Below are 288358 nucleotides of genomic sequence, written 5' to 3'. Positions count from 1 at the left end.
CGAATGCATGCATGCATGAACTGTCAAGATCAACATTTAATTTTTTTTTCTGTTTAAGAACTTTGACATTGGGTGTCATGCCCAGGGATTCATCACTATTAGGGGACCCAAGCTATAGGAAATTAGTTTAAAAAAAAAAAAAAGACTACTAATACCCAAGGCCATTCATTCTGCAGATCCAGACTGAGGTTCAATGTAGTGGGAAAGATTTTCTTCTCAAATGTGAGAGAGATTCTTGCTATTTGTTGTTCTGAAGCTAATACCATTTTTAGGTCTTTTTTTTTTTTCCCCTGTTTTATAGGCTCAATTAGATGGGTCTGCCTTCTGAATCAGCAGCTCAATAATTAGTTTGGTTGCATTTGCAGGTAGAAAACTGGAGGTACTTTTCCCCCCACAGGCAGAAAGGTACATGTGCAATTAACTAATTGCAGGCTGATGCTCATTTGGTATAAATGCTAGAAACACACGCACCTTGACATCCAAAACTCCATCTCTGACCTGGGGGTGTGAGAGAGACACACAGAGAGTGATGATCCAAACAGGTGAGCTGTTTGGGAAGAGGAGGAAAACCTCCCCTTTCTGCGGGGATCCCTGCAGAGGTCACTCCGCCGGTGCCCCCAGGAGCAGAAGGACACGTGGGGAGGTGCAATGCTCCCTGTTCCCAGAATTCTTTTAGAATGGCTGTCAGTGTTTAAGTTAGAATATTGCCGGTTAATTGTTGGCTCTGAAAGAAAAATTACGAGCAGGGGAACGGTTCTGCATGGATTTAGTGTATTTGAATAATTTAGACCCCTGCCGTTAATTTGACAGGATTGTTTTTCTCTCGCAGTAGCCTGCTGCTACAAGAATTAAAACTGTCGGGAGTACCAGGGGCTGTGCTGGAGCTTAGTAATGAGGTTTATCAGTCAATAAATGATTTTATACAGCAAATTAAACTGTAAATTTCGTTTGGGTGGTAAATATTTAGAGAATAAAGATATCTGGTTAATGAGGAGAGTTGGGTGTTTTAAAAAAAGGGAGAGAGAAGGAAAAAAGGAAATGTCAACCTTTTAAATCTTGAATGTGGTGGGACTGGATGACAATTTGCTCGCTGACAGTCTCTCTCTCCCTCTCTGTAAATAACAGAGGGTTCCATTGTACATTTAAGGGTGCAACAGAAAATCCTCCCATCTTTGACCTGTGTCTACCACCAGAATGAGGGAGTACATCCCTCACAGGGTCCTTCAGAATACATAAGGAAGAGATGTAAATCGCTTCTACAGTATCTGGCACAAGGTTCTTCCCTTCTGCTATGAGTTATTTTTAACTGTAGATACCCCAGAGCTGTGCTGTCCGGTATGGAAGCCAAGGACCACATGTGGCTCTTCAAATTTAAACTTAACATTAATTAAAATTCAGTTCAGTTCAGTCACTCAGTCGTGTCCAACTCTTTGCGACCCCATGGACTACAGCACGCCAGCCCTCCCTGTCCATCACCAACTCCCGGAGTTTACTCAAACTCATGCCCGTTGAGTTGGTGATGCCACCCAACCATCTCATCCTCTGTCGTCCCCATCTCCTCCCACCTTCAATCTTTCCCAGAATCAGGGTCTTTTCAAATGAGTCAGCTCTTTGCTTCAAGTTGCCAAAGTATTAGAGGTTCAGCTTCAATATCAGTCCTTCCAAGGAATATTCAGGACTGATTTTCTTTAGGATGGACTGGTTGGATCTCCTTGCAGTCCAAGGAATATTTACATTAAACTAAATTAAATAATATTTACATTAAACTAAATATTTGATTTCATAGTTGAACTTGCCATGTCTCAGGTACTCAACAGCCGCACATGGCTAGCAGCTGTGTACAGGACCGGGCAGACACAGACATTTCCATCACTGCACAGGGTTCTGCTAGAGAGCGCTATTTCAGAATCTGTCTGACAATTTCACTTTTCTTGTACTGGGGCACCCGTAGATCAAGTGGTACCTGGATGGCTTAGTTGGCACGTGAATTTTCGTATTACTATTATTATGTATCTGTATGTGTATGTAAAAAGAATATTATAACTCAGTTACCAAATATGTGGTTTCACACATATCAATACTTAAGGTAAAGTAAAGTTAAAAAAAAAAGTGAGTCAAATCAGTTTAGGGCATTTTAAATAAATCAATATTGGTTATAATAATTTGGCAAAAGTCTTTGAATACTTTATAAAGGAATGACTGATTTTTAAAAGAAAAATAAAATAAAAAGCAGAGACAAAAAAATAAATAAAATAAATTTTTTTAACTGAAAAAAAAAAAATATTGAGCCAGTGAACCCCAAGGATCAGGAAACTTAACAAGAGAAAGAAGGAAGAAAAATAGCAGAGTTGATAGGGAGAGAGGTAGGAATGTCTAAATCAAATTTCTTTAGCCTTCAGGTTTTGCCTGAGGTAGAACTAGAACATGTTGCTTGGCCACCCCCCCATGTCACAGATAGTACATGCTTCATAACTCCATAAACCCAGTCTTTGTGGCATCGCCAGGAATGTCCTTCAGTATGAAGTCCCCATACATGCGGGGTCTTTGGAGCAGGGCTCTAGATTCTCTCTGCAGTACCATGAAGACCCCAAACAAGGGTGTGATTTGCAGCTTTGTAGGTCAGAAGTCGGAGAAGGCAATGGCACCCCACTCCAGTACTCTTGTCTGGGAAATCCCATGGATGGAGGAGCCTGGTGGGCTGCAGTCCATGGGGTCGCTAAGAGTCGGGCACGATTGAGCGACTTCACTTTCACTTTTTACTTTCCTGCATTGGAGAAGGAAATGGCAACCCACTCCAGTGTTCTTGCCTGGAGGATCCCAGGGATGGGGGGGAGCCTGGTGGGCTGCCATCTCTGGGCTCGCACAGAGTTGGAAATGACTGAAGTGACTTAGCAGCAGCAGCAGCAGGTCACAAGTCAAGAGTGAAGACCAAGACATGCTGCCCTGCACTCCCTAGCTTTCCATGCGGACCTTCCGAAACCAAGTCGCCATCACCTGGGAGGGTCCATCGCCCTCCCCCCAACATGTGGTCCATTCCTTGAGCCCGCTCCCTTCACCTCCCTGTCCTAATGCACCTGTACCATCCCCACTCCCTGACCATAGGACACCCTCCATATTGAAACGTGCACGCTGGTGGCCTTGGTAACCTTGCCCCACAACCTGGTCAAAGGAACACCGCAGGAGAGTTGGAGGCACCATTGTATCAGAGCCGTTAAAGAGAGAGATAATAGTGGGTGCAGATCACTATAAGAGAGTCTAGTAGGAAGGCGTGGGCAGGCTGTAGGCAGTCCACAAGGTTTAGGAGCCTGAGGCCATCAGCAAGATGGCACGTGACGACTGCTAGACCTGACGGGACGAGGGCGGAGGGGAGGGATGTGGCACCTGGATCAAGAGGCCCAGGAGCTGGGGTCTGCAGCTGGGGGTGCCGCCAGCTCACAACAGCCTTCAGGGAGGGGGCCAGGAGAGCGAGGACCCCGATCATGGCCTCCTCCGTCTTCCTCCTCTCTTGCTGGTGCTCCCCATGGGCTAAACCCTACTGAGACAAACAGTAAAGGATTTTGTCGTAAATCCCACTCTCCAGGGCAGGGGGCCAGGGATAGGAGAGTGGAGAGCCCCTTGGAGGGGCACAAGGCCACTCCCGGCATAGTCAGCCTGCTGCTCGTGTTGAGGGAGCTCCATCCTCTCCTTCCAGCACTGGTGCAGAGGGGCCCGTTGGTGTGGTTGTCGGGGGGCCAGAAGGCCCAGGCTCTGCGTTTCCCCCACAGTCTCCTTTCAGGATCTTATCTTCACAGGTGGGCTCCCAGCTGCAAAGCATCATGAATAGTTCAGCCTTCTGGAATCCCATCTTTGAGAGAGGCTCAATCCATGCTGCCAGACCAGGTCCTTCAGATGCTGGCCACAAGATCCAAAGCTTGGAAGATCCCAAGCTTTGCTTTGGCCACGTGCAGTTGATATACTTTGCACAGCAAGGGAGGGTAAGCCCTAACTCAGAGTCTTGTAAACTGAACCAATACCCGCTGGATGGCATAACTGGAAGTGCAGAGGTCCTTTGAACGTCATGTCCTGGCCCTGGCCCCTCACTCTGCCCCTCTCTCCGGGTCGGCTTTGCCCACAGGCTGCAGCAGTTCCCGGCCTCTATCTGCACACAACCACATTCCGACTTTCAAATAGCTCTGCTCAGGAGAATGCAAACCGCCTACTGGAGCGAGACAACACCTCGCTAATGGGTAGTCCTCTGGCAATTAATACTAATGTTTCATTGTATTAATACTAATGTTTCGTTGTTTAGTGCTCACATTTTAAAAAGTGAAAAGAAGCAGGTGTAATTAAATTTACTAAAATAGATTTTCTTAACCCAGTGTATGCAAAAGACTGGGATTTTAACATGAAATCAATGGTAAAAAGTATTAATGAAAGATTCTACCTTCTTTTTTCACACTAAGTCTTTGAGATCTGAGGTCTATCTGGACTCACCCCACGTCAAGTACTCAGTGGCCACGTGTGGTTAGACCATATTCTTGTACAGAACGGGTCAAGAAAGTCCCCCCCGAAGAGTGAGGGAGCCCCCAGAACACTGCTTGATGTACCCCGTTGGCTCAGTGGGTTACTCTGCTCTTCATGGAATGACCCCTGGTAGGAGAGGCAATTTCCTTAGATGAACCCAGTTTACCTTTGATGCTGCAGATGGAGTACCTTTCCCCTGAGGTGCTTGCATCCCCAAGACGATGGAAATATGACGATAAATAGAAAACCTAATGAAATGAGTTTTCTCTTAGGAGGGGGTGCATTGCATACACATCTGCAGACAACTTGCACCCTGACTCCTCTGTTGGGGAGCTTCCCTGACTCCCGGCTTGAGAGCCCATCCTGGCCTGGATTTAAAGCCCTTTCCTCTGAAAGGAGAGCCCTCGGAGAGTGTGGGAGGGGTGGATTTCCCCTCTGTGGATCCAAGAAAGCTGACGTTGATGTAACAGACCCTGCCATCCACTCCACAGGGATCAATTCAACTTGAGGGCTTTGGCCTCATGGGGCCGACTGGGCCTTTTTGGGGAGAAAACTGCTTTGTCAAATAAACCTTATCCGCTATTGAGGCAACTTCTGTGCCCTTAGCATATAAAGGAACAAGAACAGAAGTGCAAATGCTTTCTTTTGGGGATGAGGGAGGCCAAAATGTGTGAAGAGTCTGAGCACAAGGTCACGATAATACTGGTTACCAGTATTATACTTAGTATTATACTAAGATCATGCAGTAGTGTATGCATTTATTGAAAATAGTCTAAGAGGACCTTCACAAACCCGTGTTGTTCAACATATTTAAGGTATACCAAGTGATGACTCTCTGTATCACACACTGTGAAATGGTTACCACAGTCAAGCTAATTTAATATACCTATCACCTTACCTCCCATAGTTACCATTTCCTATTTATGATGAGAATACTTAAGACGTATTCTATTGGCAAATTCCAAGTAGACAACACACTTCAGTTCAGTTCAGTTCAGTCACTCAGTCGTGTCAAACTCTTTGTGACCCCATGGACTGCTGCATACCAGGCCTCCCTGTCCATCACCCACTCCCGGAGTTTACTCAAATTCATGTCCATCGAGTTGGTGATGCCATCCAACCATCTCATCCTCTGTTGTCCCCTTCTCCTCCTGCCTTCAATCTTTCCCAGCATCAGGGTCTTTTCCAATGAGTCAGTTCTTCGCATCAGGTGGCCAAAGTATTGGAGTTTCAACTTCAGCATCAGTCCTTCCAATGAATATTCAGGACTGATTTCCTTTAGGATGGACTGGTTGTATCTCCTTGAAATATACCCTTGTTGTATACAAGGTTGTATACCCTTGAGTCCAAGGGACTCTCAAGGGTCTTCTCTAATACTGCAGTTCAAAAGCATCAATTCTTCGGTGCTCTTTTTGCAGTATGAAAAGACAACATACTAATAAAGTATAATAGTATAGTCACCATGCTGTACATGAGATCCCCAGAACTTATCCACCTTATGACCAAAGGCTTGAGCTCTTTGACCAACATGACGCCCCTGTTTTCTCCCACCCCCCAGCCCAAGGCAGCCACCCTCCTGCTCTCTGATGCTATGGGTGTGACTTTTTTAGATTCCACAGATAAGTGAGGTCATACAATATTTGTCTTTCTGTGTCTGGCTTAATTCACTTAGATGTCCTCTAGGTTTATCCATGCAGTTGCAAACTGAAGAATGTCTTTCTTTTTTTTAAAGGCAGCATCATAGTTTGCTGTATATAAATTTATTTACAAAACAGGTGGCAGGGCAACTGTGGCCCATGGGCCTTACTCTGCTGATCTCTCCATGGCTGTGCCATCGCCAGGGCCCTTACCAGCAATTCCACAGCCTTCACTCAAGCATCAACAGGAGAATCACTTGCAAAACTGTTTTCTAGGCCACCTGGTATGCGTCTCACCTGCTTCATTTAAGGTCAGAAATCAGGAAAGGAGAAACTTCAGACTGGGGGAAGATCTGGTCCTCTGGGTGTTCAGTCTCCTCCGAGGTGACTTAATGACTGAAGTTAAAAGGAGACCGAATCTCGAGCTGAGCAAGCATTCTCCGATGGTTCAGGGGGAGAGGCAGGCTTTCCCTGGAGGGAACCATGTTGGCAGCCCACAAACTTAAGCCAGGCCTTGGGCAAGTGACTCTTAGGGCCCTGGTGCCCTGCCCTGCCCAGCCCCACCCAGCCCAGCCCAGCCCTTTCTTCAGAACCAGCATGTGAACTCTGAACCATTCCTTTGTTGAATGTGACATCTGTTAAACAGCTTTGAATAATTTCTTGAAAAATCTTATTTTGTCTGAGAACATCTGTGTCCATCTGGACACTCTCCCCCTCAGCATCTCACTCTGAAGTTTGATAGAACCATCAGATGTTCCCGCACAGCTTCTGGGACAGATCTGGGTATTACTGAACAGACATCAGTTATCCTGATGGCGTGAGGCACGTCAATCTCAGCAGGGAAGGTGACAGCTTCCTTATCATCAAAGCTGCGAGCTTCCCGATTCATTTGCTGGTATTGTCAATAACGCTCCATGGCAGAGCTGGGTAGGAGCCCATTTCTGCCCTCCTCTTTCTTCCCTGTTGCTTCTCTTCTCCCCCCAAAAGGACTGGATCTCTACTTTCTATGATAATTCCCCACATCCTATTGCTAAGAGCCTCTAGCAAATAAATTCCTCCTTGAAGCATGATGCTGGTGCTGGATAGAACACTGCCTCTTTTCTCGAGCTTGTGCCATTTAATTTTTTGTTTTTTTTTTTAAACTCAGGAAGCATCTAACTCAGAATGTCCGCCCTTCTTGGCAGGTACCGAGAAGCTGACTTAGGGATAACGTGGATAATATTAGATAAATATTCCAACTAGGCTTTCTGTAGGTAGTTGATGAGCAATCACCTACATTAACTTGCTTCCTGGAAGCAACGCATGCCTGCTAAGTCACTTCAGTCGTGTCCGACTCTTTGCTGCCCTGTGGACTGTAGCCCTCCAGGCTCTTTTATCCATGGGGTTCTCCAGGCAAGAATCCTGGAGTGGGTTGCCATTTCCTCCTCCAGGGGATCTTCCTGACCCAGGGATCAAACCCATGTGTCTCTTTCATCTGCTGCATTGGCAGGCGGGTTCTTTACCACTAGCGCCACCTGGGAAACCCTCTAGAAGCAATAGTACATTTTTCTGTCCCTTCTAAACAGTTTGGTTACAGCTTTCCAAAGAGTCCCGTCTTCTCTGTGTTTGGGTGAGTCCTCTTACATATTTCTTGGGAAAATGAGTTAGAGCCACATGACAAATCCCTACAAATTCCCATTCCATGCTTTGACAATGTTAGAATGTTGATTTTGCTTTTTTTTTTTTTTTTCATTTTTTTCTTCTTTACAACAGAGACTACTTAAGTTTCTCAATGATGCCTTAAAAGGTATTTGACAGATGGAGGTGAACTAGAATGGGTTCTGTCAGACTTTTCTAAATGCAGTAAAACTCGGAAAACCGCCCTGTGACACATTATTACTTAAGCTTAAGAATGACTCCTTTGGATCTTGATAGCCCTCCTTTGCCAGTAATTTCAGTCTATTAATCACCTATTTGAAAAAATATCATTTTTTCTAGTGACTTCTATCCTTATGAATTCCTGATTGTGAAACCACAGGTTAGTGATGTCCCCTCCAGGAGTTTTAAGGAGTGTCTTTATGTTCTATACTGGGCATGCCGCTGATTCGTCGACCCAAACGTAAATGGTCTGTGTCATAATGATGGTCCACCGTGTGAGTCAACAAAAAGAAAGAACAAAAAGCCTGGTATTTGTAAATAGTGACTAGATGGTGTAGAAGTTGGACTGAGGTAGATACTGAGGTGTGGCCTATTCAGGCAGCCTGGTTGGGAGGGGAGTTTGGGGGAGAATGGATACATGTGTATGTATGGCCGAGTCCCTTTGCTGCTTACCTGAAACTATCACAGCATTGTTAATCGGCTCTGCTGCTGCTGCTGCTAAGTCGCTTCAGTCGTGTCCGACTCTGTGTGACCCCATAGACGGCAGCCCACCAGGCTCCACCGTCCCTCTACCCCAATACAAAATAAAAAGTTTAAAATTAAAAAAAAATTTTTAAGAAAGGGAAAACAAAACAACAACAAAAGACAGCCTCTATGTTAAATGTAAAGTCTGACAAAGAGTGTTTCTCCAAAAGCAAAGTCTCAAAATGCCGTTTTCTTGTCTATAAAATAAGAATGACAAGTAAGCATCTTCAGACCTCCTCCCAGCCACCCCATGACCCTTCATCTGAGAACGTCCTCTCTCATGACACATTAACATGAACACAACATGGTGAATTAACTTCAATCTTAAAGAAGCCACGTGCACTAAGAGACACGCAATCATGTACATACATTCATTGAACGTGTGTATATATATTTAAGAAAAGAAAACCATAGAAACCCTGAGTCTTAAGTTGAGGCACTGGAGAATATCAAGTTTTCCATGGCATAAGCCACGTTCGGACCACATGCAGTGAGCCGAAGAAACCTGGTTTGCAACAAATGAAAGGCAGAGAGGGAGAGAGAAAGAGGGGAGACATCTGTATGGAATTAGGCACAGAAGCTGATACAACCCCAGGAGAGGGGACCTCTTGCTTCCATGACAATATTCTGGTCCCAGTCCCTGTGCCCAGCGAGGCGTGCTTACCCTTCCTCTCCTCGGCTTCTGTCAAACCTCTTTGTATGTTTCTTCTTATCACGCTTTTACTTTTGCTTAAGCTATTCTTTGCCACTGAAGACTGTAAGATGTAAAGATAAAGGGAGACAGATGTCCAACTTGCCTGGTACAATGACCGACTTAGATGTGACCAAGCTTTAGCTTCCTCTCCATGTGCAAGGTGACACGTGACACGCATGCGACACATGGGTTTTGTGGTCTGGGAAATGCCGGCATAAATTTAAATGAGGTGATGTCATCAGTAGGTTTCCAGATCTGTGTAGTTTATACATATGAAGAAAAACTTCCTTCCAGAATAAGGTCTGATTCAGCTTCTGTCCTTTGAACTTCAGTGTCCGTGTGTGTTTTGTGTGTGTGCATGCGTGTGTACACATTGGACAAGATAAGTTTTTAGGATATGTTCATCTAATCATTAAATTATAGGGCCTTCCCCCTTGCCCACAATTCACGCAAATAACTTCCTCTGTCCCCCTTTTCTCTTCTCTTCCCTTCCACAATCCCATAAGAGCCCAAGGGAGGGAATAAGTCATTCTGCCTCTGCTAGGGGCAGAAAGTAGGAGTTATCAGAACTGGCTCTTAAAGAATAAGTAGGTGACCACATGGGGTGAGGGAAGATTAGGAACTGGAGGAAAGTAAGTGCTTCAAAGACATACTTTCATACGTTGAAAGAGCACGGCTTGACCCTGGGCAAATGGGGGCTAGACGGGGAGACGTTTTGATAGTAATGCTAAAGAGTCTGGGTTTCAACACAAAGGCCAAAAGGTCACCTTTGAACTGATCTAATAGGAAATCCTTCCATATGAGTCAAGTGTCATAATCCAGATTGGTGAGTGGTCTTGTAGCAGCCAGATTCCAAAGACAGCCTCCAACGCTCCTTCCCCACCAGCGTGTGTGTGTGTGTGTGTGCACGCGCGTGTGTGTGTATGCGTGTGCGTGTGTGTGCGTGTGTGTGCATGTGTGTGTGTGCGCACGCGCGTGTGTGTGTATGCGTGTGCGTGTGTGTGCATGTGTGTGCATGTGTGTGTGTGCGTGTGTGTGTGCGTGTGTGCGTGTGCTGCGATTGCAGTCGCCTCCCATGTGGAATCTGGGCCACTCTTGTACCTCCCTTTCACCAACAGAATGCGGTAGGAGTGACTCTCTGCTTAGCAGTTTTCACTTGGAGTTTTTGAAAACTCTAAGCTGCTATGTAGGATCAGGATATGAAAGGACTTTGTGAACTGAAATACTGTTAAAACGTGATTGGGTTGAGGCTGTGATCTGCAACATTTAAGCGGCAGTGCTGCCTGAGTCCTGAGGTGGCTTGAGACACACGTGCCTGGATTGGTCCCCCTGGGTCCTGCAGAGGGAACCAGTGGGGCCAAGATGATTGGCTGTGACTGACTAGAGAGCTGGGCTGCAAGGGAATCTGAGGAGACAGCTGGTTGAGCGTTAAAGTGCTGACATTGATTAGTGATGTCTGCCTTGGGCAAGGGGAAATTACTGCTCCTCGTGATTTGAGATCACAGAGATGAATGTCCTACCCTTGGAACGAGTCGACTTGAAAAAGGTCAGACTCCATGGACTGGGGTTGAGGGTGGGGGAGAAGAGTTCTGGTCAACCAGCTGACTCTCCCTCAGCAGAGCAAAGAGCGCTACATGAGGAGGCGTGGCCATTCTGAAAGACGCAGTCACCATCCGAAAGAAAGCAAGGATTCTCCCTTCATTTCAACAGGAGCAAGCCCAGAGCCCCTGGCCGCAGTCAGGCTCTGGGTCCAACAGGTGTGACAGGCGTGCATTGGGCACATCGCCCCCAAACATCCCTGTCAAGTGCAGTAATGAAGGGCTGACACCGAGCCGCACCAGAAACTCATCAGCTCCCGCGGCTCAGAAAGCTCCACGGGCTGTCTTGGCCCCTTCGGAGACCCTGAGCTGCAGCAGCTAACAAGCCTTGACACAAAGCAGCCTGTGCAGTGTGCACAGCAAACGCTCCTTCCTAGGGCAGGCTGGCCTTGTCTGTTCACTGTTTGCTTCCCAAACGCCTGAGATGAAAGGGCGTACACATGACTCCAGGTGCAGAACCCTGAGCTCTCTCCATCACGCGCACTAAACACGTTGGTCTGAGCCCGTCTGTTATTTGGTTTGGTTGTGTTGTTTTGCATTTCCTTCATCAAACCTTTGACAAGGTGTAAAACAAGACGTTTGTAAAACAACCAAACCCAAGTGGCGCGGCTGTCTGCCTTCGTTATTTCAATCTTGAGATTGACAGTGAAAGACAAAATATTTCAATAAAATAAAAGTATTGTCAGCAAAAAAAAAAAAAAAAAAAGATATGATGATGACATACCAAGAACATAGCACTATGAACTAGTAAAAAAAAATTTTTGACGAAAAGCAGAAACACATAAAACTGCAATTTAATCTTTTTATTTGAAATATAAATATTGTTACTATCAAGCTTGACAGTATAGAAAATGTGTGCCCTGCAGCCTTCTGACAAAACAAAATTTATATTTAAAACTTCCTGAAATAATACCTTTCATCCATAGGGTTCTGTCACATTGCGATGGCCCTGAGCCTGCTGTATGGCCCTGCACCTTTAATTATTTTATGCCTAGAAGACACATTTTAAATAGAAGAGGCGGGTTACAAGAGTTTTGACAGCTGAAGCTGATTAAAATACTGACAACATGCACTCCATAGAATTCCCTGAGGTTTTTGTCAAAGACGCACAGGAAAGTTAAAGATGAGCATCCCCCCACCCCTCCAAAGTATTTCTACCCACTGGCGTGAAACATTCGGGCCAGGCCAGTGGCATTTGTCGCCTGGCCCTTGCTAGAGAAACTTTTAACAAAAAATTCCCTTTTTCAAAAGTTGTAAGGCCGCGAGACTGAAAAAAAACCGGTCAGCCGATTGAGTTTGCTAATCTGTTTCCAGTTAACAAAGCACGGGGCCTCTTTCCAAGGCCAGCTGTTCCATCTCATTTGCTGAGGAGAAGAAAAGCTGGATGGCCTGCTTATTCATTTATCAGTCTCTTCTACAAGGGTGTTACCAATGGGGCTGGTTTTCTGGATCTAGTCCCTGGTTGCTTCTCATTAGGGAGTCTGGCTTTTACAACCCCCGGTGAAAACCTGCTCTCTACCAATCCTGTCACTCCCGGTGCCTGGGGGAGTGAGTCAGAAGCCACTGACTTTACGCTAGTAAAGGAGCCATCAGTCTGGGGATGGCCTCTGAAAGCCTCCTGATACCTGAGGCCTGAATTTTAGGGCTGGACCTTCACAAGTTGGTTGAGTCCCATATGTGTTCATTCCTTTACTGCGCTGATGTAAACGGAGGACCTATTATGGCCAAGCTCCCCAGGGTCTTTGTCCTTCAAGTGGGCACTCATCTAGAATCCATGGCCAAGTAATACTATACCTGGCAAAACCGTCCTACAGAAGTGATGGGGAGATAAAGACATTCCCCAGCAAACAAAAATTAAGGGGGTTTGTCTCCACTAGGCCTCTCTTATAACAAATGCTAAAGGGAGCTCTTCAGGTTGAAACTAAAGGATACTAAGTAACATGAAAACATATGAGCATATAAAACTCACTGGCAAAGTTAAATATACAGTCAAATTCAGGATACCCAAATATAGCACTGGTTTTATTTCTTATATAAAAGTTAAAAAAGCAATGATACTGAAAACAACTAGTGCTATAATTTTTAATGGATATGTAACATAAAAAGATGTCAAGTGTGACAATAATACCATAAAGTGTGAGGAGAAGTAAAATTGTAGTTTTTGTATACAATTGAAGTTGTTATCAGCTTAAAATAGACCATTATATCAATAAGATGTTTTATGTAAGCCTCATAGTAACCACAAAGAAAAAACCTTTAGTAGATACAAAAATTCAAAGAAAAGGGAATTAAAATATACAACTACAAAAAAAATAAATCACAAAGAAAAGAACTGGGGAAAAAAGAGTCATGAAACAATGAACTAAATGGCTTTACCTATCAATAAGTACTTTAAGCATAAGTAGACTAAATTCTTCAAAAGAAGTGACTGACCATATTAAAGAAAACCAAGATTCAACACCAAAATACACACTCTTCTCAAGCATGTATGGAACATTCCCCAGGAAATTTAAGAAAACTGAAATCATATGAAGTATCTTTTCTGACTATAATGGATGAAACTAAACTAAAAGTCAAGAACAGGAGGGAAATGATCAAATCCACAAATCCATAAATACATTAAGCAACACAGTCCTGAAAATCACTGGGTCAAAGAAGAAATCAAAAGAGGAATCAGAAAGTATTTGAGACAAGTGAAACTGAAAACACAATATATGGAAACTGACGGGATGTGGCAAGAACAGTTCTTAAGGAAAAAGTTTACAGTGATAAATGCATACATTAAGAGAAAAGAAAGATCTCAAATAAACAACTTAATGTTATACCTCAAGGAACTGGAAAAACAAGGACAAGCTAGACCCAAATGTAACAGAATGAAAATAATAACGATTAGACTGACAGGAAATCAAACCAGTCAATCCTAAAGGAAATCAACCCTGAATATTCTTTGGAATGATTGATACTGAAGCTGAAGCTCCAATACTTTGGCCACCTGATGCGAAGAGCTGACTCACTGGAAAAGACCCTGATGCTGGGAAAGATTGAAAGCAAAAGGAGAAGAGGTTGGCAGAGGATGAGATGGCTAGATAGCGTTTCCAACTCAATGGGCATGAAGCTGAGCAAACTCCGGGAGATTTGAAGGACAGGGAAGCCTGGCATGCTGAAGTTCATGGGGTCACAATGAGTCATACTTGACTTGGTGACTGAACAACAGCAACAAAATCCTAAAATTTGTATGGAACCACAAAGACACAGAATAGCCAAAGCAATCTGGAGAAAAAAGAACAAAGCTGAAGGCATCACATTCACTGATTTCAAATGATATTACAAAGCTATAGTAACTAAAATGGCATGGTACTGGCATAAAAAACAGACACAGAGACTAATAAACAGAATCAAGAGCCTAGATATAGACCCATGCACATACAGTCAACTAATATTTACCAAGAGAGAGAAGATTATACAGTGGGGATAGTACAGTCTTTTCAATAACTAGTCTTGAGAAAACTGGGTATTCACACACAAAAGAAGAAAACTAACCTATCTTACACCTGGCATGAAAATTGATTTGAAATGGATTAAAGACCAAAATGAAAGGCCCGAAACTGCAAACCTTTTAAAAGAAAACATAGGAGGGAACCTCCTTGACACTGGTCTTGAAAATGATTTTTGTTGATATGACACTAAAAGCACAAGCAATAAAAGCAAAAATAAACTAGTGGGACTCCAACAGACTTATAAGCTTCTGCACAGGAAAAGAAATGATCGGCAAAATGAAGCGGCCACCTATGGAAACGGAGAAAATATACGCATGCCATGTATCGGATAAGGAGTTAAGCCAAAATGCGTAAGGGATTCATATAACTCAACTCAGTCAGTTCAATCACTCAGTCATGTCCAACTGTGCGACCCCATGGACTGCAGCATGCCAGGCTTCCCTGTCCATCACCAACTCCTGGAGCTTGCTCAAACTCATGTTCATCAAGTCAGTGATACCATCCAACCATCTCATCCTCTGTCATCCCCTTCTCCTCCTGCCCTCAATCTTTCCCAGCATCAGGGTCTTTTCAAATGAGTCAGTTTTTCACAACAGGTGGCCAAAGTATTGGAGTTTCAGCCTCAGCATCAGTCCTTCCAATGAATATTCAGGACTGATTTCCTTTAGGAGGGACTGGTTGGATCTCCTTGCAGTCCAAGGGACTCTCAAGAGTCTTCTCCAACACCATAGTTCAAAGGCATCAGTTCTCCGACACTCAGCTTTCTTTATCTGGAGAAGGAAATGGCAATCCACTCCAGTACTCTTGCCTGGAAAATTTCACGGACTGAGGAGCCTGGTAGGCTACAGTCTATGGGGTCACAAAGAGTCGGACCTGACTGAGTGACTTCACTTTACTTCAGCTCTCTTTATAGTCCAACTCTCACATGACTACTGAAAAATCACAGCTTTGACTAGATGGACCTTTGTTGGCAAAGCAATGTCTCTGCTTTTTAATATGCTGTCTAGGTGGGTCATGGCTTTTCTTCCGAGGAGCAAGTTTCTTTCATTTTCATGGCTGAAGTCACCATCTGCAGTGATTTTGGAGCCCACAGAAGTAAAGTCAGCCACTGTTTCCACTGTTTCCCCATCTATTTGCCATGAAGTGATGGGACCGGATGCCATGATCTTAGTTTTTTGAATGTTGAATTTTAAGCCAACTTTTTCACTCTCCTCTTTCACTTTCATCAAAAGGCTCTTTAGTTCTTCTTCACTTTCTGCCATAAGGGTGGTGTCATATGCATATCTGAGGATAAAACAAATAATCTGATTTTAAATGATCAGAACATATGAATAGGCATTTTTCCAAAGAAGACACACAAATGTCCACCCTGTAGATGAAAAATGTTCAAAATTACTAATCTTCATGGAAATTCAAATCAAAACCACAAAGATATGTCACTTCATACCTGTTAGAATGGCTATTGTCAAAAAGAAAAGAGATAACAAGTATTGATGAGAATGTGGGCAAGAGGAAACTATTGTGCATTGTTGGTCTGGATAGAAACTGATACAGCCATTATGGAAACCAGTAGGCAAGCTTCTCAACAAATTTAAAGTATGACTGGATTATAATTTAGCAATCCCATATCTGGGAATACATCCAAAGGACATGAAATCAGTATCTCAACATTATCTATTATTAACAGTATCTATACCCATTCACTGCAGCATTATTTATAACAACCAAAGTATATATGCAAACAACCTAAGCGTCTAACAATGCAAGAAGGAATAGAGACAATGTCACACACACACACACACACACACACACACACACACTGCAGAATATTATTCAGACATAAAAAAGGAAATCCTGACATTTGTAACAACATAATCAGAACTTGAGGGCATTATGCTAAGTGAAATAAGCCCTATAGGTAAAAACAAATTCTTTACTTATATGTAAGTGATGTCATATCAGTATGATATCACTTGATATCATGGATTATGGTTTAGTCGCTAAGTCGTGTCCAACTCTTGCAACCCCATGGACTGTAGCCTACCAGGTTCCTCTGCCCATGGGATTCTCCAGGAAAGAATACTGGAGTAGGTTGCCATTTCCTTGATATCACTTACATATGGAAGCTAAAACTGCTGAACTTACAGAAACAGAAAGTACAGGGGTGGTTGTCAGGAGTAGAAGAAATGAGAAGACATAGGTAAAAGGGTGTAAATTTTCCAGTCATGAGTAAGCTGTGGGGATCTAACATAAAGCATAGTGACTATAGCTAACAACACTGCATTTTATTACCACACACCAAAAAAAAAAATACATTATATATAGTTATGTGAGGTGATATGTTAACTAACCTTATTGTGGTTATCACTTTGCAATATACAAAAGTATCAAATTGTCACGAGTGCATCTTAAACTTATATAATGTCATATGTCAATTATATCTCAGAAAGTCTGCGGGGAAAAAAAATGAATAAGTTTTTGAAAGAAAGGCACAGCTGAAAGGTAACTCTGGGTAGAAGGAACCACGTGAGGGAAAAGCTGGGGGCAGGAAAGAAATCACTGATCTAGGAGGAGAGCCTCTTTGGGGTGAGACCTGGAGGGACGATGAGGCTAAAAAGGGGTGGGCAAACATTTTTTGTGGAGGACCAAAGGACTCAAGGGATTGTTGGCCACACCGCCTCTGTCATAACTACACCGTTGCTCTTAAAGCACAAAAGCAGCCACAGACAGTGTGTAAACAAATGGACACTGCTGTGTTCCAATAAAACTCTCATTTACAAAAGTCAGGTGGTGGGCCAGATTTGACCCCTAGGCCACAGTCTGCAGTGTCTGATTGGTGGGGTGGGGTGGGGAGGGGTCTGGGTTTAAATGACTTACTGAAATGCTTATTCTGTGTTAGGGAGCCATTGAAGACAGGAAGGGAATAGATTTTTTTTTCCTTGAACTTTTGAGGAAATATCAAGAAGTAGGATGTTTTCATTACATGCTGTTCCTCTCTTTTACAAAGTAAAAGTAGTTTACCAATATGTACAAGTACTCAAAGTATGGTCAAAGTGGTTACCAGTATGTATCAAGTGGTTACCCGGTTCCAAGGGCCTTGTATGGTCTCATTTAATACAGTAGACCCAGAGCAGGATATAACGTTCCCCCTTCCTTTAACTCCCCCAGGGCTTAGAGTGGGAAAAGCAGTCTCTGATACTTCATCTGCAGCCAGAGTTGGTTTTTGCATTTCACCCAGTGGAACGGGTGACCAAGGGCTCAGAGATAGCATGCTTCTTGATTTACACAGGCCGGCTGGGTGGGGCAAGGAGCACCCATGAGCACCGTAGGGATGCATTCACTCTGAAAGGACCTGGTACTCATTTTGGAATCAGCTAAACTCAGCAGACGTCAAGGAGGAGAGGTGAGAGGGGCATGGCACACGGGGCGCCTGCAGGGAGTCCACCAGCGTGCGTCCCACTGCTGGTGGCACTTAGGTGGTGTCCTCATCTGGGCTGCCACGAGTGCCCCTGTGAGCACTGTGCTGTGTGTCTTTCAGTGAACATGTATATGCATTCTACTGGGCACATGTTCTTTAGATGTGTTTTATGCCAGAAAGTTTGCTTGGCTATGCCAGACATTTGCCCATTTGTTAATAAAACAGATATATGGTGCCTTATCTGGATATGCGTGCATGTGTGCTAAGTCGCGTCAGTCGTGTCCAACTCTTTGTGACCCTACGGACCGTAGCCTGCCAGGCTTCTCTGTTCATGGGATTCTCCAGGCTGGAACACTGGAGTGGATTGCCACGCCCTCTAGGGATCAAACCCGTGTCTCCTGCAGCTCCTGCATTGCAGGCAGATTCTTTACCACTGAACCACGAGGGAAACTCTATCTGGCTATACATCCCCCTAAAGAAAACTCTTGAAGGCACAAATAGTGAATCATGGACCCAAATCACACCGAGGCAGAAGAAGGGATGTTCAGAGGGGTACAGCATTGTAAATAATAAAGAGGTGGTCAAAATTTAGGGAAACTTTACCTCTAACCCAGGTCTGAAAATCAAGCTCATTATTACTTTATTGTGCTTTAATTAACACTTAATATCATTCTGAATCACTTCCATTAAGCTACTCTTCTACGTTTCCCTTGCATAATACCTTAAATAGAAATAAATTGCAACATTAGTTAATAGTATTACATCATGTGAATTTTAAATACCACAGCTTGGGAGAAATAAAGCTTTATTAGTAGTCAAGTTATAAATCTGCATTAGACAAAGCTGTAGATATTTTTGGAAAGTGTTGACTATATGAGCTACTAAAAGAAAATCGGTTTCTTTGAATTCTCTTAATGCTATTGTGGTTTTTACTGATGCCACTGCCAATATTTCAGGGCCCAGTCTAGGAAATAAAGCAAGTGTATTGTTGAACTTGGCCCCTGGGGTTAGGAGGTTGGGAGGTGGTGCTGGGGGCGGGTAGGTGGTTTTGGAGCTTGATTGAGTTGAATTTAAAGTCAACCACAACATGCAAAAATAAAGAAGTTCTCAATCAGAGGCAATATGAGCTGAATTTGGAGAAACCATCTACATGTATTTTGTTACATCCAATCTTTTAGAGTCTGGATCATTGAATATTCTCAGTATAAGGACAGCATGAATTTTATTCATTTACCAGTAAGCAGTTTGTATAAACGGCCAGAACATGAACTTCAGATTCAGTTAAACTTTACTTTCTAATTTGTGACCCAGGGTAAGTTTCTTGACTTTTCAGAGTAGGGCCACCATGTACAGTTGCACAGGTTGCTAACTGCGAAACATGTTTTCAACAAGTGGAGACTGTGCCCCACCAGCCAAGCCACAGAACTGTGTCCCCCAGGGGTTTCACTTGCACAAAGACACTGTATCAACTTGGGGTGTCCCTGACTGTAAGCCTATTTCCCTACTTCTAAAAGAAGGATATAATGATTGTGTGAAACTCCAGTGTGAGTTTTACACAATCACTGCAGGATTTTTCCAAATCTCACACACATAAAGGGCACAGCATGCTGCATGGCACCCCACACATATCTGGGGCCGTGAGTGGTTTGTGTCCTTCTCCAGTGGGAGTGCCTGCCATTAATACACGCAGTTCTTGTTCCGGGCACTAGGAAAAGTAGTCGGAGAGTAAAAACGGCATCTCCTTTCATGGATTTAAATATGGAGGAAGCTTCTCTCTTCACAGGTCTGTTCATAAAGGTGGTCTCTCTTTGGGTTGTAGCTTTGTTATAAAATCAATATAGTAAATATCAAGGGAATTTGGGGAACTAGAAAAACATCCCTTATAATCACATAGCTCATTATTATCATATCTGTGGATATGGCTGTTACATGACAGTGTTTACCAAAGAAAATTCACGTAAATCGGGACACAAATTATAACACGTGGTCATGGAAAGCAGCTTTGTGATCTTATTGAGAGAGGTGATGCTTAAAAATAAGGACAGAGGCTGGCTCTAACTGAGAGGCCAAATTGACTGTTTTAGGTCAATTTCTATTCAATGGATTGGATGCTAAATATTCAATCTGATCCCATTATAATCACTGAACCATTACGGCCACTGATGATGAAATAACCATATCAGCTCAACTATTCAAGCTACTAATCTATTTTTTGCCACTTGACAATTGGACTAACTAATGTGATTAAAATATGGTTGAGTTAGTGGCAGCATAGAGATACCATCTATGATTGAGCAAAGAGGAAAAACAATCCAAAATGTGGACAGGCAAGACAGGAAGAAAGATGGGCTATGCCTGTGGCTTGAGCCTAGGCCACGCTTTGCTCTACGTTAGCAGAGCTCGTCCAGGGGGCTGACCATCAAGGGAGGCCCCAGGGTGTACCAGACAGGCACCACAGCCAGCTCGGCCTGGAAGGACCCCACACTGTAACGAGAGAGATGCTCAGAACTGGAAAAATGGGCCCCAGATTTAAAACCAGAAATATGAGAAATCAGTGCATTTCGTCAGAGCCACTACGTGAAAGATGGCACGGGGAGTATGTAAGACACGAGTGCCAGGGCCCAGCGGATCCAAAAGGAGGGGTTTGCTTCGGCTGTAGCTCTGCATCTGTCGAGTGTCTGTTCGTAACATCTGCCCTAAGATTGATTTTGTGATAGTTCGTGATTGATGAGGGAGATTTGAGATGGGAAGGCTTAAAAGGCATGAAATAAGTCAGAGAAAATGAATAGCAAGACATGAGATGAACAGAGTTGAAGTGTGAGTGAGGGTGGTGGCTGGTAACAGAAAATAATTTTTAAAATAAACTCAGGGAACATAGATACACGTGTGTGTGCCCCACGATGTCCTAACAATGGCATCATCACCTACCTTGTACCGATTTTTCCACATATTTGAACGACTGAGATGCTCTTCCTTGTTTAATCTCACTTATTTTATCATTAAGAGTTGAGTTTTTGAAATAAAATTCCAAAAAAAAAAGAAAGAGATGCACTGATAAGAGAGGTTGCCCCTGGGGAGGGAGGGAAATTGACAGGTTTTATCAAGCTGGCATAGGAGCTTCAGCCGCATCTTTATTACTGTCTTTTTTTCTTTTAAGAACAGGTGGTTTACAATGTTGTGCTAGTTCTTCTGTACAGCAAAGTGGCTCCGTTATACGTGTATATAAATATACCCCCCATTTAAGATGGCCTTCCCATTTAGGTCACCACAGAGCATTGAGCAGAGTTCCCAGTGCCCTGTGGTAGGTTCTCATTAGTCATCTACTTTGTACATAATATCAACAGTGTGGGCTTTCCCTGGTGGCTCGGCGGTAAAGAATCTGCTTGCCAAGGCACAAGACGTGGGTTTGATCCCTGCATCAGGAAGATTCCCCTGGAGAAGGAAATGGCAACCCACTCCAGTATTCTTGCCTGGGAGACCCCACGGACAGAAGGAGCCTGATGGGCCACAGTCCATGGGGTCATAAAAGAGTCGGACTAAGTGCCTGAGCACCTAAACAGTAACAGTCAATAGTGTACATATGTGGATCCCAGTCTCCCCGTTCACCCCACCTCACGGTGCAGACGAACTTATTCGCAAAGCAGAAATAGAGGCGCAGACACAGACAACAAAGTATTGTTTTTGCAATGAGAATGTATTTTGGAAATATATTTGTAATTAAAAATACATATACAACATATATTTTATTATATTTATTTATTTATATTATATATATTATTTGTGTATATATATATTTATTATATATATATATTTATACAAATAAAATACAAGAATAGTGACTGTACTTACTACTTTTTAGCACTTTAGCTAAAAATGCCTTTTATTTTACACCTGTAGTTCTATAAATTCTGTGTAACATGTTCATAGGTTCGTGTAACTACAACCACAATCAAAACACAGAAGAAGCCCATCACCTGCTTGCCTTTGTAGCCACCCCCGCCCACGTCTCTAACACCTGGCAGTAACTGATCTGGTCTTTGTCATGCACGACAGTTGTTTTCTTTTCAAGAATTTCACGTGAATGGAATACTTCAAGCGGCTTCTTTTACTCCATATAGTGCACTGAGATCCATCTGAGTCATATGTACCCAGTCATATGTACTCCTTTTTAATTGCTGAGAGTATTCCATTGGATGCATGCACCACAGTCTGCTCATCTATTCATTCACTGAAGGACATTTGGTTCGTTTCCCAACTTTAGCAGTTGTGAGTAGAGCTCTTACAAATATTCATGCACAAATTATTCTGGGAACACAAGTTTTCATTTCTGTAGGATAAACACCCAGGAGCAGGACCGCTGTGTCACAGGATAGGCGTGTATTTAACTGTGAGGAAACTATCAACTTGTTCTCCAGAGAGACTGTACCATTTTAAAACCCCACTGACAGTGGATGAGAGTTCCTACTGCTCCACACTCTCGCTGCTGTTGGGTTTACAATTGCGGGACTTTCTCAGATGAAATCTCAGACTGGCTCCTGTACACAGATGGGGCAAAAAGAGTTGGATGAAAGAGGTAGACCACTCCACATTGGTAGGAGAACTTACTTCCAAAGCTTTTCTTGGACAGACACAAAACGAGTAGATAGATCTCTGTGCCCACTGGTCAGAATCATAAAATTTTATACAGAGGCTTCAGTGGGGTCCCATCACTATAGTGTCCAGATGGCCTCAACCACAGCTAACTCTTTCAGGGTTCTGTCCTTGGAACAGTCCCACAGTGGGGACGGTAGGCAGAACATACATTCCAAGGATGGGGAGGAGGCTTCAGCTCCCCGGGTCTGGCTCATGGGTCAACCCACATCTTCTCGATGACAACCTCCCATAGCCATCACTTGGTATTGTCAGTTTTTTTTTTTTTTTTTGTTCACTCTAACAAATTGCAGTGGTATCTCATTATGGGTTTAATTTTCATTCAATTTGTTTCTATTGATTGAATGTCTTTTCATGTGCTAATTTGCCTTCCCTTTGGTGAAATATTTATTCAAGTATTTTGCCCTTTTTAAGAAAATCAGATTATTTCATTCTTACTATTGAATATATAGTCCAGATGTAAGTCCTTTGTTGACATGTGATTTGCAAATATTTTTCCTAGTCTGTAGTTTATCTTCTTGGGCTTTCCAGGTGGCTCAGTGGTGAAAAACCCACCTGCCAATGCAAGAGATGTGGCTCAGATCACTGGGTTGGGAAGATCCCCTAGAGAAAGAAATGGCAACCCACTCCAGTATTTCTTACCCAGAAAATCCCATGGACAGAGGAGCCTGGTGGGCTACAGTCCATGGGGTGACAAGGAGTCGGACATGTCTGAGCACACACACACACAGCATAGCTTACCTTTTCATTCTTTTAGCAGTATCTTTCATGGATCAAACATCTCTAATGTTAAGTCAAATTATTTTTTTTCCTTAATTATCATATTGGTTATACCTAAGAACTCTTTTCCTAACCCCAGGTAACAAATATTTTCTTCTATGTTTTCTTCTAAAAGTATTATTGTTCTGCGTTTTACTTTTAGATCTATTTATAATTTGAGTTAATTTTTGTATCAATTCAGTTCAGTTCAGTCACTCAGTCATGCTTGACTCTTTGCGACCCCATGAACTGCAGCATGACAGGCCTCCGTGTCCATCACCAACTCCTGGAGTTTACTCAAACCCATGTCCACGGAGTCAGTGATGCCATCCCACCATCTCATCCTCTGTCGTCCCCTTCTCCTCCCGCCGTTAACCTTCCCCAGCATCAGGGTCTTTTCCAATGAGTCAGTTCTTCGCATCAAGTGACCAAGATATTGGAGTTTCAGCTTCAGCATCAGTCCTTCCAATGAATATTCAGGACTGATTTCCTTTGGGATGGACTGATCGGATCTCCTTGCAGTCCAAGGGACTCTCAAGAGTCTTGTCCAACACCACAGTTCAAAGGTATCAATTCTTCCACACTCAGCTTTCTTTATAGTCCAATTCTCACATCTGTACATGACCACTGGAAAAACCATAGCTTTGACTATACAGACCTTTGTTGACAAAGTAATGTCTCTGCTTTTTAATATGCTGTCTAGGTTGGTCATAGCTTTTCTTCCAAGGAGCATTTTTTAATTTCATGGCTGCAGTCACCATCTGCAGTGATTTTAGAGCCCCCCAAAATAAAGTCTCTCACTGTTTCCATTGTTTCCCATCTATTTGCCATGAAGTGATGGGACTGGATGCCATGATCTTAGTTTTCTGAACATTGAATTTTAAGCCAAGTTTTTCATTCTCCTCTTTCACTTTCATCAAGAGGCTCTTTAGTTCTTCTTCACTTTCTGCCATAGGGGTGGTGTCATCTGCATATCTGAGGTTATTGATATCTCTTCCGGCAATCTTGATTCCAGCTTGTGCTTCATCCAGCCCAGCATTTCTCATGATGTACTCTGCATGTAAGTTAAATAAGCAGGGTGACAATATACAGCCTTGACGTACTCCTTTCCCGATTTGGAACCAGTCTGTTGTTTCATTTCCAGTTCTAACTGTTGCTTCCTGACCTGCATACAGATTTCTCAAGAGATAGGTCAGGTGGTCTGGTATTCCCATCTCTTTAACAATTTTCCAGTTTGTTGTGGTCTACACAGTCAAAGGCTTTGGCATAGTCAATAAAGCAGAAGTAGATGTTTTTTCTGGAACTCTCTTGCTTTTTTGATGATCCAGCGGATGTTGGCAATTTGATCTCTGGTTCCTCTGCCTTTTCTAAATCCAGCTTGAACATCTGGAAGTTCACAGTTCATGTATTGTTGAAGCCTGGCTTGGAGAATTTTCAGCATTACTTTACTAGTGTGTGAGATGAGTGCAATTGTGTGGTAGTTTGAACATTCTTTGGCATTGCTTTTCTTTAGGATTGGAATGAAAACTGACCTTTTCCAGTCCTGTGGCCACTGCTGAGTTTTCCAAATTTGCTGGCATATTGAGTGCAGCACTTTAACAGCTTCATCTTTTAGGATTTGAAATAGGATGTGAAATTTAGGTTGAGGTTTTATATATATATATACACACATATAATATTTTCTGGCACCATTTATTATAAAAATATCCTTTATCTATTGAACTACGTTCTTTATTTTTTTCAAAAATCAATTTACCATATTTGTGTGGGTCTATTTCTGAACTCTCTATTTTGCTCCATTTGGTCTCTGTGGTTTCCCCTTAAATAATACCTCATGCCTCAATTGCTATAGGTTTATAGTAAGTCTCAAAATTGGGTAGAGTGATTTCTCCAACTTCATTTTTCTTTTACAAATTTGTTTTGATTATTTCAGCTCCTTTGCCTTTCCATAGATTTTTAGAATAAGTTTGTCTATAAGATAGAAACAAACAAAATACTAGGATATTGATTAGAAAGTACATTGAACCTATAGATTAATTTGGGGAGAACTGACATTTTACTATATGGAGTCTCCCAATCCAATCCACGATCAAGAGCTGTCTCCCCATTGATTTAGGTCTTCTTTTCCTTCTTTTTGTCCGCAGTTTGTAGTTTTCAGTACACAGATCCTAAATGTGACTTTAAGGTTTATATCTAAGAATTTCACCTGTGAAGCTATTGTAGATGGTATTATTTTTTGGCTTGTTTTTCAAATTTTGGTTTCAGGTCTTTCTTGCTAGTATGTATAAATACAATGAACTTTTACCTGTAATTTGGATCCTGTAATTTTCCTAAATTAACACACCAGTACTAAGAGTTTATAGTGTTGTTGCTATTGTTTGTAAACGAATTGAAATTTTCTACGAATCCAATCATGTCCTCTGAGGAATGGAGTGAGTTTTGTTTCTTCCTTTACAATCCGTATGGATTTTATTTCCTCTGATTGCTCCTCTGATTGTTGTACTTGCTAGAACTTCCACAAAAATGCTGAATGGGAGTGCTGAGACTAGATCTCCATCCTTTATTCCGATCTTATCCCACTGAAGGGGGAGCGCCTGCAGTCTTTCACCATTAAGTGTGATGCTAATAGCATGTGTATACACATTGAAAACCTCGTCAGCCTGTGTTATGTTTTTGCTTTCAACCATCAAGCACATTTTAAAAACTCAAAGGGAGAAGAAATCACCAGTTTATTTATTAAGATATTTGTCATTTCCATTTTTCTTCATTTCGGATGCTTCGAGTCTCCACCTGTTATCATTTTCTTCTGTCTAAAGCACTTTAGCAATTCTTTAGAGCAGGACTAATGGCAACAAATTCTCTGAGTGTTCTCTCACCTGAGAACAGCTGACCTTGTTTGCCTAGCTGTAGCGTTAGAAGTCCTGTATCCAGGGGAGCCCCTCAGTCTTGGGGAACCAAATTGGGACAGCTGGTTTCCCCTTAGTGTCTACCTTTAGTCACTGAATATATCTATATTTTCATTGGTTGTAAAATTGTGAGGTGACAGTTCTTTTCTTCCAACCCTTTAAAAGTGTCATTCTACCTCCTCTGGCCTCCATGATTTCTGAGAAGAAAACCACAGCCATTCAAATTGTCATCCTTTAAAGTAATGGGCTGTTTTCCTCCAGGTGTTTTCAGGATTTTTTTTTCTTTATCTGTTTAAATAGTTTAATGATAATCTATCAGAGGGTATTTCATTTGGTTTATTCTGTTTGGAATTCATGAATCTGTAAATTTATATCTTTTCTCAAATTTGGGAAGTTTTCAGCTATTATTTCTTCAAATTGTTTATTGTGTGGTTTTTTTTTTTTTTTTGCTTGTTTTTACTACACTGTTTATCCTCTCCTCTGGGACTCCTGTAACACAAATATTAAACCTTTGCTATTGAACCAAGATCCCTGAGGGTCTTTTCAATTTTTTTCACTCTATTGTTGAGGTTGGGTAATTTTCATCAATCAGGTCCATCTAGTGATTGTCCTCTTTTAATCTCTACTCTGTTATAAAGTACATTCAATGAGGTGTTGTTTTTTTTTTAATTTAGGTTATTCTAAGATTTTCATTTTTATATATCTTCCATTTATTTTGTGAAGCATTCTATCATTCCATTCATTTCAAAAGTGTAGGCTCTTACTCCTTGGGTCATTTTAATAATAGCTGTTTTAGAGTCTCTATGAGGTACCCTAATGTCTGTGTCATTTTGGCATTGCTACTCTATTGATGATTAGACAGCATCTGCAACTCAACGGATGTGAACCTGAGCAAACTCCAGGAAGCCATGGAAGACAGAGGAGCCTGGTGTGCCCCAGGCCACGAGACCACAAAGCACACACAACTCAGCAACTGGACAGCAGCGACCATTCTCCTCATTATCTTTTCCCATGCAAGTTGATCTTTTCCTGGTTCTTTACTTGTCAGGTAATGTTGGATTATATGCTTGACATTTTGAATGTTAGGTTAGGAGTCACTGGATGCTGTTTAAATCCCATGGGGAATGTTGGCCCTTCCGGTTTACCAGGAAACTGACTCTGTTGGATGAAGCAAATTCTCCCCAGACGTTTGTAGGTTGTGGTTTCAATTTTCAGTCCCCTTTTCAAAGCCTTTGCAGCGCTCTTTGAATTTACCTTGTGCGTATCCTATCAGTGGGCTGTCTGGGAACTGAGTGGGGCTTCTCAATTCAGGTTTCAGAGTCTTTGATGTTTTATTTGGGGTCAGAAACATCCATGCTCAGTGTGGGAGCGATTCCAGGAGTTTATACACAACTTGGGTTGATTTTGCCAAGCTCCTCTCTCTCCTTAATGTCCCTGCTTCACCCCACTTTCCTGAGGCTTGCTATTTTAGTGCTCCCACCAGAAAGCTAGGGCTTTGTTTTCCTGCTATTTCCCACAGGAGCATCCTCATCTACAAACCAAGTGGTAGGGAGACAGGGGAGGCAAAGAGCAATGGAAGTTCTCTCCACACCCTCTTGGGACCAGTTGGAGAGGAAGCCTCATCTCCCTCCGAGTATCAGTGATCTGAAGCGCCCTGGTTCCTTCACTAACACTGCATTGCCACCGCCATTCAGTGATTACCTAGGCACTGGGGCTCAAGACAGTAGAGATATTTTTCAAAAGAGATGGATTTCCTGCTCCCTCTGAGCATCCCTCTTCCTGCCCCTCAAGCCAGGGCTGGAGGGCTTCTTTTGGAGTTTTGTCTGCATGAATGACCACCTTGTGTTTTGAGCTGTCTTGAGTTGTGGGTTAGAGGAAGATAAAATGCTGATAAACTCACCAAAGTTTCAGAGACTCTGAATTTGGCTCTTTTTCCCCAGTTTGCTTGCTACTGCTACTTTCAGAGGCTTCCATTTGCTTCTCCAAGCATAGCTTCCCCGTGCATTCTACTGAGCTTCTGTAGCTTCATTCAGTGGAAGAGACAGGCTGGAGGAATGTGTGTCCACCCTGGAATTGAAACCCTCGCCGCCTATGTTTTCAGGTTAATCCTTGGAGGTGTATATTACTATGGATGGAATTTGGGTAGGGACATCAGATTTGACACAGAATTTTTCTCTGACACTAGCTGTGTAAACAGACATGCTAGTTGGCTTCTCTTGAGTCTTACTTCCCCTCCTTGTTAAGTGGGAAGTCAATGCATGTCACCGATGTCCAGTTCCAGAAGGTAACGTGCTAAGTGCCTGACATAGACCAGGTGCTTCATTTCTATCCATTTATACCCTGTGGCTCAGACAGTAAAGCATCTGCCTGCAGTGCTGGAGACCCGGCTTTGATCGTTGGGTCAAGAAGATTCCCTGGAGAAGGAAATGGCAACCCACTCCAGTACTCTTACCTGGAAAATCCCATGGACAGAGGAGCCTTGTAGGTTACAGTCCAAGGAGTTGCAAAGAGTCGGACATGACTGAGCGACTTTACTTACTTACTTACTTATAGCCTTCTCTCCTCTTCTTTCCCCTCCAAAGCTGCTCTCCTAAAGGCATGGTGGGGGAAATATTTGGAGTGTGAAGAGCCTATTCAACCTGATTTTGCCACATCTTGTGACCAGAAGTGGTTAAAAGGGGAAAAGAGTCCGTGGCTGGAATAGAAAAGAATCCATGGCTACATAAGCTTCAGGCAACTTTAAACATGAGAACCTATGTTTCTATGCAAACAGGGCATGAAGAGTTTTAAAAACAGCATAAAGGCATCAAGGGAGAAAGGCTGAGATGCTTCTGTTCTGTTTAATAAATATGTCATTAGAAGATTTGTATTAATATACCACCACTGCTATTGACATTTCATTATAAACGCTTTAGATATGACATCAAGAAATTACAATATACATATTTAAAAGCCTAGCCTTACATTTTCAGCACTGGAGATAAAGTGGGATATAATAGGATCTGATCAATCATTTAGCTGACTTAAAAAAAAAAAAGGCAACCATTACTTTTAGGAGGCAGCACTGGAGTGGTATATTTTAATAAACGAAAATGCTATGAGAATCTTAAGTTGAAGTGTCCAAAAGCTAAACGGAAATCCTGCAGGGTTAAGACAGAGCCTTATCTTACCCACCGGCGAGACGGCCTTTTTTAAGGACCATTCTCGAAGCAGCACCATGCACTCTGGGCTGTTTTCAGTGTTGAGTGCAATGTGGAGCGTTTGGCACGGGGTCTTCCTTCACTTTGAGATCCACAGGGGGGATGTGTTCTCGGGTTTCAGTAAAAGTAAGGGCTGGGCATCTCCTGAGTGACCACCCTATCTACCTTCATCACCTCCATGAATCACAACGCTCAGATCCAAATTCACAGCCTGCCTCTGTTCAGGAGACAACGCGTGGCACGCATTCATGCACTGTGTGTGCTGACCTCGGGGCCGGTTCTGTTTGCTTGTTTGTTTGTCGGGAGCACACGTGTCACTCACCCTATTTGAGAAGAAGAGACTTGGGAAAGAACTGCTCTCCTGATCTCTAGTCTCGCCCCTTCCTCACAGCTGCCAAGATGCTTGTTCTACAGAATCTGTCTAAGGCTGTCATGCTTCGGCGGAGAAAGTCTTCATTATCCCCCTGCTGTTCAAGACACTGGGAGCCAGAGGGGTGCAGCAGCTGGGAGTGTGCACTCGAGCTGCCCCAGCCGAGCTTCCAATCCAGATCCACCCCAGCGTGCCTCGGGAAGCTGGCCCAACTCTCAGAGTTAACGCTGTGACCCCTCTAGCATCTTCTCCCACTTGTCCTTTTAGCTTAGGTCTGCCTGGGATATCTCAGCCCATCCCAATCTGAGTATTCTTTTCTTCTTATACAGCCGTATGATATTTCCTCCCCCTCAAATTCCTACAAACTGTTTCTCCCACCAAAAATGCCCTCCTCTTCTCCAGTTCAAAACACTGAAGCTGGCCTTCGAGTGATAACCTGCACACTCTCCAGTGGTCTGGAATCTCCTCTTCCCTCACTCTTTTCTGTAGCAGTTTGTCTCTGCAATTCCTCTACTAATACATTTATCTTATCAATTTGATAAACAGTTGGTTACCATTTCCAGCTATACAAGGGGTTGGATAAATTTTAGGGGGGAATGTTAAAACATTAAAATGAAACATATTATTTTGCTCCTGATAGAGCTTTACAGTCGAGAAGGAGAAAGGCAAAAATTTGGAGTCCAGGAGAGAACCCAAATGCCATAATGAAATAGTCAGTGTCACAGGGTTCAGAATGGCTCTTTCTACTCTTCTTACACACTAGCTGACATTCTTTCCTCCTTAACCGTGGTTTCCCATTTCTTTGGGGAAGATGAAAATAACGATAAAGATGACAAGGTGTTTGTTGCCGATCGCTTTGCGCCAGACACTGTGCTAAATGCTTTACCTTGGCTGCACATGAGAAATTACTGGGGAGCCTTTAAACACCCCAGTGGGCACCACCACCTATGAAAACCGGACCCAGGCATCTGTATTTTCAAAGCTCCCCAAGCAACTGCAATATGCGACTAAAGCTGAGAACCACCGCTTGTCATGCATTATATCAATGTTTCCCAGATTATCTGGTTTACAACTATCACCTGGAATATTTGTTTAAAATCAAAAAACCAAACAAACAAAGAAAACCACGGTCTTGAATCCCAGAGCTGCTCCCTCAGAATTTCCACAAGAGGGGCCTGAGAAACTGTATTTTTAACAATCATTCCAGGTGATACTTATCATTAAGGAACTTGAAACCAAAAGCTATACGTATCATGTTACTTACGTAAGTTATTTTACTTACGTACTACTGATAGTACAGCTTTGCAGGTGAGAACACCGAGGGGCAGAAAAGTTAAAGCATTAGCCCTAGTCACAGAGTCTGGATTTGAACGCAGGTGGTCTTCCGTCAGTGCCTACATCCCTATCACCACTAGACTGGGCTGAGAACGCTGAGGTTGAATGAGGACAGACGTCTGGGTGGGAAAATTTGACAACTTTTCAAGGGCAGGGCCAAGTCTTATTCACCCTGCACTCCCCACACTGAGCAGAGTGCCCAAGACCTCAGAGGCACCGAATGCTTGCTAGACAAACTAAAGAAGTCACTGAGAGGCTATGACACAGCCAACCTCTCTTGGGTATGCTGACCTCAGCTGAAGGTCAAAATACACCCTTTAGACAGAAGGACATGGAACATGGCTTCTCCATTTGAGGCTTGGAAAATTCCATCCTCTTGCCGTGAGACTTGAGGCCGACGTTAGCTTGCCTCACCCCCAAATCTATAAAATCTGAGAAAGGCCATTCATCTCTTCCTCGGGGAGCACTTTGGAAATCTCAAGTTGTGTACAGACACCAAACAATGACACAAATGTGTGCCAAGGGCGGGCTGTGCTGCCGACTCTCCCACACATGTGCATGCTCGCTGCTAAATGGCTCATTAGGACCATTGTTGCAAAACCAGCTCGCCCACCCTATGATTTCCGCAAGTTCTAGAGAACATCTTGTAACTGATCATTGAGTTTCAGTCCCCATCTATCTGCACCGTCTGGGGAGACTTCATGGGAGGAGACGCAGATGAGCTGCTTTGAAATGTGCTGGAAATAAAAGGTCCAGAGCTTCGGACTCAAATCCCGAGAGGGTTAACCTCCGGGCTAGGCACTTCACCTCGCAGATCTCAGCATGTTTATCTGTAAAACCCTGATGCCGACAGCAGCGAGCTCTTGGGCATGTGTGAGAATCAAACACGATGTCTGTGAGGCACTTAATGGTGCCCGGCACGCAGTCAAAATGAAACCAGTGGCTGCCACTGTCACTGAATGATCATCATCATTTGATTCTTGGTACAGAAAGAACCTGGACCATCTGGATTTGCTTGGGGAACTCAATGTATTTCCAGCGTTGTCAGAGGAGGACCCTCTCCACCAGCCCTAAACTACCACCACCACTACCTACTCCCACACACGCATACCTCAGAAGATCAGGATTTCCCGAGTCATGGCTGTGCTGGGTGGCCGTCAGCAATAAAACAACCCAAAAATGGAACACAGGGAAGGGAGGTTACTTCCCGTCCATGTCTAGTGGTATCCACTGCACTTAGAGGGAAACAGGAATCAGAAGTACCACCTCATTTAGCCCGTCTACCTTTTCTCCCCTTGGATCATCAAGATCCAGGCATACAGGACTTCCTGATGTCTTTAAACTCTATGCTTATTTCCAGAAAACGTCTCTGTTCTTGCTCCTCTCTCTCTGGGAGACTCTACCCACACATCTCCAAATGACTGACTTTTTCTCCTCAAGGTTTCTTCTGAAATCCTAACTTTTAGGGAAAGTTGGGAGTTCCACCAACCCAAAGTTGCATCACCAGCCCAAAGCTGCATCTCATCCCATTCCTAGTTCGACCAAACACTATCGTATAGCTATAATCTTCAAATGGTGCATCACCATCTACTATCTTGAGGTTATTTGTTTTCTCCTCTCACTAAAATATAACTACCACAAGGGTGGAAACTCCTGGCTTATACACCATGGTACTTCCTGTACATAATGGACTCCCCAGCTCATTACTGGTATTCACAATATCTGCTGAATGAATGAAAAAGTGTTCATTTCTCTAGCACACATGATATATGCTACCCCAATTCATAGTCTTTTAAAATTAAATATTTGCCTTCAGTTGGGCATAATGAAAGAAAAGGATAGCCTGGTTCACTGTTCACTTATCACAGAGGCCCTGAGCACCTACCTACACACATTAAAATCTTTCCCAGGGATGACAACACCACGCCTGCCCTCAGAAACTCACAGAAGACCGGGAGGCAGCTGTGAATCAATATTATTGAACCCCAACCATGTATTAGGCACTGTCCTAAATGGTTTAGGCGGATTAACTCTGGAAAATACTGTGAATAGGCTCTGAGGAGAGCACTGCGATTATCTTCATTTTACTGAGAACACTGAAGCCCCAACACAGAAAATAACTTGATCAAGATCTGACAGTGAGCCAGCGAGACAGACAGGCTTAGCATCCAGAAACCCAACTTTAAATCCCTTGCTCTGAAGCTCTCCACATCGTGCTCCACTGAGGGATGGGCAGGTTCCTGGGAGGACAAAGATTCCTTGCGGCAACCTGTAAGGTCTTCAGAGGGAGTCGATCCTGGGTGTGTAGGCTGCCTGCAAAGGTGGCCGCCAAGAATCCCTCCCACCCACCTGAGCACACGCCGCTGTTTGCATCAAGGGCTGCACTGTAATTCCCCTCCCCTGCAATCTGGGCTGGCCAGTGTCTTGCTATGACCAGTGCAATGTGGCACAGAGGTGTGTTAAATTCTGGAATCTAGCACTGAAGAGGCCTGGAAGTGTCCACCTTCACTTTCTTGGGATCCAACTGCCATGTATAAAAGGTCAGCCTGGACTCCTGTATGACCCCCAGATGAATGAGTCACGTGACAGCAACATCAGCTGGTACAGAGACAAGCCACTCCCCCCAACCCTTGCTGAAATCGCAGTGCTGTGAGCCAATGCATGGTGCTGTTTGAAGTCACTCTATTTTAGGATGGCTCACTGTACAATAACAGGAAACTGAAACTTGGAGAAAGTTTCTACCTCGGCCAAAGCCTGTTCAACAGAGACTCTGTGCTTTGAACTAAGTGCAGGTGATGTAACTGGAGAATGTAACATTAGCTCTCACATTTCACTGAGGGTTGCCTTAAAGGCAAGCGGGGTCTGTAGTGTACTTTTCAGCTCTTTTCTCTTCTTCCCTCACATCTGCATGGTACGTGGAAATGGCCACACTGAATCATGGATACCGAATGGCATCTGTACCAAATTGGTTGTACCCAGAATCAAGATGGTGGTTGGCTGGACCAACCAAGATGATGAAGAAGCTTTTTTTTTTTTAAAGGGAAAGCATATTCTTTGTCTCTTTATCTTAGATTCTGAAACTCTCAGCTGGTGCCCTAGGTACACAATCACCGTGGTCCTGGTTAACTGATCTGTAATGCACATTAGAGTGAGGACTGCAGAGTGCTCACTTCACTGAGGACTATCACGCACATTAGAGTTTTCAACTGGAAGTAGAGGCCTTAGTGCTCACGCGGCTTTAAAAAATCAGTCCTAATGGCTGCCTCACCTAGTGTTCCTGTGAAAGCCAAATGGTTCAGAAACTATGCTAAATTATCCTTATTGGTTAAACTAATTCAGAATCATAAACCAGAACTTAAAAACCTTCTGTTGTGTGGGTCTGTCCAATCCATCTCAAGTTCACATAAATGCTAGTATACAGAAGTGCCAATTGGGCAAATGCAGATCAACATGTAATAATTCACTGACAATATTACATCCACACCCCACCTTCTCTCTGGTCACTTCCCAGTGAGGGGTGGCCAAGGAAAAGTTCTGATCAGGGAAATGAAAGTGAAGAAATCTGCACAACGGGGCCACTGGGAAACCTTTGATTTTGGCGGTAAAAAAGGATCTATTCTGGGGGTGTGACCCTTCACCTTTCTTCATTCTGGAAAGTCTAGCGGGTGATGGTGAGGAACGAGAGAAAAGGTCTAGATATCTGTTGGCACATTCTGCTCTGAAAGGCTAACCACCAGACTTCCTGTTACATCGGACAAATTAGCCCTTCATCACTTCAAATCCAGGGGTCTTATTTCTTGTACCTGAAGGGATTTTTTAATAATGCATGAGCTTCTTTGATTCCCTAACCCAGAAAATGGCAATGGAGGTGCCTTCCCTGTAGCGATTTCTGTGAGAAGTGAATGAGATGATAGGAAGGAAAGTTAACAGCCAATAGGAATGCAGCTGTTGGCATTATCCTTTTAGGTAAGGTATTGAGAGCCATCATCATCTTTATGCTTTATTTCAGTATCCTATTGTTCTGATTGCCTTTCCAAATACTTAGCACTTGTTTCATCTTAGTTGGGGGAGGAGTGTGAAGAATGGGGGTTGATGAGAAGAGGGAAGAAAAGATTTATTATCAATTTATTAGAATCTGATACAGGTTCTGATTTTTCCAATCTTTTTTGTTAATACTTTTCTTGTTGTTATATACATCGTTGTGCATATATACATATGTGTAAAATGTATACACGTTTATATACATATGTATGTATTTGTATATGTTTACATTTACACACACACACACACACACACACACAGTGAGTATGGTGTGGCTGAAGTCACCAGTAAAATCTCCAAAGGGTGTGCTTTTTTTAAGCGTCTTTGGGAGTGTGTTGAAGCCTGTTGTCAAATTCAAATTTTCTGCCTACTTCACTGAAGGCTGGAAATAATTTGTATTTCTAAAACCTCATAATTGACCCTTTTAACCCTTACAATTTTGCTATCTGAAGCATAATGTGATGGTATATGGACGGAGTGATGAGCTGACCAAAGACATTTGCTTGTTTTATTTTAAACAGCAAACGGGAAAATAAACTTGACTTTGGGGAGATTATTTCATTAGGTTTCAGGGTAATGTTATTAGCAGGCAGAAAATTCCTTTTGGCTTCCGAACGCTCTTAATCCAACTCTGGGACTATATTACATTCCTAAGGTATTTTTCATTGTTCTCAATACACTGAAATCATTGACTCCAACTTGTAAAGCCATAAAATATTTGCAGTTATTTTCAAGTAACAGTACCAGAAAGACTGCATCATGCTGGGTTAATACTTGTTTTATTTTATTTGGTTTCATTTTATTTTGCCCAGAAAATGGAGTCTGAGATAAACCCAAGCTCCAGCTCCAGGAGACGTCACACAACATGCCCTCATATTCATTTAGCACTGTGTGTGGAAGATTTGTGGGAGGTCTTCTGAGAAAACGGGCCACACGCCCTTCAGGGACCCAGGGAAACATCTGACAGTGTGGTCGAAAAGCCAACTGGCTCCCTTGGGATCATCGGTCTCACCATTTCCAAGGGAAACCAAGAGCCCTGTGTCACTTGGACAAGTTCCCTGCCCCTGAATTCATTTATTGCCCTGGCCAACCAGGAAGCCAATTATTGGTCACATTTTGTATTCCCAGAGCTTAAGGCATTTTGATAATTCCTGAAGGAAAAATCAAAACAGATCTGACTTTTTCCAAAATTCAAGTATTCTTGGTGGAACTGCTGAGACCAAGAGTATTTCGAGTCATAATGTCATAATGCCCTTTGGACCCGCTGCTGTCATTCTCTTTTGGTTTCCTGTTCCTGGAAGCCCGTTCTCTAGATTGTTTTGATTAAACCCAGTCTGGGGTGTCGGATTCTTAGCATATCCTCCGCCATATTTTATGATAAATCTCATTCAATTTCCCATGCAGGGTGGCAAGCTTTATTGCTTAACAAACATTGCATCTACTCGGCCATAATTTATATCTGAATGGGTTTATTATAGGCGTTGCATTTCATTCATTGTGCAGCTAATTCCATAACATGCTGCCTGCTTTCTCTATGGCAGTTTGGCCATTATCAGCTTCCAAGACAATTGAATCTTTCCCTTGCAGTTTCACAAAATGGTTTATGAATATGTAATACAAACTGTGTTAACAAGGCAAATATACTTCATTTCTTTTATGGCTATTTCCAGGCTGTGGCTGGGAAGAAGAGGCATAACAATGTGTCTCACTTAGAGTATGTTGTGCCCTTAATGGCGAAATGCACTCCCCTTGGCGGTTCCCTTTGAAGGCCTGTATTGTCTTTGAGCGAGCCATGCGCTGTTGTGCGGTTCCGTGTGAAATGAGCCCCAGTCGACCTCCCATGGATTCAATTATCTTCTCTGCGCGGATGGCATGCTCTTCTCCCTGCCTCCCTCAAGCTTGCTCTCCTAGTGTGGTCCTGCGTGGTGTTCTCACTGTAAAATAGCTCCATTTGGGCGCCCCGCCGTCGTGGGGGGAACAGAATTGCTCGTTTTCCGCATATGGCTCTTTCCCCTTGTACCTTTCCCGGTGACCTTCACGCCCAGGCGCAGTCCTAGACTTAGGGCTTGTCCAGCTGAGTGGGAGATTCTCTGATCAGGCTCTGCTCATGAGACAGAGAGCTCATCTGGTCAGCAGGTGCTTTTATTAACAACTCCAAGGTGACCCACCTGGATCTTGATATCTGATTGACAATTTCAAGATGGAGACTTATAAAGAGTATGAAATGTACATTTTATTGGACACCCAGCATGCCAGGGCTTTTCCCCTGCAATATCCACTTTAAAAGAGGTTTTACTCCCATTCATAGATGAGGAATTTGAGGCCCCATGAACTTAAGCAACACTTCTAATGAAGAGTCAAAGTGAAGCAGAAACTCCTCTAAACCCATGATTCCCTCCTGCACAGATTTCAAATCTACCCACTCAGCCATGGTAGGCTGACGTAGCATCAAATTCCACCTGGGGTATTGGGGAGAGTCCCCCCCTGCTCTCCCACATCTATTCCCATCTCCCTCCCCAGCTCACACTCCCCTCGCAGAAGGGATGTTTCCTCTACAGAAGCACAGTCCAGTAGAACTTCTCCAGTGCTGAACATGTTCTCTCTCTGTTCTGTCTGGGTTTGGTAGTGACTAGCTGCATGGGGCTACTGAACATTTAAAATGTGGGCTACTGTCCCTAAGAAGCTGAATGTTCTAAACTATTTTTATCAACTTAAATTTACATAGCTACACATAATGGCTACTGCATTAGAAAGTACAGATCAAAAGTATAAATCTGACCTATTTCCCTGTGACTTAACACTATTGAGAGTATTCTCATTTCATAAGAACCCAAATCCCTCAGCTGGTTTACAGAAACTCCACCTGATCCAGCAGCCCATTTCCGGGAGGAGTTTACACTGTGTCCTCCTCACACTGTGAACCAAGCCCTCTGGCCTCCCTTCACTCCCTGATCTGTGCCCTATTCCTTCCTTGGGTGGGGCCCTCCCACAGAGAACACGCTCCATGTGGAATCTCTTCCCCACCCACAGGGCCCCAAGGCACCAAAATCCTTCTCCCCAGGGAAGCCCAGAGGCATCTTCCCCAACCAACAGTATTTGGGACCTCGACTGGACCTTCTTACAACACTCAGTTTTCCTGCTTCCCATCACTCCTCGCTTTGCGCATTGATACATGTAGCCTTCTGATTTCCTGATTAAAGTGTTAGTTTCCTTCTGCTGTTTAACAAGGCATCACAAACTTAGTGGCTTAAAACCACACACATTTATTTGCTGATAGTTCCAGAGGTCAGAAATCCAAGATCACCTTTTCTGGGATAAAGTCAGGCATCAGCAGAGCAGTGTTCCTTCTGGAGGAGCCAGGAGGGAATCCATTTCTTTGCCTCCTCCAGCTTCTGGAAGACACCTGCACTCCTGGGCTCATGGTCCCTTCTTGCATCTTCAAAACCTCCTGACTCTTCTTCCCTGTCCTCCATGTCGAGGATGCTTGTGACTACCCTGGGCCCACCTCGATGATTCAGGATGAATATGCAGATCCTTCACATCTCTCAAGTCCCTTTTGCCACGTAACCCCCAGTTACAGGGATCAGGACGTGGACATCATCAGGTGTCCCCTAGTTTGCCTGTTGCACTCTCCAACTAGTTCATAAATTCTGTGTCAGCAGGGACCTTTCATCATTGCCAAGTACAGTATCTGGCCCATTGTTGGAGACAGAGAGAGACAGAGAGAGAGAGTGTGTGTGTGTGAATGAATGAACACATGATAGAATTCCTCTATCAGAAAGAAACCACCTTGCAGGAAAATCCATAAACAGCTTATTAAGCATCCATTTAACTTAAATATTTTTGGAAACTACAATTGGCCCTCATGTTAAACCAAGTACAAACTACAGATAGCAACAAGCCTCCCTTCTCATCAGGTATTGCCAATAATACCTTCCATCGGGGCCTGCCTCCTTGGGCTGTTCCACCAGCCTTGATCACCATCACCTCCTGTCCCTCATAGTCCACAGCTTTTCATGTTGAACTGATTGTCTCCTTGAATTAGACAAGAGATGCCACTTGAACAGAAACCCAGGTAAATCAAGACAAATACGTTGACAGCGCCCACAGTGTTTGGTCTGATTCCAGATCAGCACTATCAACAACTTATTTATTTTGTCCCTGAGGATTCCGAGTGGAAACAGCACTCATTAAAAGGTTCAGTTCATGGGTTCATATGCATGTGAGCGCGCGCACACACACACACAACCACACATACATACACACTTCTGTATAATCTATTTTTAAAAGACAGAACAAAAATATGCTGACAGCTGTTGCCTCAATCACTGAATTTCCAAAATGTATGCTTTTTTTTCCCCATAAACTGCATACTTTAAGAATATTTTTGAGCTGGACAGGCATTGTTTGAAATCACCTAATCCGAGGCCCAAATGTCTTGTTTCAGGTAAAGAAACTGAGGCCCAGAGCAGGGAACTGGCTTGTCCCAGGACTGTCAAGGTGTAGATGGCAGAATGGATGACTTGACTCCTAGTTCAGTGCTTCGAACAATCACACACTCTAGAAACATTTCTCAGGATTTTGTTTCCTAGGATTCTTATATCCTGACCTGGCTGAGAATTCGGATTTAGAGTGGAATAAAGCTAGATGAAAATCCTGGCCCCACATACTTGCTGTAAATGTGACCCAGGCCAAGTTAACGTCTCTGACCGCTTGTTCTTCGTGAGTAAAAGACAGGGAAGGAGGGGGAGGATGTTAGCTCTCTTCCACGACTGCTATAAGGATCAAAGCAGACAGGACTCGAGAAGCCACCTTCCGTGGCTTTGCTGTCATACTGACTCAGCAGTCCCTCTTGCCTCTTCCCTCCCTTTTGGTCTGCTTCTATGAAGATGTATTCTTCTCTCAACACTTTGTCAACTCATTCAACAGCCCTTATCAACATGCCTGTGAGTCAGACACCCTCCAGGCCCCAAAGGAGAAGGGTGGGAAGACACTGCCCAGGACCTCACGGTACCTGGGGTGCAGAGACGTGTCCACAGAGGGGACAGAGTGGCTGACCAGCCAGGGTGACTTGGGGACACAGGCGACCAGAGAAGTGAGCCATGCCAGGCTTTGGCACAGGAAAGATATCTGGCAGGAGGTGTGGAGAAAAGGGAGCCCTCCTACACTGTCGTTAATGCAAACTGGTGTTGCCACAGGGGGAACAGTATGGGGATTCCTTAGAGAACCAGAAACAGAGCTACCGTATGATCCAGCAGTCCCACTCCTGGACACATATCCAGAGAAAACTCCAACTCGAAAGGACACGTGCGCCTCAGTGTTCACTGCAGCACTACTTACAACAGCCACGAGACGGAAACGACCTAAATGTCCATCAGCAGAGGAATGGATAAAGACGATGTGGTCCATATATTCGGTGGGATACTACTCAGCCATAAAAAGAATGAAATAATGACATTTGCAGTAAGAAAGATGGACCTAGAGATTATCATACTAAGTGAAGTAAGTCAGACACAGAAAGACAAATATTAAATAATATCACTTACATGTGGAATCAAAAAAGTAACACAAACTTATATTAATAAACAGAAACACTCACAAACATAGAAAACAAACTTACAGTGATCAAAGAAGAAAGTAGAAGGGAGAGAGAAATTAGGAGGTTGACATTAACATTACACATACATACTACCACATATAAAATAGATGTATGACATGCGGAATTCCATTCAGTGTTCTGTAATAAACTATAACAGAAAAAAATCTGAAAAGAATATGCAACTGAATCATTTTGCTGTATATTTGAAACCAACACAACATTGTAAGTCAACCATAGTTCAGTTTTCTTTAAAAAGATGAACAGAGAAAGACATCTCGGAGGAAAAAGTGATGTCGAAGCCAAAACCTAAGTAATGTCGGAAAGTCAGTGATAAGTAACTGACGAGAGTCCCAGCAGAAGGGCAAGCATGAGCCAAAGCCAGGCGGTGAGAGGTGGCACGCGGGGAGCCCACAGAGGCCAGCCTGGGCCTCGGGCTGTGGGGGCGACTGAACCGTGAGGCTCGCGGGCCCAGCAGGGGTGGGTGAAGCAGGACCGTGAGAGGCCAGGCAGAGGGGAGGCGAGGAGCCCTCCACGGCTGCTTATTCCAGGGCAGGGCTGCAGGACACACCAGGAACAGGGCAGGGCAGCCCTTCACATTCCGGCCGGAGAGCAGAGCGCGAGGCTGTGGCTGGGCCAGGGGCGTGAGGCTCTCGCAGCAGACAGGGGCTCCCAGACAATAGAGGGAGAGGGGCCCTCGGCCGCAGGACACTGGGAGATATCAGGGATTTTCAGTTGAGTCCAGCCCACCAGCCACCGTGGGGCTTTACAAGGATCCTTGAGATTCAGCCTCACCGGGCCCTGACGTCAGCGCTCACGGAGTCAGGAATGCGGGGTTTTCAATAAAAGTGCAGGCAATGGGCCCAGGGGGAGCCTTGGCTCAAATGAGCTTTTATATTTTTATGTGGAATGTAATCACGTTTGGTCATGATCGAGGCCGCCCCGTTACTGCCATTAGAGCGTTTATGGTTCTAAGGGGGATATGCGTCTTTGGTGATATGTGCTTGCAACTGGAAGCAACAGGGCCTGGAAGATTCCAGGAGCCACTGCAAAACCCCTAAGAACACAGAGCTTGGGCTGATGGGCCTTGTTGCCCTTGAGAAGGCAGTTGAGAGGACTGGCTTCAGGCCCAGAAGAGGCCGGGCCCAGGCAGAGTCCCCTCAGGAGGGACACTTTAGCTTGGAGGTTTTCCCCAGAAGCTCCCCTGGTGTCACATCACAGAAGGAACACCTGGCCAATGTGTGTAGATTCTGGGTTCTTTACACAACAGATATATAAATTCAAATCTCTATAAGGTGGTTCCCACTCAATAGACCCATTTTCCATGTGTGCAAAACCAAGGCTCAGTGGTTAGTGGTTTCCCAAGAGGACATAGTCCGTAAGGGCATGAGCTCCCTAGGGTTCTATGACAAATGACTGCAGACTGAGTGGCCTAGGCAACAGAAACTTAGGCTCTCACAGCTTTGGAGGCCAGATGTCCTAAATCAAGGTGCTGGCCCGGTTGGCTGCTCCTGGACACGCTGGAGGAAAACCTGCCTTCTGCCTCCCTCCTCATCACTGGAGGCCCCTGGCAAGACTCAGCAGTCCATGGCAGTCCCTGCAGCACCGAGCTTTCTGCCTCCTCTTCCCTCTGGCTTCTGTGTCCTGTTCTCTACCTATAAGGACACCAGTCTTTGGATAGAGAGCCTACCCTGAGTCCAGGGTGATTTCATCTCAAGATCCTTAACTACTGACATCTGCAAAGACTCTCTTTGCAAGTAAGGTCACATTCTGAGGTTCTGGGTGGACATCAATTTGAGGTGGACATCAATTTAAGTCAACCCAGCACACTAAGTAAGGGGAGTGGGAGCTGAGCTGGGGCTCTTTCAGGGCAAAGCCAAAGAGACACGTGGCCTGCAATGCTACACTTGCTCACAGCTGCTACACAGATTTTCCACTGGGGTCCCTTTGACATCTATTTTTTCCTTATTGCAGGCTGGCTCCAAACCACTTCTTGCAAGTATAGACGATGCCTCTACAAGACTCTCTTTAGCCAAGAACAGAGAGAACTCTAGCAGGATCACAGAGGACCAAAGACTCAACAGAGAAACATTGTGATGTTTCCAGAGATAAGAGAAACATTCTGCTCTGGAAACAAGACCCAGCGATGAGTCTTGTCTCTGCTTCATAAGCTGGTTAGATATTTGACCTCTCTGAGCCTAACTTTCCCTATTGGAAGTTGGACATGAAATCCTTAAGGTTTACTTAATATAAATGATGGAGTGAATGGGAATGGAGGTTCTAAAAGTCCCTGGCAGAGAGTAGTTGATCAATAGAGGCTTGTCGAATCTGAATCTGCTCTCATCTCCTCAGAGATGGAGGAGGAGAGCCAGATCCCTAAAAGGAGGAAGGTTATTCAAGACCTATCAGGTAGATGGCAATAAATGAGGGGGACAGGCAGATATAACCACACACGTGTGAGGCACAGACATACACGTAAACACACATGCGTGCACCCAACACCGTGATTAACCGTGGTTGCGGGGAATACCTCGCCCCTCTCTGTTTAGCCCTCTGCATGTCCATCCATCCGTCGATTTTGCTGAGGGCCTATTCTCTGTTCCAGATCCCACGTAGGTGCTGTACTTCCCATCACTGAATCTTCACACTGAGCCTGGTAGGTCTCCGTAATTATTATCCTCCATGTTCCCGTAAGTGAACACAACTTGCTTCAAGCCCGTGTGACCTGAGCGGTGGAGCTGACACTGAAACCAGGTCTGTCTGACCAGGAAGCTGCCCTTCCCACCCCCTGTAACACCAACTATGACGGTGGCCGCAGGGACCCCATGGAAGGTGCAGAGTAGCACCGTTAACTTCTCCAGGCTGGGTCAGGAAAGGGGTGGTGGAGAAACAGCAACTGAGAGGTGCCACGGAGTGCACCCTGTGACGGTGGGCACATGGACAGAGGAGCTCGAGAGGTGCCACGGAGCGCACCCTGTGACGGCGGGCACACGGACAGAGGAGCTTGAGAGGTGCCATGGAGCGCACCCTGTGACCAAGGAGCCAGAAAGACCCAAGTTCGTGCCCTTGCTCCGCTGCTCACTGGCTCTGTGGCCCGCAGGAACTGACAGAACTTTGTCCGAGCCCTTGTTTTCTCATCCGTCCTAAGGGGATGAGATGCCTTCATCAAAGGGTTGACGTGAGAACTCAAAGAATAAATGTATGGGAAAGGTATAAAGACAGAAAACCGTTTGGCAGGACTGAATGAAGCAGAACACGACTCATGGGGTAGATACTCAGCAGAAAAGTATGCATACAGATGTGAAGGGATGTTTTCGGGACTGTCCACTGCAGAACCCTTCATAATAGCACCAAACAACCGAAAAGTCCATTGACAGTGAAAATGAGAAATTGTGCTACATTTCACAATAGAGTAACGCGAGGGTCAGGACGGTGAAGGAAGTACAACTGCAAACAACAGAAATACATCTCACAAAATATAATGTTGAGACAAAGAAGCCAGTGCATACTGTACGTTTCCATTTATATAAAGTTCAAAAACAGGCAAAAGCTGATCTACAGGGTGAGAATCTGGGTTAGTGGCTGCTCTTGGTAGGGGTAGAGATGGTGGTCGGAAGCAGGTACAGGAAGGTACCTCGAATGTTGCACATATCCTGTTTCTTGATCTGGGTGTTGATCACGATGAGTTCAGTTTGTGAAATTCATCAACCTGTACGCTGATGCTCTGAACTGCAGTACAAGTTTATACTTCAATACAAAGTGTTTTTTTTTGTTTTTTGTTTTTTTAATTAATGGAACAGCATCTAGCACATAGAACATTTTCAATAAGGGCTGGTTTTCTTTTCTGAAATGATTCAATCATCAACCTCTGCAAGAAAAGAAACCTCCATATGCAAATGATGTCTTTAATGAGATTTACTCACTGGGGGGACAAATAATTTGGAGAAAGGGGACAGAAGGAAGGTCACAAAGTTGGATGGGGGGGAGTGACGAGGATGTGTTTGTTTCGATCTCTGTGGGTTCCCTGAGTTGAAACTCTGATCCATGTCAGTTTGGCATCCAATAACGGTTTCATCTGCATTTCCCAAGACCTTTGAAAGATCAAGCTTGGCCCTGGGTTAGATCCTCCAATGCCCGATTGGTCTAGCCCCTGCCTACCTCATCAACTTCCTCTCCACACCCCTCACTTCCACCCTCTGGTATCCAGCCCCACTGACCTTTGTCTGGCTTCTTCTCTAGTTCTTATTGTCTGCTTAAATGTCAACTCCTAAGCCAAAGGAGTTGCCATCTAAATGGTTCTTTTCCATAAAACTCTGTTCCTCTGTGACACTGAGATTCCCTCAGATGTTAATTTCATTAACATTCACTTGGCCACTTCCTTGTTTATTTTCTGTCTTCTCTTCTACCAAATTTATATTCATCCTTATATCTCCAGTATATGCCAGCAAATTCTTTTCATATAGCAGGCTTTCAAAATAGAGAGAGAGAGTCAATTAAATCAGAGGCATTTTAGGTTTGTTAGTAGAATTATAATAGATTGGTCTCACTAAAATATTGACCCAGCAAGAGTATTTTCAACTGGACTATTCCAGATCACACTGATCCTCAAAATCCTAAATTCAACTAGAAAAGCTTTTAGCAACATGGGGGTTTCAAACTAGAACATAGGAACCAGAGAATGGATGGATGAATAGCAGGGCCAGATGTCATAATAGGGAGCAGGGGTAGGGGAGGCGGTGTGGCAGAGCAGAAAGCCAGCACCTGATCCAGCGAAACGCAGGGCCCGATGATCAGTGCCACCCAGCTGCCGCCTTCTTGGAATGTAGATCTCGTGACCCAATCCCCCAGTTCTCTGAGGGAAGCCAAAAATCAAGCTTTGCATGTGGACTCTGCCAATTTTTTAGTGTTGGTAGTGGATTTAATGTTTCTTCGGCGTGTGTAGCAAACTGTTTCTGTGGGCTGCTTGCAGTTGGCATCCTCCGTTCTGACCCTAAGCAGCCATTTTATAAAAGGGGAACAGGGCTGCAGAGAAAGGAGACGGCTCGTTACAGGTCTCATGATGAGCACACGGCAAGATGCTCTGGAACGGGCTCAGCACTCAATGCCATTTCCACTGGACCCACGAGGGGAAAGACCTCAGTGCACACGTCTGGCTAATTGAGACAAACCAGCCGTCATAAAACTAAATGATGTCTTGGATTAAGCACCCTAGATTAGGAAGACCCTATGTGCCTCTCTCTATCAGCATTAAATGAAAGCTGGTTGCCCAGTCGTGAGGGCCCATCACCACAATCGCAGGAGAGGGGAGTGAGGCTGTTTTAGCGTTTGATATTAATTTACAGCCAACCTGGAGTCAGAGCTCCACACCAGGGCCCCGTCTGAAAATGCCTCTTTGTGAAGCCCCGAGCCCTCTCTGCTTGCAGCAGCTCCTTTTTAATTCTGTCTCAGCAGCTTGGGCCTCACCCTGTTAGAGAAAGAGTAATCGTAAATCTGCATGAAGTTTCTGATGATTAGTTTTACTTGGAATTGGGCCAAAAAGCCAGACTTTTGCCAATTCCATATGTACACGTAAGTCCTTTCAAGAAAGAATGCATTAATCCTTCCCACCAGGCTGGGGATGAGGAGGTGAGGGGCCTCGTGGAGGAGGCGGCCTTCACGGCTTCAGTTTTGTGTTTAGAGGGTGGGCCAGGACCACTTACCAGAGACTTTCACAGAATGTGAGTTTTTTCAGTAGATGAGAAAACTGAGACTCACAATTTAAGTAACTTGCCCAAGTATGTGAAGCTAATACGATGTCCGCTGGGGCCTGACCCTGTGTTATCTGACTGCAAAGCCCCTGGTGCACGGACCTGCAGCTGACACGGCCGGTTCCTTCAGTACCAAATGATGCAAGTGCCGTGCCAACAAGCCACGCTACTGATTATCCATCCGCCTGGTTCACTCTCTCCTTCTTAAAAGCCTGACGAGATGCAGAGCATGAGAGCAGTTGTCTCCGCAAGGTGAAAGGGGCAAGTGAGGTGAAAGACAAAAGCCTGCCGATGGTAAAACTGCTTACGATACCATCTGAAAGACAGAAAATACGGCGAGGTGAGCGTTCAAAACTCTGGGCATAAGAAAGATGTCTCAGTGCATTCAGTTACTTCGGGCTCAGTCCTGGCCATGAAGAGCTGGTTTTTGATGGGTTGCAACCCCACTGTAGTAATTCAAAGGTAATGAGAGAGCAGTGTGCTGAGTCAGAGTCAACAGACTGCATCCCAGGCACTTGGGGTTGTACCTCCTGCCCCTTCTCACTGGGTGAGTGTCAATGAGCACGTTTTACCTCCTGTACATTTCCGTCATGTATTCTGTCAACAAGGATAGCACCCCCAGTTAATAGATGGGATCCACAGTCCAGCCCCAGGAAAGCAGAAGCTGTTGGGCGAGAGCTTCCACCCGCCTTGAATCTGCGCTCCCACCCGTGCCGTGCCACGCACTCCCCTTTCCTCCTGTGAGTTTGGCTCGAAACCACCTAGGTCTGACTTTGGAGGCCCTCAGGGAAAGGGCAAGGGAGCTGGGATAGGGGATTGCGCTGGCGGTATGGATTTCGTTGTCACAAAAGGAAGAGAACTTGGTATCCCCGTGCCGAAGAGACAGCCTGGATTTTAGGGCATCTGAGTTCCCTCCTGACAGCTGGGGGACCTCGCAAGCAGGCATCTCTCAGGTGCGGTTCTGGGGGAATGTGTGTGCATGTGCGTGTATGTTGGAGTTACTCGAGCAGGGAAGAGGCAACACCTCTGCTCTTGGATGGAGGCATGCCCTGCACAAGTCCATCTGGGTGACAATGGAGTTTAGGAGCAGGTGGACTTCCTAGTTAGACTCGCAGGAGGAAGGCGGGGTGTGTAGGGGCAAATGGAGGTGGCAGGGTAGATGGAAAGCCTGTGGAAATTCTGCTCTGACCGTTTCTGTTTTACCACTCAAGGCTGAAATGGGAACTTCATTTGTGAGCAGGGAAAGGACAGGGGTAAAGAAAGGAGAGTAGCTTTCGGGTGAGGCGTGGTTCATCTTCCCAAGGTCTGTGGGGATCTGTGTCCCCACCAGAGGAAGGACAGGAAGCAACTGTTGACAGGCAGGTTTATATTCCACAACAGTTGGTACTGGCAGGGTTATAAAAGTCCTTCAGAGGCTACCTTCTTTCAGTTTAGAGTCAGAAAAAGAAGTTCGAAAGAGGCAGAGTGACTCCTGGTAAGAAAATTAAGGCTGTGGTTCTCAACTAGGGGCTATGTAACATTTGCAAACATTTGTGGGTATCACAACTGTTGGAGAGGGAGGCAGGTATGGTTACTGGTATCTGGTGAATAGGACCATGGATGCTGCTAAATATCCTACAGGACAGCCTCCAACAAGGAATGATTCAGCCCCAGACGTCCAGAGTTAACAGGGAGGAAGATCCTGGACCATAGCAAGCTTCGACTTCTATGGAGCCATGTTACACATGCAGCCTGTTACACATGTGGTCATGTTACATACGGGCCATGTTAAAAATGTAGCCAGTTACACACGTAGCCTGTTACACATGCAGCCTGTTACACATGTGGCCATGTTACACAGGCAGCCCTGTTACACATGCGACCCTGTTACACATGTAACCTGTTACACGTGCAACCTGTTACACGTGTGGCCATGTTACACACGTAGCCTGTTACACATGCAGCCTGTTACACATGTGGCCATGTTACACAGGCAGCCCTGTTACATATGCGACCCTGTTACACATGTAACCTGTTACACATGCAACCTGTTACATCTGTGGCCATGTTACACAGGCAGCCTTTTACACGTGTGGCCATGTTACACATGAAGCCTGTTACACATGCAGCCTGTTACACATGTGGCCTGTTATACATGTGGCCATGTTACACAGGCAGCCCTGTTACACATGTGACCCTGTTACACATGCGACCCTGTTACACAAGTAACCTGTTACACATGCAACCTGTTACACGTGTGGCCATGTTACACACGTAGCCTGTTAAACATGCAGCCTGTTACACATGTGGCCATGTTACACAGGCAGCCCTGTTACACATGTGACCCTGTTACACATGCGACCCTGTTACACAAGTAACCTGTTACACATGCAACCTGTTACACGTGTGGCCATGTTACACACGTAGCCTGTTACACATGCAGCCTGTTACACATGTGGTCATGTTACATACGGGCCGTGTTAAAAATGTAGCCAGTTACACACGTAGCCTGTTACACATGCAGCCTGTTATACATGTGGCCATGTTACACAGGCAGCCCTGTTACACATGCGACCCTGTTACACATGTAACCTGTTACACATGCAACCTGTTACATGTGTGGCCATGTTACACACGTAGCCTGTTACACATGCAGCCTGTTACACATGTGGTCATGTTACATACGGGCCATGTTAAAAATGTAGCCAGTTACACACGTAGCCTGTTACACATGCAGCCTGTTACACATGTGGCCATGTTACGCATGTGGCCATGTTACACAGGCAGCCCTGTTACACATGCGACCCTGTTACACATGCAACCTGTTACACGTGTGGCCTGTTATACATGTGGCCATGTTACACAGGCAGCCCTGTTACATATGCGACCCTGTTACACATGTAACCTGTTACACATGCAACCTGTTACATCTGTGGCCATGTTACACAGGCAGCCTTTTACACGTGTGGCCATGTTACACATGAAGCCTGTTACACATGCAGCCTGTTACACATGTGGCCTGTTATACATGTGGCCATGTTACACATGTAGCCTGCTACACATGCAGCCCTGTTATACATGCGGCCCTGTTACACATGCGGCCCTGTTACAAATGCAGCCTGTTACACATGTGGCCATGTTACACATGCAGTCTGTTACACATGCAGTCTGTTACACATGTAGCCTGTTATACATGCAGTCCTGTTACACATGCAGCCTGTTACACATGCAGCCTTTTACACATGTGGCCCTGTTACACATGCAGCCTTTTTTTACACATGTGGCCCTGTTACACATGCAGCCTTTTACACATGCAGCCATGTTACACATGTAGCCTGTTAGACATGTGGCCCTGTTACACATGCAGCCTTTTACACATGCAGCCGTGTTACACATGTAGCCCGTTAGACATGTGGGCCTGTTACACATGCAGCCCTGTTACACATGTAGCCTGTTACACATGCGGCCATGTTACACACACTCTACGATCTGGGTAGGTGGTCAGTGAAAGATCCCTGGGTGTCCCATCTCCTCAGTCGTGTCTCCCGCACTCCTCAGGTAATTGTCTGGACCTCAAAGTGTGAACAAAGTTAGCCTCTTTGTTCCTATCTTGTTGAGTTAAACGACAGGTATTTGGAAACACTGCGGTGTCATAACAGCTGGATAGAGGTTTGTGGTTAAATCAGGAAACAATGAAAGTCAATTTCCAACCAAGTTAACCCCTGAAGAAAGGAGCTAATGGAAAAATTGGATATTCAAGGGTGTGTTATGAGTTTAAATGAACTGAGGGCTAAAATAAACTCGCCTGATCACCCAACACAAACGGCAATCGTGGGCTGAATTTGGTTTAGGTACACTGCAGCTGTAGGTAAATACGCTGAATGCTAATGGTTTTATAATGGTCATATTAATTCACCCTTCGCAGTTAATGTTTAAGATAAACTCTGTGTCTTTAGAGTAATTTATGCATTCCACTTTTAGAGAATTCCAATTGAATGAATATGAACATAATCATTTTACACAAATGTTCTCCAAGGAGGGAGCAGGAAGTATGAGCCGGGGCAGAGACTCCCCACTGCTTTATTCATAATGGATCAGCCCATTCATTCCTTATTAATTTAATGGAGTACAAGTAAGCAGCGTAACAGCTTGAGTTTAGGAGTGTTTCACAAATGGGGCTTTTTGTCTGTAATCGCTTAATCCTGCTGGCTAGGCCTCATAAATTGAATAAAAGAGGGAACTGGGTTTTAATTAAGTCCAAGGAATGAGGCTGCGTCAAAGACACAAGCACCCCCGACAAACACAGGGGTGAAGTGTGTTTGGTTAATATCCCATGCTAACAGCATCCTGGCCCGGGGAGCCCCTGACCGGAACCTTTGATGTCAGGCTGGAGGGGAAATCCTTTCCCCTTCATCAGCTTGCTTCTGGAAGGGCAGTCAGAAAAGAGCAGATGACTCTGAGTTCTTGCCAGGCCAGACCTCCCCACCCAGCTGGTGTTCCAGAAAAAAAGAAAAAAAAAGGCATGGCTGCCCCCTTGTCTTGCATCTGTCCACATCTGGCTGGGAAACGAGACTGCTGACCAGTAGCCCCAGTCCCTGGAAAAAGTAAGGGATTCTTTTCCAGGAATTCGTGTGCCCGATTGGAAAGAACGGGGCTTTCAAGCTCGACAGATTTGGCTTCAGATTCTAGATGTCCAATATAACAGGAACAGGTCTTTAAACAGGATGAAGCTAATGCTTTGCTGGGTTATTATAGAGACTAAATAAGTGCAAGTGGTCAGGCACTTTGCACAATGCACAATTAGCATCATAATTCTCACCCCCTATCTAAAATTAAAATGCCCTTTTATGGAAAGTGTGATAACAAACTCAAATGGATACATTTCCCTCTTGTTTCCCTATAAATAAGCCACACTCGTCAAAGCCTTTGGTGGGCCACTCTGCGCGTCAGCAAATCTCCACTCAAGGCCCCTTGTGGGAGACCTTGTCTGTCCCCAGGAACCAGTGGTGGACAAAAGACTGGACCCCACAGATGTCCACGTGAAGAACTCCAGAACCAGTGACTGTATGGCCTTACATGGAGGAGAGGACTTGGCTGATGTGATCTGAAGGATCTTGAGATGGGGAGATGAGTTATTCCAATGTCGTTACATGGGTCCCCAGAAACGAAAGGAGACCGGAGAGTTGGAGCCAGAGGGACACAGCCTGAGAAAGCTGCCCTTGCTGGCTCTGCAGACGGAAGACAAGCCAGACACCAAGGCATGCAGGCAGCCTTGAGAAGCTGGAGAAGACCAAGAAACGGATTCTTGCCTGGAGCCTCCAGGAGGAACACAGCCCAGCTGACACTTGGATTTTAGTGCAGTGAGACCTGTCTCAGACTTCTGACCTCCATAACTGTCACATAATAAATGTGCGTAGTTTTAAGCCACCAGGTCTGCGGTGATCTGTTACAGCAGCAAGAAGAAACCGAGTGCCCACGCCAGACCACGCACATCCCCTGGGAGCACCCGTCTTCTGTTTCCTTGGAACAAGGACTCTGTATGATGAGTTCAGCCTGGCTCCTTAGCCAACGTACTCAGTGTGATTTCCAGTTCCCGAATTTAGGATTATGAACCTCTCCACGCAAGCACAGAAATGAGTATCAAATTCTGCTCAGGGCAGGGCCCAGCACATATTTAAGAAATTTTGCTGATTGGAGAGAAGGGCTGAGCTGCTAATTTGTTGGAACTGTGTGTTCCTTGAAGAACGCAATCTGCTGAGATGGAAAGAGCTCTGCTCTTAATGAAAACCACAGAAGTCACAGCAACAGTGATGCCCACCATGATGAGGCCATCACTGCAACACAGCAGACAATGTGCACGGTCCGCACCATTCCCATCACATTCTTTCTAATTTCTCACAACAGCCTTGCGTGGTAGGTAATGTGAATGCCTGTCTTACTACTGAGTACAATGACATGAGTGATTGGCTGAACCAAGATTCAGAGCCGGGGTCTCCTGGCTACAAAGCTCCTGATCTTTCTGTTGCCCAGAGAACTTGAAAATAGATTCTGGTTTCGCATATGGTTATTAACTGCTTTTTATGTGACTGTGACAGTCCCATTAAATTTTTTAGGACAAAAAAGAAAAGCAACATTACTCTAAATACTATCAACCAAAGAGAACACCCTTACTTTCTTCAATTCTTCCTTCTTTGCTTCTTTCCTCTAACTGGTGGAGCCTGGTGGGCTGCAGTCCATGAGATCGCTAAGAGTTGGACACGACTGAGTGACTTCACTTTGACTTTTCACTTTCATGTGTTGGAGAAGGAAATGGCAACCCACTCCAGTGTTCTTGCCTGGAGAATCCCAGGGACGGGGGAGCCTGGTGGGCTGCCGTCTATGAGGTTGCACAGAGTCGGACACGACTGAAACAACTTAGCAGCAGCAGCAGCAGCAGCAATGTTTATTAGGCGCTCAGCAGCCAAACCATCAGAGAGTGAATGGTTAGCGGGATGGTCCCTGAAAGCAAGGGGCTTGTAGAGCAGGGGGAACATAGTTGCAGGAGGAGTCCCGGACAGCGTTGCGAGGTGAGAGCCCCCATCCAGACCAGGGTAGGGTAGAGACAGGGGCAGACTTCTGGAAGGAACGACAGGCTGAGGCGTAGAGGACGTATCAGAAGATGAGGAGGACAGGACGCACCCCAGGCGCAGGAAAACGCGTGAACTCAGAGCTGGAGTGGATGGCAAAGTGGGGCGAGCAGAGGCGGCTCGCTAATGAGAGGCCGTGCAGGGTTAACATGACTGTGCATTTGTTTTACCCAATACTGCCCCTGGCAGGGAATACCTTGCTTCATTTCTGAGCATCGGGGTCTTTCTCTCCAAAACGACAATCCTTATTCTTATCACTCTCATGTGGTGGTTCTAAGTACTGAAAAACAGTACTTGATTTCATGGTTGGGCTCTGGACGCTTTTTAAGTGTCAAGCTTTAGACAAGCCCTTCACTCACCTTAGTCCGTTTCACCCTCACACTGACCCTGTGAGGAAGACTGCCTTCTTATTTTACAGACGATGACAGCGAGGCACCCAACGTGCCACAGACAGAGGGGACAGCACTGATACTCACACTCAGGATGTGTCTGGCTCCAGAGCCCACATCCTAGTCCTTAAGCTGATGTCCCATCAAGTGAGGAGCAGAGGGCCTTCTGTTGAACACACAGCATGTTGAGGACACTGAGGATGAGATATCCTCTCCCGAGTAGGGTGAATTCTGGCCTCTTGCCTACCTGATGCGTGGTTAAGAACCTTCCCACCAATGCAGGAGACATGAGAGATGCGAATTCCATCCCTGGGTTGGGAAGATCCTCCGGAGGAGGGCGTGACAACCCACTCCAGTATTCTTGCCTGGAGAATCCCATGGACAGAGGAGCCTGGCGGACTACGGTCCACAGGGTCACAGAGAGTCAGACACAACTCAGCACGCATGCCCAGCGTCTTTTAACAATGTGCTAGTTGCCAGGTACAGCAGCAGATCTTTTGCGTGTATCGCCTAACTTAATCCTCAGATCATCAGTACGTTGATTTTCACTTAATTCATAAGAAAACAAAGGTTCAGAGAGGCCAATTTATTTTCCTGTGGCCACACAGCTAGGAGGTGGTAGATTTTTGATAGAAAGCAGGTAGGGGCTTCGTGTCACACGCTGAACCAGATCCATACATGTTGCAGCAGACACAAATGTGCTGAGGAGCTAAGACTTCGGGTGGGCAGGTGAGAAGACGGGGGAGTTAGAGCACCAGCCTGCCAAGCACAGACCCAAGCAATGCCATACCAACGTGGAATGGAAAAGACTTCTCTGCCCGCTGGGGCAGCAGGGAGGCAAGGGTAAACGGCACCTGGGGCAACACAGTGTGCATACACCCTCACCAGCTACAGGCCACTGCAGAGTTTGCAATGACACTTTCTCAGCGGTGTCCCCATAGACCTGTGCCTGGAAACTGAGTACCCCCTCAGGCTTCCTCGTGTTGCGCTTGCTCTGGGTACCTGTACCCTGCTCTGCCCTGGGCACTGGACTGAACAGCCTCGTCTACTCTTGTTGGTGTCAGGCTCCTACTGCATGTTCCCCTGCCAGTCTGGCCCCTGCCAGTGCTTTCAGGGCTAGGGGCTTCAGATGGTTCTCCAGGACTGGGACTGTAGGGAGTATCTTAGTATACAGGATCAGAATGACTGTGCAACTGAATTCCAGGAGCTGTGCTCGGTGGGTAATTAACTGTGCTCTGTGTACATCCTTGGTTATCAGACATTCTGCACGCCAGACTGCTAACTGCTGCATGTGTGACCTCTCACCTAATCCTGACAACATCCCTCAGGGCTGGGTACCATTTTACAGATGAGGAGGCTGAGGAAAAGCGAGTTTAAGGGAACTCCTCACGACTGCAGCGCTACTAGGATCACAGATCCTGTTTGTACTTGGGTGGTTTATCTTCCAGAACCTGTGTGTTTAGTTCAGTTGCTCAGTTGTGTCCGACTCTTTGTGACCCTGTGACTGCAGCACGTCAGGCCTCCCTGTCCATCATCAGCTACCGGAGTTCACTCAAACTCATGTCTAATTGAGTCAGTGATTCCATCCAACCATCTAATCCTCTGTAGTCCCCTTCTCCTCCTGCCTTCAGTCTTTCCCAGCATCAGGATCTTTTCCAATGAGTCAGCTCTTCGCATCAGGTGGCCAAAGTATTGGAGTTTCAGCTTCAGCATCAGCCTTCCAATGAATATTCAGGACTGATTTCGTTTAGGATTGACTGGTTAGATCTCCTTGCAGTCCAAGGGACTCTCAAGCGTCTTCAATACAACAATTCAAAAGCATCAATTCTTCAGTGCTCAGCTTTCTTTATGGTCCAACTCTCACATCCATACCTGCCTACTGTAAAAACCATAGCCTTGACTAGATGGACCTTTGACGGCAAAGTAATGTCTCTGTTTTTTAATATGTTGTCTAGGTTGGTCATGGCTTTTCTTCCAAGGAGTAAGTGTCTTTTAATTTCATGGTTGCAGTCACCATCTGCAGTGATTTTGGAGACCAAAAAAATAAAGTCTGTCACTGTTTCCATTGTTTCCCATCTATTTGCCATGAAATGATGGGACTGGATGCCATGATATTAGATTTTTTAATGTTGAATTTTAAGCCAATTTTTTCACTCTCCTCTTTCATTTCATCAAGAGGCTCTTTAGTTCTTCTTTGCTTTCTTCTATAAGGGTGGTGTTATCTGCGTATCTGAAGTTATTGATATTTCTCCCAGCAATCTTGATTCCAGCTTGAGTTTCATCCAGCCTGGCATTTCGCATGATGTACTCCGCATGTAAGTTAAATAAACAGGGTGACAATATACAGCCTTGACGTATTCCTTTCCCAATTTGGAACCAGTCTGCTGTTCCATGTCCGGTTCTAACTGTTGCTTCTTGACCTGCCTACAGATTTCTCAGGAAGCAGGTGAGGTGGTCTGCTATTACCATCTCTAAGAATTTTCCACAGTTTGTTGTGATCCACACAGTCAAAGGCTTTGACATAGTCAATAAAGCAGAAGTAGATGTTTTTCTGGAACTCTTTTGCTTTTTCAATGATCCAACAGATGTTGGCAATTTGATCTCCGGTTCCTCTGCCTTTCCTAAATCCAGCTTGAACATCTGGAAGTTCACAGTTCATGTACTGTTGAAGACTGGCTTGGAGAATTTTGAGCATTACTCTGGTAGCGTGTGAGATGAGTACAATTGTGCCTTCCATTACGCAGGCAGAATTTCTTGGGATAACACAGTAAAATGCACAGTGTACTATCTTCCCATGCCAAAGCTGCACTGTCGACAGAGACCACAAGTTCGTCCAGCTGGGGAGGACAAGGAAGCCTTCCTGGAGAAGGCAACCCCTCTTTTCCTGCCAGCATCTCTGTAGGCCCAGTTCCAGGTGGGCACACAGGTACCAGATAGAAAAGGTGCATCTGTCTCCTTCAGTGCAGAGAGCAGAAAGATATCCAAGGAGAAACAAAAAAGCTCCTCCCCAGTTTTAAATGGCAGCCCACTCCAGTATTCTTGCCAGAAGATTCCATGGACAGGGCAGCCTGGCTACAGTCCATGGGGTTGCAAAGAGCCGGACATGATTTAGCACCTAGACAACAGCAACAAAGGCTGGTTTCAAAGCACTGGGGCAATCCAAGAGCGCACCACTTGAGGCTGCAGCTGAGGGGGCCTCGTACCATCTCTCTCGAGGCAAGATTGAGGTGATAATGGTTTACTCAAAATGGTTTCAGACCATGATATCCCTAAGTCAGGCCCCCACCTCTGTAAGGGTGTTTAGGTCTTCTAGGATAGTTCCTTGGCAGCTACTCTAGAGAGTATGGGTAGAGAGGTATATGATCAAAAATATCAGCATGGAACATGTCTCTCTCTCTCTCCCCCTCTTTCTCCTTCTCTAATAACTGTTGAAAAGCAACTTTCATTAATAGCAAATCCCTCTGTCCCTGCTCTGCCTACTACGAACTAAAGAAAGGGAGGGAGGTAGGAAGGAAGAAAAGAAAGAAGGAAGTAAAGAAGAAAAAAAAACCTGTTGACTTTCATTCAAGAGCAATTACAAAAAAAAAAAAAAAACAAAAACCTCAGGCTACCTTCCTCTTGCAATCTTTCAGACAGATTATTGGACCTTGTACTAAATTAAGCAAAAGATGAGAAGAATGAGGACGCCCTCTGAAAACATGCACTGGCTCTTTAATATCTAGGTTTTCTTTAAACCTAAAATTATAGCCCCATGCACAGAAGGACGACAGCATTATCCTTTATCACAATACCCAGCCAACTTTAACTCGTCTCAAGTGTTATTATAAGAAACAGAATTTACTGCTATGGACTTCTCTTCAATAGTCCTCCTTCCCTGTTTAATGAAATGTCATTATTCCAATACAAACCCTTTCTTTTTGCAGCCTGTTCCCCCCGGCTTGGCCACTATATTTCATTTCCTGCAGTTACGTGATATTATTGCCTTTTTTCCACAGCTATTGATTTAGGTGTGTATGGTTATTACAATGCAAAATAAAACAGCTCCCCCATTCATTCTACCTTGTATCATTGAACATTAACTTAATTTGTTTCAAATCTGCATTTGATTTGGCAAGGAAACCATTTATCTTTATGAAGAAAGCCCTCATAAAGTAGAGAGTTTAGGAGATCACTGCTTTAAAAATTTAATAGCCTTGTGTCTTATACACTAGAAAAATGAATTAAACCTTCAAATAGTATATGTCTCAATGTAACCTTTTTGCATTTCATTCTATGTTTAATTTATTGTATTCTAGAGGAGGAAAATACAGAGGACAGATCACAGGATGCGGCTTGCTTCTGCGCTGTGTGAATAAAGTCGGGGTCTACCGCACAGCAGCAGCACGATTTGCTGCAAATCCTCATGCAGCTCGAGCTGACGTTGACATTGCTATTTCTGTTGGTGCAAGTATGGGCTCTGTCCAGAGTTCCTTGCACTCAGAAGGAATAGGGCACCCCCAAGAGGGTAAGAAACCACGCCTGAGCTTAGGCAGGGCCAGAAGGTGCAGATATCAATGGCCTTCACAAGAAGAGGGCTGGAGCTCCTGGCTTTGCTATCCCTCTCTTCACTGTGAACGTCCTTCTTGCTTTGTTGCCACCTCAATCTTTGCTATATGTGGGCAACACAGGGCACCAGAGCAACAGAAGACAAAGCTTGAAGGGTAGTAAGCTTGGAGAGATAAACTTCTTGGCTTTCAGCTGCTTGAAAATGTGGTTTGATTTATATTTTGGGATGCAGGGTCAGTGCACATAATGCTTTATAAGTTTCATTGCTTCCTCCACCTTTCCAACCATCACCACCACCGTCATCACCGCCTCCATCACCACCAGCACCAGCATCACCTCCACCAATCCCCCTCCTCACCACCACCTCCACCTCCTCCATCACAACCGCTGTCACTGGAAGTGATTTAAAATAGTACTCTCATACGCCCAATATGCTAAACACTTTACATCCATTCTCTCCTTCAATAATACAGCACTGCTAAAAGGTACTATATTCATCCTTTATGCCAGAGGACACAGGAAGTTGCAGAATGTGAAGTGAACTATCCAATGTAACAAAACCAGAGAAGCAAAGACCTGAATCCAGGTAGTCTCAGTCCAAAACTATATTTGTGCTTTTGATGTGCTTTCACTAAACAATTTCAGCAAAAAATAGGACTTTTGCTTTTTCTGAAGACCCACTTGCTGAATGGTATCACCTGATATGAGAGCCACAGCCTTTGAATTTGCCGTGCTTACAGAACTGGTGAGGGGCTCAGGAGCCTGGCTGGAGGACTTAGGGGAATGCCTGCCTGTTCCTGTTGATCACTGAGAACTTCTAACGCCATTCTGGAATCCTGCTGTACCTCCTCCATTTGTACTGATCTGTATTGACTTGCCTAGTCTCACCTTGCCTTCAAGGCTCTTTTTTTAAGTATGAACTACTTCACTGAGTTATAACTTACATACAGTGAAACTGACAGATCTTACATGCAGAGTGCAGTGAGTTTGTATAAACGCATATCCCTGTATAACCACCACGCCTAACAAGACATAGAACGTTTCTATCACCAGGGTTCCTTTTAAGTCCGTCTCCTCCAGAATGATACCCCTTGTTATATTAATATCATCTCCAGCAAATCTCTTTTTTATTTGGAAACAATATAATAAATAGTCAACATTTATCTTATACTTATTATGTGGCACCTCTTATGCTATGTTCTTTCCCTGGACTATTTCACTTGATTTCCACGTTTCTGTAGGTGAGCACATCATTACGCTCACTTTGAAGATGATAAAACAGGACTGAAGACATGCCCAAGGTCACACATGCAGGTCAGGAACTGAACCCTGAGTAGTATGTCCCTTCTATTTATCCCTGTCTCTGAGTACTCTGCATTCCCTGTTCTTTAGTTTATCATCAAGTTATGATAAACTGCAAGCGTCTCTTTCATAAGGCCCCACCTAATCTTTCTCAGTCCCCAGCACTCCAGAGCAGAAGACTAGGCAGGTATGGACTGCTGTATGCATGTGTGTTTCTCTATGGACAATGCCTATCAGCCAGAAACACCCAGGACACATCTGTGACACCAAGATTGGTTTATTGGCTTGTTGGAACAAGGGAGAACCCACACCATAGGAAGCCATGTATTATCTTAATAGAAAGTGCTAGAACAACTTCTAAGATTTGGTTGGGCTTGTGTTAGGTGCTTATCAAGTAGATCCAGAAAGACAGGGATTTGGTCTAGGTTGGGCACTGTAAGAAAGCTGTGGTTATTCCCTGATTGTATATCAATAAATCTTATCAACTGGGGGGACAGACAAGAGTAACGCTGGAGCTATGATTGGTAAGGAAGCTGCAGTCACTCCTGTTGGCTGGGAAAGCACTTTGTGGCTGGACAGCGCTCGTGTTTTGTCTGTGTTTAGGCGTAATTACAGGGTGATCTCGTTTTCGCCTTATTCTATCATGGGCACAAAGTAGCATTGTCTGATGTTGGTGTTCCATAAAATTGTTAATGTGCAATGGAAAAATGCCATGCCCTTGCTGTAAGTGCCAGGCCAGCTCCCAGAATTACAAAGGTCTGGCTCTTAATGTCAGGTCAGCTCCTACTATTAGCCACTATTCTCTTCTCAACTGATTGTTGTTTCTCAGGAAAACATTTCTGGAGCTAAAATTAGTAAGGATGGTTTCAAAGAAAACTTAAGAAGCAGTAGTCAAGGTTAGCCAGGCTCACCATGCGTCATGGACCACCCTCTCTGAGCTTGCACTGGGATCTGCTCCCGAGCAGTTGTGTTATGGGTGTTGGAAGCAGAAAAGCATGATGGTCAAGAACAGAGACTCGTGCCTAGATGGCTTGGAATCATACTTTGTCTTCACCTTGTGTTAGTTCTATGATCTTAGCTATATATTTTAACTGCTGAGCTACCAATTTCTTAACAGGTCAAAGGACTTGAATAATAACACCTTTCTCATCAGGTTATCATGAGAATCTATGAAATAATATATAGAAAGTGCTCACCAAGTGACAGACACATAGCAGTTCCTCAATAAACAGAAACAAGCATGACTTTTATCTTCTGCCCTCTCTGTGCTCAGAAGACCACGGGCATACTGCGTTTCTCTCTTCCTCTAAACATGCCATGTATTTCCCACCTGGGAGCCCTTCTTCTCCCTGGTACCACAGCCTGGCGACCTCTACCCCAAATACTCACAGAAATGTGTGGTAGAGGCCTGCATCCTCATTCCTGGGCCTTGGAATCTGTGAACATGCTACTTTACATGACCGAAGGGACTTTGCAAGTGTGAATAAGTTAAAGACCTTGAGAAGGAGATTATCCTAGATTATTCAAAAGGGTTCAGTGTAACCACAAGAGTCCTTAAACCTGGAAGAGAGAGGCAGAAAAGGCAGGGACATAGACTTGAGATGGACTAGACCCACCACTGCTAGCTTTAAAGATGGGGAAGGGGCCACAAGCCACGGGAGGCAGGCGACCTCTAGAAGCCAGGAGAGGTGAGCGTCCACAGGGAACGCAGTCCTGCCGACACCTTGACTTGGGCCCAGAGAGATTTGTGCAGATCAGTGTCCTACGGAACAGTAAGATACGTAGATATGTGTAGCTTTAAGCCATCAAGTTTGCGGTAATTTGTTTTAGCAGCAGCAGAAAACTAGATCCTTTCCACTCAAATCCCAGCTCAAATGTCACCACTTGAGAAATCCCTCCTAACTGTTCAATTTAAATTGCACATCACTCCCCTGTTCCCCAGTTATTATCAAAAGAGCTAGTTTTGATTTTCACTCAGAACCTATCACTATTTGAAATCACATTCAAATTTATTTCCTTAGTTGATTCTCTATTGCCTCATGAGAAGGTAAACACCATTAACAAGCAAAATGTGTTCACTTCTGTATAAACAATACCGAAAAGAGTGCCTGGCACTTGGCAGGAGTTCAGCTGGTACTTCTTAACTTTTATATTTTTCAAACTGACCTTTGGGGAACCTGACTTGACATATGGTCTGACATATGCAATAAGGAATTTAGACTCAATTTACCTAGGATTGTAAAGAGATGCAACACCGGCATATTTAGGGCACGGAAGTTAGCGTTTCTCCATTGTTGGAAAGTACAAGTAGGTTATTTCCACATTCTTTCCTACTGAGCCCACACCACAGGGCCTCAGAATCCTCCTTAACATAAAGTTCAAGCCAGTCATTTTGAACCAACTGCAGCTGAAAGAATGGATAGAATTTATTTGCCATTCTCAGAGAATAATGCCTGTGGGGGGAAAAGTTCATACTGTGGAAGGAACTAAGGACATTAAGGTTGCAGGGAAACAATGAGAGTCATGCAATAATAATTGACTGATTGACGACTACATGCCAGATACTATTTGAAGCTTTGATGAGCAATATCTTACCCAATACTGCATCAAGCTTAAGAAACGAGTTCTGTCTTTACCCTCTTTTCACAGATGGAGAAACTGAGGCATAGAGAAGTTAATTTCTCAAGGTCACACAGCTAATAAGCTGCAGAGAGATAGCTGAAGCCCAGAGCCTTAATTTTGGATATCTCCCAGTTAGTTATTATATACATTGTCAGCTTGGGATATGGACTGTGAGATCTCTTCCCTTGAATATTTGAAGGGCTGCCAAGCAGAAGAGAATGAGGTCTGTTCTACGTGGCTTCAAGGGCACTGAGACAACCCTCTGTATTTGCATAATACACTCCCATAATTCACACATTTTATCCTCAAAACAACCCCAAGTGGTTGCCATTAAGACACAGGAATCTGTGACTTGGAGAGGAGAATTGCCTTGCCCAGTCCACATGGTTCCAAAGCAGCCAGGGCAGACTTCAACCCTGATTCTCTTTACTGGGTGTCCTGGGCTCGGTCCATTAGGCTCAACTACCTGTAGCCTTAATTCAACAAAACTTGACTCTCCTGATGCTATAAATCTTGCACTCTGCTAAGCTCTGTAACTCAGAGATACAACAAACCTGCTTTTAAGAAATGTGGAGTCTGTTAGAAGAGACACAGAATAACCCCTTGCAATACGGCACTGCGGAAACCACAGGAATTACAAGGAATGGATAGGAGAAGAGAGAAAGGGGGGCAGACATGAGTCTGGGGTGAGAAATCTATGGAAGGCGCCGAAGAGGAGGTGACGTATGACGCAGAGGACGTGTGGATGGGCAGCCCCCGTAGGGAGATTGTTTTGAGAACTCTCTCAATGTAAGAGAACTTCCCACCACATGTGCCAAAGGTAGAAAGCTCATCTAATCTGACGTCATCCTAAAAGGATTTCACTGGCTTATTTATAGACCACATGGTCCAAAGAACTCTACATAGTGGATAAAAGGTTACACTGGAGGACCCTTTAACCCTCTCTCAGCCAAAAACATGTATGACATCTTGGCTTCTCCATGAATTATTTGATTATTCGCACAGTTCAATTCTATGTCACAGTTTTTGGCATGCCAAACAAGTTTCAGGCCTTGAGGGCTCCAACCCTGTATTTGAAAATTTCTCAGCCCAAGGGAAAAGAGGCACCTGAATCTCAACAACTCTTTCTTGATAACTGAGTCGGGGAGATATATGCTCAGTGCATCAGCTCAGCTAAGTGCTGCTTTTCTGCTGGTTACAAAGGATTTTCTATAAGGCATCCCTCCTCTTAAGAAGTGGTCCTAGAAGGTAGGCTGTTACTGTTTCAGCACTGAGTTATTCATTCCATGATCATTTATTTAAGTGCCAAACCCTCTGCTAGTTGCTGAGAGAGACTTACTCAACCAACAAGATGCTCTTTTCTAACTCCAAAAGCAAGAAAGAGAAATCACTATCCACTGAGGCTTAAAGGGACATTGTTGGCGTCTGGAATCCTTGGACCATTATCAAGGAGGCAAAAAGAATCCAGAACTGTGACTATGACTTGTTTGGAAAGTCTTCGAGAGGAACTTTCAAACAGGTAATGAAAAGATATGGTGAAACTGAACAGGGAGGGCTTTATTTCATAAGAGAGACATGGTAGGCAGAATCAAGACTGCCCCATGGCTGTCCACATCCTCATCCCAGAATCTGTGAGGACGCTCCCTCAAATGGCAGAAGGGGATTTGCAAATGTGACTGGGCTCAGGACCCTGAGGCGGGGAGACCACCCTGTACTATGCAGTGGACCCAGCGCCATTGCAGGATCCTCATAAGAGAGACACAGGATGTCAAAGCCAGGGAGAGAGCGGATGACACCGTACAGCTGGCTTTGAAGACAGAGGAAGGGACCCTGGGCCAAGCAATGCAGGCAGCTTCCAGAAGCTGGAAAAGGCAAGGAATGGATTCTCCCCTCAAGTCCCTAGAAGGACCACAACCCCCAGACACCTTGAACTTTAGCATTTCCGACCTCCAGGACTATGAGATAGTAAATCTGGGTTGTTTTAAGCCACACAGTTTGGCAGTTTATTCCATTAACAGTAAATATGATACTGTTTGTTGAGTTGTGCCTGTATTGAGTAATTGACATTCATTTATTAAAAAAAAAAATGTTTGCTGAGTAAGCATGATGTTCCAGAAATTGTGCCAACTTCTGAGGGTACAGCAGTGGCCCAAACAGTGAGGAACTAATTTATAGTCCAGTGAGTATAAAAATAAGAAAACAGCTCAATAAGCTCAGTATTGCTACACCCATTCTAGAGACAAGCAATGAAGGCAAAGAGGAGTAAACTAACCTCTTCAAAGTCTCTGAGTTATAGGTGGCCTGGACAAGCTCATCTGTCTCACAAAAATCAGTGCCATTTCCATCACTTTCCCATTTTCCTTAGGGACAGTTCAATGATGCAGATCTAAAATTCTTTCACACACATAACCCTCTTATATTCTTCTAAATTCCCTGAGGAGTGCATACATGCTTTCCTCGGATGGGACAGGGGCCATTTCTAAAGCTGTTTTGAAGCATAGCACTTCTCAACTTCCTTCTCCTTTGGACCACAGTCATGTACCTTGTTATAGGCAACCCCTAATATTTTGATTATTTTGATGCAAATCCATCACCCATAATAAATTCACCTGCTTTCCAAATGCAATAGATTTTAGAAGCACGAAAGCAAAAACTAAGTAAGCCCTGACAGTCTTTGCAAGTGTCCGTGACAGGAGAGACCTAAGTGGCTGAAAGCTGTTTTCCTCACTGCCAATCTGCCAGATGATTTTCCTTGCACAAACACATACCCATCCGGTCGGGCTAATGCTTGCCTTTTCAACATATGTGAGCAAATAAATGTAATTACGAGCAAGATGTAATCACAATTGCTTTGCTATTAAAGCTGCTGTACACTCTCATGGCTTGGTTAACAATATATGCAGAAGGGTGGAATTGCCTTCTACTCTCCCAGGAAGAAAAACATGCCAGAAGTATGGCCTCTTTTATATTATATCTGCGAAAATACAACATTTAAATGCAGAATTTGACTTTCCAAGAACCGCACCAGAAAACCTTTTAACGGAAACAGCAGGGAGAGGAAGCTTTTTAAATCATGATACTCCATGAAGGATTATGAGAATGGAGGTCATCGCATGAGACGGAATTGCAAATACAATGAGGAAAATCTTTTTCCTCTGTGTAAATACACGGGGACAATTTATTCTTCTCTGTTGAGCTATCAGGGAATATTTTCAGCTTCTGGAAAAAGAAAAGGAAAGAAGCCACCGTGTCCAAATGGATCTATTGAGTGATGTGCTTGGCTGGTACCTCATAAGAATGGTCGGCTTCTTACATACTGAACCAGGCTGCCTGAGAAGATCCCTGAAGACTTGCTTCCTCACAGCCTGTTAAGCACCTAGGCACACAGAGGCTAACGAGATTCTGACCTGTGTTCAGTCCTTAAAGGAAGAGCAAGAAAGGGCAAGTCTATCTACGATACAATGCTTGAAAGCCACCCCAGGCCAGTAGCCCATTTGATATGATCAGGCATTAACCATCTTCATGTTCAATTTCCCTCTCAGAAATATCCAACCAGGGGCTGGCCTCTTTGGTGAGATGGTCAGAAGAAAAGAGATTACTCAACAATATATCTGATTTATAAGTCATAATGAAACATCTGTTAAAATAAACCTTCATTCGGCATCTGTGCGTGTGAACTACACCCAAACACGAGTATGCCTGCTTTAGGAATCAGGATAGACAGACAGTGGTTTTTTTTGTTTTTTTGTTTTTATTTTTTATTTTTTCAGATGACATTTCTTCATCACTTAAATGAGCTGAACAACTATTTCAATATTGAGAATGTAAAGGGTAGTAAGACACACAAAGTTCTGCTCTGAAGCATAACATCATCTAGTTGAGACAGATAAATGAAGAAATAAACAAATTGTATCAATAAAAAGCAGCAAGTGCTTTGTAAGCATAGGTTAAAGAGGGCCATATATTTGTTTCTTTGCCTACACAAGGCTTCAAAATCTTTTTCCCCCCCTTATTTTATTGTATTTTTTATTGGAACATAAAGGCTTCACGATAGTGTGTTTAGTTTCTGCTGTACAATGAAGTGAATCAGCTATATGCTTATCAAGTTCTAATGCTTTAGTTAAACCCCAAAATGTTATTGTATTGTTTTGTTTTTAACAGGACTTTATAATGAGAGCCAAGCATTTTATGTGAATGGCTAATGCATCAAATAAAATAAACTATAGTGTTTCCTTTGTGATGAATTTTAGTAATGCCGTATTTCTTCAATGCTATAGTTCAAGGTTTCTTACATTTCAACCTAGCTGAAAATAGGATGAGATTTTTTTCCACTCTACCAGTGGGATCTCAAAATTACAGTGATAGCATTTTATCTTTCTTAGATATACATAAAATCATGTGGCGTCCGACTCTTCGATTCAAGGAATTATACTTCTGTGAATATATTCATATATCAATACCAATTATATCCAGGGTACCGATTACGCAGTGGTGTGCTGATAAATGCCAATTAGGCAGTAGCATGCTGATAAATGTTTAAGAACCAGCTCTCTGATTTGTAGCATTCGCCAAGTTTCCCTAGTGTAATCCATCCTCCTACCGTGGTCGGTGTCCAGCTAACAAGGTGACATCACTGAATGCGAGTTGGGACCAGACGAGCACAGCTGGCCTGGAGAGCCTGGGTGAGCCAGCCCCAGCGCACCACCGCACGAAGGCAAAGCTAGAGCTGCGTTCAACCTCCGCCCCCGCCAGCGCGGCGCACGCAGGGGACCGATATGCCCGGCAACAACCTGTGAAGCCCTATCAGAGTTTTTACTGAATATCACCCCAACATTATCAAGTTATATATAGTTGAAAGTGCGAATCTGATATTAATTTTCGATCCTTTCTTATTAGGCTCCTAGCCCCTGTTTTTGAGGGGAGTATTATCCTGCTAAAATTCTGTTTCTCATTATCTGGTTTAGTGTCAGCTGCTGACTAATTTTTGTATAATGATATTCCACATCCCATAGCAATCTTCATCAGGAGTGGACAAATGTATATGTTTTGGGCTCTCCTTGAACTGCAGAGCACAATTGGTATTTGTCTGCAAATGTTTTGAGTTCAAACTTGAAGACTGACTATTTTCCCTCCATAAGCAGAAAAAAATAAAGAATGTCCATTCTCACCACTAGGCTTTTTGTTCTAGCCAGGGCAAAAAGGGCAAAGAGAAAATAACAGTGATCTCAATCGGAAATAGATAATTGAAACTGTTCTTATTCATATATGACATGATCTGCTATTTACAAAGTCTGACTGAATCCCCCAAAATTATACTAAAATTAATAAATGAGTTTAACAAGATTGCAAATATACAAAATCAATATATAGAAATCAGTTATATTTCTGTTAATAAATAACTAGAAATACCAAAATTTTAAATACCATTTACAATATTATAAAAAATACGATACTTGAAATACTTAGGCATAAATCTGACAAAAGATGTGAAAGTCCCATACTCTGAGATCTATAAAACATTGCTGGAAAAATTAAAGACCTAAATAAATAGAAAGATATACTGTGTCCATTGGTCAGAAGTTATGGTTAAGATGTCAATCCTCCCTAATCTCTCAGCAGGCTTCTTATAATAGAAATTGATTATATTCTAAAAGTCACATGGAAATGCAAAAGAACTAATGTAGCCAAAATAACTTTTAAAAAGAATAAAGTTGTACAGCTTACACTGCCAAATGTCAAAATTTCTAGTTAGGCTATAGTAATAATGTACAGACAAATGATTTTCTACATGTTACAGAGGCAATGCAGTGGATGAAGGGTAGTCTTTACACAAATGGTTCGGAACAATTGAATATCCATATAGAATGGATAACTTTGATCCATGCCTTGAACAATACATAATGTTAATTCAAAATGGATCACAGACCTAAATATAAAACCTAAAACTATGAAACTTCAAGAAGACATAGGCGAAAGCCTTCCTGACATTGGATTAGACAAATGATTTCTCAAAAGAGACAATGATGTCTCTTTTTTGTGACATCAAAAGCACAATCCATAAAGGAACAGATTGATATGCTGGACTTCATTAAAAATTTAAAATATCTACTCTTCAAAAGACACTCTTGAAAGGACAAGCCACAAACTGTGAGAAACAGTTTGCAAGTCTTATACTTGGTAAAGAATTGGTATCCAAAATATACAAAAATCTCCTGAAAGTCACTAATAGAAAGCAAACAATAAATAAATAGATTATTTATAAATAAATAAAAAGATTATATGGATGATATATAAGCACATGAAAAGTTGTCCAATATCATCAGTCCTTAGGGAAAACAAAATTAAAACTACAACAGATACCACTATATACCTATCAGAATGACTAAGATTAAAATGACCCATCACACCAAGTCTTGGAAAGGATGTGAAAGACCAGAACTCTCACACACTGCTGGTGGGAATACAAAATGCTACCATGACTTGGAAATCTCTTACAATGTTAAACATCCACCTGTCAAATCACCCAACAATTCCATCCCTGGTATTTTCTAAGAGCAATGAAAACATTTGTGAATGCAAAGGCTTTCACATGAATGTCTATAGAAGCCTAATTTGTTATAGCCCCAAACTGGAAACTCCCCAAATATCCCATAGCAGCTGAATTGTTCAACAGAGGTATAATCATACAATGGGATGTTTCTAAGCAAAGCAAGAATAAACTCTTGTTACGCACTGCCACCTGGATTAGTCTAAAAATAATTGTGGTCAGTGAAGGAAGCCAAACAGAAATGAGAACATACTGTATAACTCCATTTATACAAAATTCTAGAAAACAGAAACTAATGTAGAGCAACAGAAGGCAGGTATGTGGGAGCCTAAGGGGAAGGAGTGATCACAATGGGACACAAGGAAACTTTTAGGAGTGAATGAATATGTTTGTTATCTCATGTAACGGTTTCCCTAGTGTCTACATATATCAAAACACCAAATTATACCTTTTTAAAATGTGCAGTTGATTATATGTCAGCTATACTTCAAGAAACCTGTTTTTCTTTCAAGTATAGATACTGGAATGGTTTTAGTGCCAGAATTCTTAATATATACTTATGCATACCAAATGGATTAATGATTCAGAATAAAGAAGTAGATGGACTGATTTAACAGCCCTTTTTAGCCAAATTTATTGGTTCTGGGCAGTGGATTTTGAGTGTTAAATTATTAGGTAACCAATCTGATTATCTTCTTCCCTTTAAAGTTGGGTTTTTTGTTTTTGGGGTGGGGGGGTTTAGTTAATGTGTATTCATTCATTTACTGACTCACTCATTCACTCAGTCATTCAGCAAATAATTATTAAGCACTGACTAGCAGCCAGCGTTCTTCTAATACAGTGCTTTTGTTTTTTTTTTAATGAAGTCTTTCTTTCACAGAATTTGCAATCAAATCAAGCAGATAGCAATTAAAATGCAATTATTAATAGATCTCTACCCTTTATGGGAAATTACTTTGTGTACTTACTATGTGCTAGACAACATACAATAGAAGTGAGTGAGGAAATAGTTCTCTATTCCCTGGGAATGTGAAGCCCAAGCTAAGAGACAGACAAAAAGGAAAGTCTGTAACAGGTGGCTGCATGCTGTAGAAGCGACCTACTGAGAGGTCATCCCAGACTCCCAGAGACAAAGATGCTGAAACTGGGTTCTCTAATCACTTCACACCATCTCGAGCAGCTGACTTGTAGCTTTATCTCCCAAGGTTTGGGGGTTGTGCTCTAGGACAGGAATCTGGATGGTCCTATGTGATCAACATCACAGTTGGCCCTCTCTTGAAGCACAAAAAAGAGACTATGAATAATACAGAAAACCTCAGGTCCCAGGTCCCAACAGGATAGGAGATACTCAACGGGGTCAAGAGAGATTTCAACTGTGATCAGGGCATAGTCAAGTCATTCCATTCTGGTATCTTTGGAGATACGAGATATCTTTGTTCCCCGTGTGGCTATTTTTAGCTGCCTCACTATAGTAAAGGGCAATCAGCTGAGTCATTAAATACTGAGTAATGCCAATCTCTACATGATAAGAAAGAGCAAAGTCTTTAAATACAGCAAGGACAGAATGTATATACATCAGAGGTGCTGTAGAGAGGGGGATAATTCCCAGTGGTTTTTAAATTCCAAATCAAGTCACCTTTCAGAAAGCCAGCGAGAACCTTTATTCAATATCAGACATCAGATTTTCTGTGCTCAGAATCGCCTCTCTTTGAGTCCTTATTCGAGAAGAAACATGAAGGTTTTTTGCATGAACAGTGCAGCAACAGTGTTCCTGAGATAACATAAAAGGATCAAGCAGCTTTTTTCTATAGTGCAAAGTGGCCTTACAGGAAATCTGCTGCCAGTTGCATCCTCTGAGACCAGTCTTCACTGGAGAAGTCAAGTGAAGCTGGGCACAGCAGCAAACAAGCCGTCTTCTCATCACCTGCTTTTGGGATGAGAGCAATTTTAGTCAGGCCAGAGTACTCACTAGGGTTTCTTCTCTCAGGAATCTCTTATTCCTTGTCTTTTGGCTTTATTAGATACCAAACCATTTTTTCCTGTCTTTAGCACAATTGGCCAGTATGAACTTCTGAAAGAGGCAAGCATCAAGGAATTGTAGATTATTTGAGGTAGAAAGGGCTCAGAAACATCTAACCCACCTCCTCATTTTACAGATGAGGAGACTATAGCCTAGAGAGTCCAGAGCTTCTCCAATATTACCCATTTCCATTCACCCAATAAATATCTGCAAAATGCTATGCATTTGTCAATGAGTCCCCACAACATGTTGGGTTGTAAGAGTAACACAAATTTTTGAGATGGAAAAATGGGATGACTTCTAAGTCATCTAAGCTATTGAGTGACATGATGAACTTCGTTAAAAGACGCTTGCTCCTTGGAAGTAAAGCTATGACCAACCTAGACAGCATATTAAAAAGTAGAGACATTACTTAGTCAAAGCTATAGTTTTTCTAGCAGTCATGTATGGATGTGAGAGTTGGACTATAAGGAAAGCTGAGCACTGAAGAATTGATGCTTTTGAACTGTGGTATTGGAGAAGATTCTTGAGAGTCCCTTGGACTGCAAAGAGATCAAACCAATCAATTCTAAAGGAAATCAGTCCTGAGTATTCATTGGAAGGACTGATGCTGAAGCTGAAGCTCCAATACTTTGGCCACCTGATGTGAAGAACTGACTCATTGGAAAAGACCCTGATGCTGGGAAAGATTGAAGGTGGGAGGAGAAGGGGACAACAGAGGACAAGATGGTTGGAGCATCTACAACTCAATGGACGTGAGTTTGAGCAAGCTCCAGGAGATGGTGATGGACAGGGAGCCTTGGGTGCTGCAGTCCATGGGGTCACAAAGAGTCGGACATGACTGAGCGACTGAACAACAACAACAATGAACTTCAACTTGGATCTTAAGACTCTGACTCCAGTGTCCTCTCCAACATGTGCTGGCTTACAACTCACAAGCCAGGATTTTAATATTTTCTACTGGTAAAGTGGAAGGACCTGACAATACGGCCATTTAAATCACCTTGCCAAGGCAAATCCTAACATTTCCTCGCTTACTACGGTCCACAGTCTTAGGCCTTGGGTATCAACACTCTTGTTATGCCCTCAACTCTTGGCTGTGAGCCTGTTTAGATGGGTTCTTACTGAAATTCTATTTCATTATGTGCAGAAATGAAATAAATGGAGCACAGAGGGCATTCTTGGAAAAGATAAAAATCAAAGAATGCATTAGATGTTGTGTCTGGGGAAAGGGATACCCTCATCAGAGACCTCAGACCCCTCAGGTCCCCATAGAACTAGTCAGACCCCCACTGCAAATGCATCAGACCCCACAGGACTAGTCATCTGCTGTGCGTGCAAGGTCCACAGTGGTGCTTCTACAACACACATTTGTCCTGACAGCAAAGTACACGCTCGTGAACAGGTTTACAGCCCTCCTTGTGACATGGTCCCTGCGTCCTCCCTTAACACCCTGATGTGCTGCTCTACCAGCTTCAGGCATGCACACCTGCTCTCCATTCTCACCCTCTCTGAACTGCCCTCTCACCTCCAGACCCCTGCACAAGCTGCTCCTGCGGCTGGTGAAACTTTTCTACCTTCTCGTCCCAGCTCATAAGGAACTCTCTCTGAGTAGCCCTGCCCGTGTCCCCAACCCTGGAATAAAGGCATCTAGTTTGGGCTTCCTGTTCTCCCCATCTCACAACCCTTATCACACTGTAATGGGAGAGCCTATTTAATTGTGTCCATTTACCAGCTTACTGGTGTACCCAGTGACAGGCTCAATGTCTTACACACAATACATGCACAGCGACTCTATCAGAAAATAAAGAATCTATCTGCAGTGCATGAGACCCTGGTTTAATTCCTGGGTTGGGAAGATCTCCTGCAGAAGGGATAGGCTACCCACTCCAGTATTCTTGAGCTTCCCTGGTAGATCAGACAATAAAGAATCTGCCTTTGGTGCAAGAGACCTGAGTTCAATCCCTGGGTTGGGAAGATCCCCTGCAGGAGGGAATGGTAACCCACTCCAGGATTCTTGCCTGGAGAGTCCCCATGGACAGAGGATCCTATCGGGCTACAGTCCAGGGGGTCTCCAAGAGTTGGACGTGACTGAGTGACTAAGCACAATTATATCAAATGAATGGATGGATGAATGAAAGTATAAGTATATAAAATGGATGAATAATGCTAGGACTTGGTCTGTAAGCAATTATACCAAAGCTGCTTCAACTGAAGGCAACAAAGAATGACTATAGAGATTTAGAGCTGTCTTTCCAAGTGATGCTTTTTCGGAGAGTTCGTGGGGTCAGTCCAACGCAGCAGTCTCTGTCAAGAAGACCACCCAGGCGACATAGAGAAAACGTGTCTGCCACAAAAACATGACAGGCTCTAGGAGAATCTAGCTTGCCCTAAAGAATCATCAGTCAACAAAGCAGGCAACTCTGAAAGCAAACGCACAATGTGCTCTGTGCTCCAGAATTTATTCCTCGTTGATACCTGAATGGAACCCGAGATAGACAGAGGCTTAATGAACAAAGACTCGTGAAGAGGCAGCCTGTCCACGGGCAAAATGAAATCACTCTCGATTACCTCCACTGGACAGCAGTTATGAGCTCCTGTACACAATTTAAAGGTAATCTCGTAATTTAAAAGGCGGGGGTGGAATGCCAATCGAACCTAATGGCAAGTGACACTTTGGCTCAGCTGTGATTAGAATCAGACAACTTTCTCCTGGTGTGGCAGTGCAGTGGAATCCCTGGGTTCACAGGGGGTTAATTCTGTGATCCTTGGGGATGCCTTAATGGCCCTGGTTATCCAAACCTCGATTCAGAGCAGAGGCTGCAGATTCTGTTTCCCTGCACATCCACAGACATATTAGGACATGAAGTGGAAATGACAGGAGGAGAATATCTCCTTTCTCCTTAGAAATGCCCCAGGAGAGTTTTCCACTGTGACCTCCTCAGACCCTGGCTTTACATTAGAGTTATTGTCCTGAGAGGAGATTCAGTTAGAGCCTCTGATTCATTTCTTATAGTGCTCTCTTGTTTATTCTCGGTGGCAGCTAACTTGTAAAATTTTATTATGATTTTTTTTTCTTGGTTTGTGTCATGGAGGGGATTAAAAAAAAAAAAAGCAATGATTCTATCATCAGTCCTAAATGCAGTTGGATAAATCCGCACCAACGCCGTGTGTCCACAGAGGAAACACCGCAACAGGTTGTTCTGCTCCCGATGTGCATTCTCTGGGTTTCGATTTTGTGTTTCTAACAGCCCAGAAGACGGAGGGGGCGAGGAAAGCATCAGGCTTGTGGGTCCCACTGGGATATTGGCCACACTAATGTGGATTTCCAATTTCACCTTCTTAAGCACTGTGTGATCAACGGCCCCTACCACTGACTGGTGATTCACCAAGATCACCAGCGCTCGCCCTAACTCCCACCTTGAGCGCTTCCCAGATTCCACTGCACCCGCTGCAAGCCCCACGCCAATGGCACTGAAATAGATTCAGCGTCGATTGCAGGTCCACTGCTTCATGACTGCTATGCTTGCTTATGTAGTTCCCTCTCTGAGAACACACTGTATTTTCTCCCTCTATGCTTTTTTCTCTATCAGCTACTCATGTGTCCAGAATGAACTCCCCAGACACCACCTCCACCAAGCTGGTCCCAAAACACCCTACTGAACTTCATCAGCCTCCTGAAATAGTCCACTGATTTCCTTTATCCCTTGTCGGACTACACGCTACCCCATTTTTCAGACCAGCCTCTGTCCACCCTTACAGTTCCAGGGCACAGCACAGTCATGGGTACATGGGGTACATCCAGCACAGCCACACTGGACTTTTCACGTTTTAGCCTAGAAGTCATTACCACCAGAAACGATCTCAGTCTTCCAGGCTTGGTGGCCTGTCCTCCTTTTTGCCTGAACAGCAAAATTTCTTTAAAATTTCTCACTTACTCGTGTCGTCTATTCTCTCTCTCGATCACAAGCTTCTCATGGGCAGAAAATACGTTTACTTGGGTGATGGGCCCTGCATAGCCCCTGAAACAAAATAGGTGCAGAATAAATAAATGAATGAAAAAAGTATGGAGAGAAAGGCTGCCATCAATTAAGCACCTGACAGGTCTTAAGAACGCCTCTGGTGACTTGCACTAGATCTTTGGAAACCATGATCCCACAAGCATTTCTTCTAAAACAGGAACAGATGGGAGAGAAGCCCTTCCCAGTAGGAGTAGTCCACCCCTGCCCTGCACCTTCTGTAAAGCCCAGAACACCATACTGTCATAACATGATGACAGATGAAAGCTGCAAAATTAAATTCAAGCTCATCTTGCAATTTTGTGTTTAGCCTTCTGCTGCCAACCTAGGAGGTGCTTATAAAACAGCTTGAGGATTTACCACTAATACCTTCCCTAAGACAGCACTGTCTTTTGGCGGGCGGGGCTCCACCAAATTGCTGTTTTGGTGCTGGGCGTGTTGAGGGGATAGGGAAGGGGCAGAGAAAACTAACTGGGATCACTCTTCAGCTGGGAGTTCACCTTAGCTGGGTCGGCACAGTGGTTTTTGAGTCTTATGATGACTCCAAATAAAATGGATGTGAACATCCCCAGCCCCAGTCTATGTGATTGTATTGTCTTGGTTTGGGGTTTGTTGTAATACAGGTTTCATTCTCTCCTCTACACTAGACTGCATGCATCCTTCTAGCCTGAAGAGCAAGCAGATTCCACTGTCTTCCCCTCCAGCCTCTGGAGATTCCAGGTTTACATTCGATTTCAAGGCAGAAAACTACATTACCAAAGTCAGTATTAGAGTGAATTGGAGTTGGCTTTGACAATTCTCTCAAATTTGCTGCAAGTTTCTAGCTAAGCCATAATACTGAGGAACCATCTTAATGGATGGGCTGTGTGACTCGGGTAGGAATCAAGTTGAACTCCTTTAAGGGTGGCGATGAGCTTTACTTTAATGTGGTTGAGAGAGAAATGGATATGACATGATGAAAGACGGGGCTTTGGAATCAGTTTGATTTGAACCTATAATTTACACTTTTGCAAGTTTTTCTCAAGTAGACTTTTTATTGAAATATATACAGAGCAATATGCAAAATTATAACTGCATAGCTAGATGAAGTTACACAAACTGAACACCCCCTATAACTAGCACCGATAAATGAACATTACAAGAAACAGCGAAGCTCTTTCATATCCTCTTAATCACTACCAAACTCCAAGGTAATGATTATCCTGACTTCTATTGATTTTGCTTTCTTTTGAATAATACAGTGTGGAACCATACAGTATAATCTGTTTCCCACATGACTTCTTTTATTCAAGGTAATATTTGTGAGCTCTAGCCCTGCTTGTATGAAGCTACCATTCATTCTCAGTTCTGTGTAGTATTCCATTGTGTCAATATACCACAACTGATTTATCTATCCCATCATCGACGGATGTTGGGTTGTTTCCAGTTTGGGGCTATTACTATGAATGTGTCTTTTGAACGTGCCTCTATGAACCTGTCTTTTGGTGAGCATATGTATGCAACATTTCTGGAAAAGTAATTAGGAATGGATCTGCTGGTCACAGAGTATCTCATATTTTGCTTTAGACTGGGCTTCCCTGGTAGCTCAGCTGGTAAAGAATCTGCCTGCAATGCAGGAGACCCCGGGTTGATTCCTGGGTCGGGAAGATCCTTTGGAGAAGGGAATGGCTACCCACTCCTGTGTTCTGGACTGGGGAATTCCATAGACTGAGGAGACTGGGAGACTACAGTCCATAGGATCACACAGAGTCAGACATGACTGAGAGACTTTTCACTTCACTTCATACTAAAATTCACTTTTCCAGTTTCTGGTTGAGTGAACTTAACGCATGTCATTTAAGATTTCCGAGCCTGTTTCTCCAGTAGTGAATGGGGAATTTTTACATTGCAGAGTTGTTTTAATGATAAGATCAAGCAGTATAAACTGTCTGGTATAGATTGGACATTTACGTGATATTCTCCCCAAAGATGTTTAGTGTTCAGTGAATAATCCATGTGCTCCCCTATCCTTCTGGCCTTTGTTGCAGGTTGGCTGGAACTCTGTGATGTGAGTGCTGGCCGGTGGGGTGTGAATGGAAATGGGGTGTGCTGCTCCTGGGTCGTCACGCCACTTTCCAGCCCTCTTCCTCTGCTACAGAAGCAAGTGCTTGAGAGGTGGTATCACACAAGGATAGAGTTCCCCAGAGTCCCCAGGTGACAGCATGGAGCAGAAACTCCACCGACCAGCACTGGACATGCGGTCTGAGCAAGACAACATGTTAAGTCACGGCTTTTTCTGGGGTACATTGTTGTCGCCACACGTCATAGACAGATAAACCCAGTACTGATGGGATGTGGGCTTCACCCCAGTGAAACCATTAGAATTCCCCTTTGAAGTGTTAGTTATACGACTCAGACTCAACACAGACAGTACATGTGACTTCATTTTTGAATGGCAAGGAAATCTTCTTGCTGGGACTAAAGAGAAAACATTGAAAGTGATCTTTTGCTGGAATATGGTAATTGTAAACTGAAGATTCTCTCTTCTCTGTTGAGAAACCAGATTGTAATTCCTAAACTGTGTCTGATGTACCCCAAACATAGCATCGCCTTCACAAAGAGAAGGCCCTTGGTGATTATTAGCTTAAAAAAATAAAATCCCCTCCCACCAGGTTCAAAGCCAGCCTCATTCTTTTGTTCCTATAAAGACTTTCTTTCTTTGTGTTCCCTGGTGTCTACATGGCCTATGAGCTTTCTCCTAATGACTAAACTCCTAAAAATACTACAAAGAATGCTTAATAAGGCTTTTGTGTTTTTCTGGTTGCTATAGAGACTGTTTAGCGTAGGATTTTAAGTACGTGTAAATATGTATTTTGGACAGTGTTTAAAAACACGTATAATTTACCCAGCCATAACAGCTACTCCGGAGTGTTGCAGTTCAGGGCAGTAAGGCATATGTAAAGCATTTTATAGTGTGTTATTTATAGTTATTTACTTAATAGCCTACAACGGTTTCTTCCATTGTGCAAAGGAAATAGGCATTTACCCTATTTTAACAATGAGTATCATTTACGCTATTGTAGCAACCCATAGTTTTGAGTCCCAAGCAGGCAAGTGAATATGCAATTGGTATATAATGTTGAGGCAGGAACAGAAACCACGTTGACAGAGAGTTACTAGGCAAACAAAGGGTCCCCCCGATGGAGCCTTGAGCTCATTAGGGAAGTTGTTGACTGAGCTTCTCTGGCAAGATCGGAACCCCCTGTAAAGAGGCCACTCTCTGCTTTGAAGTTACCCCTAGGGATGCACCCAAGGGTGAAATAACACCAATAATAACAGGAACAGCAATTAATAGTTACTGAGCAAACTTGCCTTGGCCACAGGCACGGTGCTGTTTCACACACCCAGTCTCGTGTAACCCTCACAACACAGTTACTCCGTGAGATGGGTACTGTTACTACCTTTGTGTGTCAGGTAAGGAAACTGAGGCAGAGAGGTCACACAGCTTGATAGAAATTGTCACAAAACTGGTAGATGGTGGAACTCAGAGTGGAATCCAGGTCTGTCCCACTCCAAAGCTGTGCTTTTAAGTATTGCTCTGTACCCCTCATGTTCCACCAGGGAGTTCATGAGCCTCGTGGGGGTTAGTTCTTTCTGAGCAGCAAAGCCCTGACCTGTAGCACACATGCATGTGAGCACACACACACACACACACACTCCTAACCCAGAGTTTTTCGCAATGGCCAACTCTACTAGCCAAAGATAAAGATGTGACCAGGTCCTTCACACATGTCAGCTCTGAAACCTCACCACAGTGTCAGGTGATGGACTCACTACCCCTTTGCTCAGATGTGGAAGCTGACTCTCAGGTCATGCCCACTCAACATCACATAGCTTGTTCACAACAGAACCAACACTCAATACCAGATCAGGCATACCTCAGAACACCGTGCCATTCTTTGAAAGCACAGATACACGCAATGCAGTGTTTCTCAACAGTGCGACCATATGTCTTCTAGGGGACATTTAGAACTCCAGGAGACACTCTTGATTGTCACATTTGTGGAGAATGCTACTGGTATCTAGCAGGAGGAAGCCAGGGATGGTGCTAGACATCCTACAATATACATAACAGCCTCTCAAAACAAAGAATCATCTGGCCCCAAATGTCAACAGGGCCAAGGCTGAGAAACCCTGATTTAACATAAATAAATATAGTCCAAGATGGACTGGGTGATATTATTTCAGCTGAACTTAATTGGATTGTGTAATATTGGTTGTTCATTTATCAGTTTTATTTTATTTTAATTTAAATTTATTTATTTTAATTAGAGGCTAATTACTTTACAATATTGTATTGGTCTTGCCATACATCAACATGAATCCGCCACAGGTGTACACGTGTTCCCAATCCTGAACCCCGCTCCCACCTCCCTCCAGTTGTAGCTGAAAAATGAATTTTAAGATTCAGGATTTCAAAACTTTGGATAGTCAACTTGTCATTGTGTGCCATGTTGATCTAGAAAGATACCTAAAATGTTCTTATACATAAAACATGTTCAATAAAACTTGTGATCAGAATGCACCTTCCAGTATGCAAGATGATATATGTGGTTAGAGATTCTGATCTCATCAAGACACAGAGAGAACCAATAAAATGCTTAGTGACACAGTAAGTTTCACAAAGGAGGAATTGTTTTTCTCATTTTCTGTAATATTCATCTTTCTGATTATAATAGCTAGTCCATAGTCAAAGCTCAGTCTCTTTTTGTTGACTATGGAATATATATTCCTGGTCATTCCATAACTGAGTGAGTGACTGACTCCCAACAAGAACCGGAATGGCTCCTGATGAGTCCATCAACCTCATCTCTCTTCTCTTCCATCTTCTCTTTTTACTCCTCATGATTATATGTTCATGGATTCAGTTCAGGATGCAAGCAAGTATCTACTGTGTACATAGGCCTACTGGGACCTCTCCTGGAATCTCTGCCAGGCTGGTACTTGTTCTAGTCATCATCTTGACTCCTGACTCTAAAAAATGTACATTGCTCTTGCAAAATACATTTAAGCTTCATAAGGACAGGACCTTTCTCTTCCTCTTTCAGCAACGTATCCTTGGAGGTGTCCTGTCCTAGGACAGTGTCTGATATATAGGAAATGTTCACTAAATATTTGTTGACTAGCTGAATACATTCTATGATCCTTCATAGGATATTCATATTCTATGATGATGAAAAAATCTTAGGAAACAGGAATAAAATTCAAGGTGATCTGACTGCTCAGAAAATGTAAACATTAGAATGAAGTCAGTTTTGGACAAGTGCTGGGTGGTATACATGGGGAAGAGCCATACCCACAGCAAGGAGGCTGGAAAGGTGTCACAGAAGAGGGAGAGGTCCAGTCCATGGGAGTTCTCAGAGTAGAGACACCCAACAGCTACCGTGTTGGCTAAATGGCTGGCATCCAGCATGGGACCTCTACTGCCAGCATCCACTTACTGTCATCATAGGGGCTTGATTGTGATCTGAAACTTGAGTGTTTTCACTACTTTAGCTATTAATACTTTGTCCTCTGCTAGACCCAACCTCGGAGAAGGCAATGGCACCCCACTCCAGTACTCTTGCCTGGAAAATCCCATGGATGGAGGAGCCTGGTAGGCTGCAGTCCATGGGGTCACTAGGAGTCGGGCACGACTGAGCAACTTCACTTTCACTTTTCACTTTCATGCATTGGAGAAGGAAATGGCAACCCACTCCAGTGTTCTCGCTTGGAGAATCCCAGGGATGGGGGAGCCTGGTAGGCTGCCATCTATGGGGTCAGAGTCAGACACGACTGAAGCGACTTAGCAGCAGCAGCAGCAGCAACAGACCCAACCTGCTCTCTTCCATAATGAGCTGTTGGCGATGTGGGTGTAGATTCCCTGGAGTCTTTCTCCCTAGGGGATCCTGGACTTTAGGACTTACCCTTTAGATGTAAAAATAAAAAGAACTGTCCTTTATGGGGCCCTTTGCATGTGTCAGGTCTTGAGCTAAGCAGTTTATAACTATTATAACACAATCTTAATCTTAATTAAAACCCCACAAGGAGGGTGCAGCTCTTTCCATTTTGCAGTTGAGGAAACTGAGAAGCAGATAGTTTGCATAATGGCTAATTGCTTTTGGCTTTTTAAAAATGCATTCTAAGGAAGGTGCCAAGTTTCTGGGTGGGAACTCAAGCTAAGGGATTGGTAATGATCTTAAATTTCAATGTTAGTCCTTCGTGTCATCACTGGCCTAGCTCCAGCTCCAATCGTGCAGCTTTGCTGGGATTTCCAAGTAAGGAAGCAGGAAGGTGTTGAAAGATTTGAGGAAAACTAAGCCAGAAGAGCTGTAATAGGAAGAAGCTAAGAGTGTCAATCATTGAGTCCAGGAGGATTTAAGGAACTCTAGTGTAACATTCAGCTAGAATCAAGATCTAGCCAGTCTGGCCCATGGGCAGGATATGGGGACCAATAGGTCATCCATGAAAACAGCGCCAGCACTTGCCCAGAATTGGTTTCAGTCTAATGTTGATATTTTCTAAGCAGTCTGAAACACCTTGAATTTTACCCTGTTTCCTAAGGTTTTCTTCATCAGGATGAGATTTATTCAAATGTAGGAGAGAGCTTCAGGTCACATGGTCCAGCCCTCGATATCCAGGCTGTCTTGAATTCAGTTTGGGGTCAAGACTACAGCCCATGGGATGGGTGCAAGTCCAGGCTCCATTCACATCATAAACCTGGAAACTATCAGGTAAATCTCATGTAAGCACATCCATGGAAAAGTGGGGTAGGGTGGGGGTGGGGACAGGAGGCCTTTGTTTGACAAACACCCATCAAGATTTGTCTATGTTCCTGGCACTGCAGATAGAGTTATGGGCAAGAAAGAGGGCCTGTCTTCACTGAGTTTATAGGCCAGGCATTTTGGCCAGACAGATGAGATATAGGTCAGCCTCTCCTCAGCTCTGCTGCAATATTCACCAGTGGAGAAAGTGCTGCCAGTCTTCTAGAATCTTCCTACTCAAAATGTGGTTCAGACAGCAGCATCAGCACCTCCTGGGGGCTTATTAGAAAAGCAGGATCCCAAGCCTTACCCTGGACTTCCTGAATCATATTGGCAAGATCCCAGGGGACCCACGTGCTCATTAAAGTCTGCAAAGTCTGGTCGGCAAGCCTTCCTTCCAGAGTGGGGTCTTTGGTGATTCCACGGGGCACACAGGGTTTGTCACTTCCTGCTACAGATGTCCTCAGAGATATGAAGGTTACACCAGAATCAGCAGAGATCAGGCAAAGGGGAAGCAAAGTATATTCTCAAGAGCTCCTGGAAATAATTACCGTTCTCTTAATAATAAATGAATAGGCTGCAGTCCCAGAACACATTGAGAACAAAGCAAAACATGTCAATACAAAATCCAGCAAATAAAACAATCAATTTAAAATAGATTTCTGTAAATGGTTTGCCTGCTCAGGCTAAGCGCCCCGCCCCTTGACTCGCATAGCACGCTGGGCTTAGTCCTGCCTCTGCCATTATTTTTGATGTTGAAATTTTCTGTTTCTGGGTCTGTTTCCCATTCTAGACTGTAAGTTCTTTGAGGACCCTCTTTGCTTAAAAGATTTTTTAAAAGGGTTCTGGCAAAAAGTAAAGGATTAGAAGCAGTGATAAAATACTAACAAAACAATTTTCCATGTGAAATATTTTCAGCAGAAGAATAACTCATAGAGTTCTAAATCCCTTCCTGAGTATGAATTGAAAGGTCCATTCCCCCACGCCTTAACTGCCCATCCACCCCCAAATAAAGTAGATTCTCAGGGCCTCACATCAGCAGTTAGTATTTGCCAGCCCAGTGACTGGAGTCGGTTCTCTACCAAGACTTTCTGAATGTTCACTAAAGACAACAGATGATACTCAGGTATCTCTGCCCTTCAGCGATGCTTTTCCACACTGACTCTGGGCTTACTTCGGCAGATAGAAGTAAACTCAATATAAGCAGAAGCTTAAAGGGTCACTTCCATCTGTCCTCTCTCATTGCTGCGTCTTTAGCTTGAGAAGCAGTCTGGACTTGCCTGCTGGAAGATGAGAAAACACATGAAGCAAAGTCCAGAACACGGAGAACTGAGTCAAGATCAGCAAAGCCACATCGGACCTCAGAGAGATAGGTGAACTCTACCAAGCTCAGCTCGACCCACTAGAACCATGTGCTGCTGCTGCTGCTGCTACTAAGTCGCTTCAGTCGTGTCTGACTCTGTGCGACCCCAGAGACAGCAGCCCACCAGGCTTCCCCGTCCCTGGGATTCTCCAGGCAAGAACACTGGAGTGGGTTGCCATTTCCTTCTCCAATGGATGAAAGTGAAAAGTGAAAGTGAAGTTGCTCAGTTGTGTCCAACTCCAGGACTGCAGCCTACCAGGCTCCTCTGTCCATGGGATTTTCTAGGCAAAAGTACTGGAGTGGGGTGCCATTGCCTTCTCCGCTACCCATCTGCAAATTCAGAGCTCAGCACATGTGCATCCCTTTGAATCACTGGGTTTTCAGTTATCTGTTACACAGCAGTGGCCAATTGCTATAAGGCACTGAGCAGAAGCGGTTTCCACTCAGAGAACATTTAATTCCTTTCACACAGAAATCGTCTTTGCATTTTAATCTGCTGCTCATGCCTAGTTGCCTTTAGGTGGTTCAGGAAAAAACAAACAAAAACTAACAACCTATTGAAACAGACGCTGTCTTCAAGCACAGTCACATTTTGGGGACACCTGGAAAGTCACTTAGCAGCTACACTGAGTCAAGAAATGATCTCCAGGAACATTTTTAGAGTCTTACTATCAATGGAAGATAACTGTGTGAATTAAAGTCTGGGGTGGATATGAGGAGTAGAAAACAAATTATACTTATTTAAATAATTAAAAGTAAGAGTTAATTAAAGATGCATTTGATATCAGGACTCTTTGTAGTTGTAAAGGATGGAAGTCACACTCAAAACAAGCCCAAAATAAGGCCCCTGTTGGAGCCCATATGAAGAAATCATTCCTAGAAGGCTGTTGAGATACATGGATCCCAGGGCTCCAGTGTTGTCTGTTCCCATGTTCCCAATCAGCACACATCTCCTTCAAGCATATGAGGGAGAGGCCACAAGCAGGCCTGGCTCGTCTCATGCGTGTTGCTTGGAGGCCCTGAGAAAGAGTAGTTTCTCCTAACAGTTCTGGTTCACAGACGTCAAGGGAGGCCTCTGATTGGCCTGACTTGGCCCAACCACGACTGAACAAATCACGAAGGGCAGACAGGTGGTGTGCTCTGATTGGCCAGGCCTGGTCACGGGGCCAATCAGCAAGGTCAGCCCTTCCTGAACCATGTGGACGGGGGGAGGACCGGTCTCCCAAGTAGGAGTTCTGGGTGAATTACACAGCTCTTCAAGTCTTAGCAGAGACTACAGAGTCTACCTTGGGGGTGGTTGCTGTAAGGAATCTGGAAGGCTCTATAGAGAAGCCAGTTCCAATTCTGCTGTGACTGACGACTATCACCACTCTTGCTGCTACTAGTTGTTAGAATTAGTATCATGTGGGGCTCATATTGGGCAATAATCAAAGACACTGTGAATGCCAGAGTCTCTTTCAACGCCTCTGAGCCCAGCTGAGGGGCCTTAAGTCAGAGAACCTAGCTGTGTCCTCCCGAATTCGTTTTGTGTCCCTCTTTGTGTGAATGTGCATAGCTCTGAGTTCTGACTTCCTTTGTCTCTGCCTCCCTCTCTGTGTCTCTGTGTCCCTAACTGCCTCTCCCCGGTCCCTCTATTAAGCTGTCTGTCTTTCATCCATCATCTCCTGGCTTCCCGTTCTACCCCATTTTCCCAGGTCCCCTGCCCAGCGCCCCCCCTCCCCCTCTCTCACCTGTACTCCCTAGTGGTCTTGACGCTCCTGTGATAGCTCCCCCACCCCTCAACTTGCTTCTACCACGCCAGCAGGGCTGTCCTGTGCTTCCTTTTCCCTGTCACAAACAGCTGTGTCCTGTCTTGACAGCTTAAACAAACAGATTTTAAAAGGGAGCTCGTGCCAACCCCTGGATGCTCAAGCCAGCATTGCCGGCTGATCCCCTGCAAGAGTGAGGCTTCACCCAGCTTGCCAAACCTGAGGCCTCTGTGTGGGCACAAAGGCCTGGAAGGGGGCCCCGGGCAGCTGTCAGCCGGCCAAAGGGCTCCTCCACCGCCCGGACACCTGAGGAGCAGCAACGCTAAGGCAGGCACCCTGCTATTTGTTAGCAGTGGGCCATCGGGGAGTTTCCACGCTTGGCTTTGATGAAGCTGAAAAGGTTGAATCATTAAATGCTTGGAGAATGTGAAGCTGGCACCCGGCCCTGTGTTTTCTGTAATATCAATTATTCCCGGAGAGCACTGCCGCTTGCTGGGCGGGGAGGTGCTCAGAGAGAGGGCGGGATGCCCCGCTCACCTCTAAGCTGCGGGAGGGACGCCACCAGGGAGAGGGACCGTGTGGGCGGTCTGCAGAAAGACTCTGGGGTCAGGGGAGGGGCCCCCCAGCCTGGAGCGGGTGTGGCAGGGAGAGAGCTGGTAACCCCCTAATTGCCATCCACGGCTCCTCTGTGACTGATCAGACGACACCCGGGAAGCACCGATTATGTAGATGGTGCTGGGGTATGAATATTCACACCTCTTGGAGGAAGGCCTGGTTACTAGTCTCGTCCCAGAAAATGCCGTCCCATGCACACCCTCAGCTTCTGTGTACACGTCTCCCTACTGTGGTCAGACTTGTCTGAATTCCAGAATTCTACTTCTGACCATGTTTTTGCTGTCTCCTCTGTGATGTTTCAAAGGGGCTTGGACTCAGTGTCCTAAAATCACACTCAAGTCCCCTGCCTCACCACACACCTGGTCCCCAAGTCACCTCCCAGCCAAGCCTCCAGCACATCCTGTCACCTCTTTGTCGTGGTCACCCCCCTACTCTGACGCCACAGCCTTTCAGGTGGCTGTCCCCCAGACAAAGGCAGCAGCTCCTCACTGGTCTCTCCATGTAGTCAGAATGATCTTCAGAGTGAGACGCAAATCTGATCAAGGCACTCCCTGCCTGCTCAGAACCCTTCAATTATTATGAGAACAATGACGCAGAAACCTTCCCAAAGTCCTGCTATGCATCTCTGGACTCCCCTCTCCTCTCTGCTCCGGACACCAGCTCTCCCTCAGTTCCCTGAAAATGCAAGGCTCTCGTTTGCACTTGTTACCCCTTGCATACAGAACTTTCCTCCATGCTCTCACTCTCTGCCATTGCATCCAGCTGCAATTTATGTCATACGATGTCTGCAAAAGCAATACAAGATCATTCCATTGCAGGCCACAAACTAATGCCTCCTTTTTATACCTGCATAGTATTCCATTCTATGGCTGTGCCATAATTTATATAAACCATTCACAAAGCCATATAATCTATCTTTCTTTCATTTTTTTTTCTTCCTTCCTTTCTCTCTCCCTCTCTTTCATTTTTTACTACTTTGAACAATATTGTAGCAAATAATAATGTACATGAGGCACTGGGAACAAGTATAGCTAAAGGATATAATCCTAGTAGAAGCAAAGCTGGGTCTAAATGATTGTATAATTGCAATTTGAATAGATGTTGCTAAATTGCCCTCCTTGGGCATTTCAAGTGACACTCTCACTCACAAGAGTCTGTTCTCCACAAGCCAAAATATTACTTTTTTTTTTTTGTCACTCTGGGAGGTGAAATATGTATTCTACTAGATATTTTCAAATGAAAGACCTAATAATTACCCAGTGTGATGCTTTTACTAATGATATCTGAGCAGCACACTAGGGACATAAGTGAAGTTGCTCACATCCAGAAACAACTGGATCTAGATACCCAGAGGCCTTGGGCATCAATGTCTCAGCAACCTGTGCAGGGTACTAGTTAGGAATTTTGAGGGGAAAAAAATGATCCACTTTTATCAATTATTAATGAGTCATACATCCAAAGGCATGTTTGGGTATAGGTGAATTAACTGGAGTAACAAGGGAACACAGGAGATTAAAGAAAAGGGAAGACTGGATTATAAAGAAAAATGCCTCTCCCACACGGTGTGAGTACAGCCTAATACTCAGCTGCTTTAACAAACTGAGTAGCTGATGAGATGGGCTCAGATGGGGTGTTGGAAGGTCAGAGTGACTAAGACCTTGGACTTGGGACTCAATAGTCCTGGCACAAACCTCACCTCTAGTGCTAGATGTGGAGTCCCGCGGAAGTTACTCGACCTCTCTCTGTGACTCAGCTTCTTCATCTGTCATATGGAGATAATGATAACTTCATAGGGTCGTTAGGAGGACTAAATCGGATAAGCTATGCAGAGCGCAGAGCATTGAGCCTGGCACCCTAAGAGGTATTTACTATCCCTCGCAATGACGATGGTCATCATTATTTTATGGCATGTAGGGTGTGAGCTACAGCTCACTCAACAATGTAAGGCACACGGGCCGTGGGTCAGACAGGACAGGGTGTCTTCCTGGGGACTGGCTTCGCTAGCTGCCCCGCTTGGATAATTGTCTCAGTTTCCTCACCTATTAGTTGGGGATAATATGTAACTCACGTCACCTTCATAAGGATGGGCTGAGATCTATAAGGATGGGTAAGTTCTATAGCAATGAGCATGTAAGAGACTCCTCAGTAAATAGCAGAATCATTTCAAGCCTCAGCCCCCAGCAGAGAGCAAGACTTAAGGGAAAGGCTTGTTGGGTTCTGTGAGACGTTGCGTTTTGCTGTGAGAAGTGGATCTGCTTTCTCCTGCACACTGTGTCTCCTGGGACACAGGTGCACCCACCACCACCCCCTGCAGCCAGATCGGCAGCTCCTTCCTGTCTGGCAGGGCGATGCCCTGGGCCCTGGGGAACCTGCAGCTCCGGGCCCCAGCCCTTCCGATCCAACTCCAGGAGTCAAGGCTTTAATTCACTCTGAAAGGGCTTCAGCACCAGCCCGTGAGGTCCTTAAATGTTTTATGAGCTCCCTGAAATGCTCAGATAATTAAAAACGCTTTCTTAATTTAATAGCTTGGCTTAATGAAACCAGGACTTTATGTTTTATTTGGAAAGGGGTGAACATCCCAGTCACACTTATTAATATTTTTAAGAGTGTGCCCGATTGTGTCCAGGGATGGAAGGGAAATCGTTGCTTCAAGGGGGGAAATGGGCTTTTCTGAGCCTGTGACAAGTCTTGGGCTTATTAGAGCTCATTACATCCAGGAAGCCTGAAAACCTGAATTAGCAATCATCGCAAGTGATGTGGCAGGCTATTATTAAGGAGGCCACTTGTTATAGAAATGTGGAATTATCAATTAAAAAAATAGTATACCCAGGCCCCAAAGGTCCAGTAGGATTACCTGTGCTGTCCAGGCAGTCATTCCAAAGGCTAACGTGGCGAGAAGACCCCTCTGAGAGCAACCTCTTCTGTCAAGTCAAATAAGTATGACCCTCTTAGGAGAAAAATGCCACGATGCAAACAGGTCAAATGCAAACCCAAATGGTTTGGGCAGAGGGAGGCTGCAACATAAGCCAAGGATGCTGGAGGATAGTGGTCACGTGGTGTCTAGGAAAGGGGATTCCTTAGAGGGGTCTGGTTGCTTCTCTACAGGGTGGCCTGCCTGGAACAGCAGGATGAGCTTGGACGTCAAGGTCAGCAGTGGTGCATGGGAACTCACACAGCTCAGGGGAGCAGACTGTGCCTGTCTCTTCCCAACTCCATGGTCAATGGCATCAGGTTGGTAGCTTGAAATCAGCCATGGTGGAAGTATTTGTATCATGGAGGCAGGCAAACTGCAAATCGGTGCTTTATCTTTTATTCGGAGGGCCAGTTGTTAAACATTAACCAGCACCACACAGGATGGAGGTTCAGATCCTGGCTGGCCCATCGTGATGATGATCATGGGAAATTTATTTAACTTTCCTCAATAGTTTCCCTATTAAAAATGGAGACGAAATACTTTCCATTTAACGTGGCTTGATTTTTTTTGCTCTAAGGTACTTGTCACTACCTGACATTACAATAAATCTGCATCTGCGTATGTTGCTGTCATCGTGCTATTGCCATGATGTCTTTCTCCATAAAGCGCCTTTGTTCATCCAAAAACGTTTCTCAAGCACCACTATGTTCCAGGTACTGGGATGCAGCAGTGAGCAAAGTCGTCAAAAATCTCTACTCTCGTGGAATATACAAAAAGTAAGCAAATGTGTAAAGGGTGTGTACCCCAGGTGGTGCTAAGCACTAAAGGGAAAAACAGAGTAAAGAGGGAAGAGGGCATGGTAAGATAAGAAGCAGTCACTGCAGTTGTAACTGGGGTACCACAAGAGCATCACTGAGAAGGTGACATATGGGAAAAGAACTGCAAGAGGCAAGGAGACGAACCAGGTGGCCACATGGAGAAGAGCATGCCAGGCGGGAGGAAGAAGGACAAACAGGCAGGACTGTGCCTTGAGGGTGTGAGAACCACACGGGGCCAGTGGGCTGGGAGTGGAGGAGGGAGGAGGGCAAGGCCAGCAGGAGATAGGAAGGGCAATAGTGATCAAATGTCACAGGACATCATCCCACCAGCCGAACTTCCTGCAAGGATGGGAAGGTTCTACGTCAATGCTGCCGACAATGGTAGCCTCTGACCACGCATGCCTATGGGCTAGAAGCGTGGCCAGTCTAACTGAGGGATCTGTACTCTCAAGTTTCAATTTTATTTAATAGCAAATAATTTTAATTTAAAAAGCCCACATGAGGCAAGCAGCTGGTGTTGGCAACAGCTCAGTGACAGGCCACCATAAGTGATTCTGGCTTTTGCTCCGCATGAGATGAAGAGCCATCGGGGACACTGAACGAGGCAGGGGGACGATATGCCTGGGCTTTTATGGGCTCACTGTGGCCCTCTGCTCTGTGGGGAAGACCTGGGAGGAAGCCACCAGTACCACCCTGCAGGCCTGACAGATGGCCCCATGGCGGAAAGGACTGTATTTTGCTCTCTCCTCTAGGCCCGGCTCCTAGAACATTGACTAGAACACAGGAGATATTTAATAATTTGTAGGGGGGTTGAATTAAGAAAATATGCTCATGACTGGCTCACTCAGTGAAGCTATTTCTGCTTTGTCTCAATTTTATGGCTTAGCAATGACATGTAGGCCAGCTTCCCTGGGGGGGTTATGTAGATAAGAATTTTGCTGAGAATAAATATCATTCAATACAATCAATATATCTCAAAGTTTATTCTGCAGACCTGAGTTTCATGGACTGTTAATGAGTGCCAAATATTAAAAGATAGACAGATAAAAAGTTCTACGAAGGAAAAAAAATTGGGGAAATGCTTGCAGAAGCAAAATAAAAATGCCTTTACTGCAGTATCAATGCCTTTAATGTACTAATATAAATTGTGCAGCTCCAATGGGGGATAAACACGCAGGATGTATTTTCCAACTGTTTTTGACAATAGAGCCCCTCGTCTCGCCTTAGTTGAGCATCTGGCCCAGTGGCTGCTCAGCAGAGCACTCCTTAGGAAGTAGTGTGCTCGATTGCTGAGTAATGGAAAGAGGAGGCTGAGTGTAGGCTGCCACCCCCAGTCCTTCTCTAACACTTCACCCGGCTGTATTTTCTCTAGAATTTGACAGTGTCTCCAGCTACCGCCTGCCTTTATGTGTTGACTTGCTTATGTGACCATACCTTAGGCTAGGGCGAATCCCATGGGAGTGGAGGGGTCCTGGCTGTCCTGTTCCCAGATGGACTTCAGGGCCTACACAGTGGAAGATGCCAACAAACAGCATTCACTGAAAGACTGACCTGGAACCGGTGATGACTGAGTCCCTAGGATTCTGTGGAATGACCCTGATCCAGGCTCTTGAGAGTACAAAGGAGAATCCGACACAGCCTCTGCCTTCAAGTTTCTCGCTATGAATCCAAGATTAACTATACATGCTTGAGAAGCAAACTGGTGAGAAAGGATAGAATTTGACAATTAGTGATCCCAGATTAAGGCTGTGGGAACTGAGTCCCTGGGATCACCTGGGGTTGGGTGGGTCAGGGAGGGTCTTTGGAAGAGGTACAACTTGGGTCATCCTTGGCAGTGAGGGTCAGAATGCCACTGAGAGGCTGGGGAAGGCACATCAAGCACAACAAATGGTGTTTGCCCAGCACAGAGTAGGACATGCAAGAGGACAGCGGCCAATCTCCTTGGGCGGTGGACTGCAAGCTCCACGCCTCAACCCACTGTGCTCAGCTGTGTGCACAGAGTAGGTGGTCAAAGGGATGACCGAAAGGACAGCAGTACAAAGAGTTAATGCTAGTTGAGAGCAGGCGCTAAGCATTTTGCCAGGATCACCTATCTCATTTAACTCTCCCTAAACCTAAGGGGTAGATATTAAGGCACTTCTATTGATGAGAAAGAAAAGCTATGACAAACCTAGGCAGCATATTAAAAAGCAGAGACATCGCTCTGCTGAAAAAGGTCCATATAGTTAAAGCTATGGTTTTTCCAGTAGTCATCTAGGGATGTGCATTTTGGAGCATAAAGAAGGCTGAGTGCTGAAGAATTGATGCTTTTAAATTGTGGTCCTGAAAAAGATTCTTGAGAGTCCCTTGGACAGCAAGGAGATAAAATCACTCAATCCTAAAGGAAGTCAACCCTCAATATTCATTGGAAGGACTGATGCTGAAGTGGAAGCTCCAATACTTTGGCCACCTGATGCAAAGAGCTGCCTCATTGGAAAAGACCCTGATGCTGGGAAAGACTGAAGGTAGGAGGAGAAGGGGGTGACAGAGGATGAGAGGTTGGATGGCATCACCGACTCAAAAGGACATGAATTTGAGCAAGCTCTGGAAGATAGTGAGGGACAGAGATGCCTGGCGTGCTGCAGTCCATGGGGTCACAAAGAGTCGGACATGACTGAGTGACCGAACAAGAGCATCGATGAGGAAGCTGAGTCTGGACAAGAAGTGGGAGAACCTTAACCACCAGGCGGTACTGCCTCCTCCAATAATTAGACATCCTACGCAGAGGTCCATGCTTCAGTAAAGATTACAGTGCAGCAGACAGACGCTGAGATCTTCTCAAAGTTGGGATCTCAGAGGTGGGAAGATTTGTATTTGCTGGAGAGGGGCATGGGAGGTCTCAGGGAAGTTTCCACAAAGAAGGTGACATTTTAGCAACGTTTTGAAGGAAGGATGTCGCCACTTGGCAAGAAAGGCTGGAAGGGCGAGCGTCACAGGCAGGAGGCCCGGCGTGGGAGGCGGTGGGGAAGCAGGACCCACTGTGTGTGTCAGGATCGCAGGCAAAGGCCAGTCTCTCCCAGCTCACGTTTGACTGAGTGTTTGAATATTCAAATCCACGTGTAAAACAGCGATGACTGCCAGACCTCTCAGGAGTCATAAAAAAAAAAAAATTATTTCTTTAGAATGTTCTGGCAACAAAAAGCCAATTAAAACCCCAGGAGTCCATCACTGAGCATACAAAAACCAAATCCTTCTGAGGCCACATCTCCTCTCCTCTGGTTCCTTCTCTTCATTGATCGTATTTAATTGGAAGAAGTGGCCATGGGTAAAGCAGCCGTGAGAGTGTGGATCTCACTTAAAATGGGCCCCATAATAATTATGGGCTGTCCCTTCTATAATAAGCCTTATAATTTATCGCTACCAGCTTCACTTCCTGGGCCTCGTATCAATACCACTCATGTGCGGTGCTGGGAGGGGAACAAGTGTCAAGCAGGGAGCACAGACTTGTTTAACACTTTATCCCTTCAAGTCACTCTCTTTGAGGTGTATTAGCCAGAATCGGGAGGAAATGACACAGGACAGAGGAAGGAGGTGAAGCTTTGGTGTCAGGCTAAGCTGCCTTTGTTACTGTTTTTTCCATATAGTAACAGTCTCTGACTCTGTTTTCTCTATCTCTAAAATATGAGTACTATCTTTCAGTGTTGCTGAATAAATCAAAATTAACATGCATGTAAAAAAACCTGACTCAAGGCTGAGCTTAGTAAGGGTTTGATATATGCTTGATTCCCAGTGACATTTTCTGTCATATGTGGGACAGGATCACATGGGTCCCTGTTGAGGGCCTATTCCATGTTCAGCTCTGGGATGGTGGATGATGGAAGATACAGAGGATGGAAAAGATGTGTCTTTGACGATGTGGGGCTTGGAGTCTAACTGAGAGCACAGGTTTCACAGACATGAAGGAACGAGGGAGAGGACAGTTGCCATTCGCATCTGGCTTCTGCGTGCTAAAGGAAGTCAGAGGATGCATGATGGAAGGCTTCTATGTGGAAGTGAGACTTATGGAATCCCTAGGATTTGAGGTGCTAGATGATTCAGTTCAGTTCAGTTCAATCGCTCAGTCGTGTCCAACTCTTTGCGACCCCATGAATCGCAGCACGCCAGGCCTCCCTATCCATCACCAACTCCCGGAGTTCACTCAGACTCACGTCCATTGAGTCGGTGATGCCATCCAGCCATCTCATCCTCTGTCGTCCCCTTCTCCTCTTGCCCCCAATCCCTCCCAGCATCAGAGTCTTTTCCAATGAGTCAACTCTTCACATGAGGTGGCCAAAGTACTGGAGTTTCAGCTTCAGCATCATTCCTTCCAAAGAAATCCCAGGGCTGATCTCCTTTAGAATGGACTAGTTGGATCTCCTTGCAGCCCAAGGGACTCTCAAGAGTCTTCTCCAACACCACAGTTCAAAAGCATCAATTCTTTGGCACTCAGCTTTTTTCACAGTCCAACTCTCACATCCATACATGACCATAGGAAAAACCATAGCCTGACTACATGGACCTTTGTTGGCAAAGTAATGTCTCTGCTGGGAAAATATCATGGGAGAAGATCCCAAGTTGAGATGGTCTTCAGGTGATTAAGAAAACTTAACTATGAAACTTGTCAATATTCAAGTTTTAGTCTTCAAGTTGCTAACAGAATGGGCTCTGGAAAATTCAAGGAAGGCCTAAGATTTGAAACCAGAAATTTATGACGCCTCAGACATCCAAGTGGTGTTTTGCTGGTGGTTGATACTCCCTTGATTGTTGATGTATTTGGTGGTTCTCTGAGATGGTGCAATTAACCTTTGCACCTTCACTTGAACATCAGTCATTTTAATGAATCAAAACCTAAGGATGCTCCCTGTCATCATCTCAAAGTGATGTTGCAGCCAACACTAGGGAAAGGAAAAGCTGCCCCCTGGTTACTAATCATTTCAGTGTTTCCTAACTTCCCCAAAGACCTGTCTGTATTTAGAAAAACTATGCTTGTGATTTCATGACAGAGTTCACGTGGAAATTGCTCAGAAAATATGTTTGTTCTATTTTTTGTTCTAGACGTTGCACAGAACACAGTAAGTGTGCCATGCGCTCAGTTGTGACCAAGTCTTTGCAACTCCTCTGTCCATGAAATATTCCAGGCAAGAATACTGGCATGGGTTGCAATTTCCTCCTCCAGGGGATCTTCCCAACCCAGGGATCAAACCCATGTCTCCTGTGTCTCCTCCTTTCGTAGCTTTGCATAACTTCAAGAAGAATGCATGTAGGAAAAGAGAAGCTACCAAGAGCTCCTGTGGTTTGTGTTTTACTGAATGTGATGCTTCGTGAGAAACTTCTCTGGGAAGATAAGATGAAGAGACCAATTTATATGGGAAAGAGGCAGTAAAATACCATTAAGTCACAATTGGTTTTTGCAGAATGGCTGCCAGGTCAAAACAAGAATAGTTACCTGCTGTTTTACCCTCTGGGGTCTTTGCCCGGACCATGCCAGCTAAATCTAGGTCTTATTCTCTTGTTCTTGAGTTTCTTTTAACAGGACCTTAACCTGTAACTCACTCTTGTGCCTTGCTCTTTGAAACTAACCAAACTGTGGCCCCAAAATACATTCTTGTGACCATGACAACACTTATCACCACCCTGCCCTGCCCTGCCCCTATTTTCCATAAATGCAATCAGTTCTGTGATGTCACTGTCCTCTAGGTCTTGAATTCTCAGTTCATTTCAAAAAACCAAATTGGAAGCGCTCAAACAAGAGATGGCAAGAATGAATGTTGACATTCTAGGAATCAGCAAACTGAAATGGACTGGAATGGGTGAATTTAACTCAGATGACCATTATATCTACTACTGCAGGCAGGAATGCCTCAGAAGAAATGGAGTAGCCATCATGGTCAACAAAAGAGTCTGAAATGCAGTACTTGGATGCAATCTCAAAACCGACAGAATGATCTCTGTTTGTTTCCAAGGCAAACCATTCAATATCACAGTAATTCAAGTCTATGCCCCAACCAGTAACGCTGAAGAAGCTGAAGTTGAACAGTTCTATGAAGACTTACAAGACCTTTTAGAACTAACACCCAAAAAAGATGTCCTTTTCATTATAGGGGACTGGAATGCAAAAGTAGGAAGTCAAGAAACACCTGGAGTGACAGGCAAATTTGGCCTTAGAATATGGAATGAAGCAGGGCAAAGACTAATAGAGTTTTGCCAAGAAAATGCACTGGTCATAACAAACACCCTCTTCCAACAACACAAGAGAAGACTCTATACATGGACATCACCAGATGGTCAACACCGAAATCAGACTGATTATATTCTTTGCAGCCAAAGATGGAGAAGCTCTATATAGTCAGCAAAAACAAGACCAGGAGCTGACTGTGGCTCAGACCATGAACTCCTTATTGCCAAATTCAGACTTAAATTGAAGAAAGTAGGGAAAACCACTAGACCATTCAGGTATGACCTAAATCAAATCCCTTATGATTATACAGTGGAAGTGAGAAATAGATTTAAGGGACTAGATCTGATAGACAGAGTGCCTGATGAACTATGGATGGAGGTTCGTGACACTGTACAGGAGACAGGGATCAAGACCATCCCCATAGAAAAGAAATGCAAAAAAGCAAAATGGCTGTCTGTGGAGGCCTTACAAATAGCTGTGAAAAGAAGAGAAGTGAAAAGCAAAGGAGAAAAGGAAAGATATAAACATCTGAATGCAGAGTTCCAAAGAATAGCAAGAAGAGATAAGAAAGCCTTCTTCAGTGATCAATGCAAAGAAATAGAGGAAAACAACAGAATGGGAAAGACTAGGGATCTCTTCAAGAAAATCAGAGAAAGCAAAGGAATATTTCATGCAAAGATGGGCTCGATAAAGGACAGAAATGGTATGGGCCTAACAGAAGCAGAAGATATTAAGAAGAAATGGCAAGAATACACAGAAGAACTGTACAAAAAAGATCTTCACGACCCAGATAATCACGATGGTGTGATCACTGACCTAGAGCCAGACATCCTGGAATGTGAAGTCAAGTGGGCCCAAGAAAGCATCACTACAAACAAAGCTAGTGGAGGTGATGGAATTCCAGTTGAGCTATTGCAAATCCTGAAAGCTGATGCTGTGAAAGTGCTGCACTCAATATGCCAGCAAATTTGGAAAACTCAGCAGTGGCCACAGGACTGGAAAAGGTCAGTTTTCATTCCAATCCCAAAGAAAGGCAATGCCAAAGAATGCTCAACTACTGCACAATTGCACTCATCTCACACACTAGTAAAGTAATGCTCAAAATTCTCCAAGCCAGGCTTCAGCAATATGTGAACCATGAACTTCCTGATGTTCAAGCTGGTTTTAGAAAAGGCAGAGGAACCAGAGATCAAATTGCCAACATCCGCTGGATCACAGAAAAAGCAAGAGAGTTCCAGAAAAGCATCAATTTCTGCTTTATTGACTATGCCAAAGCCTTTGACTGTGTGGATCACAAGAAACTGTGGAAAATTCTCAAAGAGATGGGAATACCAGACCACTTGACCTGCCTCTTGAGAAATTTGTATGCAGGTCAGGAAGCAGCAGTTAGAACTGGACATGGAACAACAGACTGGTTCCAAATAGGAAAAGGAGTTTGTCAAGGCTGTATATTGTCACCCTGTTTATTTAACTTATATGCAGAGTACATCATGAGGAATGCTGGACTGGAAGAAACACAAGCTGGAATCGAGATTGCCAGGAGAAATACCAATAATCTCAGATATGCAGATGACACCACGCTTATGGCAGAAAGTGAAGAGGAACTCAAAAGCCTCTTGATGAAAGTGAAAGAGGAGAGTGAAAAAGTTGGCTTAAAGTTCAACATTCAGAAAATGAAGATCATGGCATCCGGTCCCATCACTTCATGGGAAACAGATGGGGAAACAGTGGAAACAGTGTCAGACTTTATTTTTCTGGGCTCCAAAATCACTGCACATGGTGACTGCAGCCATGAAATTAAAAGACGCTTACTCCTTGGAAGGAAAGTTATGACCAACCTAGATAGCATATTCAAAAGCAGAGACATTACTTTGCCAACAAAGGTTCGTCTAGTCAAGGCTATGGTCTTTCCTGTGGTCATGTATGGATGTGAGAGTTGGACCGTGAAGAAGGCTTTGTGCCGAAGAATTGATGCTTTTGAACTGTGGTGTTGGAGAAGACTCTTGAGAGTCCCTTGGACTGCAAGGAGATCCAACCAGTCCATTCTGAAGGAGATCAGCCCTGGGATTTCTTTGGAAGGAATGGTGCTCAAGCTGAAACTCCAGTACTTTGGCCACCTCATGTGAAGAGTTGACTCACTGGAAAAGAGTCTGATGCCGGGAGGGAGTGGGGGAAGGAGGAGAAGGGGACGATAGAGGATGAGATGGCTGGATGGCATCACTGACTCGATGGACGTGAGTCTGGGTGAACTCCGGGAGTTGGTGATGGACAGGGAGGCCTGGCGTGCTGCGATTCATGGGGTCGCACAGAGTCGGACACGACTGAGGGACTGATCTGATCTGATCTCATCTCTTCAAAAAACCCAAATAGCATTCTCTATACCACATGTCTGGACGTAAGGGCCCATCCGAGACTTCCTTTAGTTCATTTGTTTATCTAGGACTGTGCTGGGTTTTTGCTGCTGCGTGGGCTTTCCTCTGGTTGTGGTGAGTGGGGGCTGCTCTCGAGTGGTGAGTGGGCTTCTCATCGCAGCGGCTTCTCATGCTGTGGAGGCGGGGCGCGGCTCTAGGGCGTGTGGGCTTCAGGAGTCGTGGCCTGCGGGCTCTAGAGCACAAGCCCAATAGTCGTGGTGCACCGGCTTAGTTGCTCTGAGGTATGTGGATCCTCCCAAACTGGAGACCAAATCCGTGTCTTCTGCACTGGCAGGCGAATTCTTAACCACTGAGCCACCAGGGACACCTCGAGACTTTTTTTTTAGTAACTTACCGAGCAGCTAGTATATACTAGTCACTCTTCTGGAGAAGCAAAGGTATGCAGACAAAGTTCCTGACTTCAAGAAGTTTAGTTTATTCAGTCCCAAGATACGCCCTTCATACCCTCCATCCACTCAGTGGAGAATAGGTTTCATCATTAAATGACTTGAAAACAGAGTTGAATCCCCTTACCCTCTATATCCACTGTGGTATCTCAGGACGACAGGTTTCCCACTTTTTATTTTTTCCTTTTCCACCTGGCCAAGCCCCAGTTTTCCTAGTACTGATCAACATGGATAACTGGGATTACTATGCCGGGTTAGTAAAATCCCAGCCCAAACAAAATTAACACTTTTTTTCACCATGAAAGTATTTCATTAGTAAATGTAGGAATTATTTCTGTTTTTGAAATACCAGAACAGGCTTTACAAACTCCAGGAGTCCTTTTACAGGACTCTAGAAGGATGTAGATGGTGGAGATGCAACCACAGCCGGGAACAAGACTAGAAATCCTGAGAAACTGTCCTCTATGTGTCAGGCACTTTTCCTGTCTCAACTCTGCCACTTGCTGTGTGACCTTAGGAAGGTCACGGGCTCTCTCCAGGTCTCAGTTTCCCCTCTGTCAAGGGTGGATTATATGGACCCAGAGGATGCAGTGGGATAATGAGGAAGCTTCTTACTTAAGGGCCTGGTGCATTTTTTGGAACATGGTCCTGCCCAGAAAGTGGAAGGTAGCTGTTCCTGTTTTTCAGATTCCCTATAGCTCACTCTCTTTTCAACTTTCTTACTGTAGAACAACCCATGGCATTTCAGAGTATGGAGCACTAGATTTTAAGGATGAAATTGAATAGGATGTCTTGGCCAGGAGAGGGAAGAATTAATGCAGGTGAGCTGGCTGGTTTCCATAAACCACACAGAATTTAATTGGAAGCAATGGTGTTTTCTATGGCTGGGAGACAAAATAATGGATGCAGTTCATTACATTGATGTGTCGTTCCTGATCTGGTGAGATTGAGAGCCAGAGAGAGGGCCAGCAGAGACTGAGCACCCATTACTTAGGCTTGAGTCAATCAATTAGTTGCTGATGAAGGCTCTTGAGGAATCCACACCGCGCCAGGCTCACGCAGGAGCATTGGTTGAGGTGGGGCCACTAAGGCGAGTGTGGAGTGTCTGTCCCAGTGAAATGTGGTATTCCAAATCTCTCTCGGGCTCCCATGAGAGGAAAGATGAAATTAAAAGGCCAACTTCTTTATACTCCATCAATCCAGGTTTGTGGGAGCTGTGGGAGGAAGAAGCAAGTATCTTCATTGCTTGGTTCATTCCAAGTCTCCTGGCTCCATCATAGATGGAATTTACGGTTGGTTCTAAGAAGTGATGAGACCCCATCCATTCTGATTTTCACCCTCACATTATTGTATCTTCTCACTGGGCTCCTCCAGCCTTCCCCGCTGCTCCTCCCTTCCTCCCCGGGGGAGATCGGCAGCCACTGGGTCACTGTTTTAACACTCCATGTTTGACTGTTTTCCATCGTCTCATGGCCTGTGAGTTGCCTGGGTTAGAAGCTGTGGGCAACACTGGTGAATAGCTTATGTAAAGAGCAAGGACATGGCAAAAACCCTTCTTCATGTGCTGTTTGTCGAACTCTAGGCCATGAACTTTGTGTGATTCTAAAATGGGCATATGATGCAGTGACATGTCAATATGCACACATGCTTGTTATCACTGTAGATCTTCTGGGGTGATCCATTCCGCTCAGAATGAAGAGTTCTGCCTCCTGCTTGGCTTGCTATTCAATTTCCAGGCAGCATCACTTCAAAATTGTAAGAGCCGGCTTTAATTTCATTTTGTGGGAACATACCTCTAGTGCATTAAGTATCTTTGAAAGAAAGTGAAAGTCGCTCAGTTGTGTCCAACTCTTTGTGACCCCATGGGCTATACAGTCCATGGAATTCTCCAGGCCAGAATACTGGAGTGGGTAGCGGCTCCCTTCTCCAAGGGATCTTCCCAACCCAGAGACCAAACCCAGGTCTCCTGCCTTGCAGGTGGATTCTTTACCAGCTGAGCCACCAAGGAAGCATAGTCTTATTAATCTATTAAAACTGTAACATGTAGCTAACTGCACCCACATCTGTGTCCTTAGGAATCATTGGTTGCAAGTTACGCAACAGGTCTGAGGACACAGAAGTCTTTTCTTAAGCCACACATCTTCAGAGCAGACATGTATTGTATTTATATAATGAAGCAGTTGTCTGACTAGCTATGTAACAACTCAGGTGTTTTTAAATAAGTAGAAAAACTGTAACATGGAAACTTAATTCTGCTCCTGAAGCAGGTTGATAAATCTAGCCAAACATCTTTATTTTTTTTTTTTTTACAGTACATTAAGGGAACATTTTTATTTAGTAGAGCCATAGATCTTCACATTATTGGGAAGTGTGTTCTTATATTGCATTTTTGTCTTCAGAATTGCCTTAGGAAGACATCCTTTCACTGGGAGTCCTATTGATGTTATTCTGGGGGAAGAAACTCAGCTCAAACTTGATTTGAATTAATTGGACACTACAGAACTATACCCCTCAACACCAAAGGCTTTGTCTGCAGAGGAGTTTTGCTTTTAAAACCATGGGCAAGGTTTGTTTTTGTTTTTTTTTTTTTTAACTGGATGATGAATACATGGTTTCCCAAACTATTCTCTCAACTTTTTTGTGTGTACTTTGAAATTTTCCTTAATAACTAGTCCTTTAAAAGGAACTGGCAACACAGGGGGAAAGGATACTCATGGAAAAACTGCTAAAATTAATTCCCATAGATACATCAGCACTCACTGTGTCCTAGACTGAGCTAAGGAGCACAGAGTGGAAACAAGACCCTGTTCTCCAAGAAACTCACCCTTCGGTTGAAGTGACAGATGTTTCCTAAGGACTGGAGGTTTGCCACCACTCCCCACCCCATCCCCGAAAATTTTTGTGTTGAAATCTAAACTCCCGATGTGATAGTATTTGGAAGTGGAGTCTCTGGGAGGTAACTGGGTCATGAGGGTGAAGCCTTCACGAATGGGACCAGTGTCCTTACAAGAAAAGACTCAAGAAAGGTGGTTTCTCTCTCCCCTCATCTGCAAACCAGGAAGAGAGCTCTCATCAGACATCAGATCTGCTGGCACCTTGGTCGTGGATTTCCCAGCCTCCAGAACTGTGCGAACTAAGTGTCTGTTGTTTAAGCCACTCTGTCTATGGTATTCTGTTAGAGCAGCCTGAACTGAGGCGCTGCTGTGCTCATAGTTCTGGAGACCACATGAGCTGTGATGGGCTGAACAGAGCAACAGTGAAAGCACTCTAGGAGCAGAGCTCCTGCAACTGATTTCAACAGATGGACTCGGGGAAAATTTCCTCGAGAAGGGAATAATTGAGTGGATATTAAATGATGATCATGGATTTAAAATTCCAAGGAAGGTGTACACAAAATAGTACAGATACAAGGACGGCGCTACAGGGAGCGTTCCGTGTTCCCCGCCTCCCATGAAGGGGTCTGGAGCTATCTGGGGGCTAGTTATTTCTAAGATTCAGAGGGAAATGAGGCTAGAAAGCTGAGTTAAAGGCACATTGCATCCAGAGCATTCAGTCTCAGGGTGAGGCATGTGAAATTTAACTTGGAGAATTAGAAACTCATTCAAGGGATGGGATAAAGGGAATATAACGCTTCCAGTTTGGTTTTAAAAGAATAATGTTGTTAGCAATGTGAAGGATTTCAGGGTTTAAACTTGATTTTAGCCAGAAGTTAGCTCATTAGCCAGAGTGCCTTCAGTGATTTCAAAGCAAGGCAGTAAGCTTGCGTGAAGCTGGGTGGCAGTGGTTCAGGGAGGGTGCACTGCATGCAGGACACAGAGGAAGGTTTAGACAAAACTCAGCACACTGATTGGATGGAATGATGCAGAGCCTGCTGCTGCATAGCTAGTTGCCAGATGCCCAAACTCTTCCTCGTGTTCCTTTGATGTAAAAGGTTTCCTTGTGCTGCTCAACCCCACCTGGTGCCTAGCTCAATTAGAGGGTAAAGAAGGGGCAGAAAAGGTCAGAGGGAAAGCGAGAGAATAAACTGCTGATGTGGGATGAGGTAAGGAGGGTTCAGGGAAGAAGAACCACTGACGGTCAAAACAAGGGAATCCCATTCAAGACCACCTTCAAGGAACTCACAGAGTTGAAGCAACCAAGGATAGATCTTATTACAATAGCAGCACAGCCTCTTTTTCCCTGTTGACTCTCTCATTTAGGTACCATGGCTCATGCAACCCGAGAATCACCCAGGTCCAGATCTTCATCCTGAGACCCACCTCGTGGATCCATTTCCCTGCATATTGACTATGGTTCAAGGAGGTGGTCAGGGCTAGGATGCCAGTCAAAGACAGTTGTTAACACCCAAATGGCACCTCAAAGTGAAGTAGGAGGTTCCACGGTCATTGGTTCTTTATCCTTATTAATATCTCTGAGATTTTGGTAGCATTTTACAGATGATAAAACAAGCATCTCGCTGGAATCTGAGCCAGCCTTGACTCAGGTGCATGGTCATGTGCAGCACTGTGACATCTGCCCACATGCACAGGCCTTGAACCCCAAGACCTCATGTCTTGCAATCTCTTGTTTATCCCGTTGGTAATCATACACTGAATGCCAACTGTCAGGCACTGTGCTAGACACTGAGGGGAACATTGTATACATATAGATACAACTTCTGCTCTCAAGGAAGTTACAGTCTGGTGAGAGAGAGATGTCTCAAATAACAAATAATATCAAGAAAGAACAAGACCAGCACTCAAGGGAAAGGAACTGACCCATTAGATCTAGAGATATTTACTAAACACCTACTCTGTGCCACACCCTCTACTAAACCCTGAAGATACAGAGAGATTGCAGTGCCTGTCCTCCAAGAACTTGCTGTCTAGAGCAAGAAGGAGCCTTGTAAACACAGCCATGTAGCATGAGGGGGCCAACAGTGTGAGACCCCGGCAGAGCAGTTAGCTGTTTGGAGATGCAGATCTAGGATCAGAGCAAGGTTTTCAGAGGCTGTACGTGAAATCACTTGCAAAGAAGGAGTATGAATTCCTGGAGCCCATGTAGAACTATGCCTCCAATACAGTACATAGAGAAAAGGCGTTAGAAGGACGGCTTTATCTCTTTATCGCGAAAATAAAGAAAGTCTCCGAGCATACATGGCACCATGTTGGTAGAGGCTCAGGGCTATTTATTTATTAGCTTAGGGTTTATTTATTGGCTTAGGGTTGATTTCCATTGCCACACACCAGCTCTATGTTCCTAAACCAGTGTGCATCAATAAATGCTTAAATTTTAAAAACAGTGTGATTAAAAGAAAAGGCACCTCTCTCTATTCAGACCAGGAAGGAATTATTCAAATTTGAAAAGTGAGTTTATCTTACTGTGTGCAGGGAGAGGCTCACCCAGCACCATGCCCCTCACTGTCTCCTGGAGGCCAGCAGGAAGCACTGAGTCTGACTCTCTGTGACAGGGGTCCTCAGATTTGCAGCGGAGACGCCCAGTCACACCGTGTGCTGAGAGGCAAGTTCAAGAACTCCCCCGTGGCTGGAAAGAGTTCATTTTAACCAAAGAAGCTAGGGGTCGATGGCCTCTCAAATGAAATAGATAAGGCGAACAGAGGGTTCTTGTCAGAAACAAATGTTATGTCTCTCCCATCCTGAAAAGCTTACAGATAGTATCAGTAGGAGTCTAGTTGGGCCTAAAACAAGTTCCCGAGAAGTAATATTAACCAGACGCTTGGCAGATCGTTTATTTATCTCTCCCTAAATTCAATAAAGAGAGCCATATATAAATACGGGAAAATAATGCAACTGTTAGTCATTTATCACTGGATAGAAAGCCATTGTTGCCCTTATCTCTTCAATGATGTTCTATTTCCACTGGTAATGAATTACGGGGTTGCCACATCCCTGTGACAGGGGAGCCCAGCTATGTGCCACAGCTCAGACCCTATGTCCCAAAGGCCAGGTGGCATCTGCCCTTAGACTCCTGTGGGCAGTCCAAGGTCAAGGATTGGTATTCTGCTTGGGAGAAAAAGACATTATTTCTAAGAAATATTTATTCCTATCTTTTAGGTGCCTCTGAGGGAGGTATGGTTAAGGGCTCATTAATGAGGCAGCATTTTATTCATTATTTCCAGAGTTCTCATCCTCCTTTTGGCCATTTACTAAAGGAACATATTCAACTTGGCTTCAGAGAAATGGGTAGTTAGCACAGTTTGCAATTTACCAGAGTTGGAGGCTGAGGAATCAAAACGGTGGCTCGTTTGTTTGACCATGGTGTTCATTTTATTGATGAAACTGCTGCTGCTGGTGGTAGGCACTGCTTACTGCACGCTTACCACCTGGTGGCTGAGATGGTAAAGAATGCACCTGCAGTCCGGGAGACCTGAGTTCAGTCCCTGGGTTGGGAAGGTCCCTGGAGGAGCGCATGGCAACCCACCCCAGTTCTTGCCTGGAGAGTCCCCATGGACAAAGGAGCCTGGTGGGCTACAGTCTATGGAGTTGCACGGAGTCGGACACAACCGAGCAACTAAGCACACACACGCACACACACAGGCATCACCAAAGCACTTTACATGGGCTTATTTAGTTCCTCCCGTAGATGTGTGTGTGGGTCCTGTTTTCATTTTTATTTTACGAGGGAGGAAACTAAAAGCCTGGGAGGATGAGTAGCCCATTGTCACAGAGCCAATTAGCAGTGAGAGGAGACTTGAATCTAGGGCCTGACGCCATCGCCTTTCCTGTGAGCTGAGCTGGACAAACCTATGATATACCTTCTGATTGGCATGCATGATGAGGACGTGAGGACAAAGCCACTGGTTGGCATCTTGCAGAGCAGAGCAAAGCACACGGACCCCAGCAACATTCATTCTGAAGAGTGAAGGTGACGTGGCCGGGTTTGAATTTTAGGAATCCCAATCTCTGACAGCACTGCAGGACATGGACAGGGTGAGAGCACAGAGTCCATGAGGCAGGCCAAACAGTGGGCCGTTGAGCAGCAGGCACTAGTGAAAGAAGGCGACAGTCGTGAAGATGGTCAGGGAGGCACAGCCCAAGGGACTAGGCAATGGGCTGTTCTGACACCACGCATGAAGTATCTTAGCCGCAAGGCTAAGCTCTAGGTCCACTATCTTAGTAACATCTTTCATTAGCCTATTAAGGAAATGCACCCTGAATGCTTGGTTGGAATATGTGGGTTCTTTCTCAATCCTTTCTCATATTCCCAGGAAAGAGGAGGACCATCTTAAAGTACCGGTATCACTGATAGAATAGACACCGATTGGGCCACATGCTTAGTATCTCTGCTGGGAGCTGTCCTAACCCATATGCTCTGTCTATCTGGCAACAGCATGGGCTCCTGACTGAGAAAAACTAAATCATAGATGGTATCAGACCCAAAGAAGGCTAAAGTCTCTTCTCTAGGAATATAGAATAACTAATAAGACCCAGCTTCAGTCTGCCTGGTTTCCAGAGAAGACATGTAGGTGAACATTTTTAGTCATGTGAACTGCGGGGGTGGGGGTGGGGGTGGGGGTGGGGCGGGGAAGACTTCAGCAACAAAGAGGGATGGACTAGATGGAGAGGCACAAAGAAATGTTTAGATTTAAATTCAAGCCCAATGTTGGATCCTTCCCTGCCCGTGAAAATGGTGATATAACCCACAGACTTATACAAACTTCCCTTTCCCCAATTCTTCTAGTTAGAGCTGATTTGAGTTGCTTCGAACCAAAAGACTCCTAATTAAGAAGATCCCAGAGTCTAACTTTTTCTACAGGGCCCCTGAGATCTACGGGATCTTCTTTATCCCAGTTCCTTCCCTGGGGCCTCACCAACTAACCGTCAGTGAAATGGGAGAAACAGTAGAAAGTATGTCCTCGGGCAGTATTTTGTTTCGCGGGCAAAGTTAAAGGGCCAGCTCAGTTATTGAGAAACTACTATATGCAGGTATGGCACTAAATACGAGGTCTCAGTCATATGTTTGACCATCTTTACGAGGGATAATTGGAAAGCATAAGCGGGTTATTTGTGCTTTGTGGACTAACTTGTGAACGCTCAGTACCTCTCAGTAAAAGTTATGACTACAGAAGTTCAGACCGTCAAAGAACGCATCGCCCCCCCCAGCCTCCGCCGTGTCCCTGCCCGTGCTATTTTAGCTGTGCCTGCTGGACACTGCTGGCTGACCTGATGACTCTCTCTAGACCAGACAAGCAGAAACCAGCAATTCTTGGAGACCCTGAGGCTCCCAAGATGCAACACACCCCACCATCACCAGCACCTTCTTCATTCCTCTGCCTGTAGTGCTGCGGCGGTAACTCTTATTAACTGATGAACTAGGAACCCTCTCCTTTATATCCCTCTGCATGGTGGGAGGTGTAACTAAATTTTTCTTTGATTTTTGGCTAGCTATTGAGTCAGCCAGCAAAATCATCATACTTAGTTACAAACGAGGGATACTCTACAAATGGTTCTTCCCCCAAACACAGCCAAGAAAGCAGTCTGAGAACCCTCGGCTTCTCGTTTGATAATTGGGCCTTCATCACAGATGTTGTGACACTACCTATCTTAGTGTTTCAACACCTAACTTCAAGGAGACCATGTCACAGACCCCATGAAGACAATAAGGGAAGATAGGGTATAATTTATCCTAACCCAGAGCTGAGGCCATGTTCCTAATTTGGCAGTCATTGGTCTAAGTAGAATGATCTCTGTGTTGTTCTGGGTTCCATGCAGTATGTATTTCAGCGTCTAACTGACACTGGAAACACAGAAGGCAAGGCAATTCCTTGACTCAGACAGGTCTCCAAGGTCCCAAGCACTTACTTCCTCTACCCCACAATTGGAGTGGGTGCTACTTAACATCGGAAGAAGGTCACTCCATGGTAACTGTAGCTAGCTAAGGTCTCTCGAGCACTTATTATACCCTCCACTCTGGGCTGGCACTTTATATGGATCATCTAGTGAATCCCAAAGACTGTATGGGTTAATTCAGTATTTTACATATGAAGAAACTGAAGCACAGAGAATAACTTGGAATGTGTTCCAAGTTATTCAGGGGGTGTGCATGTGACTTCAATCCGAATGGTCTAATTCCAGAACTTATGCGTGACCCACTGCTTCCCGTTCTTTGACCCCAGTGTGGAGATGGTAACATCCGTGCCTGGATAAAGGAGATGAGGAAAGGGAGTGAAACTCGAGCACATATTACATACCAGACACTATACTATGTCTTGGCCACTGCATAGACATTATTTTGCTTAATTATCAAGACAATCTTGTGAACTTCTGAAATAACTTGAAACATATATATTTAGCTTCATGGTACACCTCCTAACTCTCCACCTCTGCCCCCAAAAGAGTTTTTGCCTACCTCAAAGTCCTGAAGATAGATGGCTATGTTTTATTATAGAAAGTTAAGAGATTTTACGTTTCCCTATAAGATTCATCTCAGATTAATTTTTGTCTATGGAGTGAGGTAGAGGTCAAGACTTTTTTTCCCCTCTGTGTTTATCCAGATGCCAAAAACAAACTGATTGAATACAGTGTATGTGAATCTATTTCTGCACATGATTTTATTTCATGGATCCAGCTGTCTAAAGTCTAGAAGAAAATAAAGAGATGTAGCATCTCATAGGAGTAGAAATTTCTGCTTTTCAGAGCTAATACTGCAATGTTTTAGGCTATTTTCCTTTGGACACACACACACACACATTTTTTAACATAATTCTTATGATACTGTATATATAAATGTTTATCTTGCTCTCTTTTTTTAACTTAACATTAGAAAAGGCACATTTTCCATGTCATTAAATATCTTTTGAAAACATTTTTTTATGGCTGCATATGTTCTCTCATTTCTATTTAACATAATTTATTTAACCATTTTGGCATGCATTTCATTCCCACATTTCTGCTATTTATAAATAATGTTGCAATGAACATATTTGTGCATAAATATTCATATGCATTTTTGACTTTGCCCCAAGAAGAAAAATGACGGTGTCAAAGGGCATGAACTTTCTTAGGCAGTCCATATATTCTGCCAAATTACTTTCCATATCAATTGTATAACTTAAACTCCCTCAGGCACTTTATATGAATGCTTATTTTTCTGTATTCTAGCCAAACTTGAATATTACCATTTTTTAATCTCTGTTAATTTTATAGCTAAAATGCTTCTTTATTCATATCCTAATTTGCTTTAACTTACTTTCCAAGGAAACTGAATATTTTTGCATATTTAGGAATTTGTATTTCTTCCTCTGTGTCTTGTCTGGTTGGTATCTTTAGCCCAAGATACTGCTTTTCAGAGTTTAGTGGGGGGTACTTTCCCTTAATCATTCCTATGTAGAACACCTCATGAATTAATTTTTAAAACTTCTTAGCCAGATAAGGAGTTCTGATATTTCTTTGCTAAGTTTTCTATATCCATAATTAATGTCCTTCTTGTCAGAGAGCTCATGGCAAATGGGACAGCAGATACTGCTTGCAAATACCTGCACTGCCCAGGAAGCACAGTCAAGTACTCCACAGGAGTTCAAATGAAGCGTTATGGCTGTTCAGATAAGGAAGAGAACATGTCCAGCTAAGAGAAGCAGGGAAAACCACACAGGGGATGTTGCTTTGTGGCTATTCCTTAATGTATGAGTTATGACCGTAAATCTCAAACTTTGTTTCATCAGAATCACTTGAAGGGTTTGTCGAAATAGACACTGCTGGTCTGAGGTGGGACCCGAGTGTCTGCCTTTCTAACAGGCTCCCAGCTCATTACATGCTTCTGGCCCACACGTTGAGAACCCAGGAACTAAGAAAACTTGGGAAGAAAGTATAGAGAGTAGAAAAGAAATTCCAAATGAAAAGTCTTCCCCACTCAGAAGTTAGCCTCACTGGATCCTAAAATAATCCATCACTCTCCCCCCACCCCTCAAAAAAGGCACTCAGGATTTTCCTCCCTCTTAAGTTATACAAATTCACAGAGAGAACTGTGGATTCCTGTAACTAACCTTCAAGTATTACATCTGATCCAGGTCGATATGCAAGATACATCTAATCAAAGCACATGGAAGGTAGCGTGCCCCATCCTCAGTAACTCTGGCCCACATGCAGTTTCACTCTATGCTAACCTTTTGTTTTAATCCATCCATTTCTTAGTTTTTACTTAAATTTATTTAAAATTAAGTTTATTTCTAAAAGAACTACTGTAAATGCATAACTGGTATTATTTGCCCTAAGTTAAAAGTGACATATAAAAATAAGATGTGAAAATGTAATCCTGCTATTAAATTTTAACTAGATAGCATTGCCAACTATAGGGTCTGAGCCTGAAGTCTGCTTAATCTTCGTTAAAAGAGGGGATTAGTAGAAATCAGAAAGGGGTGAAAGTATCTGATAAAATACAGGAATCTCAGTAAATCTGAATTTCAGATAAACAAGTACTTTTTTAGTATAAGTATGACCCCATGCACTACTGGAGGTGTACTTACTCTGAAAATGTAATTTGCTTATCAGAAACTCAAAGTTAATTGGATGTACTATGCTTCTCTGTGCTAAATTTGGCAATCCCAGAAAGAGACTGACAATTTATACCAGCATCACACTGACCTTTCCTCCTAGACACCATCAGAAATATTGAAAGAGAAATGAAAAGCAAACAACTGTCTTATGATACATTCTGGTATTATCGAAAGCATTAGGTTACCCAAAGTACCAAAATGGAAAGAGTCTCTCTAGGCCTAAAGGTCCCTCATTTTGTAAAATGCTGCCTTAAAACTTGGATGGAAAAGCAGAATGAGAAGAGGTTTCTCAGGCCATCTTGTACTCTCTGTAGTCAAGACTGGCATCTGCGCTCTTGAAGTTATCAACTGATCTAACTTTCGCATACCAGAAGAGAGTCTAAATCCCAGTGGGGACCACATAGGGGACTTCAGGCAAGAAGAAAATGCCAGATTAGTAGGCAAGTCCTCAAGCAATTAGCCCAACTAATGGAGAAAGTTTATGTACAAATGGCTGGGCTTTCAAACCAGCTTTTTTTAAGGAAACTATCAAATCCCTAGATGTCAATTGAGGTTAATAAAAAATTCTAAAGTTTTTCTGCTTGCCTGAAAAATGTACTCCTTTCTGAGTTAAAATTAATTCCTTATAATCTTAATGCTTTCTAATAAACACTTTCTTACAAATGAAATGAGATCTGGATTAGGTTCTGTTCTGTATCATATATTGCTAGGTCTGAGTGGGGGTCCTCCCCCAATCAGGCACTTAAGATTTTCTCTTCGTGTGTATGTGTTTACCCCCAAAAATGGGACTGGAGGAAACCACAGTGTCTACTAGACTGGATGGCAGGAGTGAAGATTACAAGGTGTATCGAACCTCTGGGTACTAAGCATGTTGGTCGACTCTTCCTAGAGACCATGATCCGAGTTTGAAACTCTTTCTCTCCTCTCCTGTGGTGCTAGAGAAGACTCTTGAGAGTCCCTTGGACTGCAAGGAGAGCCAACCACTCCATCCTAAAGGAACTCAACCCTCAATATTCACTGGAAGGACTGATATTGAAGCTGAGCTCCAATACTTTAGCCATCTGATGTGAAGAACTGACTCATTAGAAATAAGACCCTGATGCTGGGAAATTTTGATGCCAGGAGGAGAAAGGGACGACAGAGGATGAGATGGTTGGATGGCATCACTGGATATGGGTTTGAGCGAACTCTGAGAGATAGTGAAGGACATGGAAGCCTGATGTGCTGCAGTCCATGGGGTCGCAAAGAGTCAGACATGACTGAGTGACTGAACAACAACATCTCCTCTCCTGGATTATCCCGTCATTCAGCCTCACCTGTAGATCTGGGAAGCCTGAGGAAGGTCTTAAGAGCAGAAATCAAAAGAGGAGTCATGGACACAGGTTATCAGCAACTACTTTTAGCTGAGGGCCAAGGGTCATTTAATGGGACAGAATGGCTCCTGATCTAAGAAAGAAGTGTGGAATAGCTACCCACCTCGGTATTCTTGCCTAGAGAATTCCATGGACAGGGGAGCCTGGCTGGCTACAGTCCATGCAGTCCCAAAGAGTCAGACACAACTGAGCAACTAACACATTTACTTTTAGCAGCTACATTACTATATAAAACAAACCAAAACATGAAGGAAATAAAGAGCACGGTTCTTGGTAACAGCAACGCAGCGTGCTGGGTGGTTTACACGGATCACATAGGTAGACACTACGTCATTCCCAACCTACAGGTTATAGAACTGAGGCAAGGGAGACCTAAGTGACTTGACAGGTCCACTGACTCCAAACCCTGCACCACTCTAAACAGAGAAGACAGGATAGAGAATGTCCAACCCCAGGCTGCCTCTAGGTCCAGACTCCCTGGCCACCCTCTCCTCCTGGTTGGAGACGGGAGGTCAAGTTTGAAGGCATAGACCGCTTCCATCACCTGCTCACTCTGTTCTTATGGCGCATTTTCACCAAGCAATCTTCTGATTGCAGTTTGGCTTCCCCTGCAACCATTCGGGGGCTAGAACCTGGGCCAGCTGAACCAACAACACACGCTTTCCATCTGCAAGGCAGGGTCACTCTAGGCTTGCAAAGAGGAGGACTAGGCCTTGAATCATGATGACGCTACAAAGGTGCAGCCAACGGGGGCTGATGGGCCAGGTTCTCCTCCCCCTCACCAGCGTCGCCAACACGAAGGCTCTCCTGTTCCATCTCCTCCTCCTCTCCCTGTGCACACCAGGAAGCTAGAGGAATGGCTTTGTGAGTAGGAAAGAGCCTTTTTCTGTGCCCTGCGAACCCGAGTCTACCTTTGTCCCCACTGTTAATTTCCAGGAAGGCACTCCATCTGAAACGGGCTTCTAAACACACCTAATCCTTTTCTCTCAGGCTCTAGAATATGACATCCCCGTGGGTACCAGATGGAGAAGGCGATGGCACCCCACTCCAGTACTCTTGCCTGGAAAATCCCATGGACAGAGGAGCCTGGTGGGCTGCAGTCCATGGGGTCGTGAAGAGTCGGACACGACTGAGCGACTTCACTTTCACTTTTCACTTTCATGCATTGGAGAAGGAAATGGCAACCCACTCCAGTGTTCTTGCCTGGAGAATCCCAGGGATGGGGGAGCCTGGTGGGCTGCCGTCTATGGGGCCACACAGGGTCAGACACAACTGAAGCAACTTAGCAGCAGTAGCAGCAGTGGGTACCAGAGTGAGCCAAAGACCATACATATCCTATGTCTTCCTGAGACCTTGGCTGTTGGAACAGCCCTTTCCTTTTCAAAATTGAAGGCAAAGGTCCAAAATGTTTATCCATGTGAATTTTTTAAGCAACAAATTGAGACTGTTTAAACCACTTAGCACTTCATATTTATTATTTATTCCCTTACTTTATAAGCAGTGATTCCATTACTTTATAAGAGAACTGGAGTTGGATAAAGACTATCGAGCTATATCTTATGCTTATGAGAAGCAGGATTCGTGGTTTAAATTTTTTTTTTCTTATTTTCACTTATATTCTCTAAACTGTCTTCAATCACCAAGTACTGCACTTAGAATAGTCTGAAGTATTTAAAACATAAATAAGAATGAAAAGAAGCCCTGGGCAGCTTCTTGCATTACATCTGGGCCACTGCTGACATTCTAGGATCAAACATTGAAACCAATATGTCTACTTTGTCCGGCGGGAGACAAGGCAGCCTTCATTGCGACCGACAGACGGGAAAGGGGAGTTTACTCTTGGTCTGAGAGGACCAATCTGAGATCAAATGGATCCCCAGCTGGCTCCATGTTGAGACTGCCACTGTGTGGGGGCAAGGGGGTCAACCCCAAGGTCAGACCAGGTGGTGACAAATGAGTGAGTTCCTCTGGGAGAGAAAACCAGTGCAACGTGTCCATTCCCCCAGCCCAGCGTCTCAGGAGGGCTGGGCATCTGGACCTTGTGTCAATCACCCCCGCCCCCTCTCAGGTTAATCCTTGTGGGAAGCCAGCCAGGAAGAAAGCCCTGACTGCGTTTAGGGCTTAATTGCAGGACTAACCTTAGGGACAGCGGGCTCCAGGCTTCGAGGTATGTTCCTGTAGGTCAACCGTGATGGCAAGCTCACAGCAGCATCCAGTTTTGAGTGGAAACAGTTAACAATAACACCACTTTTTTCTCCCCCCTGCTTTGTCAGGAATTTTGCTAAGAGGGTTTTCCATGCTAGTTTATTAAATGTTCACGATGCTATCTTGAGCTAATATTTTCTGAGTTACTCTCTTTTCACTTGTTACAGTGTAGCTGATTTATGATGTCAATAGTTTCAGGTGTAGGGCACAGTGCGACCACTCTGCAAAAGGGGAGAGAAACTCCTAGCTGAGGGACTCCCCTGGGCTGCGGAGGTAGAACTTGACCCCCAGGGAAGCTGCTTCAGCCGCGATGCCAAGCTCTCACTCCTGGTCTCAAGCTTTGTGGTCCTGAAGCAGGTATTGCCACCCTGTGAAGGTATGAGCACAGCGGCTCCACGTGCAGAATGGTCCCAGGCTTATCTGTTGCAGCCCTTTATTTCCTGGGGGCTCTTTCCTTCGCTCCCTGTGGGATCTGGGACTAGTCTCTTCACTCCTTGGAGCTGTCCTGTCCTCGGCAGCACAATCATCATCGTCACCTGCTGCGCAGGGTTTTCCAGAGGGGGTGAGGGATGCCCAGGGTGAGAGGCAGCTCAGCATGTGTGGGCGAGAGTTCAGCTGGCGGGGGTCGGTGGGGGGCAGGTGGGCCCCACGGGGATCCCCGCTCTGTGGCTTTGGGCAGGTGCCTTCACTCTGCTCCTCAGTGGAGAAGAAGAAAACCCACTGCATAGCATTGCTATACATCTTTCACGAGTTAATGGACAAAAGGGGGCTTAAAACAGTGCCTCATATGCTCTTCCTGTGCGGTCACTATGACTTTGCTCTAAATAAAACCAGCGTAGTGCATGAAATGCCACATATTAGATGCCTGGGAATGGGTAGGTAACCTTTTATTTACAGGGAAATCAGCCCACCATTTCACGGGCTGCGTGCGTGTTGATCTGAATTCCAGGGCTGGGGGAAGCTGACAGGGCTGCAGCTCCAGACTGACACCTCAGGGTCTGGGGATCACCCCCAGCCTTCAGAGCCTCTGGGGGAGCTTGGTCGGGCGGGCACTGCAGTAGGAAGTGGAGGTGCAGCCAGGGGCTCACCCTGCCGGCCTGAGCTTCTCTGGGAGCCCCTTCCCCACCACTCTCCACCCCCAGCGCTGGGGGCAGCCTCGAAGAAACCTGACACACAAAAAAGCAATTTACTCGGCCAGTCACTTTGCAGATTCACTCAGCAATTATTTCAGCTATCTGTGCTTAAATGAGCGCTCGCTCCAGCCCTACCCAGGGTTTCTGCTTCATCAGGTAGGGAAGCCGCCGCAGCATTTTCCCTTCTGGTAGCAAAACTGTCAGTGGGCAGGGAGGCTGGGGGGACTGTGGGTGGAACAGGGAGAGTGGCTTAGAGGAAGCAAGGCTTGCTTGGGGGTCCAGAGAGTTTCTGAGGCGGTGGTGGTTACAAAACGTACGCAGAGCAGCAGAATCACCTGGGCGGCAACTTAATAAGCACGGGTGCTTGGGGCCCTTCTCCCCGGAGCTCCTGATTCAGTAGGTTTGGGGCAGAGGCAAGTTTGCAACCAGCTCTCTCTTGAAGAAAAAGAAGAAAGCCCTGATTTGTGGCGTTGGCTGATTTTCTGGTGTAAGTGTTCTCACCACGGCCAATTTCAGTTGCCAGTGTGATACCAGTTAACACAGAGTTGGGAAGAGATGTGTCAGCTCTTGTGAGCTGGTGAGAACTGGTTCCAAGAGCCCACTGGGTCAGGGCCAGGAATCTGCATGTTTCCTAGGGTCTCCTGGGTGGTTCTGACACCATAGTAGGCTTTCTAGGAAGAACATAAATAGAGAAGCACTACAATTCTGAGCCTAGAGCCAAGATTAATTTCTGTGGAGGCAACACTGCAGTGTACACTCACTCACCTACCACGATCACCATTTATGTCATATCTGTGTACATTCTTTGCTATTTGCTACTTATCTACTATTTTACCCTTTCCCTTAATCGTATGGCATAAGAAACTTTAATCGCCACTTCAAGTGTACAACTATTAATTACTATTTCCCATAAATAAATAAATAAAAAAGGGAGGCCTGTGTGCTTCAGTCCAGGGGGTCGTGAAGAGTAGGACACAACCTGACAACCGAACAACAGCATAAATAAATAAATAAACAACATAAATAGAATGGAAATGTGAAGAAATCATAATAAAAGCCAGACTCTTAAATTCTGGTCATATAGCATTTCCTATCTAGAGTTCTGATCCTAAGGCCTGCTTTTAATTTCCTATTAGCATTAAATGGTGACATTCTCCTTCAGATAATTAGGACTGAAATGCAGTTGAAAAAGGAGTACCTTCCTCTTTAGGAGAAACAGTTCTATAAAGCAGGCTGTTAGCACAAGTTAGAAACACTTCCCCAACCAAAGGGCATTGAGCCTCGGATCACTGAGCCTTCTATAAGATGGGGATAATCAAGGCCTGCGGTGATCATGATGATGCCAGCGATGGTGGGGATGGTGGTGAAGACCAAGCATGGGCTCGGAACAACAGCAGGCTTTAGGCCAAGCACTCACTCCACGTGTATCGTGCTCAATTTCAGGCAAGGAAACTGAGGCTTAGAGACAGTTTGCTTGGCCTCAATTACATACTGATCATGGAGTCAAGATTTAATCCTAAATCAGGCTAACTACAGAGCCCATATTAAGAATGCTGCTACTGCTGCTGCTAAGTCACTTCAGTCGTGTCCGACTCTGTGCGACCCCATAGACGGCAGCCCACCAGGCTCCTCTGTCCCTGGGATTCTCTAGGCAAGAATACTGGAGTGGGTTGCCATTTCCTTCTCCAATGCATGAAAGTGAAAAGTGAAAATGAAGTCTCTCAGTCATCCCCGACTCTTAGCGACACCAAGGACTGCAGCCTACCAGGCTCCTCCATCCATGGGATTTTCCAGGCAAGAGTACTGGAGTGGGGTGCCATTGCCTTCTCCGATATTAAGAATATATATATATATAAATAGATATACCTATATGTATCTATGTGTCTATGTATATATCTCTATATGTTGGTTTACAGTTGGTTTCCTTTCCTTCCCTCATAGCTTTGTGGAAGGATTAAGTCATACTGTGTACGCAAAGCACCTGACCCATGCCCAGCCCACAGCAGGCTCATATAGGAGTCCACATTTCATGGGTGATGATTGTGACATGTTCAGACTCTTCACATACCCTGTACAGAGCCCCATAACTGATGCTTCCCTTGAAATTATTCCCAAGTAGAGGCCCCTTTAGCTCCCAGAGTCCAAGCTCCTCTGGGATGTGTCATGTGCTGTATACTAAGGTCTTATGACTCAGGCACCCCTTAATCCCTCTGACACCCCCATCTAAGGGTTAAAGTAAATGGAGAAACATTAACTTGGATCCCAGCTGATAAGATGTTATTTTCCTTCTCACTGACCTCTTCAAGATAACAGTTTTGAACTTTGATAGGCATTTCTTCACAGTCAGCCAGGGGTAGTTCTACAATTGGTACAAATGAGAAGCCATTGCCATCAAATCCTGAAATTAGAGCGGAGACAGAGTACATCTGAAGACACTTGGGTTTTCTGCACATGTCATTTTACAATAGGAAAGCAAGATGGAAAGAACATGCCAAACCCCATAGACCCTCGCCTTCAATGACAAGTCCTGGCTAACAATCTGTCTCTGTCATGTCCTTGATTATAACCCCTTGTGTTACTGCTGAGGTTGAACTGTGAGATGATCCTGTACCAGGGCCTGAAGTCATGAAAACTATTACCAGTGATGAGACATTCGGCCTCCTTGGGTCTGTTTGCATTTCTAAAATGGGAGAGAAAAACATATTTTCCTACTTGTCCAAATAGTGTAATGATGATACTAACAACAATTATATTAATGAAAATAATCATATAATTTTTGAAACTGTGAAGTGATCTGTAAGATAACTTTACATTTCCAAATAATTCTATGAGTCGTGTTGTGCTTAGTTGCTCAGTCATGTCTGACTCTTTGTGACCCTGTGGACTGTAGTCTGCCAGGCTCCTCTGTCCATGGAGGTTCTCCAGGCAAGAATACTGGAGTAGGTTGTCATGCCCGCCACCTTCCCAACCTAGGAATTGAACTGGGGTCTCCTTCATTGCGGGTGGATTCTTTGCCAGCTGAGCTACCAGGAAAGCCCCAAATAATTCTCTAAATTTTGGTTATTAATGTCACTGACCCCAAGGGAGCTGTTATTAAGATGTTGAAATGAGTATTAGTTATCCACAGCCAAGGCATATGAGGCACCTCTTGTATGCACAGCAATTTCATGCTATCTCACTCCCTCCACAATAAAAACACATCTTATTTTTTCAGATCAGAAATTCAGGATGGGTTCAGCTGGCTGGTTCATCTATTATCTGGAATGATTAACCTGTCATGCAAGCAGAGCTGCAGGGTCACTTCCAAGGTGGTATTTTCACTCACAAGCCAGGAGCCTGGGCTGGGAAAGCTGACCGTGGAGTTCATCTGGGGCTGGTCCACACACCACCTACGTGTGGTCTCTCCTTGGGCCTTACACCTGGGTTCCCAGAGGGAGCATCCCTAGGACAAGCATTCTAAGAGGTTTAGGATGAAGCTGCAAGACTGTGTGACCCGGCCGTGGATGTCTCTGACCATCACCTCTGTCACCTTCTACCAGTTAAGCAGGTCACCAAGGCCGCTCAGATTCAAAGGGAGGGAATAAGAGCCTGCCTCTACGTGGGAGGGAGAGCAAAGATTACAGTCTTCTTTACCTGACCTCACCAAAGACACCAAAGAGTGCTTAGGAAAAGGCTCACCAAATCAAAGGCGCAAAGAACATGACCCTAAATCCTATGAACCAGACTCTATGTGAGTTTCAAAGCTTCTAATCTGCAGATAAACACTTAGCTACTTTAGCAATGACACAAAAAACAGCTGGAAGGTTTATTTAGAAAGTTTCTGGGGAATTAAACCCCACAGATAAGAAAGCCCAGACATCCTGGTTATTTGGAGGCAGAACTTCACCCCCAAACAGCCACAGTGTTTTCTCTCTTTTGCCCCAAATCTCTGGATGGAGGGAAAAGGGATGATTCTGATGTCAACCTGCCCAGCATCCACCCAGCCAGCAGGGGACAGAGATGGGTTTGCAGGAGCCATTAGCAGGCAGCTAAACTAGAAGATTCTGACAATAATATGGACCATGAATACGGAGCACACTGACAGCCTGCTCTGGAATCCTTAAGAAGGACTTAGGACTGAGAAGGCACAGGAAAACACCAGAAGATGTTCCGTGTGGCTCAGCATTACAAATCATTACAGATGCAGCCTGAGGGAATAAGGACATGTTCAAACCCCCTACCAGCGCTGAGCCTCGCAAAGAAAGACACCTGGGGTCTTAGGCCCCTGCGGCGTCGGCGGCTAAGAGGACCAGCTCACCAGGCTTGGGAAGTTTGGGTTGACAGTCCTCAAATCCTAACAGCATAAACACACACCGCTGAAAACCCCAGACCCAGGGCTTTGCCTCTTCTGAGCAGCACAGGAGGGCGGAGCAGCCTGGGAGCATCGAGCGGACCCGGGTGTGGACTTGGCACAGGGCCCTCGATGCTGGAGGCCTAGAGCCCGGGGGTCTGCCCTCACCCACCACCCTGGCAGCAAAAGGAAGGGATGCTGGGTCAGCACATAAGCAGGAGGGAGGAGGGCGCTCATAAGCCATGCCCTGGAAACATAAAGTCAGATTCGAGGTGACATGTGGGCCACGGGGAAACCTCCGGGTCTTGGCAGAAGCAGTGGCACCAAGCTGACAGGTTGAAAGACTGAACGATGTTGACACTTGGCGAGTCTCCTCTTCCCCCTTGACCTACGGGCCCTACCCCCCTCCTCCTTGCAAACACATCCCTCTCCAGGCCCGTTCCTCAGAATTCCAGGGCTTTGAAGTAAAACTAACAACATCCGCAAGACACAGACAGCAGTTTGCAGCCCCACCTCCGGATCCAATGCCATCAAACGACAGAAGGAAGTGGTTCTCTTTTTCATCACCCTGAATCCTAATGGTCCCCAGCGTATTTACCACTAAGCACCAGTGGAAAAGATGAATCCAGTAAGGCAATGATCCACCCAGGGTGGTTTCCTCTTACCCTCTTATTCTTTCTCTGTTTCATTCCCCTTCCTTCCTTTGAAAGGTCTCAGGATCTTGTGACCTGTGAAAGTTGATTTATCAAGAGCCCGTCTCAGTACCTAAGAGTCTGGCCCTTCCAGGCAGCAGTAGATTCTGGCTGCTGGGACAGAATCTATGGTTCTGCCCTGCGTCCTCCTCTTGGAGTCCAGGCTCTCTCCAGGTACTGGGAGAAGAAAGGCTCTCCCAGGAAAGTCAAGAACCTAACAGCAGACACAAGGGCAAAACAAACCCAACACCTTGAAAAGCCCATGATTTCAAACAGGAAATTGGGGCAGTTTTGCTTGGCTTAACAAATAGGACAGAAAAGTGCATGTTCCAGAGTGATGAGGGACATCGTTTAAATCCTACATTTGTCACTTACAAATGTGGACCTAGACCAGCTACTTAACCTGTGAGATGGAGACCACAGTGATTCCCTTCTGGGGCTGATGAGGGATTGAATGAACTAGCATGTGGAGAAGTCCCCCACACAGTGACTGATGCACGAGGTGGGATCCAGTAAACACTGGTTCCCATGACTGGTAATTTACACCTAAAGAGGTACCACCATACAATCTACGCCAATTTACCTCTCCAAAAAAAGATCACCGCCAGGCAGCAAGCTCCCACTTTCGGCCACTCCTGCAACTTTGTTTATTCAATCACCTAACTTTCTCTTCATTTCTTTGTCCCCGTCTTCATGTGTCAGCATTTATTGAATGCCTACTCCATGCCAAGTCTTACTAAGAGAGGGAAACAGAGATATCAGTAAGAACCAATGCTTGTTTTGCTCTTCTTGGGGAATCTGGATCTTCCGAAACAACGAGTAGCTGAAACGTGAGTGGGTTTTCCTATGACCTCATTCTTCCTTTATCATCATTGGCAGCATTTGCTACGTCCCAGTCATTACCTAACGCGGTTCTATAGTGCTTCACAGCCCATAATCTACTTTCACATTTCATAAAAGCACAGAGAGCCAGAGATTAAAGGAGCAACAAAGGGTGTATCGCAAGCTCATCTTGCTTTGTTTCTGACCGGTGACCTGCGCCGGGGCAGGACAATAGGGGCATCAGGTCGTGTGGAGAGGCATTCTCTCTGAGGAGTGTAGGGCGGAGCTTGGCGTGTTTTCTGAAAAGTGCATCTGGGACTATTTTCAACAGCAGGTTTCAGACTCTGCTGCCTTTCTCAGCCAGGCCCATTGATTGAGCCACGGGGGTTGTGCACTGCACAGCTCCAAGGGGCTGCATTACACGGATGATGGTGTGATTGAGAACCCTCGCTGTTGTGCAGTGCACAGCCTACACAGCGGTACCGAGCACCCCCGTCTCAGATATGAAAACAGTCTGACTAAACTGCTGGACCATGTCCGCCTCTTGCTGAACAGAACTGATGTCACACACTGCCTGCTCTGGTCTTTCTTCCACTGGGTAACCTCTCATGACTCAGATCCCTCATCTGTAAAGAGCTAGATACATTCAGAGGGCTTCTCAGGGAATTACTGAGAGAACGCAGCCAGGGGCTTCCCACTGGGCCTGGACACAGAGGGGATGCAATGCCCACTCCCTGGAAGTCTCCCCTAAGCCAAGGCAAGTCGAGAAAAAGAAACAATCTGCTCTTTGGGGTTGAAACCTGACTCTACCCCTTCTAAGCTGTGTAACTGTGTGTTCTTGGTCTTCCTCCCTGTACAGTGGTTCTAACTATGCTTCTCCTGGGAATTTTTGTGAAGCCTCAATATACACATGTTTGGGACACAGGATACTGCCTTAAATCCTAGTTTCTCCTCATAATTCCCCTTCCTGACAGCAGAAGTCGTGGGTTAGCGCAGCTATTTGAGTCACGTTCAAAGCTCAAGTCAGGTTAACATTTATTAAGGCTCTGTTGTCTTTTAATTTTTGTAATGGGCTCTGTGGATGGAAAAAGTACTATCTGTTAAGACCTACACTTTGTCAAATCATCCAGTGAAAAACCCAATTTTCTTTTTTCTAATGCATTTATTTCTAATTAATAAAAATCCATTGCCAGCAAACAGAATTAAAACAATGTAACACAAACTATAAGTCAAGTTTTTGTTTTTTTTAAAACTCTTGGATTCCTCAAAAATCAGATGAGAGTGTTAAATTGCTATAAAGCTTTATAAAAGCAAACTCTCAATTTCTGTTTTTTTTCTCACCACAGACAGTAACTCTAATCAGCACTGGGCCACAGACCACACTTCTGGTAAAGTGTGATGAAAAGCAGCAGTTGGCAAGTGTTTATCTGTGTTCTGTGTGTATCTTTGTTCTTCTAAGAGGTACATCTGTGTGAAAGAGTGGATCTTCCTTCTTTCACCTGAGAATGTGACACACTTTAATTTTTATGTCACCTCTTGCTTTCTCTCCCAGGTTCTAAGACCCTTGGCAGAGACTGTACACACCATCACCAGGCTGAGATAAATTTTTTATTAAGTGGCCACCAGTAAACACACTGAACATCTGGGTGTCACGTGGGCATTAGAAACAATGACTCATCCCCAGATCTTGCCCCCCATCACCCTCCTACTGGGTCTTTATCTCTGTTTCCCCTGCCACAAGGATCTGCACAACACCCAGGGCTATGTGCTCAGTTGTGTCTGACTCTGCAACCCTGACCCCATGGGCTGTACCCCGCCAGGCTCCCCTGTCCATGGGTTCTCCAGGCAAGGATACTGGAGACAAGTGCCGTTTCCTACTCCAGGGGATCTTCCCGACCCAGGGGTTGAGCCCGAGGCTCTTGCATCTCCTGCATTGGCAAGCGGGGATTCTTTACCACTGAGCCACCTAGGAAGCCCATCTCTATATTTGATAGGTATCAAATCCTTTGAAATGATCAAATGCCCACTCCCAATGCTCTACACTACCAACTGGCTAATGCATTCAACATGTGTGACTTTGGTATTCCTAGAAGTTCAGGTTGGCCATAAGGAAAGAGCTATAAGTTGGAGGAGTCCAGAGCAAAGGTCATGAAAAGCAGACCCTCCACCCCAGTCGGGAGTGTTTCTTTCAGGAGGAAATAATTGTAGTCTTCTAAGATGATTAAAAAAAAAAATCTACCTTTTACTGAAAGGAAGTCAGTCACTACTTTTAATAAATTCTTTGGCTACAAAGATGAAACAGGCAGACAACAACAAAGAAGATAATATTAACATAATTTTATGTAATTAGATAGAGTTGCAATATTTAATATTACAGAGGAAATATGCCACAATGCAGACCCTGGATTAATTCTTTATATCTTTGGACTGAACTTATCAAATAAAACTCTACTTATAGAAAAAGCAAACACATAAATCTTGCCAGCATTGTTAGCTGGCAACTCCCAGCAATGGCTAATTGTATTACACATCTTCTGCGGCCATGCCTAGTGGTTGCCAGGTCCAAATGCATTATTATTTATAACATGAACAAATGCAATTTTGTTCTTTGGAATGTGAGTTTGGAATTCCATGAAGGCCTAGAGTGTGCCCCTCTTCTATCCTGGTAGGAAAAGTAAGACCCCAGTGAGGATAATCTGTTGTAGACTTCTCCCATGAAGATAAAAATGTTTCCCTTGGGAGATATGAAATCAAATCTGCAAGGAGTGGCCTCTGAAGGGCCATTAGGATGGGGGTGAAGCCCTTCTAATTCTCCTCTTGGGAAAGTTTTTGCCCCAGGAGGAAGGCCTGCTAGGCATTTGCCAGCGCCTGAGACAGTGTGCAGCTCTGCTTGTCTGTGGTCAGGGTCTGTGCGCCTGGTGCCCGTCGCATGCATGCACCTCTCTTGTCCTTACTCGGGTTGTCCTTTTCTCTCTCCTTCTGCCCTTGTTGGGACAGGCGAACTCCCGTCTGGAGGCTGACTGCTGCCCAGCTTGCCCTTTCTTGCTCTCTTGTCAACCAGACCCAGGATCTCTGCTCAGCTGCAGGCTGGAGCAAGTGGATTTCTTTCTTGCTCGGCTGACATTCTTTCAGGATTAGCAGATGTGTTACATTGGCCCAAAATATAGTAAAGTCTAACAATGTTAGTAAAATGGATTTCTGCCTGCTCCCCTCACATTTCCTAGCACAGAAGTCAGGGCAGAAATACCAGTTATTGTGATTTGGGGTTTCTTCGTCATAATCATTACACATATATATAATGTAGAAAATACAGAGGGAGTCTATGTAGGCAAACAAAGCAAAATACAGTCAACTCTGGTTTCCTGCCAAAACTACATTTAATAACAATAAACTCAACACACACAGAGTTACTCCTCTGCTTTGGTTCAACTAAATAAAATGTGAATAGCTCTTATGTACTACATGCTAGGTTAGGGTGCTTTCACAGACTGTAGCCTGTGACCATCACAGTCACTCTGCAATGCACAAACTTCACCCCATCCCTTCCCAAGTATGAGAAATATGAGACTCCGAAAGTTTGATGGCTACTCACACAACCGGGACTTGCAAACAGACTTCCCTATTCCATTTCCAAGACTCTTGCCCTACCACAGTTCCATTTCCTGGGAAGAGAGGCCCTGGGTGGGGTAGACAGTGAATCTAGACCAGGGATTTGCTTTTCCACCAAGTCAAGAACTGGGTGAAAACCAAAGAAATCAACAGAATCCTGCCCAGAATCCTACCCACTGAGTAGGAATTCAGAGTGGGATCATGTCCTGTCTTTCCTTCATGAACCAACTAAAATCTCATCTCACACACAAAAGGAAATAAAAGGTAGAGTCAGAGAAAGAGACCATGCAGCATGTCTCCAGTTGGTTTTCTCCACCAACCTGTCTGCCTGTTCTTAAGCGTAAGTCCTGGGACATCACCCCATCACCAAGGCGGGCATATTTCTCTGAGAATATGTCATTTATCTTCTCTGATCCCACCAAAATGTCCTTCCCAGCCCCTGAAGTTAGGGACTTCTCTGAAAAAACATATTGATAAATATATCAAAATGTGTGTTGAATGCTTGGCTGAGGAGGGTTCCCCCACCCCCTGCTTTGTTTCTAGTAGGCAGTGGAGATCCAGCCAAGGTCTGGGAGAAAGTCAAACATGTTTCTGTTGGCGTACCATAGTCTAGTTCCTGGACGTAGCCTGTCCCACGAAGCAATGGTATATTCTTTGGGTGAAATTCACAGGCCATGTCTGCAAAATTATGGAGGACTCTCAGAGAAAGAACAACCAAAGGGTAACTGTGGTAGGACATAGGACTCTGTATCAACTCTAAAGTGATGAAACCTTCAAGGATTAGGGGGCCACACATTTCAGAGAGCTTCCCAGATAAGGACTGATTTCCACAGAATCGAAAAGTACCTTGGACATTGCTCCCTTCCGTTCATAAAAACGTGGCTGTCAGCGAATGTGCCGGCCACCCAGTGTAACTGTAGACACTTCGGCGTGTTAAGCTGAGGCCTCACTGAGCTCAGCTCTCCTTTGAACCCTGGGGACACGAACATGTTCTCCTGGCCCAGAGAAGCACACACAGGGTGTCCCTGACTCTGTGAGGAAGACAGGAACTCCCGTTCGTGGGGCCCAGTGCAAGTCAAAGTGGAGGACCTCTTGTTCAAAGATGGTTAAAAACTTTTAAGACGGCAACAGTAAGGCATTAAACCAGGTGCAGGCACCTTCTGAGCACCAGGACCTGCACAGCTGGCCCCAGGTCAAGTGCCCATGCAGCTGGCCCTGCCAAGAATCATCAATGAGCCATGGCCATGGATTTCTGAAAATGATCCAAACAATGAACAGACCAAGAACATGTAGGTTCTTTATGCTCTGCTGGCTTTGGTGACCCTGCCTAATGTGGAAGAGCCACTGGGATGACTCTTGTCCTCACCTAAGGAGCAAACTACAGGTCTCCATAGATCCCACATCTTGGTCCCAGAGGTTTTCCTTTCTGACGTTATGAGGAAGAAAGGAGTGATGACTATAAGGCAGTTCATACAACAAAAGGAAGACAGACTGTAACACTGAGGCTTAGAAGGAATTGGCCTAAACTCTCACATCCAGCAGGGTGAGCAGCCAGTGAGTGGAGCAGACAGAACTTCATCACTGCACTGCGCCATGGAGATACAGAGAGATGAGCAGAGCAAAAGAGGGATTCTTAAAAAGAGGACAAGACAAGGAATTAAAAATATCTAGGACATCCACAAGTCACACCTAAATTCTACCCACGCATGTCTGCGGCACAATTTAACCAGCACGGAGTGATAGCAAGGATCCAATTCTTAGGGGAAAAGAAGTACGAGAGAAGTTCTAAGACTGAGACCCTTAAGCCTATCTTTTCCCTGTAAACTTAGAAAAAGACAACGGTTTTTCTACTTTAGTGATAGATACATGCCAGGGTTAAAGAATGAAGTACATTAGTCTATATTTTTACTGTGTGTATCTTTAATAAATGCACAGTAGACTTTAATAAAAATGGTCACTATAATGAGAACCCTGTGACTGTGGCTGAGGCTTTAGCACTCAAAGCAACAGAACCAGAACACAGAACATAGATATGAACACATCCAAGGATAACAGAAAATTACCCAGAGCATAAATATACAAACAGAAGTGGAAGAATATTAAAATTTTGGGGAAACAAAAAGATGAGGAATTCGAACAAGTGGGCCAAACAACTAACTCAAAGCCCTTCTTCTTTCTTTGGGGGCCAGGTGGCAAAGGCAATATTTTTTCACTGGGTTTTCTCAACTATCCCCTTAATTTTGCTTCTAAACTCAGTTGTGCTGACATCTTACTGTCTTGTCTCCCAAGAGGGACATTTAACTAAGGTATTGTCCATTCAATTTAAAACAGATGCTGAATATGATCACTTTCCCATTTGTTTGAGAATAACATCTCACCCCTTGATACTTAAAAGGTTTGGGGGGTGGAGGTTGTATTGCAGGAACTTTCCAGCTGCCCCCCCAAAAAATGTATACTTTGACATTTAACCAAATTAACAAACATTAATTGCACATAAAAGCCACTTTGCTGAATTGCAATGAGCCATTTAACTCTATGGACCAATCCACCCGAGAGTTACGGGAGGAGAAGCAGAGTTGGCAATTCTCAAACATTAAGACGCTCAGCAGCCTACACCCTAGCTCCTTCGAGGTCAGAGAAAGCTATGTTGCAGAAAAAGAACGTGAGTCCAAATTAGCAATTTGGCAGTGCTCTTCAAAAAGAGAAATGTAACCTCAGGACTTTCCCAGCGCTCTCGATTCGGTCTGCCAAGGCCTGTCGATGGATTGCAGACTTATCTGTACCCAGGGCAAAGGAGGCCGCTCCCCACAGCAACCCCTTTCCTTAGCACATATATAAACACTAAGGATTTTTTTTTTGGTGGGGGGCACATGTCTCTCTCTGGCTAATTGCTGATTTTCTCTTAGCCCAAGGCTATGACACTTTCTGTCACATCACTTTTCTCACCAGCAATTCCTCATCACAAAAATCATTTCTCCCACTGTCTTCTCCAAGATGTGAGAGGGCTGTGGGAACCCACCTCGGATCTGTCTCCCCTCTGAGGCTGTGGTTCTTGGAAATGGGTGACCTGCGACCATAGCTTTATTGGTTTTATCCTCCAGAGGGACAGGGTTTCCATCCCATGGGACAGTGTATGACTCACGTCTGTTTCACTGACCTCGCTATTTTCAGGCTGGACTCCTCATGCAGCCACATTAGCTGCTCAACAAAACCTTAATGGATGCATAATAAGGGGTGAGGTGGCAGAACTTATTATTTATTTCTTCCCAAAATGTTTTCCAAAGCACCATGGGTTCCAAGGAAATTATCAACAGCCCCCAGACTCACCTTTCACATAGATGTTACCAACGCACGGTGTGCTTGTCTTGGTAATACTTTTTGTTTAGCTTGTACACACCCCAAGCACCAGAATGCAGGTCCACAGAACCCAGGACCTAAGAACCCAGCTTTCGGAAGAGCAATTGTTGGGATCGCCTTGTCTCACTAACAGCTGCATCATAAAGTCTCCAGCAGGAAATGAACAGTCCATCCTGTAAAACAGAGAAACCACCAGAGTTTTGTCTTGTCCCCGTTTCTTTCCTCCATTAGAAAGCTTCAGACACTGGGCATGAGGGTTCAGGTCTCCCACACTGTTTGTCAACTTCTACTTTTGTTTCTGATTATTTTGAGTTGATATATATTGAATCCACTGTTTTTTCCCCCATTGAGTTGCACATCTATTACATGAAATTCAGACAATTCCTTTGTCTGTTCAAAATGAGACTGTGGCTATTACTCTTTAATGCAGGTTATTCTATCTCATCTCCCTGACATTAATTTTCACCATCTTCCACTCATTTGTGATGCCTGCTATACACCTGTGTAACACACACACACACACACACACACAGAGGCTTCAGGGAAGTATCAGTGGAAGACACCTCTCATCCACCTCCAGGATGGGGTGGAAGTGCACAGTAAACAATCACACATGAGTGAAAATCAATTCAGGTAGACCTCGTAGCTCAGTCAGTAAAGAACCTGCCTGCAATGCAGGAGACGTGGGTTCAATTCCTGCGTTGGGAAGATCCCTTGGAGAAGGAAATGGCTACCCACTCCAGTATTCTTGCCCCCAAAATCCCATGGACAGAGGCACCTGGTGGGCTACAGTCCATGGGGTTGTAAGAGCTGGACACAATTGAATGACTAAGGTAGAATTAAGAATAAAATGCAATAAAGAGTAACAGCCACGGTCTCATTTTATATTAACAAAGGAATTATCTTAATTTAATATAATAGGCATTTCCTTCTCCAGGGGATCTTCCCAACCCAGGGATCGAACCCAGGTCTCCTGCATTGTAGACAGACACTTTACCATCTGAGCTACCAGGGAAGCCCATAATATAATAGGCATGCAGCTCTACAGGAAAAACAAAAACACAAAATATGGAATCAAAATAATTAGAAATGGAAGTACATATTGACAAAAACATGGGGGATATTAACCCACCACCAATGGCATTGTTTGTAGCCATAAATCCCACATGGAAACAGATGAACAACACTAACTTCATATCCAACTATTCCCTCACCAAATGGCCAGTTAACTGAGACAACATAAACCAACACTCTTAGAAAGATCAGGAAGATGAAAATTTAAGTAGGATATGGAGTATTTTAATTAACATGTAAGATTAATGTTAAAGGTATATTATACTTTTATCTTATAGAAAAGACATTTTAAATGTCTTTAAAGTATCCATGCAAATTGATCAGCTAAATACAGTTCCAAATACATAAGTCCCCAAAAGACTGTGATTGAATCAAAGGGTAATAAGATTAGAAATGTAGAGCAGAGATTAAAACAAAAATTGCAATTATTTTGAGGAAGCACACCTTTAAATACCTCTTAGGTCAGAGAAGATCAAAATTAAAGTTTGCACCTATACTTGTAAGTAAATAGGGATTGGTAACATATAAAATGCCAATCAGTATTGTGAAAATGACTATATTACCAAATGCAATCTACAGATTCAATGTGATCCCTATCAAATTACCAATGACATTTTTCACAGACCTAGAACAAAAAAAATTCACAATACATATGGAAATGCAAAAGACCCCAAATAGCAAAAGCAGTCTTGAGAAAGAAGAATGGAGCTGGAACAATCAACCTTCCTGACTTCAGATTATACTACAAAGCTACAGTCATCAAGACAGTATGGTACTGGCACAAGAACAGAATTATAGACCAATGGAACAAGGTAGAAAGCCCAGAAATAAACCCATGTACCTATGGGCACCTTATTTTTGACAAAGGAGGCAAGAATGTACAATGGGGCAAAGACAGTCTCTTCAATAAATGGTGCTGGGAAAACTGGACAGCTACATATAAAAGAATGAAATTAGAACACTTCTTAACACCTACACAAAGATACACTCAAAATGTATTAAAAACCTAAATGTAAGACCAAAAACTATAAAACCCTTAGAGGAAAACAGGCAGAACACTCGATGACATAAATCAAAGCAAGATCCTCTATGACCCACCTCCTAGAGTAATGGAAATAAAAACAAAAGTAAACAAGTGGGACCTGATTAAACTTAAAAGCTTTTTCACAGCAAAGGAAACCATAAGCCAGATGAAAAGACAACCCTCAGAATGGGAGAAAATAATAGCAAATGAAACAACTGACAAAGGATTAATTTCCAAAATACACAAGCAGCTCATACAACTCAATGCCAGAAAAACAAAAACCCAATCAAAAAGTGGGGAAAAGACTTAGACATTTCTCCAAAGAAGACATACAGATGGCTAACAAACACATGAAAAGATGCTCAATGTCGCTCATTATTAGAGAAATGCAAATCAAAACTACAATGAGATATCACCTCACACCAGTCAGAATGGTCATCAAAAAGTCTGCAAACAATAAATGCTGGAGAGGGTGTGGAGAAAAGGGAATGCTCTTGCACTGCTGGTGGGAATGTAAATTGATAAAGCCACTATGGAAGATGGTATGGAGATTCCTTAAAAAACTAGGAATAAAACCACCATATGACCCAGCAATCCCACTCCTAGGCATATACCCTGAGGAAATCAAAATTGAAAAAGACAAATGTATCCCATTGTTCACTGCAGCACTATTTACAATAGCTAAAACATGGAAGCAACCTAGATGTCCATCAACAGATAAATGGATAAAGAAGTTGTGGTACATATACACAATGGAATATTCAGTTCATTTCAGTTCAGTTCAGTCACTCAGTCGTGTCCGACTCTTTGCAACCCCATGAATCGCAGCATGCCAGGCCTCCCTGTCCATCACCAACTCCCGGAGTTCACCCAGACTCACGTCCATCGAGTCAGTGATGCCATCCAGCCATCTCATCCTCTGTCGTCCCCTTCTCCTCCTGCCCTCAATCCCTCCCAGCATCAGAGTCTTTCCCAATGAGTCAACTCTTTGCACGAGGTGGCCAAAGTAACTGGAGTTTCAGCTTTAGCATCATTCCTTCCAAAGAAATCCCAGGGCTGATCTCCTTCAGAATGGACTGGTTGGATCTCCTTGCAGTCCAAGGGACTCTCAAGAGTCTTCTCCAACACCACAGTTCAAAAGCATCAATTCTTCGGCGCTCAGCTTTCTTCACAGTCCAACTCTCACATACATACATGACCACAGGAAAAACCATAGCCTTGACTAGACGAACCTTTGTTGGCAAAGTAATATCTCTGCTTTTGAATATGCTATCTAGGTTGGTCATAACTTTCCTTCCAAGGAGTAAGCATCGTTTAATTTCATGGCTGCAGTCACCATCTACAGTGATTTTGGAGCCCAAAAAATAAAGTCTGACACTGTTTCCCCATCTATTTCCCATGAAGTGATGGGACTGGATGCCATGATCTTCGTTTTCTTGTTGTTGAGTTTTAAGCCAACTTTTTCACTCTTCACTTTCATTTTCATCAAGAGGTTCTCTTTAGTTCTTCTTCACTTTCTGCCATAAGGGTGGTGCCATCTGCATATCTGAGGTGTTTGATATTTCTCCCGGCAATCTTGAGTCCAGCTTGTGCTTCTTCCAGCCCAGCGTTTCTCATGATGTACTCTGCATAGAAGTTAAATAAGCAGGGTGACAATATACAGCCTTGACATATTCCTTTTCCTATTTGGAACCAGACTGTTGTTCCATGTCCAGTTCTAACTGTTGCTTCCTGACCTGTATACAGGTTTCTCAAGGGGCAGGTCAGGTGGTCTGGTATTCCCATCTCTTTCAGAATTTTCCACAGTTTATTGTGATCCACACAGTCAAAGGCTTTGGCATAGTCAATAAAGCAGAAATAGATGTTTTTCTGGAACTCTCTTGCTTTTTCCATGATCCAGCGGATGTTGGCAATTTGATCTCTGGTTCCTCTGCCTTTTCTAAGCGCAGGCGGCTGCGACTGGCACACTAAGCGCGGCCGAGAGGAGCTATCCCATGTCCGAGGTCAGGGGCAGAAGCCGGGAGGACCCCATGCCCAAATGGAATATTACTCAGCCATAAAAAGGAATGCATTTGAGTCAGTTCTGATGAGGTAGAGGAACCTAGAATCTATTATACAGAGTGAAGTGAGTCAGAAAGAGAAAAATAAATATCATATTCTAACATATATATGGAATCTAGAAAAATGACACTGAAGATTTTATTTACAGGGCAGCAATGGAGAAACAGACATAGAGAATAGACTTATGGACATGGGGAGAGGGGAGGAGAGGATGAGATGTATGGAAAGAGCAACATGGAGACTTACCTTACCATACGCAAAATAGATAGCCAATGGGACTTTGCTCTATGGCTCAGGAAACTCAAACAGGGGCTCTGTATCAACCTAGAGGGGTGGGACGGGGAGGGAGATGGGAGGGAGGGTCAGAAGGGTGGGGATATATGTATACCTATGGCTGATTCATGTTGAGGTTTGACAGAAAACAACAAAATTCTGTAAATTATCCTTCAATAAGAAAAAAAAAAAAAAGACGACTCAAAAAAAAAAAGCCAATATGTGACAAATAAATCCACATGAGATGTGTTAAATGCTATAGTCAGAAGCAGATTCATAAATTAAATGCTTTATACTTTTGTACATATATGAGATATGCTTAAATATTAGGTAAGTGAAAAAATGCTTAACTTTAAATGTTTAAATATATGTATATTATATTTCAATGTGTGTCATATATGTGTGTATATATCAGTTCAATTCAGTCACTCAGTCATGTCCAACTCTTTGCAACCCCATGGACTATAGCACACCAGGCCTCCCTGTCCATCACCAACTCCCTTAGCTTACTCAAAGTCATGTCCATCGAGTCAGTGATGCCATCCAACCATCTCTTCCTATGTCATCCCCTTCTCCTCCTGCCTTCAATCTTTCCCAGTATCAGGATCTTTTCCATTGAGTCAGTTCTTTGCATCAGGTGGCCAAAGTATTAGTTTCATCTTCAGCATCAGTCCTTACAATGAATATTCAGGACTGATTTCCTTTAAGATGGACTGGTTGGATCTCCTTGAAGTCCAAGGGACTCTAACTTTTAACTTTTAAATGTTTAAATATATGTATATTTCATTGTGTGTCATATATATATAGATACATATATACGGTTACTGCTTTTCATTTAAATTGAAAAATAAGAGGGAAAATATAAGTAATGTTTCCTTAGTAAATTAAGAATCAAAAAAAGAAGAAAACTAAACAAAATGTCTACAAGTTGATACTTTAGTGTGGCAGGGCAAAAAATAAAATGACCTCTAAGAAGTCAAGTAATGAGGAAAAAAAGAAGAAGCATGAAAGCACAATGTACGTACAAGAAGCAGGGCAGAGCCTTTAAAGAATGATGGACAGGGAGGCCTGGCATGCTGCAATTCATGGGTCGCAAAGGGTCGGACACGACTGAGCCACTGAACTGAACTGAACTGATATGACATTCACCCAATTAGTTTGAAAAATCATAGTGAAATGTTTAAACAGTTTCCAAGAGGCTATCAAAATTGATCCATTTGCCTAGATCAATAACTATTTATTTGAATAGAACTTTTTTTTTAAGTTTCATACTGTCACTTAAGTAAAATGGCATTGGGTCTGGAAGATTTAATAGGCAAGTAATTTCAAAGATTAACTGATTTTCATAACATGTAATGTTATCCAGAATGTTTAAAAGATAGGCAATTCCTAATCTGCTTTGAATCAGGAATGATTCTGTAACTGAGTTGAAATACTTCAAACCACAAACTGCAGTTCTCCTTTATATTGGAATATAAATATAAAAATTCTAAATAAGAGATTACTGAACCCAGTAATGTATTTCAATAATAGCACATACTAAGAAAAACTCGATACCATCATAAAATTACCATTTAATAATAGAGAGTCTTTTAACAGATTGACCCTCTTCAATTTGCCAAAGAAGATGTATATTTTTTTAATCTCAGAGAAAGTCAAAAAGATATTTAATAAAATTAAGCATTAAATGCTGCTAGCATTTTATCTAAATACTTTCTAAATGCCATAAACAACATCCATCTGTAATGGTTTGAATAGTGCTCTCCAAAAAAGTTCATGTCCACTGAGAACATCAGAATGTGACCTTATTTGGAGAAATGGTATTTGCAGGTGTGACTAAGGTAAGGATGGAGATGAGATCATACTGGATTAAGGCGGGCGATAAATCCAATGAGGGGGTCCTTTGACAGACAAGAAGACAATGTGAAGACGGAGGCAGGGACCACAGTGATGCATCTACAGGACAAGGAACCCCAAGGAGTCCTTGCAACCAGCAGAAACTGGAGAGAGGCAAGGGGCAGTTTCACTCTCAGAATCTCCAGGAGGAATCAACCCTGCCAACACCTTGATTTGGAACTCTGGCCTCCGGAACTATGACGGAATCAATTCCTATTATTTGAAGCCACCCAAGATGTGGTACTTTGTTAGGATAGCCCTGGGCACTGTGGGCTCAGTCACTCAGTCATGTCTGACTCTTTGCGACCCCATGAACTGTAGCCCACCAGGCTCCTCTGTCCATGGGGATTCTCCAGGCAAGAATACTAGAGTGGGTTGTCATTTCTTCCTCCAGGGGATTTTCCCAACCCAGGGATGGAACCCAGGTCTCCCACATCGCAGGCAGATTCTTTACCATCTGAGCCACCAGGGAAACCTAAGACTGTCCTAGGAAACAAATACACCATCTTAACCCAAAGCCAACATCACCCCTTACAGCAAGGGCATCCCCACTACTTTCAGCAACAAGACAGTAAGTACCTCCCAAGGAATCACTATAGTTGACAGTGTGGCCTGCTGGAGGAGGCTCCTCTCTTGCACACAGCTACCTCTGAATCCATTTAACTGGCATGTACAGTGCCTGAGCTGATGCTTTGCAAACCAGGACAGAGGAGGAAAATCACCAGTGAGGTGTCTGACAACTGTCCCTGCATTCATTCCTATGACCATTCCTTCTGCAGGTTAAAGACATCTGCTTGAATCCTGCTTTGCCCACTTCTTGGGTCATTCCGCACAAGGCACTTAGCTTTCCTGAGCTGTCCTTCTCTAATCTATAAGATAGAGATCATATACATATATATTTTGCTACAGCAAAGATGAAGCTAAAATAAGAATGGATCAAAAAGACACTTAGCTCAAAACCTGGCACATAGTAGGTACTCAATAATTGTCGGTTTCTTTCCTTTCTGAAATATTGACATATCAGGGGTGAGCCTTTGAGATGAGAATTATATTTGGTCAATTATGTTATTCATAGTCTCCCAATTATGGTAAAACTATAGATTTAAAAATCTCCTCATGGATCAATTTCTCTAAGTCAATTGAATTACAGACAGGTAAATCACATACCTGGAATGTTAGGTCCATGAATCAAGGCAAATTGGAAGTGGTCAAACAGGAGATGGCAAGAGTGAATGTTGACATTCTAGGAATCAGCGAACTAAAATGGACTGGAATGGGTGAATTTAACTCAGATGACCATTATATCTACTACTGTGGGCAGGAATCCTTAGAAGAAATGGAGTAGCCATCGTGGTCAACAAAAGAGTCTGAAATGCAGTACTTGGATGCAATCTCAAAAACGACAGAATGATCTCTGTTTGTTTCCAAGGCAAACCATTCAATATCACAGTAATCCAAGTCTATGCCCCGACCAGTAATGCTGAAGAAGCTGAAGTTGAACAGTTCTATGAAGACCTACAAGACCTTCTAGAACTAACACCCAAAAAAGATGTCCTTTTCATTATAGGGGACTGGAATGCAAAGGTAGGAAGTCAAAAAACACCTGGGGTAACAGGCAAATTTGGCCTTGGAGTACAGAATGAAGCAGGGCCAAGTCTAATAGAGTTCTGCCAAGAGAACACACTGGTCATAGCAAACACCTTCTTCCAACAACACAAAAGAAGACTCTACACATGGACATCACCAGACGGTCAACACCGAAATCAGTGATTTGATGATTGATTATATTCTTTGCAGCCACATATGGAGAAGCTCTATACAGTCAGCAAAAACAAGACCAGGAGCTGACTGTGGCTCAGATCATGAACATCTTATTGCCAAATTCAGACTGAAATTGAAGAAAGTGGAGAAAACCACTAGACCATTCAGGTATAACGTAAATCAAATCCCTTATGACTATACAGTGGAAGTGAGAAATAGATTTAAAGGACTAGATCTGATAGACAGAGTGCCTGATGAACTATGGATGGAGGTTTGTGACATTGTACAGGAGACAGGAATCAAGACCATCCCTAAGAAAAAGAAATGCAAAAAAGCAAAATGGCTGTCTGAGGAGGCCTTACAAATAGCTGTGAAAAGAAGGGAAGGGAAAAGCAAAGGAGAAAAGGAAAGATATTCCCATTTGAAGGCAGAGTTCCAAAGAATAGCAAGGAGAGATAAGAAAGCCTTCCTCACTGATCAATGAAAAGACATAGAGGAAAACAATAGAATGAGAAAGACTAGAGATCTCTTCAAGATAATTAGAGATACCAAGGGAACATTTCATGCAAAGATGGGCTCAATAAAGGACAGAAATGGTAGGGACCTAAGAGAAGCAGAAGATATTAAGAAGAGGTGGCAAGAATACACAGAAGAACTGTGCAAAAAAGATATTCACGACCTGAAAAAAACGATCATTGAAAAAGCAAGAGAGTTCAGAAAAACATCTATTTCTGCTTTATTGACTATGCCAAAGCCTTTGACTGTGTGGATCACAATAAACTGGAAAATTCTCAAAGAGATGGGAATACCAGACCACGTGGCCTGCCTCTTGAGAAACCTGTATGCAGGTCAGGAAGCAACAATTAGAACTGGATATGGAACAACAGACTGGTTCCAGATAGGAAAAGGAATATGTCAAGGCTGTATATTGTCACCCTGCTTATTTAACTTCTATGCAGAGTACATCATGAGAAACGCTGGGCTGGAAGAAGCACAAGCTGGACTCAAGATTGCCGGGAGAAATATCAAACACCTCAGATATGCAGATGACACCACCCTTATGGCAGAAAGTGAAGAGAAACTAAAAAGCCTCTTGATGAAAGTGAAAGAGAAGAGTGGAAAAGTTGGCTTAAAGCTCAACATTCAGAAAACGAAGATCATGGCATCCAGTCCCATCACTTCATGCAAAATAGATGGGGAAACAGTGGAAACAGTATTAGACTTTATTTTTCTGGGCTCCAAAATCACTGCAGATAGTCATTGCAGCCATGAAATTAAAAGACGCTTACTCCTTGGAAGGAAAGTGATGACCAACCTAGACAGAATATTAAAAAGCAGAGACATTACCTTCAACAAAGGTCCGTCTAGTCAAGGCTATGGTTTTTCCAGTGCTCATGTATGGATGTGAGAGTTGGACTATAAAGAAAGCTGAGTGCCAAAGAATTGATGCTTTTGAACTGTGTTGTTGGAGAAGACTCTTGAGAGTCCTTTGGACTGCAAGGAGATCCAACCAGTCCATCCTAAAGGAGATCAGTCCTGGGTGTTCATTGGTAGGACTGATTTTGAGGCTGAAACTCCAAAACTTTGGCCACCTGATGCGAAGAGCTGACTCATTTGAAAAGATCCTGATGCTGGGAAAGATTGAGGGCAGGAGGAGAAGGGGATGACAGAGGATGAGATGGTTGGATGGCATCACCAACTTGATGAACATGGGTTTGGGTAAACTCCGGGAGTTGGTGATGGACAGGGGTGCCTGGCGTGCTGCGGTTCATGGGGTCGCAAAGACTAGGACACGACTGAGTGACTGAACTGAACTGAAATCACACTGAAGCAAGAGGGAAGAAAGAATTTTGTTGGTGAGGGTGTATTTTTTTTTTATTAGCCTACGAATCACTGAAATGCAATGTTTCATCACCACTTTCTGTTTATAAAGACAGTGCTGGCCAAATGGTCTAAGCCCATACACACCAATGGGAGAAACAGACCTTTATGTACCAAGAACAGTTGATTTCACAGGTTGTTTAATGCACAGTTTTTAATTTAATATTTTCCCAGAGGCCTTTAAAAGTATTACATGCATTTTGAAGTCCAATAAATATTTGTCATTTTATATAGAGCCATCATTTTTTGTTTGTTTGTGGGTTCCCCTCCCCTCTCAAACACAAATCAAGTGAAATACTTAAGGTCTGAGCCAAGCACCCAGGAGCTTATTCAAAATGAGTCCAAATGAATTTGCTTGCTGGCAAATGCTGGGAGTATGTAAATGAGGCTAAACTTAAGAATCCCCGAGTGGGCTGGAGAAGGAATGCTATGCAGGATGCCCTCTGGGGCAAGCTAGACTAGAAACCTGAGTAGCTGAGAATTAGCCCCGAGGGGTGTGCCCAGGCAGGGAGGGGCCGGGGAGAGGTGCCTCGAAGGTCAAGGGGCAGGAGGCTCGGAAGATCTAGTGTATGGAAACCAAGAGGGAGGCGCCGCTACCCTCCCCAAACCCACCTCCAGCACATATTCAATAGGACAGCAGTCAAACTCCGAGTCAGTCATCTGATAGCCAAAGGAGAGCCAGTTAAAACTACCCTCCTAGCACACTCCTGCGCGATGCCGCCAACTAAGCCTAACATATTTATTTGTAGTTCCCAAATCACCCAGTTGCATCAATCCTTTTTTTTTAAAACATCATTCAAATCACTCTTGTCACTGACTTGGCAAATACCTGTGCATGGAGTGTCCACTGAAACTCCGTGGGGTCTGGAACAAATGATGACTCGAAACGGGCAGTCACTGCCTCACTGAACTCAGTGTTTAACCAGGAGGTCTGCTCCTCTGTCCCGTTTCTCACAGACTTGACCCAGAGCCTACGTCTTCCTCCTATGAACCATCCCAATCTCCCCGCCTTTAGTCTGCCGTCTCCTCCCTCACCCTCCACACTCAAGAGATACCAATTCCATCATATTACTCAACTAAGAAATACATGCTGGCTCTCTATCACCTACAGAAAGTGAAAGTCACTCAGTCGTGTCCGACTCTTTGTGACCCCATGGCCTATACAGTCCATGCAATTCTCCAGGCCAGAATACTGGAGTGGGTAATCTATCCCTTCTGCAGCGGATCTTGCCGACCCAAGAATAGAACTGGGGTCTCCTGCATTCCAGGCAGATTCTTTACTAATTGAGCTATCAGGGAAGTCCAATTGTCTGCAGAACAAAGTCCCAACTCCTTAGTAAAATGTACAAGAGTCTGGCCTGAATTGCCATTTCTTCCCTCTAGCCTCATCTTCAGGCTCTGCTCCTACTTGAATTTTACGTTTCAGCAACTCCAAGAGATCGTTACTTTCCCAAGACGCTATGTTGGATCACACTCCCCGCCTTGGTGCTTCCACTCAGCCTTCTAAATTAGGCTGGACTGTGATAGCGCCCCAAATTTCTATCTGTTTTATGGACCCTCTGTCTAGTTGGTCTTACATATTGGACACTCTACAAATGATGTTCTGGATTGTCCCCGTCAAAATGCAATCTACATGTCACAAAGGGCATGCTTCAGTTCAGGTGAGCATTTACTGAAACCTAAACTGAGGCAGACTGCTCAGCTTAGGGGCTACAGAGTTGAGTAAGACATGACCCTACACCCCGTGGTTCTCACCATCTAATTTAAGGGACATAAATAAGAAAATAAGGGCAGTGTTGGGTGACTTATTAAATAATACAATATTATAATATATGATAAAATTAAAATTATGTGTTTCATAGGGATGAGTAGTTGCTTTTGATTTGGGAGTAAGAGAAGGTTTCCTAGAAGAGCCGATTCCTGAATTAGGCATCAGGAGATTATGGTAGACAGAATAATGGTCCCCAAAGACACTTATCTCCTAATGCCCAGAACCTGTGAATATGTTTACCCTGCTTTGCAGATGTGATTAAGGATTCTGAGATGGAAAGAGTACGTGACATTATCCAGATGGGCCCAACATAATAAACAGGTCCTTATAAGAGGGAGGAAGAAAGGTCAGAGGCAGAGAGATTTGAAGATGCTACACTGCCAGCTTTGAAGATGGAAGAAGGGCCATGGGCTAAGAAATGCAGGTGGCTTCCAGCAACTGCAAAAAGACAAGGAAGTACATTCTTCACCGGAGCCTCCATAAGGAATGCAGCCCAGCGATTCTTGTCGTTGTTTAGCCGCTAAGTTGTGTCCAGCACTTTTATGACCCCATGGACTGTAACCCACCAGGCTCCTCTGTCCACGGGATTTCCCAGGCAAGCATGCTGGAGTGGGCTGCCATTTCCTTCTCCAGGAGATCTTCCCAACCCAGGGATCAAACTCCGATCTTCTGTGCATCTCCTGCATTACGGAGAGATTCTTTTACTGCTGCGTCACTGGGGAAGCCCTTCTCATGTGTAGTCAGTCAAAACCTCTCTGGAAGTGCTTGCTTGTATTTCATGAAAGAGGGCCATGACTAGGAAGACTGCGCAAGCTCTCAGAAGGCTTTCCATCTGGGACGAGGGTCCAGTTTAAACTTCTGCAGAAGTGGCAACTCTGAGGATCTGAAGGACAAGAGGGTGCTAACCAGGCAAAGGAGGGGCATGTTTTCCAGCAAAGAGGAAATTTAAGAAGACGGGGGGAAGGCTGGAGCCAGAGAGTACAGGTTTACCAGAGCCAGTAGGTAGCTCTTCCCAACTCCACATTCAGTAACATCACATACGAAGCTTAAAATGGGCCTTGGGGGGAGTGTTTACACCACTGGCAGATGCTGGCCGATGCTGCAAATCAAGGCTTTTTAAAGTTTTATTTGAGGATAAGGACCTTATCTTTCTGGCACTCTTTTTATAAAAAGTATTTATTTATTTGGCTGTCCTGGGTCTTAGTTGCAGCACATGGAGTCTTCAGTCTTTGGGGTGGCATGTGTGTCCCTCAATTGCAGCACGTGGGATCTAGTTCCCTGACCAGCGGTTGGACTCAGCCCCCTGCCTTCAGAACATAGAGTCTTAGCCACTGGATCACCAGGGAAGTCCCATATTGCTCGAGCTTACCTGGCAGATTACAGAAGTTCACTAAATGTGAATTTTGGGGGAAGTGGGCTGGATGAAGTTACAGAATTCAGTTATCTGTTTTCCCAACCTATGGCTTAACCTATAGAATGGTTGAGAATCAGCATGAAGAAAGAGAGAAAAAACTAGGGTAAGAACCCTAACTTCTGATTGGTTCTCAGAGAGGCAAGTTCCCATTAGCTTTGAGCAGCAACTCTTCCACTCATTGAGAACATGGGCAGTCAGATATCTGAATCTCACTTTCCTCACACCTTTGACAATTAGTCTCAGTTACAACTTTTGGTAGAAAGCATTGGTGTGGTTAGTACTGGGTTTTTCTCATCCCAATGCCATGGGGTCGCTAAGAGTCGGACACGACTGAGCGACTTCACTTTCACTTTTCACTTTCATGCATTGGAGAAGGAAATGGCAACCCACTCCAGTGTTCTTGCCTGGGGAATCCCAGGGACGGGGGAGTCTGGTGGGCTGCTGTCTATGGGGTTGCACAGAGTCGGACACGACTGAAGTGACTTAGCAGCAGCAATGCCACCTAGGGACTCGCAAGGACTCAGTAATTCACAGGGTTGTCAACTTGCATTGGGGGGAGGGGGGAGAATTGGTGTCCAGTTTTTCCTACAAGAGTGATAATATGTGTAGACATACATGTTATGAATGAGCTTAATTTTAAGAGTGGGAGTTCTGGAAATGGTCATATTTAGATTCAGATCTTGACTCTATCAGTACTTTTAGTTACAGGGACAACTTATTTATCTTCTCCTTATCTACAAGGATTCTGATACCTCCTAAAATTGTGATGAAGCTTTATTGAGATAATGCAAGTATAATCCTTGGCATTTAACCTACTGTGTAATAAGTTTCCCATAAACAGTAGTCAAAGGCCTTAAGAAATGAAAACGAGAGATGTGCAGGAGATCCGGAGGTGACTTAGACACGCGTCCCTCACTGGAGAGCCACCACTTATGGGAAACCAGGCACCGGTGGGCCTTCTGGTCCTTTTCATTTATCACTTGCAGTAATGAAACAGCCCGACCAGCTCCATATAATTACCGTTATTTTCCTAATGATGAACTTGAGGGCAAGAGAGGTTAAGGAGCATAAGAAGAGTTAAGGAGCATAAGGCCGCAGTTCATATACAACAGAACCAGAATTTTAACCTAGTTTTCCTGTTTTCAAAACCTAAGATATTCTCTATATTATGCTACCTCAATAGGTAAGAAAGTCCAGGGGAAAGCCTCTTTCAAAATGTTTAATCTGTCCAAGATAAAATAATAATAATATCCAAACTACAAGTCAAGTCTTTGAAACCTACCCTGGTGTAGTTTGCATCAACCCAGCACCCCACACAAGTGGATTTAGATCAGCTCTATTCAGGACATTAGTAGGTCAAAACAAACTACATGTGTGGGGTCAATGATGCAATTCGAACTCTGTTCACAGGTGGAAGCAGAGGACATTAAATGCCTTTTGTTACCCAAAGGTATGAACTATAACTCGGGTTTTTTCCTCACTAAGCCCACACTTCTAAACTCTCCAGCACCATTTCTAGTCCTGTTACCCACTGGATGTGTGCCTCAGTTTCCACATTTAGAAAGAGGAACCATAATCCTTCATAATGCCACTGTGAGACAAAGCCATCTGAATTCACTGGGTGTGATTCTGTGTACAAAAGGGGTGCCCATCCACTTTCGCTTTCCTTCCTTCCCCCAGAAACACAACTTTGGGCTTCCCTGGTGGCTCAGAAGGTAAAGAATCTGCCTGCAATGCAGAAGACCAGGTTTGATCCCTGAGTTGGGAAGATCCCCTGGAGAAGGGAATGGCTACCCACTCCAGCATTCTTGCCTGGAGAATTCCATGAACAGAGGAGCCTGGTGGGCTACAGTCCTTAGGGTCATAAAAGAGTCTCTGACACAATGGAGCGACTAACACTTTGTCATCTAGCTGCATCCTAAGCTCAGCGCTGGGGAGGACACAGTATTCTATAGGGTACGCCCTGAACCATGAGCAGCCCCAGCCCTTGTTTATGCTGAGAGAGTTCCCTATCAGGACTCTCCCTCAATAATGGGTGGTGGTGACAAGGAATCAAAGTGCAGTCTTGGGACATTCAGCAAACATTAACCACTTCAGTGGTGATTACTTCACCATGGGCTCTATTGTCTGCCAGTCAGTTATCTCACGGAACCACGAGTGAGGACAGGCTAGTCACAAGTGAAGGAGGAGCACCACACTCAGGTGCTTTTGGAGGTAGTCAAGTGGGAGAGGCAGAAGGACCAGGCCAGGCATGCCCGTTCTGTGAGGAGTCTGTGGTCCACATCACTGCTATTGAAGAAATGTATTTGGAGCTTGAGGACCACATTTGAGTCCAGCTCTGCTGGCAACCGGCTGTGGGCCCTGGAGTGAGTCACCACGCAGACCACATGTATGAACAAGGAGGGTGGCACGGTTGGAAAGACTTGAACTTGGATTCCAGGAGCTGCGCTCCCCAGCTGCGTGGGCTTGACCTCACTGGCTGGCTTCACAATCCACTGCTGCTGAGAATGTTACAGCCCACAGCACAGCTGCACGCACTTTAATGTTTATGATCGTGTCTTGCCTGGCAGGCTTGCCAAGAACATGCGTTCGGTCTGACCTCTGTATTAGTTTCCCATTGCTGCTACAACAAATTACCACAAACTTAACACAAGCTTAGTAGCTTAAAACCCAGCATTCTCGAGGTCTGAAGCCCAAAGTAGGTCTGTCTTACTGGACTAAAACTGCAGTGTCAGCAGGACTGGGTTCCTCCAAGAGACTCTAACAGAGAAGCCATTTCCTCATCCCTTACAGCTTCTATGGTGGTTCAGGGGCTACGTCGTGTCTGACCCTTGCAAGCCCCCTGGACTGTAGCCTACCAGGCTCCTCTATCCTTGGGATTCTCCAGGCAAGAATACTGAAGTGGGTTGCCATTTCCTTCCCCAACAACTTCTATAGACTGCATGCATTCCTTGACTCCTACCTCTTGTTCCATCTTCAAAATTCATCACTCCAGCCTTTGCTTCGTCCTCATACCTCTGTCTCTGGCATTTGTATTAATTATCCTGGAAACTTCTGATGATACTGGACCTATCCACATAATCTAATGTAATCTCCCAATCTTGAAAGCCTTACTTTAATTGTATCTGCAAAGTCCCTTCTGCCATGTAAGGTAACACATTCACAGGTCCTGAAATTACAACGTGGACATCTTTTTTCTTGGGGGGGGGGGGGTGGGCAGCCAATGGGGGAGGCTTATTCTCCCCACTACATCATCTTTTTTAAAAAATGTTTATTTATTTATCCCCTCATTGATTTAATTTGGCTGCACCAGGTCTTGGTTGCAGAAGGTCTTCGATCTTCACTGTGGCATGCAAACTCTTAGTGCCGCATGTGGGAATCTAGTTCCCTGACCGGGAGTTGAACCCAGGCCCCCTGCACTGGGAGTGCAGTCTTACATACTGGCCCACCAGGGAAGCGCCCTGCCTACCACATCATCTTACAGTCAAAGTTAAATGACAGTCGTCTAGGAGAAAGAGTTAAATAATCTCCGTTGGCAAACTACTTTGATAATAACAAGTAAAATGGAAGGGACAAAAGGTTGGGAATCAAAGGGAATTACCTTTTAGCTGGACTAAAGTGAACTGAGCCAACGCGTGCTCAGTTTCCGTCTGTGAAGTGAGGATTATAATGCTACTGCCAATCACATAGATTTATTTAATGAGATAATATTCATAAAGTATTTCTACAGTGGCCAGCACACTGTGGAGACACTAGGAATTCTAACCCAGATACCTTATCTTCTTCACAATTACTATGCCATTTACAGAAGAATTAAAGAGCTGATTGCTGAGTGATCAAGGCTCAGAGTCATGGTGACTTTCTGACAAAGTACGACATCTCCAGTTACCTCTCAGAGCAGACCTTGCGTACCACTCCTGTCAGACTTCATGGTATTCTTTTAGATAAAAGTAATAAGCAATGTGAGGGCAATTTAGAGTTCACAAGGCATTTTCTCCCTTCAACTTCATCACAGCTCTCTACCCAGAGGTGTTATGTTAATTCCCTCTACCCAGAGGAGGAGACAAAGCGTCAGAGTCAGGTCAGTTCAGTTCAGTCGCTCAGTCGAGTCTGACTCTTTGCGACCCCATGGACTGCAGCACTCCAGGCCTCCCTGTCCATCACCAACTCCCAGAGCTTGCTCGGACTCATGTCAGAGTGGTTAAGCCCTAAGTCGCAGTGGTGCGAAGTGGAAAGCCAGGCTCTGCTCCCACTTTTCCTACTCTGGCATCACGCCTTTCTGCCATGCCCTGCTGTCCACTTTCTTGAGTTATGCCACATTTATGTACTATGGCTGTGAAAACAAGGCTAAAAGAATCCAACAAAAATTAACAGGCAACTCAGTTTCAAAACAGCTGGTAATCACATGGATGAGATGACTGATCATTGTTTTTATTGCTGATATTTTATTCTGAATATGTTCCTCGGGCTCAAAATACTGGAATTGGAGTAATCTGGGCTTGAATCCTGGTTCTGACACTTAGAAGTCAGTGATATTCTGCAAGTCATCTAACCTCTGAGTCTCAGCGCCAGCTCCTCCTCCAGGAAAGCTGTGCGTTGCGGTCATTTGGGCACAAATGTAAAAGTGAATGCAATTGTTGCGTGACAGATTAGTGGGGTCAGACTATACTTATGGAAATGTTCCAAGGAAGGTTTGATTGGATTAATCCTTCTAGAACCCTTGCAATTAAGTGGAAACTACCATAGAGGCTAACCGACAGGTGAGCCGGCCTGCCTTCCATCAGTCTTGCCCATCTTTTCCAGAGGCTCTTGTGTGGGGAGATAAATGTTTAGGTTTCAAGAAATCAAGTTCAGTTTCTCTGTGGCCTTCTCACTTCAGTTGAATATGAAAAGAGTTACAATTTGGAAGGTACATCATAAATCCAGTGACAGCTATTCTGGAACTGACTGGAGACACTTTCAAACCTAATTAAAGTGGTTTCCCTTCTTGAATTTGCTCCAGGTATGCATTTATTGCCTGGGCTGGAAACTAATTTGTAGCAAGATTTGGGATCCAGGCCCTTATACTGGGAGGTTTGTTATATGTGATTAAGCTACACTATTTAGTTTAATACCAGAGAAGTAATTTAAAATAAAAGAAACTGCATTCCATATTCAAGAAGTAAAATACCCTTCTAGTATAAACAGAATTAAATTGCATGGAAGTATATTTTCTGAAACCAAATGTCTATTTCAGGTGCTCTGTGAATATGGACTTAGAAACATTTATCTCAAAGAGTCACTTCTTCAACTACAAGTCCAATTCCTTCATACCTAAACTCAGTGCCTGTCTTCCGCATTGCCTTTTTCCTTTTCTTCTTCATTCTGATCTCATGCTGACCTCCTTCTATTGCAATGTCATTACAAGAAATGAAAAAGATGTTTTAAATTACTTAGCACAGTGCTCGACACATAGAAGGCACCTATCAGATCAGAGCCTACCCCAACATCGTCACCGTCACCATCACCATCAATACTATCATCTGTCTAGAGACCCTTCCTTCTGGAGAGTGAGGGAGGGCAGGAGATTACAAAAGGAAACCAGAGAATCACTAATTGAGGGGTCTAATCCTTCTCTAACAATAACTTTCACTGAGTTCCCCAAACCACTCTGTTATGTGGATCTGGCAAACTCTCCATGACAAAGGCAGAACTGAGGCAGAGATCCGTTAACACTCTTGTTTATAATCAAATATCTACTAAGCTCTTATTCAGCTTGTACATCTCACCTCAATCATTGCCTCCTGACGGAAACCTTCCCCAAGCCCCTGGACAAAGTCAAACCTCCCTGGTATATAGTCACATAACATCATGTACAACCACCCCTCTGTAATTTCCCTCATAATTGCATTTTTACTTTTATTTGCATTTTCACTTTTATTTGTATTTTCATTTGGCCTGTCGGTCTCTGCCAAAATATCATAAGCTCCTTACGTGATTTCCAACTCTTATTCTCTGGGCTCCAGCACACACAGGCACTCAGTGACTAGTTGGGTTTTAATATTAACATTTGTTTATTTGGCTGCACCAGGTCTTGGTTGCAGCGTGTGGAATCTTTGATCTTCGTTGCCACATGTGAGATCCTTTCCTTGCAGCATGCAAACTCTTAGATGTGACACGTTGGGCTTAGTTCCCTGACCAGGAATGGAACCTGGATCCCCTGAATTGGAAGCATGGAGTCTTAGCCACTGGACCACCAAGAAATTCCCTAATTGTTCAATAAATAAATGAATGAATGAATGAATCAAAAAGACCAACAATGATAAGTCTTGGTGAGGATATAAAAAACTAGAACCCTCATACATTGTTGGTGGAATTATAAAATGGCGCAGCTACTGTGAAAAACAACTTGGCAGCTCTCTGAAATGCTAAACATACAGTCACCATCAGTTCAGTTCAGTTCAGTCGCTCAGACATGTCCGACTCTTTGCGACCCCATGAATTGCAGCACGCCAGGCCCCCCTGTCCATCACCAACTCCCCGAGTTCACTCAGACTCACGTCCATCGAGTCGGTGATGCCATTCAGCCATCTCATCCTCTATCGTCCCCTTCTCCTCCTTCCCCCAATCCCTCCCAGCATCAGACTCTTTTCCAATGAGTCAACTCTTCGCATCAGCTGGCCAAAGTACTGCAGTTTCAGCTTCAGCATCATTCCTTCCAAAGAAATCCCAGGCCTGATCTCCTTCAGAGTGGACTGGTTGGATCTCCTTGCAGTCCAAGGGACTCTCAAGAGTCTTCTCCAACGCCACAGTTCAAAAGCATCAATTCTTCAGCGCTCAGCCTTCTTCACAGTCCAACTCTCACATCCATACATGACCACAGGAAAAACCATAGCCTTGACTAGACAAACCTTTGTTGGCAAAGTAATGTCTCTGCTTTTCAATATGCTATCTAGGTTGGTCATAACTTTCCTTCCAAAGAGTAAGCGTCTTTTAATTTCATGGTTGCAGTCACCATCTGCAGTGATTTTGGAGCCCCCAAAAATAAAGTCTGACACTGTTTCCACTGTTTCCCCACCTATTTCCCATGAAGTGACAGTCACCATAAGACCTACCAATTCCACTCCTAGACGTACATCCAAGAGGGCTGAGAATCGAGGTTCACACAAAAACCTCTACATGAATGAACATAGTATCATTAGAGCCACAAACGCAGACAGCCAGATGTCTATCGACTCATGGGTGAATAAATAAAATGTGTTATATCACCTAGGAATATTATTTGACAATGAAAACAAATGAGGAACTGACATTTGCTACAACACGATCAATCCTGAAAACTTTATACTAAGTGAAATAAGCCAGTCACAAAAAAGTCATATATCATGAATCCACTGGTTCAAAATTATCCAAAAGAGAAAAAACCCTAGAGGGGGACTATATAGCATTCCAAGAGAAATGGATTTCCATCTAAGCCTTTCTGCATTTTCCATTTAGTCTTTGTCTTATTCATACAGCAACCTTGACTCAGGAGACTGGAGAACAGGAGGGTGAATGGCAGGATTCAGGTGCTACAATCTGACACAAAAATCCAAAGTGCTGTCACTCTGAAGTCTGCCTGCCCAGCAAACCAAACACTCGTGAAAGTGGGAATTGGGTGTCAGAGGAAATGGGGCAGGGATATTTCATTTGCAGTGAAAATTCCAGATCATTCCAAACGCAATGGCAGAGATGCATTTACAAGAGGAACAGATGGATGCCTGTGAGCATGGGAGCTTCAGACATTCAGGAGAAGATGTTTTAGCCAAATCTCCTCAGGGAGTCCATCTGGTCCAGGCCAAGACAACTTACTCCATGAGGAGGCTTAATGAGGCCTGAAAATGCCTGCAGCTCTGAGGAGGTGGGCTTGTGGAAGGGGCAGCATTCTCATGGGAAACCAGACTATTCGACTCTTGATGGTGACTTTCAGGTCAGCTCTGAGAAAGGAGAAAAAAGATGTTGCTCTGAGGAGGCAACACAATGAATCCAACCCATCCTTTGCAAGGGCCCTTTGTAGGAGGAAGACTGAGAAGCAATCCACATGTGGCCCAGCCCAGCTCCTGCTGCACGGGAAGGTTGATAGTTACAGGTTCTGTGAGTTCAGGGTGAAAGACAGACGCACCCAAGGGCAGCTCTCGGTGGGCATTCAGTTCCCACCAGCTGTTTGGTATTATTTTTCACAGCACGGCTTTCTGTGCTGCAATTCATTAAGTCTCCCAAACTCCCAAATTCCTTAGCCCTGTGAAACTTCAGCTGATAATGTAATGTGATCACTCTCTGAAATGCAAGGCTCTCTAGGGTGGTCCAAATTACAGGTTAAAAACAAGAGTCGCACATTGTTCTGAGCACAGAGAAGATCGGAGGCAACATGGGTGAAGCTCCAGGATGGCAGATCTCAAACTTTTGGTCTCGAGGACCCATTTACACACTTACAATCTATTGAGGTTCCCAAACAGCTTTTGTTTATGCAAGTTATGTCTATCAGTATTTACCCTTTACAAATTCAAACTGATGAAATTTTAATATTTATCTACTTATTTGCAATAATAATACTAAATCCATTACATGTCAATGTAAGGAACACAGCTTTGTTTAATAATAATATAGTTTTCAATTTAAGAAAACAATTTACTGAGAAGAGTGGCATTGTTGAACAGTGTTTGCAAATCCCTTTAATGTCTGGCTTAGAAGACAGCTAGGTTCTCACATAGACTTCTGCATTGAATCCATTATAATTTAATTTTTGGTTAAAGAATATGAAGCGAAGCCAGACTCACATAGACATGTAACGGAAATAGAGAAGAATACTATAATAGTTTTTTCCAAGTAACTGTGGGTAGTCTTGTTTGATACTACACCAAAACTCAACAAGAGGTATTTCTTAAAGGTTAGTTGCATAGTAGAATCTGAAACCTTATCAATAATTTATTTTGTACTATACCCAGTTAAAACTCAGGGTTCCATCTCGTACTTTGAATGGTTCTTGAACCCATTCATAATAATTCATTTGGAAAATATAGATTCTCTGAGTTACACAGATTTTAAAATATTTTCATATTTTGCTTGTACCACATTTTTTTAAAAACTCACATTTACTGGCACTCATGATAAAAGAATCCACCTGCCAATGCAGGAGACAAAAGAGATGCAGGTTTGATCCCTGGCTCTGGAAGATCCCCTGGAGAAGAAAATGGCAACCCAGTCTAGTATTCTTTCCTGGAAAAACCCACAGACAGAGGAACCTGGTGAGGTCACACAGAGTTGGACATGACTGAGCACACACACAATATTAATACCATCAATCTCATCACAGAAATATTCAAGTGTTGGGATGCTGTCAAGCTTGCAGTTGCAGATACAAGTTGTACAAAATTCTAATTTTCACTTGAAAGGTTGCATTTTAACAGTGGCAAAAAATACTCTCATTTGTTCTCCTTGAAGTGACAGGCCTATCTTTTTTGTTTTCGAAAAAAAGTCTGCCAAATACCTCAGTCTGAATAATTATAATTTGTCTGTCAGTTGCTCTTCCAAGTGAAATGGTGTTGCATGAAGAAAGTGGCTAGTTGAGCTCACAACTCAAACACACAAGTGCTTTGCCCGGAGGCCACCATTGTGCTTTGCCAGGCAGCAGAAGTGGAAGTGCTTTCTGCATGCTTCCTCATGCATCACACAAAATATGAAAAGATGTGCATTCAAGAGTTGAGATTTAATTACATTAATCATTAGTATTGCTTTATCTAGGACATTCTTAAGGGAAAAATGCTTTGTGTACTTATTTGCTTGTCTTCTGTGTCATCAAGAGAGCACGGTCATGCAGGGCACAATGACAGCTTGTACAGTTGGACGCTGTTGCTTAGATTCCTGCTAAGGCACCAGCGCTCTCATCCACTGTGGCTTTTGTGCCATCAGGGAAACTGTCAACACGGCGATAAAGGCAAGTAATGTCTTAATTATTATGAAAACAGTTTAGACCTTGCAGACCCCCTGAAAGACTCTTGGGGACCCAATAGGGTCCACGGATCATGCTTAGGGGAACACAGATCTAGAGAATAGGGGAACCCTAGGAAACTTAACTGACCACAGCCTGAGGTGCCATTAAACAGCTTCCCCCGGGCAGCGGTGGGCAGCTGTTCTTTTGAGACACCTCCCGTCAGCCACCATGTGGAGACACTTCGAAGGGAAGGCTGACAGAGCAAATGCAGGAAAGCCATGTGGGAGCCCACGGCGCTCATCTGGATGAGAAATGTTGGGGGTCTTGAAGAGGGAGGGGGGAGTGGGGTGGAGGGAAGGCTTCGGAGAGCTGGGCAAGGGCAGCCGTGCCATGAATCCTGCATCCAGATCTGAACCCCATCACCAGGCAGGTCATTAGAGCCATAAATTACAAATTAATCTCAACAGAAAAGTGAGGGAGGAAAGTGTTGTGCATGAATTCTTCCTCTGCCCTCCCTGTGTGTATTTGATGACTCTGGGTTTCCTCTGCAAAAGTCAATGAAACAATTAAGCCTCTGCCCATTTTTCCTCATCCTGATCTCAAACAGTGTTAAAAAGGCTTGCACCACACTTTCACACCCAGGCCTGTTAATAATTCATGCGCTTGCCTTCTTTAGTTCTTTTGTCTTTGCTGCTTAAACCCAGTGGAAACGTGGGAGCTTCCTTTTGATTTCTCAGTGCCACATCCTTACACACATTCAAACAGCCGCTTCTCTAACACCAATTATTTGGAGCTGGTGACATCCTCTCTGCCTTTCACCAAAACCCCAACCAAAGACAAAATTCATCTTTGCTCACCGCATCGGCTTGCTTTGTGAGGAATTCTTGGTCACTCTTGGACAGCTTAGCCCAGAGTGGTGGCTGAGCTGGAGGAGGGGACTCTGCTGCTCCTCAGAGTGTGGTCAGTGTTAACAGCAGCATCAGCTTCACCCTGGCAAAGGGATTCTCAGCCCTTGGCACTGGTGATGTTTGGGGCCAGAAATCTTTCTACTGTGGGAGCTGTCCTGTGCACTGCGGGATGTGTAGCAGTATCCTTGACCTGCACTCACTGGCTGCTAACACCACCTTCCTTCACCACAAGTTCTGGCAACTGAAAGCATCTCCAGACATTGACTGAGGTCCTCTGGAGGTAAAAATCACCCCAGCAGAGGACACGCCAGGCCCTGCTGGAAATGTAAACACTCCAGTCCCATCCCAGAGCTAATAAATCAGAAGTCTTTTCCAAGACTCTAGTTGATTCATAGGCATGTAGACATGTGAGAAGGGCTGGGCTAGAGTGCTGGTTCCCAAACTTGACTGCACATTGCAGTCACCTAGGAACCTCTTTAATGTTTAATTTCTCTCTTCCTGATCAGATAGTAAACTCTGAGGGTGGCAAGGGTCAATGCCTGTCTGGCTCACCATGACAAGTGCTTCCCTGGTGCTGAGAAGTTATGTTGGAGAGAGTGACTAGATGAACAAAATGAACAGATGACACCATCAAGAGCCTAGTCTGCATCTGTTTGGTGCCCAAGTCCTCTCCTCCAAGTTAGAAAAAAATGACAGGCATTCTGCCTGTGGATGAGCTGCCTGCCTGCTGGTCAGCCTTTCAGGTTCTATGCCTGCTGGTTGAAGCCAGATGGGGCGTGGCGGCCAGGTCTGAGCCGCAGCCACAGCATCAGCATCTCCAGGAAAGCCTTGAAATCATGGTAACTAAACGTGTCCACGTCCAATCCTATCTCCATGTATGACCAGGTCAATTGTGCCCCCTTGTAGATGCAGACACTAGGGTTCTGAGTAGCAACTTGCTCTTAAATGCTGGGGAGATAGAATTCAGGGGGGCCCTGTGATTCCAGCCCTACCATAACCCTGTGCAGAAGAGATTCTCTGGGTGCCCTGGGGCCCGGGAGGCATGTGGATGTCAGGCCCAGCAACATTCTCTAGCCTCATTTCTCATTTTTCTCCTCCCCGCCGTCCTCAGAAACCCAGTAGAGCTCTCCATCCACTCCAACCGCGATGACGCCTTGTTGCTTCCTGGGATGTGCCGAGTGGCCTCTTTCTCTGAGCCTCTCGGTGTCTTGTCTGGTGGCTGGTAACACTCCCCCATATTCATGCATCTCCATTCTTCAGGTCTCAGCTTCCACCAGAACTACCAGCGGGGGCCTTCCAGACCGCGCCTCACCAGGGAGATGCCTCCGTTTCACGCTCCTGTTTCTACCCTGGGATCAACACTGTCGGCCGGTAATCCCATATTTGTCATTCCTGTTACATGATAAACCTTGAGAGGGCTGTGACCACGTCCATGTGTTTCACCTCACATTCCAACACCTAGCAAAATCCCTGACACAGAGTATGTGCTGAATAAACATTTATTCAAGGAATCAGTAAACCGAGCACTGTTCATAACATCTCAGCCAAGACCTGGGGCCTCTATGCTCCCTGTCAGCCAGTTCCATGACTGGGATTAGAATAAAGAGATGGATGAAGGGAGGGAAGAAATCTGTTCTTCTTTGAGTATTTGGAAAGTCATATTCTTTGTCAAGCGATCAGAAAACAATCGTCAGTTTCCTGCCTCCTTACAGACCTCCCACGCCATGAGGCCTCCTGGACACAACCTGAGTTATCAGAGGAAAAGGAGACGCTGTCCAGCAGCAGCCAAGTTTCTGGATCAATGAAAGAAGCGGGTCCGTTCCAGCGCAGGGAGTCAAGATCCAGGATCAGCCACACTAAAGATGTGCATACGGACACCCTCAGAAGAGTCATGGGCGTTTACAAGAAACGCCCCACCCATGACTGGCACTTTAACCAAAGATTAAGGCCTTTGTAAAATATGTGAATGCACAAGGTTTGCATGATTAAAATTTGGCTAACCAGGACAAGCCTTCTCATGGGACAACTCTGGACCACGTGGCTGCAAGTGTGGGGTAAATTTCTGCTGGAGGCTCAGCATCGAGGACTAAAAGATCTGGGCATCTCTGTCTCTCTCAGCTCTCTGTGGCTACTCAACTTTTGAAGATTCAGCTTGAGTCTGAGGAATCTTTGGGAAAACAGCCTCAGTCCTCTCAGACCTTCCTGGAGGAAAACTATGCTATTTAGAGATAGAGCAAGTGGCCTGACTCTGAGGGAAGAGTGGGAGCTCCCCGTAGAGGGGACCATCCAGACAATGGTGTGAAGCCATCATGCGCACACAGGTACAGGTGGTAAACTGATCTATCGTGCACAGAATAAAAGCAAAAAGGCAAAGCACTGGAGCACACTGAAGGCGACTTTAAAAGTGATGATGACAATGCTGCTGCTGCTGCTAAGTCACTTCAGTCGTGTCCGACTCTGTGCGACCCCATAGACGGCAGCCCATCCCTGGGATTCTCCAGGCAAGAACACTGGAGTGGGTTGCCATTTCCTTCTCCAATGCATGAAAGTGAAAACTGAAAGTGAAGTTGCTCAGTCGTGTCTGACTCTTAGCGACCCCATGGACTGCAGCCTACCAGGCTCCTTGGATGGATGAAATATACACACGGTCACGGGTTGAACGCAGTCTTCTATTATTTGAGAAGACTCAAACGATGTCCTTAGTCCAGGGTTGGCCTGGGCCAATGCTCAGTAACTCTGGGCCACATGCAATCTCATTTTTCTCACCAAACCCCACGATGGACTGTCATTGCCACTGTGCAACCAAAGGGAGAAAGAAGATAGAACCTGTGTTTAGACACCCTCATGGGTCACTAGTCAGGGTGGGAACCAGGGTGCTCTGGAGCATCCGAAGCCAAGTCCAGGGTCTTCTTCAGTTTGCCACGCCAGGCTCCTTCCTACCAAAGGAAGGGAGCCAGAGAAGACATGGGGCCCAGCAGCAAGACGTGCTTAGGAGGAACGCTATGGCCAGGGGTGGGTGGAGGGGTGCAGGGTGGAGGCGAGGAGCCTGGAGGCAGGGGGAGAGGGCATTTCCTGGGCTGGGGGATGAAAGTCCTAGAGGAAGGGGATGACAGTGAGACAGGAAAAGAGCAGGGAGATCTGAGAACTCTGGAGGCCAGCCAGTGGCACGTGGTGGCAGGGCACAGAGAGAAAACAGCGATGGGAGGACGGGTAGCACGGCCATCAACACGGAGACCACTGCTCGGCTGCAGGACGGAGTCCCCCAGGTGCCACATCCTGCCACCGCCTCCTCCTCCCCCTGCTCCTCTTCCTTCCTGAAATGACTTACTGAAGGGAAATTCACACAATATAACATCAGCCACTTTAAAGGGAACGGTTTTGTGGCATCAGGTATAGTCACAATGCTGTTCATCTCCTCCGTCCAGTTTCTAAATGTCTCCATCAACTCCAAAGGAAAACCCCAGACCAATTAAGCGCTCACTCCCCGCTCACCACTCACTCCTTCCAGCTGCTGGCAAGCATTCATCTGCTTTCTGTCTCTACAGATTTGCCTATTCTGACATTTCACATAAATGCGATCACACAATCTGTGGTCTTTGGTGACTGGTTTTTTTCCACTTGGCAGAATGTCTTGGAGGTGCATCGACACTGAGGCACGGCTCAGTGCAGTTCCCCCTCGCAGCTCTTTGCTCACCTTGTCATCCTTGAGAACACTCCTGGGTCCCACAGCTGCCTGGCACTAGCTGAGAGGTTCCTTGAGCACAGTGCTTATGGTAGTAACAGCACAAGTTCTTCCAGGTGGAGGGGGAGAAAAGTGAGGGCCAGTGGAGCAATGAGCACTCACACCCAGGATCCCACCTCCAAATGTGGCCCCTGAACCCTGACATTGTGAGCAGGAAGAGCGGGTGGTCCCTGGGCGGGGGGGGGGGGAGCAGGGTACACCTCCCAGCATTGTGGACGATGAGGTGGTGACCAGGGAGAGCTCATCACACCCTCATTTTGTGCCAACTCAGACCCTTCAAGACCTCTCACTTCAGAGGCAGCGGCTGTTTTGAATGCCAACAGTAAGCGCTTGCTCTTTGACTTGCTGGATGAACCCCAGGGGATTTTATATCCTTTTTTCACCAAGTTTTGGGTTTAGATCTTTTTAAAGCCAACACTGCACAAAGCAGAAGTGGATGAGTGCATTTCCTGCTTAGAGCTCTGCGCGTTGCCAGTAATGAGCCTTAGAGGGCTGATTTGACAGTATCTGTATGGAACCCAGCAGCAGCTCATGGTCAAGAGCAGACTAGAACTGCCCAGGGCGTAGGCATCCGGGGCCGAGTTGAGGGTGTAGGGAAGCAAAGCAGAGCTGGTGAGGTAGGCATCTGGAAATCTCTGCTGGCCACTCCACCCCCCTGGCCTTATCCAGACTTTACTGCCTCTCCTCTGGGCTATCACCACAAAGGTGTCCCTGCTCCCAGCCTCCTGCCTTCCACACCACCCATACCAACCAAAGCGGGACTAACCACTTTGCTGTCATCTTTAACTTCCTTCAGTAGCTCTTTCACTTCTACAGCAAGGGTTTAACCTGGGTCTAGGCACCACCCACCCCCAGGCTCTCAACTGCTCCCCAGATTAGGAGCTGGCAAACTTTTCCTGTAAGGGGCTGAAAGGTGTATTTGAGACTTCACAAGTTCATCATATTGTGTGTTACAACCACTCAATCCTGTGCTTGAATAAGAAAGCAGCCATAGGCAATATGTAGATGAATGGCTGTGGCTATGTGCCAACAAAACTTCGTTTACAAGATACATACCACTGGCTGTAGTCATGCCACTCTTGCCCAAAATTCTGAATCTATATGCGAAATGATGTGCAACTGTTGAGCATTTCCGTGGGCAGCAGGTCCAGTGCTTTCAGCAGACAGTGAAAGCGTGTGACGGTCCCCGAATGCTAACGCTGTAGCATGGCCTCGCTCCAGCCTGTATACCTCTCACTGGCCGAGCGGGAAGACTCTCAGCTCCTGACACACCAGGCTCTCTGCCCCCGCTCCATCTTTACACATGCTCGGCCTGGACCACTCATGCCTGGCCAGCGCATCTCCTCATTCAATAAATCCACCGACACCCACAAATACAAGTCACTGGGATGGTTTTTGTCTTCCTGAAATTTACTGCCAGATGGGAGAAGATAGACACAAGGAAACTGGAGATAAGGAAGTGGCGCATCTTGTACCAACTGTGCTAACTTGTTACACCTGTAACATTGTGCTACAACTGTGCAGAGTAGGCAAGAGGAGAGGTGCTCACCAACCTCCCCCAGCGGGTTCCCAGGAACTGGGGCTTCCAGTGTTAAAACCAGGAGGCCCTGGTTAAACAGGATGAGTTTATAGGGTCACCCTATATGTGAGGGGTGGGGAGGCAGGGGGCTCAGGGAGCCCTCCCAGAGGCTGCGGCATTGCAGGGAAGATCTGCATTGGGCCACCCTGGCTGTCCTTTTCTTCTCATGTTCTCCCAGCTCACTGTCACACTGTTCCATCCTTTCCATTTTCTTTCTTTTCCCTGACTCTCCACATTCCCTGTGTAGACATGCTCAGCTCCTCTCTCAGCAAATCAACATTTTTCTCCTTCAAAAGGCAGAATTAGACTTTCTTTTCACATTAATCTTTTTGTCCCGCCATATTTAAATTCTATTTTTGAAGAGTTTTCTTTCATTTTTGAGGATTTGACTTGATTTTCCTCTCATATGGAGTAATATAAGACAGGAAAATTAGAAAGTATGTGAAAATGCAAAGAAGCAGGGAGGAAATATAACACAACTCAGCTCCACTCCACAGACACTAATGCAACCCTCGTATGTTCTCCAGTCCTATTTTCCCATATAGGTTGATATCACAGACATATTGTGACTCTTCTTGCAATAAACTTCTTTGGTGTAAATCTTTTTACCTTTTGTAATTTAATCATTGTAGCAACAAAAAAATTTTTTTTTCTGAAATGCAACCACAGAAATTACATAAAGAGACCCATCACTTAGGAAGTACTACTCTGATCTCTGATGAGATAGTATTACTGGATCCCGGAGTAGGAGCTGGTACAGGGCTTGCTTCTCTAAGCCCTTTCCTTACAGAGGAAAGCAGATGATAGATATTTAGCAAGGAGTAATGACCAAGTCTTTTGATAATGCCATTTCTTGCTGGTTTTAGATGAGGGTACTATACCCATCTGGATTAGAATTACCTACACCAGAAGTCCTTCAGTAATTGTATTTGCCAAACTCCAAATTGAGTACAATGACTTTGCAATGGGTTATTTTATCTACCCATTGAACCACATGGGATTGACATTTTTTTTAGCACAAATACTATCAAGTATTGGCAATTCCAAATGGCTCAATCTATTTATGTTCAGTGCTGCTAAGTTTTAAAACTTAATTTATTTTGAATATACATGTAATGAATTGGCTTTCCTGAAAGAAAGCCCATATATTGGCGTCATATGCCTGAGTTCCGATCTGGGTCCCACTAGAGAATAAAGAGTGAGAATGAGCTACTGATCTCTCTTCAGTCTCAGTTTCCTCTACTGTAAAGTGTGGATGATGGCGCCATGTCATCAAACCACCAAGAGCACTTCGTGAGAACATGCAGGCCAGGCAGCCCCTGCTCTGCAGGGCACACGCAGGGATGTTTCATCAAAGGAGCGCACTTAGCGGATGCCCGCTGAGAACCCCAGTCATGGGACTGCATGCTTAGGATTACTGATCCCTGTTCTCACCACCTCCTCGCCCTGTCCAGGAGCATGGAAATCCCAAATGGTCTAAACCAACCTCCTTTGAGGGGTGAGGAAACCTGAGGCCCAAAACTTGGCAGGGCCAACCGCAGCCTCTGTTCCTGGTGAGCCATGCTTTGCCTTTGTGCTCATGTATGGCCGCAGAGTCACGCACACGCTAATGCCACGTCATGCCATCCAGCCGGTGTGAATTTACCCACGGAGGAGAGAGGATGGTTCTTCTAAGAGCAAGAGGAGTTACCACTGCTGGACTTCATGAAGCCACACATTCATGTCAGTGAAAGAGATCTGAGATCCAGTGTTCACTGTTGTTCTTATTTTTTAAACGAAGCTTTGGTTTATAGCAGAAAAGTCATTAAGGATCTTCTCTGGGAGTTTTAGGACATGTGCAGAGGTACACTCCACCGAATTGTATTAAAAATGGATATTGGAAGTTAAAATGCTCTATACCAGCATTTAGCAGTTACTCCTAAATGGGTGAATCCTTCTCCCCTAATATAATAGATGGATTTCTGCTACTTCAGCCTTTTGGGAAAATAGGCACCCCCAGAAGCCCCTGTGCAGATTTTATTGTGAATCAGGTGTGTAAAAATCAGATGGCACTCTCCTTGCTGCCTCCTAAAAACCTGCTGATTTATGGAAGCAGGGAGTGATTGCATTGCAAGGTTGAAATCAGTACTCTCCCTTTCTTCTGTTCCCCATAACACTTTGCAGAACTCAGAGAATGGTCCTGGTGCTAAAAATGGGAAAATAAATAGCTCTGAAAGGGTGTTTGAGAAAAAAACTAGTCATTTTCTCAACTGTGAAGATAATAGAAAAGCTGAGTATAGGAAAGGCAGAAAATAAGAGAACAAATAATAGTAAGATTTAGGTCTCAGCCCCTCCCACCTGTTTTAAGTTACGTGGTCCGGGGCAAGTAAACTAGGTTAGTGCTAGATCCTTAGGGCTTCCCCTGTGGCTCAGCGGTAAAGAATCTGCCTGCAATGCGGGAGCTACAGGAGACACAGGTTCGATCCCTGGGTCAGGAAGGTCCCCTGGAGAAGGGCATGGCAACCCACTCCAGTATTCTTGCCTGGAGAACCCCATGGACAGAGGAGCCTGGTGGGCTACAGTCCATGGGGTCACAAAAAGTTGGACACGACTGAAGTGACTTAGCACGCATGCATGCTAGATCATTGCTAATATCCACTGTCTATTTCTCAGCAAATGTCATTCTACAAATAGACTACTTTCCCAGCCTCCCCTGAAACAAGGTATAGACATATGACAATGAATTATAACCAGATGTGTGGGTGCCTACTTCCAAAAATGACCCTTAAGAAGAAGGGGTCTGGCCTTCTACTCTTTTGTGGCCTCGAATACATGTATCATGGCTGAAGCTTCTATAGCTACTTTGGACCATGGGGCAGCAGGCTAAAAAGAGCAGAGCTGCAAGGCAGAAGGAGCCGGTGTCCCTTGGTGATTTCATAATGCTGCCATACCAGCCTTGGATTGCCGAGCTCCAATTCTTTTACTTGTGAGAATAAGCCTTTTGTGTTTAAACCACTATAGAGAGATTTTCTATTGTATGACACCAAAACCTTTTCCAAACCCACTCACTGGTCCCTCCATATCGTCTGCTGTCTGATGCCAGACACCAGTGTTTCTTCTCCAACGGCCACCATAGTTCCTTGGCTGGTCCTCTTGGTTCTGGTCTTGCTCTCTTAAAGTAACTGGAATGATCTTTTTAAAGAAGAATATCCGGTCATGTTATGAGTCTGACAAAAACCATCTAATGATTTCCAAAACCGTATACAGTTTGGTATACAATCCTCACCCTGTCTATTGGCAACATCTCCTTCTGCCTCCCTCCCCCTTGGTTCCTCAGCTCATGTCACGTGGCTTTATTTCTGACCTTTACAAAACACTAAGATCATTCCCATCCTGGTACTATCTACACGTTTCTGTCTCTGAAAAGCTCTTCTCCCACATCTTTACATGGTGACATGCCAGACACTCAGATTTCAGCTGACTGTGACCTCTTCAGGATACCTTTCCTGACCACTCTCTGAGGACGCCCCCCTCCCTGCCCCCAGTCTCTTTACTCCACTATGTTTTAGCATCATAACTCATGTGTATACCTGATGTTTGGGGATTGATTTATTTGTGTGAAACCCCTGTTGCACCAAAGCTCCACAGCAGTAGTTACCTTCTGTGTTGTGTTCATGGTTATATCATCTGTGTTCAGCATATAGTAGGTCCTCAACAATTATTTTTTAAATGAGTTAAGAGGTCCTGTCAATTGAAATAATAAAATCAACTTGATTGAGTTGACTTAGCTACTGAAGTCAATATTGTTAAGATAAAATTCAAAGCGTATCCAAACAGAATTGCTAATATTAATCCGGCAAGTATTCCAGACTTTAATAGACTCCCTGACATCCCCAGGATTCCACACTACATCCCATCGTCCCAGTCAAAGGCTTTCCCTGGGAGCCAGTGACCATTTCTCTAGCTAAACAAGCTAAGAAGGAACTAAATTGCTTATCAATAGTAGGTGGAGGAGTTTAGAGAGTAATAAACATATTCCTCTGTTTATATTCACACCTCTTCCTTCTCTTTCTATCGGCAAATGATAAGGGTTGTTAGGAAATTATTGAACCACTTTAACCACCTACAGTTGATGGGCAAAGCTTTTCTCTAATTAAGCAAATCCTACAAATACAAGTCAGAGGAGGGGAGAGGTTCATTTCTAATGATAGGCACCCAGAACAGAGATAAGCATTTTCCTCCTTTTCTTTTTTTTCTTTTTTCTTTTATTTCTGTGTATGAACGTGCCAATGGCAGTCAGCCACTGTATCTGCAGGGTATTCTACCCACACTGCCCCCCCTTCCCCCCAGGGATTGAGGCTTTTAAGCACAACAAATAGAACGGAGAGCAGAGAAGAAGCTTGACACAAAGCTTGATGTAGAATGATCAAAATATGTTAATACTTTGATTGAACAGGAAACATGTAAATTATAGAGCAGTTAAGTTCATAACCTGATTCTCTTCACTGAATCAAAAGATCTCAGGCTAATTTTTTTATTGGTGTGCACATGTGTGCAAAGTCCCTTCAGTTATGTCCAACTCTTTGAGATCTCCTGAAGAAGGAAATGGCAATGCACTCCAGTATTCTTGCCTAGAGAATCCCATGGACAGAAGAGCCTGGTGGGCTACAGTCCATGGGGTCACAAAGAGTCTTATTGGTAACTTACTGCTTATTAATGATTTTTAAGCAGTGTTTTTAATAAAGCAAAGATGGCAGTGTGGTTTAACAATGGGAACAGCATTAGTTCAGGAGCCAGAGAGATCTAGGTTCAAATCTCAAGCCCACGTAACCTACTCAGCTGTAGGTAAGCTAGCCAAACTCCCTTGTCTGACATTTTCTCATCAAGAAAACAGGGATGACAAACACCCCCAACTTAATGCTTTGCTCGAAGTATTAAAGTGAGGTCTTACAAGGTATGGAGCTCTGTGTCCAATGGGTGGCCTTAAGTTCACAGCAAGTATTACATGCTTGCCGCTCACCCTCATCATTACTGTTAAGCCCTGTTACTCTTTATCAGCAACAGTGATCATCTGGCCTAACGATTTTTTCAGCAACTTGAGTCGTGGTTTTCCTTGAAGTGTAAGATCTTAACACAGCCCACGGGGGCCTAGAGAGTCTATCAGGGCCATGCCTGTGGTCAGACCCCATCTCTCCCTGTCCTCAGCACTCCAGGCCCACCCTCCTCCTTTGCGCTCCTTGATCTCCAGCGCTGCCCTCAATGAGGCACGTCTGGCTCCCTCCCATCCTCCAGGCCTTAGTCACTGTCCTGACCACTCTATGAAAATCTTCTCCCATCAATCACTCTCTCCCTCAGCCCTGTTTATTTCCAGCAGGACACGGAGGTACAACCTGAAAAAACTAGCCTTTCTGTGTCTGTTTGCTTGTTTAACATCTGTCTGCTCGATAGGGTTTGTGTTCCTCCAGGCAGGGGTCTTACGTGGTCCTCAGCTGCCTGCTCTGAACAGGCTCCCAACCAGGTTTTAATAAATAAGCGAATGAACTCATTGGAATAATGATTGTTTTGAACTGGTTTCCCCACCAAAGGACAACAAGACAAGGATTTGGGTGCAAGTGGTTTGTTTCGGAGGCAATTACAGGAAAAAAACAGCCAAGAAGTAAGAGGGATGAGAAAGGGACAGAAGCTGCAAAGCATGGAAGTTCACGCACATTGCCACTGAGGGCAACCACGCTCTCTCTGGGTAACACTGGGAGGGCAGCAGAAGAGCCATGAGATGTCCACACTTCCCACCCTCGTCCCAGGAGAGGCATTCTCTCTCTCTCCCCACCAGTTCACGTGAGCTGTTGACTGAGGACTAGTGCTCCTAAATATTTCCAGCTTGCTTCAAAATGGACAGAGTGGGCTCCTGGGGCCAGACAGAGCACTCAACTGGAGGCTGGAAAGCAGGCAGGGTATGCCTCCAAGTGCTAAGTTCCACAGATACGTGTGACAGGGACCGTAACAGTGGAAACAAAACTCAGGGCACCCGGGCCAGCATGGAAAGCCAAGACCACTCTCTCAAAGCTATAATCCGTGCCCCATACACACACAGCCTTCATATGATACAGACTGGCGTATACACAATATGTCTACAGAAGCTAATTTTTCTGCTCTCTTCCCAAATGCCATTTTGAACAAAGCATGACTACAGAAAATAAAGTCAACTGAGAGGCAAGGCAATGTGTCATTAAGTACCACTTCTTGAATACCTAGGCCCACATACCGGGACACCCCAACAGTGGTCTGGGGAATGGCTCCGACTCCCTGACATGATTCTGAAATAACCAATATCACATTAACAAGCTTTATGCTGGAAATTACTCTGTACAAAGTGCTATTAAAAGTCAGTGATGAGTGAAAATAGCCTTCACAATTTCATGTCAACATTCAAACCCTAGATTGAGTCTCTCCTCTCCAGTTTCTTTCAAATAATTATCTTCCCTGGATTAAATGATATTTTTTAATTCAATAGCATCCCACAGCCATATGTTTATTTTATTTGGATGAAGGAGGAAGGTATCTTAATTTCTCATAATAAGAGCTTTCGTGAAAGCAGGAAATTCAGTGACATGGTGGTAATCAAAACTGAATTCTATACAAGAGGTAAATTATATTGCCTTCCAAATTAATTTGCAAATGGTCACAATACTAATAAAATGCAGGCGAGATTCTGATTTCCCTTCTGCAGAAGCTCAGCTCCTCCGTAAACAGGAGGAGAAAACTCACCAAGGAGCATGGTATCAGGTTAGGTCACGTGCCAGAAAGCCCGAGTTTAGCCTCAGAAGTGAGGTGTGAGTTGCTGAGATGAACACACGACAGATATCTGTCCTTCTGCCTCTGATTCTTCTCTTCTGTTTCTTTACATCATGTGGCTGATCCTGGGAGACACCAGCATCAAGCTGCAGAAACTGGAATGAAGAAAGGACCTCCTTGAAGACACAGCTCGGCAGCACTGCAAGCCCTCTAACCCCCTTCTTAGGAAGGCCTCTAGACTGATCCCACCCCCAAGAAGTTATTTATTTTTAACACTTGCAGTACAGATTTTTCTTTGAAATCTACTTCTGTTGATGGGTGGGGTCCTTTACCACATTGAGCAGCTTGAAGCCAAGGATGCGGGAAGTGTATATTAGCTTCCTGTGGCTGCTCTAACAAATGACCACAGCCTTAGCATCTTGGAGCAACACAAACGTATCCTCGTGCCGTTCAGGTCAGAGGGGAATACACCTCCTCTGTTCTTAGCTTCTAGGATTGCCTGAATCCCTTGGCTCGTGGCCCCACAGTACTCCAACCTCAGCTTCCATCATCCTGTCTCCTTCATTTTCTTCGACCTCCTTGCCTCCTTCTTGTCCTTAAACCCATCTGGATAATCCAGAACCACCTTCTCATTTCAAGATCCCTAATAATACCTGCAAAGTCGCTTGTGCCATGGAAGGTATTCACAGTTTTGGGAATTAGGATGAGGACATCTTTGGGGGCCATTACTCTGCCCACCTCAGTGGTAATCACCATCGTGTCTCAAGCTACATCCAGGTAATGTGAATTACAGCAAAATAGCAATAAAATAAGGGAACCGAGTGCATTGCTTTGAGTGTGAACTCAGGCCATGAATCCTGGCTCTACTGAGTTAGCCTGACCGGCTTTTGAACCTCTCTGGACCTATCATCTCTTCACCTATGAGCACCCCCCTTGAATAGTTACGATAAATTAGATAATACCTGCTGAGAGTTTTGTCAGTGCAAATAATTTTGCCAGCTCAATAAGCTCTCACTGAGACACCAGTGAACCAGGGGTCAGCAAATGTATTCTGTCAAGGGTCAAGCAGTAAATATTCTCAGCTTTGAAGGCTACATGGTCTCTGTTACAACTATGGAGTTCTGCAAATGTAGCACAAAAGCCGTCATAGACATACATAAATGAATGACTGAGGCTATGTTCAAAAAAGTTTATTTATGGACATTCAAAATTTAACTTCATGTAGTTTTCATGTCATGAAACATTATTTTTATTTCTTCCCCAACCATTTAAAAATGCGAAAAAAAACAACCAAAAAACCAAAACCCCAAACATTCTTAGCTTGTAGGCCTGTCAAAAACAAGTGCTGGATTTGGCCCATGGATTCTGGGTTGCTGAACCCTGATCTCTATGACCTTCAGAATCCTTTCTATTTGAGAGTCTGCATGTGTGCGTTCTCAGTTGCTCAGTCATGTCCTACTCTTTGCGACCTCACAGACTATAGTCTGCCAGACTCCTCTGTCCAGGCAATTTTCCAGATAAGAATACTGGAGTGGGTTGCCATTTCCTACTCTAGGGGATCCTCCCAACCCAGGGATAGAGCACATATTTCCTGCATCTCCTGCACTGGAGGCATCCATCTGAGAGTCTACAATTCTACTAACCAGAAAAGCATGGTGGGGGAAGAGCAGAAGTAGCCAAACCATGCTCAAGTCCAAATTTCACTTCTTAGATAGCTGGCTTACCTCAGTAGCTGAGCTAACCTCTCTGAGTATCTATTTTCTCACCGGGCAAACGATAAAGACTTATCTATTATGGAAATTACAAATGTTACAATAATAAACGACACAATACAGTGTCCACCTTGACCTCTGTCACAGAGTAGGTGCTCAGTCAATGTTAGTTCTCGTTCATCTTCACTCACTTGGAGGAAGGAATTTCTTCACTGAAAGAATTTGGCTCTGAACTGGTCTTTTAAAGAAGCAATTTGCAGTAACAAGATGGAAATGCTGAAAAGGTGTTCTCTGCTCTTAATAGCCTGTGAGACCCCATGATCTGGGCTTCCCTGGTGACTCAGTGCTAAAGAATCTGCCTGCAATGCAGCAGATGCGAGTTCAGTCCCTGGGTTGGGAAGATCTCCTGGAGAAGGAAATGGCAACCTGCTCCAGTATTCTTGTCTGGAGAATCTCATGGACAGAGGAGCCTGGCGGGCTGCAGTGCACGGTGTCACAAAGAGCTGGACACAACTGAGCAACTAACAGCAACAATGACAAGCCAGTGATCTACCCAGACTCGTGATGAATATGAAACGGCAGTGATTCTAGGTGGTTTTGCACCCTGTACTTGTTGGGCCAAGACTGGGTTTGACAGAGGAACCACGTGCCTGCTGCCAAATCCTTTGGAAAACTCTCCTTTGTACTGGGGGTTGAGGGCTGGAGAGGAGTCCTTGGGTTGAGTCCAAGGTTAACTGTGTTTGAATTGAAGGTTAGGAGTTTCTCGACGCATCGAGAGTAAACTGAGATGGCAAGTCTGTTGAACTTGGTGCGTCCTGTTCAATCTCTCCACCCCTACACCCCTCGCCCCCACCCGCCCCTAGCCACCAAACCCTCTCCCTGACCATCAGCCACAGCGGCAAACGGAAACTCACAGTGATAAAACACCGGCTAAGCGCTTACATCATTTTACAATCAAACATCTCCAAATCTGTTTATCTGATCAGCCACAGATTCTGTCAGAGCGTTGACATGTGCATTTCTAAATAATTTCAGGATGTCAACCTGAATAGACCCGCAGAATCGGAAAGTTAATTATCTTTGACAACTTTGCCAGCTAATTTCCTATTTGTATGTACCAAACTGGGGGCCTGTTTCATCCCCTCCCGTCACAAAGGATTTATCAATCAAATCAAGGCCTGAAATTGTCTGCCAAGGCATTCGGGCTTCCCAAAGGGGCGGTGATCTGTCTGAAATCTCGCCAACTGTCCAGCGACAGCAAAGTGGACACGACACAGAAGCAAAGCCGCTTCCGTCCCGGGGGAGGCCCCGCTGCCCGGAGCCCCCAGCTCAGCACCCCCACCCTTTCTCCGGCTCATCCTGATCTGGCGGCACTTGTCAGGCCCCGTTTCCAAAGCAGCACCCGCTTCACCTCTGGGTCTCAGCTGACAGGCCCCGCCAAACGCCAGGGCCCTGCTTGTCAGAGCCAATCGGCTGACCCTTGCTCAGGAAGGTGGGCCCCAGAAACTTAACAAGCGGGCTGGTGCTGACAGGCGCTTTGACGGTGGCGATCAGGCTCCTGTGGTCACTGCTTCTCTCTGACAGGCAGGCGTGTTTCACTTTAATGGCCATTTCCGCTGCCGAGTTCCCTGGACTGGACTGCTGCTTTGCAAGATTGCAGCAGGCTGTCACCGAGCTGGCTGTGGGGCCTGCCTGTAATTCTCTTATTGGTTCCTCATGCTCGACTCAGCCTGCTGAGGAGGCAGCTGCAATACGACAGGATAACAAGGCTGGCCTGGACCTGCCTGGTTCCTGCCCACCCACCAGAGGCACCAACCAGGAGGAAGTCTCAGGAGGAAGGTGTTCCTGTAGCTCACTCATCTATTCAACACCTATTCATGTTGATCACTGTGTAGATGGACCCCGTCTTTCAAAAACTTCCCAATTTAATGGATGACATTCCTTTACTTCTCTTGCTTAATTTATGTCAAATACCTTGTGTGTGCAAAGTGCTGAGCACCAAGTTCTCAGCGCTAAGATAACAGTAAAAAACAATAAAATAGAAAGAGTGAAGAAAACAGGATCTATTCTAATGGAGCTTATCTTCTATTGCAGCAAGCTATGCATGGTAGGCAGAACAAGGCCCCTGACCTGTTTTGTAAATAAAGTTTAACTGGCACTCAGCCACACCCACTTATTTGCCTCCTATCTCTGGCTGCTTCTGTGCTACAACAGTGGTGGGACTGAGCAATTTTAACAGAGCCCATACATCCCACAAGGTCCACTTACTATCTGACCCTTTACAGAAAACATTTGCTGACAAATACAGATAATATCCCTGGAGAAGGGAATGGCAACCCACTCCAGTATTCTTGCCTGGGAACTTCCATGGACAGAGGAGCCTGGTGGGCTACAGTCCATGAGGTCAAAAGAGTTGCACTTGACTTAGTGACTAAACCACCACCAGGGACAATTTCAACACAAGTTAAGTGGAAACAGATACACAGAGTCCAGAGGGAGCCCATATGATGGTTGGCCTATTTAGTCACTGTTGTTGCTACAGCGCCTGACACCGGGCTTGGCAGAGAGTAGTAGCTGCTCACCAAAAAGTTCTCATTGGCTGGATGGAGGAAAGAATGGATGTTCTGATGAGGCAGTTGGGAAGCTTCTGGAAGGTTTGATGAAGGAGAGAATAAGTAAGCTGGATCTGAAGAATAAAAAGTACTCAGAAGAAGAAGAAGAAGAAGGAAAAAGGTGTTCTTGGAGACAGAAATTCACTTGTAATACCTGATTATCAGAGGCCTGGCATAGGAAACTGCATTGAAGGAACAAAGAGCTGGTGGAACACAGGACCTGAATGGGGGTCAAAGGGAAGTGCATCAGGAAATCAGGGAGCAGTGATACCATGTGAAGACATGCAATTTGTAATCTCACTGTACACAGGCAGTGTGCCCTCCAGGCCCAAACTTCACTGACCCCATACTTGAGAGTCCCTCCCTTGAAACAGACCGCAGTCTTCACTCCTCCCTTTTGGAGCACTCGTAGGTCCTTTACCCTGGACGTGGAGTCAATGCCCCCAAAGCTCCAGGATTCATACTATGAGGTCATCCTGAGGCCCCATGGCCAGACCCTGGCTCCAGGAACATGGCCTGGCAGGTCAGGCTGGGTGAGAAAGAGGCGCTTCCTGCCAAGTGGACTGTTCTCCCTTCTCCGCCCACAGGCCTCTTGCCTGGCCTCTCCTGTGCACCCCGCTCTGTGGGTGGCAGGGTGTCATCAGCAGTGAAAGAGATCGCGTGCGAGGCACACAGTGGTGAGGTCCTCGACAGCTCCAAAGAAGACACCGCCGGAGGAGGGGGTGTTCTACATTTCATGTCAATAGAGAAAAAATCCAAATGGTAGGTTTAACACGCCCCGAAAGTGAATCATCACGCCTATTTTCCTGCACGCGCTTGGTAAGGTTGTATTCTGGTCAACATCAACATCAACAAAGCACAATCTCTGAATCAGTGGGAGCTGGCATTCACAGGTAGAGTGAAGGATGACGCTGTGTCATGAGTAATATTGGAACCAGAGCTAAATCAATGGTATTGGGAGCTGCGAGGCAAGAACATCTGTGTTGTTTTCAGTATAAACTGGTTATGAAAAGCCATGGCATTATGAATAATACTGGGGTTGCTACTTTTTGCTTATGATGGAAGATGTTAAATCAGCCAGGAATGACTTACTGACCATAAAAAGCACAAAGAAGTGGTCTCTGGACCTGAAGTAATGGTGCCCTTGTATGTGGAGACTGGACAATAAAAAACTCATGTTCTCTGCCCTCTGTCCAACAGTTTCATCAGTAAATCACCATAGCTCATATGGTGAATAAATTTTATAATGAAATTACTTATAGACAAGGGCCCCACAAAGAATTGTTCCCAAGGGGTCCTGAAGACACGATATGCATTTCCATATCAGAGAGAGAAGTATCACGTTGAAAAACAAACAACATCGACAATTAAAGAGCCAATAAGTGACTTGGATGAATCCTCCCCTTTACTGGTTACCCCCAGAGAACTTCTTGGTCAGACCAGAAACTTGTCCTGAGTCCCTTCTTTCTCCTCCTAGAGCTCACTTCCCAGGTTCTTTAGCACTTTTCACATAATAAACTTGCCCTCAACCCGCCTCCACCTCCCTACCCTGCTCAGTCCTTACTTTCTTTCCTTCAACCCATTCATTATGCTTTTGAGTAGCTGTTTGATTTTCTCACTAGGTTCATCACAACTAGACTCTCTGGCCTTCTGCGTTCTGTCAGTAATGCCTAACGCAGCTCCCGAGCCGCGTTAGGCATTACTGACAGTGTTCCACTCACTACCTGGTTCTGCTTCTTGAAATTCTAGAAACGGCCCTGGCAGAGGCTCTAGCTGAGACCAACTTACGGACCACTTCCTGTTTGATGGACTTTGGAGGAGGAGGGGGCCTCTGAACACCCTCACGTCACTAACATCATACCTGTCACATCGTGCTTGTCAGATGAAGTTTCTGGATTTTCTCCAAAAGTCAGAAGGAAATAAAGATCAAAATACAGATCATGGTGCTGGTCAGAACACTGCCTTCCAGCTGAAATAAAGTTTAGAGTAGCTGGATAAAAATTGCATGAGAGGCTGTGTCAAGGAGATCTTGGAATCATATAAGAGGTGGAATTCCCAGCATCAGAGAGTATATGTGGCAGAAATGATGATACAAGATTCAGAGCATTAACTCTGTAATTTGTTATCAATTTCAGTTTGATCCTTTTCTGAGCTTCTGCACATAAAAATTAATCTATGGAGTTAATCTGTGTAAAAACTCTTGCCACAGGGGCTCCCAATAATAGTGTATGGAGTGAAGAGAGCAAAGCCGTTCCTCATGTCTCCTCTCTACAGCCAACTTCATATCAACTATTTAACTGTGTGTGTGTGTGTGCGCGCGTGTGTGCAGTCTTGATAGTAATCCTGCAAAGTAAGTGCAAGTCTTCAAAATATAAGGAGGTTAGATTTTGTGTGTGTTTAGAGTTTTTAATTAATAGACTTTATTTTTTAGCCGCTTTCAGGTCTGTAGAAAGACTGAGCAGAAAATACAATGAGTCCCCATCTACCTTCTGTTCTTTCTCTCCTCCACCCAGTTTGCCCTATTATTAGTATCTTGCATCAGTGTGGTGTATTTGTCACAACTGATAAGCAGATACGACACACATCAGTAACTCAAGTCCACAGTCTATATTAGGTTCACATTTTGTGTTGTGCAGGTCTCTGGGTTGTGAGATGCTTTGATTTAGATTGTTTTTTCCCTACATCTTTTAGCACCTACGGATTCTTTAAAATTTTCTTTAAAGTACCAAAGCAACCACGTTTACAAACAATAATTGAACTAATTTTTTAATTACCTAAGGATATACGATCAATTCAATCCCATCACATATACACTGTGAGGCTTACAGTGTATCAGGTACCGGGCGATGTGCTGGGGAAAGAGTAGTAAACAGACAGAAATGGTCCTTTCCCTCGTAAAGCTTGAGAGCTTCCCATTCGAGATGAGTATCTGGTAAGTAAACACGAGTAAGTGCCCCTTTCAAAGGGCACACGCAGAAGCTGCAAGAATCTACCCAAGGGGTCAGAATGACGGCTCTGATGTCATAAATGTCTCCGAAGCAAAGAGCCTCGATGTTCTGGTTCCCTCGAGTCATCTCCCGAGTTGGTCCATGATCTCAGATGACTTCCTCTAAACTGGAGCCTGCTTGGGTCCCCACTTCTACTTTTCTGGGACCCAGGGATCCCCAGCAGGCCCAGATCATGAGAGCCCATGCAAGACCCACAGGGCTCAGGCCCAGGGCTCCCAGAGCCACCTCCTGTCGCCTCCCTCATCTGTGGAGAGAGGAATTCGCTGCCTCGCCACACGGACGCCCTTTGTCCGACAGTGCTGAGCCGGCCAGTTAGAGCCCAGGGCTTATTTCCAACACAACTTTCCTCAGCTGCAAGGGCTGGCTGAAGGGACCTGCACATTTGGAGACTGTTAGCCTTGCATGTGGGTTTCCAGGGGCTGCTACAACAAATTCCCACAAACTGAGGGCTTAAAACTATAAAAGTGTTTCCTGAGCCCGGGTGCTGGAAGTCTGAGATCAAGCTGTCAGCAGGGCCTTGTTCCCGGCAAAGCGTCTTGGGGAGAATCTGCCCCAGGCCATTCTCCCAGCTTCTGGGGGCTGCCAGCCATCCCTGACACCCTTTGGCCTGCAGACACATCACTCCAGTCTTTGCCTCTGTTATCACATGGTCTTCCCCTGGATGTCTTCATGTTTGTATGTCCCAAAGGCCTCTTCTCATAAGGACACCAATCACTGGACTTAGGGCCTCAACCTGATTACATCTACAAAGACAGTCTTTGTAGATATGGCCGCGTCCACAGGGGCTGCAGCCTAGGACTTGCACACATCTTTGGAAGGGACAGGATCCAACCCGCAGCACTGTGAGTTCATCATTCACAACTGACCTCCACCAGAGTGAGACTAAGTGGAACCAAAGCTGAGGCCAAAAGAAGAAAAATATGCTGTTTCCTGACAGTTTTCGAGTAGCACTGACTGGCCTAAGAGCGTGGACAACACCAAGCATGACATACGCACGCAGGTATCCCATGTCATCGGTGTATGTCACCAACCACGCATAAGTGGTTTTTAAAAGGGGAAAGACAGAATGTGGGGCTGTTCTAGGAGCTGAAAAATACAACTTCCCATGGTTCTAGAAATACCACTTTCCTCATCCCAGGGAAGACCATGATGTCAGAGATTAACTGAACATCACTCATCATGTGTTCATTCCAAACACAGTTGGTAAGAACCTCTGCTGCCTGCCCTGTTCTATGCAGGGCAGACAGGGCAGCAGGGGAAAAGCACCCTAACACAGGAGCTCATGTTCTAGTATGGGGAGACGAGCGCTAAGTAAGGAAATAAGGGGAAAGTAGAGAAGAGGCCTGAAGTGGCTGCGGAGTGAAGCAGAGAAGTCAGTGGGCACAGAGGAAGTCGTGCTTAGACGGGGATGTGGGAGACAGTGAGGCAGAGCAAGAGAAGCTCTCCTGACGGCTTGTTTCTCATTTCTTTCTTTGGGGGATGGAACTGACTCACATATGGCTGAGTACGGAGGTACAGATTTGGCAAGAGAGGTTTAAAATGCTGGAACAAGAGGGCATTTACTGATGGCTGAAGGTCCAGGGGCTGGGGATGGCTGGTGATGAGAAAGGTCAGAAGTGGAAGCAAAGACCTTGCTGTTGCCAGGTGTGCAGCAGAGTCCGTCACGGTGGGAGCCACATGCAGGAAATGAAAATTTAGACCTGCTCATGCTTGAGGACCTGAGTTCTTGCTTGGGTTCTGATGACTATCTCTGTGACTCTGCTTTCTCATTGACAACACACCCTGGGAGAGTACCAATCACCCACACTCCTCTTCACAAAAAAACCCCCAAAGCATCCAAGTGGTTTCTGAGTGAGAGCCTCTGAAGCAATTCCAAACAGTCCCACTGCACTAGGGTTTCCCACCTGGGCACAATAACATCTGGGCCCCAATTCTCTGTGGTGGAAGCTATCCTGTGCATCACAGGGTGGTCAACAGCACCCTGGCCTCCACCCACTAGACGCCAGGAGCAACCTTCTCTCTAAATGTGACGACCAACAACATCTCCAGACTTTGTCATTGTTACCTGGGGGATGGAGTGGCCCCTGGTTAAGAGTTGCTGCTAGATCATGGGTCTGAGCAGAGGATCAACAGCTTTTCCGAGAAAGTTCAAGGTCAGCTTCTCCTGAACCCACTCTGTCCAGCCATTCCTCCGCAGGACAGGAGCCCAGAGATAAGGTCTGACCATGACTCCATCTCAGTCCCGCCCAGGTCGCGTCCTTCAAACCCCACCCCACCCCCTTTGCCTTCAGAAGTTGACCTAACTGGCTTAAAAAAAAAATAAGATAAAATAAATAAACAAGCCTGAATTGTGCTCCAAAAGATAAAGGATTATTTGCTTTTCTTTACAAAAGCATCATTCCTACTGCAGTATATACAGTGAATGTCTTTTTTCTTCCAAGTCACCAAAAACAAGCTAATTGAGTACACAACATTTTGGGGGTACTTTCTCTGAATGATTTTCATGTTATTATTCTATTTTAAACATTCTTTATTTTTAAAACAGGGGTGTGGAGGATGGGGAAAGCAGACCAAGTAATATTAAACAATTAGAAATTTCAGACATTTTACAAATTATTACAGTCATCACATCATCACTATTTTTGTTTTCTGTTCTAACCCAGAAAGTTACAGTTCTCAAAAGCACAACTGCATCTAATGAGATATAACCAGGATACAAATGTCTTTCTAGTATTTCATTTTTTGCTGTCAATCCAGTTCAAACTCCAAGATACCACTGAATGAAGGATTCTCAACTCAACACTAAAGAGCAAATCAAGATTTCCATTAAAAAAAGAAAAACTGCATGTTCCCAGGCTTTTATCCATTTGTATACCTATAAGAAGCAGCTGCAACTTTGCATACAAGTGATTTCTTTTTACATAAATAAAATGTTTTTGCCATTTTTAGTCACTGAAGCATTAAAAAAAAATAAAGTGGAAGCTGTTGAAAGGATAAGCTTTAAAAAATAACTTTGTTGGCTTACTGAATGATTAGTTCTTGGCTTTTTTTTTTTTTTTTGAAAAGTTTGTTGTACATCCTATTCCCAATTCAATTTACACTCACCTGCAGAGACCTCTATGCCTTTTAATTGCTACTCTGATTTTTTCCCCAGTTTTATTGAGAAATACTGGTATTCTGGTTTTTGATGCAAATATTTCTTTTTCCTGAAGATGTACCGCTGTCTGAGATAAGTGATTTGGGGGGATTTTGAAAGTATGTTGAAACATGGTATTAAGGAATCTAAACATGAAGGCTGTACATGTTAAAAAGTGAACGTGTCTGCAGGAGCCTGCCTTGGAAAGACACCTGTCCGTCTACAGATGAGCTAAATGCTGTGAAACACGGAAGAAGCGTCATTCTATGGCTCACTGCCAAGCTGGGCTCAGTACTCCACAGAGACTGTTGAGTTGGCTTAAGACCTTTCAGCCAAAAAAAAAAAAAAAAAACAACAACTCTGTAGCTGGGTACTTTTATGCTCCCCCAGGATAGCACATCCCCTCCCTCCACATCCACCTGGCTTTACTCTTATCTTTAGTCAGAAGTAGAGTTGGTCAGGACAGCAATTACCCAGTTAAAAATCCTTGGTTGGATATGAGTGAATGAAAGTAGCTCAGTCGTGTCCAACTCTTTGCGACCCCATGGACTCTACAGTCCATGGAACTCTCCAGGCCAGAATACTGGAGTGGGTAGCCTTTCTCTTCTCCAGGGGATCTTCCCAACCCAGGGATCGAACCCAGGTCTCCCGCGCAGCAGGCGGATTCCTTACCAGCTGAGCCATAAAGTTGGATGAGCTTAGAACATTCAACTATTGACAAAACCCAACCTACTCACTCAAGACACTTTAACCCTTACAGTTGTCTCAGGTGTTCGCATTTTTAATTGGCAAGAAGACACAAAGAACAAGCATCCCAAACTCAATAGGTTACAGCAATTTGTTCCCACATGTTTTCTTTTTTTAATTTCTCATGGTTCTGTGGGTTGACCAGCAGGTCTTCTGATCTGGGCCAACTCATCTGGGCTGGATACAGTGGTCTCATTTCCGTGTCTGGCAGCTAATTCAACGTCACCTGGGGAGATAGCACAGGGATAGCCTGGAGTGGGGGATTTGGTGAACTCCCTGCTTTCTGGAAGCTTAAAATCTATTCATGCATTAATGAATAACACTAATGAATACAGAGACCGAGGTGAGTTGGGGAAGATGTCCTGAGGATGTGATGTGTGAACCAGGATCTAAAGGATAAAGAGGAGGGCCATAGTTCAGCTCCCCAGAAAAGAGATTCTGACATGCAGATCTGAGTACAAAGGGTCTATGGTGGGGTGCTCTCAGAAACATCACCTGCAAGGGAGTGAGGGAGGCTGCATGGGGCAGAGGGAAAAGCAGCAACAGAGGACCTGGCCAAGGGCCTGAAGTCTTATCAGAGTCTTAGACTTTGTACCCCCGTCAACCAGTCATAACTCTCTGGGCAAGGCAGCTCCTTTCAGTTGAGGACAAACCCTGGGAAAAGACTCAACTATCAGCTGACAATAGACCTGTGAGCTGAGTGGAAACAGTGAGCAGTGCCCCCCACACTCACCCCAGCATCCCTAAAAGGAACCAGAGACAAAGGAGGAAGGAGATACACCCAACAGTGGGGACAGTATGTGCAAAGGCCCTGTGGCAGCAGAGATCCTGGAGCATGTGGGCAATGGAGAGAAGGCCCACGGAGGGCTGGAGTGTGGAGAGCAGGCATGAGTGTACAATGAGACGAAGCTGGAGAGCAGGCAGGATGAGGTCACATGGGGCCAGGTGGACCACGGCAGGGTTTTGGTCCTCATTCTAAGGGTAATGTGAAGCCACAGAGATTTTTCAAGCAAAAGAAGCAATTTGCTTCAGCGAAAAGAACAGAATTGAGTAAAGTGCATAGAGGCAAGGTTGAGCCGAGGTGGGAAGACCAGTCCACCTGTTGCATGCAGGTGGCAGGTGGGCCGGGAGACGGTGAGAATTGAATGGAGTCAAGAGAGGTTTTAGGGGTGAAGTTAATGAGGTCTGACACGGGCAGAGATGAGGGGTGCGAGGGGTAAAAGGCATCAGGGACGCTGCTCTGTTTTCTGGTCTGCCAGTGAGTAGACGTGCCTAGACCAGGGTGGAGGACTCCAAAGGAGCTAGAGCAGACCACGCTGTACTCAGAGCAGCCACTGGGGTACTAAGGCGACGCTCACATCTCCAAATCTGGAACTCCAGTGGGAGGTGAAGATGGCAGAGAAGTGGTAATGGAAGACTCTGTGGGGATGAGATTGTCCAGGGAGCACAGAAGAGGAGAAGGTCTAAGACTAAGTCCCAGAACATGCCACACTCAAAGGCCAGGTGGAAGGAGACAGGCCAAACAGGATCCCAAAGAGCAGCTGAAGTGAAAGGAAACAGGGGAAACAAGGTCAAACAAAGAAATCATTTCAAGGAGAGAATGGCCCAGGACAAGCACCATGGAGGTTCAAGCAGGATGAAGGCTGAAAATTTTCCGCTGGATTAATGACAAATAACAGAACTGAGGTCTTCAATGTGAGAAACAAATAATTAAGCAGAACTTTTTTTTTTTTTTTCCTGTTTGGGGAAAGGTAACTCCAGGTTATCATGTTGCTAAATAACTCATTCCCCTCTCTTTTGTGTTTGGCTTTTAGAAGAAGCAGCTACAGGAGTTCTCAGCACTTAGAAAAATGACTGCGTATGCTTTAAAGCCAAGTAAACACTGCCTTTGATTAGTTTGGGAACAGCCAGGTCTCTCTTGCTAGAAAGAAGATCAAAAGCTTGGAGAGAAATCAAATACATGAAAATTAAGCAAAAGTGACATAATCTCTCAAACCTAAATTTTACAAATCGTAACATCCAGTCCTGGTGAGTTTTCAGTGAGCCCTACATTCATTCACTCATTCCATGTAAACTGGCACAGCCATGTTGGAACCTGTTATAAGAAGGAACAAGATTCATGAAAACAGACCTAAATGTAACTGTCCTGCTTCTGTGAATTTTACCCAATGATACGATTCAAGAGAAACATAAGAAAATAAAATAATATGCACACGGATATCTAATGCAGATTTTCTCTAAAAGCTAGTCCTTAAAACAATGTACATGTTCAATATTTGGGGACAATTTTAGTATTTGTTAAACAATAGGATGGAATACTAAGGAATCATTAAATTGACTTTGCAGCACCACAGAGGAAAGTGATGAGGTACAAATAAAACACACAAGAGTAGGTTAAGTATTACCTTATCTGTGTAAATTATATAGGAATATGGAGATAAAAATGAAGTCATGAGGAGTTAGGGTGGGGTCACAGATTTCCCATCTTTAAAGTCACTAATATTTTTGTGTTGCTCATTCGTGTAAAATATTCAGGAGTCGTATTTGGGAGAAGCATCCAAAGAAGAAAAACACCTGCTGAAAGGGGCTTCAAAGAAAAACTAAACAGAAGCAGACAACTCTGCTCAGAATAAGACTGTCTTCACTCCACGCTGAACCAGTCAAGATTAATTAAACGGAACCATCTAACTTCATGGATAACTTCAGCATTCACTAATAGAAGGTAAAACCAACTCTCCCTTTTGCCTAAGTGTTTGGTGTCTGTGAAATACTGTTCCATCTTTCACATCACCTCTGCAAAAGGAACTGTTTGGGCTTAGTAGAGAATCCGACATAATTAAGCAGACAGAGTCTACTTCTCAGATAATTATACCTGGAAGGATCTGAAGGTCCAGCTCAAGAGACCAATAAAGAAGGTTACAACTTGTGTGTTGAGCCCAAGTACTAGATCTGGAAGAATTTAATGGCATCCTGAGCATTCTGCCAAGAGATACATGGGCCCAGACCAGTACCTAAGGGGTTTCTCTGTTGCTCTGCCTCCCTGGTGCTTGCTGAAGAAGCAAGAGCTGGTTTGCAGATGCCTCCCTGGCAAGGAGGGTCTGGCTCTCATATCCCCTGGAAGTGGGGACAAGAGCTGGCATTCGCAGGAGTGGAGATTGAGTGCTTGGATTCCCAGAAGCCACACGGCACTCGTCCACTAAAATTAAAACGTCTCCTTTCCTTCTTAACTCACTGAATCACGAGGCTCATTCGAGCTGCTGGAGCTGTCTTCTTGAGAAACAGGTGATCATTAAGTCCTGGCACAGACACTCCATCTTAGCTCTGGGTGTCTCGAAAAGGATATCGCCTTTTCAAGCTCAGGGAAGTTCAGGGGAGGAAAGATTTTGCTGCTGGTCATGAAATAGGAGGAAAGACATACCACGGAGTTATAACCAGGGGCCATGTCTTCTAAGTGCTGATCACTGCTCCCAGGCACCGCAGATACTCATCATATTTACAGTGATGCTCACAATGGACAACATCCATGGCAGGAGGAGGGGGTCGGGGAAAACTTACACCAGACCATATTCCCTGCCTCTTGCAGACAGATGACCTGGAGTTGTTCATGCTGATGCAAAACCCAACTGCCCTCAGAGAATTATGACTTCTGAAGACCAAGTATACAGTTCAAGGAGCCAGAGACCTCTAGGGGGACCAGTGTATAAACTAACGGTCTTTTTCAGAACTCCTTTAAATTATCTTCTTCTCAAACCTTTAAGCCACACCCCTTCCCCAACCAAGAATCTATTTCCCAACAATCGGCAGCAACCTCAGCATCTTAAATCATGGCCACGGACCAGCCAAGAGAAGTAGAATCCGTGTGCCAAAGTGTAGAACTTGTTAAATAAATTCTTCCTTGACAGCAGAGAAAGGCCTGGCTCAGAAAATGGCTCCTTAAACATTTTAATTTAATTCAGCAAGGATTTATTGTGCACCTGATATTAGGAGCCAGACTCCAAGAGCTGAAACTAGAGAGAAAGAGAAAGAGGTATATTCTCTTACATTCGGCTGGGAAGGGCTGGCAGATTCTGAACCCTCCAAAAGCAGGTGAGCATCATCCAGGGATTTCTCTAGGTAGCCTGAATCTCCACCTGGTCCTGAAATGTATCCCTTCCCTCTTTGGGGCATGGATATGTGTCTTCCATCAGTTGTGCCTCTTTCAGATGAATTTGTTTTTCCTTATTAAGTCTCTGGTATTGCCCTGCCGGGAACCCTGCCCACACCTCCTCCCCAGTTCCTGCTTTAAGGTTTGGCATTAGCCCCACCCACCCCCACCCCCTCAAAGTCTGCTGATTCTCTAACACTCCACTCATTTTCCATTTCTGGTATCTGCCCTACACGAGACAGTTCACATTAGCCCTGCCTTTCAACACCCATGAGCACACACCAGGGGCCAGGCAATCCTGTGGGCCTGTGGATATTGCTCCAGGCGAGAAAGCCCTAGTTTATGCCCACTGGGACATGACAGTCTGCCCAGACAGAGACACACCACAAACGGCAACAAGGCCGAGCAGAGCGCTGGGCAAGGGCATAAGGCCATCACACGCCGTGGTGTGATTGTTGGCTCCATGAGGGTGCCTGACCTTGACTGTAACGCTCATCCCTTGGACCTTCAGGTGAACTAGGACATTAACCACAGCCATGTCAGAGGCTTTCCGTAAAGATGCAATGAGACAGTCCACTGCAAGCATCTACCCCAGTGACTGGCACCCAGTCATCCCATAAAAACAATGCTAGCTACATTTATGAGACTCCTTGCCTAAGCCACGTTCAAATATTCATACAATATCAGAAAACCCATAGCACTGAGTGCAGCTCTCTCCTTCTACAGTCAGCTCTGCAATCTGATATTCAAAATTCCTTGGTATCACTCCTTGTTACAGCTGGAGATTGTTGTTGTTTAGTTGCTAAGTTGTGTCTGACTCTTAACAACTCCATGGACTGTATCCTGCCAGGCCTCTCTGTCCATGGGATTCTCCAGACAAGAATACTGGAGTGGATTGCCACTTCCTTCTCCAAGGGAGCTTCCCAGCTCAGGGATCAAACCCACGTCTTCTGTATTGGCACATGGATTCTTGACCACTGAGCTCCCAGGGAAGCACAGGGGGGCTATATTTCAACTAGATAAAGAAGAAGAGCTTCCTATGTGGTGAATACCTGGGAAACTGTAAAAGGCATTAAACCACCCCCCCTCCTTTAGTTTCTTTATAATACACATTAATGGTTAAAGCAGGGGTCAGCAGATATTTTCTGAAAAAAGCCAGAAGATAGTAAATATTTTAGGTTTTGCAGGTATACGGTCTCTGTCACAACTACTCATAACCACAAACATGATATAAACCTGTAAGCACAGCTGTGTTCTAATATAACTTTAGTTACAAAAGCAGGTGATGGGTCAATTTTTGACCTGCAAGTCAGAGTTTGCCAATCTCTATAATTTTTCGTTTAAGACAAATATTATAAAGTTGTATTGTGAGGTGAGGCTTATAATCTACAGATATAATACTTCCATATAACAGAGGGTCAGGGGGAGTCAATGGACCCATATGGCTGGAGGTTTTCCGCACGCTACTAGAAGTGAGGCAACACTGGCCGGCAGGAAACTGCGCCTGGCTCAGGATAATATTCAAGTATAAAAAGCCAATAGATAGATTAATATGGAACTCTAATATGTTTTATAATTATATATATATATTTTCAAACACCAAAAAGAAAGTAGGAAAAGCAGGAACAGAACAAAAATAAAATAAAAGGAGGGACAAATAGAAAGCAAATAGTAACCCAGGCCTAAATTCAGTCACATCAATAATGACATTCAATACTAATAGAATAAACACTCAATTTAAAAGAGAGAAATTGTCAGAATGGGTAAAAAAAAAAAAAATCAAAACCCAAGTCTTACTGCCTACGAGAGATGTGTCTCAAACATGAAAACAGACAAAGGCTGAAAGTAAACAGATGCAAAAAGCATGACAGAGAGGTCTCGCGGATACAGTGTGCAAAGTCGACCTGGAAACAAAGAATCTTTCCAGAGACAGTGAGAGGAGCACAGTCTGGGTGGGAGAAGAGCTGCTGCTGTGATTGAAACTCTTGGATGGTGCCCACCACAGAAAGCAGCTCTTTGCTTCCTGGTTTCAACCTCAGGTGGGAAAAGAGTTAAATAAACAGGGATGACTTGAGCCATAGACTAAAAAGGCTCCTAAATTCCCAGAGATGAGGAAGACCGGGGGACAGCCTTTCTGGGTGCCTCTATGGGGGCTGCAGTTGATGGGGTGATGTGGGAGAGTGTGACCCCCTTCAGGTGGTACCTGAAGTGCTGCCTGAGCTCCCCAGGATCTTGATCTCCATCCTCATCACCACACAGCTGTCAGACGCTTACAGTGGCCAGGCTCTGTGCTAAATAAATACCCTACATGTACCATCCCATTTATGCCTCCCTTCAGTCCGATGAGGTCCAAACTGTGGATGGGAAAATGAGCCAGAGAGAGCTTCCAAAGCCTGTCCAAGGTCGCAGCCTTGAAGTGCAAAGCCTGGGCTGGCAAAGACACTGGTTGAGCTCTAGGGCCCGTGCTCCAAACACCACTGCATACTCCCTCCATTCCAGCTGGCTCATCCTGCAGCCTCTGGTCCTGCATGGCTGGGAGTGGCCACTTTCAAGAGAAGGGAGGGAGAAACACAAGGACTGTGGGAAGGCCTGCCCCTTTTCAAGCAGCATCAAGTTCTTTCTCCCCACCACAAGATTCGTAGTGTGTGTGTGTGTGTGTGTGAGAGAGAGAGAGAGAGAGAGAGAGAGAGAGAGAGAGAGAGAGAGAGACTTTGAACAAAGGTAACTGCGAGAAAAGCTGGAATATGCCAACAGCACTGTTCAGGAGGTGGGCAGCCAAGCCAGCTCCTTGGCAGAGCACCGTCATCATTTTCACAGACCAGTCCGGAGCAGACACATGTTCCTCCCATCTGTTCCCACCTCTGTGCTTTTAAAAATGCTCCAAGTCAGGCCTTTGGTGCCCCTCCTGCCCCCGGCGCTTGAATGCCTTCGTGGGCTCACAGGTGTTGGGCAGCCTGTACTCACTGCCGTTCTCGCGCCTCTGCCAGCAGCTCTGCCGGTAAATACGGCTGCGCTGGTTCCCATTGGGGCTGCTTACCGGGGACGAGGCACCAAGGAGCAGAGGGTTTCACACGGACCGCCTCATGTATTTTTCCCACCACTGCGTAAGAGAAGGGTTATCCCTCTCACTTCACAGATTTGAAGGGCAACTGTAGCTCAGAGCAACTAAATAACTTGCCCAAAGCCACAGAGCTACTGAACAGGTGGAGTTGGAACTCTGAACCTTTATCTGACTGAATTCAAAGCCCACATCCCCAACCATCTGCAGACACAGGAAGACCTACGAATATGTGGCTATCCCTTCCCCTCTGCCGATACCAGGACCTCAAAGACGCACCTAAGCCCCTCGGCACAGGAATCCAACTAGTTAAAGAACTCTGATTTTTCTCTGGAAAGAAATAATTCTGATACCAAGGCTCTTCAATTACTCTGTGCAATTAAGTCCTGAGTGCTTGTTTGAACAATTAACTGAAATAATTATAAATGTACCTCTGTTACTACAATTGCATATTAACAAAGGCTCAGAGCCAATTAATCATTACTCCATCAATATCTAATTTGCATAAACCTATTCTCTTTAAAGACTCCATGTTTGGGGTGACAGGGCTCCCTCATCGATTATGGAAATATCCCCATCAAACTTCCCTGAGGCCGTCAAAAGGAATAAAAGGGGTTGTCTGGTGTTGGCTGCTCAGCGCCCCGGCCCAGCCTTCCCAGGGACAGACAAGGGTGGAGAACAAAGGGGAAGGGACACAATGATCGCATGGTTCTCCACCGGGAGACGAGCCTGTCGGGTCCAGCTTCCAGCGTGATGGGCAGAGAGGGGCATCTAGCGTTCAGGGGAAACTAGCGTCTGAGCCTCCTTTGGAGTCATCCAAATTCACTCATTCATTCATTCACCTGTCCATCCAATAAATACACCAACACATATTTGCTCTCTGCTATGTAATATCAGTAGGAGTCAACAGTGACTGAGAATCTTCTTGGCAATCACTGAGGTAGACAATTAGCCAGCTGTCACAGGGTGCTGCTTTGGGGTGTTTATGTCTAATTGTAAACAAGTAACACGTGAAAAATCCCATTAAAAACATAACACATGCCTATATAGTTACATACTTGACTGTTTACATAAGAGTAGGAAAAGCTATATAGAATGCCACACATCAAAACATTCACATCAGCATCCTAACCTGTAGAGACTGGAGAAAGGTGGGGAGAAATTAATTATGTTTTCTTTCTTACTTATTAAAACAAACATTTTCGTAAATGCTTTCATAAACTAAACTTACATTTTGCACATTTTCAAAACTAAACCATTAGAATTTCATTTATGATCACTTTAATTTGCTGTGCATCAATGGCTGTGTCTTCAGAAATCTGGGCCCTAACATTTCACTCAACAAGCCATCTTTTAGTTCTCCTGGGCCCCCTGGGTGTTACAGAGAGAGGGGTGAGATGAACTCCCAATCTCAAAGAGTTTAAGAGTCTTACTGCAGGGACAGGATATTACAGGAGAAAAAGCAAATCACCGATACTAGTCAGAAGCAGAGGAGTTATGGATAAGAGAAGTGACCGGTGCAGGAAAAGCAGGTGACTTCAGAAATTTGCAAACCAACATTTTCCCCTCTTATCGGCTTGACAAATAAATGGCAGTGTGTGCCTGCGTTCCAGCTGTGTGGAGTGAAGGGGAGGAGGAATGAGGATGGGAGTCACCCAGGGTGTCCAGGTAAACGCTGCAAGCTGGCCGTGTGGGACAGCAGCCCCCAGCCTGCGGAAGAGATCTGTGCCCACGGCACAGGCCTCATCTTAAACAATCTCGACACCTCAAACGTAAGGATAAAAATAGCAGCCCCAGAAGGAGTTAGTGGAAATAAAATGAAAGGTGAGAGCCCCAGAGGCAACCCTGAATCTGCTGGAGAGGCAAAGCGAAGGGCAAGCTGATGGACCCCAAGGTCAAGGGCAGGAAGTTTGGTTGGAGGTGAGCGCTAGGAAAGGGGGCAGTTTGACCTGGCCCCAGGGTAGACAGAAGGATACGAGAACCAGATGACATCAGGCTTCACTCCGTGCTCACAGATGCTTCAGGAAAGTCTGACTTTTGCAGAACAACAAAACCTGCTTGAGTCTGTAGGGGAGGGGGAGGGAATGTTTTGCACAAAATATTCTCCCAGATCTATCACAACAAAGACTCTCAGATGATTACTTACACTCGTGGTCCTACAGCAGCAGCGCAAGGACAGTCTTCAGAACGCCTGCCTGGCTGCGCACAAACGCTTCCAGAAAAGCAGTGAGGCAGGCCCGCTGTGTGCGCAGCATCAGCGCTATTCAGTTATTACACCACCCACTCCAGGCACCCGGGCAGAAGACACACAGGAGTACCTGCCGTCCAAAGACTCATGATTTAGTTGACAAAGACTGAAACGGAAACCAGCAATCCTTAAACCTACTCATTTCAGTTATTTCAGGACCGGATCCCTAGATCCCCAGACCTAGGGAGTCTGAATCTCTCGGGGAGGAGCCTGTGAATCATCTGAAGAAGAAAGTTCTCCACGTGGTGCTATTGATTGGCTGGGATTAGCGGAAAATGCATTTTTCCTGCACCGCCCCCCCCCAAAGATAACATCTCCTCTGTTAACATTTTTCTAGCAGCAGAATATCTGTGTTTTTAATATTTGAACTTCATAGAAAGCAACTGTTTCTCCACATCACACTCTTCTGCAAATATCCAGGGAAACATATTTAGATGCCCTATAGACCGTGCAACACATATTTTAAAACAATGTAAAAACAAAGAATTGAGTGACCTTCCAAATAAAATCAGAAGAATGTCAGAATGCTATGTAGATATTTTCAAGAGCTATCTTTTTTTTAATATATTTTCCTGAGGGGCAGTAAAAGGGATACATGTGTTAGAAGAAGCTGGTGATGAGAAGTATCACAGCCCCTGTGCAGACAGGCAGCTGAGTGATAACAATCCAGGTCATTTGGTGGTTGGGGTTCAGAACCGACGGTTGAAACATTTTACCCTCTGACTGATAGCTTGTTACATATACAGGTGAGCCTTACGATGCAAGAAACTGGAAACTTTAGGGTTGATGTGTAATGCCATAACATTTTTCTTTTTTAAAATAATAGGATACAGGCCCCAGGTTAGCATTATTTGAGCAGACTGTCTGAGGTTCGAGTGTGGATGACTGATGTAATGTGGGATATGATGATAATTCAATTCCAGTGTGAGGCCTGCAGCCATCAGGAGCCACCCTTGGTACAGGAAGAGGGCACCACAGAGCGTGTGACATTGGCTCTAGGACCTCTGCTAAGAAGGAGGTGTTTTTGAGGCTGAAAGGAAGATGAAATTTCAGGAGCTGTTTTGGTAAAGAGACAAATTCCCCAACACCCCTGAGCTGATTGAGGATTTTGAAGAATGGCAGACCTGCTTGAAACCTAGTCTTCAGTTACCAGCATCAAACCACACCTGGCCGCTTTATTTATTTATTTATTTTTATTTTATTTTATTTTTAAACTTTACAATATTGTATTAGTTTTGCCAAATATCGAAATGAATCCGCCACAGGTATACCTGTGTTCCCCATCCTGAACCCTCCTCCCTCCTCCCTCCCCATACCCTCCCTCTGGGTCATCCCAGTGCACCAGCCCCAAGCATCCAGTATTGTGCATTGAACCTGGACTGGCGGCTCGTTTCATACATGATATTATACATGTTTCACTGCTATTCTCCCAAATCTCCCCACCCTCTCCCTCTCCCACAGAGTCCATAAGACTGATCTATACATCAGTGTCTCTTTTGCTGTCTCGTACACAGGGTTATTGTTACCATCTTTCTAAATGCAAATTCCCGGGCCCAGCTACCCCTGGTGACTCAGAATTGTTGAAGTGATGCCAGAAATCACCAGGTGATTCTTATTTGCTCTCAAGTTGAGTACCCAGGGTGCTCATGACAGAAGAGAGAGGAAGGTACCTGAATTTATATTCTGGAAAAGTGAACGAAAGGATCATTAAGGGCTGGTGAATAAATTTTGATAAATTCATTTTATAGTAGTCAGGAGAATTAGATGATACATGAGGAAAGATACTTCTAATGTGTTGTTTTTTTAATTGTCGTCTTTCTTTTGATACTTTATAAGTAAAAAAGCAAAATGCTGAATATAATGTCCTATTAAAAACATGCAGACATATATGTCTATAGTGTATATATTTGTACGTTTATCTAAGAATATAAAAAGCTATCAGAGACCTATCAAAAACTATCAACTATCAAAGACTGAATGTTACCATCAGTTTCCTAGTGAGGAGACACTGGAGGAGAATTGGAAGTCATTATTAACTTTTTCTATTTTAAAAAGTGTCCAAACAAGCATTTTTATAAATGCTCTTATAACTTAGAAAATAAAGTTTTAGAATTACACAAGTATATAAAAGCACTCCCCCAGAATTCTCACGCACTTTGTACAGCATCGGAGTGCGCCGTGCGCTGAGGAACCCCAGACGGAGCACGCTGGCTTCGGAACCGAGATGTCTGAGTTCCAAACTCTGGTTCTGCCCGGACCTCCTAGACGCTCCCTCTCCTGGGAGATGAGGCTGCTGCGCTGAAACTGCACCTCAAACTCTCGCCCAATCGCCAACCAGGGCTTCATTTTTCAGTGGTTTGTCGTCTTTATTACTCCTGGGTTTGGAGTGATGGTCACCAAACTAAGCTCATGTATTCACTTAGGGCTTTTGTTCTCATCAAAAGGAGAATTTCCAATAACTCTTTTAGGATATCAGATCAGATCAGTCGCTCAGTCGTGTCCGACTCTACGACCTCATGAATCGCAGCACGCCAGAATCGACCCCAAGTCCCCCTTCGTAGGGTCCACGGAACAGGAGGATATCCAGGGTTCTTTTACACTCGCTTTTGATGCTGCGATTATTCTTAGAACTTTCCACAAGGGGTGTGACCACTGGCGACAGGACAGACAGACCACCGCCCCGCTCTGTGCACCGTGCTCGCTGGGGCCTGACCACCGTGACAAACGCCCTCGGAGGCGCTCAGCTGCCCCGAAGCATCGTGTCAGGGGCTGGGGGAGGGGCTGGGAGAGGCTTTGAGAGCAAGCAGCATTCTCGGCTCAAAAGAGCCAACTATGCTGATTCAAAAAAAAAAAAAAACATTTTCAAAAACGCCTGTGGGTAAATTTGAGCTGCCCACAGCTCCCCAGGGGCATCTCGAACTTGCTGTCGAGCCATTTCTGTGGATTTCAGTCAAATTCTAATTTTAGTGTTCATTAAACACGGGTAATTCCCCAGCCGGTCCCTGCCTCACCTCGCACAGAGTATGTCGGCAATATAGGTCACCGAGGCTTCGAAAACACTCCCACATCAAAGAGAAACCTTTGCATTACAAGTATTAACTTTATAAATAATGATGAATTTGAAAAGTTTTTCAGAAGCAAGGGGCGGGTGTGAAAAGAGTTGGTGTCCTCCTTGTGAACATCTGCAGGAGAGTGGCTTGTTAGAGTGGCTGTTCACAAGGCTTTCTGTTCTGGGAAGTGGGATGGGACAGAAATGTGTCTGCCTCTATCACTATATTTAAACTGCCATTTGTTTCGACTGATAAAGCAGGGACACAACTGGAGTGTGCGATGCTGGGAAACACACACACACATCCATCACAGATGTAACATATCTATAAAGGCAGACTGCTTAACATTTTATGTCTTCACATTGTCATAACGTAAAGGCCAAATTCCTTACCATATCAGTTAATATCCTTTACGGTGAAAGTAATAACAACACAAAAAGTTGCTTAGATCCAAAGGGTATTAAATACTTTCCAATCATCCCAAAGGAGTTGGCTCTAATCCTCAGGCCTCGTGATCACAAGGTGGCTGCTGCAGTGCCAAACATCACCTGCTCACATTAAGAGCGTCTCCTTGATTGATATGTTTTAATCCTATGACCGACTGTCACATTGTGCATCACTCAGAAGCGTTTTCTCCCCGTTCGTGCCTTTGCATACGCTATTCCTTATGCTTGGACAGCTTCTCCGTTTCTCCTCTGTGCAGGTAATCCACCCCAGGACCCCGGGCAGGCATCAGCTCCTGACAGGCCCCCTTGAGTAGGCTACCTGTCTCTCCCTCTTTGTTTGCTACTATCAAAGCATCTCTCTATTCAGGTGCAATTGCTCGTTTATTTGTTTTCCCCCCAGGAGACTGTGAGCTCAATGAGGCAAGAACTGGGGCTGCTTTCTTTCTGGTTTCCCTGTGCTTTGCACGGGGCCTGGCTTGTCTACATCTGTTGACTGAGTGAACAAGCAGCAGAAGGGAATTGCTCAAGCACCATCCTGAACTCAGAAAATAAAATCACTCTGTGTACAGGGCACAGAGTCAATGCAAGGGCTATGCATTTAACAACAAAGGCCTATCCTGCAGACCTTTGTTCCAGCTACCTCATCTACAGTGTTAGGAGAATGACTCCAAGGGATTACTACATCCCTTAAGCCCTACAGAAAAAGTATGGGACTTCAAAGGAGCTGATAAAAGAACATGGGTATTTCTGTCCCAAACTCTGGGACTGTAGTGGGTATAGGTGGCAATCAGGGTGGATATAGCAGGACCTTTAAGGTTTTTGTCTGTTGTCATCCCCTTGTCAGTTTCCAAGAAAGGACCTGGTTATGTTTCTGGGAAAGGACAGGTTCGTGGGTGGCAGCAGGCCCAGGGTGTTCGAGCTCCTGCCTCGGGGTGGCTGGCTCAGGGCCTGGTGGCTCCTGGCAAAGGAGGGGAGAGGGGGGCATGTCCCACTCCTCACTCCTGGCCTCAGGATGCTGCCAAGGCCAAGACCAGGCACTCAGACAGAGTCCACCGCTTCAGAAGCGCATGAGGCTGCTATAGCAGAGGCCAGAAGACCTAAGTAATGAGAATGTGCTTTTTGACCCAGGGCAGAGGTGGGCAAGCAGGAAGACACCAGAGGGACCAAATCTCTCATTCCCATGGGTACGGCATGACAACTCAACCAAATGGTCTGGGCTGAACCCCATCCTGCCACTTACGAGCCCCAGGACCCTGGGAAGGAAATTCACTACCCTCTCCGTGCCTCAGTTTTTTCATCAAACTCAAGATAACATCAGTCCTTGCCAAATAGGATGATTACAAAGATCAAATGAATTACTATCTGTTAAGTGCTTGACAGAATGTCTGGCACATAGGACATGCTGTATAAACAAAGTATAAATAATGAAGTGAAATAACATGGAGGGGAGATTAAGCATAGATCACCTGGTTCATCCAGCCTTGGGGTGTCAGGCTCTGTCCACACAGCACGAGGTCAAGGGGAAAGTTGGAAGCCACTGCTAGTTAACTCGGTTACTTAAACCAGGCAAGGGGGGCTAAAAGAAAGGCCAAGCAGGCCGAGTTAGTATCTAATCTTCGCCACCCTTTTCCCAATATTGAAAGCAGTCTGCTCCACGATACACTTCAAAACACACTAGTCCAGAGTTTTTACGTGAGCTGGATATCCACGTGTTTGCTACATGAATCTTATGGCCATGGGCAGGATAGAAAGGAATCTGAATTCTGGTGTAAAACAGTTGCAGGATGGAGTCTGTGAGCTCAACCAAGCCTGAGACCTGGTACTAGGAGGGTGGGGGGCCTCACCTGGGAAACCCGCAAACGTGCAGGGCCCAGCTCTGCTGGGAAGGTGCGTCTCCAAGAGAAGACGCACAGAAAGGGGGTAAGAATGTAGGCTTCCCCTCCACACAGAAAACCAACCCACTGCTGTTTCGATCTTTTGATCGGCATGGGTTACTGATACAGAAAACACATTATACCGTGGAACTTCATCCAAGTACTCAAGCGCGTGCCGCTCCAATATTCTCCAGCCCCTTGCATCTTACTTGTTTTGGAGTCGATATTATTCATGAGTTGCTGGTTTCCTTTGATTGTTTCTATTGACACTCTCCGTTTATGAATCAGCAGTCTGAGCGCGCTTCTGTGGCCAAAGGACTGCTGGTGGATGCTGACCTGCTATTCCAGCGAGGAGGACCCAGATCCCAACCCAGAGCCCCGAGGCAAGCCCACAGGGACCTTGCTGGAAGGCACAGATCCCAGCCCATCGCAGGAAGCACAAGGGGGCTTAGGAGGCAGGGGAGGCAGCCAGGCATGTGCTACCCTCCCCTGCGTGGATGGAACAGGGCTCCGGCTGCCGCCTGTGCTCCGTCTGACCCACATGCACCCCCTAACTTCTGTGGCTCTGCCATGCTGTCCCTACTTCCCAGGGTAAATAGAACAGGAACATTCCTCAGACTCTGTTCCAACTGCACCCTGCCTCTCCTGAGCCCTCATTCTCCACTCTCAGTTCAGTTCAGTCGCTCAGTCATGTCTGACTCTTTGTGACCCCATGGACTGTAGCACGCCAGGCCTCCCTGTCCATCACCAACTCCCTGAGTTCACTCAAACTCATGTCCATTGAGTCAGTAATGCCATCCAGCCATCTCATCCTCTGTCATCCCCTTTTCCTCCTGCCCCCAATCCCTCCTAGCATCTGAGTCTTTTCCAATGAGGCAGTTCTTCGTATCAGGTGGACAAACTATTGGAGCTTCAGCATCAGTCCTTCCAATGAATATTCAGGACTGATTTCCTTTAGGATGGACTGGTTGGATCACCTTGCAGTCCAAGGGACTCTCAAGAGTCTTCTCCAACACCACAGTTCAAAAGCATCAATTCTTTGGTGCTTAGCTTTCTTTATGGTCCAACTCTCACATCCATACATGACCACTGGAAAAACCATTGCTTTGACTAGATGGACCTTTGTTGGTAAAGTAATGTCTCTGCTTTTTAATATGCTGTCTAGGTTGGTCATAGCTTTCCTTCCAAGGAGCAAGCGTCTTTTAATTTCATGGCTGCAGTCACCATCTGCAGTGATTTTGGAGCCCAAGAAAATAAAGTCTGTCACTGTTTCCATTGTTTCCCCATCTATTTGCCGTGGAGTGATGGGGCCGGCTGCCGTGATCCTAGTTTTCTGCAGGTTGAGCTTTAAGCCAGCTCTCACTCTCCTCTTTCACTTTCATCATAGGCCCTTGGCTCTGCGCTCTCCACCCGGTGGTGCCCTAGGTCTGCCTCTAGTGTAACCCACCAGCAGGGCCTTCCAACTGCCCATGTTGCTGCTCCGGGTCTGAGGTCTTTGCCAGCAGGAGACGGCCTTCGTCTCTGCCTGGGCTTTCTAGTACTATTCCTTGCATGAAAAATGAATAAACAATTTATAAATGCCTGCAGCACACATGCTGCTGCTGCTGCTAAGTCGCTTCAGTCGTGTCCGACTCTGTGCGACCCCATAGACGGCGGCCCACCAGGCTCCCCCGTCCCTGGGATTCTCCAGGCAAGAACACTGGAGTGGGTTGCCATTTCCTTCTCCAGTGCATGTAAGTGAAAAGTGAAAGTGAAGTCGCTCAGTCGTGTCCAACTCTTCGAGATCCCGTGGTCTGCAGCCCACCAGGCTCCTCCGTCCATGGGACTTTCCAGGCAAGAATACTGGAGTGGGGTGCCATTGCAGCACACACAGAGGTGTGCAAACCTGTTACCATTACAAAGTATCAGTTTCCTGTGGCTGTTGTAACAAATTACTACAAACTTAATGATGTAAAACAGCATAAATGTATTATCTTACAATTCTGAGGTCAAAAGTCCACAAGGGCTCTGATGGGGCTGAAGCCAAGTGGCGGCAGAGCTGTGTTCCCTCGGAGATTCCAAGGAGCAGCGTTTTCCTTCCCTTCCAGGTTCTAGAGGCTGCCTGCCACCCTTGGCTCAGGACCCTCCTGACCATTTCAAAGCCAGAGGCCCAGCTTCCTTCTGTTTCTCAGTCCCCTTCTTGCTCTCCTTCCGTCCACCCAGCCCCGCCCCAACCTCTCACCCAGCGCCCCTCACCTGCCTCCCTCATCACCCTTCCTCCTCTGACTCTGCAGCCCTTCATGACAACTCTTAGGATTCCACACATACATAATCCAGGAGAATCCCTGCATCCAAGAGCCTTTTTCAATCTGCGAAGTCCCTTTTGCCATACAAAATAACCATCAGATATTCACGGGATTAGGACGTGGACATCTTCGGAGGCCGTTATCAGTCCACCACACAAAAGGAGTGTGAGGCTATTGGAAAATCATTGGAACAGAAGTCAGAGGAAGCTGGGTGCCAGTTCTGATTCTGGTCACTTACTCCTGTGTGACCTTGGATAAATTGCTTAATCTCTTTGAGCACAAATCTTCATGCATGGAAACTCACAGGACTACTCTGGGACAGAAAAAGATTTACATTTCAGAAGAAAGCACTTCAAATATCAAAACACAAAATAGGTGCAAAGCCTGGTTGTCTCAGGCTTCCTTGGTGGCTCAATGGTAAAGAATCTGCCTGCCAATGTAGGAGACGTGGGTTCAGTTCCTGAGTCAGGAAGATCCCTTGGCGGAGGAAATGGCAACCCACTCCAGTATCTTTGCCTGGGAAATCCCATGGACAGAGGAGCCTGGTGGGCTACAGTCCATGGGGTCATGACTGAGCGACTAAACACCAACAACTGGTTGTTTCCGTTTTTTGTTTGTATGTTTTGAATCTGGCAACTGGGCAGCTCTTTAAAATGGCCTTAAGTAGGATAAGGAGCTTGCACACACACAACACACATTTAGAACATCACACACAGAAGAATACTAATTACATCACAAAACGAAGAGAGAGATCAAAACTGCACTCAAAGGTAAAGTCCAGGCTGAATTTTTAAAATTAAAATATATGCGGTAAGTGCTTAGTTGGAGACCTGGCACTAGAGCGTTTGATCCTCAGAGCTACGCTGGGACCACACGTACTTTACACACAGGGAAATGGAAGTCTTAGCGGCGTTCGACACAGCCAAGAAGCAGCCGAAGTAAACTGAATTTAAATCCAGGCTTCAAAGTGCAAGCAAGTGAGGGAAAGTTGTGCAGTTGTGTCTGACTCCTTGCGACCCCAGGAACTATACAGTCCGTGGGATTCTCCAGGCCATAACACTGGAGTGGGTAGCTGTTCTCCTCTCCAGGGGATCTTCCCAACCCAGGGATCGAACCCAGGTCTTCAGCATTGCAGGCGGATTCTTTACCAGCTGAGCCACAAGGGGAGAACACATTCTGATCATCAAAGCTTTTTCAGGGCAGCACCTAGTTTTGTGGACTTTTCACCTGATGTAGCCAAAAATTACACTCTTTCCCTAGTCCCTCAAACCATCCTACAATTTCTCTGCATACTAGTTTCCTTTAGAAGGGCCAACACCTGAATGTTTTTTGGAGTAATCTCTTCAGGTTGCAGAAACCCTACATGCCAAGGACGTGGTGAGATGGTAGTTCCCAGGAAATTGACCAGCTGCTGCAGATGGCCCTGACAGGTATGCAGTAGAAACACTCCAGATTCCTCACACTTCGGATGGGATCACTTGGAATATTTCCAAGTGTTTCTACCTGGGATTTAGTTGCAGTTAGCCACTGTGTCAGCCATTCACATCTCATTGCTTACTGGCTTCTCTAAACAGTCATTGGATCTGCTTCTGGGGTGGGGAACTGAAATAAGACATGTAGATAAGACAATAAAGAGAGATACAATGGTTCCTGACATGTGTAAAGAAAAACAAAACAACCCCACAACTGAATTTAAAAAGAACTAGCATTAATAATCATGAAGACTAAATTTACATTGGAAAAAAAAATGTGGAGAACAAGCTTGGTGTACTTTTCACGGAAGAGCAAGTGAAAGACCGAATAGAAGTTGAGAGGGAAGGTAATAGGTAAGAAAAACAAACGGCAAAGCTCCAGTTCCAACAGATGGATAATCCAGGTTGCAGGAAACCAAAACAAAGGAAACAAAAAGCCAAACGCAAAGCCACGGTAGAGCTGCGTAACTTACTCTGTGAGTGAAACGGCAGGTAAGATCAGCATGGAGGAGCGACACCTGACAAAGCCTGTCTTCTTGTCATTCGTTTGTTCTGTCTTTTAAATTTAAGGACAGGAGATTAGTAAGAAGTCTCAGGAGAGAAATCACACAGCCTTCCAACACTCCATGCGGGAAGAAACCCGAAAAGTGTCCATCCTAGCAGTGTTTCAAGAACATTATACCCAGCCAAACAGGGGCATATGAAGATAATTAAATGATATCATGAGATAAATAATAATACATACATTTTAACATTTACTTATGATTTTGGGGGGTGGGAAATTCCTAAAATATTAGGAAAAGGTGAAGCTGCAAACTTCATATTTTTCATTCAGCCTTAATTAAAATCAAATTTAAGACAGATGACAGAGAACCTTGAGAGATTATAAATTTTGATTATTGATACAAATCTGTGAGAATATGATGTACTGTACAAACAATTACACCCTAAAATATAGATGAAGGTAAAAGCTGGAGAAAAGTCAGATGCCTTAAAATAGCGAGAATATGAATATCAGCCACTGCACGGTAAAAGTCCCTTTTTGTTAGAAGTATGTTTTTATCATTAAAAAACTGAGCGAGATTTTTTATTTGAAGCACTGATGTACAATTCTTCTTAAACTTCGGTTGTTTGTTGTTATATAATGTTAAAATTCTAAACAGTTAATTTTTCACAATGGTGGATTTTTATTTGCTCTTTGTGTTTTTTTGTTTTAGTTTACTCATCAAACAGAACAATCATGACTGTACCGAAGTTGTTGTAAGTATTTTAACCAACAAAAAAACAGTTCATATCATCGTGGAGCTATGAAACAAACCAACAGAAAATATCTTTCTCCTACCTGGTACAAATTATGAATAAGTAAGAATAAATGGTGACTTTTTCAAGACTAAATTTCATGAAAAGTTACTTTTTCTTTCAAGAATAAATGGTGACTATCACAGAAACATTTTAAGTCAAGTACTGCATCTTGACTCATCAGTGTGCAGAACAATAGAACAAGAGATAAATCAAAATGAAGAACTGAAATGTTAGCATGTTGTATAAAATGATTGGCAGTTAACATTGAGAACCTCCATATCCTTATAAAGTACAAATAAAATAAAATTAATTATGTATGGATGTGAGAGTTGGACTGTGAAGAAGGCTGAGCACCGAAGAATTGATGCTTTTGAACTGTGGTGTTGGAGAAGACTCGTGAGAGTCCCTTGGACTGCAAGGAGATCCAACCAGTCCATTCTGAAGGAGATCAGCCCTGGGATTTCTTTGGAAGGAATGATGCTGAAGCTGAAACTCCAGTACTTTGGCCAGCTGATGCGAAGAGTTGACTCATTGGAAAAGGCTCTGATGCTGGGAGGGATTGGGGGCAGGAGGAGAAGGGGACGACAGAGGATGAGATGGCTGGATGGCATCACTGACTCGATGGACGTGAGTCTGGGTGAACTCTGGGAGTTGGTGATGGACAGGGAGGCCTGGCGTGCTGCGATTCATGGGGTCGCAAAGAGTCAGACACGACTGAGTGACTGAACTGAACTGAACTGAACCATTGAAAGATATAATACATAGAAATAACAATCATCTGCAGAATAAAAGAAATTCCATATTTTGTACCATCTCACTTTCTTAAAAAGAAATACATCAGTTCCTATACAACAAATGACTCCAATGCTTAGTGGCTCAAAGCCACCACTGTGTATTACTACTGACACATTCGGGGATGGTTGGATGGTCTGCTGATCTGGACTGCCTAAGTGATCTCAGCCTGACTTTCTCATGCATCTGTGATTAGCTAGCAGGGTCTGGGGCCTTCCCTGGTAGCTCAGCTGGTAAAGTATCCACCTGCAGTGCAGGAGACCTCGGTTTGATCTCTGGGGTCGGAAAGATGCCCTAGAGGAAGGCATGGAAACCCACTCCAGTATTCTTGCCTGGAGACTCCCCATGGACAGAGGAGCCTGGTGGGCTACAGTCCAGGGGGTCGCAAAGAGGCAGACACGACTGAGCGACTATGCACAGCACAGCACAGCACAGCGGGGTCCGGTGGTCAGGGAGAGCCTCATTTACCAGTCTGGCAGTTGGTCTGCTGTCTGCCAAGGCCATAGAATGATACAGCCACATGTCTCCCATAACCCAGCAGGCTAGCTTGCTCACGTGACGGCGGCAGAGTTCCAGGAGAGACAGCACGAGCAAGTGAAACCTTGCACAGTGGGGCTTCGTCACCTTCACCCCATGCTGTTGGCCAAAGCAGGTCTTCCAGGTATCATGGACTCAAAACTCCATCTCTGGAGGAGTTGCAAAGTCAGACTGCCAAGGGCACAGACAGCAGAAAGGCTAGAGAATTGGGGACTTTCTGATTGATTTGTGTAATCAATCTACCATAGCTGGGGAGAGAATAATGAGAGGAGGTAAAATGGTACCAATCTACTTAAATTATACTATTGATATGGAATTATAGTAACTACATAGTCTAAGAATGGCACCCTACAAAATACTGTAGTCTTATATTGTAAAATGAAATTATATGTAAAGATCATAAGTAATTAAGAAAAAGATCGATACTCATTTAAAAAACTGGATAAGTGACATGATGAGGCCACTCACAAAAGAAATGTGATTGTTAAACTGAAAAATGTCTAACCTTTTTGTAACTAAATAACTGCAATCAAAACATATATATCCATATAAATACATATATAAAAATACATATTTACACATTACAAAATATATAAATTTATGACTGTATTCTAAATACATTGGAAGGATAAAATTTTACTTACCAAATTTGCAGAGATTTTCTTAAAATGATAATTCCTGCTGTCCTAGGAATAAAGCTACCCATATATCACCAGTGAGAATGTAAACTGAAATAACTTTTCTAGAAGCCAATTTGTTAATAGGTATCAGAAACTTCAGAAATTGGTATGTTCTCTGACAAAGCCACCTAGGATACTCACAATAATTTAGCTACTTTTGTTCTTCAGAGTGTTATATGTAAAAGACAAACAATGCAAAGAATCTGAATGACTAACTGAAGGAAATGAATTAAATTTCCATATACCCATATAATATTTTTCAATCATTAAAATTATGCTGAGAGATATCATCTTGATATTTGGCAAAACTATTACAATTATGTAAAGTTTAAAAATAAAATTAAAAAAAAAAGCCAAAGTAGTAATATCAAAAAAAAAAAATTTATGCTGAGGATACAAAAGGGAAGGGATATATGTATACCTATGGCTGATTCATGTTTAGGTTTGACAGAAAACAACAAAATTCTGTAAAGCAGTTATCCTTCAATAAAAAAAAAACTCAACATTAAAATTATGCTGAGGATAAAGTGCCCGTGAGAAAGGTTTATGATACAACAATTGAGAAAGTACTACATGCCACGTGGCCTTTTTGGGTAAACATGTGGTTAAACATACACCAACCAGGACAAGAGTAAATACGATAAGGTCTTAATGAAGCCATGCTTATATTCTCATTTTTCTAAAATGATTTTGCATTGATATTATAAAAAATTAACTAATGTAATAGTCAAATAGCATATTGGTGAATGTTCACAGCAGTATGATAGACAAGGGCTCAATATCTTCTGTATATAAATACTTCATTAGAAATATTTGGAAAATAAGATAAACTCATAAAACAAGATAAACAACTAATTAAGAAACAATAAACTTTAATGGTGAGAGAATATACACAAATTTAATGCTACCTAAGATATAGTTTTTAAAAATTCTGATATTTTTCTGGCATAAATATACATGGGTACAATTCTTACAGAGAGCAAATTCACATGAATCAAGAGTCTTTAAATGTGAGTCACAGAGCTGCAAAAAATATTACAGGAAGGATAAGAGAATTTGTTAATGATCTCAGGATGGAGAAAGGCTCCTTAAACAAACCAAAAAACACAGATGCCAAAATAGAAATACTGACACGCATGTCTACACAAAAATTGAATGTGATATCACCTCACACTGGTCAAAAGGGCCATCATCAAAGAGTCTACAAACAGGAAACGCTGGAGAAGGTGCTGGGAAAAGGGAACTCTCTTGCACTGTTGGCAGGAATGTAAATTGATACAGTTGTATGGAAGACAGTATGGCGATTCCTGAAAAAACTAGGAATAAAACAACCATATGACCCAACAATCCCACTATTAGGCACATACTCTGAGAAAACCATAATTGAAAAAGACATGTCTCCCAATGTTCACTGCAGCACTAATTACAATAGCTGGGACGTGGAAGTAACCTAGAAGTCCACTGACAGATGAATGGGTAAAGAAGCTGTGCTACATACACACAATGGAATATTGCTCAGCCATAAAAAGGAACGCGTTTGAGCCAGTGCTAATGAGATGGGTGAACCTATAGCCTATTATACAGGGTGATTTAGAAAGAGAAAAACAAGTATCGTATATTAACACATACGCATGGAATTTAGAACGATGGTACTGATATACCTATCTGCAGGGCAGCGATGGAGGCGCAGACATAGAGAACACACTCGTGGACATGCAGGGGGAGCAGGAAGGCGAGGGCAGGGCGGATGGTGAGGGTAGCATGGAAGCATGCACACTACCATGTGGAATAGACAGTCAGTGGGAATCTGCGTGTGACTCAGGAGCTCGAACCAGGGCTCAGTGACAACCTCGGGGGTGTGGTGGGGTGGGAGGTGGGAGGGAGGCTCTGGGGCGGGGGCCATATGTCGTCCTGTGGTCGATCCGTGTTGATGTATGGCAGAAACCAACACGATATTGTGATTATCCTTCAATTTAAAATAAATGAATTAAGAAAGAAAAAAGAGAGGGGGCTAGTAGAAACAAAAATGACAGTGTAATGATAAATGTTGAAATAGAGGGGAGGATACATGGGGGACAGCTATAGTATTAAAAAAAATCTGAAATCATTATATGACAATAGAACTCACAGCTCAGTTAAAAGACGGTGGAGAGACTGGGAAGCAAGGGGAGCCTTCCAGCTATGGCCAGCTAAGGAGACTGGCCAATCAGTTCTCCAAAAGTAACTCTAAAGCCTGAAAAAATGGACAGAAATTACCATTTTAATACCCTGGAAATCACCAAAGTTAAACAACAATCTGAAAAGTGTTTATGCTTATAAAACTGCTGGACTTTAAGGTACGAGCAGTGGGACTCTGTGGCATTCTGTCTTGGGATTGCAGCCCCCAGTCCCACCAGCTCTCACCTCCAGCATTACCAGCATGATCACCACCACCACCACCACCACGACCATCACCCTCCCACCATCACCATCACCACCAGCTAGGTCAGGAGAGGCTCCACCAGGATAGGTAACAGTGAGGAGCGGCAGCTTCACACACCTGCCAGGGGAACGTACAAGCCCAGGGGTATTATCAGCAGAGATGATGATCCTGGAGGCAGGGAGGGCCAACGGCTCTAGTTGTCTGAGCTCTGGTCATGGTGTAAGACACTATATTCCTGGGTTTGTGTACACACACACACGCAGAGCAGGGACTGGAGAGGACACAAACTTGATATATTCCTCCAGTGGAATACTGCTCAACAACAAAAAGGAATGAAGTCCTGACACATGCTACAGAATGGAGAAGGCAATGGCACCCCACTCCAGTACTCCTGCCTGGAAAATCCCATGGACAGAGGAGCCTGGCGGGCTACAGTCCATGGGGTCACAGGCTACAGAATAGACAAACCTAAAAACCATGGTGCCAAGTGAAAGAAACCTGATGTGGAAAGCCTCACACTGCATCAGTCCATTGCGATGAAACATCCAGAAAAGGGAAACTTATTGACACAGAAAGCAGACTGGTGGCTACCTCGGGCTGCAGAGTGGGAGTACGGATAAACTGAAATGGGCACAGGGGAACTTCTGGGTTGGTAGAAAAGGTCTTAAAATGGACTGCAGTAATGGCTGCACAGCTCTATACATTTACAAAAAATCCTTGAATTGCACCCTTGTAATGACTCAATTTGTAGTGTATAAATTACATCTCAACACAGCTGTTTAAAAAAAGAGATGGGAAGGCAACTTGCAACACATCTGACAGAAAGATTAATATCGAGACATACAGATCAACAACTCAAAAGAAGACTGAACTAAGCAGATAAACAGGCAATTCACAAAACAACTTCTGAAAGCCGCAAAGGAAAAGGTGCTCTATTCATCCAGAAATCAGGGAGAGGCAAGTTAAAACAATGAGATCTTGTGACCTCTTTTCGTCCTCCCAACAACCCTGTAAGAGAGCGTGATTGTACCCATTTTACAGATAGAAGCAGAAGCTTAGAGAGTTGCAAAAAGGGGTCCTTCAGTTACAGTGACGATGCGCTATCTTAACTCTTACTGCCCAGACTCCCTAATCTCAGCTATTGGTATTCTCAATCCAACATATATATGTGTATAGTTAAAATATTGAGACATTACAGATTGTGATGGGCTAGGCGAGGCTCGCTCAGTTCAGTAATGTACTCTGTTGGGTATTTGCATTATTCCCATTAACACCTAATGGTCCATCAGGGCCCATTATGGATTTTTGGTTTTTCTCTTCGTGGATAGATATTGAGATTTCATTACTACCAATTTATCACTAGAGCCCTAAGTCTAGCTAGTGTCGCTGTGGCTTGTGGTAAAAGCTGAAGCTCTGTGAATGCCTTGTTAAGAGTCGTTTTTGGAGATTTACCCCAACCCACACCTTCAGCTCCAGGCATCAGGGATCACTGATGTGGTGGGAGCCAGCGTGAAGGGACCAGGACCGCCTATTCAAGCACCGCCTGGGAGCCACAGGTCCTCGGTTATTGCCCCAGCCAAGTGATCCATTTACCGGGAGCCACTAAGCCGGTCACATCATCTCTCCTGTGCTTCAGTCTCCCCTTTTGTAAAATCAATCCCTCAAACCTTGTTGAACTTATTGAAAGAGAGGCTGGGTGTGAACAGGTTTAGGAGAATGCAACAGAGTAACAGGCTTCACCAGAGACAGAATCTACCCTAAACTTAACCCACGTGGATAAAACCCGAGCGTTGGGCTTTATAAATTTTAGTAAACCACGTAAACCTGGGATTCAAAAAACAACCCAACCCAAAAGTTACCTCGAGAAAAAGCAGTGTTCAAAATAAAAGGCAGAGGCCTCCTTCCCAGGGTTTTGCTCACAGGATGTCAAGCACCCAGACTTCCCACAAAAGACTGAAGAGCACGGCACCAAAGGGAGAGCTGGAATGCTTAAGACTCAGGAGAAGCAGTCAACTTTCTGCCTTCCCAGACTGCAGGCAGCTGCAGATGAGAATGAAGCCCAAGATGCGATCCTGAACCCCATGATCACATGAGCACCAGCTCCTCTTGGCACTGGAAAGCTCGCCCAGGCAGTTCTGAGGCGTTCTTTCTAAAGTGTGAGGACCACTGCCATGGTGCAGAGGAACTCAAACATGTGCATCTGAGTCGCCTGGAAAGCCACTGAAGAACAATGGCCAGGGTCCTTGAAGCGTGGCAGCAGCTGGGCCTCTGTACGTTTGCGAGGATCTTCAAGTGACTTTGACATGACCAAAGCGTGCCTATCAGTGTAGGTGGGTTGAGCATTCAACAGAGGTGCCCCTAAGAGCTAAGTGGTATATTACCTGGGCAGGTATATTACCTGGGCAGGGTCTGGCATGTAGGAGTGTTACGTGAATGACAACTGTATCTTATGTACCTGTGACAAGATGCAAGAGAAGAGGGTTCTGGTCACTTTAGAGTTTCAGGAAAAGTCTATACAGCCTCTGGACAGGTGAGTCAATCACATCGTCCATTATGGTTGGGCTCCAGAACAATGATGGTAAAAATGAGGGAGAGAAGGCAGAGGCTGGCATTTAAACCAAACTGTTTCAGGGAGTAATCTGGTGGGAGAAGTAGGGGGACCTCAGAAGCTCCCCTGGATGATTAAACAGAGCTCCCAAACCTGAGCCAGCCACAGAATCTGCAGGCATATTTTCAAAACGCAGATTCCCTGGACCCATCCCTGGAGATTCAGAGTCCCTTTGTTTGTGAAGGGCCCCAGGGTCGTACGTTTGTCATCTCCTTTAAAAGATGGCAATCACCAGCTTAATGACCAGTGGCCTCGGGTTTAAAAAAAGTGAGGAAGAGAAAGGCAGGAAGGACTTCCAGGTGAAGAAAGGAGAGGGCAGAGGTTGGGCCTCACGGGGGGCCTCATCAGACCTTTGGCTTGCATCCTCGGTGCCCTCACCCTCAGCCTAAGCCAGGGCCTCTGCCCCACTGCTGTAACCAGACCAACATCTGGGAGTGTTGGCTTGTGTGTCCTCTCGTCTGCTAGAGGTTAGGCTCCAGGATCAAAGGGTCTTATCCATCTACTCATCACTGGGCGGCCAGCTCTTAGACAGTGCTTGGAACATAGCAGAAACTCGGTAAGTTTGTTGCATAATGAATTAATTGGGTCACTGCACCCAGTTGAGGATGGAGTGTTCAGATCCACCTGAATTGGTTCGGAGTCACAGATTTCTGCCCCCAAATCACTGTCTAGCTCAGACCCTGAATTTTTTGCCTCCCTAAAGATTTTTTTCCACCATTTGTCATTTCTCTGATGAGAATGTTTCATTAGACTAAATCCCCTGTGTTTCTGGACATGTCTCACATGCTTGATCTCAGACAAGCCCCTTGCGCTACTTCCAACTTGGCACTTGGGGTGCAGTTCAAATCTAAATTCCATTGGTAAATTCTTCAGTTACATTTGAGGAAAGATCCGCCCCCCTTTAAAAAGCACGCAGACTTCTTGTCAATAAATTTCATCCTCTAGGATCTTGAAAAATGTGGCCTGTATATGAGAAACTCAGAAAAAAAAAACCAAAAACATAAGTTGATACAGGGATTCAAAATATTCATTTCAGAGCCCAATGAGATACATATTTCATTTGCACTGTAAGTGATCCCAGGAGTGTGTTGAATATTGCCACAAACTCAGAGCCTTGATGGATGATTGAGGCATTGGAAGGTGGAATTTTAAAGGAATTCTGGGCCAGGAATTGTGGGCCCAGATGCTGGTATCACTTGCCCTAAACAGAAAGTGCAGGTAAAAATACCTACAATGCAAGCAGCAATGTTACTGAACTAACTAGACAATATGACTCACCAGTGTCAAAACTGCGTTCTCCCATTCATACAGTCAACAAATATTTCACTGAGCATCTTCTACTTGCCAGGCAGCATTTGATTATAGATCAGAGATGAGGGACTGAGTCACATGGATTAACAGGGGACGAGATGCCAGAACACAGGGAACAAAGGGTGCCAGGTTTCCGAGGTGGGAATGCACGTGTTTGGTGTGTTAACCCACAGCAAAGAGGTCAGCCCCGCGCCAGGAGCCGCGTGAGTGAGGCCGATGAGAAAGGCAGAGCTGACAGGGGAGCGATGGGGGCGCTGAAGCAGAGGGGAGCATGTGTGAAGCCTTGGAGTCTCAGCTCAAGACTCGCTGACCATCTCTGAAACAGAAGTGCCAACAAGATCTCAAGAAGCTAAAGACAAAGCCCAAACTGAAACTTCTATCTCGTGTAATCAGAAAGATCGTTTGAAGGCGGGCAATGAATGAGCAGAGTGTCAAACGCCTTCGGATATAATGCCACCTAAAGTTGTCTGGCGCATCAGCAAGGGTCAGTCCTGCACACCGTGGGCACGCAGCGCAACACTATTCCTGCTTCCCACATTTCCCCCTGATTTCAAAACCGGGTCCTGCTGCACTCAAGAATACACTTCTTTCACCAGAAATGAGAGACACGGACATTTCCAGATATTAAATGGGTTCCCTGTTACTTTTAGGGCTTGGAAGGCTGAAGCCACAGAACTCAAAAGTGCTCCCTTGATCAAAGAGTCCTAAAAGGATTCCCCAGGCCTGAGAGCTGTGTCTCTAATAGGATTATGCCTGAATTAAAAGACGGAACGATTTATAACTTAGGGCGCTCTCTGGCTTTGAAGTTTGCCTCAACAAATGATCCATTTTTATATAAACCAGAGCTGGAGAATGACAAGGAAACCTGCAAGTATTCCCAAATGGAGAGCTTTGTACAAGATGATCAGGGGAGAAGAAACATTTGAATGAACACTCTGGATCTGCCTTTGAGCAAATGATGGCATAAAAGAGGAAAAAAATTTTTTTCTCTCCTGAAGCATTTGACAAGACTGAGGTCATTTTTTTTTTATTATTCATAACCAAAGATAGTCCAACATCTTCAACCGTGTGTGTGTGTGTGTGTGTGTGTGTGTGTGCACGCATAAGCCCATGAGCGCACACACAGGCACACATATGTTTGCATGAACACACACAGCTCCATGAGCTCGGTACAAACTGCCTTATGGTTTCTGTTAAGTCAACATGTATCAGGTACCTACACAGTGTCAGGTTGGGAGAGGTTAATGCAACATGGCTTGTTCCCCACTTCAAATTGCCCAGAAAGAGAAGAGGAAGCAAAAAAGGAGGAGCAGCAGGAGGAAGGGGCGGGGAGAAGGGAGAGGAGGAGATGAGAGGTGGAAGGAGGAGAAAGGAGGAGGAGGGCGGAAGGAGAGCAGGCGGGAAGGAGAAGGAAGGCGCGGAAGGAGCGCAACCCCTCAACTCCGTGCGGCGCTGTGAAACCTGCTTCAGCCAATGAAATGGCAGCAGGCATGACCAAAGGTCTGACGAGGGCTTAAAAGACGGTCTCACATCTCCAGCCCCCGCCACGACCGCGAGAAGTCTGAGCTTCAGCAGCCCTGCTGTTCGAAGCAGGGTGAGGGTCTCGTGGAGCAGAGTCACCCCAGCTGACCCTCTGCCACCCACTGGCATGTGGGTGAGTCCAGCCTAGAGGAGCGGAGCCACCCAACCAAGAGCAGATGAGTTCATGTGACACACAGATGCCAGAGAAATAAAAAACGATCACGGCCGGTAGGCTTTTATACAGCAGTGGTTAAACAGTGCAAGCATCATATCCATTTTACAGATCTGGAAACAGAGGCTTGAAGAGGTCAACTAACTGTTCAAGGTCATACGGCTGTTAAGCAGGATGAACAAACACCAAATCTGTCTGGACTTTAAACCCATTCTCTTAACTATTAGGAAATACACTAGCTGTTGAATCAATTCTTCAATGTTAAATCATTCTCCTTACAGCTTCAGCCACTTCCTCTTTATTCGAGAACAACATTTTAATGCCAGACTACAGAATCACAGAAAAAGTCAACAGGACCTTCCCCCCGCCCCCCCAAGAATAATAATAAAACTATAAAACAGTGTCACATAGTTCTAGTCCCTTCTGACACCATCCTATGGGTCTGACAGAGCAAACAGAGAAAAGGTTTAAACTTTAATTTCAATGTAAGGGTTTCTTTGGCTGCGGAATAGCTCATCTCTCTTTATCAGGAGGCCCAGTAATAAAATGAGAGCAAAACCTTCCAATGTGTTAAAAAAAAAAAAAAAAATACACCTACTCTCAGAAGGTTTCCAAATTGTATATTAGTTCGCACTGAATTTCTTTTCCTGATTAGATTGCCTTTCAGCTGCACCAGAGCCGGGGGACGTGAGGCCAGAACCGGCACACGGTTCCGTGAAGAAATCCACCATCCCAAAGGGAGAGCCCTCCGCTGCCTTCCGCCAGAACTGCCAGAGCTCACTGTGGAGAGACCTGGGGACTGAACTCCAGCCATGAAGTAAAGCCGGAGTTGTTACAAAGCAGCTGAGCTTCAGCGTCCTCAGGGAGGTCAGGAGAGAAAGAAATCCCGCTGAGGGGCACGCCGCTACGTTTCCTGTGCTCACATACTTCAGTTGTCTTATTTAATTCTCATGATAATTCTGTGAGATATACATTGTCCCATTTTTCCAGATTAGAAGACAGAGACTTAAGAGCTTTAAGAAAACCTAAGCAGAGGTCGCTCGACTAGTAAGTAGGAGAATCAATATGTGAGAACTTTTGCAACCCTGTATCTCATGTGGGGTTTCAATAAAATATATTAATTCCTTAGTGGGGGGAAAATCTTAATTCATGAGTCAAAAAAGTTTCTGCTGAAGTTTTGGGTTTGGGAAATAGGAGACTGTATCATATGGGATGCTTTCAACAATGTGTAAGAGAAATTGATTCAAAGTAGCCTAAATAATGAGATGTGTTTTTCTCACCCAACAGAGTCTGAAGGCCTGGTGGGTCTGGGGTCGGTTAATTCAGGGACAGGGACTGAACGTATCGTAGGTACCACTGCTCTTGCTGGGGTTTCCCAGGTGGCACAGTGGTAAAGAACCTGTCTGCCAATGCAGGACACGCAGGAGATGCGGGTTAGATCCTTGGGTCCAAAAGACCCCCTGGAGGAGGAAATGGCGACCCGCTCCAGCTTTCTCGCCTGGAAAATCTCATGGACAGGGAAGCCTGGCAGACTGCAGTCCATGGGATTGCAGAAGAGTCTGACACGACTTAGCAACTGAGCACTGAGCTCATACTGCTCTTACAGCCCTGACAGACTTTACCTCCATCAACAAAAATACTCTTTACATGGTGCCAGCTGATCCTCAGACTCTTCTTAACCTGGGACTCCAAGAAGCTATTAGCAATCAACTGGAGTTGGCAAGTCATGTGAAAAAACGAAACCTATTATTTTCTGATTTCAGTTCTTTCTTTCCCAGTGCATAAATGATTGTGAAGCACTTCACACGTTCCCAACTCTCCTGAAAACTCAGGAGTAGGGAATATCACACAAACAGAGGAAATGGTCCCTTGCCCTCACAAGCCCAAAATCTTGCTAGAGAGACAAATTATAGATCCATGAAACAATGAAGTTATTTTAAAGCTGTATTAGTGTAGATAATAAAGAACAGACCGTCTTCTTCATCACTGGGACTACCCTGCAAAGAGATAACTTGGAGAACTCACTGTTTTTTCATTTTTGACCTGCATCTTACATTTTTATTAGCTCCACTTCCAGTCAGAATATGTCTTGCATTGATTTCGTGTTATTGCTTTATTTATGAATTATCTTCCCAAAGCTAGAGAACTTCGGACAAGTCGCAGGATATTTTTTTAGTAGGAAAAAATAGGATCTGTGGAATAAATACTATTTTTGTTCCACCGTTAATAAAATGAGATTGATGCTTATGATGCTGTGGAATTTTTTAAGAAATTCTTCACCATGATTATAAAGCCACTTTCAAATGTATGTTTGTTGTTGTTGTTTATATAAAGCCCCAAAGATAATTTTTAAAATAATTTTATTTAATTTGTCTGAAAAAAATTCCTCCTTCCAGCCACCTTATAACCTAGCTAAAACCTGGATTCACCATATTGATTTTATATTTCAGGTTTTTCGCTTTGCATCAAATTTCATTAAAGAAATCACTTCTTGTTTTGGAATTCAAAAGCACCACTGGCTGAAATTCCAACTGTGCTGCAGTATTTTAAAATGAAGTTTGCTTGCGACGATGTTTAACAAGAAAAAGACCACATCTAGAAAGGCAAGGGGGTCACAGCCATTCCCTTGACTATGGGCACAGCCACTTCTTAGCTCAGGGGCCCAGCAGAAGCCCAACATTTAGAGACAGGACAGAAGATTACAGGAGAAAGCGTGACCGAATATGGAATTATACACGAATTCAAGAAAAGTCTAAATTTAAAGGCAGAGTGAAAATTTCAGTCCCGGCACATATTTATGAGTTAGTTTGCCCAAGAATCCCTTCTGCGGTCACAACAGACCCCTACAGGTCACCTACATCCACCAGACCACCCCCCTGTCGTTGTGAAACCATGGTTTCTGTTTGCCTATTTGCCACCAAACGCTCCTGTATCTCTGCCCATTGCCCCCATCTCCCGTTCCCCCACTCCCAGCCAGGTCTATTTCTCTGATGCTGTCCAGTTGATATTAGGCAAACCATTTATTTTTCAGCTTTTACAACTGAATCTTTCAAATTCTTTGGAGATAATCATTTTCCAAATTTTTATAATAGCATTGTGTCTTAGTTTGGCCAATAAGGACACGTAATGTAAAAAGCTTTAGAAAATCCTGATAAGACATAATCTTATTACAATAGATAAAAGAGAGCAGGTTTCAATAAATGTAAAAAATATATATTACTTTTCTTGTAAGTTCAAGACACACGTGTCACAATAAATTCAGATACTATCCAAAAGCACAAGGAGGAATTTCTAAGGCAGCTTCAGTCTCTGAGAATAAGCACCACAGCATGTTGCGGGGCATCAGGAAAGACCGTCATTGTCACATGCCCACATTCCCACATGTGTGCACGTTTTCTGTAAAATAGGATCGAGCGAATTTGGTTGCCTGCTTTTTTCTACTCAGTAATAGACCATGGGCATTTTTCTCATGTCAATAAGCATAGATTTTAATAATCATGTTAAATGCTGCATAGGATTCTACCCTATTGGAATACCAAAATGCATTTTGCTAAGGTTATGTTGTTGATCATTCAGGGCAGTCCCAATATTTCAGGATCATAAGCCCCCTGGCTGTGAGAACACACCAACATCCTTACCCAAACTTGATCCAGCTAGACTTTGTAAAATAGACGAATGGTCCTGCTATTCTGCTGTGGAAAACTTTTAGGGTTGCCATTCCTCCTGGATATTGTAGGGGCCAATATCTGATGCAGGCCCAGTGCCTGTGAATGCACAGCCAGTGACTAAGGGACAGGCACCCCCAGGTACCGGCTCCCCAGAGGGGCAGAGGCCTCTAAAAACCTTCAGCGGTTTACAAAGACATTGTCTGGGGCTCCAGAAATGGCTGGGAGACTTGAAGGCAGAAAACTGAAAATCTTGGCAGGGTTAGCCGGGACAGCTCAGAGAAAGACTGCAAACGTTCCTGTCAATGTGACCGGTTTCTGACTGCCAGGAGGGGAACATTCATCACGAAAAGAATGAACGATGAGCATGTTTCAGATACACCACCACCAAAGGGGTCAGCTTATCTTAAACGCTCCCCTGAAACAGAACTGATGAAGAATGCGTCTCAGAATCACCACCCTCAGAGGCCAGCCCAGAGGCCACCAGGAAAACCTTCTCTGCTCTTTCAGCAGTCCGCAGTTCAGAAGCCACCAGGCCAGGAAAGGCCACAGCCCGCGAGCCGCTCTATCTATTATCCGATGCTGCCTCCTTCAGCCGGCCCTCTGCAGGTGTATCTTTTTGTTTCCCAAGCAGGGTTACTAGCTCTGGGTTTTTGCAGCCAGGGCTTTGAGAGTGTGGTTTGCAGGGAGCTTGGGCAGTGTGTGACCACTCCCGTTAGAAGACAGCTTCAAAACCAAGTTGCAGACTCTTCCCCTCGTGACGAATGGGCAGCATGGCAGTGTGTTTTGTTATGCCTCTGCCATCATAAACGGCTCATAATTGCCGCGATCTCTCTGAGATCAGTTGTTTCTACAATTAATGACTGATTTCACAGGGCATTAACCATCCCCAACAACAGTTCATTAACTGCTGGCAAGTGGGAATATGCTGCTGTTGGAGGGAACTTATGCTGCCTTCAGAAGATTTGTGCCCACAGGGAAATAACAAGGTACCTGGAGACACAGCAGAGGGAGGTGGATCTCAGCAAGATGGTTTTGTTGTCTAGACCTGGGGCTACGCAGCCAAGATGCAGGAGGATGGATCCGGGACTGGACTGGGGCCGAACCCTGGTCCATATTAGGGAGGATCAGTGCAGTCCACTCAGAATGACTGAGAGTCTGGCCTAAGCCCCTGTGATAAGGAAAAGTGGCTGGCTGGCAATCCATAAGTGGTGACGGGGGAAGTTCAGACAATGGACAGAGGACAAGTTGATGTCTGACTGTGGGGGTCCAAGCTATTACCCTTCCCCCCACACCGAACTTGAAGCTTCTCTAAAGCAGGAAGCAGGCCTTCCTTCACTCAACTCTGCCTCCCAGGGCCTAGCCCAGGACCTGGCACATCACAAATACTCAATAAATATTTGTTGAGTGAATGAACAAATTGGGAAGGGGTGGGGCGGGGGCGGAGTTCAAGGCTAGAGCAAGTCTTGCTGAGTTCAGAGCAGAGACCTAAACGTGCAAGGAAATGGCAGAGCCACAGGGAACCCGCCTCTCGGGTTCTCTCTTAGGCCCTGGCTCTGCCACGTTCACCATAGAACTGGTCAGACCTGGGGGGCCCACAGTGAGGGCCACACAGATGCATCTCTGGGGGAGTGGGACCCAGGAGGTGAATCTTTTTTCCTCAAATAGTGTGCACCCTACAGAGCCAACAGGACCCCATTTCGGTCCCTCATACTCCTTCAGCCTCACCCCAAACTCTTTCCTCTGCTTTCCGCCACGCCGGCTTCTACTTGATTCCTCCTACATGTCATGGTTTTGGTTGTTTTTCTCCACTCTGGGGCCTCTGCACACACCATCCTCTCCACATTTAGCGTGTTCCCCTTACTTTGGGTTCAGCTGATCCCTGGACGCCTCCTGAATTGGAACCCGGGACCTCTCTGCCGGCAGAAACTCCCACTGGAGCCCCTGTTAGTACTAGGAGCTCCTGTCATGCCACTGTTGCGGTTTGTCCATGTCATGCCACTTTTTGGCCAATGTCATCCCCAGTCAGCTCCAAACTCCAGATAACCCACATGCGTCGTGGTCAGTAGCGTCCCCTCAGTGCCTGGAACGTTGTGGGTTTTCATGATCTATTTGTTAGAGATAAATGCATATGAATGGGGTCCTTTCTTTTCCGGTAGGTGAGTAGATTTGAATCAGTGAACTGGAGGAATCTGCCAAGTCCTTCAGCAAAGAGCTGTCGTTACAACACACACCTTTGACCATCTTACAGAGTGTGAAGATTTTTCTGGACGGACCAGTAAAAGACAAAGCAAATCACGGGCAGAAATGGCTTGCTTTCCTCCTATGTGTTGGCCTTTGCCTACTCAGGCTAAAACAGCACATTTCCTGGGAGGCTGGGTATCTTTACAGATGAATTCACCGCTTTCAAGCATTTGACAAAGGTTGACTTGTTCCCATCTAAGCTGACACCCGATGCTGGGTCTCATGGGTCTCTGGCCTGAAAAATAGACTGAAAACATCTCAAACTTCAGCTAAGTGGAACTGGAATCCATTGACCTAATCTCCATGGCGGGCATTGCAAATCATTTTTAAGATGAGTGTATTTGGGTTTTTTTTATTTTTATTTTTGTTTGTGCCTCTTAAAAATGGTAACGAGAAGAAATATGCCCCAGGGGTGGCTCACGGCTGGCTGGGACTGTTGGAGCTTTGTCATCTGAAGCTCCATTCGGGGCCAAAGGGGCCCGGATTAGGGGGAAAACCAGCAAATGAGCTCAGAGAGACAAGAACAAAAGCTGAAAGAGATGACCTCACCTCACAGAGCCGGAGGGACAAAGCTCTCCGCAGCCCTCTGCCACGCTGCTTCAGTTTGGTCCTGCTCTTTGTAACCACGGCTTAACGATTTACGTGGGTGACGTGCAAAGCAGTTTCACGTTCATTAACTCATTTGATCCTCGTAACTCGGGGGAGGACTTGGTGGCCTCCTTTTGCCAAAGGAGAAAACAGAAGCTTGGCCTGGAAGTGACAGTGACCCAGCCAGGCCCTGACACCCACCCCTGCTGACCCCCTCAGCCAGTTCTCCTTGCCCTCTGCAAATCTTTCTCCCAGCTTCAAGATAAAACAATAATCAAAGCTCATCCTCGCTTAGAGTTACTGTGTAACAGCAGGATGACACCAAATGTTTTGTGTGCACTACCATATTTAACCCTCTTGATAACACCATGAAGGTGCATATTCGTTTCATGTGGCTGCTATAAGAAATCATCTCGAACTTCTTTAAACAATAGAAATGTATTCTCTGACAGCTCTGGAAGCCGGAAGTCCAAAATACATCTCACTGACTAAAATATAGGAGTCAGCAGATCTGGTTCCTTCTGGAGGCTCCAGGGAAGAATCCATTCTTAGCCTATTTCAGCATTTGGTGGCTACCAGCATTCCCTGGTGATGGCTACATCACTCCAGTCTCCAGGGCCAGTATATTCAAGTTTCTCCTATTTCATGTCTATCTTGACATTCCCTTCTCCTCTACAAAGTGTCTGTGAAATTTCCCTCTGCCTGGTTCTTATAAGGACCCTCATAACAGCATTAAAATCCCACCCACATTATCCAGGATAATCTGGGCATGGATATCTATGAGGTGGGGAGGCAATTTCCAGCCTAAAATAAGAAGGTGGTGTTTCTCTTCCAATTGTGCAGAAAGAGGACACTGAGGTAAGACAGATTAACTCACATGTCCAAGGTCATGCAACTAGTACAGGTCAAATCAGGATTTAAACCCAGTCACTCTCACACCAGAGTTCACTGAGCTATACTATCTTCCTAATTGGCCTATGACTTGGGTGATCTGTATTTAAAGAAATAAAAGACAGCTCTAAAGCCAGCCTGCACGTGTTCCCCCAGGCACTGAGTTTTCTGTTTAGCAGTGACTGTTGCCCATGAAGCATGTTGTCTCATAAACAGGCCTCAGTCACAGAACATGAGCTCCGTCCACACACTCTGGTGCAGAATTGCTCATTTAACTGTATAAATAAGCTGGTCACTTTTGAGGGGCTCTCATCTCAGGAACCACATCCTGTTTTTCATAAAACCATTCTAAAGGCACGGACTCCTCAGCCTACCTTGTCCTCCTACCCCCAGGAGGCTTTCCCTTGCAGAGGGTCAGGGAGCAATTCCCATCCTGGAGGAACAGGCCCAGGAAAGGCTGGGATTCGTGATTCCTGCACCAAGAGAAATGATTTTTCTTTGGAGCTACTTTCCTACAGAAATGTACCGCTGAGTAGGTTAAGGTCTCCTCACCATCTACTAAAACCATAACCACTTAGAGTCAAACTAGTCGTGAGAATCCACGGATGACCTAACTCTGCAACCTCTTCCAGAAGTTTACATCATACAAGCACCTGTAACTGTGTGGATAGAGGTGAGAGGAGGCAGAGAGAAAGGCCGATTCAGGACTGACGGAGGCCTCCTAGACAGTGACTCTCAGCACTGTCCCAGAAAGGAAGCACTGCCCAGGTACACTACAAACACATGCACGCAAGTGGCAGGTTTGCGGAAGGTGGCATGAAGGAGCGTACTGACTCACCCCTGGGTGTCACAAAGCCCCAGGACCAACTGCAACTGTGGCCGCCTGGTCTTCTTGGGTTTCCAAATACAGCTGAGCTCCCCAGTTCAGAGCACGCGCCAGGGCACGGCGTTGTAGAACAGCAAATGGGGAATAGTAAACACGGAGCGGGGCAAAAGAGAAGACAGTGTATGAGCAAGCCTCCAAGATGAGTCACGGGTGTGCGACTCAGGAGAGGAGGAACTGTTTCCAGCTTCTCCCTGTGAGGGCAAAGGAAGGTACTGATGCTTGAGATGAATACTCCACTGCCCAGCAATCAGAAAAGCCAACTTCCAAAGTCTTAAGGGGCCTCTTTCAGGCCCCTTAAGTAGTATGGAGTCACTACAGGTGACTTCAAACAGCTGAATCACAACTGCGAACTCAGCTGTGCCATCCGATGACCTCAGAAGGGCAGGGTCCCCAGCTGGCTACTTTTGAGAGTCCAAGCCTGTGCCGTAGGGCCATTGCGGAGCCAGGGCCCTGAACCTTCCCCCAGCACCATGCTGCCATCATCTGCAGGACAGAAGACGTGTCTTATCCAGGAGCAATCACAGGGCCGTCTCAGACCTCCTGGACCCCAAGATACACACTTGCCTCCACAGACAAATGTGTCCCTTAAAGCCACAGCTCCCCAGCAGCAGAATGAAGCCCTTTTGGCCCCAAAACCCTCGGGCAGGACATCCGATCAACCTTTGCAGTGGGATGTGTGAGCAGGGTTCCAGGCCCTAACGAGCTCCTTACAGACCCTGTGAAGCGCCTGAGCTAACACAGACGCAGACGCAGGCCCATGCCACCACAAGTCTCTGATCTTGTCTTCTCCCCAGTCCCTGCCCCAGTTTTCAGGAAGTTCTTGGGAAGAGTAAATATATGACAATGCTTTATAAACCATGATGTGCTTAGGCCAAGTAAAGAATTAGAGATTTTTCACCAAGGAAGAAAACAAAATTTATTTTCAAATGCACTTCACATATCATTTGTAAAAACATGTTTCACGTTATTCAACTAAAGTTTTGCTGCAGTTGATTAAAAGATTCCTTTAAAATTAAGCCTGGCGGTCATTGCCCCATTACAAGGACAGCTCCATTCACAGATGTGAGACCCTCACCTCAGCTAGAAACTGGCCTCTGGGCTAGGGTGTGCACTCTGCCTATAAAGTTTGCCCCCAACCTGTATTATCCAACAAGAGGACATCTACAACTCACTAAGTTGCAACTGCGTCCAGGGCAGGACCTGGCAGCCCTCAGCCCTGGTCCCGCTCTGCAGGCTGCAGGCAGCATCCCCTCTGCCAGAACGATCCTCGCCCTGCTTGCCTGGACAGTCAGCTGAGCACAGTCAGCTCCTAAGCAAGGGCGGGACAGGAGGCAATTCCTGCTCTCCCACCCATTGAGGAGTTCTGCTTTCTTGGTGAGGGATGGAGCAGAGCTGTTTTCACAAGACAGGGGATGATAGACAGAGTGCTTGTCAGAATTGGGAAGGGATTACCTCTGGCTGGAGCAGTTTTGAGAAACATACCTCACTCTCTGAGTGACACAGCCCTGGACCAGAGTCTCCAGCTTGGATGAGACCATGTTTTCCTAGGTGTGCAGTGTCCCTGCCTGTGAAGGACCCACATACCGGGCAAACTCCCGTGGGTTTTCTGCCCACCCTTTAGTCATGCTGGCCTCTTGCACAACTTTGCCCTTGACTTCTCTCTTCCAGATATGTCTTCTCCCCAGTCCTTATTCACTATTTTACGTGGAAACCTCCTACTCATCCTCCAAGATCCAACAACAGTACGCCCATAGATGAAGCCTTATTATCTCTTTAGTTTTCTACACCCCACTCTCTTCCCTGCTTCATCTTTGATCCTTCAGAGGTTCACCCACTGCCTAGCACATAGTAGGGGCATATAGGTAGGTGTTGGTTGAATGAATGAATCAGTCTTTTGAGCCCCCACAGCACTCGGCATAACTCTTGATAATCCTCCTGATGGCCCATGATGTACCACCTTGTACTACGGATTCTTGCAGGGGAGGGTTTGCAGCTTTTGGATTCTGCATGCGCCACATCCAGCCCCATGCCCAGCAAAGCCTGAGTGCTCCTTCTAGGCTTCTTGCATTAAAGGTATCCAGAGCAGGGGTCTAAAATAGTGAGCTGCTTCAGGAACTTTATTTCCAGCAAACTGGTCACATTGGACACTCTGCAGAGTCAGGACCATAAAATGAAAAGTCTGTGCCACTCACTGGTGCTGACGGCTTTCCTGAGCTTGAGGAGGCACCTGCTCCTTCTGAGCCTCGTGCCCTTCACCTTACTCCGAAGGCCAGAAGAGGCAGGCCGCGGGACACAGAAGGCATCGCAGGCGGGATTGGGTTTCCTCACTTCCCCATCTTTAAACTTTGTTGACTGTAGCTTTAAATATTTATAACCGGTGCAGGAAGTTCGGCTGGAATGGAGAAGAGCGGGGGAGGGAGGCGGATCTGTTTGCCTTTGACTCGGAGATGCTGGCAGACTGCGTTTTCAGCACTGTGCTTCTTCCAGAGACCAGCGCTCCCAAATGTCAGCCCGGTCTATGGCGGAGGGGGCGACTGTGTGGGGATTTTAAATGATGGTTTTGTTTTCACCCATAAGCTATTTTTCCTGTTCTAAGGGATGGACTATTGACCCAGTCACGGAACACAGACACAATGCAGAAAATTGTCACTCAACCCATCCCTCTGCAGAGGGGCCCAGGCGTTATGTAAAAAGGCACAAAAGCTTTGGTTGGGGCCAAAAATTCCAAGTCAGTGCTGAGTGGGCTGGGAAGTTAGAAGTGGGATGCCTAGGAGAGATGATGAGTGTTCTGCCCCATCCCCTCCACCACCACCTTTTTTAGGGGAGAGAGAGAGAGAGAATTTTCCAGATATGGCCTGCCCAACAGTTCTCAGCAGAAATACTGCAAGAAAGATAAGTCCCAACAATCACCACTGTTTATGCAGAATCTCTGGCAAACGGCTTCCAACTCAGCGAGTTTTGAAATACGCATCACCCCCACCACAATATTCTTTCCCCACACTATTTCCAGCTAGTGGATTTTGTTTAGAGTCATTTTCATGATTTGCACTCATTTTTTAAGCAATGTGAGGACCAACTCCAAAAGAAAAGCTAATCAGGGCTCTACCCAGAGACCCTGCAATCGGAATCAGATGTGCTGAAGGAGAAATTAATGGAAACACAGAGAGGGCAGGGCTCGTGGCTGATTTCACAGCAGAGAGGAGGGGCTGACAGGAGGGAATCTGCGCTGAACGGAGGGTCTGGGGGAATTCCAGCTGTGCAATCGCCCATTGTGTTTATCACGCATGAGGCAACATCTGCAGAGAGCCGGAACATTCCTGGGCCCCAAACATCACGGTAAAGAGAGGGTGTTTGGGGAAGGGGGTGAGATAGCAAAATGGTTTGTGCTGCCCACAAATCGCGGTGAATAACGCCTCAAATAGGGGGGAGAGGAGACACTGACATCCAGCTTTGCGCCTTTCAAGCAGCTCTGTCGAGCACAGCAGGTTTAAGGAGAACTAGCTTAGTGACGTGGTAGTTAAAAACAAAATTGCACAAGCCAAGCGAGGACGAGGGACAAAGCCCCCGGAGGTCACCTTTACTTCTGGCTCAGTTCGTGAGGTAACATGCAGGTGAAAGTGTGGCTTGGAATGTAAATTAATGAGTCTTGCGAGTTATGAAATCACGGAAGAAACAAGATCTCCCATCACTGCTGAGGTGTGTGCCAACAGCATGAGTGGAAAGAGCCAAAATGGTTTTAAACTCACAGATGGCACCTCCCTAGTCCACTTCTTCATTCGAAGCATTAGAAAGGACTTTTTCAACCCCCTCCAAATTGTAGAAACTCACTCAGCCTGCCATAAATTTTTATTGTAGCTAATCAGCAATGTCAAGTTAAAAACTTCCTTTTATTAAAGGTAAAAATGCCTTCACAAGGTAGCAAAGCCTGGGACTTCCCTGATCGCAAAATGGATAAGAATCTGCCTGCCAGTGCAGGGGACACGGGTTCGATCCCTGGTCCGGGAAGACCCCACAGGCCACGGAGCAATAACCACCGAGGCCTGCGTGTCCTACAGCCTGTGCTCACAACAAGGGGGGCCAGGATGGTGAGAGGCCGAGCACGGCGACTGGAGAGCAGCCCCACTCACTGCGACTGGAGAAGAGCCCGCACACAGCAACAAGGCCCAGTGAGGCCAAAAATGAGTCACCTTAAGAGACAAAATTATCTTTAAGAGGCAGTAAAGCCTAAACCACCCTCTGATAAAACCCAGCTCTGACAGCAGTGATCTTTCCCCTGGTTTTTCAGGGATCTCACTCTCTCTCCATTTCAGGGCTGCTTAAAATGGCACACTTCCTGATGAAAAAGTATCATGAAGTTCGTGTACACTTCTTAGGCCTTGCTCCAGGCTTTTCCGTGTTATTTCTGCATGGACTCTTCTGACGGGTAAAGACACACACATGTGTGTGGACACATAATGACTCACACACAGATACTAATAGTGACTGTACACAGGCATCCAAACCGGATTGGAGAGAATTAGCTCCTTCTCCAGTTTTTGTCCAAAACAACAAGGTCCATCATAAAAGTGGCCTAATAAAGAATTTATTTAAAAAGAATCTCCTGAAACCACATGGTGTCACCAGCAAAGGTCACATGCTTTGTTCCATATATCTGCCTCCTGCCTTTAAAAATATAAATGGAAAGCTGTTCAACTTAGAAATTCAATTTATAAATTGCTCTGCTATGCTCTATAACCACCATTAATAACTGATAATTGACTTTACCATTCTGAACCACCTTTGTTTCACTCGGGATACCCAGTCAATTATCCAGCAATAATGATGGCCGCCTGCTACGTTACTGCTTAATTTCACAGGCCTGGGGACGTTTCCAGATAAAGAGAGGACGCAGGCAAAAATGGCACATTTCTCCCTGTATCTAACAGAGCTCAATTTGGAACCTGCTGTCAGAGGGTCGGGAGGCGGTCACAGAGAGGAGCTGCTGCCGCCGCGGCGGCAGGTGAGCGCACTCTGCCAGAACTGCCTTCACAGGAAGCAGACAGGAACATCTTTGGTGACCTGCAGCGTCCCTTAGCCAGCGCTTGTAAACCGGCCTCCCCGACCTCTGACAACAAGGGAAATCAGACGCTGGCCCAGCCGAGGGATAACTTATGCGACTCTTTCATGTGGAATTCCAATCCCACCCCCAGGAGCTGCTTTTTCATTTCACTGCTGCCCTCTCCTCATCACCCCGACCTGCCTCTGCACTCCCCAGCCAATTGACTTTTATCTTCACGAACGGAGGGCATTGCCTGCCTCTTCCAGTCCTGCTCTGGCCAGGATTTCTCTTGAAGGCTCTTCTGAGATGTGGTGGCTGCTTCCGCGACGAGAGGCGGCTCTGCAGCTCCGGCTTGCTTCTGAAGCAGGAATGTCATGCACACCCGAGAGATCCCAGAGGTCACTGATTCTTGGTTTCTCTTCCCAACCTGAGTTATCATTAGACGTTTCAAAGGTGCTATGGACAGAGCTATGTTCCCCAAAATGGGTTCTTGGAGCCGTAATCCTCAGCGGGAGGGTATTTGGAAGTGAAGCCTTTGGGAGGTGATTGGATTTACAGGAGGCCATGAGGGTAGGGCCCCCGTGATGGGACTGGTGCCCTGAAGAAGACTCTCTAGAGAGCTTGCTCTCCCTGCCCCTGCCCACAACCATGTGAGCACACAGTCAGAAGCAAGCCATTCTCAAGCAGGGAGGCGAGCTCTAACCAGAGCTCAGCCATGCTGCACCCCGACCTCCAGAACTAGGAGAAACAAATGCCTGTTGTCCGAGCCGCCCAGTCTACAGTAACTTGTTAGAGCAGCTTGAGCAGACTAAGACAGAATATTAAAAAAAACAAAAAAACAAAAAACTTGAGATCAAAATGCAGTTGGAGTAATGGACATCTGTGTGTTCTGCCCCAGGCTGAAGGACCACTCCGTCATTTGCTCACTGATACCTGGCAGGCGTCTTCGTTTCTCTGGACCGCAGTTTCCTCATCTGTGAAGCACAAATGGGTTCCCCTGCCTCTGCTATTCCCCCACCCCCAGACGGTTGTAATCAGAAATCAGGAAACAGGACTCAAACACACCTAACACAGTCTTGAGCACTGAGTAAAGCCTCGATAAATGCAGTTGAGATTCCCAATGAGCTGGAAAACAAGTCTGTCCTGACAAAGAATACAATAAGAAGCAGCACCTTAAGAAAAATAGATAAATAAATAAAAAATCTTAGTGGCCATCAGGTCCCAAACACCTGGAGATGGCAAGAAGACTGGCCATCTCCTGCGTTCATCTCTCCTCCCAAGGTCAGCCTGGGCTCCCTACCACACAACGGGCTGAGACAATCGGCAGAACCCAAACCTGCTGATGAAGCTGATGATTCGGCTCCCTGACGTCCAAGTATGAGCTCATCCCCCTTCCTCGCCCCACACCCCCGAACCCTGCTATCCACCAGTGACTCTGTTTTCATTTTAGTATCAACATCTGGTGCCTCTAATTCTATCAACACCCAAACATATGGAAGGAACAACAAGACCCAGCGATGTGAACCATTATTTTTAAAAAACAAACCAGGTCCTAAATACCAATTGATTGCTAAAAGGGCACTTACCAAGGTTTATTAAGTACATAGAACATAAATCTGTTTGGCATGTAATTAATTCAAAATTACAGGAACACTAAATGTGTAATTAAATCTACACGGAATGTTTAGGCCTTTAGCTGGCATTTACAAAGGAAGCTACGGGAAATTTATTAGCTAGCAATTTATTGCTCAAAATACTGGCAAATCATGAGTATGTTGATTGAAACCTTGCTTGCTGTCATTCTGCTGTTATGGGCCAATTAAAGGTTCGAAGTCTTTCAAATCAGTGACCGAGCAAGAGTGCATTGCTCAGAATGGGGTTCGACAGTTACGGCAAAGTGTGCCCTGTTCGTTCAGTATCAGCAAGTGTTTTTATTCCCCCGGATGATAAGCACACCATACGGCCCTCTGTCAACATACTAAAATACTTAATTGACACATTAAAATGGGATGCAGGGGAGATCTGACTGAGATCAAAGCAACGTTATGTTTGAAATTCTCATTCACTGACAAATTTCTCTGACTTCCAGTTCAATTCAGTTCAGTCGCTCAGTCGTGTCCGACTCTTTGCGACCCCAGGAATCTGAGTTTAGCCAGAATCAAGTAGTTTCTCAGGCCTACTTTAAATCAAAGCATAACAGAAGAAATGTACAAAAGGAAGGACTCCAGAGTCAGTCCATGACCTTTTCTTACCCCTTCCGTGCTCTGCAAGCAGGTTGGGACTGGAAAGGACTGCCTGGCGTCAGAGCTCCTGGACCTCGGTTGGTGGTGTGTTTCCCAGGTCCTGTCATCAGTGGGGGTACAGGTGCTCTGGGGTGTCCCTTAGGTAACAGTCCCAGTGACGCCAGCCTGAAAGGTCATGGAAGGCTTTGAGAATAGAGCAACCAGGTGGAGGACCAGCTAGTCAAACCTGGGGAGGACTAAGTTCTAGGGTCTCCAGGGAGCCCAGTCTCCAGTTCCTCATCTGATAATCTGGTCAGAAACGTTACCTTCAGCTGCTATGTCCCCTGCGGCAGAAGGTCCTAAACACTAAGTTTTGAATTCTTAATTAGGAGCAATTGGAATTTCTATTCATTCCATTTGTGTTAGTTAGAATTGCATTTGGCTGCAAGTAATTAATATACTTGTATCTTCAAAAACAGATATCTACCTTTTCCTCACACAATAAGAAATGTAGAGAAGTGTGGTCCCTAGCTGGTGTAGAGACTCCACAACACTATGCCTCGCTTTCTCTATCATTTGCTCTGCCATTTCAGTGTGCCCACTCACCACCTCAGGGCCACAGAACAGCTGCCACGACCCCTCCATGTCGTATCTGCCCTTCAATGCGGATGAAGAAGGCCAACTGCTCATCTCCTAGATCTAAAAAGATCCCTGTGACAACACCAGTATGTGGAAAGCAAAAGAGCACTGTGGGACTCCTTAGCAGCCTTATACCCACACCAGCCAGTGGCCTACTGTGCCATGCTGCCAGCCCGGGCTGACAGGTGTAAACAGAGACTGAGCCAGTCAATTAACACCGACTGCCAGGCTACCCCTTTCGCATTCTGTCAGTCCTAGGGACCAGACATTCAGTCTCTGACATAGAATGGGAACTCAACATATGTCAAATCAGTCTCTGAGACCCCCCAGAAACCACTTTGCAAATTTATTTATTCAACCAGACATTATGTCAGACCCAGGCAACACAGAGGTGAACAGACCAAATAATTGCTGCTTTAGACCAGAAAGTGTTGCTTTTTGGATGAAGAGGACAGGACTCCACAGTTGAAAAGCTAACACTCTAGAGTAATGCTGTCCAGTAGAACTTTCTATGATGGTGATGAGGCTCTCTACCCACACTGTCCAGAACAGTAGACACCATCTATGTGTGACTCGCAATCACTTGAAAGTGGCTTGTGTGACTGAGAAACTGAATTTAATATTTTACTTAATTTTAATTAACTTAAATTTATATTTAAAGAGTCACACATGACTACCATATTGGACACCTCAGTTCTGGACATCACATGTGTGAATGAGTGGAAGTCACTCAGTCTTTCTTTGCAAAAGTGCCCGACTCTTTGCAACCCCATGGATTATAAAGTCCATGGAGTTCTCCAGGCCAGACTACTGGAGTGGGTAGCCTTTCCCTTCTCCAGGGGATCTTCCCAACCCAGGGATCAAACCCAGGTCTCCCGCATTGCAGGTAGATTCTTTACCAGCTGAGCCACAAGTGAAGGACATCACATACACATGCATTGAAAAGTCCAAGGTTCTTGGGACTTCCCCAGTGGCCCAGTGGTTAAGACTCTGCTGCCAATGCAGGGGGCACAGTTTCAATGTCTGGTTGAGGATCTAAGATCCTGCATGCTGCACAGTGTGGCCAAAAAACAAAAATTGTTTTAAGTCAGATGCTCTCATTTTAACAGAAATATGTCCAAATGTCATGGGAGCTGAAAGGTAGAAGCCAATTTCTGGGGAGAGCACAGGAAGAAATAAGAGCCTGGGTTATTTCATCAGGGTTTTGTAAGAAAGGAGTTTGCCTCTTGATAGAGCAAGGCCAAGGCTTAGCACTGTAAGCAGAGAGAAAGTTGTGTGCAGATAAGAAGAGAGGAAAATGAGCTCCTGAGCCAGAAGCACCTAGGAATGTCACTCCCAGATTCCTGACCTACAGAAACTGAGATAATCGATGCTCGCTATTCTAAGTCATTACATCCTAGGGTAATTTGTTACAAAGAAATAAGTAAGGAATACAGGATAAAACTCCACCTTGTGTGCGTGCCGCTAACTTCACCCTGTGAGTCACGATGGGGATGCAGAGGGTACAGAGGAGTTTGCCGTAGCGCAGAGGACAACAAAGAGACAAAGGTCTGTGGGACAGGCACATATGCCAAGCTGAGCATCCCTCCATGCCCAGTGTCAGCTCCCAGGAAAGACCCAGGGGCTCCAGATCCCCAGTGCTTCCGAGCCTCCCAGCACCGACCAGCCCAAGGAAGGCTGCGTACTTTCGAAAGCGGCACCCTGAACAGCATTAAGTTCACTTTCCTAATTATGGTCCCTGCCTACAATCACCTTTTCTGCCATACAGTATGCCAAGAAGAATCTTATAGGCAAAACTCACATTTTTTTTTTAACTTCCATATGCAAAGCTGAGAAAGAGGCTTTATGCAAATACAGCAAAAGAATATATACCCCCAAAGTCATCATCATTAGGCTTATTTCAAAATCAGATCTAATATTAATTACCAGGCAATAACACCCTCTGGAATGAAAAGACTTGATTACTCTACAGGAATTCTGGTGAATAGTACATGCCACTCCCTCTCTCACCCTGACTTCATGAAGCATTTTAAGCTTCTTCCTTTCTTCCTTCCTTCCCTCCTTTCTTTCTTGCCTTCTCCCCCTTTTAAAGTAACATTATATACAGTTGGGAAACACAAGCTAGAAAACATTTTGGCTTTGGGACTGGAGGATCCTAACCCTCGGGAGTGGAGAAGGTGATGGCGCCCCACTCCAGTGCTCTCGCCTGGAGAATCCCGGGGATGGGGGAGCCTGGAGGGCTGCAGTGCATGGGGTCGCACAGAGTCGGGCACGACTGAAGCGACTGAGCAGCAGCAGCAACTCTCGGGAGGCCTGGTGAAGGGGGCAGAGAGCGCTGTGGGAAAAGCAGAATGAGTGCGTGGATCCCAAAGGAGGTTAAAGCTGGTCTGCGGGACCCAGGGCTGGTATCAGCTCCAACATGGGAGGAGACTAGGGGCAGGGTCTCTAGAGAAAGTATACCCACGTGGGTCATGAACACCGGAGGGTGGAGGCAGGGGAGAGTTTCAAACAAACAGTGAGGAGGCAGAAAGCCTAAAGCAGCTGTCTGAACTCTGCGTTACTGTTGTTTCCACATTATCCTAGTATTGAAGCTAAAAACGGTTTAGACAGATACAGCCAGCAAGTGTCAGCAGTGCCATCTTGGTATTCACGGGGTAGAAAAATTCTCTCCTGCCACTTGACTTCCATTGTTTCATTAAGCTCGATAAAACCATGGGCTCCCAGAACTGAAGGGCCCCAGCAGGGAGGAGCAGTGACTGCCCCGTTCACAGTCGAGTTGACTGAGGCCGAGAAGGAACGGTACCCCAACCGGCACCCCAGCTGGGCCCAGGGCTCGTGGTTTTAGTTCAGCCTGCTTCCAGCAGTTCGGAAGAGTGAACCCATGTTCCTGTCTCACAAGAACAGCAGCACAACAAGGGGTTGTTACCATTTACGCCACTGCCCTTGGGCTTCCCTGGTGGCTCAGAGGTTAAAGCGTCTGCCTGCAATGTGGGAGACCTGGGTTCGATCCCTGGGTCGGGAAGATCTCCTGGAGAAGGAAATGGCAACCCACTCCAGTATCTTGCCTGGAGAATCCCATGGATAGAGGAGCCTGGTGGGCTACAGTCCATGGGGTAGCAAAGAGTCGGACACAACTGAGCGACTTCACTTTCACTTTCTGATGATCTTCAGAAGAGGTGCTTCTTGGTTCTAACTGATCCACCCCTTCTAGGAAATCCACTTTCTTCTATCCTAAACCACTTCAGCTCCAGGAACAAGACAGACAGGTACAAGTTGCATTCAGATGAAGTTCTGTTGACATTCCCTGTGGGGCAAAATGATATTGGGAAATTAGCAACAAGGTGGTTCTACCAGTGACAGGATTTGACAAGTCACAGAATCTTCGAGAAGGGGTTTGGAAGGACTCTTTCAGGCAGGAGGGCTGTAAAGTGTTCCCTACCCCAGCCCCCTGCCCGTACCCTGCTCTCCTGAACAGCCTTCTCTGTGCCTCATGGCAGGGGGAGGTTTTCTTTTTCTGCTCTGTTTCTTCAACTAAAATATTAATGTACACACACTGCAAAAAATGAAAACATAACAATGACATACAAAGAAATTAAGTCTCCATCAAACTCCCAGATCCAGGCCCTGCCTTCAGATGCAAGTACTGCTCACCATATTTTTTTTTTTCCCTGCATCTGTGTATATCTCCAGTTTCTTTCCACCAAGGGGAACATTCCAAACTCATTATATCGCCTTCAGTATTTTTCACTCAACAAAAGAGCTTTGAGTTCTTTCCATGTCACCATATAGAGATCCACTTTATTCTTTTTTCACAAGTTCATAATATCCCATTGTTTAAACGACAATCATTTATTTACCATTCTCTTATTAATGAACATCCTGGTTGTTTCCAGTCTTTTGTTCCTCAAATCTATGTTGAATGAACAGTCTCACACACAGGTCTGGAGGATAAACCCTTAGTAGTGGATACGCTAGCTTGTACATGATGGACATTTTTGAACTGGAGACAGGTTTTAAGGCAGCCTCCAAACAGAATCAGTAGAAACCCCCATAAGCCTGGTTTGTTTTTCCAGCTCCCTTCGGCCCCCTTGAATCTCTCCCCTGCCCCCAAAGCACTCATGCACCATCCTCAACTAGGTCAAAAGCTCTGTGCAAAACAAAAAAACCCCATTCCCCACAGAGTCCCATGGGATGACCCTTCCTGTCTTTGCAGGGAAAAGTGATTCATTAAAGATTTGCTAAAAGAATCCATGAATCCTGAATGGGTGGTGGAGTGAATAGCGAGCGCTTAGTAAGGGTCTCATGGTTATTTCAATAGGTTTTACTACCAGTTCTTCTATCAGGAAGCTAACAAGGTCTCTCCCCTCTCGAGTGTGGAGGGAGACGTCTTCCTTTAGGTCACACCTGTGTTCTTCAGGGTGACCCTGTGGGTGCAGAGGAGCAAACAGCAGACCTGGGCCCATGCAGGACAGTGACCACGGGGTGTGTCTGTGTGTGCACGTGCATACCTAAGCACAAAGCCGGTCGTTCCATAAGTAACAACAAACAAAAGCATAGCACCCACGACCTTCGAGAGAACCCCACGCCCCTGAGAAAAGGCGGTCGGCAGGACTGCCAGGCGTTCTTTTGTTCCGAGCTGATTGGAGCTGTCACGGACACAGTGCATCTCCCAGTGGCAGCTCGCTGTAAGCCCGGCAGACGCCCTGCCTGAGAATCCACTCTGGCGAGAAACCGGGGCCAACATGGGGAGAGTCTGCAGGAGAAAAGGAATCACAGCTGCTGAAACCCCAACATCTTATCCTAGCAACTAATTAAGTGCTAGGCTCATCCAATCATCACCCGGGGCGTCAGTCGTACTATGGTACACATTTACAGAGGAGGAAGACGAGGCATGGAGGTCGAGTAACTTGTTTAGAGTCACAGAGCTTACACAATATGTGGCAGACGCGGAACAGGAATCTTGGCCCGTCACTATTCCCCATTAGGCTGGGGTTCCAGGGGAGAGGTCCTGTCTATACTTCAGGCACTGTTCTGAGCAATCTACACATATCTTGGGTGGTCCTCCCAGCAGCCCTGGGAGGCAGGGGCCATGCATAACTCCATTTGTCAATAAGGACACAGGATGTCACCTCAAAGAGTCTGTGGAAGAGCCTGCTGTTAGGAACTGGAGGCCTTGGGAACCCAGACCCCTTGAGCTCCAAAGCCTGTGCTCAGAACTGTCGTTCTGCACCACCTCTGACCCCACTGGCCCCACCTGCAACAGCTGCCCTCCTGTTTTACACTGAGACTGCTAGTGGCATCTTACACCCGATCTTGGAACCCAAGAAAACAGTTCTCGGGAGACAACATTAATAGTTACCACGCCGTGAGAGCTTTTTGCCAAATATTACGCTAGATGCTTGACCTTTTAAAAATCTTTTAATCCTCCCAATAACCTTTCAAAGTCACTAACACCATCTTCATTTTACAAGGGAGACAAGGCACAGAGAGGTTCAGTAAGTGGCTCAGAGTCACACAGATTGTAAGGGCAAGGCCAGGATTCAAGGTCAGGCAGTCTGGAGTAGCGTTTCCAGACTTGGGGAATTATAAAACCACATAGATGACAAGTAACTGTTTTAGCATAAGAATGTCCCAGGCAGTATCCCTGCTCCACAGACTGCATGTTCCACACACAGTGTGCTTCCCGGGACGTGTGGCCAGAGCAGGGTCTGGCAGACTCACCTGCACTTGGCTCCTGAGTAGGGGAGGTGCCCGCAGCCTTCCCCGTGCTCTCTGACCCCACCAAGGCCGTGAGCCTGTCTCTCCAGCACCCTATTTCCCACCCGCGGGTGCAGGGTATACACATGCATCACTGGCCCGTAGAGCTCCCTCCCGGCCCCCATGCAGCTTGCGGTGTCAAAGGAAGGGGTCTTTATTCACCTCTGGACCATGGGCTTATCTACACAGCAAGTAGCTTGTTTCTATTCCCTGGAACTGAGGTTTAGAATAAAGCTGTAGCCATTTTGTTCTGCGTTTGTACGAAGTGGATGAGGCTAATGCTCCCTCGAGCCTGGAAATGGGTGAAGAGCACTGAAGGACCCTTCCACCCCTCTGCAGGGCATCAACCCTGGGTTTCAGGCTGGGGTGTAGGTGCAAGAATAGATGAGGCTCCTCTGAAAAGAACAGAGTAGAAAGAGCCTGGGTGGATGTGCATCCGGGGAGAAGGCCAGGGGAGGTTTCTTTTAGGGCAGAGGTGGAGCATGGATAAACCCTCCAAACAATCAAAAGCCCAGGCTAAGAGTAAAAGGCAGCTCCGAGACGAGACAGACTCCAGATATTTACAGAGCCTGCTGTAACATGTGTGCGTGGCTCCAGATGTGAACTTTGAGATTGCCATTTGGGGTGCTTCTTGGGGCTAAGAACCATGAAGACACATGTCCCCCCTGCGGTTTTATGGCCATGTTTAGCAATGAGTGATGCTGCACGGAACGGAGCCATCCTGCAGCAAATGCCCGGGCCTCCCAGCCGCTGCCTTCCTCCTCCCCAGAGTGGGGATGGCCCAGGCACAGACCTCCTTTTGCCCCCAAAGCTTTCTGCTTCCACAAAAGGGATTCTCAGCAAAACAGCATCCTGGCTGCAGGTAATCACAGGCCTCTTTCTCTTTAAATAGCTTCTTTGTAACCACAAACATGTATGTTTTTCATAAAGCTCTGAAAATTGTACTAGGCCCCAGGGAGGTACCAAGTAGAAACGCGGGTGCTGGGAGATTAGAACTCCGCTACTCCAGAGGTGCAATGTGCTGTTTGTAACAATTATAATAATACACCTGTACCACCATTGTCAGTGTGGACCGGCCACACGGGGGCTCATTAGTATTGTATTAGGGCTGCATGGGGAAACAGATAATGGCCCATAATGAAAAATGCCAAATTTTCTATATAATAAAAATGAACTTGATTAATGAAAATCACTTTCAGGGAAAGAGTTACAGCGTTGTTAGAAATAAAAAATGATGTATTAATCCGACATTCTTACAGATGGTCCCAACCTCCTGACAACTGCTATTCATTTGAGATGCTATTAGCATGCATAATTATGCTAATTAAGTTGTAATTAAGCACCAATTCTTCAGAGGGCTTTTTTTGTCTATCATTTAATACAACTCAGTTGCAAAGAGTGCTTAAAGCTTTGTACAGTGTTTCATTCAAAAGGGGTTCCCAAATTTCTTAGCAAAGATTTAGCAGCTGAGCCATGGATAGGAGCTATAATCCTTGTTTTGGTTAAAGAAAAGTCAGTAAATACCAGCGGGGTCTGCCAGTTGTTGATAAAATAATGAACGCTTTCTGCTAAAATAAGCACAGTTCAAACCAGGGCAATTACAATGAGAACAAAATGTATAATTATCAGTAGTGATAGAACCATTGTCCTATTACATGGTCGGTTTTATTCTTTTTATTTGAAAAAGGGGGACTTAAGGAGTACATTCAATAAGAAATAATTAGAGAAAATGGCATTCAATATTTTATTAAAAGTAAAATAAATCAGAAAGCTGAAGCTATCTCCTGGGGTGGGGGGTGTGGGGAGAGAAGGAATCAGTGATTTTGTTTCCAGTTCCAAAGCCTATTGAGATAAACATTTTAAAAAGAACATCATAAAATGATGAAGTGCTCATAAAATGGTTTCTGCAGCACGACAGTCTGTGGAGGCAAAAGCAGATTTCTTAGAGGAGACGTTAGTTGACTGGCAATGTCAAGGGTACACGCTTATCTGCCGGTCTGACTGAATTCTACCACTCTTGTTCCTAAGTGTTTATTGTGTATGAGTCTGTAGGATGCAGATTTCAAGTCTGTTTTGTTTTCTCTGTGGTTCGGCCGTGACGAAGCCAGTGAGAAACAGCCAGGAGGAGACAGGGCCTGAGAACAGGGGTTTGAGAAAAGGTCAACAGGCGTCCACACTCTTGAGACGCCAGCACCTCGCTCACCTTCCTTAAAAATCGGAGAAATGTTTCCCACGAGCAGCCTTGTCAATTCTATTCCACCCTGAGCTGAAGGGGAGAAGTAATAAACAGACCTTTAAAAGCCCTGACCCTTCCTAAATTTAACTTTAACCAACCAAGAAAACCAAGAGCCGACACCACTGCAACCCCATCTCCCAGCTGCCACATAAAAAACGAGCTGCTAAAGTCAAGGAAACAGCTCCAGCAGGCAGCGTGTAAAACACTGTTATGCCAGATCTTGGCAGCCCATCTCCCTCCTTCTTCTAACTGTGGCATTAAAAATAAATAAATATTTTTTCTTTCTTTGAAATGAACATTCGCTTACTTTTCAGTTCCAATCTCAATTTGGGCATTTAATTTTATTTTAAGCCTCTGGAAAACTTACTTTTCAGGTCATATGCCCTGAAGAAACCACTCATTTTTATTTCATCTTCACTTTCTCTGCCTGCAGTCCAGAGCAGAAGGAAAGGTACTTACAGAAACACTGCACTGGAAGTCAGCAACTCCTGGCCTGCCTCAGCCACAATGTAACAGTTAGCAAACAGTCTAGCAAGGCGGCCTCATCTGTAAAATGGAACCCCACATGAGCGGCCTCAGCAGCTCCATGAAAGCTAGGTGAACTGAATGGACCACGGCCCAGCACGTGGGATTTCCACTCAGCAAAGATGCCACGTGTTACTGGGCCTCCTTGGATGCTGGCTTTCCAGGTGTGTCCATGTCATGGGTGGACTATTAACATGTATACTCTGCAGAGTTCTAGGTAGTGGGGATACGGCTGTGAGTCAGCTGTCATATTTCAATAAGATGCCAGATGTAAAAACTACGAAGAAGCTAAAACCGAGCCATCTGGAAGAGCGACTGGAGTCAGGGAGTTGCTTTTGATACAATGGTCAGGAAAGTCCTCTTCGAGATCTTGACATTGGAGCAAAGTCAGGAATAAGGCAGAGTCGGCAACAAGTCCACTCCTAAAGAACATCCCAGGCAGGGCAAGCTGCAGCCCAAGGCTCTAAAGCAGGAAGGAACTTGGCTGGCTTGACTGATGGGGACGCCAAACAAAGTGGGGGTCAGAGACGTAGGTCAGAGCATACAAAGCCTTGCAGATGGGACAAGGCAGTAAGTATACTGAAAAGACACTGAGTTGTTTTCAGCCAGGTAGTGATACATTCATGTCAGCTTTGGAAGGAACTGGGTTGCAAGTGAATAAGAGGTGAATATAGCTAGGAAACTTTTGCAGTAATACAAGCAAGACGCATTGGTGGCTTGGGCCGAGGAGGTGGCTGTGGCAGTGGGAGAACTGGCTGGGTGGAAGAGACACTTTGGATGCAGAACCAACAGGACCAACTAAATACACACAAGACGAGTGGACCAGGAAACATGTTGTAAAATAACCCCAAGAATATTTGCTTTCTCTTTTACAATTTGTATTATTTTCATATTAGTTTCATATTCAAACTGAAGGCAAAATGGGCAACACTATAATTTCAGGCACAATGTCTAAGATGTGGAGTAAATAGGCAATGAAACCATGAGATCTCCCAGCAATGGCCTGAGAAGAAGGCATGCAGGCATTCCTGAACTACCTAAGGTACTTGTAACTCAGCTGTGAAACATCAAGGCCTGGAAGCTGGTAGGAGGTATTCCATGGGAGGTCTGTGAACTGACAGGAAGAAAAGGACTTCAAAAAAGGAAACTTGCTTGCTTGCTGGAAAGAACCACAGACATAGAGGAAGAAGAAATTAATCAGCTGCCCTTGATGAGTAGCAAAATGATAACCAGGAAAGAAATAAGTTAAAATGCTTCCACCCATATCATGGGAAAGGGGCATCTTTTCACTCTCAACTCACCAGCAGCCAGGGCTAAGTGAATGCAAGGCGCCATAACACCCTTGAGCACTCAGTGACAACATTGTCTCCTGAGGGAGTGACATGAGTCTCAGTGATGGTGGGTTGGCTTGACCCAAGTCACAGAGTCAGTAAGTCACAAAACTGAAGTCAAACCCCAACTTCTAGCATCAGATCACCCTTCTTTCCACAACTCAGATAATTCCAGCAGTGTGGATTCTCCAGAGCTCCTTTCTGAGTCCTCATGAGAAAGTAGGTTTCTTCCTAAACCTGCAATCCCTGGTCACAAAAAGCCCCTTTCCTGAAGGTGATCGTAGCTTCCTGGAAGAATGGCCTTGTCTCTGCCTTTTTGAGAACTCAGCATTTTAAATTTATCTCTTTGCCAGTGATTGTTGAGGTCAGAAGGGTGGAAGGGGGGAATGAATGATGAGGGGAACAATTCAAAGAAAAAATAGCAAACTAGTTTTTAACATGTGGAGAACAAAAAGCAAAGTAAAAAGCAAATGACAAGCAGGGGGAAATATTTGCAATCTATATCACAATAAAGTTAACATCTCAGGTATATTTAAAGTTTCTATAAATAGAGAAAGAAAACCCAACAATCCTATAGAAAAAAGGACAAGAGATACAGGAGTTCATTTTCACCCTAAAGATTGGCATATTTTTTAAAATAATAATATCAAATGTTGGAGGGACCATGTACGTGCTACTGGTAAATGTATACTTTGGCAATTTGACAACACCTAGTAATGTTAAAAAAAACCACTCAAACCTTGTCAGCCATTAATCCCACTTTTCTTAGGTATGTACTTCAAAGAAATGCTCACACACATAGATAAGAAGAAATTAGCAAACATGCTAATAATTTGTAAGAGCAAAATTAGTAAATATATAAATAGATAAGAGAAAAGCAACTATGTGTTCATGAGGAAAGAAAGAGACAAATTATGTTATATTCAAAGAATGAAAAGTTCAACACCTAAAATGAAAGAACATGATTTGTAAGTATGTTGAATTTTAAAAGCAAATTTCAGAAAGATAAGCACTGTGTAATGTACCACCAGTGCATTTTAATATCAGGTATTATCTGCTGATACACACTCATGTAATAAATGTATGAAACTGTGGAAGTGAAGCATATTCCCCAAGATACTAGTTTTCTCTGAGGGTGGGGGGCAAGGAGGCATCAACAGTATCTGTCACATTTTATGAAATAATTATAAAAATATGAAGCACAAAGTCAAAATATTAAATTTTGTTTCTAATTAATGGATGGGAGTAATTGTTCTATTACTTTTATAATTAACTCATTTATATTAAACATGCTAAGTGCCAATAAATTTAGTTGTTTCACTCTTGTTGCAAATATAAGAAACTGTAGTCAACCAGATTAGATGAAAATGGAATATTTTGACTCACAGAGTCCCAGGACAGTTTGAAAGACTGAGCCCTGGGAAGGACAAATTCGCAGGAGATTTTAGAAACAAACTTGAACCAAGAAACAGAAGCGCCCCAGGATTCTCTCACCCACCCTGGTGTCTGCCGCTCTCTTCTTGTACCACCACCACGATTACTGCGACTGCTCCTAGCACTGCCGCCGCCGCCACCAGCAGCAGCGAGCATTTATGTAATTCCCGCTGAGTGCACACCAGTGATCCAAGCACTTTACGTCGACTAACCGATTCAGTCCTCAGCACAGTACCTTTTTACGGATGAAGAAACTGAGGCACAGAAAGGTCAAATGACTTGCCCGTGTCACACCCCTGGTAAAGAGTACAATAAGGAACTGAACCTGGACTAGGCAGGGATATTTATTACTGACCACTACAAACCGATTTCTACCACCTTGTAGAAATATAAGTAATGAATATCAAAAAAATATATATATTTTTTCATCTCATACCTTCCACTAGTGGAGAAAAACAGATGCTATTTCTGGCCCAAGATTTAAAATCCAAGGGAAGGGCTGTGACTAGCCCATTTTGAGTCAGGTTCTCCTCCCAAACCAATCATCCTTGGCTACTAGGGGGCAGTGGGAGGAGTATAAGAATCATGGGACAAAAATGGAAGTTTCTAGGGAACCTTAAACTAGGAGCAGGAAAAGAAATTACCACACACACAAAAAAAGACTAAGCTTCTGAAGGCAATGGGGAAAGCAAGGATGAGGGGCTGAGCAGACAAGTAACAGCTGCCTACCACATCTTAGCATGGTATTAAATATGGTGTTCGTTGTTTCTTGTACTTTTCTGTTTTATCTAGAATGTGTATTATGAGCATATGTACTGTTTTATAACTTTACAAAATTAGCTTCTTCCAGTGCTGCCCCTCCTCTGGATTCTTCTCCTCTTGTTCTCTTTTTTTCCCCACCCTCGAAACAGATTCGGCATATTGTGTTGGTGGATGAATGGGGTCAATGTCTCCTACCCAGTCTCGGAATTCCTCCCGAAAAGCTGAAAATGCTCTTTGTAAACATTCCCATAGTGAAGAGATTAGGAAAGTTATCTAAAGGTCATGATTAAAAGTTGTTTTATATGATTAAATGTTTTATTTTCTTTGTTTTAGAATCAGAACAGAAAGAAACAGTGAGTTGTAGACACAGACCTAGGTTTAAATCTTGGCTCTGACACAGGGAAATAAGTTTGAACATTTCTTAATCTTCTTTACCTCAAGTTCATCACTTTTAAAATGGGGTAAATAGTAAAAATCTCAAAGGATTGGGGGGTGGGGTGGTATCTACAAGGGAAAACATGAAATTGATAAGAATTTCTTCTGGGTGGCTTGAGAATTTGTCAGTTGCCCAGAAGAGTATCAGTGGTCTTCTAGAAATTTGCCATGTAATTGGAGCTGTGTTTCTAAGCTATTTGTTTCTCTTTATGCTAAGGCAGGAGGTTAGTCCCCCTCAGATGTGTGCTTTGGCAGGGAACAGTGGCCCTGAAAAAGGAAAAGGCATCTTCACGATGCATTTTTGCTAGAAAATAAATATTTTTAATGGTATGTTTCTTCTAAAGAACATTCTCCTGGTTGTCTGAAACTAGGCCCCAAGGAAGAGGCTCTTGTTACCCTTCTCAGCTAGGATTCAACCCAAAGGCATTAATAATAAGCTGTCTTGATCTCCAATTTCTTTCTGCCCCATCAGAGAGGCAGAGACCAGATAGAAAGCTGCCTCTCTCAAGAGAGTATTCAGGAAGAGCTTATTAGGTGCTGGGCTCCAGTATGAATTATTCATATCTTTGCTGACCAGGGAGGAAAGAGAGAAGAGAATCCCTAGGGGACAAACAGATTCCAAGCTAGGAGGGTCCTTTAACAGTGAGGAAGGCCAGATGAGAACCTGAGTTGAGTGTCTGACTCATCTGACGGCACGTTCATCTTTCAGACGGAGGGAGCAAGTTCATTTCAAATACTTAACAGAGGTTCAGGACTGGACTTAATTCCCAAACTAAGTTGCAGAGCAGTCACTCTGATGTTGTGCGGAGGGCCAATGAAAGTGAAGGGAGATGGGATTTAGAAGGTGATGTGGTCATGGAGGTGATGGGGCCTGAACTTGGAGACTGCAGGTGAGGATGGAGAGAAGTGAACCAACACGAGAGACATCTAGGAGGCTGAATTTGTAGGGCTTGGGGGTCATTCGGATGTATGGAGAGAGGAAGAGGAACGCGTCAACAGTTAGTCCCCAGTCACATGGGGGAAACAAGAGTAGCAAGGCAAGGAATGAAGACTATCACATCTGAGCTGCTCGGTCCTCTCTGAAGGAGACCATCCTGGCAGTGTCCAGCACATAACAAATAAGTACTCTGAATTTTTGTTGAATGAATAAGGAAATAATATTCAATCATTTTAATAATAATAATAGCTGATATTTATAAAGGACTTTACCTTAGCTTGTTACTGTGCACACTGGCTTATATTCATCACTTCCTTCTGATTTTTCTCTTTATTAATGAGAAGTAAGGTAAATTCTCTAACATCACACTGCTGAGAGATGAAACCAGGACATGACCCATCATTCCATTTATTTCAGTCCCACACTAAGCTCATTCCTATATCATGTTTTGTCTCAAATATTTATTCAGTCAGTCAGTCAGTTCAGTCACTCAGTCGTGTCTGACTCTTTGTGACCCCATGGACTGCATGCACCAAACCAGGCTTCCCTGTCCATCACCAACTCCTGGAGCTTACTCAAACTCATGTCCATCGAGTCAGTGACAACCATCTCATCCTCTGTCATCCCCTTCTCCTCCTGCCTTCAGTCTTTCCCAGCATCAGGGTCTTTTCCAATGAGTCAGTTCTTCGCATCAGGTGGACAAAGTATTGCAGTTTCAGCTTCAGTATCAGTCCTTCCAATGAATATTCAGGACTGATTTCCTTTAGGAGGGACTGGTTGGATCTCCTTGCTGTCCAAGGAACTCTCAAGAGTCTTCTCCAACACCACAGTTCAAAAGCATCAATTCTTTGGCTCTCAGCTTTCTTTATGGGCCAACTCTCACATCCATACATGACCACTGGAAAAACCATAGCTTTGACTAGGCGGACCTTTGTTGGCAAAGTGATGTCTCTGCTTTTTAATATGCTGTCTCGGTTGGTCATAGCTTTTCTTCCAAGTAGCAAGTGTTTTTTAATTTCATGGCTGCAATCACCATCTGCAGTAATTTTGGAGTCCAAGAAAATAGTCTCTCACAGTTTCCATTGTTTCCCCAGCTATTTGCCATGAAGTGATGGGACCAGATGCTATGATCTTAGTTTTCTGAATGTTGAGTTTTAAGCCAACTTTTTCACTCTCCTCTTTCATTTTCATTCAACAGACATTTATTAAGCACTTCTTATGTGCCAAGTACATACTAGTTATTGGGGATAAAATGGTTAACTACACTGACCTGACCCCCTTCATGAATCTTAAAGTGGAGAAAACAAAATAAATAGGCAAAGAAATGCTAACCACACTCGTAACCAGTTGTTTCAGCAGTCGATAATCTCTTAGAGCAACGGTAAGCGGTGGAGGTCGTGGTGGTGGTTTAGTCGCTAAGTCATGCCTGACTCTTTGCGACCCCATGGACTGTATGTAGTCCACCAGGCTCTTCTGTCCATGGGATTCTCCAGGCAAGAATACAGGGGTGGCTTGCCATTTCCTTCTCCAGGAGATCCTCCTGACCCAGGAATCGACCCGAGTCTTCAGCATTGTGGGCAGATTCTTTACCAGCTGAGCTACAGAGGAAGCCCAAGCAATGAAGGGTGTCAGAAAAGGCATCTCTGAAGTGGTGATGCTTATGAGAAGACGTGAAAGTTAAGAAGCTTGTGAGGCAAAGCACCAGGAGGAAAAGTCATTTTTTAAAAAAAATCCTGTATGAAAAACAACAAAATGGTGCATGTTTTTAAGTAATTTTTAATTTCCCAAGCATTTCTGCATGTATTCTTTCATTTCACCTCACTGAGACAAGCCTTTGGAAAGTGCTCTGCTTTGGGGTTCTTTCCACAAAATGTGTCCAGTTACTTGTTCACGTTCCCCATCCCCATTCTGTTACACTGGTTAATAATTGCAGGTCATCAGCAGGGCTGGCATAAAAGTCAACCCCCTCCAAGAAAATGAAAATCCTCCAATTAGTTTAAGAACCAGTGAAGAGTGATGCCTGGAGCCAGGGTGAACAGTATCAAAGAAATCAGAGGAAAAGGTTGCCAATGATCATCCAAAAAGCAACTAGTTGCTCTTTAGGGAAAGCCCAATTTGGCCTGCTTAATGAGCCTTGAAACTTTGAGCAAACAAATTCAGAGTCCGCAGTAGACGCAAACAGAGCAACAAAGAGGGGCTCATTAAACACAGAGACTGGATGCGACCTCGCCCCACTGTGAAGGAGCTTGGCAACACCGGTGAGCCATCAGGGGGAGACAGACTCAGGAGGTCTGGGACACAGCGTCTCCCTGAGGAGAGCTGCCCAACCTCCCTTCTTATTCTTTCCCCATTCGATGCCCAAATCTCTCATCCTTCTCATCCTTCACCCCACACTGGACCACCAGAACGGCTTCATTAAGAGGACTCAGAGATGATCAGTGTATGAGATGTGATGAGATGAGATTAGTGTATAAACTGCCGCTATTACCAGGGCAAGGATTGCTTATCCATCATGGCATCTTTTTCTCTGAGTTTGAAGGCAACTTCAGAATCCCTCTCAACACAAATCCAGAGGCAGCTACTGTTGTGCTCCAAGAATTTGGCCACATTAAGAAGTCTGTACGGCACTGCCTGCGTTCTAAACCGTTTTAACATCACCACCTCTAAGGTTGAATAACCATATGGCTCTCTATATGGGTTAATGCATCTGAGATTGTCCAGTATGGTGAGCTGACTACACACCACAGTGCTGTGAATTCTCTATGGACTCTTTACTAACTCACCTCCACGCAACTCCAGGAGGTGGGAGATAATATTAGCCCCCTTTTACAGATGAGGAAAGCAAAGCTCAAAGAAGTTAAGTGACTAAGACACCAAAATGGTAAGTGACTGAGCCAGAATACAAACCTAGATTTTGACGTAGGGCACTTTTGAGTACACCACATCAATGGTTAATTTTTTTAAGGGAATGACATGGGCATGTCAGACTGAAAATTTCTTCAGGTTCTACCAAACATGAACCAAATTCCAGCCCTCCATGAGAAATATTCTCATTTCAAAACTCATAGCAACAATGAGCTCCTCAACAACTAGTGAGGTGGTGATTTTGGCTCCTAAGAAGGAAAGGCACTTTCAAAAATCTCCAAGCTAATGAGCTAGGATTTGATCTCAGGCCTTCTAAGACCAAATTAGGTCTTAACACTGAAGTATAGCTGAGTATAACCTTCCATGCCTTTATTCAAACTACAGTACAGATGGTTCCTGGCTGCCCATTATATACCAACTCCTATGCTGGGCAGTAGGGCAACAATGACAAACAGCGTCCCACGTATTCGTGGAGCTTACAAACTAATAGAGGATGCAGACATAAGCAAGCAAATAGAAAATTACTTATTAATGGTTGTCGGCTCTCAAGACCCCAAGAAGGAAACAATGGACAGCTCTATTTTGGATGTGGGTTGGGGATGGGGAGGTCAGCTGATTCTTTAGACGAGCCTGAAAGGACAGGTGAGTTAAGCATCATGGGGGATTCCTTGGCTGCCGAGTTTCATGGGACTTAATGAGACAATATTGCTACAGGAGGTTGTTGAAAAGAGGATGAATCAGGAAAGAGACAGAGACATTCCTGGTTTCCAGTTTAGCCGGGAATTTGCACTGGAGCCTGGGACACTGGAGGCGGTGGCTGTTGAACCACCCATTCCTCACATCACACTCAGGTGATTCTTGGGCAAGGGAAAGAGCCCCTCCAGGGTAGAGCACAGGCCTGCTCACCCAGTCCTGGCTTCCATTTTGTCCTGGGTGCATTAGGTAAATACATTCGCTGCCAAATTTTTCCAGGACATCAGACAGATGATGTCATCAGAGGCAACAGGTAAACTGAAAATAGGTAGGGACTCATAGAACTTACAAATTGTTTGAAACAATAGCGTTTTTACTGGAGTCCATGGATTATTAAAGCCTTAAGAAACAGTCTCCCAGGGGGAAAAAAACAACAACATTAATTTTAGAAAAACTTTGTTCTTTACTCCAAGATGGGAGGCTTACATATAAGCCCTCTGCAGGTCTCCCTTCTTCAGAGCTGGTTAGGCCTCACAACTAGGTTTCGTCATGTTCTGTTTTACAACTACAGAAGCAAGTATTTGAGGACACAGGTGGCCATTGGCTCAAGTAAATTTGACTAATGAGTCAGTGAAGGGTAAGAAACCCCAAATGTCAACCTTTTCTGGTTTCCTCAGTGGATACGCCCCAGGTTTACTTGAACAGTCTCACTTTTTAACAATATAAATTACTATACAAAATGTATAGCTATCTCTAATTTTTCAACTCAGTTTTGAACATGTTGATATAAGCAGCACTGGACTTTCCATGCAGCCATGCACGACTAGAAAATGAGACAGGATATATGAAATGGCTGGTTTCGGACACTGAAAAACAATTGTCACAAGACTTTAAACCTTGTGAGGGACAGAAATAAATGAGGTAAGCACTACAATTACCCCCAATGAGGAACTGAGACGCTCATGCCCACAGCCTGTGAGGAAGCAAATCCTTCCAACAGCCACAAAAGTGAACCTGGAAGTAAATCTTCCCCTAGTCGAGCCTTCAGATGAGATCACGGGTCTGGCAACAGCTGACATAGGGAACCCAGCTGAGCTGAGCTCGGATTCCTGACCTGTGGAAACTGTGAGATAATTAATGTTTGTTCTTTAAGTCACTAAGTGTGGGGGTAATTTGTTATGCAGCAATAGATAGCTAAGATTTAAAAAGTTACTTAACATTAAGTAACTTTCCCAAAGCCACAATAATGTAAGTAAACTGATTAATATAACAACCAATATGAATTAAACCCTCAGAAATAGGTAATGATTGTGACACAGATGAGGAAGAGGATAACAATGGCTGATTGAAATGAATAAGCCAACAAATACTGTATCAAAACTGTGGCCAAAAGGGCTTTCTGGATGAATTTTCCAAAGTGCATCCTTCTTCTTCAGAAAAACGAAGAAAATCAAAGTCTGCTTTCTCCAGCTTCGTCTGGATGCAAAGAAGTTCAGCACAAAGAAGCACATACCTACTCCTTCCAAACAGGGCGGAACTGCCTCACCGTGTCCATATCTCACCAGAGAAGGTCCTGGTGTTGTCATGAAGTAAATATGCACAGCAGAGGGGATCCAAACTCCAGTCACTGGGCTTTTTAAAAGCTTGTATTTATATATTTGATGTGCAACCTAATTAGACCAGAGCATCTTTAATTAAGTGTGTCAGCCCCAGTGGAAGCCACAGAGTTCAACGTTAATAAAGCTGATAAAGGTTTTTGTTTCCCAGACTTCTTTTATTTAATGCCTCGACCATGTTAAGCCAATCTGTAACATATGGGCAGTTTCTCCCACTATGGATTTATCATTTGGGTGTTTCTTTCTGTGAATTAATACAATCAAACTCCTGCCAGTGTTAATTATTTTTCTCCAAGAAGCAAACCCAGAATTCAGCAACAACCAGCTGCGATTCACTGCCAGCACCACGGGGGAAACGATGGGCGCGTGCTGCCTGCCACCACCCCAGGCAGGTGGGAACAGGTGCTGAGGGCTGACCTCGGCTCTCAGGGCTTCCAGACACGGGTGACATTCTTGGCACTTGCCAGTCTCATCAGCCCTCTAGGAGCACCAGTCTTGTGGTCTGCAATTAGCTGCCCTTGTAGGAGCCTTGCTGGTCGCTGGGCGACTGCCTGCCCAGCGGAGCCTCTCAGGCAGTGTGCTGCACACACCGTCTGCCTGGACTCCTCCGTCACGTCTTGCTAATGGAACAAAACTGCCCAAGATGAAAGCCCTGACCTGTGTGCCTTTCCAGTGCTCTTCCCTGTAGCTGGCATGCTTTTCCCCACATGGGCCCATAACTAGTAATTATTCATCCTCCAGGTCTTGGCTTAAACGTCACTCCTCTCTGTCCACCCCATTTAACAGAGTTCTCGGCCACAAAGAAATCGTCTCTCAGTGTCCTACTGCATTCAAAGCCCGTGGCACAGGATCACAGTTACCTGCTTCTTCATTTGTTTACTTCCTTATCATGTGCCCCCTCCCGTGGAATATTAGCTCCTCAAGAAGAGGCCGTGCAGCCTTATTCTCGTGGGAGATTCAGTAAGTGCTTAGCCAACAGGGACGGTTGTGTGCCTCTCCACCCAAGTCCTAGTCTGCACAAGAAATACTACAGGTTCCAAATAACTTGCAAGATTTTTTTTTTATTATTGATTGGAAGAGTCACACTGCTGCCCAAACCAGAATGAAAGAAAGGTCAATAGTAAGACAGACTATGTAGCCATATCTGGCTAAATGGCGACGAGGATCAGAATGCAGAAACAGCAGACTTAGATTGGATTCTGGCTGTGTGACCTCGAGCAAGTCAGTTATCCTCTTTGAATTTTTGTTTCCTTATTTAAAGAATGAGCACAACCCTCACCAAAGAAATGTGAAAGTGTAATTGGAAAGTGTAACCGTTCAAGAAATGTTCTTCAAATCTGAATTGGGAGAATATCAATCTCAAGAGAGAAAAGTGTGTTGTCCTTGAAGATATCCGGGTTTAATAGTAAATAAACACCCAGTTGTATTATCAAATTTGTGGTGCAAGTCTACACGGTTTTATGAAATACAAAGAATCTGCAGACTTCTTCTTACACTGCTGAAGTTACTTCGCCACAGTTTCAGGTGATGTTGCATAAAGAAAGTTCCTGGTTTCTGAATATCAACTTACAAAAGAAAAAGACTAGACTTCCTTCAAACTTACCTTCCTATCTTTCTTACTCATCCAGCATTGCCAGACTTCTCCCCTCAAGGCAGGCCTTTTCACGTCTGTAAGTCTTACCAAATCTGATTAAAGCAAACCCCATATTCCCTTAAAACAGATGCCTGGAAATATAGAGAAGAACCAGAGGAAATGCACAGAGGGGATTCTAAGCACTGTGGGTGTCTGATCAGGACTTGCTAACCTTGTTAATGATGATGATCTTTATCTGGTGGGCAGGGTGACAACACTGAAACCTTTGAGACAGTAAGTAGCGTGATCAGATGGACACTGTAGCAAATGTTTTCTGAACTCATCAGAACCAGGAAACATTCATCTCAGTTTACTGTCTCAGGAACAGAAGTCCCAAATATTAGAGGTCATAATGGTTTTCACCTACACTGAGAAAAGAGGGACAATGAGGTGCACAATGGGAAAGGTTTAATCTCTGTCTGATAAATTTAAACTGCTACTCAGAAACTCGCCCTCCCTGAGCAAAATCGTTAATAAGAACACTCACACATCCATCTGAACACATGACAGGTAAACCTCTTTATAATGGGCTCAGACACCAGCTCTACAGGTTTTACAAGTAATACCATGATCCTTCCAGAGCTGCCAGTTTCCAAATTAAGCCTGATTAACGACCAGCAGACAGCATCTAATATCCAGCCCAAACCCATAGTGAGGCTGACCCCGTTACATGCACCCTAAACTGGAAAGGAGAACCAAACGCTCCGAAAGCAGACAAACTTAGAGTGAATAAGAACGATTGAACATGTTCTCATTTCTGTATTAGATTCCAGATACAAGGAAAATCGATCTTATGACCCTTCACTCTCCTAATAGCTTCCTCAGATTCTTTCTACTTTACCCTCAGTTTTGAAAAATTCAGGCTCAAGAGAAGTGACCTTTACTCATCCCTGTGTACACGTCAAAAGCTCAGTAGTGCCTCATGGTGGCAGTGAACCTCTGAAGAATTTTAGGAATACATATTTTGTTGTAGTTTAGTTGCTAAGTCGTGTCTGACTCTTTGTGACCTCATGGACTGTACCCTGCCAGGCTCCTCTGTTCACAGGATTTCTCAGGCAAGAATACTGGAGTGGGTAGCCATTCCCTTCTCAGGGCATGGATATTCCTGACCCAGGAATTGAACCCATGCCTCCTGCATTGGCAGATGGATTCTTTACAGCTAAACCACCAGGGAAGCCAAATTTCAAATGTATCTACTAATAAAAAGCATTTAGTTAGTATTTTTAAGGTTTTATTCTCCTTTAACCAGCAAGCTTAATCTGAAATTAATGTATTGGTTTATGGAGATATTCAAGCTACTTTCTATCATCTTATTTTGTTTTCTAACTCCTAAGTAATTTCTTTGCTTCTTTTTTCTCCTTTCCTGGCTTCTAGTTGAATGACCACATATTATTCAACACCCTTATCCCCACTGATTTGGAGTTACACATTCTATTCCAATTCTTTCAGAGGGTTATCCTTAAAAAAATTTTAATGGAAAACTTTAATCAGTGAGTTGCAGGTGAAGACAGTTAAACAAAAGCAAAAATAACACACAATAAAGGAATTTAAAAGGAAAATAGAAAAGACAATTCACAAAGACAGGGAGAAGAGTAAGAAAAAAAGCAGAATTTTGATAACTGGACAATGGATGGATGCGTAATAACTGAACAATCAGAGACTACTATCAACTCTAGGTACCTGTGAAGAGACATCCTGATTTACACAGCAGAATGGCCAAAAGGTTAGGTAGCAGACACCACCAGTCACAGCAGGAACTAAGGCCAGGAGAGGTAAGGAGATAAACGAGGCAGAATTGGGTGAGAGATAATAGAGAAGCAATCAGATACTTAGATCCACTCCCCCACTCTATGCCGCTGAGTGGAGAGTGTCTCCCTCCCCAGAAGACTAAATGTTTATTCCTGGCAGAGAGTAAATGAGTCTACCTGGACTAGGAGGTTGCCTGGGTCTCATTAAGAGAAGAGAGGAGTAAATGAACAGAAGCATGCCAAAAGCAGACACTCCCCAACCCCTTCCTCCACTGAGTTCTGGCTCCCAAAAAACTAGCAGCCAGACCTTTACCCATTTAATCAGATCATGATTCCTCTCAGGGATACCTGACCAACCCAGGAGGAAAAACATACAGATACTAATATCGAGAGTTTACTCAGATCACTTGGATTACTCAGAGTCCACTCAGGTCACTCTACAGTAAAACTGAAAGGAGACAAACCTTATACACGCTTAGTTTCCAATCAGCTTTTCAGACCCACACCTTCTCAACCAAGGATTACTTGGATTATCTGAGGAAAAATGCCAACAAAAACAGAAAAATGCAACTTCAAGAAGTTTAAGACCATACAGAGAATGAAAACATTGTCAAAATCATCTCTATACCCAGATAAGCAAGACAGGATATAGTAACCCTGAAGCAAAAACAGCGAGTTCTGCAGAGGAAACGTGCTTTACAAAGGGAACATTCAAACAGTAAAAGAAAAACTCTTGGATAGCTTGATAGCAGAAATGGGGCAGAGGGGTGGGGGTGGGTAGGAGCAATAGGAGGATTGGAAGATACGGTATAGGAAGTCTCTCAGAAAGAAACGAAAAGAAAAATGGAATATAGTGGAGAAAAGTAAAGAAAACTGGAGGACCAGTTCACGACGTCCAATGTCCAAACAGAACTTCCAGAAAGACATCAGGGATGGCCATGGGCTGAGAGAAGCTGCTGCTTGTGGCAATGTGCAGTTACTCGAGGTCCCACACTGAGACCCTGCAGAGAGGGGTGGGGTTACGAAAAGGGGTCTGGTTAATCAGAGCGCTAAGGCAGCTCGGCACACCAACCCCGCACTGGGACTTAGTAACCGAAGGTACCTCAGGGGCATGATTCCCAGTGAGAGCAAAACAGGCACAAGGTTATGGGTACACAGGGACTGGGAGGGCGGCTGCCCCCACGAGCTGGGAGAGAGGGATGTCAGGTGAGGCTGTGGATGGAAATGGTCTCAGAAACCACTTGATCTGGTTGAGAATGGTTTGGGAATGGCTTTCTGAAGACTTTATCAGTGGAATCAGGAAACCACATTTTCCCAACTATTTATGCCCTGTAAAACCAATAAAAATGGACACTGAGGGAATCAGGAGACCCTACCTCTTGCCCCCTCCCAACCACGAATGAGCTGTGTGACCATGGAGACTTAAGTCTTCTCTCTGAGCCTTTGCTTACTCATGGAATTAATGAAGCATGTGGAATAAAAATAACAGTTTTATTACAACAGCATCTAATGAGCACCTAATCAGGTCCAAGCCCTTTACAGGGTAATATATATATATACATACATATATATATATATATATATACACACACACACACACATAACTACTTTCACATAATGTATATTTCATACAATAACTCCACGAAGTATGAATGTGTCCTTATTATCAGAAGGATTATCTTTCTCTAGGTTGCAAACCTACAAGTGGTGTTAGTGGGACTCAAAGCAAGGGCATCCAAAGACCTTCAAACCATGCAAGATTATCATGAAGACCAGAAAATAACAATTTTAAAGTCATCTGTACAAAACCCATATCCACTCTAAAAACTCAGGAATATTATTATTTTTTTTAAATAATGGAAAAATAAACAGAGCTATTATATCACAATTTTATATAACGTGGGCTGTTTTTCTTCCTTCTAGCATCTTCCATTCTGCATTCTGGCAATATTTATCCAATGCTCCAAGTTGAAATAGAAAGATCCATCCACTTCTCAAATGTACTTGTAATTATTTTTCTATTATTCCATATGCTGTGCTCTCGTAAAGTCATCTTCAATACATCTTTTCCCAGCATCCTTGTGCTGGTTTACCTTCTCCCCACACCCTGTCTGCTCTGAGCCTTATAATGAAACCAAAGGTTAAATGTTTGTAGACTCATTCAACACCCACAACATTAAAACAATTGGATTGGAAATAATCTCCGTCTCAACATGCTGGGGAGACATGCTAGACGACCATTAGAGTTAATGGGAATTACAGCCAAGATCAAGGTGACGGCTTGCTCCCAAGGGCATAAAGGCAAAAAGAAGAAGATTAAATTGTAAAAACTCAGAAGCTGCATAAAGGACTTTAGGAATCGAGTTCTAGACTTTGTGAAAATCATGTATCTTTGAGATCTAGTCTCTAGACTTGGACTGAGACAAAAGTGGGACTCGCTCTTCCATTTATTAGCTGTATAACCTTGAGAAGGTGATTAACTTCAATTAAACCTCAGTTTATTCACCTTGGGAAGGAGTGTAACAGAAGTTTATAACTTATTACAACCAAGCTGATTGTGATGGGAGGCTAAATGATATTATACATACAGAATGCATTGTTCAGTTCAGTTCAGTCGCTCAGTCGTGTCCAAGTCTTTGCAACCCCATGAACCACAGCACACCAGGCCTCCCTGTCCATCACCAACTCCTGGAGTCCACCAAACCCATGTCCATCGAGTCAGTGATGCCATCCAACTATCTCATCCTCTGTCATCCCCTTCTCCTCCTGCCTTCTATCTTTCCCAGCATCGGGGTCTTTCCAAATGACTCTCCAATGAGCCACCAGCTCTTCACATCAGGTGGCCAAAGTACTGGAGTTTCAGCTTCAACATCAGTCCTTGAACACTCAGGACTGGTCTCCTTTAGGATGGACTGGTTGGATCTCCTTGCAGTCCAAGGGACTCTCAAGAGTCTTCTCCAACACCACAGTTCAAAAGCATCAATTCTTGGGCGCTCAGCTTTCTTTATAGCCCAACTCTCACATCCATACATGACCACTGGAAAAACCATAGCCTTGACTAGATGGACCTTTGTTGGCAAAGTAATGTCTCTACTTTTTAATATACTGTTTAGATTGGTCATAACTTTCCTTCCAAGGAGTAAGCGTCTTTTAATTTCATTGCTGCAATCACCATCTGCAATGATTTTGGAGCCCAGAAAAATAAAGCAGCACTGTTTCCACTGTTTCCCCAACGGGGAATGCATTGTACAAAGTAAATATTCTATAAGTGATCTAGGGCTGTCGTCATTATTATTTCATTAGCATCATCATCACAATTAACAACGTGATCACTTTTGCAGAACAGAGAATGTCTTAGATACTTTTTTCTTCAAGTCAAATAGTTTCCAAGAGCAAACTGCGGGAAGTGCAATAGCACCCACCTAGATCAGACCCCACAAGTAGTCACAGAGTAAGAATTCCATCCTCTTACACACAGTCTCAGTTCATCTCCCCAAATGCTCAGAAACACAGACATCATTCCCATCTCACAGTTGGTAGAAACACAGGCTCAGAGAAGGTGAGCTGTGTTAAGAAAGACATTATTTATCTAATCTACTAAACAAGAGTCAAGTCAAGATGTTTACCAACGTTTATCCAAGCTGAATCAAGTGTCTTCCTGGCACTGTTGCATCCATCCCTGCACCATCACCATAATCCACACATTTGATCACAGTGCAGATCATAAATTTGGGGTCATGACCCTACAAATGTGGATTTTACACCCAGTCAATTCAGAAGGCATTTGTCCCTTGGGCTTTTACATGGGATACTGAGGGCCTTGACAGGCATCAGCCAATCATCATTTGAGACCTCCAGCTGGATCAACATCTCCTGAGTAGCACCAAAGACGTTCCTCTGAACCACAAATTCAGCATCAACATTTCTTTGTGGTCCAAAGAAAAACCACAGGGAAGGAAAAAAGGTTCTCTTTTAAAAGATGCCCCCTCCATCACAGCAGGAAAATGTAAGATATTCTAGGATTAAGGGCACCCAGATATATCTGAAAATGGGAAGGTGACTTTGAAAGTGAGGTATGGAGAAGCAGGCAAAGACACAGGTATCTGCAGCACTGAAATGTGCTCTGACCTCAGATTCTACTTATTAGGCAGGGTCCCTAGGAAGCTTCACTCTAATTCTGTTTAAATATCCCCTTTCTATGCCTCTTGAGAACAAAACACTCAAGACTCGAGGGTAGACCCTCCCTGCCCTTCCAGAAGGCCATGGACAGTTGGTCCATTGGTCCCTTTGTGGCTCTCCCACGTGGGCTCCTCTTTAGGGGAGAATTTCTCATCTCTGGGACACCAGCTGTAAGAGGGAGACAGATAGTAAAGCCCTGCAGTTTAAAACAGGAAGAATAAGAATGTCCAAACAACAGCAAGGACACAACCCAGCAGCCCCAGGGCCCATGGGTAAATCGAATGACAGAGATCACTGGACAGGAGGGGCTAGACACTTGCAGTCCAGAGGGCTTTCCTCTCTCCTCTGTCACCAGCCACCCTCTCACCACCATTTTTCATGGATGGGTTGCCTTTGGTTTGAAACATCACCCAAGATACACAGCATTTCACTGGGGTTGAATCTGGGTAAACAGAAACCTCAGTTACAAATGAAGAACCAGATTACATCCAAAATGAGATCTTGGACCCTTGGGGTTGAGACATTCTCTTGCCACATCAGTTTTGAGTCTTCGATTTCAACTCCATGTTTTGAGGAAATTCCCATTCACACATTAACTCATTTCATCCTCTGTATAACACTCTAGTGTGAATATTACCATCTCCAGTGCACGGGTGAGGAATCTGAGACAGTTAAACGAAAGAGCTCAAGGCCAGACATCGCTTAAACAGCTAGCTGAGCTTCAAAACCAGGTCTCCTAATTTCATATCCAAGGCTTTTTGTACTATATCACTGCATCCCCACCACCAACCCATCCCATATTTTACCGCCAAGATACAGCCTGTTCTGATACTAGGACAAGTCCTCATTTTCACATGTCATGATGGGATTCACTTTGCTTTATCTTGGTTTCTGTTGCTTCCTGGTTCCTATTCCCAGAAACATTCAACCTAAAAATGAAGGCGACCTCTCCTTAAATTCTCTAGTGGGAGAAAAAAAAAAGTGGTTTTCTGTTCCTTTCCTGGATTCACTGATAAGAGTAGAGATACGGCACAGCCTCGGATCTTGGCAGCTATTGTCCTCTGTATGTTTTATTCCTTCACATACACCTTAATTTGCCTGGGAAAGAAACAGATATCTGATATGACAAGTGTATGGTTTTTTTTTTTTTCCTGGAGATCTGACTGTTCATTTTTTCCTTGGAAGGGCCAGAGTGTCTTTCAAAAGTTTCAGCCCTGGGTTTTTGAGAAACTTATCCGTGTGGCATGTCTGTCACTATTCACAGTCTTCAAGTGAGTCTTGGCAATTTTCACATAATGGCATTTGTTGACAGGTTGTTAGGGCTGACAGTGAATATGTTTGAAAAACTGTCAAGCTGGTGAAAAAAAATTAAAGACAGAGCCTCCTTACATTTGAAACAGCATGTTAAACTGTAAGTGCGTCCTCAAAATGCAGAGACCTCCACTTCTCATCAAGTTACATGCTCAACAGTGACAGCCCGAGAAGGTAGAATCCCTAAAAATTAATGTCATCTTGTCACTTCAAAGGTCGTGTGGCACATTACCACTAAACTCTATTTATCTGCATAAAACTGAGTTTGCCTTTAATGCTCCATAACAGGTGAAGGGAGAGAGGAGGATCGGCAGATGCAGTCAGGGTGAAGTGAGGTGCTTAATTGGGCAGGCGGAACTGCCCAGGGAATTGGCAGGGAGCCCTGAGATGTGGCGTGGTAACTCTAGTCACTTGGGCCACTATCATGGGAGATCTTTAATCAACAGATTTTTAAGGAATGAGTTAACCGAAGAGCAGTGACTGAGGAAATGAAAGGACAGAGTGGCAGTTACCCATCAGCTTGACAAGAGAAAAACCATGTCCTAAAGGTTTCCTTTTACTGCACGAATCAGAAGTCCCAGAGAGAGGCCAAGAGCCAAGGACCTGGCATTTTCCCATGGCCATTAAGATGTGCTAATGACCAGAGCTGACTGTGAGAGGCACATCAGGGTCATTATGTGCACAGCCCTCGCCTAGACACCTTGCAAAACGTGAGGTGTGTAAGAGTGTGTGCTCACTCTGGAAGCCTGCATCCTGGCCAGGAACCCAAGGCAAGCCCCTGAACCATGAAATCGCAATATGACAGAATAATGAAACTTGCAAAAAAAAAGAAGAGAAGTGATGGTATAGATGCCAAGGTGCCTTCTCTTGGTTTGTTCAACTCCTGCTTGCTGAGCTCCACTCACCTACAGATTTATTCCTGACCTTCTGCCAAAACAATCCTGGCATCAAGACTCATCGGCTCTTGAGACATGAAATTCATGGTGTTTAGCTTGCTGTTTGGGTATGACTGTGCTGCGGCCCTCACATTTTTAGGTATACTTAAAAATCAGCTGCTGCTGCTGCTGCTGCTGCTATGTCGCTTCAGTTGTGTCCAACTCTGTGTGACCCCATAGACAGGAGCCCACCAGTCTCCCCCGTCCCTGGGATTCTCCAGGCAAGAACACTGGAGTGGGTTGCCGTTTCCTTCTCCAATGCATGAAAGTGAAAAGTGAAAGCAAAGTCGCTCAGTCGTGCCTGACTCTTAGCGACCCCCTGGACTGCAGCCTACCAGGCTCCTCCATCCATGGGATTTTCCAGGCAAGAGTACTGGAGTGGGGTGCCATTGCCTTCTCCAAAAATCAGCTCCTTCTTATTTAATAGTCCTGTGTCCATAGGTGGACATTAAGCTCTACGAGATTCGATTTCCACATATGGACAGATGAACTAAGGATATCTGTATTGCTGAACTTCCTTGAAGATCAAACGTGAAATAACGTTTGTATAAGCATCATGCCTGGTCTGTACATACCAGGTGCTTGATTAAAAAGACACAGGTCTTCATATGGGAAGGAAACAGAGGAGATCAAGGTGAGAGAAGTTGCCACCAACTTAGATTAGGGCTTCAAATGACTTTCTTTTCTTTGAAGATAATCCATCTCCTTTTTAAGAACAAGACCTCTCTCTTAGCCATTAGTATAGTTTATAGCAGTATCCATGAATAAACTTGTGCCCAAGAACACAGTTTAAAACCCCTTTTATTCTCTGAGTTCAGAATATGAGCATTTCCATCAAGGCCTCCCTCCCTCCAGGGGCTAAGATGTAAACAGGATCCAGGACTTTGCAAGCTCGGCAAGATGTAGCGTTCAATCAACCAAGAGCTCTGAGGGGCTGGCAGGGCATCACGCCTGAGGGCCAGGGCTGCCGTCTCCTTCCTGCGCAGGGAAGAGTCGCTGTACAGGAGAGTCAAGTCCGATTTTACACTGCTGTCTGTGAGATGACCCAGGAGGGTGGCACACAGCTGACAGTGGAGGACTGTAGAGCTGGGCTTGCCTTCACAGCGAGAGGCTCTGGATGGAGCAGAGGTTGCAAAGCAAGAGAATGAAAGCAAACCCCTCTGGAGACAGCTAGCAAACGATACGGAGAAATAACAGCTTCAGTTTCAGACACTTTTTGTTAACTATAAAAATACAGGGACTTCCCTGGCAGTCCAGTGGTTAAGACTTCGCCTTCCAAATGCAGGGGGTGTGGGTTTGATCCCTGGCCGGGGAGCTAAGATCTCACACACTTCATGGCCAAAAAACCAAAACACCAAACAGAAGCAATGTTATAACAAATTCAATAAAGGCTTTTTAAATGGTCCACATTAAAAAAATTTTTTTAAAAATATACAGAAAAGTGCAAAAATCATAAATGTGTCTCAAGGAATTTTTACTAACTGCCTGGCTTTTTGTAACAAATCAAGAAATGACTAAGAACATGCAGAATGTGACCGGTCCCTGGACCCTGTTACCCATAGTCACCAGTCATTTTCTCCTCAAAGGTAATCACTCTCCTGACGTCTACATAGGTTTGCTTGCCTTGAATTTTACATAAGTGGGATCATACCTTATATACTCCTTTATTTCTGGTTTCTTTCATCAATGTTATTCTTGTGAGATTCATCCAAATACTTGTCTGCAGCAATAGTCCATTTTTCTCATTGCTGGATCTACTAGTGACAGTTTTTTGAGTTGTTTGGGGATTTTGACTAATGTGAATTGTGCTTCTGTGAAAGTTATGACCAACCTAAACAGCATATTAAAAAGCAGAGACATTACTTTGCCAACAAAGGTCCATCTAGTCATGGCTATGGTTTTTCCAGTAGACATGTATGGATGCGAGAGTTGGACTGTGAAGAAAGCTGAGGGCCAAAGAATTGATGCTTTTGAACTGTGGTGTTGGAGAAGACTCTTGAAAGTCCCTTGGACTACAAGGAGATCCAACCAATGCATCCTAAAGGAGATCAGTCCTGGGTATTCATTGGAAGGACTGATGCTGAAGCTGAAACTCCAGTACTTTAGCCACCTGATGGGAAGAGCCGACTCATTTGAAAAGACCCTGATGCTGGGAAAGATTGAAGGCAGGAGGAGAAGGGGATGACAAAGGATGAGGTGGCTGGATGGCATCACTGACTCGATGGACGTGAGTCTGAGTGAACTCCGGGAGTTGGTGATGGACAGGGAGGCCTGGCGTGCTGTGGCTCGTGGGGTCGCAAAGAGTCGGACACGACTGAGCAACTGAACTGAACTGCACTGAACTGACCCTTCTTTGTGCATAGTTTTGCGTCTCACAGGTATGTGCTTCGGTCGGGGCCATACCTGAGGTAGAATTACCGGTTATAGGCTCTGTTTTGTTCCGTCTTAGCACATACTGTGGCAAAGTCTTCCAAAGTGGTGTACCAACTTACATTCTCATCAGCCATGCATGAGCATTCCAGTTGCTCCATATCCTCCCCAGCAGTTGGTGTTCTCAGGGAAAACGTTGATCATTACTGTGGCTACAAATAACTGTTTACTGAGGTTTTATCATATACCAAGCCTAGTGTTTAAGAAGTATACTTATTTTATATGTATGAATATTTAGAAATAATTATCTCTATCCTTCTGATTAGGAAACTGATACTCAAGGATACAATTACAACTCTGCTTGACTTCAAAGCTTGTATTGTTTCCATATTATGCTACTCTCAATTGATTTTTACTGATTTGAAAGGGTTTTAGTTCCCCCAAGGATTTCACAACTTTCAGTTGTTTGGGCTGTTATAATAAACTGTCATTGACTGGACGCTCAGATAGTACAAGAAAGTGTCAGTTGCTCTGTTGTGTCTGACTCTTTGCAACCCCACGGACTGTAGCCTGCCAGGTTCCTCTGTCCATTGGATTTTCTAGGCAGGAGTACTGGAATGGGTAGCCATTCCCTTCTCCAGGGATCTTCCCAACCCAGGGATCGAACCCAAGTCTCCCACATTGCAGGCAGATTCTTTCTGTCTGAGCCACCAGGGAAGCCCAGATGCTCAGATAACAGACATTTATTTCTCACAGTTCTGAGGCCTGGAAGTCCAAGAGAGGTTAGAGATCCAACATATGAATGTTAAGAAAACACATTCAGTCCACAGCATAATGTAAATGACTTAGTCACAAACTATTCCTTCAGTTCAGTTCAGTTCAGTCACTCAGTCGTATCCGACTCTTTGTGACCCCATGAATCCCAGCACGCCAGGCCTCCCTGTCCATCATCAACTCCCAGAGTTCACTCAAATTCATGTCCATCGAGTCAGTGATGCCATCCAGCCATCTCACCCTCTGTCGTCCCCTTCTCCTTCTGCCTTCAATCTTTCCCAGCATCAGGGTCTTTTCAAATGAGTCAACTCTTCCCATCAGGTGGCCAAAGTACTGGAGTTTCAGCTTCAGCATCAGTCCTTCCAATGAACACCCAGGACTGATCTCCTTTAGGATGGACTGGTTAGACTTCCTTGCAGTCCAAGGGACTCTCAAGAGTCTTCTCCAACACCACAGTTCAAAAGCATCAATTCTTCGGCGCTCAGCTTTCTTCACAGTCAAACTCTCACAAGTTTGACTTGTGACCATACATGACCACTGGAAAAACCATAGCCTTGACTAGACAGACCTTTGTTGGCAAAGTAATGTCTCTGCTTTTTAATATGCTATCTAGGTTGGTCATAACTTTCCTTCCAAGGAGTAAGTGTCTTTTAATTTCATGGCTGCAGTCACCATCTGCAGTGATTTTGGAGCCCAGAAAAATAAAGTCTGACACTGTTTCCATTGTTTCCCCTCTATTTGCCAGGAAGTGATGGGACCAGATGCCATGATCTTCGTTTTCTGAATGTTGAGCTTTAAGCCAATTTTTTCACTCTCCTCTTTCACTTTCACCAAGAGGCTTTTTAGTTCCTCTTCACTTTCTGCCATAAGGGTGGTGTCATCTGCATATCTGAGGTTATTGATATTTCTCCTGGCAATCTTGATTCCAGTTTGTGCTTCTTCCAGCCCAACGTTTCTCATGATGTACTCTGCATATAAGTTAAATAAGCAGGGTGACAATATACAGCCTTGACGTACTCCTTTTCCTATTTGGAACCAGTCTGTTGTTCCATGTCCAGTTCTAACTGTTGCTACCTGACCTGCATATAGGTTTCTCAAGATGCAGGTCAGGTGGTCTGGTATTCCCATCTCTTTCAGAATTCCTTATAAGAAGACAATTTGAAAACAAAGTGCCTAAAAAGGAGAAAATTACCAGGAAAAAAAATGGTCCATAATGAGAAAATGAACCGTTCTACACTGTTGGTGGGAATGTAAGTTGGTACAACCACTATGGAAAACAATATGGAGGTTGCTTAAAGTAAAAATAGAGCTACCATATGATCCAGCAATCTCATTCCTGGGCTTATATCCAGAAAAGATGAAAACTCTAATTCGAAAAGATCCATATACCCCAATGTTCATAGCAACACCATTTACAAACTTGGGAGCAACTTAAATGCCCATCAATACACAGTAGAATATTACTCAGCCATTTAAAAACAATGAAATAATGCCATTTGTGACAACATAAATGGACCTAGAGATCACCACACTAAATCAGTCGGAGAAAGACAGAAATATCATATGATATCACTTCTATGTAGAATCTTAAAAATATGATAAAAATGAACTCATTTACAAAACAGAAATAGATTCACAGACATAGGAAACACACTTATGGTTACCAAAGGGGAAAGGGGCGGAGAGATAAAGTAAGAATTTGAGATTAACAGATACATACTATTATATATAAAAAAGATAAACAACAAGGTCCTACTTGTAAAGCACAGGGAACTATATTCAATATGCTATATTAATAATAACCTGTAATGGAAAAGAATCTGAAAATGAATGCACAAACAACCACTCATATAAATACACAATTGAATCACTTTGTTGCACACCTGAAACATTGTAAATCAACTATACTTCAATTTTTTAAAAAAGGAAATTATTTTAAAATGGTCCATAATGCATGAAAATGTGAAAATGCTAATAGAATCTCCAGCACTGTGTCTCAGTGAGACAGCCTTTCTCTGAGCCAGCTGGATGAGCTGACCGTGAACTTCACTGTCTCTTTCATTACAAAAAGCTTGAGCTGCAAACAGCTGGAACCAAAACACAAAGCAATACATGTGCTAGAACTGAGAGCTGGTTTTCCAGTGTGGACAGAGGCCTGAGCCGAGGGAGAGACAAAGGAGTACTGTTTCTTCAGTCTGTCCCACTGAGGGGCCACGGGTGCTTTACATGGGAAAATTATTAATGAGCCTCTCCTCATATTCCCAAGAACATATTTCTCAAGACCTAAATTAATCATACAAACTTAGCCTTCTCCCTATCTAATATTCCAGGTTCTATCACACCCCTCAAGTCTGAACTCGTCACCATTTTCAGAGGTGGAAACACCACTGAAAACCCAGAGTACTTAACTTTGACCTCTGCTTCCCTTTGTCCCTAGGGCTTTTTCACAAAGCTTTTCTCCACTGCTCTGCTGTCCACCTTAAACTACCTTTTCTCTTTTCATCCCCAACCTGCCCTTTTTAGTCTAAGATCCCATGTAAAGACTTACAGATCTGTGAAACATGTCTCCAATCTAGTCTAGGCTAGATTATGAAAACCAGATTTCTATTGAAGATTTTAGAGTTGGGTATGAAGATGAACTTAAATTTAATAAGAATGATTTATAGTATCACTCTCAGAAGCATGCATACATAGAAGGATCTATATTGTTGAAAACAAAGTTAGAGTAAAATCAAAGAAATATTGAAAATATGTAATGATAAAGAAAAATTTGCATATTTTTTCTTTTAAGAATTAAAAATGGAATATAAGTCAAAAGAACAAAGCTAGTACCTATAGATTCTTCAAAAGTAATAGAAAAATAAGGAAATTGTTAACTTCTCTCCCATGGTTATTGAAATTACTTAGTTTCTGAGAAGTTTAGCAAGTTATCAGGCAATAAAACAAGACTTGTCAGTCTTCAGTTCGGAATTCCAACAAGAATTTGCTTCTGAGGTGTGACCGTAATCAAGTAAGTTAACCCATAATAACTGCTACCAACTTTAGAACTCTTTTGAGAATTAGATGAAACACGTTAAGCACGTAGAAGGTCCTTGGGCATAATTCTCAATAGATATTGGCATCGTGATGGTGATAATGGCTATTAAGATTATGCTGATGACTGCCAAGGTTTCTTATCTGCTAAAAAACACAAGAAGGAACTCTGCCATTACTTGTTTAGACAGGTGCAAGTAAATAAAAGGGAACTCAACTATACAAGGTAAGACTTAAAATGCTAAATCAACGAACAATGAGAGGCTTTGATCAAAGTGATGGAGAGAAAAGATAAATGAGGCTAGCTGGCTGGTGATATCCTCAGGGAGAGGGAAAAAGTTTCCCTAGTAGCTGTCCGTCACATGACAGGCTGCTACAGGCTGCTTAGATGTCATAGCTGTTTGGCTTCTGCTGTGCAAGGCAAATTCACAGCATTTGGGTCATTTACAGAGAAGAGGAGATAGAAAGTGTGTCTGGCACTCTAGCATCCCCTTCCAGTGGACTTGGAATGGATTTTTGTGTTAACCAGGGCTGGGGTGATCGTAGATAGCTTTGCCAGTCAGGTAGCATCTGAGTCGGGGCTTCCCAGGTGTGCTACTGATAAAGAACCCACCTGCCAAGGCAGGAGACATAAGAGACACGGGTTTCATCCCTGGGAAGATCCTCAGGAAGAGAGCATGGCAACCGACTCCAGTGTTCTTGCCAGGGGAATCCCACAGACAGAGGAGCCTGGCAGGCTACAGTCCATAGAGTGGCAAAGAGTCGGACACGACCGAAGCGACTAAGCAGAGCACAGTATCTCCATTGGATGTCGCTCTACCTAATTCTACAATCTGCCTATGGATCACCAAAAATTCATGCCATGTAACAATTTGGCTGCCATCTTAGCTCAATTCAAGATATCAAATGGACCTAAGAGTGTGACCTTCATTCTTCTGTGTTTAGGCTCTTTCTGAATATGCATGGATAATCTGGGGCAAATTTTTAAGAACAGTGTCATTCATTAGTGACATGTGCATCTTCTTCCCTCCCTCTCTCCCGAGAGCTTTCTCCCCATTGCCTCTAGGCCCAGGTGGCGCCTGTGTGCCGCCCTCTCACTGCCCTCGGGCCCCAGGTCTGATGCCCCTAGTGATCCAATGCTTCTTCTTGTCAGAGGCCCCAGTACGTACCTTATAACCCCTTGACAGGATGCTCAGTGAGTCTTTCTGTAGATCCATCACACCCTATGCTATGCTATGCTATTCTAAGTCACTTCAGTCGTGTCCAACTCTGTGTGACCCCAGAGATGGCAGCACACCAGGCTCCCCCGTCCCTGGGATTCTCCAGGCAAGAACACTGGAGTGGGTTGCCATTTCCTTCTCCAATGCATGAAAGTGAAAAGAGAAAGTGAAGTCGCTCAGTCGTGTCCGACTCCTAGCGACCCCATGGACTGCAGCCCACCAGGCTCCTCCATCCATGGGATTTTCCAGGCAAGTGTACTGGAGTGGGGTGCCATTGCCTTCTCTGTCATCACACCCTGGCTAACACTAACTCTGCTTACAGGAGGACTTCTATGTCAGCAAGCAATGTCAATAAGATGAGTTTACATTAAAGTCAGAGACCATGTCATGGTTTCGAGGGTGTTTGCGTTTTAAAAGGATACATGTTAAAGCAACTGATCTACCTAGAATGGAAAGCCACATGACTAACCCACTCTCGGGCTCCAGAGAGGGATAATATTCAGCACAGAAGCATCTTGACAGCAGGCCAAATCATGTGCAGACTCTGTCTGTCCTAGGGCCTGTATGTCTCTGGGCTGAGGACTAGACAGGTCATTATGTGTTTTTTGTTTTTTGTTTTCCTACAGCTTCTCTGATTTTATAGTTTCCCGTCACAGCATAGAGCAAGGTTTCCAGAGAGCACCAGTAAGTGTTGACACGGGACGCGTAGCAGTCCTCACAGAGCTCCTGGGCAGTGCCAAGCGTTCAAAGGAAGAGCATCTGGGAACTCCTTGCTCATACGGGTGCAAGTGAAGGTTTTCCCACGACAGGAACTCATGTGAAATCGGGAAGGTGGCAGTGAGGCAGAAACCGCTGCCGGGGACTCTGTGACAGCCAGGTGTGGCAGCTCCACAGACCCCTCTGTGAGCTCCCGGGCGCAGGATGCTACCATGTGCCTGGCTCCCTGCCTTTCACCAGGGCCTGCGACTCCTCCATGTGACTGAGTCTCAAGCCTCAGTCACCAGTGACTGCGTCTCTGATCATCTGGCTTCCAAACCACCACACCTAGACTTCTCCCACACTAGTGTAAGACAGGTCGTACAGTTAACTTCTTTTTCCCATAATGTATGTGGAGGCTCTGTTTTCCTGACTAATCTCAGACTGATACAACAGGTTTTTGTTTTGTTTCATTTTGTGGAAAATTAAACATGGCAGTATTTACTACTCCACCCATTGAAAGGGAAAGTCTAATTCTCCTTTTAAACCTGGACTGGCCTTAGAGGCAGCAGGTTCAGCTGCATCTGGCAGAAACAGCAGTGAGACTCAACAAGACCAATCAGTACAAGTTAGTCATATGGACTCAAAAGTGGAGTATGCTTGAATATAGAGGCTATTACAGCGTGAAGGCTTTAGGGTTAATGAACTCTTGTTTACACCCACAAACTGAATAAGCCCCTGTAAAATAGGCATATATCTTAGAGACTTCTTTGTCATCATTATAAATCCCAGCACTATGTATATCTGCACCATAGACTAATTATTAGCCCTAGAATAGGATTGAGATGATATGTTTACTATAAATGTAATGACTCTATTAGAGACAATTGGAACTTGGGGGAGGATATGGGTTCTCAGAGGTCTTGGGATTCTACTAAGCTGTGAAGAAATTGATAGTAAATAAGCCCTATAGCCTGATTTCAGGACCCTGGGTGGATTTAGCATTCTAAGCAAGATGTTTAGAAACAAAGGAAATGTTATACAATCTGTGAGTGTCTTACGAGCCTCCTGATTGCTCAGAAACCCTAGGAAGATACCAAGAAATCAGGTGCTCCAAGAAAGTGATTTTTAGGGCCCTTCTATGGAAATGTGAAATTTCTTAAAGACTGAAATTCTTCATTTAAAAAAAAGTGGGATAGATCCTAGGACGTGGCCAGAATTTTTGAGTAGCAACTATTCCCACAGCCCAAGTTTGAGAAGAGAATGGCAACCCACTCCAGTGTTCTTGCCTGGAGAGTCCCATGACAGGGAAGCCTGGTAGGCTACAGTCCATGGGGTCACAAGGAGTCGGGCACGACTTAGTGACTGAGCAACAACAAAATTTGAAAATAAAAGTGTGTTTTGGAGACAGGAAATGGGAGAGGCTGTTTACCTCTTGTGGAATCTAGGTTTTTAAAACAGGTTGTTCCTCAAAGCAGCCATACTATACAACTTCAGGAGACATTGGGGCTTTGAATTCCATGCAGACAGGAATCTCTTCAGGAAAACTCCAGGAAAATAGAAATCCAGTTCACAGAGATGGGGCAAGAGTAGCAGCTACACGAAAGACAACTTGGCAAAAATTTGTAAAAGAAAAGACCATTTTAAAAATTGCAGACCCTGTAAGTCCATAATTTTACTTTTGATAATATGTCTTAAGCAAACAGTGAAGACAAAAATAGTCACCTACACACCTAAAGATATTTACTGCAGCATTATTTACTACATCAACCTTTTGTAATGACTTAAAGGACTAAGAGAATTTAGATATTATGAGGAAAACACAGATAGAAGTCAATGTGAAACTACAGGAGTGAATAAGAAATCGGTAAGAAAAAAACCTATAAAATACTCCAAATATTTTTTTTAAATATACATGATTCTAAACAATCCATGGTTCAAAGAAAAAAAAATACTAGAGAAATAAGAAAATAGTTTTACCTGAACAACAATGGGGAAAAAATGTATCAAAATGCGAGTAAGGCACAAAATGTGGGTATTGCTTAGAGGGAAATTTACAGCTTCAAAAATTTGTATTAGAAAACCATATGGTGTAAAATCAATGATCTAACACTAGGAATAAGCTGGAAAAAAGGAACAAGTTTAAATCAAGTAACTAAAAAGAAACGATGTATAAAAGATATATAATATATAATAAAGAGGAGAAATCAATGAAATAAAAAAAAATCAAGCTATAGTGAAAAATCAACAAAACTTACCAAAAGGAGGTCTAAAGTTGAGCATTATTAGCAAATCTGACAAGAAAAAGGAAAAACATAAATTATCAATATCAATAATGAAAGAGACTATATCATTACAGACATTAAAATGATAATAACAGACTGTTATGAAAAATGTATCACAATAAATTTATCATGGATGAAGTAGACAGATTCCTTGAAAGACATAAATCACCAGAATTTCACAAGAAGTAATGGAAAACTTTAAGAGTGCTACATCTGTTTAAAAATGCATTCATAATTTAAAAGTTTCTTTGTGGAATTTTCCACAAAGAATATTCCAGGCTTAGGCCTAGGTGGTCTAGGTGATAAATTCTATCATCTGTTTAAGGAATAAATATTATCAATCTTACACAAACTCAGGAAATAGAGGAGGAGGGGATACTTGACAACTCATTTTATGAAGGTAATATAACCCAGATACAAAAAGGAAAAAAGGAAGGAAGGAAGGGAAAAAAGAAGGGAGGGAGAGAAGAAAGAAAGGAAGGAAGGAAGGAAATTTCAAACCAACCCAATGTATGTCACTGAAGTAGACATAAAAATCCTAGACAGAATACTTGCAATTAAATTCAGCAATTTATTAAAAGATAATATATCACAACAAAAATACTCTTTATCAATAATATGCAAGATTGGTCCAATATTAGAAAATAAATCAATGTAATTGATCACATCAACAGTAAAAAGAAAAATATGCTATAATCAGTCATCTCAATGGATTCAATTCCCATTCATAATTAAAAACTAAACTCTCAGTAAACTAGGAACAAAAAGAAATCTCTTAATCTAATAAAAAGCATTAATTTTTTAAAAGCTGCAATTAAAATCATTCTTAAGAGAAAATGAAATTTTCCCCTAAGATGAGAAATAAGACAAGGATTTCTGCTTTCACTACTTTTACTTAATATTTAGCAGAAAGTCCTAGCTAGAGCAATAAGGCAGAAATAAAACTTAAAAGGAGTAAGAATATCTTTATTTTCAGATGACATAATTATGTATAATAGAAAATCTTAAGGAATCTGTAAAATAAGTTCTAGAATTAATAAGTGAACTAGCAAGATCATAGGACACAGTGTAAATACACAAAAATCCATTCCAACATACCAGTAATGAACAATTACAAAATAAAAATTTTTAATTATATCATTTACAATAGCACCAAAAATATACAAGGGTAAATTTAACATGGGGCTTCACTGATGGCTCAGTGGTAAAGAACCCACTTGCCAATGCAGGAAACGTTGGTTCGATCACTGGGTCGGGAAGATCCTCTAGAAAAGGAACCCACTCCAGCGTTCTCGCCTGGGAAATCCCATGGACAGAGAAGCCTGGTGGGCTACAGTCCATGGAGTCACAAAGGAGTCGGACATGATTTAGCAACTAAACAACAACAACAAATTTAACATGTATGCAAGATTTAGACCCTGAAAACTACACAACGTTGCTAAGAGAAACTAACAAAGTTCCTAACAATTAGGGAGATATATTCTGGTCATGGGCTTGAAAAATCGTCATTATTAAGATATCAATTTTCCCTCAAATTGTAAACAACTCTTTCAAATCAATAATATTTACATGATCAATCAAATTTTTTAAAACTTGAAAACTGGCAAAAAGATTTGAGTAGGAGCTCCCAAAAAGAAGATATTCAAATACCCTACAAGCCCACAGGAAAAGTGCCCAACCTCACTAATTATCACGGTAATACAAATTAAGCAAAAAAATGAGGTATCAACAAATCACCAGAATGATCCAAATTTTAAAACCTGACATGCAAAATTTGGCAAATACGGAGCAACCAGAACTCTCACATACTTCTAGTGAGAGCATAAAATTGTACAGTCACTTTGGTAAACAGTTTGACAGTTGTTTATAACTTTAACCATCTCCCTACCCTATGACCAAGTGATCCCAACCCTAGCTCTTCACCCAAGAGAAATGAAAACACAGATTTGCACAAGGACCTCTGAAAAAATGTTCATAGCAACTGTACTCATAATCTCCCCAAACTGGAAAGGATTCAAATATCCATTAATAGGAAAATTAATAAATAAACAGTAGCATCCCATGTAAGGTAACACTATCAGCAATAAAATATGAATGAACTATTGATACATACAACATGGATGAGTCTTAAAAAACATGCTGAATGAAAGAAGCCAAAAATGAAATAGTGCACCATACAATTCCATGCATATGAAGTCCTAGAAAAAGGAAAAAAGAATCTACGGTGAAGAGATCCGGAAAGCGGATGCCTGTGGGTGGTGGGTTTGGCTAGAAGGGGGCATGAGGGAACTTTCTGCAGTGACGTTAAAAAAAGTCTTATATTTTGATTGAGGCGTCAGCTATACGGGTGTATGCACTTGTCACAACTTGTTGTGACTTAATATACGTGTTGATGTATGTAAGTTATTCCTCAAAATTTTTCGCAAAGGTCAGGCAGTGAGTGCCCTAGGATCAGAGGCTTCGTGGGAATAAACATCAACCATTGCACTTGGGTTGTATAGTGGGAAGATTCTCAGCCTTGGTTATCTCATTTATAAAGTGGGAAAATAATAGAGTATATCTTAAAAGATTAAATGCTAGAACGTGTGGAAAGTGTTTAGGATAATGGCTAACAAAAAGTATGTATTCAATAAATACCCGTTTCTCTCTCTTTCTTCATGTGGCTTTATCTTTAAGCCCACCTTGTAAATGTGGACTCTGTCTTTAGAACGAAATTATTCTTGTCATTGGACTCAAGGGATAAAAATCTACCAGGATACTAAAGTGAAAACAACACAATCTTTTTATTTTAATGTTTAGTCATCAGTAGGATGAAAACAAAATATACATCAAAAAAAAGACCACAACCATTTATGACTGTAAACAAGCTAATAACCGTTGTGAAAGAGACCGGTTTCTTAAACTTCCAGCAGTGTTCCTCAGCCTGTTCACTCAGGAAACGAGTCATACAATAGTCAAAGGAGAATAAACCCTGCGAAACGTAACTTCACAGCTACCCTGGCCAACTAAAATTAACTTCAGCCGCAGTGAGCTCCTCAGAGCCACCCAGCTTCAGCTGCTCCACTGTCGTGGCCAAAATTCCCTGTGGTCAGAGGACACTGCTCCGGGCACAGGGCAGGATATTAATAAAATCACAGGTTTTGCAGCCACACAAATGAAAGGTTCACATGTCAGCTTTGTCAGGTCCAGGCTGTGGCGCCACATACAAGTTACTAAACAACTGTGTTTGTTTCCTCATCCATAAACTCTGCCCTAAAGTAACTAATCCTGATGAGGTATACTGACTGAGTGAATAAATAAACAGATGGAGATAGGCGAGTACGTTTCTCATGGCAGGAGGGTGAACATTAAATGAAATAATACGCGTTTAAAGACACTGTAAGTACGTTTCTCATGGCAGGAGGGTGAACATTAAATGAAATAATACACGTTTAAAGACACTGTAAGTCCCCAGCCCTTGGACTATTTTCTTGCATATCACTCTTTTTCACTTGTCTCCCGGTCTGAATGGGTGCTTTAGTAAGCGGCTACCATGTATTCTGTGATAAACAACACAGAACAACACTGTGATAAACATCCTTGTTTCTCACAACTATGTTTTTTCTGCTTTGGAAGTAACCTACACACACACACACACACACACACACACAATTATCTCAGGAAGTCAGAGTATATGCTAAAAAGACCTGGGGGCTAGGGGGCGGGAAACTGAGTTCACAGTCAGTTCTGACTTCGCTTCTCAGTTAAGCCGATACTTACCCCTACAGGAAGTGTGTCTCACCAAAAATCAGTATGAGCTTCCAAAAATGTGCCCAATGCATTGTTAGCACCACTCACGTTGAGAGTGTAACAGAATAATCATTGAGGAACGTTCCAAGATTTGCTCATAAAATCAGTAATTTTTTTGTCATTTGTTGCCATTAACAAGTAACTTGTGACCTAATAAATGTCACTATCCATTTTCTTTAATTAAAATAATAAATATTATGCAGTGACACAGATTGGCATTTATGCCTTCATTTCTGTGACGTGGGATTTATAACCAAGGCTTTCTTTGAGGGATTCCACAAATAAAGGTTATTAAGCCGCCACAAGATGAACACAAGCTCAGGTTAATGAAATCGGACAAGGAAGCGCAGTGATGGATGAAGCTGTGCACGAAGGAAAAGAGAATTCCCACCCAAAGCAAGCAGCATTCCTGGACTGGCAAAATGAATGCTCCGTTCTTCTAAGCAGTTCGACTTTAAACACATGCAGGGTGAGCTCAGAGGCCACCTCAGCTCCACTGCATTGCCCTGGGGGTGGGGGCAGTGTCCAGCCCCCTGGGAACCACTGCTCGCCACTGCAGGTGCATTCTAAGGGAGGACGGGGTTGCAAGGAAAGAGGAAACTACACAGGCAAGTGAATCTGCTGCTGCAAAAACAAAATTAATCATTGTGATGTCCTAATCATCTACTTTGAAGACATGGTTGTAGGTTTTGAAAAAGACACTGCCTTTCACAGTAACAAAAACCAAGACAGACGGAAAAAAAAAAAAAAAAACAGGAATATATAATTGATAGCATTTCCTAAAAGAATCTCTTCTTACCTCTGAAACTCCCATGCTCCTACCCTGAGGTCCAGCCTGGCTCAGCTGCATCTCCAGCTGGTCCCCTGGAAACCCAGCTCAGGGAGATGGACTCAGACTGCCCTCCTGGGCAAAGGCTCCGACTGCTGCTGCTCGAAGCCTCTGAGGAGCATAGAGTGAAGTGGAATCACACCTCCACAGCTGAGATTGATCTCTGTGGACTTATTTACACCTCAGGACTGCAGACACCTCAGCTCACATCACTCCACAGCCAGCTCAGAGCCGTGAGGCGCAGGCCGAGGTGGCTGCTCTTCAGTGACTGGACCGTGAGAAAGGGCCCAGACCCGGGACGCAGCTCCTGGCCCCCATGCCGCTGCTCCCAGCTGCTTTTCTGGGTTGTGCGTAAGTTAAAGAGAGCAAATGTCTACTTGATGCTCAGCTACAGACAAGATTGCTCGACTGCCCGGTATTCCAAAGAAAGAGCAGGAAATACAGCTCGTCCCGCTCTCACCTGGAGAAGCCCTGTATTTGAAATTGGCCAGAGTTGGGTCCAAATTCTGGCTCTACCACATACTAGAGGGAACTAGTGCAAAGCAGGGACACAACAGATATTGGCCCCCAGCACAGAGAGGAAGCCTTGGCCCTCCACCCACTCCAGTGCCTCAGGTGATCTCAAACGATGAGTGCGGACGTGTGTGTACAAAATACAGAAGAGAGGAAGACATAAAACATAACATACACAAATTATATATTTGTAGATCTATGCCCGGTATAATCCACTATATCACACATGATCTATTTTACACATGCACACATGTATTCATGATCTCTCATGCACACATTACAGACTATATTTTCCTAATGAAGTTTCAGTTAAGATACAAATAAAACCTATTTCCTGTCCCAAATTGACATCCACAGAAGCGACAGCAAATAGGAGTTCCTGAAGTAGACAACCTCCCCTGGGAAAGGGTCAGCGTGACCAGGACATCATGAAGTTGGAGGACACTTGGGCAAGAATCCTCTTCCTCTGAATAAATCTGAGACTGGGTAGGCCTTGCCCTCCGGGACTCTGCTTCTTTGTCTCTCCTTTTCCACGCTCTCAGGACTGACTAGCTCCAGCCCTAGAAATGCGTTTTATCTTTGGACATTGAATATTCTCAGTCAGGTTACAGATCACACCTGTGGACTTGGGAATCATACCGTATCCATAAAACCCAGATGTTGACACCAACCTCACAGGGGATTTAAGAAGATGAGGAGTAGATGGATAGATGCATGAAGGGATGGATGGGTGGGTGAGGGAATGGGCGGATGAACAGATGAGTGGATCAGCAAAGTGCCTGGCATATAGCAAGTAATCAATAATTTTAGCTATTACTTTATTGTGATTAAGGTAACAATGACTTTGCAGATTTCTCTTCTGGTCAATTACGTGTTGACTTTAACCCTCTAGCAGGGCTCACCCTTCTATCTCAACACTATTGACAGTGTCTTGGGTTTATCACCTACAGGTGTAGCATCAGGAACACCGGATAAGGAGATGTAGATCACAACACAGGTCCTGACAGCTCTAAAAACACCGAAACTTCCTGGTTCATGTGACAGGAGCTCCATGCCTTTGTAAGGCAGCCTACTGCTCCAGTGAATTTCCAAAGCCCCAGTGTTCCCTTCCATTGTTTTGAGCCCGTACCCTGGGATACAGTCAAGGCCACAGTCTTTCAGCTCTCTGAAGCAGTGACTAAACCACAAGCAGAGTCTGGCGCGTGGAAGGTACGCTCAGCCCTGAGAAGAAGAGGCATGAACTGTTCAACCCGCCGCTTCATCTCGACTCAGAGCTTCCAACCAAAATGTGCTCAGCGTCAACTGAAGTTGTCAGCAGCACGGACATCCCTCTCTCCATATTCTCCCCAACTCTGAAATACGCCTTTCTTGGATGTCTCCAGTAGCCCACTGTTACCTCAGTGGGCAGTTGTCTTCTCTTCGGTGTCAGTATTTACAAGCGAGAGCTTCCCAGGTGGCGCTAGTGGTTAAGAACCCGCTTGCCCATGCAGGAGACTTAAGAGACGTGGGTTCGATCCCTGGGACGGGAAGATCTCCTGGAGAAGGAATTGGCAACCCACTCCAGAATTCTTGCCTGGTGAACCCCATGGACAGACGGTTACAGTCCGTGGGGTCTTAAAGGGCTACGGTCCGTGAGGTCTCAAAGGGTCGGACATGACTGAAGTGACTTAGTACCGTTTCCAAGCAAACAACACAGAAAAGTACGTACATGAAAACAAGCAGACTCTGCCCAAGCAGGGTCAAGGAGGGCAGGCTGGGGAGTGGGCAGTGCCCACGCCCTGGTTTCAGTGGCAATCAAGGGCTTCAAATCCAGCCTTGAGCAAAACTGAAAATTACTGGAAATCATGAAAGCAAGGATTGCTGACAGATGGCCAAAACTGTGGATGTTAAACACCCAAAAGACTAAGGAACCTATGTTTGGAGCTCAGAGTGGAACAACATAGAGAAATGTAATTCAGAAATGTTACAGTCTTTTCTCCAGTCACTGCCTCAGACTGTAGTGTAATTTTCTATCTGCTTGGTTAAATTTTGGGTAGATTCCAAAATGCCATGGTCACATTCACTTATTAAAAGCTATGCAAAATCCAGCCCTGGAAACTGCAAACTCACATCCACTTTGAAACCCCTCTCCTTCCTCATGGCCAGCTGGGCTTGAGCCCCAGGAACTGGGAGGCTTTCCTTTTCACCCTCTCCTTCCCAGCACTTGAGGGGTGGAAACCCCAAGGCTGGTTCTGAGGTAACCCCTCCCCAGAACCTAGGACAAGGGGGAAACAGTCGCCTCTCTGACGGTGGGGAAGGAGTACAGCCATTCTGATGTTGGCTGAGGGTCCTGTCCACTGCCAAGCGCCTTGTCGACACAGCGGTCTCCACAAAGAGAAGCCATGGTGCCGCGGGCAGGGGAAAACGTCATCCTGGCCCCCATCCATCTTCAAGGAGCCTACCACCGACAGGAAGCGTCTGCTCCTGTTCAGCCGCACTAATGCTGCCAGCCGGGCTCGCCTATCCCAGAGCGGCAGCACCGCAGGGCCCACTCCTCCTCTAAGCCCACGCCCTTTCACGTGGAACCGAGGGAGCACCAATCCCCTCCTGGGCGCCGTGATGGCAGTGTCCTCAGCTCTCTTCTCAGGCCATTCCTGCCCTCAGAAACCTCCAGAAGAAGCATCAGCTTCTACTCCCTATGTCCAGATACACTTCCAGAGGCAGCAGGCACCTGCCAACCTCTCCCCACGCTCCATGCTGGTCAGATGACCCCACGGGGCTGGCCACCACCAAATGGGTATGACACACCTCCTTCTGCCTCTTGAAAGTATCCCGAGCCTTGGAGAGTGATGTGCCTGAAGGTAACACCTTACTTGGCTTTGGGGGAAACAAACTGAAAAATGTTTAAGTCTGCTGTACTCTCAGCCAAACACTCCTGACTGATAACCCTCCACTGACCGCCAGACGGTGGGAGAGTCAGCTGCACAGACCCTCAGCAAGCTGGGGTGGGCCGGCATCCACAGCGTGTCTGGCTCTCTGACGGAGGGGCTCCTCAGCACCTGTGTTTCCAGCCCCAGGGCAACAGGGAAAGCCTCTGTCGCAGTGTCCTGCAACAGGAGTGTGCCCAGAGCTTCGTGTTTTTAATGCACATATGTATTACCCAGGGGTCCAAGCAGAGTGCAGACGTTCATTCAGCGGGTCCAGGGTGGGGCCCAAGAGTCTGCATTTCTCACAAGCTCCCTAGTGGTGATCCTGCCACGGGCCTGCAAATCACACTTAAGCACCTGGATTTGATTTTCTTCCCTCTGTAACACCTAACGTTCACTGAGTAATTCACACAGGCAAACACTGTGCTCAGTGTCTCTCAGGCATTACACCACTGAATTCTCTCAACAGCTTTATGAAACATGGTCACTTAAAACAAGGGGGAACTGCTCCTTAGATGGGCTGACTTGCTAGATTCAGGCTTCCAGATTAGCCATTGACAGAGCTGGGACTTCAGTGCAGGGTTGTTGTCATTCAGGTGTTAAGTCACGTCCAACTCTTTGGGACCCCATGGACTGCAACACGCCAGGCTCCCCTGTCCTTCACTGTCTCCCGGAGTGCAGGGTGAAAGTGAAAGTCGCTTAGTCGTGTCCAACTCTTTGCAACCCCATGGACTGTACAGTTCATGGGATTCTCCAGGCCAGAATACTGGAGTGGGTAGCCTTTCCCTTCTCCAGGGGATCTTTCCAAGCCAGGGATTGAACCCAGGTCTCCCACATTGCAGGTGGATTCTTTACCAGCTGAGCACAAGATGTGAGCTCCTAAACCCTGAAGCCTGAAAGTAGCAGACCAAACAAAGACGATTACAGCACAGAAACTGAGATAAACAATTGGAGGTACAAGGAAACTTCATTAACGCGGTGCTCCTATCAGACTCAGATATCCCCAAGCTGGTTGTCCCTCCTAGGAAAACTTCAATATTGAGCTTCCAGAACAGTCCCCAGAAGCAACTGAGCACAGGTTACATCACGGATTCCATTACTTCCCTCCTTGTGCATTTACAGTCGCCAAGTTCAAGCAACATCTTCTCTGTCACGGGGGACACCATGAATAATAGATACGTCATTTTTAACTGTCAACAACACACCTTGTAAATGGTGTTTGCAGGCTTTTAAACAACTCAGCGAACCATTCTTCTGACATCATTTTTATACCATGCTTTGCAAAGAAGTGAGGAAGGATCTGAAAAAAGCACGTGGATTAAACTACAGAATCACATTCACCCAAATGTCTAGTTTGCATTTAATAGTGCATTGCGTTCTTCCCTTACTCCACTCTGATAACTAACATCTGCTATGGAGACAAGACAATTAAAATATTGTGGTGTTTTTGGTGGCTAAATAGGCTCACCTTTCCTTGTGACAGTTAGTTTACAGAGTCAGGATCACTGTCGCTCCTTCCTACTTTTAAGGTGACACTGGGAAGATTAAAGAAAAACAAGCTGCTTCCTTGCAGCAGGACGCTGGCTAGTCGTAGGTTTTGACTCTGGGTTTGGACAAGGTAACATGAATCTCCCATTCACCTGTGATGAAAGCTTTATTTATCCTAAGACAAAAATCTTTTCACACATGTGCATGTCTCCACATAAAGTAAATCTTTAGGCCTATTTGTCAGGTGATACGAGAGTGTCATTATCACTGGAAAAACAAACACATCTGTAACTACTCCATGACCCATCAACAAGGGACTCAGCTAATGGCAGGTATATAGTGAGGACTTAACCAAAACTGAAATTTAATTAATAAGTAATTAACATAAATAAATGGAATATTCTTGATTATCTTCTTTTGAAATGTTTTTATTTTGGAAACTTTCAAATATATACAAAAGTAAAGAGGGTAGTATAATAATCTCCATATACCCACCCAACTTCAGTGATTTACTGACTTGGGGAAATTTAATTTATAACCCACTCTCTTCCTTCCACTTTTGGATTTTTGTAAAGAAAATCTTGGACATTGTATCATTCTATGCATTAATCTCAATTATCTTCTAGATATTGTTCAAATATAGATTTTCTCATCTCCATCCCCACTAGCCTATCTTTATTCAGACTCTAAACACCTGTCGTAGTAGATTGACTGCTACTGCTAAGTTGCTTCAGTCGTGTCTGACTCTGCGCAACCCCATAGATGGCAGCCCACCAGGCTCCCCCATCCCTGGGATTCTCCAGGCAAGAACACTGGAGTGGGTTGCCATTTCCTTCTCCAATGCATGAAAGTGAAAAGTGAAAGTGAAGTCGCTCAGTCGTGTCCCACCCTCAGCGACCCCATGGACTGCAACCTTTCAGGCTCCTCCATCCATGGGATTTTCCAGGCAAGAGTACTGGAGTGGGGTGCCATTGCCTTCTCCAGGTAGATTGACTAGTAGCTCCCAAAACACTAGTCCTAACCCTTGGCACCAATGAATGTGACCTTATCTAGGAAAAAAAAGTTGTTGCAGCTGTGATTAAATTAAGTATGGGATCATCCTGGACTTTGGATGGGCCCTAAACCCAGCACCAGTTTTCTTCATAAGAGAAGTGGAAGAAGATTCAAGACACAGGCACACAGGGAGAAGGCCATGTGAAAAAGAGGCAGAGACTAGAGTGATGTGTCTCCAGGGCCAAGCAGCACCTGATGTCACCAGAAGCTGGAAGAGACAGAGGACTCTCCCCTGGGACTATGAGAGAGAGTGGCCTTGCCAGCACCTTGATTGTAGACTTCTGGCCTCCAGAACTGTGAGACCCTATATTCCTGCCACCAAGTTTGTGCTCATCTCCTCTCTAGAATGAGGACATCGGCAGTGCCAACCCTACAGGTCACTGTGAGGATAAACAACCTCCAGGACATACACCACCTGGAACAGAGCAGGCACTCAAAAATGGTTGCTGTTTGTAACAATCAGGAATCTTTCTGTTGAGAAACAAACGTAAGTGCACTAAGGGGAAAACAAGAACTCATTGTTCGTACAATGGAAAAGTCTAGGATACAGGGCGCTTCAGACACAGCTGAATGAGGGGGCCAAATAATTTCACTGATTCTGGAATGTCTCTTTCTCTCCATTTCTCAGCTTTTCTATTCTCTGAGTTGGTTCATTCTCTAGGTGACTTGCTCCACATTGTGATTTCTAGAAGTTCCAAGCTTCCATCCACAGTGTGGTGACCTCAGGGAGGAAGAACACCTCCTTCCCAACTGCTGTGGCAAAGGCACAGAACTGAGTGTCTTGGGATCGTCTTGAGTCACTGAGCCTTCCCCGAACCAACCACTGTGATGAAAGGATCGGGTCTGTCAATCGCTAATCCCTGGAGCCAGGAAACCAGGGTTGGCTCCAAATGAAATTAGAGATGGGGTGACTTGCTGAAGGGAAAATGAGGTGCTGTGATCAGGAGGAGGAAGAACAGATTCTGGGCAGGCAAAGATCACAGACGTCCAGTCACCACGAAAATTTTCATCCTTCTCGTGTTCTAAACAGACGGGGCTCCCTGGCCTGCTGCCCCAGCAACAAGGGGTCCCTCCAGTCCGCACCCACTACCACTGTGTCTTACAGATTTCTACGAGCCCTAAGAGGGCATGGGCCCCACACTTCCTCCCAGCTACTGCACAGCTCAAATTAGTCACTCCATGGGCCCCTTCCGAGGCATATCAGAGACCAGCTGTGCAAGGACCTGTCACCTTCTTGTCAGCGAAAGTTTTCTGCCCAAAGAACTTTCGTCATCGCTCCTTTCTCAAGTAGCTGGATGTCACTTGAAGAGACAGCTGAAGTCACTCACAATGGCTGGGCTCAAATCAGCGCTCACTGGCCTTGTCAGAGAAAGCCTCACCCCGCAGCGAAAACTGTCACTGATCATGTTTAGATATGTACGCAGAGGTATTAGATTAGAAGACAGAATGCACAAGATAGGAGTTTAAAAGAGGCCAAGTTGCAAGGGAAATCTTAATAGGAAGAAGTCAAGGCTTACAGTTGGAGGTAGTTGGGGGCATCTTTTTCCAAAACCCAATTTATACTTCCCATCAAAACCAGCAAGTGCATACATACATGTACACACACACCCCCACACACATGCAGACCCCAACGGCCAGTATGTATTCACAGCCTACCTCCCACAGAGGATATACCTTATATTGACCAACATGCTTTATAAATACCTGAACCTTGACAGGATACCAGTGGGTAGTTGCTTTATCCAGATTACTATAAATGGATAGTTTTTATCTTTTGATCAAAACACTGCTAAATCATGTCAGAAAGTAAATAGTCACTCAAAAATCTCAATTGTCTTTTGGAGTAAAAACATACTAATCAAACTGTATTTGTTGCCTTTCTCTGCATTTGCTCTTCATTTAGGGCAGGGCTTCCCAACCTCAGCACCGCTGATATTCTGGGCTGGGTAATTCCTTGTTCAGGTCGAGGCAGGGATGATCTTGTGCTTTGTAAGATGTTTAACAGCATACCTGGTCTCCACTGCAAGCCAAGAGCACTCCCCGCTTACTGCCAAATGTCTCTTTGGGGCAACACTGCCCCAGATTGAGAACCATTAGCTTAAAAACTCTTAAGTGTATGTAGTCCAGCAGGCTCCTTTGTTCACGGGAGTCTCCAGGCAAGAATATGGGAATGGGTTGCCATTCTATTCTCTAGATGTTTCCGACCCAGGGATTGAACCTGGGTCTCCTGCACTGTAGGCAGATTCTTACCATCTGAGCCACCAGGGAAGTCCCAAGAATTTTTAAAAGGGTCTTCAGTTCAATTCAGTCGCTCAGTCGTGTCCGACTCTTTGCGACCCCATGAATTGCAGCACACCAGGCCTCCCTGTCCATCACCAACTCCTGGAGTTCACCCAGACTCACGTCCATCGAGTCAGTGATGCCATCCAACCATCTCATCCTCTGTCGTCCCCTTCTCCTCCTGCCCCCAATCCCTCCCAGCATCAGAGTCTTTTCCAATGAGTCAACTCTTCGCATCAGGTGGCCAAAGTACTGGAGTTTCAGCTTTAGCATCATTCCTTCCAAAGAAATCCCAGGGCTGATCTCCTTCAGAATGGACTGGTTGGATCTCCTTGCAGTCCAAGGGACTCTCAAGAGTCTTCTCCAACAAAACAGTTCAAAAGCATCAATTCTTCAGCGCTCAGCTTTCTTCACAGTCAAACTCTCACATCCATACATGACCACTGGAAAAACCATAACTTTGACTAGACGAACCTTTGTTGGCAAAGTAATGTCTCTGCTTTTCAATATGCTATCTAGGTTGGTCATAACTTTCCTTCCAAGAGTAAGCGTCTTTTAATTTCATGGCTGCAGTCACCATCTGCAGTGATTTTGGAGCCCAAAAAAATTAAGTCTGACACTGTTTCCACTGTTTCCCCATCTATTTCCCATGAAGTGATGGGACCAGATGCCTTGATCTTCGTTTTCTGAATGTTGAGCTTTAAGCCAACTTTTTCACTCTCCTCTTTCACTTTCATCAAGAGGCTTTTTAGTTCCTCTTCACTTTCTGCCATAAGGGTGGTGTCATCTGCATATCTGAGGTTATTGATAGTTCTCCTGGCAATCTTGATTCCAGCCTGTGCTTCTTCCAGCCCAGCGTTTCTCATGATGTACTCTGCATATAAGTTAAATAAGCAGGGTGACAATATACAGCCTTGACGTACTCCTTTTCCTGTTTGGAACCAGTCTGTTGTGGTCCAGGTCTCCCCTTGGAGGGGATTAATCAAGCTAAGTAAAGTGCAATGATAACACTGCTCTGTTTGTACAGCTTTTTGTTTTTTGTGGCATTTTAAGTTGCCTTTCTATTCTCCAACTATTCATCTTTAGCAAATCCTTAAGTATTTCTAGTGTCTCAAGAAAGCATCAAAGACTTTCTCCCCAAAATATCTCTTTTCTGAAGACTGACACTCTTCTGTTTCAGTCTAAATGAATGGGGTAGTAGGAACATAGATTAATACACCCAGGACTTCCCTTCATCGCTCTTCTAAGTTGGATCCATTGTTTCCTGGGCCCCTCAGAATCCCCATTGCTTTGTTCATGTGTATCCTGTGTGAGAGACTAAAATTTTAATACATGTGCAACTGCGAAAACTGTGAAGATAAATCAAGTCATATGAAATGTAAAGACCTAAAATTATATTTTTAACAAATGGATCAAAAAATCACACATCTTAGAAGGGCTGAATACAAAATCATTACCATAGGAGGCCACATATTTATTATAAAAATGCTGCCATGGCCCAAACCACATTTATCCTTTCCTTGGAATATTCATTCAGATTCTATATTGCATGCTTTAGAAACCTTCACAAAGGGAGAAAGATCTGACTTGAGAAACTGTCAAAAGTTCTAAAGCAAGTGATATGAAGGTCCAAGAGGGAGGGGATATATGTATACGTATATCCCTGGTGGCTCAGAGGTTATAGTGTCTGCCTCTAATGCAGGAGACCTGGGTTCGATCCCTAGGTCGGGAAGATCCCCTGGAGAAGGAAATGGCAACCCACTCCAGTATTCTTGCCTGGAGAATCCCATGGACAGAGGAGCCTGGTGGGCTACAGTCCATGGGGTTACAAAGAGTTGGACACGACTGAGCAACTTAACTTTCATATCTGATCCACTTCATTGTACAGCAAGAACTACCGCAACATTGTAAAGAAACTATATTCCAATTTAAAAATGAGTGAAGGTGTTAACTCTGGACTTTCTTTCTTCTTAATTCATGAGGTTACTTCCCTCATTTTCTACCATCGTATACCTAACCTGGGGAACACATACCTCTGGCTTTGATCAAATTAGATTGATGAGACAAAACATAGAAAAAGCATGAGATTTTTTTTGTTTTTGTTAAAGATGATGGTTTCCCTTTTAAAAAACAAAATCACTTGTATGCTACTCAATAAAACATAAGTATAAGATAAACATTTTTCTGAGTTTTTTGAATCATAAAGTCAAGGAAGATACAGAGCATGTGATACCATATAACTTTCATGTGACTCCTGGCAGGAGTCATCACTCAGATTGAAAAGCGCAGAGCCAGTAAGTTGAGGGGAAAGAAGAAGAATGAGCAATCTGCACTTCACTCAGAGTCCAGCTGGTACCAGAGCACAGTCATTTGTAGAGGAGCTGGTCATCCTGTAGCTGCAATAACTCCCTTGGGATATCATGCACACTGACAGCTTTAAATACCATCTATATCCTGCAGCTGCTGCTGCTAAGACGCTTCAGTTGTGTCCAACTCTGTGCGATCCCATAGACGGCAGCCCACCAGGCTCCGCCATCCCTGGGATTCTCCAGGCAAGAACACTGGAGTGGGTTGCCATTTCCTTCTCCAATGCATGAAAGTGAAAAGTGAAAGTGAAGTCACTCAGTCGTGTCCGACTCTTAGCGATGCCACGGACTGCAGCCCACCAGGCTCCTCCGTCCATGGGATTCTCCAGCCAAGAGTACTGGAGTGGGGTCCCATTGCCTTCTCCGATCTATATCCTAGCAACTCCCAACTTCCTTTTCTAGCTCAGACCCCGCTCCTGTAACCCGCTGTCCTGTCACCTGTTCAGCATCTCCACCTGGAATTCTAATTAGGCATCTCACATGCCACATGCCCAAAAGCAATCCCCAGTCTTCAACTCCAAAACCCACTCCTCCCCTAACTCTCCCCTCTCTGATAATGGCAGCCCATCCTGCCAACTGCTCAATGCCAAACCCTTGCAGTTACCCTTTTTTTCTCTCTCCTGTTCTCCAGGACCTCAAATCTAGTCCAGCAGTCAATCCAGTTGGCCATAACGTCAAAATAAGTCTGGAATTTGGTCACCTCTCCCCACCTCTACAGCCTGGCAAGCTACAGTCCATGGGGTTGCAAAGAGTCAGACACGACAGAGCGACTAAGTACAGCACCCGAGGCCACTCCACTGCTGCCACCCAGCACCAAGCGGCAAGCCTCTCTGCAGCAGTGCGGCACAGTGCACGGCTTCTGCCTTTGCCCCTCCATCGAGGCTTCTTGGAGCAGCAACCTGAAGAGGGCTTTCAAACTGTGTGAGGCAAGTCACCCATCTGCTCAACGCTGTGGCTGCAGCCAGCTCCCCCATCTCAGAGTAGCATCCACGCTCCCTGGAGTGGCCTGACATGGCCAGCACTCTTTCCTGGCCTCTCGGGCTTAACCTGTCTGCTTAGGGCTAGGGTCGGGGCTCGGGTCATCTCCTACTGTCTCTCCTTGTTAGTGCTCTGCTCCAGCCACCACCCTCCTCACTGTTCTTTGAACGCACCACGTATGCTCTCTCCTTAGGGCCGCCTGAGGGCTTTGGATTGCTTGGATTGCTTTTCTACTGCATATTTATTCCCCTCCCTGGTTTAAGTCTTCACTCAAATCTCACCTTTTTATTGAAAGCTAACCTGACCAGTCATTTACAATCACAACCACCGTCCAGCCTATGATCTCCTTTTTTCTTGTCCACTGTTTCCTTTTCTGCAATACTGGTGACTAGTAGACGCATTTAATTTACTGACCACTGTGTGTCTTCACCATAGACTAAAAGCTCTCTGAACATAGTGGTCTTTGTTTATGGACATATTCCAAACATCTACAACAGTGCCTGAAACACAGTAGGTGCACAATGAATATGTATCAAGGAAATGCATTGAATGATTCCACTTTTGAGACTCTCTCTAGACGTTCTCCCACTTATTAAACATGAGATGGATTTATTGAGAATTTGGAAGATGGAAGCAATGGAAGCAATGGAAGGCCAAGGCAATAAGGCTGTCAAAGGTGATGCTGAAGGGACTACACGTGGGGTCGTGGTTGAGCAATCACAACATTGACATTTATAGACTCTTTGCAGTTGGCAAAGGAAGCTGGTAACCCAGGAGAATAGGGCTGAGATGAGGAAATGCAGATTGTAAGGATGACAAATATCACACTCAGAGAGGAGTGAAGGAACAGAGAGGGTTAGGGATCAGGGTTACGGTCAGGAAGGGCCATTTCCAACCAAGTAAGAAAACCATTAAAAATGAAAATAGTAGAAGTAATCAATAAAACTGATTTAGTAAATAGATCAGGGAAAGTTCTAAAAAGTATTTTGAGTTCTTAATAAAAAGTCAAATAATGAGAACTGAGAATTTTCAGAACATAAAACATAAATAGCTAGTATCATATGAAAACAATCCCCCTTGAATGGTGATTAAAACATGCTGAATGAAATGAAAATAAAATACTATGTTTACATATCATCATTGGAAAGACATAAAAATAACAACATACAATGATTCAAGGACTGTAGTAAGACAAGTAACCTAAAGCTCAAGGTATAATATAAACTGGAAAATTCTTTCAAAAAGGAAATTTATAGAATGAATCAAAACCATTAAAACATTCATATGCTTGGGCCAGGAATTCTACTTCTACGAATCTGTGCCAAGAAAAAATCAGGAATGTGGGCAGAGATTTATGCAAAAAGACACAGTATAATGGAAAACTTTCTAAAAAAACAAAAACATTATAGTGATTATATAAATTATAGCATTTCTATAGAGCAGAACATTGTGCAACCATCAGTAATTACATTCATGTAAAATGTTAATGACCTGGGAAATGCTCATGATATAAGGTCACATGAACTAAAACAGGGACAATGCCATCTATGACATATAGTAAGAACAAACATAACATTTAATTCTAAATTCAAAAGTCGATTTTTTTCTCTCATTTAATCTCTGGTTAGGGTTATCAAAAATCAGTTTATTAGTTTTCTTTAAGAAAAGCAAAAACATAGCCAGTTTTTAATGCAGAGAGAAATGAATGGTATGTTGGAATTATATAATTTTAGAAGTTATGCACATAGACCCCGAAGATTATTTTCTTATGCCTAATGGTTCATTATGCACAGCTTTGCGTGAAAATAATTTTCCATTTTAACGCATATTCCACTGCTCTGGTCTCAGTTTCCTAACTTTTCAAATGAAACATAGTCTGCCTAGATTAAAGGTCAGCAAACTTTTTCTGAAGACTCAGCAAATACTTTGGGCTTTGTAGGCCAAACAGTTGGTTTCTGTTACAACTATTCAACTGCACTGTTGGAGTGAGAAAGCAGCGCATAGTCAAGTTCCAATAAAACTTTATTTATAAATGCAAATAAAGGGACAGATATGACCCAGGGGCCATAGTTTGCAGACCCCTTAACCTAATGGCTGACAGTCTTCGATTAGGTGACAGCTCAGACCCCGACTCAGAGGTCGAAATGCCAGCAGACTCCTGAGAAGAAATGAGAGGAGTATACACATAGTGTGGCAATCTCATGAGCTCCCAAGTTGGGAAAATCTGGGTTCACAACCAAACTTACTTCCTAGTTGTGTCTCCAGTTACAACATGCTTTCATCACTATGAGTCTTGGTGTCCCCTTTTGCAAACTGGGATGGTAGCCCAGAACCCCCAGGGGCTGAACGAATCAAGAGCTGATGGTGTAGACAGTGCAGAAGCAGGAAACAGTCAGGATAAAGCTAAATTATGACACAATACGACTTTCCCCAGAATCTGGGGGCTTAAACCAATATGGTTTATTTCTTGCTCATGCTTCTCGTCCATGGCTGATCAGCTGGGAGCTCTGTTCGACACTGTTGTCCCTCCAGGACCCAGCCTAATGAAGGAGCCCTTAAACAGAGCTCTTCTGGTTAGAGTGGCAAAGGGAAAACTGGAGTGGCTGAATCAGGTGTTAGATCTTAAAGCTTTCACCTGAAGTGATCCCTCCACCTCCATTCCCATTTCATTGGCTGGAGCAAGTTATACAACTACACGCAACTCAGGGGTCCTAGAAATGCTAGGAATGGGGCAAGGGCATCCAGGAATAGTTTGTTAATTGCACTAATAACTACCATAGCAAGACAGGAGGATAATAAGAGCTAACATTCGCACACATTTGGCATAATCTAACACAGTGCTAGGGCTTCCCAGGTGGCTCAGTGGTAAAGAATCTGCCTGCCAATGCAAGAGATGTGGATTTAATTCCTAGGTCTGGAAGATCCCCTCAGAAAAGGAATGGCAACCCACTCCAGTATTCTTGCCTGGGAAATCCCATGGACAGAAGAGCCTGGTAGGCTACAGTCCACGGGATCCAAAAGAGTGGACAACTTGGCGACTGAACAACAACAACACAGTGTTAACTACTTTTGTTACAAGTTGGGAAAACCAAGCCAAGAAGATAAAAGCAGAGTTAGAAATGAATAGGGCAAGATATGTGGTCTGGGGTTCCCTATTGTTACACAAAATCAGGGGATAGTCCTTCAGACAAGACCGGCTTTTTCTAAATACTTTCTTCAACTCTCTAATATGCTCCCCTTTTGTAGCTGGGCCTTATTACTGTTAAGAAGACTGTGATCAGAATCCATCATTTAAATTCATGTCCAACTCTGTGAATCCCCAACACAAAGATTGTTATGGACTGCATATTTATGTCTCCAAAATTCATATGTGAAGCTCTGAACCATCCTGTAACTATATAGGAGATGGAGCCTTAACTGTTCTTGCCACTGTTCTTGCCTGGAGAATCCCAGGGATGGGGGAGCCTGATGGGCTGCTGTCTATGGGGTCGCACAGAGTCGGACACAACTGAATCGACTTAGCAGCAGCAGCAGGAGGTTAAATGAGGTCATAAGGATGGGGCCCTAATTCCATAAAACTGGTGCCCTTTGGAAAAGAGAAAGAGAAGCCTGAACCCTCTCTCCTCCATGTGAGCACACAGAGAGAGTCTGCAAGCCAGGAAGAGAGCTTTTACCAGAAACCAAACCCAGCCAGAACCTTGACCTTGGACTTTTCAGCCTGCAGAGCTGTGAAAAAATAAATATCTGTCATTTTAGTCACCCAATCCAAGGTATTTTGTTGTGGCAGTCTGAGCTGGTTAATACAAAGATCTAAAGAACACAGGCCTTCTCTCTAGACTTGATTTTCCAATATGACCTCAGTTTACTCAAAATTGCCTTGTGACATTCACACACAGGTCTGTGGAAAATCCAAAGCTAAGATTGGGTCAAAAGAGAAACGCAGGCTTAGAAATTAGAAAGGCCCATGTTCAAAACCCAACTCCATTCACTGAGTGACCTTGGGCAAGTTGTATAAGCACTCTGAGCCCCACCTTCCCTGTCCATGAATTGGGTGATCATCTCTCTCATGGAAAATAAAGCAAGCGGGGGAATGCAAAGCATGTCCGCTCTCAGGCAGAGGAATGAGATGAAGCCACTCTTGTATCTCCACCATCTTGGATGTGGTTGGAGTTGGGATACAAGATGTGGACTAAGTCCAAGGCCTGCTTTAACATTCTTGTGGACTAAATGTGTGAACATGAGTGGCCAAACCTATGAGCTTTCAGAGAAAGATTTTACTTCTCCTGTGAAGAACATCCCAGGGTTAATTACAAGATGGCTCCAGAAGCATATGGCCTGGCACAAAGGAGTTGTTCAACAAATATTCCCTTCCCCCTCTTTTCCTGCCTTACTACACCCCCAAGGGTTTAGGGATCTCAAAAGTGAACATAATTAGGTGACATGATGCACCTAAGGAAGAGAGGAGGAAGAAGGGAGGCACATCGTGTAGTGAGCTGACAGGGATGCCAGCATTTCCCATGGCCTCTCATTTACACCTGACGCCTGTGAGGAAGGTGCCATCACACTCAACATAGCAAGGAGGAAACCAGATGTCAGGAAAGGAAACCGATTTGACCCCGCCCCAGCCCCACAGTCCTCTGTGGCTGGGTTGATGCTCACACCCAAGTGGGCTCAGGCTCCAAAGTCTATGCTCCTCACCCAGGATCTTGTGAACATCAAGAACTGGCCTGGTTTCTTGGATTCTATGCAAATCCCTATCACAAAAGTTAGCCAGAAAAGGACAAAATATCAGAATCTTTGTCCCCTGCAGCTCCACCCACTGAGTTTAGACCTGAGAGGAAAGTATTTGCTGCGGTGACACTGGGATACATGGAGAGGGGATGGGGTGGGGACGGATCTGGAGACAGAGGCGGGGATTCCAGCACAGCATCCGCCAGCAGTGTCCTGTGAGAGCTGGCCAAGTGCCTGCCCCTTTCAGGCCTTAGGGTCCCCTCCCCTAACATGAGAGCGTGGCTAAACAAGGGACACAAAGAGCCACCTCAAACATTTCATCACTGGCTTAGTTTTCTAGACACACGGAGCTGGAATCTTGGGAGCCTGCTTCTTCCAGATGACTGGCTCAGCTCTCGGCTCCATTTGCCCGGCCACGCGGCCAAAACAACAGCCGCAACGGGCTTTCTTAAAAAAGTTGAATGGAAACCAGACCAAATACAGTCGCCAATAAAGAGAACCACTCTGTCCAAAGGTGCAGATTCGCGATCGGAAAATCACATTCCCCAAGTTCCTGGATGGGAGGCGAGGGGAGGAAGCCGCTGCTTCCAATGAGGACTTCATTCCAGAATCCCACACAGGGCCTCAAGAGTGCCCGGGGGTAATAAAGAGCGGACTGTATCAGTGCAGAGGCCCGAGTCCTGCGGGAGAGGCGGGCGGGGGACAAGGCCAAGGCTCTTTCCAAAGAAGCAGAGTCCGGCTCTTCCAACAGGATGCTGACTCTTCCATTTCCGGTGTGACGACTTGAACCTGGTGAAGACGGGCCCTGCCAAAAACCTGTCGGCACTAAGTGTGTTTTCAATTGGCAAATGGCAGGAAGGCGGGAGAGCAGACCTTCATCAGACCTCGGGGTGCAGGGCGGGATGCGGGTCTGCCAGTGTCCCTGCTGCCGACACGAGGGAGCAGCGGCCCCGCCCAGAAACTCAGCACTCAGAGTCCGAGGGCACCGAGGCTGTTTTCCCCTTCAGTAAGTTTCCAGATTAAAAAAAAGAAAACTGCTTTTTCATTTTCAATTAAAAAAAAAACCAGTACAAGCAATTCCTCTGCGTTTGCATTACTCCCCCGTCCAAGGTGCCCAGCTCTGCACCACCCCCCTCATGCCCACGACCACACTGCACTGCCACGTCTTCACGGACCTGTTTCCTCCCCTTCGCTAGCCCCTCCGCCGCCCTTGTTCCCTCCCTCTCTCTATGGAACACCAGACAGAAGACAGCACGATAGGAAAACCCTGAACTTCGGAATCTGAAGGAAATCAGAGCTGGTTCCAGCCTCAGCCCGCCATTGACAGCTCTGGACCAAATGGTTTCAGGTCTCTGTGACTCTCCCCGTCTGTCACACAGCGAGAAGGACCTCAGCACAGGCTCCTTCTATTGATACAGAGCGCATGAAGATGCTCACACAGGGCCAGTGTGATCTGCGCTCCTCTTCCTCCCTCTCCAGGCACAGAACCAGACACCGTCCCTCCCTCAGAGAATCATGATTCTGCAGACAGTCCTATTCCAGGGGGAGAGCTCATCGTGGGGGGAGGCAGCTACCCCACTCTAGGGGGCTTTCGGGCAGATTCCAGGAAGAGGTTAAAATCTAAAATTTGGTTTTGAATGACAACTAGAAATGTTTCTGGAGAAGAAGGGGATGGCAGCCCCAAGGGGAGGAAAAGAAACATGGTGACAGAACATAAGCGAAGAGAATCAACCTGCAGGACCCTGCGGGTATGAGGAGGGAGGGGGACATTTAGGATGTGGTCAGTGATAAAGGTCCCTCGTAGCACCACAGCTGGCATAAAAAAAGGTGCTCGAAACTATGGAATCCATTAGTAAATGAACTAATCTATCTCAAAAGACATTGTTTGGTTTGCTCAAAACATTCTATACTCATTACTCTGAACAAAATAATGATGATGACAATGATGATGATACATCAAGAGAAAAGAAAGGGTGCACAGAAAAGAGGAAGAGAGAAAAATAATTACATGTGTGTACTATATACATATATATACAAACACACATACTTTACTGTTTTAATGCCAAAACGATAACTTCAATTGCTCCTTCTCCACGTGTCAGCGGAGCTGCAACCACGCGCTCATGTATCACGTAGGCCTCCTTGAGTCCCTGATCACAAGGGGCACTTCCTCTACTTGATTTCTTTACAGGGACGTAAATTCACCATCACAAACCATCAGGGGAAAGTTAGGCAACACAAAAAGGCAGAGCTTTGTCATTGCTATCGTTGTATAACTAGCACATAGCAGCTGCAGAAAGATTAAAAATATACACACGTAAAGAGAAAAGGAACACAGGCCTGGGGTACAGCCTGTAGGACCGTCCCTCCACCCAAGCACACCCTTGTGCATCTCAAACACACATACACACTCACAGGGGCATATGTGCGGCGTTCCCTGGCGGATCTGTCTTCAGACTTGTAGCAACGGTAGAGGACCCCCTAGCCAGAGATCTGGCACACCACCCGCTGACATCCCTGAAATAATTAACAGAGGCCAGCAAACGTATTCTGTAAAAAGTCAGAGAGTAAACGTTTCAGGTTTTATGGGCCAGAAGGTACCTGCCACAACAACTCATCTCTGCTGTTGCAGCATGAAAAGCAGCCTGGAATACAGTAAAACAAACAGGTGTGGTCCTGTGCCAATAAAGCTTTATTGACAAACCAGGAGGTGAATCAGACTTGGCCTGAGGGCAGTAATTTGCCCTCCACTAGATTAGAACCTAGGAGAAATGGGAAAAACTCAGGAGGGTGGGAGATTAAAGCGCACCCCCCATTGAAAGGCAAACCTCCGTTTCAGTGGTATACACTATTCTAATAAAGGTTTCTGCTTTAACGTGCACCCTCTGACTAAAACAATGACTGCAGATAATTAGATCAAGTGAAATCCCGCTTTCTTCCCAAACAAGCATTCTGACATAGCCAACTTCACCCATTTTCCAGCTCCCATTTCAGAGACAGGGAGCCAGAACAGAAGTTACTCAGACATGTCAAAGAAATGTAGCTGAGTGGGGTTAGGGTGGTGTTCCAGTCATGTAAAATACCCTGGATCACATGCCATCAACAAATGATTTATTAAAAGCTACAAGATAAATACCGATAAAGTCTTCAAATAGAGAGGCCCGTGACATGTGCACAGGGGGAGAGAATCAGAATGATTTATAGGCAAGGAGACAGGCTGCAAATACAGAAAACCTTCTCCACCTGTGGGGAGGATCCCGGGGAAAGCTTTCCCGTCTGCAAACAGCCTTCCCGACTACGGTAATAAAATACACTTCTCATAACAAAAGCCGCTTCACACCACTTTCTCCCACAGGTTTTGAGACATAATTCATGAGTCCTTCTACTGTCCAGATCTGAGCCTGTACAGTCTATTCTCAGTTGGTTTCTTCAAGACAGAGTCTCTGCTTCTCCCGCTGAATCTTAATGACCAGGCGAATCGTAATGCGCTGCCACAGGGCTGGAAGGTTTTGCCACTGGGACACGTGTCCTGCACACCAGGTCCCCTGCTCTCCCTCGCTGAGCCAGGCCTTTCAGGGATCAGCGCCCGCACTTAACTCAATGTTCTGCTCAGCTGCTCGCTCCAACTTTGCCCTTTCTGATGGCTCCTGTAAAGATCTGAGACATCTTCCAGGACTGTTAGCCCATGTGGGGAGGTTACACTCCAATTAAACTTTCCTCTCTGTCTCTTGTCACTCCCCGCTGCACACTCTGCCTGGCCCTTCTCCCCAGCTCACACCAGTGAGCACACACTCACCGGCCTCCCTACAGAAACACAGCCTTTGTGTGCCTGCCTCAGTGCTGGGTCCTGGTGAGAGAAAGATAAATAGGGCACAGTTTGTGTCATAGCTTGTAGCCTCTTGAGTGAGACAGATACAGAAACAAAACATTCACCATAATGCAATAAATACTGTTATCAGGAAACATTACAATGAAGCAAATAAGCATATTAAATGTAATAGACCAAAAAAAAAAGGTCTAGAGGGACACGTTTCAAAATAAGTAACAGTAGATGCCCCACCACATCACTCCAGGTAGATACAGGGGATCACGGTCAGGTGAGGAAGGCTATCAAAGACAATCTGAGCTTTATAATTAATGTTTGATTTTTTAAAAAACATCAGATCAGATCAGATCAGTCGCTCAGTCGTGTCTGACTCTTTGCAACCCCATGAATTGCAGCACGCCAGGCCTCCCTGTCCATCACTGACTCCCGGAGTTCACTCAAACTCACGTCCATCGAGTTGGTGATGCCATCCAGCCATCTCATCTTCTGTCATCCCCTTCTCCTCCTGCCCCCAATCCCTCCCAGCATCAGTCTTTTCCAATGAGTCAACTCTTCACATGAGGTGGCCAAAGTATTGGAGTTTCAGCTTTAGCATCATTCCTTCCAAAGAAATCCCAGGGCTGATCTCCTTCAGAATGGACTGGTTGGATCTCCTTGCAGTCCAAGGGACTCTCAAGAGTCTTCTCCAACAAAACAGTTCAAAAGCATCAATTCTTCAGCGCTCAGCCTTCTTCACAGTCCAACTCTCACATCCATACATGACCACTGGAAAAACCATAGCCTTGACTAGAAGAACCTTTGTTGGCAAAGTAATGTCTCTGCTTTTGAACATGCTATCTAGGTTGGTCATAACTTTAGTGATATTATTTCTATTGGTGGTAATGATGGTTCAGTTGCTAAGTATGTCTGACTCTTGGCAACCCCATGGACTATAGCCCGCTAGGCTCCTCTGTCCGTGGAATTCTCCAGGCAAGAATACTGACGTGGGTAGCCATTTCCTACTCCAGGGGATCCTCCCGACCGGGGATTGAACCCTGGTCTCCTGCGTCTCCTGCACTGCAGATGGATACTTTTACAGCTGAGCCACCCGGGGAGCCCACAGAAAATAATTGTTTCCATTACCATATAATTTAATTTGTAAGCGCTCTAAGTGTAACAGGGCCAGGGCTAGGGTGAAATGAGTCAGGAGCCGAGGGCACACAGTTGGAGGCGCTCGCTCCCAGTTTCAGAGGAGGGGGCAGGGGGCAGGGCGGTGAGGGCTGGGGGCTGGGGCACAACCAAGACAGAGCGATGTTTGCAGAGCCAGTGCGGCTTTCCCTGCGAGGGGAGACGGCGGAGGGGGAAAGGCAGGAACTGTGAACAGAGAAAGAAGGATGGGAAGGAGAAAACACACACACACACATCTGCAGTTAGTGAAGACTTTCCATCATGGGGTCAAAGTCTATGGCTCATCAGTTCTGTAAGACGAGACTGAGGGACTGGCAGCTCCAGCCGTGTGAAGCTCACCGTCGCTGCTTTACCCCACTACCACTCCAGACGGTGTCTATTTCCAATACCCTGGGTGCCACTCAGACCTCTGGTCTCTTCCTCTTCCATCCCTTCCTAGAGTCCCTTCCTTCTGTGTATCTTCTGACAGGGTTAAATCAGGTAATAAAGTCTTCTGAGAGTATGCCAGACATTGTCCCAAGCGTCTCACAAATATGACCTCATTTACATTGTACAGCAACCTGACATGTATGTATCGTTACTCTTCCCATTTTACAGATAAGGCATCTTGGGATCAGAGTTTAAATTATTTACCCAGAACACAAAAGAAATAAATAATTATGTCAGGACTCAAACCTGCAAGGCTGATGGCTGACGTCATATTAACGACCGTGACGCCTGCTAGTGTGAATTACCCGGGGCACCTGCAGGGCACACTCGGTGGTCAATACAATAGAGAAGTAAAAGGTCCAGTGTGGGCATCTAAACAGAAGTCGGGCCTATAGATTCCCAGCAGAGGTGCAGGTGAACAGCTTGGAGAAACGAGTAGTTTACAGGGAGTGCTGCAGCCAATGGCAGCGTTAGGTAAGCTGCAGGAAAAGTACTCTGAGGCGGCTAAGGCCGCACGGTTAGCTGACGTCCTTTCTCAGTATCAAAGCAGAGGATTTTGCCTGCAGTCTGTTTCTGTTCTCACGCAAAAATGGTAACTGGGGACTCTCTGCTTTTCAAATAGTGTAGGAAATGGTTTTGCATTCATGTTATGGAGGATAGTTATTGGGGTATTTATCAGAAAGCCACAAATGGGAGCATTCAGAGAAAGAAGAGAGGAAGGAAAGTCAACTGAATCCATAGAATCAATTGTTTAACAGACCAAAGCTGTCAGCAAACAATAGCTTGGTCATCTAGAGATGGGGAAAGTTGGTTTTCTTGGGCCAACACCACATATGCTCTGTGCGTACAAAGATATGAAATTTCTGCCGAGAGAAGCGGAGCTGCACTCCCCACATCCCAGAGATGGCCCCTGGGGACCCTGTGAGGGTCAGCAGGGAGGCCTGGCACCTGGAGCAGGAGGCTGGGCACTAAAATGGAGGATGCGGGGCCTCCGGTGATGACAAGGGAGACATCGCCATCTGGTGGCTCCACTGGAGATAAGCTGCACCCCCTACCCATTGTCTCGGGCTGCAAGAAACTCAGGGAAGGCATTTGGAAAACAAAGGTCAACCTTGCCTTTACCAACAGCACAGGAGGCAAAACCTGGCCCAGGGCCAGTCTGTCTGATCTGCGGCCGAGGGGAAAGGAATGGCGGGTATGGTAAAAAGTGTTCATGGATGGAGAAAAACCCACCAAACGTGGGTGCTCCGGGGGGCAGCTGAGCATTCCCCACTCGGCATTCTGAGGGTCTGCTCTTGATCCACGCTCCTGAGATCCTTTCAGACACCAGAAAGGGGCAAGCGGGTGTCACAATATCATGTGCAGGCAGAGAAAATAACCTCATGGTGTTGGTGATGATAGTTGTGTATCTAAAGCATTTAAGGTCTGCCAGGCACTCTGCAAATGGTAATGAATATTTAATAATAAAGAACTAATACTTAACAATAATGAATGAGTAGGCAATAATATTAAACTAATCCCCACAGAAAGCCCACGGAAGCACGGGACTGTGATGATCTCCATTTTATGCATGAACAAACCTCATCGCTCAGAGACAGAGATGGAGAATACTCTAGGCTGGGTCACCCACGTAGCAAGGAAGAGAGAATGCTCAAAGTCTCATGCTCTTAACCATTACCCCTGACGTTTCCTACATGGTGGTACAGAGACCACTTGCTCTGGATATACATGAGGTGCATATGAAAACACAGACTCTTTGACCACATCCCAGACATACTGACTTTCTGCAGTCAGAACTGACATAATAACAAGTTTCCCAGGTAATAGAAAAACCAGATACTACTAAGTGGTATGGATTGAACTGTATCCCCCTTAAAATTCACATGTTATAGCCCTAGTGCCCAAAGCAATGGTATTTACAGCTGGGGTCTTCAGGATAGTTAGGGTTAGATGAGGTCATGAGGATGGGGACCCCTGATAGGATTAGTGCCCTTATAAGAAAAGGAAGAGAAACTAGAGCTTCCTCTCCTGCCATGAAAGGACGCAGCAAGAAGGCAGCTGTGTGCAGGCCGAGAAGAGGGCCCTCACCAAGAACTGAGAACCCTCCCTGTCAGGACCTTGATTTTGGGCTTCCACCTTCGAGAACAGTGAGTAAATAAATTTCTGTTTTTTAAGGCACTCATTCTATGGTATTTTGTTATGGCAGCCTAAGCTAAGACACTGGGCTATACACCACTGTACCAGTTCATGCAAGACACTCTGGAGATGCCTGCTAAATTAACCAATAACCAGGATACTTCACTGCTCTGTACCTCAGAAGAGATGCGCTGAGGGCTCTTTACAGTTTCCATGGTTTAGCCCCATTGCCAACCTCCAGGTGAAGCTTACTGGAGTCTGTTTTGTCTGAAATCTAAAAAGAACAGGCATCCTTCCTACATCACTAAGGATTCATGGGGGAGGCTTTTGAAAGCAGATGTGATAACATAGTGTGAATGTGGAGAAATGAGAACAGTAATAGGAGCTTCGTTTTGTGTCGCGCTTTGTAATTCACAAAGCTCACTGGCAAACGTGATTTCTTTAGACGGCTGAAATTGCCCTGTGAGGTCCGGAGACCAGATAATTATGATCTCAGTTTAACAGATGAGAAAGCCAAGGCTGCTGGAATCACAGAGCCCTGCTCACAGTCACCTCACTAATTACACAGAGAACTCAGTCCAGCTGGAAGGTGGAAGACAAACTAGCAGAAAAACTTGAGGTCATCAAGGAATGAAATGAGAAGAGCTGACAGGGGGTTATCTATCAGGGTACTAGCAGCAAGGACATCAACCCATATAGCTCGGATGACAGTGAAAAGGCGGCTCACGGGATGCAGACAGGGACGAGGCAACAAGCACAGAGTAGGGGCTCCCCTCCGGATCAGCAATAGGGCAAGACTGTCACCACTCCCAAGACCAACACAGCAAGGGCAGAGGAGGAGGAGTGGTGCTACAGACTAAGGAGAGGGCACAAAGTAAACAGGCAACAAACGAGGCCCACGGAGGCCTGGAGAAACACCTGTGGCCTCAAGCACCCCCACATGCCTCTCCAGGTCCACAGCCAGTGGCCCGGGAGGGGACCCCCTGAACGGGCCTGTCTCTCAACCCCAGTCACCCCAGGTGTGTGCACT

Source organism: Bos indicus x Bos taurus, chromosome 18, assembly GCF_003369695.1.
Source record: "Bos indicus x Bos taurus breed Angus x Brahman F1 hybrid chromosome 18, Bos_hybrid_MaternalHap_v2.0, whole genome shotgun sequence".
NCBI classification, from domain to species: domain Eukaryota; kingdom Metazoa; phylum Chordata; class Mammalia; order Artiodactyla; family Bovidae; genus Bos; species Bos indicus x Bos taurus.
This window is presented reverse-complemented; position numbering follows the sequence as displayed.